This window comes from Myiozetetes cayanensis, unplaced genomic scaffold (genome assembly GCF_022539395.1).
Source record: "Myiozetetes cayanensis isolate MyiCay16 unplaced genomic scaffold, myiCay2020 scf6-25, whole genome shotgun sequence".
In the NCBI taxonomy this organism is placed as follows: domain Eukaryota; kingdom Metazoa; phylum Chordata; class Aves; order Passeriformes; family Tyrannidae; genus Myiozetetes; species Myiozetetes cayanensis.
In genome coordinates this window covers 25,656,718-25,945,075 of record NW_026087853.1, presented here as the reverse complement: position 1 = coordinate 25,945,075, position 288,358 = coordinate 25,656,718, and the positions used below count along the sequence as shown (strand labels likewise).

Below are 288,358 nucleotides of genomic sequence, written 5' to 3'. Positions count from 1 at the left end.
AACATTTGCCACATACCCCTCTAAGGTCCCTTCAAATCACCTGTCTCTCCTAAGGCATCAAACAGGCTTGCTACAGATGGCTGCCCAGGACCAGGCATGTGTGTATGCTCCACTAGCCTGGCATCAGTTTGCATGTCTCTTACCAGCATTCCTGACAGCTCCTTGATGCCTAGAAAATTCCAGCACAGCTCAGTACCTCTTAAATGTAAAATTGAAGGTGACACGCACAAGTCAATGCCAAACAGTTTGGAGGATGAATTAAGGAGCCTTTGGGAAGAAAGTGTAAATGAAAGCATTGTAGGTCTGGAATGAATGCAGGGACAAGCCAGAAACACACAAGATGAAGGGAATTAGAGGAAAGAAAAATGTCATGAGGAGGTAAAGGAGTACTGCAATGAGGATGGGTGAGTCTATTTTCCCAGCAAGTGAACTGCAAGTCACAGGGCCCTCTCCAAGTGGAATATAGGGCTGAAAGTTTAATTAGTGCTTTCTTCTGTCCTTTTTGATCTTTGCACAAAGCCTTTCTTCACACAAAGGACAGAGAGGTTACTGTGAGGCTGTGTGGCAGTGTCCCTCGGTTCAGGCATTTCCCGTATTTCCCAGGATAAATGGAATGCCTCTCCCTTTTCTGCGTGCCTGTCCCCCGGCCTCCGGAGGAAGGTATTCCCGGGCCATTTCGCTGCCGCAAACACCTCAGCCCGTGTGACAATAGTTCCTCTGCGGAGCAGTTTGCTCTTGCCACCAGAGAAGTTGAGACATTAGCCTAGGACCAGCCAACACCGCCTCGCCCCCAGCTGGGCTTGAGCTTCGGTTTTCTGCCGCGTCCGTACCCGCGGCAGGAGCGGGGCGGCGAGCGGAGCCGGCGGCGGGAGCTGCGGGGAGGGTGCAGGCATCGAGAAGGGAACGGGAACGTCACCCATTTGCCACCGTTGGCGTGCAGGGAGGCGAGAGGCCCCACGGATGGCATCCTCTCCTGCGCCCTGTCTGGCTCCCAAAATTTTTTCTTCAAAAAATAAAAGTTGAGCAAGTGTCCCTTCTCTTTTAACTACCTCAGCTCTAAGAAAACAAATCCCTAAGGAACGAAGGTTGCCACGGAAATTATTCAGGATAGCTTCTGCACCTGCGAGAGACACCTTAGCGGAGGCCAGCTCAGGGACAGAGCTTTTGGTGGCCATTGCCAACTCTTTAATTGATCGCCGAAGGCGAAAGGTGATCGACCCCTCGAGGGCACCTCTAGCTGAGGAAGAAGCCTGCTGACGAGCAGGAAAATTTCGGGATTCAGAGAAGCTGAGAGAAATGCCAGCAGAAGTTCCTGACATCTGCATCATTCGCCTTGAATAATTTTGAATTTGAGATGATGCCCCCGTAGGAGAAGACCATGTCATGAGGGAAGCATCGCCACCTTTATCCTGTGTGGGAGGCATAAAAATGTGTTTCTGGGAAGATCAAAGCTGTGAGGGAAAGGGGTGTCGTGTTCTCACAGCTTCTGTTCTTTGCTTGAATTAAACTCCGGAAAAGCAATAAATTACGAAAAAATTACGAATAACTTACCCAGTCATGCTTCCAATTTTTTTCTTACAGGCTGCATATCTCTGAAGGGATCGCAGATTTCTCAAATATATTTATTTTCAGTCATGCGAAGAGATACTCCACAAAGTGCATTTTTATGCGACCTGTTAAAACAAAAACAAAAACAAAAACAAAAACAAAACAAAAACAAAACCAAAACAAAAACCCTAAAGCGATTTGCCCTGACCAGCTACCTCCCTCCCAAAGATGACAGCTCCCAGAGCTGGTTTCAACACCCACCCTCACTTAATTTTCTGCCTCGGCAAATCATAATTCCTATGAGGTCTGAAAGCTTATTCATACTTAAAAGTTCTTTTCTGGGAACAGCCGTCCCAGTAGAAATCAAACAACGGATGCTGGCAGACGGCACAGAAAGCAATTTCAAGGCATTCGTTGAAATTCCAGCACCTCTGCCCACCATTCCCAAGTGACCTGCCCAGTGCACATCAGTGCCAGCCGATACTTCACGGCACCTATGCGTGTGTACCCTGAGCTGCGGAAACGGAGTAGGCTCTGAACTGGAGGGTTTGATTTGGTTTTCGTTTGGTTGGTTGGTTTTCGGGGGGTTGTGGTGTTTTTGGTTTTGCCTATTTTTTCCTTACTTTAAACAAAATTTTACTTACATGAAAGACAGGCGCTTGCAATATTTGCGCTAACATTTTAGACCAAACACAAACGATACCCGAAAAGCCGAATCGGGTATTTCTATCTCTTCGAATGATTCAGTCAGGCTCAAATCCCTCAGTACTCCCCTCCGCAGTGCCGAGAGGAAAGATGTAAGGCCCCAGCACGACTGCGGCCGGCGGGCCCGGGGCTGCGCGGCCAGGGAGGAGCGGCCGTCCCCCCTCGGCAACACCTCGCAGTTCTCGGGACAGCTTCGCCCCTTCGCTCACCCTCGAGAAAGGGACAGATGTTGTGGCGAAGCAGCTGACAGCTGGGTCGCATTTCCCAAGATACCTGGAGTAAAGATACCTGACATGAGGTGTTGGAGAGCTGTGGGTGGAGGGGATATGGATGGGTGCTCGGGCAGAGCCGGGAAAGCAAACCGCAAAGGCGCTTCGCGGGGCACGGGAACGTCCGCGCCTCCTCTGCCGGAGCGGGCGAATTACCGGACCCGGCTGCCTGGGGAAGCGCCGCGCCGCCGATCCCGGCGGGAGGAGTCGGCGGGGGCGGGACAGCAGCACCTGCCGGGCCCAGCGGCGAGGCTGCCCAGCCCCGGGTGCCCGCTCCCTCCTTCCCGCCCTCCCCGACCACCCTCGCCCGCCCCAGTGCTCATGCGCCCGCCGAGGTTTAAAGCGGGAGCCGCGGCTGTGGCGGCCGCACCACTCGGTGGAGTGCGGGACAGCGCACGGGGCAGGCAGCCCGCGGTGCGGTGACCCGGCTGGCACGCTGCTCTCCGCTGCTCTCCCCGCCGCCGCTCTCCGCTGCTCTCCGCCGCCGCTGCTCTCCCCGCCGCTGCTCCGCGCTGCCCCGCCGCCATGTGGCTGCCCCTGCTCCTCGGTGGGTACCGCGGGGAGCGGCTGGGGGCCGGCGGGGCGGGCGCGGAGCAGCGCCCCGACCCGTTCCCTGTCTGTTCGCAGGCGCCTTGCTGCTCTCCAGCCCTGTGCGCGGGAGCAACAGCTCAGGTGAGTTGGCCGCTCTCCTCCCTCCGCATCCCCTGGACGTTGTTTCCCCCCCGGGCCGTCTCTGCTCTGCCCGGCCCGCCCCGGCGGGAGGTGGCGGCGCCCAGGGGAGCGCTTGGCCGCGGGTACCGGGCCGGCCCTTCCCGGCGCTCCCGGTTGCTGCCGCCTCTCGCCGCGATGCGCGGGGAGCCCCCGATCCCCGCGGGGCGCAGGTGCTGCCGCGGAGGGGCCGCGGGTGCGGCCGCCGGGCAGGTTTGCGCGGAGCCGGCCGGGGGGAGGCTGCAGAGGGGCACGGAGGATGTCTGGGAACGCTTCCAGGCGAGGGTGAAAACATCTTCCTGGCACTGGCTGAAGCGGCGCCGTGGTGACAAATGTACCCATCGAGGGAAGTGCCGGTAGCAAGAGTGAGTGGGAGTGTGTTTTGTGTGTTATAAAGGCGGTCGTACAGTGCTTGGCAATTTGAGGATTTCTGGCGTATTCTAGACCGTGGAATTAATTAAAAACACTTTAAACCTGCCCTGCCATTCATTATTTTGACTCGAAAAGCAAAAGAACATACTTAGGATGCCTAGCAGGGTACTGCAGGGGCTGCCTGTTGTACCATGCTCTATTGGACTGCCTCCCTGCTGCTGGAGAGCAGGCTCTCCTGGAGCCAGAATCAATCCATGGGAATCAGGAGCCATAGGAAGCAGTTGAAGAAATAATGTGGCAGAAGGACGCAAGCAGTTTGTCTGCCCCTTCCCGTGGAGCCTTTCACCAAAGGGAGGACAGAAGCCTCCGGAAGAATGTGCTTCCAGATGCAGGCCTGGCCTGCAGAAGGTGAGTGACCTCAAGCTTTTCTGAATGGTTGTTCATGATTTCACAGCTCTTAGGAAGCAGGATTTGCTGCTCATTTTGTGTTCAGTCAAAGATTTGGAAAATTCTTTTGTGCCAAACTGATAAAAGCTGCATGAGACAGGAGTGCTATGGCTGAAAAAGGGAAAAAACACACAGCCATAGAAAACCTACTCCAACCCCAGTTCCTTTCCCTCTTTTATTTTACAGGTGCACTGTAGATGAAGTGCTGACAGTCTGGCAGGAGACAAATGAAAAGTTTTCTGTGATGCTTCCTCCAGGGTTGGAGAAGCCACTGTAACCCGAAGGTATCTGGAACCAGCTAAAATAGAATTAAGGTTAAATTTTCAAAATGGAATATTGATACAAGACTATACTATAAAATGTGAACAGTTTCTGTAAGATATTGTCTTTTACCATTGTTCTGAGCCTAAATTCAGCAGCATTTGCTTATTGAACTAGAAGCTTGCAGGAACTTTTATGAAAGTGCTTAAATTCTGTTGTTCAATAAGAACATGAATTTCCTCAAAAATCTACTGAATTTAGGCTCATAATGTTTGGGAAGATCTCGGAGGATCTTAAAACTTCCTTTGTACTCCCACTGAAATGTATACAAATACTGCCAAGTTCAACAGATCTGGTTGAGACTGTGCAGGTGGGTGAACATTGGCATGCGATGGTAAGCAACCTTAAGTTGATCAGAAAAGGGCAAGTCTCAGGTTGAAATGAATGATATAGCCCTGACCAGATTTCTTTCAATTCCATTGCCCTTGTCCAGATCAAGATATGTAATTAAGATTGCATAAATTTGTATGTAATCTGTGAATATATTTTCTGAAATATAAACAAGTATAGGTTTACTAGTATGACCATTTTTTTCAAGTATGGGTAAGGTATGTGGGAGTATTCCTTGCATAAGATAGAAAAAGCAGGCATGTTTGAAGCCTCAGGATAAAAAGGGACCTAAAATCTTCCTATGTTGAAAAGAATACCAAGTGTTAAAAGGAATAGCAAGCATTATAGGGATGTACTTCTCTATTTTACAGCTCACAAAGCGATCTTACTTGTAGGAATCTCTGTTTTATATTTTGTAATAACGTACATAGGAATTTTTTCCTTCGCATAAACAAACTATTTTCCCAAAGCAATGCATGGAAACTTCAAGGTTAGAGCAGCTCAGATTTTGGCTGTGGATTTTGTTTTTCTAGAATAATTTAATGCAGTGACTTGTGCCAAAAATTAGGTGAGAACTTTTATAGATTGACATAAGAAGCAGATATTCACAGCAAAATCAAAGGACATGTGAAGAGGCACCAAAAAGATGGAAACTGATGGAATGATTGAAAACTGGTTGTTTTAGGAGAGAAGTGAGTCTTTGCTTTTTTTTTTTTCTCCCTTTTTTAGGTCAACAGTGATGGAAGACATTCATCCCTACCTTTAAATATGACTTAAAACAGGAAGAATTACAGTTTCTTTTCTCTGTACTTTGTTTTTATAGGATGTAGACACTGATGTAATGTGTTTCTGTGAAGCTTGAAGGGTGTGTGTCTTGACAGGATTGGATGATGGTCAATTTATTATGGTTCTGAAGGCCTAATCTTCTGTCACAAAGCATAGTTCTCTAGTCCTCAACAGAGTCCAGAATGGGTAGGAATCTAGGACTGAATCGTTTAAGGGACATCAGTTACACAAGTTGCAAGCTTATATTTCCTTCTTCCAAAAATACTTGGATTTAGAGTATTGCACCACATAAGTATCCAGAGAAATGCCTCCACTGCTACTGCTCTTGCATTCTTAAATTACAGTGATTAAAAGAGACAGGTTTTATCTCGGTTACTTTATATATATTTATATAATCTCTTATATATATACACATATAATCTCTTTGGTAGTTTCTGCCATGTTGAAGTATATTGGATAGACTAAGAAACAACCACCTTCTTCAATTTTAATAGTAATATCACATCATATGAAATTTGTGAGAATGATTAGCATGTAAGCTGGCAAAGAAGTATTTTGTATTTTATAGTATTCAGACCTCATTAATACATTTTCCTGTTTGTGACAGAATGCTTGTGGTTTTATGGGTTGAGTGGTTGATGGTGCATTAACAAAAAGGAAAGAAATTCATTGCAGAGCTGATATCGTCTTAATTGTGGTAGTAAAAAAAAAAATGGCTTTCATTTTGATATTGCACCTAACATTTCTAATATTAGTCTCTGTTATAGAGTTACAGCTTATAGAAAACTGTACCGACCTACACAGAAAACCAAAATTGTTGCTTTTTGATTAATAATATCATGTGCTTCAAAGTGTGTGTTTTTACCTCTGTGCTGATCCAGCTGATGTATAGACTGCTAAAGCCCTTAGCTGCAGTGTGTCAGCTCTTCAGTTTGCACAGCAGCCTGCTCCGCATGCACAAACAAGGATCGTGACACCCTTTAGGCTGCCAGTACTTTAAAATCCCATGGCTGGGCTACAATGGATTTCTGTGTTTTCATTGCCAGGTAAAACACAGAAAGATTATTTTTTTTCTCCTCATCTCCTGTGCTATGCAAAATATTAGTCTTCCACATGACAGTAATTAGTAAGTACTTGGTGATGAGGGAAATACAGATCTCCAAGTGATAAAGCGTTTGTTAACTAGACATGTCTAATTACTGTCTTTGTATGCAAAGCCAGCCAAGGAATTCAGTCAAGTACAGTACATTAGAAATGACAGGAATTAAAACTTCCTGTGGAGTCTTGCACTTTTAGAGGCTGGAAAAATGTTGCAGGGTGCATGGCACAAGCAGAGCTGTGAAAGCAGAGAGTACTAGTGGTGCTCATTGCAGGGACTCCTCCAAGGATTTCCAGCCTTCCAGCTGCTGTTTAACTTTGATGCTCTTGCTAGTTGTCATTTTGTGGATATTACTTAATCAGTGCCCAGTAATTACCAAAAACAGTTGTAGAACTTCCATAGAAGGATTAGGGGACTCAAAACAGCAAAACAAATTGACCTTTTTTAGCATAACACCAATAATACAGCACTTTTAACAATGAAAATATGGACTTCTAGGTGTAAACAGTAGTGATTCTGCTTGTTTTTTCCATCCTTTGTTTTTAAGGCAGATGTAGAAGACTAAGCACAGAGAGGATGTAGGCAGGTAAGACTAAGTCCTAAAAGAAACTTCTTTATTTCTTAGAATACTTGAGAAGCAGATTAAATTACTTTACAGTGTCTGGTTAGGAAGACAGCTTTTATTATCTTGAGAAGGGAAAAATGAAGTGCTTACTGCTTTCTTTTTTTCTTATAATAGACTATTTAGACAGATTTAGCATATAAAGTCCCATCTTTGTGGTAACAAATAGCAGCAAAGATTTTTCAGGAAGATGTGATTAGGTAGTTTTAAATAGTTTCAGTATAGCATTAATGGGGATTATATATATCTAACAGTAGAACTACGTGCGTGATTGATGAACGTAGGTATGTTTGTTTATGCAGCCAGGATGAACAGACACACTCCCCTGTACATCTCTGGCTGCAACTGTTCTGCTTTTCAATTCCAAAGTCAGTGAGATTAGCAGGAGGTGTGATCTTTTCCATCCCCTTATGAAGAACAGCATATGTTCCAAATACTTTCAAATACAAGCAGCATATGTTGGTGTCAGTAAACCCCCTAGGATAAGAATGAAAACAGAGCAGTAAAGCAGGTGAGGGACAAATCACTGATCCCTTAAACGTACTCTCCTCGGAATATAATGCTATAGTGTATGCACTGATACATTTGCCAGCCTCTGTCAGCTTTCATCATAATATTGTGAAAAAGTAGTATCCCAAATGCATATACAAAAGGTTCTTGCACCTTCTAGTACTCAGCAAGGGCAAGATGTGTCCTTAGGAAGTTCAGAATAAACAGCCAGTCGTGGGTTGGGCTTAGATCAATATCAATTCAGCATAATAAGTCAAAGCCCTAATTTGCTGTGCTACCAGACCAACTGAATGTGCTGTCTTGTGTAGCAGCAGGTTGGTAGTAACTATTCAAGATAAAAGATCTCTGTGTTTTCAAAGTGAAAAGCATGTTTGCCAAGCAAAACTGTATACTGATATAAATCTGTGTTTGCACACCTACATTGCACATAGGCAAGAACAGTGAAAGCTTAATGATGATAACCTGAGGAGCAACTTTTAAGAAAAAAAGTCAGAGTTCTGTGTAAAAAAAAAAAAATTAATGTGCCTCAGCTGAATAAATAACTTTTGTCTCACTGTGTGATTCTGAGAGTCCTTTGCACAATGACAAAGATGTAAAGTTCATTGTAATGAATTGATATCAATGTTTTAGATGTTATTGTACTACTGGAACAAGAAGATGGGTATTCCTTTTTTTTTTTTTTTTCCCCTGCACTGGCCTCAGTTGGATTTATTGCAGAAGCTAAGGGAAATGCTGAATGCTGCTGTCAACCTGCTTCATGAATGCTGCTAAAGAGAAGATTCAGAATTTCCCAAGTGATCCATAGATGTCTTATGGCTGGAGATTACTGTGGGCATGTCAGTCACTTAATTTCTCCCATGGAGAGTACCACCCGTGTCAGTGATCCACCAGCCCTCCAAGGTCTTCTTGTCCTTCTGTCTCTGCAGTAAACTTACAAATGTGAATTGGTTTTCCTCATGTAATGTTCCTTGAATGTTACTTTAATGTTATTTGCTCACGACTGGTTTTTTTTACTCTTTCCACCTTTTTCTGCCACTTCTTTCCCATAAATAATAAAGTGTACTCTTCCTTGTCATAACTGCACATTTGTAAGGTCCAAAGACATCTTTACAGGCACTGTACCTAGTTTCAAATTCAGACATTGCTTTAAGCTTGGAAACTGTAGAGAGATTTAAGAAACCCCAACAAAAACCCCTTAGATTTTTCAGGTCAAAAGTTGTTCTTTTCTCTTTAGCTTCCACTGCTATCACGTGCTTTACAAGAGGACTTGACCTTAGAAAGGGGACAGAAGATGTCCTTTGCCCAGCAAACTGTCCTCTGTGGCAATTTTATGTCTTTGGGGATGGAATTTATGCTTCTCTCTCCAGTATCTGTGGAGCTGCCATTCACAGGTAAGTCAAATGATTGCTAATCAATGTGTTAAGTGAGTTTATGTAGTCTCTAGTCTTGCTGTGCTTCTAAATCCTAATCTTTTGATGCCATCATAAGAAAGATCTCTCTAGACTTTGTGAATCCTGTTAACTCAATAGGAATATCATTACAAGACAAGAGGACAAGATAAAAAAGAATGTCTGGGCAGTTTGCAAGTTATCTGAGTTGAGTTTAAGTGCTCTGGAAAGCCACTTCGTTAACTTTCTTTAAAATGGTACAGCAGCAAATGGACTTTCACTGTAAAATTATCTATGTGTCACTAGTAGATATGGAAGAATACAGTGTAAATGGTAACTAATTAGAGAATAAAAGCAGATTTCTGACTTTCTTAAAAGCTTAAGTCAACTCCTTTAAAGAAATGGAGGAATGGTTTCAATCTCTGGGGTTTGTATCGTCAAGAAACAGAAAGAAACTCTTCCAGAATATATTGATGTGCTGCTGAAGCTAGCAGTATTTTTTATTTAAAAAATCCTACAACTATGGACTTAACTTTTTACAGAGAAATTAATTACTAGAAGATGAAGGAGGAAAATAACATGGTTTTTGAGTTATTATTCATGGTTTGATACTTTAAATGCTATAAAAAACATGCTAAGCATTTTAAATAATATTTAGGGTGCTGTCATTACTATCCAGAATCTCATTTAAAGTATCAATTAAAATTCTATTACTTTTTAATAAGACTTCAAAAATTCACACTACTTGTATAGTATTTAAACTCCAAACTAAAATTAACTTCTTTTTTTAAAAACAATTGATATGAGGAACGGTTTTGAGTACAAACTGTCCGGAATTTCTCAAATGCTGTAAAGAAGACTTAAGAGCTAAGATACTATAGGAGGAGCTAGAGAGAGCTTAGAAGGTATTGTTGGGGTCTGTGTATTTGTTTTTTAAAGCTTTAGAGTTTGTCTCAAATATAATTACATGTCTCCATGTGTATTTTAGACTGTTTTAAAAAAATTAAACTTTGGTACTTCACTTTTCCTAATTTAGGTATATATAAAAAGTTTGTGGAAGAATGTCCGGATCAAATGCAGGTTGTGCTTTTTGTTTGGTTTTGTTTGGGGGCTTTGTTTGTTTTTAACTGAGGAAAATTGAGATCTCTTTCCATTGTCATAGTTTTTCTAAGGCAGTGTTTGTATTTAGTGATGTGATTTATTTTGATGTTCCATGTCTTTACTGATTGCCAAAGAAGTCTTGACAGCAAAAGCTTCTTTCTCTTTAAGTAAAGACCTTTTTCTACAGAGATTAAAGACTTGAACATTTTGAAAAGACAAGAAGTTTCTAACCAGCTAGGCAGCATTCTTGAACCTCCTATACCAGTGGTGTCTGTGACTGTTAGAGAAATCCCACCACAAAAGCTGCTGGGACTTGGTTCCATCACAGCTGGGGAATACTTTACAAAAGGAAGAGGTACAACATATGGAAGATGCAGACTTCTTTTCATGATTTATAGTCTTCCCCTACATAATAAAACCACGACAGGCATTTATATATCACTTAGCATTTCACTGAAGTCTGTATGTTATAAACTATGTGTGCTGTTGTTCTCTAGCCCAGAAGTGTAAGACTATAGAAAAATCCATATTTTTCCTTAGTAAGGATCAATATAGATTGTACTACTTGTGAAATATGTAGCCCTGTTTGTAAATCCCGAATCTAACAATCTGTCTCCACAGACATTGTGAGAATAATGAGGGCTCCAATAGCAACAAAGGGATTAAAATATACCTCACCTTTCTAATCTGTGTTTTCCAGAATAGATGTAAATTAACATTGTTCAAACCTTCTGAATATGACAGACTGCAGTAAAATGTTTTGAAAAAGCAGAATAAAGGAGGACTGCTGTTTTTGAAGACAGCCCCAAACTTAAAGGCAACTAGATCTGTTGGCCTTTCATACTCAGAGTAGAATTTGCTACACGAGAACAGTTTGTTGTCTTTGCTGCAGCTGTTAGCAGCCATATGTACTGGCCCTATTAAAAAAAAAAAAAGATTGATGAATGGAGGACAGGCAATAACTGTTTAGTTCTCAGCTAATTACAGTGCAGGCTGCAAAAGACTTGTTGCTCTGTCTTGCAATGTCTAAACTCCATATTGGTGTGAAAGTAACTTCAGGAAGGTATTCCTAATAGGTAATCACCTTAGTTTGCTGTTATTGTGAGGTAAGAAGAGATGTGCTTTGAGAATTTTGTAAATTTCTTCCAAAGAACTGAAATAACCACACCTAGTTTAAAACTCGGTATATCCTCCATTTCATTGCATGGTGAGTGCAACATAGCTCCACACCTTCCAGCACCATCAAGTATTAGCCCTGTGCCACCTACAGTGGCTGCTGTTGTCTAAGGGAAAGCAGTCAGACAACTACCCACCATTTCAAGAAGCATCAGTCTTGGGAGCAGACCCTTTTTTTTTTTTTTTTTTAACTGAAAATGATTGTATGAGCATGAGTCTGTTCCACATACACTGCAGTTGCATGCTGGCTCCAGATAGAGGCTGGATCGCTTAATTTTATATAAATCAAGTAATGCTTATTCCTATGAGTAGTTCCAGTACTGTGAGGCAGTTATTAACACAAGAAAATACTATACAATGCATGAAAAGAATTTAGCAGAATTCAGCTACAAATAATTCTGTGTACTACAGATGAATAAGCTTTCTGCCTGTTTTAGTTTGTTGTATTTGGCCTTTTCTCTCATCTTATGTGTAATTACTCTCAGGAAACAGAATATTTATATAATATTGTTCTTTTTCTGGGCAAGAGAATAAAACATTTCATCAAGGGAAGAATGGAGAACCTCCTACCAGGCTGATGCTACGTAGGCATGAAGAGCTGAGTTAAATCTACCACTGAGTGATTAATTGGATTAATAATCAGAAGGTCAAATGAAGGACTAGGTTCTCAGCTTGTGTAGTTCTGTTCTAGTGCCAGTTCCTCTAAATGGAAACCTAGCCCAATGTAGTATTATTTAGATGTTAAATAGGCATGTAAGTTTTTTTCCATAACCTTTCTAACTTGTCACAGGGTGAAACCACTTCTAATTAAGCACTGAGGTCCCAGAACTCAAGTCTAACAAAGGCATATCATGGTAATACCAAGCTGGTCACAAAGTGCCCTTAAACACGCAGGGCACCTGAGCTGCCCTAGTGCTTGCTAGAAGAATATTGACAAAAATGTTGTCTGGCCAGAGGGGTTTCTGTGCAGCTGTAGATTCCCTGGGAAACTTTGGTATAGTGCCTGCTTCTGCTGCTTAACTTCTTTTCTGCCAAAAGCAATAGGGGTGCAGAGAAGACAGAAGGAAAAAAATCTAGGGGGCTGGAGTAAATGCTGAGCAATTGCATATTGGTGATTGATGGCAATCAGGCAACAGCAGGAGACTGCAGTTTGGAGAAGAGAAGGATGCTTCTGGGAGTGATTAAGAAAGGCAGATTTTGTGGAAGAAGTTGGCAGATGATAACAGTAGGAAGGAAAAATGGGAATTCAGGTACTTTAGCAGTCTTGTCTAAAGTTCCTGAGGATAAACTGACTGTGGACACATCTGTAAGGCTCATCTCCCATGGCTGAAAAAGTTTCTTTGTGGTCTAGGCATCAATTTTGATGTGCAGACTACTTGAAGAATGCATTCAAAATTCAGAAAAAAACACATATCTCTTTCTCTGAGAGTGCAAATATACAGTTCTTGCACTTTACTTTGAGGAGGTGCATGGTGCTCATAAAAAGCTTCAATTTCATCTGGTGATTTACCTCAATTCAGTTCAGATTTTTAAGTATGTTTTGGCTGGAATTCCTGTATTTCATTAGACCTCTCCATATGTTCTGCTGCCCTTGGCCAGTATAGTTTCTTTCATGAGCTATTGTGCAGTGAGGTACTGGATTGCTGCTTTGTGTATCTGTTTTTCTGTTTAATTTGTGTCCATTTTTGAGTGAAAAATACTGCTTAGGTATAAACTGTTATTTGTTATTAACAATGAAGCTAGCCAAGAGAATGGGCTGCAGCTTTTATATAAAGTTGCTGTCAAGCAGCACTGGCAGTAACATGAAACATAGTGAGTAAGGAAGTGAAAGCTGTTCCTGGACAGAGTTCCAGTTTAATAAAAACAGCCATGGCATGCAAGTCAATCACACAGGGGCAAAGCACAGCAGCAAAACTCAAAGCAGATTATAAAGACATAAGTCATTACGAGGAAAGGCAAGGGCACTTCTTCACTCTTTAAAAACCACTGCAGATCTACACAGGATCGATCTCACTTTTAAAGTCAGTCATAAATGATTGCAGAAAGGAATTTGCTGATCTGATTCAGAATGCAAAGGTAGACTGACAATATATGGTCTATTCCACATCAGCATAGGTAAGTATGCATTTTGAGTAGACTTGCTTGAAGAAGCAGCCCAGGTAAAACTGCTGAGATTGTAAAAGGTGGATTAAACTGTTAACTCACCTGCAGAGCAGAATGGCAAGAAAGGAGGAATAACTTCCATAAAGCTACAGTTCATGTTATATTTACATCTAATATCAGCCCCCACTTGCATTAAAAATAGCAGAGCTGTTGTATGAAAATACTGTATCTTCAGAAGGTAGTATAGAACTTTGACTTCTGTTTAAATACAGAAGCAAATGTTTTCACTAAATAGATAAGAAGCAAATAAATCTACTCCAGTTTCAGCGTGAGGCTTCCAAATTCAGTGGAGACTAGGTAATTATTTTTCCCCATAATTACTAATTATATTTAATTATTTAATTGGTGCAATTAAAATGTAAAGACCAATAGACAAAATGGAACAATATAGACAACATGGAACAAGATAGACAACATTGCATAAAATGCAATAAAATAAGCTGAAAACACTGCTTCCAGAATAATTCTTAGGTTGAGCTTTCAGACTGAACATTTTCTTGAGTTCAGTTCAGCCAGCAGTGAAAGCTGTGAGTCCACAACAAAAGAAGTGGGAAGAGATACTAAACTCTTCTTGGAAGCTAACTTGGGCATAGATCAGCTTTGCATATGTAAGCCTAAAGTAGCCTCATTAAAGTTGCAAGTACAAATTTAAACAAGAAACTCTTCCAATTAAAGACATATTCTCTATTTTTGACACCTTTCCTTATCCGTTAAGACTGAGACACTAGTGAAGGCTTGAATGCCAAAGAGAACCGAGTACCAGAGAAGAAATTTATGTTCCAATTAGACTGAAATATTCTAAATACATTTAGATGTTATTTTTCTTAAAGATAATTTTGACTTACTGAATTTTTTTGTCGTTTAAAACTAACCAGTTAAAGGCTCTGATCTGATTTTTCTCACACTTTTTTTAAAGAACTATAAACTGCTGTTTGATTTGCCAACTTTATAATCTGATTTTAAACTCATTCGAGGTAACTTTACTAAAGCTCATTTGTCTCCATATTCTACACAGTATCCCTAGAGCAGAAAATATATGTGTAGTTTGTATTATAATCTATTATAATCTTCCAAGCTACAAGAATTAAATATATATATATATTTTATATATATATATAAATATATATAACCACAGCTGCATTTAGAAATGCAACTCATGTCCACGAAGGAGGAATATCTTTTAACAGCAGTTAGAGCTCCACATAGAGCTTTATGTGAAAGTTGCCTTTGCCACAGATACCCAAAGCTCATATTACCAGAAACATGCACAAAGTTTTCTAAACTGTAGTCTTGATTATTCTACTTTCAAAATGTTTTAAATCAGATTGGCCTTCTGCTTGAAAAGAGGTTCTGGCCTAAACAGAATTGAAAAGTAAACACAAAGGAACACATTGCTGTGCTACATAGTCTTGAAATCATTGCTTGTCTCCCACAGCACTGTACCTGCCCAAATACTGCAAAGCATTTCCTGACTTTTTTTTTTTTTAATAAGTCCGTGGGATGCTGTGTAGAATAGCTTTTTAAAGTTTTTTTCAGCAAATTGCAGCTTGTTTTAGCCTAAACACAACTGTCTGCATATATGGCATCTCTTTCAGGAGGCCAGTGTACAATATTCCAGTGACAGTATAACTGTATTGCATTTTCTTGTGATTAAAATGTCTGATTCATAAAAACTCTTTTTGTATCTCAGGGGGGTGATCACCAATGCAGGAGGAGCTGTTAGGGTACAAACTCTCCCAGGACAGGAAAACTACCCTGCTGTAAATGCCAATGGGATCCAGTCTCAGGTGCTCTCTAGATGGGCTTCATCTTTCGCAGTGACTCGTAAGTGGATCACACTTATTATTTTGCAAACTGTATTTGAAATGTTGATAGAACTGTAGGAACCTTCTTCGGTGCTCCTTGCATAAACAAATGTGATTACTATCTGTTGTGTAGTAATAGTCTAATTTGTTTTAACTTCATTTTTCCACAGTTTCCTAAATAAAAACCATTCCAGCTAGACTAACTAGTCTGTAGCAGAAGTTGATACATAAAAATGGATCTGTTATTCAGAATATAATGACTTGATGGCAGGCAGTTGACAGTTCCATGACAGTTTAAGCTGGTTAAAGTCACTGCTCTGATCCTGACGTTGCTGTCTGGTCCTCCTACCACTTCAAGCCATATAGTGTTATCCCTTCTCTCACCCTGCCTGCATTTGTGCAGGTGGTAGCACTCGTCAGGCCCTTCAAAGACCTTGTACAGCATTCCCTGCAAAAAGAACACTTACCCTCCAAAAAATATCAATTATGTTGACTTACATGTGATGTGCGGTCATTAAGCCACAGTGTGACATAGTGGCTTTTTTTCCAGAAGCTTTCGTCACATCATTGAAATAGTGTCCCCAGCTGCAAACCCATTATCATGCCTTGCCATTTAAGTGAGGCTAAACCACCCTTATAAAATCATATGCAAAAGCATATTGATTGTATATGTTGTGGTTTCAAAAATATTAAAGCATATGTGTTTTCTGGTATATTTCTTTCGAAAGTTTGTGAAACAGATCTCTCTAATGTGTTCTTATGTTTACACAGCTAAGATTCAGCCTACTATCTCTAAGATACTAGTAATCCTTGTTTGGTGCCCACAGCAAGTTAATAGCTAAGAACTTGGAATCACAGGTGCTTTTGGTGTGGGTGAAAGTGCAATCCAGTTCTCCAGATCAAGTCCTGACTTTATCTGCTAGAAATAAAGAAATAATGGCTACTAGAGCTCAAAATCTCTCATCAAATAAGTATGCTGTAATTATGCATCAGCTGTTGTTGCTTCAAATGCAGAAATTAATTACCTGTAAAACAAGGAGTGCAATACTGGATTACACTAAAGGTTTGTCTAGACTCATATTCTACTCCCAGAGTAGCTAATGGCAGATGATGAAGAAAGATTATAGGATATATAGTGTTCTTCAAACATCATCTAAATACACTAAAATACTGTAAATATATTCTTATTGTAGCTGCTACCAAGGACACAGCGCTTGAAGCAGTTGGACGATCGGTATCAACAGCACGTCCTTCTACAGGTATGAGATCTCCACAACAAGGGAAGCATCTTGTGATATGATGAGCTGCAGTGTGTGAATCCCTGGCTAAAATTACATGTTTCATACAATTAATTTATTTTTAAAGAAGAAAATGTACAATATCTGGTTTTGCAGTGTATCTTTTACCAGAAAAAAAGAAGAATCATATGTGATCTTGGAGATCGATTCTGATTTCATTAGTGTTCATGTAAGTTAAGAAAAAAAACTTGAACGAATTTGAGAAAGTAATACAAATAAAGAGTTCATGAGCTAATGGGATAATCATTCTTTTTAAGTAACAGAGAAGAAAGAAGTAAAGCATTTGTTCTTACAGAACTGCTCAACAGCTGAAAGCCATCAGGACTTGTTTAGCAAAACTTTAGTTATGTGAATTTCACCACAGAAAATGCTGCATTAAAAGGCTAGATCAGTTTATATGAAGGTTAGTGCTATATAAATATTGGACTTGGATGTTGTTTCTGAACACACCATTTGCTTTACAGTTTAAGTCACAGTTTGCTTCCAAACCATTAAAACTGTGCATTGTACAGCAAAATTGCTGAGAAATAGTAGCACTTAGGAAGGTGAGATACAGAAATCCACCCATCTTTGCATGATTCAGTAATCAGTCAGGCAGGTGTAGAAAGGAAGGTTAAACTGTTTCATTTGAAAAAGAATATTCTCCGAGGAGCAAAGCAGCAGTAGTGCAATTTTAATAATTAAACAGATTGACAGTTCCTACTGCAGACAGATTGTCTTGTAATTTTTGGAGTCTGAGCTTTTTCTGATTTACTTCAGTCTCTTCATCTTCTTGTTCTTAAATGATCCATGCTCTTTTCTTCACTGAAGGTAAAAAACCTAAGAAGACTCTTGATAAAAAAGCTGGAAACAAAGGTAAGAATATCTTTGTTTCTTTGCCAAATAATTTTCTTTTGCAAAGAAAAATCCTAATATTTATTTGGTGTTAATAAGTCCAATTATTTTGAATGTTCACAGACTGTAAAGCTGATATTGCATTTCTCATTGATGGAAGTTACAACATTGGCCAACGTAGGTTTAATTTGCAGAAAAACTTCCTTGGAAAAGTAGCTGTAATGTTGGGAATTGGAATAGAAGGGCCTCATGTTGGAGTCGTACAGGCCAGGTAAGGACAGATCGACACAAAATATAACCGAGTCATTGGGAAGAGAAATTAATTAATACATCACTTCCTATTTTGCAGAACAATATCACTCCATAATGGTTGATGAATAACAAGAGAAAGCAAGCTCTTTTGAGCTCTAGCTTTTAGGTTGGAAAAGACCCTTAAGATCATCTAGTATAAACCATACTGTGTATGTTCACAGAGTGTAATCTAAAAGCCACTGGAACATCCAGCATGTTAGCAGGAGGTTTTCCTGAGCCACAGCTTGGTTTGCTAATGACCAGCAATTGCAGTTTTCCAAGGTTTAACCACTTTGGCTATGGCATCTGGAAAAAAGGAAGCACAAAGAACCCACTTATTATCAAGATTAATTCACTTATTCCAAGAAGATGAAGCGTCTGCTAGATTAGCACAGGATTTCTCTATCCCATCTTTTTTCATCATTCAAGTCTGTTCCTCTCCCTGCCTTTAGGCAACTGTAGAGTAGATAGATACCCAAATCCGATTTAGTTACCTAGGCTTGCTGGTGCAGCCACTACAAATAAAGGCCACATTTGTGGCACAAACCATCTGAACTGCTTTGCATGCCTCTTGTAGGATGTGATGAATTGCATCCTGAAAAATCCAGTTTCTGTCCAGCAAAAGCTAGGGGAAATGAATTCCACTCTTGCTGTCCGGGTTTATATATTATAAGGTGAGGAGCAATTCATGGAGAAAGTAAACAGTTTAGCACCTTGAACATTCAACTCTTCATTAGAAATTAATCTTACAAACAATAATCTTTATAGCTCAAAATGTACTATTTTAACAGTTATTCTGCTGGGCACAAGGGTTCATTCTAGTGATTCTGATGCAGAATTGAGCCATTTATTCATAGTAGCTCTTTGGTTTGCAGGTGTTTATCATTCCATCCTTCACTTGGCAAAAATAACTTCATTTCTTTTTGTTTTCTACTGTAAATCAAAAGTGAAATCTGGAAACAGCATGGTTAAAATCTTTCATTTCTTACATGGAGTCAGTAGCTAGCATACCTTAAAACTTCTCAAATAATTCAAACTACATTGTGCAGGAATTTTTTGTAAAGAAGTTATTTCTCAGACAAATAGTAGAAAGCCTGACACTTTTTATTTACACAAATGCATTTACTTTAACGCCTAGCAGGTTCATTTTTGTTTCCTTTACATATTTTCAACCAAGTGTTTTCAGCTGTTTGATAAGCATAAGAATCAGGGTGTTCTGAATTTACCCATTCAGGTAGATAATTCATCTTGCTAATGATTGCAAGACTTACTGAGCAAGGAGGATACTTTTATTTTAAAATACAGAGAAGAATAGATATTACCAAGAATAAAATTATTCCAAGCGTGGTTTAGCTTGTTCATGTCATAGCAATGAACTGCAAACCCTATTATTCTATTTTATTTTTCCCACAGTGAACACCCAAAAATTGAATTCTATCTGAAAAACTTCACTGCTGCAAAGGAAGTTTTATTTGCCATAAAGGAACTAGGGTTCAGAGGAGGCAATTCCAATACAGGTAAGGTCATACTTCCAATGAAATAGAAATTTTTGCCTTACGTATTGTTATGTATGTACATTTGTGTGTGTATATCGAAGTTCATATAATTCAGATAGGTAAGAAAGTGTTTTTAGATGCCACACTTACCTTAATCAGGTTCAGTGTGTTTCCATTAGAATGTGGCCACATCTTACGTTTCATTTCCAGAAGTCAGGGCTGCTTATTACACACTTATTGCACATTTTATTAGAGTAGAAGTGTAAATATCGCTTCTTGTGTTTAAACAGTAATTGACACTTGATCAGGAACAGTAACAGAGACAAATTCATAAAAGGCTTAGTGTTTCTTTCTTATTGGGTGGCTAATTAAGGAGTTAGAATAAACACAGAGTAACTAGTAAGTGGTTGTGAAGAGCAGCCAGCAGCCAAGCACCACACAGCCAGTGGTGGTGGGGAGAGAACTGGAAAGACAAAAGTGAGAAAATTCACAGATTGAGATAAAGACAATTTAATAGGGAAAGCAAAAGCCACTCACACAAGCAAAGCGAAACAAGGAATCCATTCACCATGTCCCGTGGGCAGATAGGTGTTCAACCATCCCTAGAAAAGCAGGGCTTCACCACACATAACAGTCCTTGTCACCACTCTGAACATCCCCCCACCTTTATTCTTATTCCTCCAGCTTTATATGCTGAGCATGACACCACGTGATATGGAATACCCCTGTGGTCAGCTGGGGTCAACTGTCCTGAATGTGTCTCCCCTGTGCCCCTTTTCTATAGCAGGGTGGTACAAGAAGCAGAAAAATCCTTGGTACTGTGCAAGAGCTGCTCAGCAATAACAAAAACATCCCTGTATTATCAACACTGTTTTCCACAGAAATCCAGAACAGTCTCCTACTGGCTACTCTGAAGAAAATTAATTATCCCAGCCAAAACCACCCAGATGAGGAAACTGTGCTCCAAGTACATTGTAGTTCAGGAGCTACCTAAATTTAGCTGTGTGAAATGTCTTCCTTCCAACCCATTTGGCAGGCACCAATATATCTACTTCCTACTACAAAACTAGACCCCTGGGAAGAAAAAAAAAAAATCAGTGAATTCTTCCTTATCTTTATTTGTATTTTTTTGTTGGGTTTTGTTGTGGTGTTTTTTGGTTGGGTATTGGTTTTTTGTTTGTTTGGTTTTGTTTGTTTGGTTGGTTGGTTTTGGTTTTGGTTTTTTGGTTTTTTGTGGTTTTTTTGGCTTGGGGTGTTGGTTTGGAGAAGTTGGTTTTTAGCTTAGAGGTTGCTGAAGCTTCATTTTTTCAAATTTCCTGGGACAACATTTCAATACTACACTGGGTTAGACCTGTAATCATAGCATAAATGCAGCACAATTTCAGACAGGAAACTGGTACCAAAACATACCATCATTGTATGTATTATTTCTTCATATTCTTTTTCTGTTCAAAACAAGGAAAAGCTTTGAAGCACACGGCTCAGAAATTCTTCTCTTTGGAAAATGGAGCACGGAAAGGAATTCCCAAGATCATTGTAGTGTTTCTAGATGGCTGGCCCTCAGATGATCTAGAAGAAGCCGGCATAGTGGCCAGAGAATTTGGAGTGAACGTATTCATTGTATCCGTAGCAAAACCCACAACAGAGGAGCTGGGAATGGTACAAGACATTGGTTTTGTTGACAAAGTAAGAAAAAAAAAATCATTATTTGTTTTCAGTCCTGAATATCATTCTGGAGAATTTACTTTACACTAAAATTCTAATTAACTAATATATGTATATATAATAAGTTATATAGATATAAAAATATTCTCTCCAACCAGCCAATGAAATTATCCCTGCTTGTAAGTGATTTAAAAGAATGACACTAGGAAGGTTAAAGAAACACTGGAAGTTTTTTTTCTGCTAAAGGGGCAACACAAAGGTACCACTGTCTTCCCAGTTCAGAGGCTTGGCCAATTTGTAGTTCCTGGACTTTGTATTTGCATGAAGACTCTCAGTGCAGGAAATTCCCCTATCTCGGGTATGATTTAATGTGCCAAAGCAATGAAATGCTGATACAATATATTCCCTCTCCTGAAATGGCAGACAGGGAGGCCTATCTTCCTGTACCTGTTCTATGGAAAATATTTACTTACTTCCACTACAAAGAGGACAGAAAATATAGAAAAACATATTCTAGCAAGTTTATGTACAAGACTTTCATCTTGGATACAGTTTTGGATCTTGTTCTGTTTGAATTCAAACACAGATCAACCTACTCTTACATGAGCTTTCTGATCACTAGGTGTTTACTTACTCTGCAGTGAGAAAACCACTCATTTTCCACAAGGGGGTCTTAGATGTCTAATTTCAGCAGAAGTGGCACAAACAGAATGAAGCACTACAGCTCTGCTTGTTCTAGGTATAGGAGACCTAGCTGCTGATCCCAGAGGTATTGCAGGAAGGTCCAACCCTTTTGTACTTATAGAAGCATCATAGAATGGTTTGGGTTGGAAAGAACTTAAAGATCATCCAGTTCTCAGCCCCTTGCCATGGGCAGGGATGCCATCCACTAGACCAGTTAGCTAAGGCTTGGCCTTGAACATTTCCAGGGATAGGGTATCCACCACTATTCTGGGCAAACTGTTCCAGTGCCTCACCACCCTCACAGTAAAGAACTTCTTCTTAATAGCATGCCTAAATTTCTTTTTTTTAGCTTAAAACCATCCTCCTCCCTTGTACTATCACTGTGTGCCCCTGTAAAGACACAGAAAGTGGCTGAGGCCTGCCCTCCCCTTCTGCATTTTGATCTTAGCCAGATTATTTTTAAATTTAACTCCTTTCTTAATTACCTTGTACTTTACATGCATCTTATGGAAGCTAGGGGAAAAGAAATTTTACTTTGAATCACCTGGAGCTATATTTCCACCCATTCTATGTCTGTGCTTATGACACATTATAGATTAATAAAAAAAAGGTCTTACCAAGTTCCAAGGGAAAACACAGAGGCTAATTTTCAGTGGATAAGCAAAAATACAGAACTTTCAGTCCTTTGGCTATTCAGTATCATGACTTAGTTCACATTCACAAAACATAATTTTCAATTCACAGTTCATTCGAGTTGGAAAGGACCCCCAAGGACCATTAAATCCAACTGCCGAGTGAACGGTCCATAAAGGGTTCAAATCTGGGACCTTGGCATTCTTAGCACCATGCTCTAACCAGCTGATCTAATCTCAGGGTTGTTGTTACAGTTCTTGTGAATAAAGCTAAATTTGAAATGTACAGAGCTTTGGGGGCAGGATTGGCTTTATTCCTGGGTAAAATAAGCTATATTACAGCTTTCACTGATTTCAACTGCAGTTTCTTTAAAGGCAAACAGGCAAAAAAGCCACCCAAGTTCCCACCATGAGGCTCCACTAACCTGCCTTTGAAAGAAAAATCTTAAGTGTCCAATTATTATCCATTCGACTGGTCTGTCAGCATCCATCCATTGACTTTTTGTTTTCCAACAGGCTGTCTGTCGAACCAACGGTTTCTTCTCTTACCAAATGCCCACCTGGTTTGGGACTACCAAATACGTAAAACCTCTCGTCCAAAAACTGTGCTCACACGAGCAGATGTTGTGTAGCAAGACGTGCTACAACTCCATCAACATCGGTTTCCTGATCGATGGTTCCAGCAGCGTCGGAGAGAGCAACTTCCGCCTCATGCTGGACTTTGTCAGCAACGTCGCAAAGGCTTTTGAGATCTCTGACATCGGCTCCAAGGTCGCAGCTGTGCAGTTCACATATGACCAGCGCACTGAGTTCGGCTTCACAGACTATGTCACCAAGGAAAAAGTCCTCTCAGCTATCCGGAACATTCGCTACATGAGCGGGGGCACGGCTACTGGGGATGCAATTTCTTTCACAGTCAGAAACGTGTTTGGGCCAGTGAAAGACGGACCTAACAAAAATTTCCTCATTGTTTTGACTGATGGTCAGTCTTACGATGATGTGAGAGGACCTGCTGCAGCTGCACAAAAAGCAGGTAAATTATGTATTTTTAAAAGCAGTGCAAGTTTATCCATCTTGTTTCTGCTCTACTGTAAATGTTAAGATTTTAAACTTTGCAAAGTATCACACCTGCTTTGAATTAACCAAAATGTAAGCCCCAAGGAACTTGGGGGGAACTTGTTTTCCATTAGGATGAAAAAAACCCAACAATCAGTATTACAGAGCAGGGTAAGCATAGATTCACTTATGGCAGCTCAGTGAACAACGTATACCCAGCCTTACTTCCCTAAACAGTAGAGTAAGAATAAAAAGAAAGGAATAAGTAGTTTTGGCCAAAAAGCTCATTGGACTGATAATGCTTGAAAGCACTAAGCATACACAAAGGAACCAAACTCATTTTCAGAATCATTTTGACAGTGTAACCTGTGTTTCAAGATGATTGACATTATAACTGCTGCATTCGTGTGTGTCACTACAAAAACAACTAAGACACTAGCTCTTATACCTCATATTTCCTTCAGGATTTTTCCTGAGACAGATCTTCTAATTCCTGATATTTCGTGGCAAACTCTAATTACTTTTGACAGACTGCAGATATTGAAACACGCTTTTCCAATCCAGATTAATTAATGAATGTAGAAATGGCTGTTTTTCTTGTATCTACAGGCAAAACGGCCTTAACTAATTTTTTCCCCTTTTGTAGGAATAACAGTCTTCTCTGTTGGTGTTGCCTGGGCGCCTTTGGATGATCTGAAAGACATGGCTTCTGAACCAAGAGAGTCTCATACTTTCTTCACCAGGGAGTTCACAGGACTGGAGCAGATGGTTCCTGATATTATTAGAAGCATCTGTAAAGATTTTTTGGACTCTAAACAATAAAGGAAAAATCTGCTGTTCACTATTACTACTTCAAAACTAAAAATCATGACATTGAAATGGTCCCTCTAAAGTACAGATGTTATATATATACTATCATAATACAAAGGAAGAAGAAGGGCTACTTTTTGTTTCCATAATCAGTCAAGGATTTTTGTGAGCTTGTTAGAAGTTGTACTTGATACTGAAGTGCAGAATTTGGCCAACAGCTAATATTTTCAATACATACATAGTATCCCAAAGTTCAAAACTATGCATATCATGCACTTAAGGATAGCAGATATTCAGAGGAAATAATACAGCTCTGACTTTTTTCTGCCTCTTGCTAGATATCTTCTTACCAAAAATAATATAATTTTTAAATACAAGGTACTACCTTCTATGAGCCTTCTGTAGCTTATGATTTGGTATCTTTTCAAGGAGTTCTACTGGTAACATGAAGTACTCTCAGTGCTCCAGTTGCAAAACATCCATTATTGCCAGGCAGTTTAAGAAAAGATTGTAGCTAAAACAGTCTATTTTTACTACTTAGGGTTTTGCTATTGAGAATGATACTGCCATCTGGTTGGCAAAATTTACACCAAAAGTAATTTAACTTCTGTGCACAGATTTCTGTGGATCTATTGGTTCTTTTGGCACAGATTTTGAAAGGTATTTAAGGCACAGTAGTTCTTTGAGAATCTGGATCCTAAAATATTAGCTATTACTACTGCTTCCTGCACCACTGAAGTCAACAGTGATATTCCAAATATAACTGATAACTGGATATTTCCTGTCTACTGCCGTGTACTGTCTTAATAAAGTTGTTATTGGCTAGACAGTTAGAGACAGGAATCTTAGGCCAAGAGATTAAATTAGACCACACAATGGGGACTGAAAGCATTGAAATTCAAATCCAAAGGTATCCCAAACCTTGAAATCTAACTGATCTATATCAGATTACATGGTTAGAAAAGAGTAGGCAGACACATTAAGTGGGATTTAGTAGTTCACAGAATAACAACTTCATAAGGGTAGCAAAAACATCTTTATAGACATGTGAGGTTTTCTGAAGGTGAAAGAATAGCTTTCTTGAAAAAAAGGCTTTCATTCGATTACATACCTAGTAATGTTGATATATTTATACACACACGTGTTTAAAATGATGAGACATTCACAGAGCTATTCCAGATTCTTGGTGTGAATAACATATTTCAAGTATTCTTTAGAAAATAAAGGCGGTTTGCAAGTAAAATGTATAGTAAAAAACAAAACAGCACTTTCCCTATCAATCTGGGATTTCCCTTCTTTCCTCTCCCGCAATATTGATTGTAAAATTTCTAGTAGTTACAGAGTGGCACAGAAGGGATTGCATTCATCAGGCTTTTGCTATGCATTTTTTTAAGAATTTATAACTGACTATATGTTACTCTAAACATGAATGGCAAAGATGACTTGTATTTTTCTAGTAATTGTTATCCTTAATTTTGTTATGTGCTTATAGATAAGAGTATTCAGCTTTTGCTGTATAAATTCATATGTTGTATCAACTTTGTGCTAAAGTTTCTTTCATTTAGTTTATAAAATTTTATAGAAATACAATGCTGCAAGAAAACTGGGGCTGCTGCTGTTTTAGTATCCCATAACACAAAAGTCCTTTTATGAAGAACCTCATGTAGTATAGCTTGAGTAAGTTGTGAGTGATGCTTCCTGTCTGTATTATCTTAAATCCCAAATCATCCTCAAATAGCAGGGGTAGTATTTATACAAATATTTTGAATGATTCAATACCAGAGTTTTAGTCATTGTTCATACTAGGTATGATGCTAGTTAAATCTTCTGAATATAAATTGTGTGCTAGCTAATAGAATCATATTTTCCCTCCTGCTTTGTTTCTACTATTGCAAAGGAATAGGCAGTTTTAACTCATGCCATTCATTCATCAAACCAAAAGCAGGTTTGGATCCCTGGGACACTGAAACCTGCAGAGCTAACTGTCCACGTATTTCCATTTCACAGGAACAGTGATGCCACATTACTTGCACCCTTCACAGAGTCCTGTTACACTCGGGTAGGAAGTGAGCACAGAAAATATTTTTTTAAACAGAAAATATATTTTTAAATTTGTTTATGTGTAAACAAGCATTTGTGAGCACAATTTTGATCTGGGAAAAACTTTGGTGGGATATGGATAAAAGAATTGAGACCTGATGAGATACAGAGGCAGGGTGGAAAGGATGTGGACTGTTCTATAAGTAGAAGGTAAATTTGGAGGAAGAGCAGCAAGGTAGAGGGTAGCAGACATGATTTGAAACTCTGGTTTGGGTAAGAAGGTAAGTAAAGGATTCAGACAAGGATTCAGCTTTATGCTGCTGGACCAAGCAGTAAAAGAATGTGAACAGAGCTGCAGCTACCATCAGTCATGCAAACTCAGTTTGGGAAAACTGCAACAGATTTGGGGCTGTTGGGAGATATAGTCTGCAGGTGATCAGTTCTGTTCTCTAGTGAGACCGATGAAAACCATTGTAAAGGGGCTGAACTACATGATCTTTAAAAGGTCCTTTCCAACCCAAGCCATTCAGTGATTCTCTACACCGTATTTCCCTGAACAGTACCCACAAGGCTCAGGGCCCCTCAGATTTGCAACCCCACTGCTGATGACATACCACTGCACATAAAAAAATAAATATTCCTCCACTTGAATAGAAAATTCTGAGCTTAGAGGTTTAGGTATTTACTGGAACTCCCATTGAGCTGTTTTGAATTCTACATTAAATACTTAACACAGTTCAAAACTCATGCTTCCCAGTGGTGCTCCCAAACAACCTAAATTTACAAAGTTCTATTTCCTATCCTAAACAAATTAAAATTACTTTCTGTACTATGGTAACTTCCAAGAAGGGCTACAACCTACAGCTCTTGGTTAGGACATACACCTGAGCACTGGAAGTGTTCACTGCAAGAAGACCAAGGAAGACACCAAATCTGTTTCTTACATTTCCTGGGTAAATTGTCCACTCACAGGCTATTTTATAACTGAAAGGAGCACACAACTTCCTTTGTCATTGGCAGTATGTCTTTCTCAGTCCTGGAAGGAAACTCAGGCCAGTGTCTCTGATTCTGCTTAGAAATTTTCTGCACCTCAAATTTTGCACCTTGCACAAATCTTAGGCATTTAGGTCCTCTCTTTATCACGACTCACCTTGTATATACACCTCTTGATAGCATGACTCATTCTAGCTATAGACTTGTCTGACAAGTGCAGTACATAGGAAAGGCAGATATATAGTGTAGGTCTAGAGATCAGTAAACTGCAGAGAAGTCTTTGTACAGCCAGGTATACCCTGCAACCTGGTAGAAAAAGTCTTTTATATTACATCCTTAAGCAGAGCGCAAGAACAGGTCTCAGAAATTTACTGACTTTTATTACCATTTGTGAAACCTGATATTGAACCAGCAAGCAACAAGAAAGATCCACAAGATCCATCCTAACAATCTTAAGAGAAAATAGTAAATTTAAAAGTATTTACTTTGCCTTTTAAAATAAATGCCAATAAAGAGCTATGCAGAAGTGAGCCAAAAAAAATATTTGCATCAAAAGCCAACAACTATAATTGTCTACAACTTATAAAGCAATTTTGAAGTGGGAAGACAGAAGAAAGAACAGAGGTGTTGTTTTTGGCACAAAGTAGTATAGTTTCATCAGAACAGTAGATTCTCCCATAAAGGTTTTTAATTATTTCCATTTGCATTTCATATTAGTGTTGTCACATAAGCTTTCACTTCTATGAGGTATGGCCCCATACAATACAGATATTGTATTTTCACCTTCCCTGTTCTGAAGAAGTGGGGACAAGGCTTAAAAGCAAGACATAATGGGACAACTCTCAATAGCACTACCAACAATTTTTTCAGCACTTTCTTTCTTTCATTAGGCTGAAGGGTAAGTCAGCTCCTGGAGGCATCAAAGCCAAAAAATCACAGAAAAGTTCACTGTTTCAGGCAAGTGCCACAGAAGGCCTGAGCACACTGTCAAAGATGATGCACTTTTATTTTAAACAAACTGCATGGAAACTGGGGGCTTAGATCCCCAGCCTAATTAAATAAATGAAGAAAAATCTTAAATAACTTTGGTTTGATCCTGAGACAGTAACCCTAAATGGTGCTTCTTGAGAAATGACAGCTGAATGTGGCTGAATAGGCTGTGATCAACTGTCATTCCAATATGGACACCAAATACATCGAAACTTGCAGTGGACAGTTTATAATTAAAATATGAGCAACTTTCCTGTTACATATGTCTATCAACTGGAATACGCATTCTTTTGCCTTCATTGGTTTCAACAAGAATTTTGCCTCTAGCTTCAGCTGAAGGAAGAATAGGTCCTGAAAATTTGCTGTCTATGACTAAATCCAAGGTCTTAATCTCTGCTTTGAAGCAAATGCCCACTTTTAAATTTAATCTCATTAGGATCAAAATTTTCTTTCCTTTCAAACAATCAAGTCTGGTTAGTGAAGTGTCCTTGATTATAAGCTGCTTTCATTAACTGAAGGGTATTTATTGTTTTATTACTCTAAAATTTGTTTACATTCATCTGTATACAAACCATTACTGTCTCCTTACTATTTTTCTCTACGTTTCACAAGCAGAGCAGTGGCCTGTAAACACTAGCAGGGGCAGCTGAACTTCAGCTATCCCAGGATAGTGAAGTGAAAGAGCACTGCTTTGGCCAGTTTGTTTACTACAGCCAAAAGGAGCAGGTAGCATTTCCTTCCTGGCTGCCAGGAAGCCAAACCTCACACTGAGGGCACTCTCCTGGGAGCCAGGTGCTGTCAGCCTGAACATACCTTCAGCCTCAGGGTATAACTGAACCTACAGCTGAACTTCATACTGGACCAGTTCCTCAGACAGCAGCATGTGAATCCTCCACTGCTGTTTTGCTAGTAAATGCTAACTAAACTTGTCCAGCCTTTTCTGAGGTCAGATACTGCCTATACTACTTAGCAACTGGAGTATGGCAGAATGCAAGCAAAGGGATAAGAACTATTTTTCTGCCCTGGTGGATGTGATCAGATTACAGATATGATAAACAGTTATCTGCCAAAGAATTCAAGTTAGAGACAACAATAAGTCAAAAGACTGAGAAAAAGATTGGCAAGACTTAGGAAAATAATTTAAATTAGACGGGAAAAATCACAAAAATTACTTACTATCTTAGCACTACTTTTAAATTTTTGGTAAATTCTAAATCAAACAAACTATATAATTAAAATAGTATTTTTTAAAATCAAAAACAAATTCACAAGTATGTAGTTTCTGAAATTCTCTGACACTTACCCTTGGGTATTTTAATAACATACTACTTGTTCAGACTGGTCATTCTGATCGTATGATCCTCCCTATGCCTCCCACTACACAACAAGCAACATGTTGTTCTCTTTAGTATATATGCCCCAACCCTCCAAGCTGACCCTGCCGAAAAGATAAATTCTACACTGACCTACGCCGCCTTATCCAAAAGGTTCCTGCAGATGATAAGATCATTATCCTCGGTGATTTCTATGCCAGAGTAAGAAAGAACTCTGAAGCCTGGAAAGCAGTACTAGGCAAGCATGGGGTTGGGAACTGCAATGATAATGGTTGCCTTCTGCTAGAGTTTTGTGCTGAGCAGCAGCTTACCATCACCAACACTATCTTTCAGCAGAAAGATAGTTTGAAGACAACCTGGATGCATTCTAGGTCCAAGCACTGGCACCTCACTGATTATATCTCAGTCCGACAGAGAGATTTCCGCGATGTTCGTCACACCCGCGTGATGCCTGGTGCAGAATGCCAAACAGATTATCGCCTTGTGCGCTGTAAACTTAACCTCCACCTTAAGTTCAGACCTAAAAGGGCTGGCATTCCAAGGAGGAGACTTCAAGTTAACAACCTTCAAACAGCTACAATGAGGGACAGTTTCCAGGCAAATCTTCAATCCAGGCTCGAAGTTCATTCCATAGATCCCTCTCCCGAAGCGTTTTGGCAAGATGCCCCTAATCAAATGAGAAGCTTCATTCTCAGAAAAGCTTTTTCCTTAGAAAGAAAACAATCCCCACAAATTAATTAAAACACAGTTCAAAACCAAGAAACTCACCCATTTCAAGGTACTAAAGAGCAACTGGAAAGATACCTGAAACAATAGAGAAAAACCTGCTTAAAAACTCCAACCAGGCTAGTCACCTCAAAGTCACCAACACAGTACAAGCACTTTGGCCAGCACTCCTTTCACAAGGGAAAACCACGTCCCTTTGGCCAGCTGCTGTTCATGAGCAAAAACCCAGCAGCTATCAGGCTCAGTCTGAGAAGTGTCCAGATGCAACCAGTCTCTCCAAGCCCACCAGGATCAGAAGAGCAGTGACAGCTTTCCATGAGCCATATGGCAAGTCAAGCTGCAGGTAGAGGCCAAGCCTCAGGAAACACCTCAGGGATATGTGACCAACAGTGGAGAACATGAACAGTTATCACCCTCTGCCAACAACAAAATGTCTGAAGGCAGGGAGGGAAAACCTCTCCTGCCCTGCCTAATCACAGCTTGTTGTGGGACTCCTGCAGCTCTGCTCTGTCCCCAGGCCATTGTCACCTTCTCCACATGGCACTGCTTGTGAACCCCACCAGCTCCCTCCGCCCACCGTGGCTGGGCCACAAGACCTTGTGCACAGAGCTTATAAAGTCACCCTCTCAACTGAAGTTCAAACAGTCATGTATTTCTGTAGATCATGCACAGATTCACAACCTAACATTTATACAAGCTACTCTTTCCTCCTCTCAGAGCATCTGAAGCTTTCAAGAAAAGCTGAAAGCTGAAAGACAAAAGGAGATGGGAGAAGGAGGTTAGCAGGTCAGCTGGCACTAATGAACACTTAAGATTGAATACAGTTAAGAATTTTATATTATAACAAATGTTCAACTGCAAAAAGCTATCCCATTTATTTTTGTCAGAGAGGAACCTGATGATAGAGCTGCAAATGATTTGTCTTATGATAGTGTTCTCCCTTCAAGTTAAAGGGTCTCCAAAACATCCAAGTCAAAGATACACCAAAAGCAAGTAGTCCTTGATCACCAAGTGATATATTTATTCTGTGGTATCCAGCATTCTCTGAAGTAGAATGGAGCATTTAATCTAAAGGTTATAAACTCACACTGTGTATTCTGAGATAGCAATAAAGGATTCTACAAGCCTTGTAACAATTAAGCTAGCATTATCTTTATTTTTATTTGAAAGACCATCTCTTTTCAAAGAATTAATGCCAATTGTAAAGAATAGGTCAATATCAACACTTTGGAACTTTGCTAAAACAGATACAGCTCCCAGTAATAATCAGTTTAAAAGAGGCAGCCTTTAACACATACAGCTAATACAAGATCACTTATAAATTCCTACCTGTAGTCTTAGTTTTTCAAATATATATATAAATTCACAGCACTGATCCTTTAGTTTAGGAAGTTTTAAATTCTGTAATAAATCCATTAATTTGAATCGATTTAAAATGAGAGTATCAAAATGACAGTATCAAAAGTTTCACAGCACTGATAAGATTTAACTAACAGAACACTCCATGTAACTGAAGACAATTGTGTATGATGTTCACAGATGAAGATACTAAATGGGTAAGTTGCTATTTGTTAGTGGTCAACACCTAACAACCAGCAACAGCTTATGTTCCTAAAAGAATGTAAAGTGGAGCCATATGCTTGTAGGAATCAGTTCTCTCTCCCTCAGTTAAGACAATACACTAGAGATTTGGTATTACTCTCAGTGCTATGTCATAGCACTGCATACAATCATAGAAAAAATTCTTCTACTGCTAGATTAAATGCTCTAGCACTGCTCCCAGACACTGTTGATATACTAGGGTGGCTGAGGGTTGACCAATGTCTGGCTTCCCCAGTTACTCTGCTCCAGGAAAATTAGACCTAATCAGCTGGAACATGGCCTGACCTTCCCAGAGGAAATATTATCAATACCAAGTTCAAGACATATGCTCATAATAAGGTTTTAGATTACAAAAAAAACCCAACAAACCCAACAGGCCTCACTGATATTTGTTCCATTTTATACACATCTAAAGACATTAAAGCATAGCTACTGTTAAAGTGCATATCAACACATATCAGTGTACTGTTTTCAGCGGAGACTTTCATAGCACTGCAGTCAGGAGGTTCAGTGATTCATGAAAACGAGAGCCTTATGACATAGGTTACCTCACATTGTCTTATTTTCATTACTATGGATTTCACCAGAGTTAAATTAACTTCCCTAAACACTGCAAATACTTTTTTTTCACAATATATTGTTGCTATACATGCACTTTCAGAGAGTCTAGATGACTTCTCTTATGTAAGGGGCCATTAAGATACCATAAGGTAAGAAAGAAGACTAAAAAGAAGGTATGTTGTTTTAAATAATCAACACAAGAGTTTTATTCTGTGTTAAAATTAGAAAACGAAACAATACATATTTAGGACATTTTAAAGTTTTTGTAGCTTGAACTGCTTATTTTAAAATCTGTTAGTATATTTAATCTGCTTAGGACTCCAGGGTGTGCATTCTCCAGCTATCAACAGAGCAAGTATTAAATATGGAACTTAAATCTTCTTTCATGCTCACTTCAGAAGCAGCATTTCAAAACAATTCTGGACCTTGTTATTTCTTTTAAAAAACTTCTTAAAACCAGAACCATAAATACATGTGTATATGTTTACATACATGCACTGTAGGGGTAACCAAGCTGAGTGGTGCATTTGATATACCTGAAGGATGAGATGCCATGCAGAGGGACCTGGAAGAGCTCAAGAAGTGGGCACATGGGAATCACACGAGATTTAACAAAACCAAGTACAAGGTGCTCCACCTGGTTTGGGGCAACCTCCAGTACCAATACAGGCTGGGGAATGAAGGGATTGAGAGCACCCTGCTGAGAAGGTTTGGGGGTGTTGGTGGATGAGAGTCTGGACATGTTTGGAGCTGCATCCAAAGCAGTGTGGCCAGATGGGTGAGGGAGGGGATTCTGCCTGTCCACTCTGTTCTCCTGAGATCCCACCTTGAGTACTGATCCAGGTCCAAGTTCCTCAGCACAGGAAGGACACTGACCTACTAGAGCAAGTCCAGAGGAAGGCCACAAGGTGATCAGAGGCATGCAGCACCTCTCCTATGAGGAAAGACTGAGAGGTTAGGGTTGTTTAGCCTGGAAAAGAGAAGGCTTCAGGGTGACCTGATTGCATTCTTCCAGTACCTGAAGGGAGCCCACAAGAAAGATGGACTTTCTACAAGGGCATATAGTGGAAGGGGGAATGCTCAAGGCCAGGTTGGATGTGGCTTTTAACAACATGATTTAGTGGGAGGTGTCCCTGCCCATTGTGGCAGGGGCAGGGTGAGAAATAGATGATCTTTAATGCCCCCTTTAATGTTCCCTTTCTTTGGAAGCCTTTCTACGATTCCATGAAATGAAACCGAACTAAAACAAAGTCAATCATATTTTCATAGCATGTACCTCCTCTACAAAAGAAAAAAAGATACACATCTTCCCAGAAGGATTTATGTAGACCACCCTATCTGTGTGTTTAGTCTCCCTGCAAAAATACCAGTTGCTCAACTGTTGCTTGTTTGAGACAACATTTTTATGTAATATGGTAGAAGAAACAGCAGTCAGCACTGTGACCAAGAGGCTTTCCACTGATTTAAGATGGGAAGTGCTAGAGGAGAGTGCTATCAGTTTTAAAGTAAATCAAAGCACATAACAACAAGAGCATGCCTAGAGAGAGTGTGCTGCCATTGACAGCCCCTGATAATGTAAAAAAACTACCAACTTTCTCCAGGCAAATGAATTCTTCCTTAGTATTTCTAAATTAGGGAAGGTTCTTGACCAGGGCTTGTTAAACTCACTTTCATATGTTTTTGCTATTTATGTAAACAAGATGCTGGACTACAGTCACCACTCCTCTGCTTAGAACAGTTTCCACAATAAAAAAGCAAGATGGAGAGTAAGTCTGTTAACATCAATCATACGCTAAATACTAAATGTCTTATTAAACATAATTAGATATCTTTCAGGTTCTGAGCACAAGTCCTTTGGGTCTTACTTACAAAAGAGAAGTCAGGCCTTTCATAAGTTGAAGCATTTTTGCTAAATAAAAACATTTCTTTCAGCACTACGATTTTTCCCCCCATCACCAATACTACAGCTCTTCTGTTCTAAAAAATCCCAAGCCAACAAATAAAGGTTTTAACTTGTTATACCCCACAACAAATAAACCAAGACTGTATTAGAGATTATTATTAATATTCAATAAGTGAAGCCTCACTACAGTATTTGATCCATTATGCATTAGCTCACTAAGATGAGAGTTAAGATATCAATTAAGGAAAATAAGCAAATATTTTTGGTTTTATCATTTCGATTTTAATACAATTAAAAAAAAGGTAAATGTTATGCATGGTAATGTTTATTAAACAATCACATTTCATTTAAGCATTAAAATGCAGCAGTCTGGAAAAGCTGCCAGAAACAATGTTTGGCTTCAGAAAAGGCGATTATGAAATTACTTCCAATAAAATTCAAATACTCTCTTGTCTGTTGATTAGTTGAATGCTTTAGACTGGAAGGAACAAAAAGTGCAAATCAGCTGAATGTTACTTTCAAAAGTAAAGTCTTAGTGTCCTACAAGCAGTTACTAAAAGGCCTCACCTCAATCTTCATGATAAAGGACAAAGTTCTCCAATTCATATATAATTTACTGCAACATTTCAAGCAATGCAACATTATTACTAAAACAAAATTAATCTTAAAATATGATTGCAATATTCTGCCTACCACAAGCACCTCTTTTTCCTTTTTTTTTTTTTTTAAATTCTAATTTGCTTGACATGAGATGGCATGAAATACATTCTTACTGCAAAACTTGAAACTTACATGGAACAATGCAGTTAAACCACTTATAGGAACATGTTCTAACTTTAGGTAACATACCCAAATCACTGGTTTACATGAAAATCTAATATTCATATTCTGGTATTCCGCTTCTGCTGATAACACTTTGAGTAAAGTGACTCATCACAGAGTAGGTAAATGTTGACCTGCAGTTGAGCCTTTCGTGCATCATCTTTATTGGAGAACTTGTAAAGAAATGGACAAAGGTAATGTCGTGGTTTTTATCCGAACCCGTGACAAGTAAATAGATAACATTTGATATATGGGCAAATTTTAAGCATTTAAAAATAAATTTCTTTTTTTAAATCCAATACAATGATTCAGTAGCAGTTTGAAATAAAAACAGAGTACACCTTTCTGGCTCCTAGTGATTTCATATATGGAGATAATAAAAAACACTGTGATTATCATCTTATAAAGGCGGTAAGAATACACTAGCAATTTTTAATTTGTTCTTGTAAAAATCTTTTCAAACATTGCGGAAACATGTTCTTATATGTGGGTACTGCTGCTTGAAACTGAACAGTTAGTTGACATCCAGACAACTATTACAATTTTGCAAAAGCAAAGCAGCTTATAAGCGTAATAAACAAATGGTCATTTTGCTAAAATTGAGACCTAATTTAGTAATTTGTAGAATGACACTTTCAAACTGTGCAACACAAAATAATGTAGCCAACAGTAACATACAGGTACACCATTTAATATTTATTATATGCATTTTATATACATTATTTTTCAACAGCTGTACTTTTGCTATGTGGTACAATCTTAAAAATTTGCTGATTCATAGTTTGTAAAACAGAAACCTTACAAAACTCATCAAAACTCGCAAACTGATCAGAAAAGTTTTGTGGAAGACTAGAAAAAATACTTCTTTGTATTAATCATGCATTACACAAACAAAATTTTTAGTTACACCATAAACTGAAGCACATCTGGAAAATAAAATAAAAGCAGGGAATAACTAGTCAAAACACAGCAGATTTATGAATCTTGAATCAACTACTTTTGTATTCTATTTGAAAGGTAAATAAAAATAATTTTCACTCCAAAGGTTCTGAAACAAGATTGGTTTTTTGGAGTCAACTCCACTCCAGGTACTTAACCAGATGTAAAAGAATTTCTTGATTTGCAACTTTAGGATTATCAAATGTCCCGTTTTCTCATCTATTTTAGGCTGTTCAAAGAGTGCCATAACAGATATACAGGGCCCTTTAACACACTACATAAAAGGATATAAAGACCAACAAAAAGTGAAATAAATAACAATAGGCCATTAGCAAGATGGGTAATCCTTGATAAATAAACTCGTAAATACAGTAAGATGTACAAAATATCACATAGTGATAGGATGCCAAGATTAATTTTTTTTTTTTTTAAAGAGTTCATTCGGGGGTGTTAACCCCTCTGTGTTTCATTTGAACACATTTTACAGTCCTTTATTTATGAAGACAGTTATGCGATGATGAATTAGCATCCTTAAGCAAGGACTTAGCTGAGCTGTATTAGGCAAAAGAAGGGAAGAGTGTGGTTACACAGCAGCGGGTCAGTGAGATCTCTGTGTTTTAGGGTTCTATAATGCAGAAAAACATTATCAATACAATCTTGAGCACTGTTGTGACAGGCTAAATATATAAAAAGACTTATAAAAACTAGAATTTTATCCAAACATTTTGTGCAACTAATGCTAAAATATTTTAAGTTAAATTTCCTTTTCTTTAAAGCAAAATAAAAGTTTAAAAGGGGAATCTGTGGCATTCAACTGATAAACAGAAGATTACTAAGAGATGAAAAGAAAGCTACTCTTGGAGCTCACTTCCCCCCACAAGAGCACCACATTCCTAACCCTAAGGCAGCACACAGAGTCCAAAATAAAAATCTCTTGTAAGATCAGACTCCACGTTTGCTTTTGCTTAAAGACACCTAAAGAACAGACATACGCTCAGTTCATATCCAGTCAAGGCTACAAATACTGGTTTTCTTTTTTGTATTTGTCCCCACCCCCCCAAATACAGTAATTACAGTTAAATGAATGAGCCTGACATTGTTCAAGATGTGGTGACTTTTCACCAACTTATACCTGCCCCACTTAAGAGCCTTCACCCAGGCAGATCAGATGTAGTGTCTTATTGGTAACCTTATAATTGATGGCAGTGACGCATTCCCTCTTTTTTGTCCAAACAGACCTGCTGTTATGATGCAGGTTTGTTCTGCTATGTCACACGAATACTTTGGCAAGGGCATCAGCTCCTGCACTGGCAATATATGCTTTTGACGGATGAAATGCTACATCATAAATTGATTCATCCAGCTTTTTCCTATGAGCTGTTATTTCTTGCACACATGTCTTGCTGTCCAAATTCCATAACCTAATGGAACAATCATGGCCTGTTTAGGAAAAGAAAAGAAAAGACAAAAGGCAAAAGTTGTATTTGTCAGACACTTCAGTGCATCATAAATGCATAGAGTAAATAGAATATGAAAAAAACTCCTTACTTCCAGACATTAAATAGATTCCATTAGGATCTACAGCTAGACTTGTGACAGCATCCAAGTGAGCAACCATAGAATGGATCATTTTACCTAAAAGCAAAATGAACAGTGAATCAAAATGTGAAGTATTGTTTACTAAAAAAAAAAATCCCATTAAATGCAATATAAGATAACATGCTTATTTATATTCCAGTAATATCTGAATGATCCTATTCCATTAGAATTTAAGAAGTTTCAACTGCATACTCTTGTATGACCATAAGAGTAAATGACACACAACTCTCAAAAAGGCATTCCCATTGTAAGCAATCCTTTTATCCATCTGGCATCTTTACTGGTAGCAATGACAACTAAGACCAAGACTAAAACGACTAGGTGAGAACCTCAATTTTTAGTCTGTTAAATGTTCTAATAACTGCCCCAGTAGGACAGAGCGTTGATGAAGCTCTTCCAAAACGAGACTTACTGAGCCTTACCAAAGATCCATCTCTCTCTGTCATTGCTAGGAGACGCCATTGGTGATAAACCAAGAGGAAAATAAAAACAAGGCAACTCTAAGTGATACTTGTCCAAAATACTCCCCATCTTCTAGTAATTAACTGTTTAGCTATGTCACAAACCAAAGTGTTACCTCTGCATTCAACTACTCTTAATATATTTCTTTTCAGTGATTTTCAGTCCTGGACTCTTAATAACATCTTTTTTTAGCATCTCATGATGCTTTTTGGAAGGAGTTCTCAAATATTTAACTGCACAGGAGAACCATCACCTCTTTCTGTTTGGATCCTATCACCTGCTGGGGGTTCACAACTGAACCTCAGTCCATGTATTGAAAAAGAGCAAATAAATCCCCATAAGACCATAACCAACACGAAGAAACTCTATCATCTTTTTCCAGTTGTCTGTCTTTCTGACGAATCTCAGTCTATTTAATTCCTAAGAGTCTGTGAAGAAGCTAAAAGCTACTGAAGATCTTTTTAACCATCCTCTGAAGCATTTTAATTTGGCAATATCCCTTCTGAGATAAGGGAGACTTCATTCAAAGTATTCATACAAAGGTACTAAAAACAGTTTTCTTTCCTTTCTTTCCTCCAGATCCTTTTCTGTTTTATAAATTTAATCAACAACTTAAGTATAATACATGATTCCATTAGTACAATGAATTTAGTGTTATTTCTTGCCCTAATAGGTACTGAGCAATGTTCTTTACTCCTGAAAGTTGAAAAACATAACTGATACATGCTTAGAGTTAAAATCATAGAAATGATAAAGAAAGAAAGAAAACAGCAAACATATTGATATAAACTAGGAAAACTCTAAATTAAAGATAGCTTTCTTGTTCCTCACAACTATCTCTGCCTGCTTTGAGAGTGTTTTCTGACTGCCGAAGTCAAAACTGCAACAGATACTACTATTTTGTAGAAAAGGCACTGAAGAAGTTTATTCTTAGAAACACCAGAAGTTCTGTTTTGTGTAAGACTACATCACCGGTAAGTTTCCTACACATGGATTCTCCCTATGTCCATCCAGTTTTCTTTAAAAATATTCATATATACAAATCAGGCTCTCTTCATCCTTACCCGTTTTGTTGTCAAAAAATTTGATGTGTCTATCTTCATGTGCTGTAATAGTTACAGGAAGTGTGGGATGACTTACTACCTTGTTAATATGATTATTTGATTGTACACCTGAAAATAAAAGAAAAAACATTCACCCGTCTTAAATAAAGTGTTAAAATGAGAGTATTTCAGCATTACATTTTAGATTATATATTTGTTAATATCACATAAATAATATTTTAGGATCAAAGGATCCCCTAATAAATAAGATAAGTAATAGCTTCTTGCTTTACAGGATGGGGCTAAGTGATGTAGACTCTAGGCAATGTACTGTAAGGTTAAAGCTTTACACACATTGAAAGATTCTTGAGAGAAACAAACTGTAGCATCTGTAATACAAATTTAGCACACATCACAGCAAAAACTATTTAGCTGGGGGTGGAAGGGGGGTAGAGGGAAAGATAGAATCATAGAATGGTTCAGGTTGGAAGGGATGCCTTCCACTAGACCAGAGAATCCAAATAACCAAAGTCAATCTAACCTATCAGATTCTGCCAGAAATATTTATGTCTTTAATTTCGACCTAAACAATGAACGGTTTAAAATCACTTCAGAAGACTTTAGAATACTTTTTAGAAAACCCTTTCTTATCTTGATATCAGAGTGTTTTAAGGCTTGTTCCCTTAATTTCTGTTCTTAATTTTTATTGATTCCATTTAGGAGTTTTCAGACTAGGAAAGGTATTACTCCAAATTACAATGCTCCTTCTCACTTCAATGCTAAGATTTGCCACAGTTTTCTAAGCTGTGCTGAAGTCTGTAAGTGTAACTATCAAGTAAACTAGATTACTTGGGAGGGTAGATGCAGATTTTTCCCTTGCATTATTTTTTTAGATCACATTTCATAGAAAGGAGTGACCATAAACTCGAAATTTTCCTTATGAAACACTTTCAGAAGTTCACAAAATGAAGTTGCCTCTACCTAGAGTTTCATCAGATATATACAATGAACTCTTGAAGAGCTACATCTTTCTAGCACCTTACTTGCAGCAACAGGATTCCTATAAAGTTTCATAGGAAAACATGTTTAATTCCAAGCTGTACAGAATTCTACACTGAACTAATATTCTGTTTAATTCATCTATTTACTTATCTTAATATCCTCCATGTCAAGACTATGTAATCAAAAATGTGGTTTGATACACAAATCAGACAACTGAATCTTAAGAAATCTTAGCTTAGAGAACAATAACTGCCGCTTTCACTAACTACTTTCAAATCCAGCTAACCCACAGTCATAAAATGGCTTGGGTTGAAGGGACATTAAATATCATCTAGTTCCCAACCCATGTGACACAGACAGGATCACCTTCCTCTAGACCAGGTTGCTCAGAGCCCCCATCCAACCTGACCCTGAACATGCCCAAGGATGGGGAATCCACAACTTCTCTGGACAACCTGCTCCAGTGCCTCATCACCTAAACAGTAAAGAATTTCTTCCTAATATCAAATCTAAACATACTCTCAGTTTGAAGCCATTCCCCATTGTGCTGCCATCACATGCCCTTTTAATAAGTTCCTCTCCATGCTTCCTGTGGGCCCTTTAGGTACTAAAAGGTCACAATAAGGTCTCCCAAGAACCTTCTCTTCTCCAGACTGAACAACCCCAAACCTCTCAGCCCATCTTCGCAGGAGAGGTGCTCCAGCCATGGGACGTTGGTGGCCCTGCTCTGGATTCGCTACAACAGGCCCACATCTTTCTTATGCCTGGGGCCCAGAGATAGACACAGCACACCAGGCAGTGTCTCATGAGAGAGGAAGAGAAGAGCTGAATCACCTTTCCATCATGCTAGTCCCAAGCATCTTTAAGCATCTAACCATCTTTCAAACTGAATAATGCATAAGAGAAGCAAACTTTTTTCATTTGCTGCATCATATAATAGGTACCATATAATACTATAGGCACCTCAACCAAGATTGATATTTATCACAGAAGAGCTTTACTTACCAGATTCTATTTGTGATGAAAACATTACCACTGACTGGGATGTTTCTAAATCATAGATGACTGTGCTGCCAGTGTTAAAAGATGCCACCATGTGAGCAGGGTCACAACCTATAAAGTCAACTGATGTAGGTATTCCATGCTCTGGAAAGAGGGAAAAATATCTGAATGAAGCACTTTTAAAATTTCTGACAGTTTAAACATTTAGTTTATTTTATACTCATACTTTAAAGAAGAAATTTGCTCTTTTAAAGTAATGCTACAGCTACATTAAATAATGATTATTTCATGTTCTTCCTTTAGCTCTGTTACCTAATTTGGATAAATTGAGTTAACGAGCCTGGATGCATCATCAACTGCCTCACAGCTGATTTTCAAAACCACTGCAAAAAGTTACCTTTCTCTCCATTGTAAGTGCAAATACAGGGAATTTTTTCTGGTGGGTTCCACAACCTAATAGTGCCATCTGCTGAACAAGAGAGTAAGTGATTCTTTACACCACTGTAAGCAAGACCCCAGACTGCATCTGTGTGAGCAATTAATGTGCCAGCTAGAACGTTTGGCTCTGGAAAAAAAAAAGTTCAGAAACGAAACCTTTTTAGTGAAGAAACATTAAATAAGTATTTCTTGTACCTACACATAAATTAAATTCCACATAAAACAGTCGTATATCCCACCTGCCCTTTCTGTTTAAGCAACAGTTAGAATATTACACAGGAGGTCCGTTTGCACACCCACTGCCATCTTTCTCAAAAAAAACCCCAACCAACCAAACAAAAAAGCAAACAAAAAAACTCAAACCACAAAACCCTACCAAACCAGACAATGAAAAAAACCTCCACAAACAACTCACACAACTCTCTCTTTTTCCACAGAATTATACATTCTTGTTACCACTTCCTCTCTTATTTCTTCCTACCAAATTCAACATCTTAAAGATCCATGATAACAGCCCTTCCTCTGTAAAATGTGCAAAAACACCTAGCAAAACTCAGCTTTCCGCTTAAACACTGATGCTTAATGCTGTTTTTACTCAACATACTCTGCTGACACAAGAGTATGTTCTAAAACTCTCAAGTACCCTAATAATTAAAACAAGATAATTTGTGCTGGGGACTTGAGAATCTTATTTTCATCTCCTTGATAATTTGTAGTTGTCTTTTATAGAGGGTTTTTAAATCTATTCTGTACCAGGTTTTGAGTAGAGAAGTGGGAGAAAAAGACAAATGGAAAGGCATAAAGCGAGATAAATCACTAAAATTTAGTTTTGCAGAAAACCAGAAAAAACAAGCTGGTCTTGCAACCCAAGAGCCTGCAAACAAGTTTTAGGAAGGAAAGTAGCTTATTAGAGCTTTCCCTTTAAACAGTAACTTTGTCACTTGAGTACAGATAGTTTTGTCTGAGGCCCATAAAACTATATCATCAATCCTAGCAGCATCAATAAATTGGACTGTATTGAATATATTTTTAGCAGAAAGGCACAACTGGAGAATATACTGGTTTTAAGGGACAGGGTGTAGGGCTCTTCCTGAACTGGTGCAAGACAGTACCCACTCCTCCTCTCACTGCCATAGATAATGCAGCCTCAGTGTTGTAGTAGACCACTCATTACATTGACACGATCACCATCAGTGGATGGAGAGTGATGCACAGTTATCAGCTATTTAATTTTAGAGACATCTAAAATTAAAGACATCTAAAGACAGGGAACTGAGATGCAAATCAGAAACACAGGACACAGAATTTGAATATCCTTGTCTTAGTTTTCTGGTAAGTTTCTATCAGAATAAATAAATAACCATTCAAAAGTTGGAATTTGGCTTCAAAATTTTTTGCTTCTCAAAAATGAAAGTTATGATTAACTTTTTCTCTACTATATAAATCTCAGGAATTGCTATGTCTCCCTATTACAGTTCTACACAAGGTACACCACCAATTCAAGTGGGAACTTGTGGTAAACTAATGGGTAAACTAATGTTTACCACACATAAGAAGTTGAAAATATACAGTTTAGATAATAAAAGCACTAGAAAACAGATTAACATCAAGTAGAAAATTAATTTTGAAGAAGAATGGTTGTAAGTTGTTTATGTTTTAAAAGGTACTTACCATAGGTATCATATGGATCCACATTAGGGCTGGGCATGTTCCACCACTGGATGGTTGCATCAACACCACCGCTGAAACACTGTTCTCCACTGGAACTAATTGCCAATGACAATACAGGTCCACTATTGGGAGACAAAGAAAAAGAAGGTGATTGATACTGCCTACAGGATAGAAGTGAAAATTTGTCTATCAGCTTTCAAAAAACATTTGGATTGGATTGAGCAGTTAAAAACCCCTTAAACTCCAAAGAAATAACACTATTAAAACATTTTAAGTCTCAACAAGAGATATCAATCTCTATTAAAACAATCATACGAAATTAACTAAAACTATGCAAATTGAAGCAACTCAAAGACCACCACCTTATTTCTCAGAACTAAGTACACCTATAAATGGTGGATTTTTACAGTGCACCTACGCCAATCTCATACCTAGCTGTGCTGAAATCAGTGGCTGTAGTTGCCTCCCTGGTAACTATTTTCTCAGCCAACATTTAGAAATGGATAGTAACCTACACCCTTGTAAAGGAGTTCAGAGAAATGATCCTAGAAATTGTACCTTTTGACCAAGGTTAAACTTCTACTGGTTTAAGTTCTTGAATCTGTTTGCTGTGATACCAGATAAGCACAAGTTGTAGCCCAAAGGAAGAAAAAGGGTTACTCTTTTGTACACACTACTAACACAGGTTTAACTGTACTGTAAAACCATATCCCCAAAATTAGATGCCTGGGTCATTTGACAGGCCATGCTCATGATATAAATAAGAACAGATAAGCAAACTAGAATTATATATCTGAAGATGTTGAAAAGGAAGACTATTGGCTTCATCCGTTTATTTGGCAAAGTGAAGAATGAAGATAGGTTGAAAGGTAACGTTGCTTAATGCTTGCTTGAGAGGAAAAATAGTAAAATTACTTTGTTATGTCGCACTGAAGCCACAGGGTGGACATCAGCTCTGTATTGGAACTTCCCCAAACCTTACCTTTTGGTATTCACTAACAAATATTCAAATCATAGCCCAAATTTAAACAGAGAAAGATCTGAAGGAGAATTCAACTGGTCAGCAACCCTCTATCACACACATAAGAACATATGACAACATGAGGACAAATTAGTCATCCAATCCTGGGGCAGAGTGTTTTACACTTTAGTTAATAAACACAAAAGTAGCACATTATGTTCTATCACATGGCATAAGGGAAGGAGGAGGGTGAGACAACAGAATGCATAGATGTCCTAATAAAACTACAAATTTATTTTCTTTTGTTGTTGTTGTTAAGGCCAGGACAAGAAGTGTTACCCACTTTTGTGCTTATCAAAACTCTTGTGAAGCTTAACTGCTAACTGGGTTGGAGACTGGATCTTTATTTATATAAGCAAAATACACTCAAACTACTCTGGCTATCAACTAAGTATTTTTGTCTTGCCTTCTTATTGAAAGAAAGCAGAATTCATAATTAGCAAGTGAAACTCAGGCAGTAATAAAACAGTTAACACAAGCTGAAAAAAAGTCACTAAAACTCAGACTTGTATCTGGAGGTACTAAGCAAGACTAGTAACATCTACCTTATTCATTTTTTCCATATATGTAAGATCTGCAGTTCAAGACATGTCTCAGGTGATTTCATTATCGTCATCTACAATCTCTCCTTTCCATTGTAGCTAATCACATTTGCCACCTTTTTTGTCTTGTGTGATCATGGACAGTGCAATTAATGACAGAGACTCAGTATTAACCTGTTTTGCAAAGGATAATGCACCTTGTCTACACAATGTAAAAACAGATTTGTGGCTATTACACTGAAGTTTCTTACGAATACACGACAATGTATTTGTCAACCATGAATGATGTCAAAAACTTACATGTGGGCCCTAAATGTGTAGATGGGTTCTACATCTAAAGAGGCACTCCTGAAAGAGAAAGAAAAGTTATTACATTACATGAAGCATCTACTGAAAAACTCTGAAAATATGAGTGTTTAATTGATTTCAAAGCATTTAAAACACAACTGATGTTTTATAAAAACCCATATACTTGCTTTTTGGCAGGAACTGTTTTCTGCAAATTCCAAAGTTTTAGAGTATGGTCCTCAGAGGCTGTAACCAGCACAGGCTCTACAGGATGAAAAGCTAATGCTCGCACTCCATCAAAATGACTGCGTAGCGTATACTTAGGGTTCCATGTCTTTCGGAAGGCATCTTTATTAGCTGGCAACTTAAAAGAAGAAGAGGAAAAGAGTAATTTTATCTTGGATTTAAAAGTATGTAATATATATATCCCCCCATGTTTTAGGAAAACACGCTATGCTTGATTCAGCTAATACACATTTAATCTTAAGTTTACATTTATCTATTGATTTTTTGATATGCATACCTACAATCCCTGTCTGGCATGTAAGGTAGTCTGCAAATCTTTCTATTGTAATAGTTTCCATTGCCCCAGACTGGAATGAATATAATGTTAAATACACAGACAAGAAGCTTTGATTTTCAAAAATTGGTTTTAATGCACAACAATACTTTAATTCTTCTTCCTTGAAGAAAGAGAAATCGTCATTGCTTATCGTGTTGTCACCACCCCAGGAAGAGATGAGAGCTGTCAAAAGCTCATTTATTACTTAAACACAATAAAAACAAATTTCAGGTGCTCCTCCTCAGATGAGTGACTGAGACTGACCAGAAACATACGTAATTCTTGAATACCTCTACAGGTGAAGGTACAGAAACAGGTAATTGGAATTTCAAAACACATTTATCGTGATTTTAAATGTAACATTACATACAAATATTTTGAAGTCTTTAATGAATTTTAAATATATTTGTGAGACAATAACTTAGCTGCTTTGTGAAGCAATATATGCAAAGTCTACATTTATATATGCTGTGAACATCCAATTCATATTCTTAACCTGCAGACTGTTAGGCTAAAATACAATAACTACAGCTGCTTAATATTAATTATAGGTAACTCAGAAGAGTTACCAGAAAACCTCAGGCCTTTCTAGTGCTTTGAATACAATTTAAATTTATGCAGAGAGTGGACCCTTAAAAGACTACATCCCATCCTAAGCCTCCATCGTAAGGAGAAATACATGAACAGGTACTTCTCTCTTTCCTTAAAGGGACTTTAGAAAACTGACTTTAATTAGAAAACCAAAATTAATAAACTAAGAATGAATGGTAGCTAATCTTATCCTCTTACTATCTATTCACTATGGAACTGTTAAAGTATTAGAAACATAAAGTTATGAAAAATAAGGTACATTTCCCATTGTAAGTATAGCTTTAAAGCCTTCAGGTTTTTAAAACACACTGGAAATCTCAAATCCTTCCCCTACACTACTATGATCCTTGATGGAGACGTCACAAATTTCTTCTTTTAAATTAAAAAACATTCTCACTATCTCTTTAGCATAGATTTAGCATATATTTGCCATTATGGCATCAAAATATATTAATGATTGCATCTTTTTGATCTAAGATACTTCTAGTTCAGCGTCGGTGTCTGACAATAGCTAAAACCAACTAAAAATGTGGAAGAGAAAGTACAAAACCAGAGATGCTTCTCACTGTTCTTCCAGACTGCTATCACACTTCAACCAGGAACTTCTTGTTACCTTTAATTACTTGTTCCTAGTAACCCTCAACAGAGAGCTAATTGGAGAACAACGGAAAATAATGATCTATAATAGAGATATAAAGTATTCTGCTAAAATGGGAGTTGTACAGATACTGAAATTTATGCTATTAATTGCAATTGACAATCATTTTCATGATATTAAAAATAGCCAGCCAAGAATGGAGCCACGCAAAATACAGTACTACACACCAACATGAAGACTCACCCTACTAATTAGTCCATGCATAGAAGCTGACTTGGGATTTTGGTGGGCAGAAGGAGAAAGTAGGGTGCTTAACAAATATTTCAGATTTTTAAAAGAAAGAAAGTATCGTAAAAATCTGTGGTTATAAACATGTGCCTTAAGAGCAAAATGCTGTCATGCTACCTTTATGTATTTAATGAAGTTGGTAAGTGTGACCCAGCAGAACTTCACATTCCAAAGTTCTGAACTTGGGAATAGAATATACATACAATTCTGTGCAACTACAACTTTTGATCTAATCTCACAATTGTAGCTGCCTCATTACTGAAAGTACACTATTTAGATTTTAGATGCCTCATATTTACTGTCAGTAAAATAGGAACAACATTTAAGGAAAATATACCAATCAACTGCGAAGTTCATAAGCATGATTTGAGATTTTAACCTGTTTTAAAAGAAATGGTTTTACTTTTTCACGTTAGCATTAAAACACTTTTTGTAATTCCTTGATAAACCTAGAGACAGGAGCATCTTAGAAGTTAGAACCAAAGAAATAAAGCACTGTGCAAAACAAGTTCCCAAACTATTCAACTTTATAATTTCCAAGAGAATTTACTAATAGTTAGGAGTAGTAGTTAGGAACATCCAGTTCTGGATATTTCAGGTTTAAGCTGCCTTAAAGTATTTAGAATTGATGCTTTTGAACTATTTTTTTTTTGTCATTTATTTATAGATTTCACTGAAATTTCAAAAGAAAAGTGATAATTTTCTAAACAATTACACATGAGCCTCAAGTCAGACACATTTTTGAAGTGATTACATAACAGGTTTAGCTGAATAGAAGGCAAAATTCTGAGAAAGTTAAGATGCAAAGATCTGATATTATGTGATTTCCTAGAAGTGTTATGTCATGTGAAATGAAACAGAACCTGAAAACTATTCTCTACTATGAACAGGATGATATATTACACAAATTTACAAAGTATTCAAAATATTTTAAAAAGGTCTTTCATTTATTTTTATACAGTCCAGAAATAGGATGGATAATTAACATTTTCATTTGTTTTTCAGGAAATCAAACGATGTAAAGTAACAGCCTGCAATAATGGAGAAACCTAAATATTAGCTCTTACTTCATTAGCGCAATTAATAATGCTACCCATTTTAAGTAGCAAAGGACAACTATGATTAAAAAATAGGTGTGTAGTCACACGTAAGTATTTTCAGACCCTGTAAAGAGCTATAAACAATTTATTTCTTCACTTTGCAGATTCTCAGATATTAGTAAAATTCTTAGTAATGTTTTCCAGTTCGAACACCATGTATCTGACTTCAAAAGTTAGAGAAACAGAGACATATCTTATCAACCGTCATTTAAGAAACCCCAACCCTCCACTCTCAACCAAACAAAAGAAAATCCCAACAAAACACAACCAACAAGCCAATACCACAATACATTTTAAATACAATACCACATGCAAAACTTACCTGAACACTTCCCTAACCAGCCATTCAATGTTACTAACCAACGAAAAATTCATGTGACATTATTAGTAGAAGCTTAATGAACATGGTCAAAGGAATGTTAGAACACTCTGGATTATAATAAAAGTACCCCATAAAAGCTTACATCTGAAATTTATTACTATATATTGTCTATGCTGTTAACACTACATAATCACAAAAGGGACAGCAAAGAAGTAACTTAACATTATGTTTTACGCTGTGTCTTCTCAATACTCCATTTCAGTGTATAATTGCCATTTCTGTTCAAATTCACGTTAAGACACCGATGTGAATTTTATATCATAACATATTCTCCCAGTGACAAAATCTGAATTAAATTATTTACACAGAAAAAACTATGCCATCTCACTCAACTCTGGTTTACCCAAATTACTTAGCTCATTCACCAGATGCTCTGTCCTCCCTCTCAAGGAGTAGCTTTTGCTAATTAAACCTCTGTTCTCTGCATCTGTAATGTTCAGGGTGGGGGAAGGGGGACCCAACTATTATTGATTAAACTGTATAAAGAATTTTAAAATAAAATTGCACTTACATCATAACTATAGTCTGCATCATTTGTAACTGTCAAGTCTGCAAGGTCTCCAAGGCCCAGTACACTTAACAACACATCATCAGAACCCATAATAAATGACTTGCCTCCTCCAGGTGGAAACGTTATTGGTTCAGCTACAAAGAACAAAACAGTTTCTTTAAGTCTCAAAGTAATAATTCAAACTGATGAAGAGCTACATTATTCATCATTTTACAGCAACGCAGAGTTTAAAACCAAATTTGTATGTACTACATACGGCCCCAACAAAAAAAAAAAAAAAAGGCATGATGACACGCACACATGTGCAAACACACACACATTATATACACAATTCTTATGTCATGCTTTGTCATTTGACTTCAACTTACTATACACAAGTGTTCAATACTATTGACAAGTGACGTGACTGACGTTACTTTACATTGCAACATCAAGTGTCCATCCCAGGTCTCCAAATTCTCAGCTAAGTAAATATTTTATTCACTACGTGCTTCCTGCCTTCTATCCACTTGCAAATAAGTCTCTGTGCTTTATACTAGTCAAATATCTCTACTTCCATATTTAAGTCTTTTTTATCTCTCAGGTGAAAGACTCCTGCAAACATCTCTTCTACTGAGTTTTTTCAGATGACTGAAAAAATGAAAACATCTATTATTCATTCATTTCGTCTCTCAGAATCCAAAATTATACAGAGAAACTAATTTGAAGTACACTCAACTGTTACTTATCTTGGTGAGCTAAGCCTTCCCCAAATTAAAATTTAACAATTCTGTTAATTATCATTACGAATGAATAAAAGTTATATATAACCATTTATTAGAAATTCCCATCTGAATAATAACTTTTCAAATATTCACCCATATTCTTTACACTCCTCAACAATTCCGTAAATCTCTGTCTACCCACAAATATCAATTCAGCAGTAAGGAATAGGAATGAAGGCTTATACATTGTAATGTTTCAGCATAACTTAGAAGTTGTTTTTACTACTCAGGATTCCTTTCCATTCAGAAATTGCAACACTTGTGAAACAGAGAATGTAAAATTAAGCTATGTGTGAGCTAAGTACCAGCATCTGCAAAATATGTTAAATATTTGACATCTTGAAAAATTAAACTTGTTTGACTTTTGAATTTTACTGATCTGGCAGAGAGAGTTATGGTCTCACTTTAACACCACGCCTTGTTTCTACTCCTCTCAGAAATCCCCTGAAACCCAGAGAACACAAAGCTTCCAGATGTGAAAAATATCCATATCTTGTTTCTTTGTCTTATAAAAGTGGTTCCAAACGAGAGGACTAATAATCAACATATTGCTGTTTTGAAAGCGCATCTTCACTATTTCATATTGCCTCTATCTGAACAGTACCCTAGTTCTGTTCCACTCTCGCCCAAGAAAAGTAAATAAGATCAGGTGTAAAGTCAGAGATGCCTGGCATCCTTGTTATGGCTATACAAAGAGGAGTCAGTCCATCTAGATCAAAAAATTCACTTTTCATGAATACAACAAGTTCTGATGCTTGAGAGCTACTGTATTATTAAGAAGTAACCTCAATAGCACAGCCAACATAACTGGATGTGAGAATCTAAGAACATAATCTATGCAAGAATAAAGACTGCTGTTCCTATAATTACATAAAAAGAGCAGATAGTAGTCTAACTATGCACAATCACCTCTTTTTAATCCATACACAGATCTTGACTTGTGAGAACGCAACATTACATCAACAGCCCAAAGTGGCTTACTATGTCCTTTTATGAATAAGCTTTTCGTGTCCATTAATATTTTACTAAAACCCTCAATCTGACAGTCTACTGCAAACCATTCATATTTCATAAAAAGCCATATTCCTACAAAGTTTACTGTTACTCCTATTTGATCTTTAGGACAGGCCTACAAGGTTTAGGTAAGCCCCATACCTTGTCATACTAATTCTTTGTGAAATACATGTTATCTGACCTTAACAAATCAGCTTTTCTATGCTTGATACTAAAAATGAATCACTCCCACATTAAGAGTTCATACTATAAATTCAGCAAGTCTTATTCGCATGATGTGAATATCTATTTAAAGCTTCAAAATTAATGCTACCCGAAATATAGAAGAATATTTCCCAATACTAAAGTCTTCAATATGAATTTATAATGTTGGGTAATTTAATTTATTTGCACATTTTATTATTTTAAAATAAGGCATATTTGAGAGGTTTAAAAATTGTTGCAAGATGCTTTTGTAAAAAAGGCAGAATAGTAACACAATGAATGATGCACGCTATAGCTACTAAAAATAAAGACTCACATCTCTGCATATCAAAAACAATCCATCGATATATGCAAATGATAGTTAAGAAATTACTTTTTAGTGTTTCTCATATTTAAAAAAAAATCCAAGTATTTTTCTAACACAATATTATCCTCATAGCATAATATATTATGTTTAACTGAGTTTGCAATCAATAAATATGAAGTAAAAATAGGACACTACAAGTTTCTTTGTAGGTAAAACTAGGTGAAATAAATATTGAAATATTAAAATATAAAATGGTATTAATAAATATTTGCTTAGCCAATCCTAACCAGCACTTCTGACCTTTAAGTTCTTGACATCATACACAATTAAGTAAAAATGAAGCAGCAATATCTGTACAAATTGAAACTGCTTTAATCTCTAATCAGATATGTATGTTCATATAGGTTGCTGTTGTCTATTAGATGACAGCAACATTTAATCTTGTTTTCCACAAAGTTAATACATGGTACACCAAAAGCAGCTGTTAATACTCAAGCAATTAGCTGTTACTGCTTTATTCTGTCAATCTGTAGACTGACACCTCCAACCTACAGATATTAAAAGGAAAACAACCAGTGTAGAGAGCAATTCTCTGTAGAATACACTGGATGGTGAATCATGCTGCAGTTGAACCTGTTTCTGAAAGTCATGCAATATGTCAAAATGGAAACCCCACTTTCTCATGACCAAAACTATGAAGTCCAATTACAGCATAACAATTTTCTCATTGTATTCAACCAGGCACTTGAGAGTGGGAAAAAAAAGCAACAAAACCCATCAACCCCCCCACCTTTAGAGGCATAAAAGATCCATTCCCTGTCAGTTAGAATCAGTTCCTCCCTGACACCCCTTCAAGGAAAAAAAAAAAAAGTAAGCTCAATAACACTTTCTCCTCTTGATGAAAACAAAATTATCAACAACTATCTCAGAACTACAGTATTTCCAAGTGTAACATAAACCCTTCATACACTCACAAGAAAACTACGGCTTGGTAACATTCATCAGCATAGGCTGACGTGTCCCAGGAAGAAAGCCTAATGTTATCTGCAAAAACTTGGCTTTTAAAACACATCTGAATAAATGAGTAAGATCTGCATTTGTACCACACGGTGCAAAATCTGCATTTCATGATAATGAACTATTTGGCTTTGTGACACACCTAGAAGGAATTCAAATACAACATTGTTTGTTTGCAGCTTTGCACCACATGGTAAAAACAAACTCAAAAAGCCACACAGTATTCAGGATAGAAACGGCAAAAGTTACATTCTAATACTCAAGTTTAAAAACTATGCAGAAACCACAATTACCAGATAAGATGACAGAGATTTTAATATTACTCCTCTTAAAGAGTAAAATCCAAACTACACCGACAGTTGAAAACATATGGACACATTAAACAGCATGAAGATATCAACCTGAAAACAATAACACCAGTTTATTTGAAAACAGTGTGAACAATCTTTATTTTAAGGGCAGCACAGTGTTTGTGCTACAGGAACCAGGCAATGCAAAACAGTCCCTAGCAAATTCAAATTTAGCACCTATGTCTTCAGAAAGACCATTTTGTCCAGTATTATTTTAGATGCAAAGTTTTTAACAAAGATAACAGCCCTATTTGGCCTGTTCTTAACAATGAAGGTCTGTGTTCCTTTGCACAACATGTATGGTCAAAGAAAAATAGCCCAAGACAGACTGAAGAAATCGTAACTGTAGGGTCACGTGTCCTTCATACCTTAACAAGGCGAAAAGGCAACTTAAAGTAGGTAAACACTAAACCTAAACAGAACCTCAGCGTATGTCTACAAGTTTTAGCAAGTGGAACTTTTGACTGGTAGGTTTTCCAATTGCACTCCACAAGTAAATCTGATACTGGTTCATCTTTAAGTTGTAAATAAAAACAAAGATGAAAAGCAAGGCAGTTAAAGAGACTTTTGTAAAATAAAAGTTTGGGAGAGCAACAAAAAAACTTCCTTGCAACATTTCAATTTTTCTGCTTGCCTGGTGACAGGCATTTGTGGGGCCAAGGGTGAAGAAAGAGCCGAAGAACCAACAGATGACAAGGATCAGTAGTAACACAAATTCCACTTCTGGTATAGGTGCTACTATGCCAGGGTTTATGGGTCAAAGATCATCCTAAAGGAGCCAAATCTGAATACATCAGAGTATTTTGAATAAATGTGTTCTGAATAGAGGACAGAATTTACATGTTTTAATCTCAAAGTTAATAGAAAGAGAAGAATTCCTTTAAAACAACATACTTAAAAGCTAAATACAAGATTTTTGACTTTTTAGACAAAAGTGTGTCACTAACTTCCACTAACTTCCATTGTCTAAGATAATCCTGAAATGGAACAAATACTTCATAAAGAAATAAATAGTGTCTTTACAAACTTGTAAATGTAGACCAAAAGAATTTTTAAAAAGAGAACATTAAACTTGAGGAAAAAGAGACAAATTAGTATTGTAACTTAAGCCACCACATTTCACTTTAAAATCCAAATTGTGTATCCAACATTAATACTCACCTTTTTTCCCCTAAATAAATACAACCTATTTGTGAAAGGTGTTGCTAACGGGGGGGGAGGGAGGATGTCTGCAAACAGGGACTTAATAGTGAATAGTTTCAGAACACACTGCTGTATATAAAGTTATTTTTAAATACTTATGAAATAATGGTGAGTTACGATAAACTACAGAAACTCAAGCCACATTGTCATAAAATCATTTGGGAATAATTGCAAGTAAAATAACGTGGCAATCTGCAATTTCATTAAGCTTTACAGAGGGGACAATAAATTACAGCGTGTGCTTTCTAAAAAAAAAAAATCTCCTGAAATATAATAAGTAGCTGAATTTTTTGTACCTTCCTCTGCTCTTGCACCTTCATGATCAGGCATTCTAGAAGAGGGTGACCTAGATTGATTAATGATTCCTGAAGGGATGTGGGGTATCTCATCATCGCCCAGATCAGCTATCATGTCGTGAAGTTTTGTCCTGTTGACTCCTGTAAATTAATGTCAGCAGCAAAGATTCATTTGATTGCTACCGCTTGACTTGACTGAAGTCTAAAAATCCATTAAACAAGAATAATTACTGATGGGACCTCCTTAAAATAAATAGTGCTTTGCTTTTGTTTATTAATATTTTGGAAATCAAAAGAAGGAGTTCATACATCAAATCTGAAAACTACATGCAAACAACTTCAATTCACTAAATCAAACAATGACAATACTCCTTTGTGTTCTGTAGATCTATTCTACAATTTCCTGTAGGAAAGAGAAAAAAAATCATCTTACAGCCCTACTGAAGTCAGGTCAAATATTAAAAGAACATGAACTATTACACAAAAAACATATGAATTAAACATTTTCTAATAATATTACACAACTTTAACTATACTAAACAATTTAACACTGAAAAACAGAGTGCAAATTAAAAATATACTTAAAAATGAGGGCAAAAGTACAGACAACTCATAATGGGGGTGCAACGAACAATTAACTTTCCCTGCTTTTGAATGATACTTAAATTGCATTAAGTGTTTATTAAATATGAGAGCAAGAATACTTCCATCACTGTATGAAACTGCAGATGTATATTACCCTTATTATAAAAGCATGCCTCTAGAAACAAAGCATGTTGAATTATATGTGCATTTAATTATGTAGACACTAGTAAACAAGAACAGTATAATTTAAAATATTTCTAAATTACTAAATTAATTCCTGCTTCCACCTTTACAGCTTCCACATCAAAAAGTCAAGCTTCAATCATAAAGTGTATTTCAGTGAGAGAATCCAGAATGATGAAAGACATAACCAGCTTTTAACCAATAAAACAGCCTTTCCTAGGACTGCAAGAGAGATATTGTAAACCATTTAGTGAAAGGAAGCATTAGGGAACAAGTTCTTATACTCTGAGATGAAATGTACCACTTTTATTAAAAAGGAAATGGAAACTAAAACAAAGTCTTTATTCTCAAAACTGTAAAAGGTAAAGACTATAACAACAGATGACTTCTCAAAAGCAGAGCTGTTCATTCAACAGTTAAACACTAAAACACACTCTTTCAAAAAGTATCTGATCGTTTCAGACCTCACTGGGTAAAGGTCAATGTGTTCAAAAATAAGTATCTAAAAAACATTGAATTCTCTGAAGATAATGGAGAATTCCCTGCAGAGAGGGATGACAACAAAAAGTATTTCCTGAGGTAGAATCATGGCAAGTATACCACACATACCCCTATATGACAATTCTCATCAATACTTGCAAAGCATTTTCATTTTGCCACGTAATACAGAACTTTATATACACACTTTATATTTTTGTGCTTTTGATATTTTTTCTTTCCTTTATGGAACACTCAGTGTTCCAGTTAAATCTACAAAGGTTGCTACCCAGAAACTGTTTGAGAATAAAAATGGTTTCCAGAAGTTTCCCTTCTGCAACAGATCACTTGAGTGGTTAAGTTTCATTCCACTCTCGTGTAGAAGTATATCTAGAAACCTGTGATCTCAGCTATTGAAGTGAGTGTAAAATAATAAAAATGAGGAATGCCTTTTTTGAACAAACTTTTTTTCTAATAGCCTAGGTTGATAGGATTTGATTTCAAAAGTACAATACTTAATTGCAGTCAGGAGGCAAGATCTTATATACAGAAGTCATGCTTAAAATGGACAGGCCACAAAGCCTGCTTTTGTCTTTATTCCAGATGGCCATCAGAGAGGTACCTACCATGACCAACAGCAGATATATTCTTGTATAGAGAAATTGATAAATGACGTGATAAAAGTATTGACTGGTACCCTAAACTGTCTACTTTAATAAACCCTTTGCTGTTCAGAAAAAAACCACATCTGTCTTCTCCATGTTGATACACATGAACTGTTCAACACATTGATGCAAAATGCCAAAAATGGATATTACTCATATCCAAAATGAAAGCATCTTTTGGAGGTGCTTTCACACCAAACATATGAGCATGAGAAGTTTGTATCAAAGCATACTCAGAAGTAACCAGAAGTAGTCCCTGTGCTCTGCTACCTTAAAACAGCCATTCATTTAGTGTGTCACTGATTAGGGGATGGACAGCCTTGCCTTTTAATGTTTTCAGTAAGTTTGGACATTTCTTGTCCTTCAAGCATGATTTTAGAACAGTCCTCAATCCATCATACAATACAGAGAGAAGTTTACAAGAGAGTAGATGCTGTTCTCACAACTTCTGTGTATTTCATGCCAAAAAATGTCAATATTCAAGATTGAGCCACCACTACAGAAGACTGCACAGATTTCTGCTTTCAAATAAGTGCAAGTGTACCTTCATATAATTGGTGAAGTATTTTAAATGTCACAAAAAGATTTTTAAAGAAAAGAATGAGCTGTCTCTGCATAAACAGCTATGCTCAAGGCACAAACTGGATGACTGTGTTTTACCCTCAAAAAAAAAAAAGAGGAAAAAAATAAATTGGTAGACAAACCCATTATGAGTGAAAGCAAAACACTTACAATACTATCTCAGTGTATTCTCCTTCAGAGGTCGAAAGGGAAAATCAGTGATCAGTCAGTGATGAAAAGTTGTAGTATGAGAAACCCTAAGCAGATTTCTATTAGCTCTGAGATGTATTAGGCCAAGTCTGAATATAACATAGGGATCTTAAAAGGTGATGGTAATGAAGATGGTAAAATTCAGACCTATTTTCATGCCTATCAACTATTACACTGTATTTCCAGAAATCAAGGCTAGCAAAGTGAATGCGGTGGATACTGTTTCATAAATACGGAACAATTACACTAAGGGAAAAGAGCAGGAAAGTAAAAACCTGTGACAAGCTTCAAGAAAACTAAGGAAAAACAGTAGGAGTATTTTCACTTCAACAGTAATGTGCACATACATTTTAAGATGTGAAAACTATTTTTCAAATTGCTGAGAATGCACTATGCTGACCTGATAGTAAAAAATGAGATATACAACACCTGCACATTATGTCCTGCAAATGTGACAGGCTGTATCTGAAAAACAGTCATCCCAATTTACCTGCCAAAACTGATCTTATCAAACTCGGAACTCTTCAATAAACAGTTTTTGCATTATTTTACAGTTGATATTATGAAAGCAATTTCAGTGTGGAGGAGTGGATTTTTGTTGCTGTTTTGGTGGGGTTTATAAAGACTGTTATAAAGAGGTAGTATTCCCACATAACATGGTGACTGTCATGACAGACTCCCTTCTCCTCCCCACCAAAAAGAGAAACACGTGTGCTGACAAAACATGACATAAATTAAGGTGTTCTACCTAAAAGAAAATATATAAATACAGTCTACAGAAGTATCAAAATAGAATCAGATCTACTTCTGTTCACTTATTTATGTCTACATTTGGATGAAAGTTTCCCTGCCTGGGGTCAGGGCTATGATTACCCTCATTGCAGTCTAAATGTAGCTACAGTCTAAATGTAGATTATGGTAGTTCCAGATGCATATCCAACAAAAGAAACCATTAGAATGTTTGCTCTATTATGCTGTCTTCAAAGTATTGCAAGGAATGACAGTTAATGCACATTTGTTTGATGTTCATAACGACACATATACATTACCATTCAGGAAAAGTTCTGAAAATGCTCAAAATAAGTTCTGATAGAAGTCTGACAAAACACTGAAGAGCAAAGTAAGAGATGAGTATTCAGAATGAAGTTCCCAAATGATCAGACATGAGAAGCAAGAATAAAAAAGGCCTTCAACATTATTTTCAATCTCAGAATGTTAAAAAGCTGAGAAAACCAATCTACGAAGCAAACGGAATTGAAATAAATCTGCCCAACCTTGAATGTGTGTGGAGTTCTCTCAAAAACCTCCAAAATCACTGAGCTAATTAATTAGAAACTACTATCACGAATGTGACAAGCAAAGAATCTCTCAAACTACCCTATGAAACTATATGAGCTCAAGGTTTCCCAAAGGAGAATTTCAAACTCAAAACCTAAACAATGACTTTTATGACCTCACCACACTGTGACACAGAATTGATCTCCTAAATATTTTCTTATGTGAGCAAAAGAAGATTTCAAAATTACTTTAGATGAAGAAAACTTTGTTATTTTGCAGCCGCTGTGCTTCCAAAAGTCTAAAATGTGAAGTTTAGTATGAAAATTTCTAATAAAATAAGTCCATCCTGGTGTGAAGTTTCTAACCCTACCAAACACTTCACATGAGTTTGGTGTCAACGGCTGATTTACATATTAAATGGCAATACACATTAGCATGCAAATTACTACTGTAAGTTCTAATCAAACCATAGACTGGGTAAAAATCTTTGCTTCGTCAAAGATTTTCTGTTCATTTGTGTGTTCGTGCAAGTCATGCAGAACTGCTGAAAATATAACCAACGTGCACTAACTGAAGTGTAATTGTTAGGTGTCACAAAGTAAATTCAAATCTTAGTGATTACAGAAATATTCATGAAGTGTTATATTTTAATTATCACTTAATTTAGTTAGTACATTTTCACACATTTTTCAAATTGAGGAAAAGAATTTACTACATACTGCCAGAAACTGTTACAATATACTTTAAAAACACTGCAAGCATGGGAGCTTCTCTGAAGTGACACAGGATGTCATCCAGAGGGACCTGAACAAGTTCAAGAAGTGGATACATGGGAATCTCATGAGCTTTAACAAGATCAAGTGCAAGGTGCTGCACCTGGGGCAGCAGGGGGTTGAGGCAACCCCCAGTATCAATCCAGGCTGGGGGATGAAGAAATTGAGAGCAGCCCTGCTGAAGACTTGTGGGTGCTGGTGGATGAGAGGCTGGACGTGACCTGACAACGTGCACCTGCAGCCCAGAAAGACAATCATGTTCTGGGCTGCATCCAAAGCAGCGTGGGCAGCTGGGTGAGAGGATTCTGCCCCCTACTCCGCTCTGGTGAGACCCCACCCAGAGTATTGTGTACAGTTCTGGGGCTCCCAGCACACGGACCTGCTGGAGTGAGTCCACAGCAGGGCCACCAAGGTGATTAGAGGCATGGAGCCTCTCCTATGAGGAGAGGCTGACAGAATTGGGATTGTTCAGCCCGGAAAAGAAAAGGCTTTGGGGTGGCCTAATTGCATCCTCTCAGTACCTGAAGGGAGAAGATGGAGAGGGACTTTTTACAAGGGCAGGTAGTGCCAGGAGAAGGGGGAATGGCTTCAAACTAAAAGAGAATAGGTTTAGATTAGATACTAGGAAGAAACTCTTTACTCTGAGGGTGGTGAGACACTGGCACAGGTTGCTCAGAACCCCATCCACCCTGGCCTTGAACACTTCCAGGGATGGGGCATCCACAGCTTCTCTGGGCAACCTGTGCCAGTGCCTCACCACCCTCAGAGTAAAGAATTTCTTCCTAACATCTAATCTAAACTAGATTAGGTTGGAACCAGATGATCTTTTAAGTCCCTTCCAATCCAAGCCATTCTATGATGACATAGATTTAATAATGCTTTATCCACTAAGAACTTTGTGTAATTCATACACAATTTCCAAAAGCATTTTTACCAGGTTGTTCAACACTGAAATTTGGTTTAACTTACATAGTTAAAATAGGTCAGCTATAAGAGAAAAGCTGTCAACCAAAATGTAGTAAATGTACAGAAAATTGAAGGGCACCATAAAATAAAGATTATATCATTAAACAAGCCATCAAGAAGTTCATATTTACATTATAGACATTTTTTTATTCTCAATGCCTAGGACTGTAAGATAATTACAAGCCCATAAATAGCAATTATAGCTTGATTTAAGCTCATCTTTAAAAAAACCAACAAAAACCTGATCCCACCAACCCCAAAAAAGACCTCAACACCCATCCTTCCCAGAACAGTATCACAGTACTATACTTTAAGGAACAGATAAAGTTTAAATCTTTCAGGAAACTTCTTAGAGTAGGAACATCCTCAAAATGCAAGTTATTCATTATTTTTACACACACATTTCAAAGTATTTAGTTCTCTTCACCTATTTAATCTTGAATTTTTATGTGTTTTCAACATTTCTCATTTAGGAAATGGCTGTTAAAGGTTTTGGCATATTCACATTCAGCAGGTAGAAAGTTAAAGTTGGTTGCCCCCATTACAGAAAATGATGTTTCATGAAAAAAACAAACGAAACAAAACTAAAAACAGAACTTGTGAGAAAAAATGTCTTCTATATAGATAGGCAAAAAAGTGTTGCATTACAAGATTCAGAATCTGCACTTACTCTTTACCCCTTTCTTCCCCTTTCGTTCCTTCTTGTACTGTTCCTTCAGTTTACTTATTAGTCCCTGGTCTACATCCCAAACCTCAGCAGTTGGGGACAGGTCATCTTTGTCTACATGCAGCATATTATTAAAAGAAAAAAAATCAGCAATTGGCAATGCAAGCTGTTGGTGATTTACTGTCATAGCTGTATAAGAGCACTAATAAAGTTATTAATAAATCTTTAAAGGTGCAGTCTCAGTTTTAAGTTTATAAAAGACTGAGTCTCATTTCAGACAGTTTTCCAAGGCACTGTATATTATCAGTTACATATTTGAAAATTGTATGTTAATTTGTTACTAAGGAGCAAACAAATTAGGCTTCATAAGTAACTGTTTATGTTAAATACTTCAAAATACACAACAATTCATTGGTGTTCAGAAACAATTACTGCATCTTTAGAAAGACAGTGTTAAGAAATTATTCAGCCAGTGTTGAATAAGCAAATAAAAGTATTCATGCTGCATCTCTCATGAAAATGCAAGCTTGAGTAAATCAGTGCCAGTTTATTCATGAAGACAGACCACCATGCATCCTTTCACATTCATTCTACATGCACAGGAAAGAAACCTTGGTCCTATATTTAATCAGAGAAACAAGTCTATAAATACAGTTTTTTACATAAAGATGAAGAAAAGTATTTCACACAGGTGGACATCCTACTGCATCCAGAAATCAAATCATAATTAGCAGAAATACAACATTCCACAGTAGTTTCATAAGATAGATCTTTTTCTGTTTGACAAACATTGCAGAATTAATTATTCCCTGTGAAAAGTCAAGTCTCCACTTTTCTAAACTCTCCATCTCAAATATTTCTGGAAACTTAGAATTAGTAAAAAGAGAAACCTGTTTCTAAGACAAGGCAAACATAACATTTGCAGAAGCTCTTCTGCTAGTAGACAACTAGGCAGCAAACTTGATTTGTATGCCAGTTTAGCTTTATGCCCATAAATTCTTTAGGCATAAAGGAATAAAACTCAGATCCTCAGTTTTCAACTTCCAATCATACCTACAATATGATTGTATTCATTTTTGAAGTTATAACCATTATAATCATAAAAGTGCACATGAGGAGTCATACACAGCAGAAACAAGGAAACATGCATTTAGGGTGCAACATAACAGGAGTTATTCCAAGTACATGTTTCATGACAAAACATGACAACGAAGGAGCAGACAGATACCCTAGGATACTGATGCATCTACCATCATTCAAATAGGACAAAGATAGGTCAATCTTGATTAAGATCAATATAGAAATGGCAAGGGCAGTGAAAGCATGAAACCAGCAGCATAATGGCAGAGTCCCCTGAGCTGACTACAAAGAACTGTGGAGAGGAAAAAGGAACAATGACATCCTACACCAAACTGCAGCTACAGCTACCAAACTACAAACACAAAGACCTTTATGATCTTTATGATCACTGGGTCAAAACACTGACAGAGAGGAACAGTGATTAGTCAGGAAACACACGAGGCGCAGAAAGATAAGTCAGAGGATATGCTCAATCAAAAAAGGAAGAAAATTAAGAAAAAAAAAAACACAACACCAAAAAACCTAAAACTCAATTAAAAAAATTCAGTTAAAACCAAATTAAAATGAATTTTAAAAAATCCAAAGCACCATTAATAAAATGAAAATAATCAGCTAGGTTGAAGTATTGCAGAGAAGGATTAGGGAATTAAACTGAACGAGAAGATGACGACATGGAGCAGCAATGCAATGCTGTTGTAAAAAAATTCATTTAGGTACATTTTAAAAGGTGCAGTGTATTAAAGCAGGAGTAGTCATACATTTCAGTGCAGGTGATGACAAAATTGAAGTAACATACTCAGTCTTTGTTCTACACTAGAGATTTAGAAATGTCTGTAGAGTGACAAAACAAATAGGACATTAAATATCAAGACAAAGAATTTGAAGGAACTGTGGGCTCATTCAGTCAACAGAGAACAGGAAAAGCACAAGCCTACAAAAGAATATTCAAAACCAACACTGCTGGCTGCTGAAATGTAGGTTGAAAATAGAAAACTAGATAAAACACTAACTCTGGTTATCTGAGGAGGCTGCAATTTAAAACAAGGCTTTTATGAAAACCCAGCAGTGTTTTTCTGTAGTATGCCTAGAGAAACTATCTATTTCAGAACAGAGCCATGTAACTAGAAGATCTCTGTAATTCCCCCCAACAGTGAACTTCCTCTAAATTGCCTGCAGTGTTTATACCTGCACTAAACTGACACCAGAACAGCACAGAGGATCCAGGATGTCCACTAACCATTGTAATTTCGTGGAGGAAGACTGTTTTAAATTTGTTTATATTGGGCTTTGGGGTTTTTTAAAATATTTAGAAGACGACCCAAGAGACTCTGAATTTCAGTCACACTCTGCCTCCCAGAATTCTGGGCAGTCAGTCATTCTCTGACTCATGGTCCATCTGTAAACAGAACTTTGGTGTTTCATGGAGATGAGAAATCCAGAGATGAACACACAGTTAGTCTTTGAAACCATAAGGAGAACAAAAAGACTATATAATAGGTTAAATCTGTAACACGTAGCACGATATATAACAATATATATTTATTCCTTTTTGATTAAGCAAACTCAAGTTATATATGTATTTTTTCTTTATAATAAACCACTGCAAGGCATTTATAAATTTTTCAATCTAAAACTGTACATTTTTTTTTTAGTGTGTCACATACTTTGACTTTTCATTGAACATTGCTTGAACTTGCTCATCTTTCACTATTTTGAAGATAAGCTGCTCCTAAGTAAAATGTGTCACATGACAGGATACATTAAATTGCAATGTTGCAAATTAATTTAATACTCAAAGTATGTTAACTGAGGCACTTACAAAAAAGAATGTGTTCATAAAAAGCTGTACTATAGGAAGAAAAGAACCCAAACTTCCCAGTGCTCACTGGCTGGTTTGCAGAAGTCTCCAATAGCAAAAATATAACTACTGAATTTGGCGATGAAATACTTCAGCATATGTGAAGTTAGACCTACAGATAATAATTTGGCAGATAAATATTAAAAATATTAATAAAGAAAGACTAGGCAATATGTTTAGTCTAAACATCAGAAGTTTGGTTTCCAGATACTAAATAAAAGCATTATAAATAGAGATGTAAACGTTTACGTTTTTTTCAGAGTGCTTAAACCTTTGCAAGAGAAGGATGCTAATGACAGGAAAACTAAAATAGGAAGAAAGAAAACCGACGAAAACAGAATAGAGCAACTATTAAATTATGAAGAAAAATTTTAATTTTAACAAATACTGATGTGCATGGTTGATGCAATTGTTTAGAGAGTTATTGGTAAGTACTTATTTAAATCAAGTTCCCCCTCAAAACAAACAACTAAATGTACAGACCTAGAGATTTCCAGTAACAACAGCTTCATAAAGTTCCAAATAATGTGACAGGCTAAAATAAATTGGTTTAGGCAATTATTTTAGAAAGTATTTAAATGGGACAATATTTAAAATGTTATTTGTGGTAGTTAATAAAGAAGCCTTGTCATATTTACACTCTGATCTTTAAAAAAGTAATGCTTTAACCCCAAGATCTGATAGACGGTATCCTCATTCAGTTATGAAAAGAACAGCTGTACTAAAATCAGTGACATGATGTGAAAGAAACATTGTTACTACAGTTAGAAGTATGTATTTGACTCATTTAAATAGCAAGTTTGCAGAAAATAAACAATAAACTTATGGATATTGTCTTCATAGGGCAAAACTTAGAACACATACTTAGAAGGGTGAAAAGTAGGTTTATGTTTTATTTCTTCCTTCCCACTTCCTTGTCTGAGACACGATTTTTTTGGTAACAATGGAATGAACTACACTTAAATCAGTTGTCAGTTTTGCTATGGGTTCACTTAAACTGTAAGAAAAGACATTCAAACTGCTCCATGAAAATTGTGGTGGGTCAATTTCACTTTTAAAATAGACACTGAAAATAAGGTAACTACCTGAGAAGATGATAGAGATAGAACACACTGGAAAGTAATCTTGGGAAAAATGACTTGGAATTTCAATGGACAAGATAGTTCAATAAGTTTCATCAGTCTGCTGTGGCAAAAACGGATAAATCTTTTGACTGCATGAATTAGAGCATCGAACAATCTTTCCTTTTATATACAATAGCAGTAAGACTGATGCTAGAACCAGAACATTCTGCATCACTATATATTTGAAGGAATGTTGCAAACAAAGTAAAAAACTTGGATTCAGGTTCTTATACCGAGCTTGCGTGCCTAAATAAAAAGATGATCAAGAAACAGATCAAACAACAGCAACTTCAAAGGGGATCAACACCAAAGAACCAGAATTCTACTAAAAATAGACAGTTATTACCAAAACTAAAAGGTAACAGTTTGTTTGGCTTCATTTTCCATCTAGAAATAAGACGGAGTTTTAAAAATAAAGGTGACTAACCCTTAATACTACTTTTCAGGAAGGAATGTTTTCTACTCCTTGATACCTTCAAAATCAAGACTGGATTATTCTCCTGGAACATGTGCCATTATTTTAATTTCTGTAGATCTTTATATTCTCTTTGTTCACTGAGGTGTTTACTGAAGTATGACTTCATTGCCTCAACGACACAAAATGGTCAAACATGATCTAGTGGCACTTTGGGGCTTACAATTAAAGACTTACAGTATGCAACTACAAAACTGTTTGTATCACAGTTCAGAAATTAAGATTTCAATTTACCATGTAAAGGCAGATATTAATTATGTGGGTCACTTCTTTTTCCTACACAAATGTTCTCCTTTCAGTTTATTCTTTTGAAACATGTAGGTTGCAAGAGTTTCTGACTTAACATATTTTGTTTCACATCAAATTACTAGTAACAAGTTGAGCTATTAGAAAAGTTTGGGCGTTTTACTAATGAGAGCCATATAAGCAACAACATCTAAAAATCTCAGCAAGAAAAACTAAAAATACTAATGGTCCATATTTCAAGTACACCAAAGAAATTAATTTAAGTACAAAAGTTTAAAAGTCCTGATAAGAAACAAATAGGAAAAAAAATATATCTATATTTGAAAGCAAATCTAATACAGGTATAAAAACATTCAGAATCCTAGCCTTTCTTATCTAAGAAAGAAAATACTCTCGTCTTAGTTTTGGAATCGAAAACAAAACCTGAAACAAATACAACTAAACTTGTATTTGTGGCAACTACGACAGCATATATATATATGTATATATATATGAAAATTTCAGTATACAATACACCATTTTCTAAGCATTAACATTTGAACATCACAATCATCCACACATCCACACCATTTTAGTAGGTACTGCAACTCTTATGTACTACCATGAACAAGTATTCCCTTACTTCTGAACGCTTTTGTTAGCATCTTACCCCACTCTGTTCCATCTCCTGAACTTCGAGCTTCTCCAGCTCCCTCACCATCTTCAGCTGTCACTAAAAAGTCAAATTCTTTCAAAGCTTCTTCAGTATCAGGGTCATCTGTAAGGTCAGCAGCTAAACCTTCATTACCAATCTGCAAGCAGACAAACATTTTTTCTGCGTTCAAATCATGAACAGATTTTATAGTCATTTAGGTTAGAAGAGACACAGATTACTCTTGCTGAGTAATTTGTTGCAGAGGAAAACATTTTTCAATGTGAAATGCAGAAAAAGACACTTAGATCTCAGGTTATTAAAAAAAAAAGAGAGAACTGCAGTCTAGTGATCATTAGGAAATAAAAAGAACAGTGACACTAGCTTTAGCAACAAAAACAATCCCATACATCCCAGTCTCCATTTTTTTTTTATTTAACATGTAACAATTAGAAAATTTTGTTGATTTTCTTGCTTTATCAATAGCTCTACAGAGAAGCCTTACAAACAAACTCTGCTTTCTATTGGTCAAGGAGCCTTTTTCCCTTTTTGTTTTCCAGTTCTATTTCAGTTTTAAGCATAAATTTGGAAAAGGAAGCATTTTAAGACAAGTGTTCTTTTTACTATTTTTACCATATCTTCACCTTGAACAAAACAAGTAAAGCCCCTGCTGAGGCATCAGTAAAAAGTTTTATTTCATTCTTCAAGTGAAAAAAAGTTCCATGTGGGGTTAATCTTCTATTATTTGCACAATATTCTTACTTCTGCAGAAAGAGACTATTTTTATAAAGATAACTATAAATGGTCCTTTTGCTTTCTATAAAAAACCAGGCTTCATAAAAAAATCAAGAAGTAGCATAATATCTTCATATGTGCTTAGAGATTTACTTACTAGATAATCTTTTTATCAGACTATCTACTGCCTTAAAACAAAAGAGATTCAACTGATTGGTTGATTAATCTGTTTATCAGAAGTAAAAGTTAATACCAAAGGTATGGTGGAAACTCCTTCCTGACAAGTCAAGCTGGGACATGAACACTTGCATCAAGCCAAGCTACTGCTGCCAATTGTTTAAGAAAATCCAAGGCAGCCAGAGGGTCATCATGCTACTGAATAAAGTTCTTTTTACTGTAAAAATTAATAAAACTGTCAGTACAACATTCGTAAATCAATGTTTTTACAAAAAGAAACCCCAACGACAAGGAGGCTTTTGGTACAGGACAAAGAACTAAAATAGGACAGGTAACACAGTCTATCCTACCTAGAAAGCTGCTCACAGAATGGAAAACTAAAGAGAAAAATAAAGCTGAACAAAATTTAACTGAACCTTAAACAATAGGTGATTTGAGACAAGTCTCTGCTAGGTTTTTAATCTATTTAGTAAAAAACTGCCTAAAAGGAAGTTTTAAACATGTATTTCATGTGGAAGTAATTTTTTTCACATTAAATAACCTTATTTTCTCTAAGGAATTGTCCCTACCTTCTCCAAAATTCAGAAAGGAGACACATTGTATTGTGTTAAATTTGCCTCATAAAGGGACTCAGAGTATGAAGAGAAGCTGAGATGGCCAATTCATCAATTAATTCACATTTGCAAATTCACATTTGTGAACAGGTTGGTTTGTTGTTTTTAATTTTTCTATGTAATATATTAAAAAACCCACCAAATTTACTAATAACATATCTGCTTACAATCCATTCAGATAACAAAGGTGCAACAAATGCTTTAACATCACACATTTATATCATCTGGGGAGAAAAAATTACCTTTTCAAAGGAAATCAGATCTATTTAAAGAAAAAACAAAATAAAAGATGTTTTTACTTTGTGTTTCTTATTTATCCGATGCTTTTCTTTTCCTTCTGCAATATCTTCTATCATGTCATTCTCCTCTTCTTCATCACTATCATCTGCATTTTCTAAGAAGTTAAATGTTTCAAGAACATCACCAGAATTCCTACATAATTAAAAACATTGAGAGAATCTGTTTTATTTGCTGAAGAGATTTAGAAGATTAACCAGATTAAATGAAATTGCTACCTGACAGCTTAAGAGCTTTAAAGCTAGCAAAACAAGAAATGGTTGTATGAAGTAGTTTCTACAGCTGCCTATGTCCTTATTACAAAAGCACCACTAGCAGAATCTTTCCTTAAGATAACTCCAAAATGTTTACATGACATAATTCAACTTCAATACACAATTTTTCTGTATATATTAGTATAATATACATATATGTACATAATAGATGTACATGTTCCTATGTATAATCAGTTTAAGTTCATAATCATTTATGGTCAGCTACACTCACAGGTGTTCAGAGACTCTCCAGTTGAAAGTTCAATTTGCACTGACCAATGATTAGGATAAACAAACTTTATGCATTTATCATCTCTTCACTTACCTTTTGATTTCCTGTCCCTTTTGTTTTGACGAAGGAGATTCTCCACCGTTCAGGATCTGTTCTAAGTTCTTAGTCTCTACTGAACCATTTGGTTCTGAATTGGAGAGCCCAAGCAAAGACCTTACCCTCTGTGAGCGTACATCCAATATTGTATCTGTATATCCTACTTCCTGAAGATACCTAGTTGCATTCAGAGAAGAAAGAAAGAGGAAGGCATATTTGAGAAAAAAGGAAACTTAGTATTCACTGTTAGAAATGAATGCCACTATTGTATCACTTATTGAAAAGCAAGCTTCATTGTTATCCATCTCACACAGAAAACCTTACTCTATACTGCTAAAAGCTCAAGACTATGAAGTCCTGGGACTTCAAACAAACCACTCTTTGTCCACCTCAACTACTCTGTTACACAGAGTAAGTATATATACAGCTCCTCATCCGGCAAGAAAAGTTTGAATACACCAATATTCAACAATGTTACTTACTGTCGCAGTAACTGTCTGCCTTGCTTCCAGGTCAATTGGCTATTTTGAGGTACTGCAGGAACCTCTGTATCTTTGGTATCTTCTGGAAGATACAGTGTCATAGTTAACATCTAACTTACAATGCTTTCAAACACAAAAATTCCCATCAAACAAGAAATACAAAGCATGATCTCTAGCTTCAACTGGGTATAAAAGTAACCAAAAAGTGGCACTTATAAAAGAGAAAGGGGAAAAAAAAAAAAGAGAGGGGTGTGGTACATAAATCTGTAGACCACAACTTCAAGGCATACTATACAAATACAGGCCAAAAGTGTAACTTTTTAAAGCCCAACATTTCAAAAGAAGCCAAATGAAATTCTGCCTATTAAATAGCCCAGTATTGTTATGAGAAATGCTTTCCTCTATCTGTAATACTGTGAAGAGTAAAACTGTTACTATCAAATTGATATTTACAATGTAAAATCAAATGCACTCCAGAGGAGCAATAAAGACAACTTATTTTTTCCTCTTTGGAGTTTTTTCCTTAATTTAAGATAAAAATATTCAGAGTTCCTTGAAAAAAGGAAAAGTCAATTAATTGTGATTTTTAGATTAAACAATATTTAGCCAATGCCAAATCTTTCCTAGATATATTCTCTATAAGACACTTACGGGAGAGCTGGGGGAGAGACAGAAAGCTGCAATAAATTGAATAGACCAAATCTATTGTAAGAAAGTTACCTGATTCAAAAGTTGGCATTTTCAAGTCACCTTGGTTCAATTCTGTGCCATATTTTAATTTATGATATTTTGCCCTGAAAAAGTATGCAGATGTTTAACAAATTAGCGTACAAGAATCTGAATAACTCAAAACAGTCTACTATTCCCATTTAAAGCAACCATACCAACACAGAATAATTAATCCAAATAAAACTCTTGTGATAATTTTTGCATCAAACAATTATTTCTAGTCTTCCTAGAACATAGTTTCAAGACAATATTTTTACAATTATTCACAATTATCAAATAACCTACAGATCAGAGTTTAGTATGTTCTCCAGGAATGTGTGGTTTTCCAAGTAGATCAGCTAATAAAGAAGCCTTCAAAAACCAGCAGGTTCAGCTATCTAGTAGAAATGATTTTCCAGTGGTACCACTGTCACAGGTAGGCAATTACACTACAATGAATGAAGCCCTTATTTGGGATTCCTGCCTGCTACTTTCAATTTCCACTTCCATTTCCCTCCTGCTTTTTCTTTGCTTATGATACATATCTCTCTCTCTGAAAAACCATGTTGGAGTGCTAGTTTCTCTCATCACATGTCTTCTCTTACTGATTTTCTTCTCCTCATTGACTGGAGCCTTAGCTTCCAATTCCTGCTTAGTTCACCTATACAAATACGCCTCACTTCTTCGCATCTTCTGATCTCTGATACCATAACCCTAACCTCTCCTTTCCATCCCTTTCTAAAAAACTGGTCTTGGTGATACTATTTCCATGGAGGTATACATAAGCCTACAAAATCTTCTTCTCTACCCAAGTTGCATATTAAAATGTCTTCAGCTCCCTTTACTTCCAAGAACACAATTTTAACTATCTACACCTATATCCTAGAGTTCTCAAACTTTAACACTGATCTTTCAGTTTAACTTTTGCTTCATAGATCCTTTGCAAAAATGCTCAAAATCTCAGGGTAAAGAACTCTAGATGTTCTCCAGTAGAGCCAAAGGAAAAAATCCTCTGTAAAAACATTAGCAGCCACACTTGAAAGAAGTTTGAAATACAGTTGTCTTTATAATTCTAAATGAAACATTTGACCAAAATTTTAAAAATAACTGAACCATACTTATCTCCCAGCAATTTGAAAGACTACTCTTGAATATGAAAATTCTCAAAAAAAGATACATAATGGAACATGTGCTACACAAAATCAAGGACTTCCATAAAAACTTCTCAAATGGCTAAAGCCACTACTGCAAGTGTTTCCAAATTGAAAGTAGAGGTACATCTCAAATGTTGCCTGATATATTTGATGGTATTGATGCCTTTGAATTTTCAGGATTTTTAGGTTTTTTCTAGATTTTAATGTAGCTGTATAGTTTGACACACTTTAGAATTTTATTTAACACTCACCAAACCCTACTTCCCTATTTCATATCGAATTTTCTAAATTCTTTAGGCTTGTTTAGGCTCCTTTCAAGGTAGAACTGTAGTAAATACCTTCTGTTTAAGAACATTTGCACCCCAGGCCTGAACAAGATACCATCATAGTCAAAGCAACTTCAAGCCCAGAACCTTGGAGAAGCTCTAAAGACAGTACGTGCCATGACGAAGAGGAAGATGAGGAAGAAAGGGGTCTTAGGACCTCCGACTCAATTTCTGTGGAGGTGTGCCTGGGGGGCAGATCTGGGGGCAGGTGGATCTTGGATCAGATGATAAACTGTGGAACCCCTGGACATGGGTGTGTGCTTTTCATACTCCTTGAGTCAGAAGGCCTTCATTAAAGAGCTGCTCTCTATCTTATCTGCACTAAATTCACCTGGAGTTTTTTCTGTTCCCCATCTTTAAGGCAAGAGTTTTGAAGATTTTCTTTTAAGTTACATAAGTGTCATCTAAAATTGCAAATAGGAAGTCTCATTGACAAACTGTCAGTAGATGGCACTATTGACCCTTTCTAGTAAGAGAAAATCCCTCATTTCATGGTAATCACATTGTAACTGAAAAACTGTGAGGCTCCTGAAGACTTCTGAGTGACCTGAATCTGCCTGCCAATTACATAGAATCATATTTTTTAATTATTTATGAATAGGTTCATAACTCATCCATGTTCTAGTAAAGACTGTCTGCTCCAGGTGCTCTCTTTAAGTTCAGAGACAAAGCTTTGTGCCACATGGTAATAGGGCAGTGTTCCACCAAGCTTTGCAGATATGGAAAGTACATACTATGATTCATATGTCCTGTAAAGTATTGTATATTTAGGGATAAAAAAACCCCACAAAACAACCCTAAACAATGAAAGTGAAAATAATTCAAGTTAAATAAAGTTGACAAAATATTTTTTTCTCAATTCATAAGTGAAGCCAATAAAGCACTGTAACTGAAAAGCTAAACTAAATTTGTTCAATTTAGAGCTGTGGCAACATTATTTAGGAGCAGTGGTTCTATTCTGGAGTTACAGTTTCAAAACATTAATTAAAATTCTGCTTTAATTGTTGATTAGAGCAGATAACGATGTATCTGATCTAAAATTATACCACTAGCCACTACAAATAAACCAAAATATTGCTGTAGGCAATGAGATCAGTAGTCTTTCACAACACAACTTCAATCTCACAGCAAGAAATTAATCTTATTTAATTCCAATAAGCGCTATATTCACATATCTATTCCTTCCGTATGGTCACAAAAAACGGTCATTATTACATACCTTCAAACACACTAACAAGCTACAGTGTTCTTGACAAGTCACTGGCATTACTCTTCCACACCACACAGTAACTGAATTCTACACCAGACAACTTTTGAATCCTTAGACTATTGACTTATCTAAGACTAGGTTTCCATGAGTGAAAAAGTAAGAAGAGAAAAAACAATGCCTTAAGCCGATTTAACTGCTTTTTGCTACTTAACTGCTGAAGCCAATCACTCAGTTAAAAGGGTGTAAGTTAGCTCCAGTTCAAAGCCCATGAAGCCAAAACACAGCCCCAGTTTTATGATTTCAGCAAGTCTCATGAAGTTAAGCACAGCACTGTGGTAATGAAGCTGGGGTAGAGTGCTCAGAGCACACAGCAGACAGTATCTCGCTGGGTCTGCAAAGCACCATAAAGGAATATATACTAGCTCCAAACAAAAAAATCCCATACATATAACTACATAGGACCTAATTTTATAACTAAAAAAATTATACTGAACTACTGAAGCATTTCAGGACACTAAAATAATTACATTAATAACATTTTACTTCTCAAAAACATTACTACACATACTTAGAGATAAATACTAGAAATATCAAACTATTTTGCAACTATTGCATTTTATTTAATCCTACACACTGATGTTCAATTTCATATCCTTTTTCTGTAAAGTCATAACAGTTGATGTCCAAATTAGTTTGTTCCTGACTCCTATTGATATTTCACTGCATGGCACTTTTTGATGGTGTGGAGTTAGCAACAAGAAAAGGAGAAAGAGGGTGGGGAGGAATTGAGTGCAACACTGAAATTTGCTGTCAACAATTTTCAGGTCTGAAATTCTCAAAACTTTGTTTTGCTTTGGAATGTTTATTTTCATTAGTTGTGATTCTTCACTCAGACGAACAATGGCAAAAAAACCCCACGTGTTATCCTGAAAACTGAGTGTGACAAGCAAGAAATCAACACAGTATCATTCTCATATGATTTACTAACAAGTCAGTACCTGCTTGCTTTCCTTACTCAATCCATCATACTTTCACAGTTAGATCCCCTCAAATTACTAGGCATCTGTAGCTTCCTCATTGCCACCCACATATTTAACAATCAACATGAGTTTCAGTTCTTGTTTCTAGCAATCTCCGTAAGAATTCTAGCTAGAATTTATGCAAGGATCTTCATCTTAAAAACTATGCAGTACTTGCTTGTACCCACTAGCCACAAAAACTACAGCAAATGGTGTGATTCTGCTGTTCTGCTTCTAGTGTATGTTTACAAGTTTCTTGCCCATTGGATAAATTTTTGAATTTCATGGGAAAACACACTATAAAGGCAGCTGCACTTCAGGAAAAAGTAGGAATACTGTTTCACCAATGTCATTAATCTTCAAATTGTGCATCTTGTTACATGATGTCTTCACACTACAGCTCTAATAACCAGCCTCTGATTTATTTCAATAAGCAGGCAATCCTCACAGCCTCATGGTGTGCACTTGCATAAAGTCTCTGTGCAGCTCACAGTTTATTATTGCCAAAATAACCAAAATCTTTTTCTTCACCTTCATACAGTTAATTATCTCCAAGACACTTGGGTTTGCCATAACAGCATATTGTTTCATTGTTCAATGTTCTTTATAGGAGGAGTAGAAAAACCCCAACACTCTGCATACACCTCATCTGACTTGAATCCAGACTGTCTTGCACATTAGCTGTTTGATATAACAATGTAAAACCTTCAATTTTATACTGGTTGGAAACCTTGAGCTACTTTCCATTACAAGGACAGGGCTGAATGAAATAATGGATCCTTTCTGCCTACTACTTCACCAGAAAAGACATGATGTGTTGATATGGCTTTCTGTATGAATATACAGTTTTCTGAAGCACCTTTACACGGGACAGTTCACAAAGAAGAATGCAGCCATCATGCCAAAACATTAGTTTCTAATATAAAAACAACTGGAAGTTATTTCTGAACTAGTCACTTGTTCATAGTACTGATGCATAATGTAAAATATATTTAGATATACTTATGCTTGGATAACTAACTTAAAAATGTCCAGGTGAAGCCTCACTAAACTTTAATATAAAATTTTAAGTTTACTCTGGCAGGTATGTTCCCCTGAAATCAAAATAAATAAAGAATACCTATGTTGTTGCCTGATCCTCAAGCTGTTTCACTATTGGGTTCAGCTACTTTTTAAGAGCAAGATAAAATTAAGTATAAGAACCAAGTCCACTACTGAAAATATAGGCACCTGACAAGACTATTTTCCTAGTGTTTTTGCAAAATTAACTATCGATTTTGGTCAAATTAAATAACCTGGCAACAAAAGAGCATGTAGGTTTGAAGGACAGTTACCTGCACAGACTGAATGGAATTTTAACTTTTAAAGCATTAAGTTAATGCTACAGAAAATATATCTACTGAGACTAAACATGCTAGCGTCTACTTTATGACAAAACAATACTTCAGAATGCAAAATCAACTTTTAAAGGATTCTGTTCTGTCACAAAAATCTAATTTTCATCATGTAACACAAAAAAAATACTTATAAGGGATTAAGAGAACAGTATTTTTCTTCCTTTCAAATTCAATAGCTCTGAAGCACAAGTAAAGGTACAGTGGTAAGGTATAAATCTGTTGAGCATGTTCATTCTCTAACTCAGAAAAAGGAAACTGTCCAGTTTGTTTAAGACATGAGTCCAAACATTTTGAAAATTATGCAACTTTTTATTATAGCTGACACTAAAGTTTGTCAGAAAACACAGTGTAAAGATGACCAACCATAAAAACATATTACATAAAGGAACATAGAATCATCTAATAAAGACAGTTCACTTAATGTGACAGAATTCCTTTTAGTCAGTAAAGTTTTCCAGGTCAGAAAAAAGCTGAACAATTTGTATACCTACCTTTCTTGTTTTAATGCATATTCTAACATTTTTATTCTTCTTACTAAGTCTTTCTTCAAATTTTCTTGACCCTTTCTTTCCCCTTGTAGAAATGCTATCCGAGCCTGAAAACACACCAAAAAAAAGAAAAGAAAAGAAAAACAGATTTTATTCATTGTGTTCCCAAAACAAAACAACCAAGTCTGGCTCAGAACGAAAAAAAAAAAAAAGGAAGAAAAAAACTGTTCTGCATTAATTACTTCAGTGAGTCAATACCAACAAAAATATTCCTGCCCTAGACAATGAGTATTATTTTCATCATTTTAAGATCAACAGGTATGAGTTTGTACATTAACCCTACAAGAAGGCACAAACAGCAATCTTATTAAACATTTTAATATATGCACACATTTTTGTCCTTGCACCATTTCTAGCATAAATTCTATTATACATTTATCTTTCAAACCCAAAGCCATATTACATTAGGTACACAGCAACTAGCAATATAGCTTTTAATGCAAACATACTGAACAGATTAAGAAATCAGTACATGAATTCATATACAGAATTTACAAATCCATTGTACAGGAAACAACTATTTAATGGATTCACATTTTACTTACTACTGAAGACAGCTGAAGGTTAGATTATCAAGGGAGAAAGATTATCATGTGTGCTGTTGTATATGGGGAAAATAATGCTATGGTTTTTTAAAGCATCAATCATACTACCCACCTAATTTAAAAAGAAGCAAGGAAGATGTCTACTTGCCTGCTAACCTAGTAGATAATAATAAATTCAGTAGAACATACAAGCCATCTCATCAAACTTTAAAGTAGTTGAAAAATAAAGGTAGTAAGTTTGTTCAAGACAAAAGTAGTCTCTTCATTACAAAGTGAAAAGACTTGTGTCTTGACTTTTGCAAGCCAAAATTCTAGGTAAGATAAGGGAAACTGCAGATGTGAACACAAAATTTAAACAGTCAATGATACTACTGGATTGGTCATCATTACACAGACTCATTTGTGCTCATTATGACTCTAAACTGATTGAAGCCATTGGGTAGTTCACTACAAGATTAGATATAAAATTTCCTTGGAAGAGGTATTTAAAAAACTAGAATAAGGAAAATAAAGTAGAGACCACATTGCTCTACTAAGCTCAAGAGCAATACAACAATTTCATTATTAAAGGAAGCAGAGGGAAGTGCTATAATCCACACCTAAGATATCCTTGAAGTTTTTTTTTAAGGGAGTGGTTGTACATTTTCGTTACTCAGTGGTTACAGCCCGAAACAGCCTAACCAGGATGATAACATTCTTGCATCGCTCCTTTCTTGAGACTAAGTGATATCATCATACAAGACTTCACATATGAGCCCTGATTTTAGCCCCTCTGTCCTTGTGCTCAATGGTGAGCCAAATTAAAATAGGTTCCTTTAACTTGCATTAGTTAAGTAATGATTTAATCAATCAAAATCCTAGTGAGAACAAGGCAGTTTTGAGTATTTCAGTTAAAAGTCTGTCATGAAAGTATTCTCAACTAACCACTGTCACTCGATAAGAAACAGTAATGCACCAAACAGCGTTCTGTAATAGAGGAGAGGTTAAGGGACAGGGTTAAACAACATCAACCCCACACCAAGAAAAAAAACAAAAAAACCACCAAAACCAAACAAACACACTGAAACACACTTCATACTGATTCCACAGATATTTCAAGATAAAAGGTAGGGACCAAGATCCAGAATCAGAAAACCCAACTATACTCAACTGCAATTATGTTACTTAAATTCTAAAAAACACTACAAAACTGACTCTAATCAAATACAAAGTTAACAGCCTTTGGCAGAAAGTTACAATGACACATAACTTGTACTCCCTAAATACCTAAGGTAGCAAATGACCAAGACAATTTCACAAGCCCAACATGTTGTTATGTAAATAACAAGGTACACATAAAATAGTTACAAAAGTAGGGTTTTTGGAAGGTAACATGTTACATGCACGTATGCACAACACTGTACTTCAAATATTTGGAAGTTACTGGCTGCCCACAAACTCTTCCTACAAAAATAAACCCAGAACTAAATACTTTAAAATAATTATCTAATAAAGGTTATAAAAGCTCTTCTGCCCCTTGACTTGAATGCGATTCTCAACGTCTTCCAAACTTCAGGTCTTCTGTAAGTGATAGTTTTCTCCCCTTTCATTAGTCTTCTTTCAGTGGCCAACACCCTCTTATAACTTATCTGACAAATCTTAGTTGCCAGATGCAACTGTTTGGCCTTATTTCAACCTTAGAGAGGAAAACATTATAATTCTGATCATACACAGAGGGAGGCATCTGCTTCCTAAAGGCTTGCAGCCAATGGAAATACTTCTGGAGTACTTGGCCAAGCAGAATCAAGTTTCCATATTTAAAAGGTATTGCCTAGATCTCATACTTTTCAACCAGGCAGGTTAATGAGCTAAGTGATCTTGAGAATTAATATACTACAGAAATAATGGTACAGAAACAAAAATAACCCAAAATCCACCCTACAAAAAAACCTCAAAAGAACAATAGTATTTATAATAATCTTTACAGGGTCCAGTAGGTTGAACAGAAAGGTTACCACAAAACACACTTTGTAGTTGGGGGTTTGACATTTTTGTCAATATTAGCAGACTTCTTCTATCATTGCTTTCTATAATTGCTTGGATATACATTTGACTGATTTTAGGATTTATTACTTTTTTCTCATTGTAACCATCACATGGCTAAAATGTAATAGAAGTTATGAGCTCAATATTTAGAAATACTAAAATCAATTTCAACTTGAGGAATACTTAGCCATCAAGACCTTCAATACAAAACCAAGAATTAGGTCACCAAAAATTTGCTGCATAAATTAATCAACTTGCTCCCTTCAGTCTGAACTGAGAAATTAGAGGTATCAAAACAATACACTTGATGCCTGACTATGAGCCCTAAGAGTTAACACACAAATTTCCCAACATCATCTTTTCTGAAATGCAGTAAATCTCAGGGTCGATATAAGCAGATAAAGCAAACAGATCAGCCTCCCTCAGGAGTACTGTACTTAGGTTCCACACACAAAGACAAATGCTTAAGAAATTATCTATCTCTACATAATACAAATTTCACAATCCTTAGATAATTATTTCCTTTGAACCAATTCTCAGGAGAGCTAGATTCAATATGATTTGTAAATATACCGATGATTTAAGATTGTCTAGCACAAAAACTGGGAAACAAAATGGCAAAGAAGCATTTGGTCTCACCTTTTCACCCCACTCTCCCCAGTTACAACAGAATTCTTTCCATTGTCTCACAACAATTTGTAAGTTCCCAGGTTGATACTACGAAGAGCAATCCTCCTCCTCATACTGCTATTCCTTCTGCTGTGCTGACCGAGCTACTTGTGTTGACATATATCAAGTCTACCAAGGAAATCATCCTATTTATTTTTTATTCAGTTCTGAACTACATCAGTTTCCTGATACTACTCTGTATAGCCACGGGAGTACTCAGGTTGGCACAAGGGATGCAAACAGGATACTGAAGTAACAGCTCCTTTCAGGGACAACATGGTCTTAGATCAGCCTAAACTGATATGATACCATAACGTGCATGTCCAGGGCACAAGAGCTGCAAAAACAAGAGCAGCAAGACTATGAAAGTCAAATACAATACAAGTCTTAACTCTTTTGAATTGAAAATTCAATCAAAATGCATTTTAAAAAGTGTAGTAACAAGAACATTTCTGAAGGAAAAAAAACACATGCTCTTTTACAAAACACATAATGGTTCTGTAAGCAAAAATATGGCCTTTCGTGGGTTAAAATCCGGTTGTATTCAGTTGTGTGCAGATTCTGATAGAATATTTTTCACTGCAGATAAGGGCTGTACTTCACATTCTTCAAAGCCCAACCAAGAGTCTCATTTTCAGGGCAGGTTCCTTCTTTTCTACCAGCCTGTAAATTTCCATATTTATAGTGTTTTCACAGATCCCTGGGATCCACTATGTTTCCACAAAATTGACATTTAATAACTCTAGTCTCTCTCTACACCTTGTCCCTCAGCTATGAGTACCACCACACAAACTTGCTCAGCTTTATTATGAAAGTGAATTCGGGCAGCTTTGAGAAGTAGAGTGACAGATAGTTTGTATTTGTGCAAGGATGCATGAAATAATGCCTGAAACTAGGCAAGATAGAATTCAAGGATAAAAAGAATTACTGAATAGCAACTTGAACAGTATGGATCCCATGAAAAACAACTGTCTGAGGTTTAAAAACTACAGAATGAACATACAGAAAAGAATATGTAAAAATCCTAACATCTACTACATTAGACTTTGTAAACTTAGCATTGTTTTAATAGCATGTTGCATTTCAGACATACATGCATTTTGGAGTTGGAAAGATTTTTATCTTTTAAATAGCAAGTCTGATCATATGCAAACCAAGCAATAGTCTTTCACCCAAACTCTAAAATCTCACAAAAGAAACTGAAGTTTCCCTTAAACGACAGGAATAATTAAAATCACTGATTATACTGATAGTCCACATCCCTAGTATGCAATTACACTGCTTGATCAAAGTGTAACAGAAGATCTAAACTAGTTTACTAAATTACTTATACATAAATTTCAATTCTTAAAAATACTTAATTTCATATAGAAGCTCATAAATCAAACTTTAAAGAAATTTTAAAAAAGTGTCCTGGGAAGAAAATGAGGATTTCCTCCCCCCCTCCTTCTTCTGAAGGAAACTAGAAAGGTCTTAAAACTTCAGAATTATTGCTCTAAATTTCATACCCACAGCAGAATTCATATTAAAACTACGCTTCATTGCTTTAACTGCACAGAAAAGACCAACAATCTTCACACTGAAGTTATTACAGCATTTGGGGTAGGTAAAATTCCATATATAACCTAAAGTTTATATAATAACTATGATATCCACATAGGATTTCATAGTCTTATTTTACTAATAAATCCTGACATCTCAAACCTAGTGAAACACATTAAAGGAAAAAGGAGGCAGAAAAGAAACCTGGATGGTAAAGGACTGATTAAAAGCCTTATCTTATGCTGTTGAAACACCAACCCTTTCTGGTACATTTCAAACAATTGAATTCTAATGGGTTTACCAATACAGAAACACACTCAGTGAGCGAGTATACTTTCTTTCCATCTCAGTTCTAAACATTGTTAACTCTCAGTCTCTACAAATTTAATTTGAAAAAATTCAACTATATGTAAAGCAATGCCAGCTACAATGCAATGCTTATGTTTTGTTTTTCTGAAGTCCATTCAGAGGTCTAGAGGGATGGCAGGAAAGGACTGTATTAATTTTGAAAGAAGTGCCATATACTGAGACAATTTAACTATATATACTCAGTGCACACACTATGTCTATGCTTATCCTACTAGGGATAACTAAAACACAAAACTAAAAACAGTAAGTTTTTTTAACCTTTTGTTTTAATCTCAAGTTTATTATCACACAAAAATATTAATCTAATCTTAATTTTTAGATACTTATTATGTTGAAGACGAAGCAGAACACTCTCTTGTAAAATAAAAAATACTGGGGAGGTGGAAGAATTGACTCAGTCATTTAAGAGTGAACACACCTGTGCAGCTACTAATGTTCCAGTTCCCATTCACAAAAGGGAAACTGAACATAAGATAAGCCTTCACCTTCTGTTTTCAATAAACACAGTCTAAAACTTAACCTCCTTCAGAACATCTAGAAGCATGTAAAACCATTAGGTGCTTAGAAGAATCTTAGTATATTCTTACAGACCTGATTATGTTTATATATTTATTGTCCTTACCATTAATCCTTAAACTGTCAACTGAGGACTGAAAGAAGATACTTTACTATAAATATATATATATAAATAAAAGTCTATATTTATTTTGTATATTAAAGTCTCAAGATTCTCTCTCTAGTAAGTTACGCAGTAACGTGTCACTGGTCATATCAGCTTCATACATATATTACTTTTAAAGATCCTGTAGAACAGAAAATAATTGGAAGATGATAAAAAATAGAAATAGCACCTCTCTTATGTTAACAGAAAAGCTTTACTTCATAAAGTAAGCTCGGGTTAAAGATGTGCAGAAAAAAAGATTTCAACAACTAGGTAATACCAGTGTACATTTGAACAACATTTGCAAACAAAGATAATTTTTGGCAGAACCTTATGAAAGGTTCAGGTTCAGGTTAGTTAACTATTACACTTAGAGTTGCAAAGGTATTAAGATGTTTTCCCCTTTGTACAGATCTTCTCCATTTGAGCTGATGACCATTTCTTGCTCCCCAACTGATAGTTTTTTCCAAGACTCAAGTGATCACTTCCTAATACCTTTTTAAAAGCAAATCCTAACCACTAGAAAAGTGGCATGCTTGAGCACCTGCCTCACAAGAGTGGCAGACACAACAAACCCAGTTAGCTCTAAGGTTAATGACACAACTGAGGATTTTCTCATCCATGTCCCCTTCAGTCCTGCAATGGGTATGGCAAAGACCAGGCTTGCAAAATTCTCTCCCTCCCTAAATCTGTCTTTTCTCTTTCCCACTACCACCATATCATTCACATTCAAATGTTTGCCTCTTCACTACAGGGTCAAATACTGTCAGGTTTCACCAGCATCTTTGAACAACTTACAGAAAATCCAGCCTTTGATTTCATCCTCTTCTGTGCTAGGGCCAAATTTCTAAGTCACAACTTAAACTCAAGACTGCCTTCACTCTGTCACTCTTCTTTAGAATTTTTTCATGGAATCATTTTTTTCTAGGATTTTATAGGCACTCAACCAATATGGTATTTAGGAATAGTACAGTAACAAAACTCATACAACTCATAATTGTGTTTTTAAGGACTAACACCCTCTAAATTTCATGGTTTGGAAACAAAGTAAACCAACTGTCTGTCCACAGACTTACACCCAGTACAGAGAAGCCAATGGCAGTGGGGAAAAAAGTCAATTTAGACTACATGTCCAAAAAAAGCTGAAGGCACTAAAAACAATGGAGTCACACTCTATTACAAAAAGAGCATTGTCCTTGAAGACTAAAACATACATGTCTAAAAGCTGGACATTAAAAACATTTGTTTTTGAATAACAAATGCATGTGCCTTAGAAGTTTATCATTCGCTGACTGTTGTTGTACTCGAGTGTTCTTCATGCAACAACAGGCTTCTAAAATTTTGTTTCAGTTAAAAAGCTACAAACTACTGAGCACAGTTTAATTTATAAATAAGTTTTCCATTTCAATTTCAGTTTGAGACATTCCTTCAGAAAAGAAGTTCCTGCCGAGAAATTATAGAAGAACTGTCACCTTCCTGAAAAAACATTCTATTCTGTAAGACTGAATTATTATATTAACTTCACAAAAAGTGAAGTTAATCTGGTCATCATCTACACACTGTAAAAGAACTATTAAAATGCTCCATGCCACAGTGTCAGAATGTCAGCTACTGTCCCCGTACGCCAGCTCTCCTTCTCCCCACAATCAGACATGAGACCCAAGAGCCAGTAAATTTTATCTGAAAGCTGTTAAACAGACATAATTATTTCTTTATTCAACTTTCTTCATCCAGTTAACAGGAATGCTTGAAGCTACTGCATCACCTAACTAGACACAAATGCTCATTTTGATCTCAAAAACGCTCACTCATCTTTATCTCCAAGTTCTTCTTTCTTCACCAATATCAATACAATTCTACTGACAAAATTAAAATCTTTTCATTTTCAAATATCAAATTGAATACCACCACTTAAGATAACTAAATAGTTAACAGTTAACCAAGTAAAATATAAGCAACAAAAATAAATTCTTACTAGTTATAAACACTTACTATTCTATGAAGAGTCCGGATACCATATTTCAACTGCATTTCTTAAGCACATTGGATAATACATGAATCATGTTTGAAGCTCCGAAGGTTTGAAGGCAGTCACATTCCCAAAAATAATGTAAGAAAGTTTATTTTACATTTGTGTGCGGAGCTAAGTTCTCTTTACAATTCAGACTGTTTGACAATATAAGTATCCTTCTTCAAGAAAGTATGTCACGTAACGTAAAACTAAGAATCCCACATCTATTATCTGAAATGACTCTCTATGGTACTTCAATTTGTTTCACATCAGTTTTTCCAATACATAAAATAACAATATTAGCATTCATATGCCTTTTACAATAAAAAGTTACTACAGAAGGTTAGGTGCTCAACCATCACATGGTGTGTTTATCCACACGTGCTGGACAGTTTGTCCAGAAGGATATTGTGAGATACAGTATCGAAAGCTTTACTGAAATCCAAAAAGGTTACATCAACTGGTTTCCCTCGATCAGCTAGGTGGGTTACCTTGTCACAGAAGGAAATCAGGTTGGATAAGTAGGACTTTCCTCTCATGAAGCCGTGCTGGCTGTGACTGATGACTGCATTGTCCTTCAGGTGTTTTTCAATACCTCCCAAAACAATAATCTCTGTTATTTTACCAGTCACTGAAGTGAGACTGGCAGATCTGTAGTGACCAGGGTAATCCTTCTTGAGAATTGTGACAACATTAGCCAGCTTCCAGTCAACTGGGACCTCTCTGGATTCTCAAGATGTCAGCCAAAAATTAATATTCTTTTCATAGATGAAAAGAAATTGTTATTACACTACCATTTGGTAAGAAGTTATTGAAGTTTGGCTTTTTTAAAGTCTCTTAAGTCATGGTGTTCTCCAAATGTCTGTGTTGGAATAAACCCACAACACAATTGCAACACCAATGACAAAAATTGAGTCTTGTCAAAAATACCAGCTATCAACTCTAAGTGTTCCCTCTCTCAATTAAGACTGTCTACAGCATTTCCTATGTAAATGTTCTGTTTTGGAAAATTCTGTATATTATTCCAGTAAGAACTGCTTGAGAGAGTCAAAGGTTATGAGCAGTACCTTCTCTGAGGATAAACTAATGAAAATATACACACAGACAAACTTGTGAACAAGTCAAATCATCATGTTGGACAATCAACAGCAAAATACACTGTAACCACAGCTTAGATAGTGTTTATACCACTTGAGAAATGCTCTTGACCATCGCAGCTACACCACCACAGTGCAGTAAGTATTTTGAAAACACTTAGCATCATGGTAGATGCCAGTTTATTAATGAAATGTTCTACGTGAAGTAATGCTAAAATAATGTCTAAAAAAATTTCACCTGACTTTGACATCTCTGAAGTAGTTTTCTGCCCAGATCCAAACTCCCATAAATATTTAATCATACCACAATAATCAGAGATTCAAAAAAAACCTGTTGAATATGCTTTTATCCTTTCTATATATTACTGAAGCACAGATAATAAGGGTGTTCAAGACAGGTATACAATTTTCACATAACGCTACATAACAGTCCCAACTTACAGCACAAACTGATCGTAAAACACAGGCTTAAGTGCAGTGCAACCAGAGCAATTGTAAGAGAAACTCTTGAAGAAAGATCAGGATTATTTTGCAGTTGTGAGTCTTAGAATTTACAGTGCAAGGGTTCTTGTACATTTTCTTCTAACTTTAATTTTTCAAGAACAGTTTCTGGCCCTAGACAGGCATATTCAACAACTCACCAGCAAACTATTGAACTACTTGTACTTTGATACTGGCTATCAGCAATCTGCTTAGATCTCTGTTTTAATTAATAAACAAAAGGTCATTGCCTTTCTTAGTAGACACCAGCTACGTTGAGTACATTCCACCTATTATAGGACAGATACTGCTGAGTCCTTTTCACTTAAGACAGCCATTCTTAAAATCCCTTCCTAAGAACTAATAAATATCTTAGTTCCCTCAGTTCCAAGGGTCAAGTTCTTAATTAAGTCTGATGCCTTACGAAAAAGCATGGAAAGAACATATAAACTTAACAGCAGTAGATTAGAAAACAGAGTAAGAGATGGTTTATTGTAAATCTATTTCTATTTCTTCTATTGTCTCCACGTAGAAAGGATTCATAAATTTTCACTGTACAAAAATTATTTTGGTATGTTTTACACTTGTTGCCTGATTATTTCTTTGGCTGTTGCACCAAAAGGAAAAAAAAAAAACAACAAACCACTAAACAACAACAAAAATTTAATCAAAACAACAACAAACACACAAAGAAAACAAGAAACAACAAGAAAAAGCAGTTACCCAACTTCACACATATATCTGTCAAACTATTTACACACCCTCACTGCGATTTAACGTTTCCAAGGTGAAGTTCCCATCTGCTGTGTCATACTCCTTAAACTAAACAGTTTTCTACAGTAATTTTAAAAGCCTCTGAATAAGTCTAAAACCCAGTGAGACATCTAATAAGGCTACCTCTCAGACTGTTTTCTGATTTACCAACAAGACTGAATTCTAAACGGATACCTCTTCCAGATATTATTTCCAGACCTCAAACTAGTTTTATGTCAAATTCTCAGCATTCTTTTCAAAACTACTACTAAAGAATGGGACATTATATTTCAGTGTTGACTTTGCCAGTTCTGCACAGATCACAAGACAGAAATCACTTCCTGATTTGTGTATTTATAGCTCCTGCTTATAAAGTCAGGGATCATTCGGGGTTTTTATTAATTTCTTTTAGCAGGAAAGTCACAGCAGTCCTGGAGGAAAACAACTCAGCATGATTATTTATTTCAGCACAAGTTCATCCTTAGTTGCAGTTGCTCACTCTGTCATTATCATCTCTATTTTCTGCATTTCTCCTAAATGCATGAACCTTGCAAATAACATCTTAAAAACAAAAAATAGTTACACACCTTGGACCATTTCCATCTAAAAAGATTCACATACAGTCTTTTAAATTGCTTGGCATTTTTTGGAACACATTATGCTAGTAAAAAAGATTTCTTTTCAATAAAGTCACCACTACAACCAGTAAGACTAAGTAGGTACATACCAAGACAGTATTTGAATTTGATAAGATTAAAAATACCTTTACTGTCAGCATCACTATATTGGCACATTATTCCATTGACATGGAGCTACTTTGTTAAGTTATACAGCTAATGACAAAAGGCCACAGTTACAGTTTTGTTAGATACTTAATATTACAGAAAACTGAAAATATTAAGCTCATTCTTTTTATTACCAGTATGTGTAGTAAAAGAGCACATAAATAAGAATGATGTTGTATACTTTGCGGTGTGGCAGGTTCTCATAATCACTATAGAGTGGAAAGGGAAGGGAGGAATTGCAAGTGGGGTAAACATCCTCAAGAATGTCCATAATCTTTCCAAAACCAGGAACACCTACTTAATAATCAGGAATATAGAAGGAGAAAGTATAATCCACAGCAGACTATGAACACGGTGATCTGAATTGACCTAGACTGTTCTAGCGATGAACACTCATGTCAGTGTTCATCAGCTGCAGGTCAGGAGCACACATGCCCAAGGAACAGAGAGCAGAAAACAAGAACCAAGAGTGTTTGAATATAAGAAGCCATATATACATACACATACACACACAGAAGAATACAGGATTACAGAGCAGAGAGAGTTGGCATTGTTAAGGTAATTGTAACACTGGTAGCAACAAAACTGAAAATAATCAAGCTGATGGAATTAAAAGTTAAGAAAGAGTAAGATAATTAAAATAAAAGTGTTTAATTTCAAGTGAGGCATCACAGAAGGTTGATGAGGGGCAGGTATTTTGCACCTCCTAAATGTTAATCCAGCCTCCTGGCACAGAATAGTGCCAGCACTCTCTAATTTATACCACTTCACCAGAGAGTTAACACAGCCAGTAGTCCTGCCTTCTACCAGTACAACCATACATATCTAGCTAAAGCTATGAAACAGAATAGCTCTTACAAAACTTGTAAACATGTTTACATATTCTCCTTGAACTCTCTTCTGAGAGCTGTTTGTCAAAGCAGAATCTTTTCTTTTCCCAGACTCTCAAGCTGTATTACAGGATTCTGTTCCCGCACCCCAGGGTCCAGGAGTTAAGCACATCATCCTCAAAGAAAGCAAATCACAATTTCAAGTTAAATACTAGAGTCCGGCTTGTTATAGTGGTCACTGGTATAAAGCCAAGGGGCTTTCTTTGGTTTTTTTTTCCTTCTAGGAGGAGTATTATAGGATCACCATTTTCATATGTGGTAGTAGTTAAGGAGTGGCAATATTCTGGGTGAAGAAAAAATAAGGTGAGCAAATGGAAGAAATTTTACAGCAACCAACCTGTCATAAAATTTTATAATCATAAAGACCTTCAGGCATCTGCATTTTCTAATCCAGAAATTTTTAATTTCTAATTTTCATTATCTATTTCAGGATCATTTCAGCATTCAGAGAAGGACAGTTGTTTAAAACATTACATCCAACATATGTAGGATTTTTCAACAAATACATATGCAAACATGCACAATAGCTTCAAAAAAAGCTGGGAATGTGCTTCATCTCTCAGTAACATTGAATCGAATTTATTCTGAACTCAGAAAAATGTATTTTTACCTTTAATTGCTAACAGCAGGCTATCTCTAATCAGCCACTTTTAATAAAGATCCTATAATGGCACAGAAACCTACAGACTGCTTGAATTCTTGCTGTAGATTCAGGACTGGTCCTGAACAATAGCCAACTTCCTAATTAGCTCTTGATACCTGTTTGGAGTTGCAAAGATAAAGGCAGAAGGTATCACTAAACTCAATATCCTGCTGAGCCATTCCTTAGGATAATTCAAGAACAAATGAAAAAAACCGAGTGAAAAAAACTAACACTCAGATAGGCAAACAAAGCTCTTCCTGAAGATACCTTAAATCATGGAAGATCCAACTTCCCTGCCACACTCTTCATCAGTTAGGAAAAACAAATCATTATCACTTTCTCCCAACTGGTTAAATGACAAAAAGGATCGAGAATACCCACCAATACTGCTTTCAGCATGAAATAAATAATTACACCAACAGGTACTTCAACCCTCACAAAAAATTCTCCAAAGAGACATTTCTCACAGAGACATTAGATATGCACAGGCAGTGAAACTAAGAAATAAAATACATGTCCAGTGTTTAACCAAAAAAAAAAAAAAAAAGAGTACTTCTTCACCAGGAAGTGTTATATAACTTATGTGCCACATAGTTCTACACTGTGTCTAAAAGAAAGCCTCACCAGACTGTTATGAATTAACAGTTCTGTGCACTTCTTCTAAGAGAGACTTTATTACAAATACACATTTATGAAAAGGCAATTATTAAACTTTTACCCCAAGTGTTGCTAGAAGGGAGTTATTTAGGAACAATATTCCAGAAAAAATTACACAACTTCTACACTGACCAATATCTTCCCGTACATAAACTCCATAGCCAACCATGTATTTCCTGCTCACTGTCTACATGGATTTTTATGCAACTCAATGTCCTGCTTTCTTTTATTGTTTTGCCTCCATGAGGTGAATATTGCAAGAAAATTTTATAAAAGCGTTAAAGATCTAAATCAACTGTTTAAAAAATAAAATGGAAGAATGGGCCACAGAGAAGTAAAAACACTGAGTTTAGTGAAGAAGACTCTAATCCTTTAGTGCCAAAAAATCATACCTCAATTTTATAGTGAAACAAATGAAATGTTAACGATACTCTTTCCAGAAAAGAAAATTGCCTTATTTCTATTTATCTTGAACTGTCTCAAGAAATCTCCTTACTCCAAATTTGCACATGTATCTTTTAAGGTAAGCTCTGCTATACAGCAGCCATCTTTTAATTTACAATCATGTCCTCTCTTTATACGTTACCCATACACAAAAAGGAAACAGCTCTGCACATTTTTAATTTGGAAGTCTTGCCAAGAAGCCTATGAGGAAAGGTAAGATTTATCCACAGACATACAGAACAGACTTTCAACCTTCAGTAAACAGACACCTGAAGTTCTACCAGAGGCGATCTCCCTCTTGACATAGTTTAGACTAAACAGCGTATGGAAAGCCTTGAAGGAAATGGAAAACAGAAGGGAAACTCTCGATTATGTCTAATTGCCCTCTACCCAAAATACTCAGAACGCTCAGTTCAGTGCTTTAAACTGCAAAATGGATTTAACTCTAGCAAATATGTACCTGTTTTCACCATTAGTTTAGAAAAATGATTAACGAACAGAAGTTCCTGGGGTTTAACTTCTAATACATGTGTTATTTCATACAGAAAAAAAGTTTCATTATAAAACAAAGGTATTGAACATTCAAATATTCTATAATGTGAATAAGCATCATTTTGTACAAAGAAGTACTTCTGCACCCCTGCTACAGGAAGCACCTTAAGAGCTTGCACAGACAGAAGTTAATCAGTTCAGATGCATATATTACCAACATAACTCATGGCATTTACAAATAAGCTATCACAAATAAGAATGCTGATCAACTTTTTACAACCTACTTCACTTTATTTTCAGTCAGTGTTGATCAAGTAGCCTTTGGGTTTTTTAAGGATGCTTAAAAAGGATTGATCAGTTAAGCCTAATTTTATTATAAATACTGAAATTCACCTGCAAGACGCAATGAAATAAGTTTATCAATTAATCCTACTTCTAACTTTAACCATCTAAAATGCAACTGATAAACAATGCATGCAGTTAAAACACACTGTGCATTTCTCAACTGCAGCATCTGCATTTCTTGCCTTAATTTTGCATATTCAATCACAATTAATGCCCATGATATCCATCACGGTTTGTTACTTAAGCAAGACAGTATAAAAATAGCACTAAGTATACTCTCGAACAATCAAACCAAAGCATTTCCTGCCCATGGCAGGGAGGTTGGAACTGGATCATCTTTAAGGTCCCTTCAAACCCAAACCATTCTATGATTACATTTCAAAGATATCTCATTGGTCATGAGAATATCAGAACAGCTTGCCTGGTCAGACCATCAGACCACCAATCTCAGTATGCCACTTCTGAGATTGGGCAGGCAGTGCCACAGGAATAGCACAAAAACAAAAGAATAAATCTCAGAAAACATTCCAAATCTCCAAAAATTTGTAAATCAAAAAGACAGTATCTTTGAATTTAGATACGCCCAGGAAATTTTCTTCCAAGAACTTGTGCAAACACTTTTTGACCCAAGAACACTTCAGCATTTACAACAGCCCCCTGCATAAAATTCCACTAATTCTTGAAAAGATGGGGTTTTTTTAAATACTTATTTTTAATTAATGCTCCCTAGCTGCTGAGACGTACTTATTCTTTCCAACAAACTAATAAGCATTCTACAACCCTCATAACCACTTCTACTTGCAATCTATCATCAAAACAAATTATCTGCTTGCCAAAAGCAAGGCAAAGTCTACGCTATGAGAAGCAGTAATTGTTACTCCAAGTTTGAGAGAAACATTCCCAACATTATCTCCATCTCCCCTGCAACAAAGTAAAACAAGCCACATACAGCCAAAAATTTCAGCAATTGACTCCTGCTACACCTTATAAACACTGAAGCATTGAAAAATGCTGAAATACAGCATGACCATATATATACTCTAAACATGGTCTCAATTTATCATGATATCAACACTTTTACATATGTTATCTGAAGATACACTTTTTTTTTAGAAGAATATCCTGTATAAAATTCCTTTAATGAGCCTGTTCCGCACCCTCCAGCAAAAAGGGAAGGTATGCAAGTAAAATCTGAAATCTACGGGTTTTGGGGGTTTGGTTTTTTTTAAACACTTATATAAAAAAACACAAAATGTTAGATGACAAAACTTTCCCATAATGTCACTAAACAGTTGGGAAAAAGAGCATTTGTATAATTTGATAAAGTAGGAACTTTAGATGTGTGTCATCAAAGACGTCACGACAGAAAATGTATTAACAATCACATCAATCTTTATGCACACTGAAGTTACTTAAGAGGTTGTACAACATTTAAACTGAAATTGTATGTATTCTGTTCTGAGTGTTTATGTTTCTTAATTATTCATTCTATTCATTAGAACATTTGGAAGTAGCATCACTGATAATTCTCTCCCAGCATACTCGTGTGTGATTTTGAAGTACCAAAGAGTACTCCATCTCACTTCTATCTACTTCTCAAAACCTGAAGAAACTGCACAATTGAGAACTTTATTCCAGCCAAGCCTTATCAGACTATAAGCCTCACAGGCAAGTGGATCTCTCTCGATTTTCACCACAAAGTTGCAACCTTTCCTATGATACACCTTTTTGACACAACTTTATCTTCTTTCTTCAAATGTTTCTGTAACTCCACTCTGGTTTTGCACCCAGGTTTCTTTTTCTTTTAAGAGACTACTGAGCCACTTACCACCTAGAGCAAATAATTACTTCTAACAGATATGTAACATTCAACAATATGGACTTGCTGTAACTCCTCTAAAGTGCATAAATGTCTTAGAAAAGATGGACAGTGTAGTTCAGTTTAACCGCCATAAACATCAAGGTCAATAGATTGACAGCTCAAAGTTACAATTACACAACATTGCTACAGTAAAAATCTTTCTTTTAGTTCACCACAAAGGGAACAGATCAATGCAATGCCAGACTAGGTATTTTCTACACAGCTGAGTATATGCTTAAAAAGTTACTGCAGCAGGCAATATTACAATAGAAAGGAAAAAAATGTACTATGTTTCAAGTACTGCACGCCTGATATTTGACGTTTATATATTTGATATTGGTTTGCACACACAGATCTGTCCCATGCTGCTGCTGCTTCTCTTCTGCACACAAGCAGAACAGCCATGCACCTGAAGAGTTGGAAAGACAGTGTGAAATTATTAACATTTTAGATTGAAAGTCTGATGTAAATGTAGACTTAAGTCTAACCAGTATAGGACTTAGACCCAAAGGCTCGAGACCCTCTGTTAGTCATTACAGCTGTGGTATAAACACAGTAAGGTAATAAGCACTTTTAAATTATTTATAAAAATGTGTCCCACAGACAGGTAGAACAAAAGAAAAAAGTTCATTACAAGATCCATCTCTCCCTTCACCATCCCCCCTGTATGCGAAGAGCACTCTTTCAAGAAGTGGGCAATTCTTCCACTCACTTTAACCATACAGGAGAAGAAAGGGGGTAGGTGGGTAAATCACAGGAGTCCCATTAATTTCATACTGCAGACAAGAAAGTATTGCATTCTTTGGAATAATGAAGTCATAAATTCAGGACAGGTAAATAAAATCACACATATTGCTAAGACACTTGATTTTCCATATAGTTATTACAGAATCATAGAATCAACTGAGTTGGAAAAGACCTCTGAGATCAAGTCCAACCCTTGATCCAACACCGCCATGGTGACAAGACCATGGCCCAAAGTGCATTGTTTGCAAAGTTATAAATTGCCAACACTGAGAAACAATGTTTACAGAGTTTACCATCATGCTGAAAGAATGAAGAAATAAGAACAAGGAAATTACCTGCATCAGGAGAGTTGCAACTAAATCATCCAACACTCACTTCCATATAAACTATCTACTGTCATGCTATGGATGTACTGTTTTCCTTTCAACCCAGGAGCCCTCAATCATCAAAAACCTCACACTGGTACATAGCATCACACAAATGAACAACACTATCACCAGTTTCAGTGGACAAAATTGTTGCCTGGGGTCCAAACTATTTAAGTTTTATTAGTCACAAAATATACTGTGACTTTACATCTTGAGTTGTAGAACAACAAAAAACCCAACAAGCCTGGTAAACATCTATCTTCCAAAAATATTCTCAACACATGCCCGTATCAGTCTTCACCACTGTAAATTTGATATTTAAAATCCAAAGGTAATGGCTTCCTTTCCTTCTATCCTGGGTTTCTGAAGTTATAAAAACCCCTCCCTCATGCAGCCGCAGCGTGCAGCAACTATGCTGTCTCTGGCCTTATGCACACATGTGTGAATCAACATGTATGTAATCAGGGTCAGAACTAGTACCATACCTCCAGAAAAAAGCAACCGAAACAATGTGGTAATGGATGACAAACAGCAACCACAAACAAAACGCAGCAGATTTGGCAAGAGTGCATCAGGGAGTCTAGAGGCCACATGAGTTCACAGCAGCGCTTTTTCAGTCAGACATAATTTGCAAAGTCTCCAAACTTCGCTCCACGACAGGGTACAGAATGCAGTACTTTGTTTTGAAGTAAAAGCCCATACTTAAAAATTTTGAGATGGTTTGCTAACAAATAGCACTAAGCAACTTAGTAATACAGCACTGTGCTTAGAATTAAGACACTAGAGAAAACAGGTGAAATTGCCAATTACCCTCTGCTAAAACCTCCCACCAGCCAGTGTCCACCACACTGATTTTAAAACCAGCCATTCCACAAGGTTTAAAATGATAAAACTGGCAGTAAGTGAAGGAAACAGTGAAACCTCTTCATCTGTTTCCCTTGGTGGTTTTTAAAAATTCTTTCTTAATTATAGTTGCAACAAAAATAGCGCAAGTTACATGCTTATTATAGAGACAAGAAGCTCTGAAAGAACTGCCCAGGCTCAGGTATAGTTCTCCGTTCTGAAAGTAAATGCCTTGCAAACTTTGGTGCTGTTGCAGCAGGTTATTAAAAACTCTAATTAGACTGCAATTTGATGGAATGCCACTTCAAGATAGCATATATTCACTTAGTACAAAAATCATGAAAAATCCTTTGGAAGCAATAAAGTTTGTTAACATTTTTAAACATTGTTATCATGTACCTCTCTGTCCTATAAAAGGATAACCACTTCTATACCAATACTTCACATTCAATAGATTTTGTAATCTGTTCATAAATTTGTAATAGTCTGTGCATGATTTTATTTTTACTTGCAAAAGTAGTTAGTAGAATTATCCATTTTATTACTAAAAGCAAACATTGGTGGCAAGAGATGCATACTGCAACTCCAACAACTTGCTCTCTACCTTGAGGAGTTATACATTTTCTGCTCCTGAGATAAGTTTGTAGTCTTCTGTATACTGAAATGACCACATTGCAGACTTATTCACTCCTCACTCTTCTCTGATGTGAAATCTCCAAAGAAACGAGTCCGAAGGAAAGTAAGAACACACACTCGACCTGTCTCAAATTAGAATGCCTGTCCAAGTCCTTTACTTGAGATTTACCTGAACTCCCTTTCCTCGTCCTCCCCCTGTTCGGGAAGTAGACACTCCTTCCCCTTCCCAACTCCCTCTTTTCCCTCCACAGGAGCCGCTGGCTGAGCTCCAGGGAGGCGCCAGCCCTCGCTTGCAGGCCCGGTGGCTCTTGCTGTCCGTGACCCGCGCGGGGCTGGGGAGCCCCGGAGTCATTGTGCTGCGGGAGCCCATCGCAGCTGTCAAGGCTCAGCCCAGCTCGTCCCGCCGGCGAGGAGGGTGAGGAGGGTCACAGCCCCTCGCCGCGACAGCGCCCGCCCGCCCCTCCCGGGCCGCGCCGCGGGCCCCGCACGGCGGGTGCGGGCGAGCGGCCTGCGGGGCCGGGGCCGCTCCGGAGCGGGCGGGCGCCATGCTACAAACCAAAATGGCTGCCCCGGGGAGGAAGCCCGGCCCGGGCCTCCGCCGGCACCGCCCGCCGGACCTCGCCCGGGAACCGTCCCCGGGCCACGACCACCGGCTCGGCCCCGAGGGCCCCGCGGGCCCGGCCGGCCCGGGCAGCGCTGCCCCCGCACCCCGCGCGAGGCCCGGCCCCCGCAGCCCCGCGGGCCGGTCCCAGCCCGCCCGCGCTCCCCGTACCTGGAGCTCGGCCCGCTCCACCTCCCAGTGCGCCCTCTCCATCTCGAAGCGAGCCCACTCGTGCTGGATGTAGTGCAGGATCCCCGGGATGGTGTAGTGCTGGGGCCGGGACAGCTCGGCGGGGCCCGCCGCCTCCTGCCCTGCCGGGGCCGCGGGGCCCTGGGGCTGCGGCTGCTGCCCTCCTCCTCCTCCGCCGGCTCCGGCCCCCACGCAGCCCCCACCCGACTGCAGGTTCATGTTCCCACCCGCCTGCAGCGGCGGCTGCTGCGGTCTCGGGGCGGCCGCCATCCCACCGCCTCCTCCGGCTCCAGGGTGCTCGTCCATTGTCTGCGGGGAGCCCTCCTCCTCGTCCCGCGGCGGGGGCCGGGAGCAGGGGCCGGGAGGGCGAGCGGCGCTGGCTGGGGCGGGAGGAGGAGGCGGGCCGGGCGGGGGCAGCGCCGAGCGGGTGCGGGTGTCAGCGCAGCGCGGAGCCGCCGCCAGCCGCCATTACAGCCCCGCGGCCCTCCCTCCTCCCCCCGCCGGGCGGGCAGCGAGCGGCGCCTGCCGGGAAGCGCGGCCCGGCCCCGCCGCCGCCTCCCGCCGCCGGGGCGCCTGCGCGGAGCGAGGTGAGCGCCGGGCCGGGGGAGCGGGACGGGCCGAGGCCGAGCCCGGGAGCGGGAGCTCCCCCCGGCGGGGCCGCCTCGCCCGTCGGTCGGTGCCGGGGCTGGCGGCCCCGCGCGGGTCCGACCGCCCCGGGGGCCAGAGGGAAGCGGCGGCGGGGATCGGTTCTCTCCGCGTCTCGGAAGCGCCGAACGGCCTCGGAAGAGTCGGCGGGAATGCGGCTGGGCCGGGGCCTGGGTCCCAAAGCGGCGCGCAGCCAGCTTTAGGTCAAACACTGGAGTTTTTGAGACTCAGCGCTGTTTAGCGGTGCGTTGAGTTTGCCCTGCAAAGAGGTGGTTTTAGAATAGATTTATTGAATTAATGGTCTGTTTCAGGAAGCTGGCTACTGACCAGAGGGTCATCTTCATGATGCCTCAGTCGTGTGGTGTGTAATGTGTTCCGCCCTGTATGGGAAGGAAGAGTGCACCATATTTGCTATTCAAAAGTCTTTTCCACGTGACGAAGGTTTTGCAAGTAATTACTGGTCTGTTTTGTCTGGCTCAATTTTGTCAGTGATAGCAATGCAGTGTTTGATGCTGTATTTTGGATATGGTGAAATTACCTCAATTGCACAATCCTACTCTGAAATGCAGTATTTACAAATTATTGTCACATCCTATTTGAAATGATCCATAGGTCATCCATTGTAAGTTAAGGTAGCCCTTCGGTTTTGCCTCTCTTCAAAGTATTTGCATGCTCTGCTCATTAAGTAAAAAAATAGATGGTTTCCTAAACAAGGCCCATTCTTGATAGACCTGGAATTCTGTTAATTACTGAAAAAAAATACTCCTTGTCTCAATACTGGTGTTTCCTCTGTTTACTAATTTCTCCTCAGGTGTGTACTGATATTTCAGTTAGCTTATCCAATCCTTCCTTTCTTCTCCATTAAATCATTTCCTACTAAAATGTCATTGTACAGTCTTCCTGATTCCATATAGATTAGGCAATCTAAATCCAACTCCTTTCCACCTCAGCTCATTTCTTTTGTCTACTGACAGTACCTAATCATTCTTAAAAATTGCGACTTACCTCATAACTACTGTAACCTTTTGTTTAGCTCAAATTGTATGGGACATTCCTCATTCCTGAGTATGTGGGAGTTACTGCAGTTTAATTCTGTTACTATATTCGGCCAGCATTTTGACAACTCAACAGCAAAGGAAAACTTTTTTACTCTTTCCTTCCTCCCTTGACTTCCCTAGGTTAATAAGGTTGCTTTTGTAAAATCCCTGATCCTGAAGTTCAACACAGTGTTTTATTTTAAACTCGCATAGTCATGCTTGTTTCATCCTTGGAAGAATGTGCACAGTAACAAGCTCTAGAATACAAAGATTACTTCTACTGATAAATAATGTTGCATGTGACATTTGCTAAAGCCTTGTCCACAGAACAAAAGTAGGAAGACCAAAGATTCTGATTATGGGAGTGGTCTTCGTTTGCTGCATGTTTTTGTATAATAAATTTATAGCCAGGAAGCTCAATAAACATATATATCACAAATATTTGTTCCTGTGCTACACCTACTTTTGCCTCGTGATTCTCCTATTTAGCCATTTTTAAATTTTCATTAATGTTTTAATTCCATTTATGTTTTACTTGTTCTGCATTTGGTGAAGGGCCTGCAGAGGAAGCCATATGAGGTCATTTGGCTTGTTCAGCCTGGAAAAGAGGAGACTGAGGGGAGACCTCATCCCACTCTACAGCTTCCTCATAAGGGGAAAAGGAGGGGCAGGCACTGATCTCTTCTCTGTGGTGACCAGTGACAGGACCCAAGGGAATGGCCAGAAGTTGTGTCAGGGGAGGTTTAGGTTGGATATTAAAAAACGTTGTTCCCCTGGAGGGTGGTTGGGCACTGGAACAGGCTCCCCAGGGAAGTGGTCACAGCATCAAGACGGACAGAGTTCAAGAAGCATTTCAGTGATAGGCACATGGTGGGACTCTTGGGGATGATCCTGTGCAGGGCCAGGAGCTGGACTTGATGATCCCTGTGGGTGCCTTCCAACTCAGAATATTCTATGATTCTACATTTAGTATGCATGTAAAGTGTCATTAGATCTCTGCATCCAGAAAATCAACTTGTTTAGAGGTAGACAGTGCAGTAAATTGTTTGCATATAGTTCTATCTAACATTTATTTTTAATTCTTGGTAAAGCAGTTCTGTAAATATGTAGTCATGCATTTCTTCTTTTTGAGATTTGATCTCTCATTTACATTCTAGCTGAGAGCCCTAGAATGTTGCAAACAGTTCTTAGAGTGCAGTAACTAAAATGCTTCTAAATCTGTACATGTTGACTGGAGTGGTTTTAGCTTGAGAGACACACGACTAATTTGAATTACAGCTTGTACTGCAAGTACAACTCAAACTTAGATTGTGTTTCTTTTTTTATAATTTATGTGTTGGAGTATGCATAAATATTGGTGAAATCATTGACAAACTAAATTGAGTGCTTGTATCTATACTGGAGCAGTAATTAAAAATATGTTTAAAATATGTCTTATATTACTGCATGGGAATCAGCTGGGTTGGCCTCGCTGGAGACTTAAGATCTTTTTATCCACAGAACAGGTATTGCAGGCTTTGTCTCTCTGAGAGGTTTCAGCCAGTATCTGAAAAGACATCATTTAGGGGTGTGACTCAAACAGGGACAGCTTACTTTGAGGTGTCTTATGCGGTTAAGCAGTCTGCAGAGCTGACATGTTCTGGAAGCAGATCCTGAAGCAGTGTGAGTCACACAAACCAATCACCATATGAGTTTTCTCATAGATATTTATCTGCAAGAGATACTTTAATGAGGGTGAGATCTAACACACTGTAATAGTGCATATTTAAATCACAGTAGTTAAGCTGTATGTCGTCTGTGCACATGCCAAATTATCCTTACAGAAGAAATACTTTGTAAGGGTTCTGTTCAGTCACTCCAGAAGGTAATTTCTTTTGAAGGAAAGTTTGCAATTTCAAGACTTTTTACATCTTCCCCAAATGGTACCTTCTCAGGTTTTTGTTTCTAGGGAGTCTTCATTCAGAGACATTCAGAGTTTTGTAGTTGTTTTGTAGATTGGGTGTGCAGGATATGCAGGAAACGTATACCATAGGCTATTCTGAATAAAATTTCTAATGCATGGTTGACTGTGATGGGGAGAGTTGGACTTGACAGTCCATCAGGATCCCAATGAGTCTCTTCCAGTCTTCGGTTCCTAAGCGCATTTGTGATGCAGATAGTTGTCCAGTGACCTGGAATGAGACAGCCTATTCAGTTCTGACAAACAGCCTTCAGATACTAATGTCTTTTCATTACTAAAATGAGCAAAATAATGGCAGAGATATGAAAGGCTTGCATCTTGTCACCAATTCCCTTGAACCATTGGATTCTGCATTCATAAAAGCATTGTAATTCATGTGTATGTGCATTGATACACACAGGCATGTGCGTGAGAATGCACAGGAAAGCACGTAAGAGTTGTATCAGAAGAAATGGAGCTGCCTTTGTAAGTGGAATACTGGTTATTGATCATAAAAGTAGCTTCTCAAATATATAGAACTTGAAGGAATGGGGGTTTCTCCACCCATCAACATACACAGATAGGCTTTTGTTTGTTTATTATACTTCACAGGTTTCTTTACATCTTATATAACTGAGATTAGCTCAGTTGATATGGTACTAATAACACCAAGGTTGTGGGTTTGATCCCCGTATGGGCCATTCACTTAGGATTTGGACTCAATGATCCTTGTGGGTGCCTTCCAACTCAGAATATACTGTGATTCTGTGGATTCTGTATATGCAAACCTCACGTCAAAACGTATCTAAAAGCCGAGATGAAAAGAGAAAGAATAATCTTTGTTTGCTAGAAACAAGGCTCAGTAATTTTCTTCTTTTTTGCCTAAATGTGCAAGCAAATGTTTTTATTTCTACAAGTGATTTTTTTCATAATTAGTTCTAAAGGAAATTTAAAACACCCTTAAGATATTTTTAACACTGGCATTATTCTCAAAGTCAGATTCCACAGCTATGCTTGCATGCTTTTGTAATTTTTAAAAGAAATTATTATTTGAACATGTTAGTTTAATCCAGTGTTTCTACACAGAACTGTGTGCTTGTGCTGCCATTTATCTAAACAAAATTTCTGGTTAAAATTTTGAAAGCTGTCTTTGGGGCTGATGGGCAAATACAGAAATTACTTGTGATACTAGTGGACCTCTTTACTATGGATGTTAATCACCTGTTCCAATCTTATGAAAAATAATTGTCTCAGAAATTGCAGGTAACACATTTGAGTGCAACTGTGGTTCTACCTTTGTTACAACATTTTTTTTTTTAATCTATTCTGGGTAAGAGCATTTGTGTGGATTAAAAAAAAATAATCTGGTCTAAAGTATATTCATATGTAAAACAATCCAGGCCATTCATAGGAATACATGCAGATAAAATAGTCAGAACATCAGAAAGGGATTAACCATGTACAAAGATTAGGTTAATAAAGGAATAATTAGGATTAGGGTCCAATCCTGCAATAAGATCATATGTATCAATTTGTGCATGTTTTTCTGTCACATATTGCTTAACAGTAACTCAAAGTACCACAGCTCTGTCAGTGTCCTGGGATAGTTTATTCTCCTCCTGTTCTCAAGTCCCACTTGAATATCCCCATATATAAGACATATTAAGCCTTATGTTACTCTTCTAGGGTGGATTTTTGCAGCTTGCTGATTTGTGAAAACAGGACTTAGGGTCCTTGGTACAATTTATGACTAAACTATTAAAATACTTTGGAAACAACTTGTTTAAAACAGACAACTTGTTCATGCTTCAGCAGTGCCAAACACAAAGATGAAGTGTAAAACTAAGATGGAAAAAGAAAGGCTTTCTATGTCACTGTCATTATCTGTTTAGCGTGGACAGACATGCTTTGCAGTTGGGTAGGAACAAGGTGCTTTTGGTCTCCTGTGTCTGAGCTTGATTAAAACAATGGACAACATTTCTCCAATTGTTTCTCTTTCATGCCACAGCCCTTTCTTAAGTAGCTTTAAAGCTTCAGGTTCCTTCTGTCGTGAGGTTGGCCCTTGGTAGAGGGCCTCATTCAGAGCTGGGAGGAGTCACTCATTCTTATCCTTAGTTATTGAAAGGTTTGTATCAAAAAATTACTACATCAGTTCACTGTTTCACCTTTACGCTTCAAAATACAAAGACACTGCAACTCTAACTTCAACCAGCAATACGAAATAGAACATGGGGGGAAAAAAGAGCCACATATTAAACACAGTAAACATTGTATAGATGGTACTCTCCCATTTATCCATACGTGTCAGCCTACCTGCCATCCAGCAGTGAAGATCCCATTATACATTTCCATGTGGGCCTTTTTTGTCTTAATTATGTGGTTCATTGTTTCTCAGAGACCAACCTGTGCTGATTCAGAAGCCCTTGGTGCAGCGGACAAGCTGTGTGCACCATTGCAGCAGCACTGACCAGCCTCCATGACTCTTCTGTTGGAGTGGCTCAGCAAAAGTGCATTCCTGAAGAGACTTCACGTGCCTGGCAGAGGTGAGAATGCTCTGAGACTCTCACGATTTCAAACAGATTCTCTTGTCCTGAGGATTCATCCTGTACTAAGCATGTTTCACTTAACTAAGAAATGAATTCTTAGTATCAAGTCAAATTAGTAAAAATATGTTTGAAACTACATATAGAAATCTAAACTTCCTTGTATATGGAGTAAACCACAGTACACTGAGGAAAATTACATCTGCAGCTTATCCTTTTTTCCATGCTTTTCAAAACATGAAAGATGTCAATTGTTTACCAAGCAGATTCTGATATGTGCTGTGCTCTTTTTAATACCCTTTTCATTGTATCTTGCATGGGGTATATTTGTTTTCTACAACTATATTTTAGTGATGTTGTGTGGATGAATAATTATTTAGATTGAGATTAAGCTGTTTTAAATAATTAATGTGAACAGATTTCTCCTTAGCTATCAAAGACCCACACTTAGCTTTCATTAAGTGCAAAGTTTACCTTTTGCATCACTGTGGGAAATCAGACAGGAAAAAACTGATTTCAATGGCTCCTGGTCCAGCTTAAGATGTGTGCTGATACTGCAGATACCCAAATATTTAGGAGTCTCTCGTTCCTCAAGGATGGTCGTGTGCTGTGGCCCACACATTTCCCTTTGTTGTCTCTTCCTTCAATATGATATGACGATGGTATGAATGTAATTGTTAAATACAAGTCTGGGGAAAAATAGTGCTCAGAGGCCACTTTGCTCTTAAGAGCTTTGTTAACCTTCTGGTTTGGCATTGGGTAAACTCCTGATAATGTTTTCCAACCAGTTAGTATGCAGGAACAAAATGGTGAGTAGACTTATGGTTATGAAGAAGTAACTGTTTACTCCTCCAATTGCCCAAATCCTACAAAGAAATTAATTTGCCTGAAAATGTGAAAGCTGTTACTTATTAGGTAGTTTGTGATTAGTTGTATGGGGAAAAAAATGGAGTTTTACTCATGGGATGCATGCAAAAGATTAGAGATTTTTTTTTTCAATATTCTGTGTTTTGGCAATAAACTCAGTCATAAATATATGCAGATCTGGGCTGGCTAGCTTGTAGGAAGTCTTTACTCCTATGTATTACTAGTCTTTTTTCCTCCCCCAGCAGAAATACTTTTCTTGGTTCCTGCACTCAATATTCAAATCTGCCACTGAAATCAACAAAAAAGAAATGATAAAATTTTTTCTCATGGTTAACAAGCAAGGTCAAACAAGACTGTCTAGGTATTATGAGCATGTAGAAATTAATAAACGGACAATGCTGGAAGCTGAAGTGATCAAAAACTGTCTCTCCCGTTCAAAAGATCAGGTAAGTTTTGCCGTTTTTATTTTATCCACATCTCACATCTTTCATAATAATAATTCTGAAAATCTATCAGTTTCCATTGCAGGTCATTATTTCTTTTGTACCCATGAAGAAAAAGATTTAGTTTCTAGATTTTTGGTTTAGTGAGTTGAACTGTTATTCTGCATTGAATAAATATGTTTTTCTGAGGCTTACAAAGATTGTGGAATTTCGTGTATCACAATTGTGAAGATTCCTCTTGTTTGTTTGAAGAAACTCAGAAATCCAGACAAAAATCATTTTATTGTTTTATTGCTTGTCTAGTAGAGATGGATAAAGAGATATTACTGCTGCTTTGCCAGAATGTAGCAGGGAGATTACTGACAGCTCTGAGTTTAAACAAAGAATTTCAGACAGAGGATTCCAAATTATGAAAACATTACCTAAAGCACAGGAGCATTTGGAAACACACATTTTTAGGCCTCAGTATTAGACTTTTTTATTCAAAAAAAGTGTTCACACCTTCTGCAAGAAAGAAAACTCAGAAGTTGTAAAATTTCTTAGATGAAAATTGAGATTTTCATGGCTCACTTAAAAAGCACCAAACTTTTGCACATTGACTTGAATTAGAGGAGAAGTATGTGACTTGGACTGTGAATGGAGTATTTTGGTTTGTGTTCTGAAGTCAGCTTCTTTATTTTTAATTAATTATATGTGTTCTTGCGCAGTCGTCCTCACATACTTCACTCCAGCAAACCTCAGAAAAAATAGCACTTCTTGTAAATTACCTTAGTCCGCAGACTTGACAGTGGCTAAAGAAATTAACCTGCTCCTCCTACAGCTCTTGCAAGGGCATTTCCGAGCAGAAGCTCCAGCGCAGGAGCTGAGGGCGCTGCCGCTGCCATTTCGGGGACCGAGCGCAATGTCACTGAGGGGAACGGCGGCGCGTCCTGCAGCGGCGTGTAATGGCGCCATCTCCTGGCTCCCGTCCTACCGGGAAACATGTCAGTGACCCCGAACTAGAAAGTCTCATATTCTTAACTTTTACTTTAACATTTTGATAATTTTTAAAATAGGAAAATTACCTTCAGGGCTCTTTTTGGAAGGGCTTGCAAATGAAAAGTTAGGGGAATATTGGGTACCTTATAATAAGTCACTTCAGTTATGTGTGTTCCAGTTCTTCTATTTAAAAAGTGGTGGCATGTTTTCTGCCAGTAGCTGAAAAGTGTTGTGCAATAGTTATCCTGCTAAATTTCTTTCAAGTCAAAATTGTTTGATGGATCTTGGGAAATCCACACTTCTTTGTGGGTCTTACAAACCTGAAAGCTTAGTCCCTTTGACCACTGTGCTTTGTGCTGTTGTATGCTTAAAGGACAGCTGCTATAGTTGATTTGTTTTGCTTCTGCCTAGTGCTCTTTCATTGAGTATAAGGACTTCAAGCTGGTGTACCGACAGTATGCAGCCCTTTTCGTAGTTGTTGGCATCGACCAGACAGAGGTAAGGAATTGTATACCCTCTTGCAATGAAAGCTTATAGTGATTATCACAGGCAAGAGCTCGAGTCTTCTTCCAGTACAGAATTTTTCAATAGCAATTAGAAAATTTCAAGGAGTCATTGTGAAAACAAAAAACAACCACTCCACCCCAAACAAACAAACAAAAATGCCCCCACATTTTTATTTCTGTGAAATAAAAAGAGATATAAAAGCAAATGGAGTATATTACTTTAGCAGTAAGTCTTTAGCAGTAGACTTAAGTCTTATCATGAGGACTTAGTCTTCCTAAGCCTTGTACTGATTTTGTTTTCCAAATTTATGTTTGATTAGACACAAATTTATGTGGGGTGGAGTTTCTCAACAAATGTTAGCTTTACAGCCAAGTCAGCTGTCTCATCTGTGGTGACTCCCTACTGTTTTTACCCTCCTTGGCCAAAGAAAAAAATCCCATACTATTCAGCTAGAAAGATGCAATTTATTTTCTTTTTTTAAAAGGGAAAAAAAGAAAGGTATCTGAAAGTTGACAAGTACTGTTATTTCATTTGTTCAGGTTGTGCTGTTAGACTTTAGTGTTTACATTGATTCCCAGTTCTCAGAAATTAATTCAAAGCTTACTATTGGAGCCCTTAACAGGGTGGTGTGGAAGGTAGCTACTGATAACCACAGTGTCTTCAAGTAAGGGTTATAATGGCATGCAATTTGGGGCAAAATAATTTGGCTTTGCTACAGAAATCGCCCAGCATAGCCTGGCTCTGTGCTACAGCTGGCTGGTGTGACTTCAGCATAACCTAGGTAGGTATATCTGTCCATGTATCTGACCTGGGTGATGGTGGAACAAAGGATGCAGTGGGACAGCAGCGTTCTGGGAGAGACAGACCCACTGGGTACTGCAGTGCTTCCTTGTGTGGCCGGCCTGAAGCTTCTGCCCCAAGCACTGCCCAGCTCTTGGAACCTCTGCTGGGTAAGGACACTGCCTCCTGCTGTGGTGGCCTGAGCTTCTGCACTCGACTGTAGGTTGTCTTATGTAATCGAGTTGCTTCTCATTCACCACAAACTGAATTAACACAAAGAATGCTATTAGATTTTCTAGATATTCATTTAATATTCAGTTGTTTTTAATTTCAGAATGAGATGGCAGTATATGAACTGATTCATAATTTTGTGGAAGTTTTGGACAAATACTTCAGCAGAGTGGTGAGTGAGACACTAAATCTATTATGAAACGTTTTTTTCTCTTTCAAAGCTTTAGTGAATGTGTCATTTCAGGGGATAAATCAAAGGAGAAAATAATTATTTAATATTAATTTAGAATTTTGAATACATTAGTATAAATATTATCACAGGAGGGGGGTGAAAGCAGGATGAATTGATTTTTCAGAGAAGTAAAAGTATACATGGGTTATAAATCATCAGACAAGGAATTCCAGAAATGCCTCTGTTAGAAAAGCATGTTTTTATGTGCTGTGAAGTTTCTTTGGGTCATGTACCAATATTTTAGCCATGGGCATTTTATATGTTTTAAAGAAATAAAGAGGTTTTTCTTTGCAGTTCTTTTATGCAATTCTTAGCGTTACATTCCCCAAATGAACTTCATTCATGATTAAGATGGTGTAAACATTAAGCAGGGAACTGACATCATCTCACTGAACAAGATCAGAGGGATGGAGCAAAAGAAACCCAAAAACCAGTTTGTACTTGTAGTCCCCATATTGTTGTGATGCAACAGTGGATATCTGATAAAACAGCTATTATAGAGATAGTAGTTTTGTTAAGGATTCAACATCAGACATGGCTCCAGCTAAAATGACACTGTTCCTTTTGGTGGGAGATTTTTTTGCTTGATTGTTTTTACAAGGTTTCAAAATACAGCATTATAATCCTGGTTAGAACATGTGCTATTTAACATACGGTTTTTAATAACCTTGTTACCAAAAAAAAAGTCAATTAACCTCTACTGAAATGTCTTGGATATCCCTCTCAGAAAAGAGGATTGCGTAGTTTCCTCTGCAGTCCCATGTACTTGAGGGTATTACATTGGTGACTGTACAATCAAGAGATCAGTATGCAGGGTCTGTAACTGGTTTCCTAGTCCTGGTACCACAGTGGGCATGGCAGAGCTCCCTTTGTGATTTGCTTGAAAAAGTCATCTGCACCCTTCACGATTTAGACGCCTGGGAAATGTTTGAGGCTGTTATCTCCACTGACGCTGCACCAGCCCATTGGAACTGCTGGTACTAAGTGTATCGCCTTCTGACTGCACTGAGTTCAGAATTTCTCTCTTAAAATTGCGGATTGCAGTCCCAACCTAAGCAGTGATAACCAGGAATGGAATTTGATCCTCGCAGGACAGGAATGCACAGAAAATTTAGTCACGTTTATCTAATTGAGCTAATAGTTGCCAACCACTTCTCAAGTTTTATTTTCTTCAATTAAAGCAGAACAAAATAGATGTAGTTCTTATACATATAAATATGTATATATAATTCCTTGACCACACATATAACCCAACCACTGATAGTTGTTAGAAATTTGCTAGTTCATCATACCACAGGGTTTTTTTATATATTCTGTAGCATTTCATGTCTGAGACTAGAGGAACCTAACAGGGGAGTGGTTAAAGAAATTTCATGCCATTCAATGGTTCTATTTTTAGTAGCATATAACATGATAAATGGCAGAGCACTGAAAATGAGGGCTATAATTCTAGCTAGGGTTACTGGCAGTAACCACAGAGCAAGAAAGTATAAATCTGTACTATTACAGATTAATGTTTAAGATTTGCAGAATTTTAGCAGAATCCCAAATTATGGTGATGACAACAGGGAGAGAACTCTGGGAAAGGAAAGAACATCTGTCCTGCTCTAGAAGGACATTTTGTCATCTATTATTTTTAGGCTTGTGAGTTTTAAACATTCTCACATACTCTATTTTTATCTAATGGAGTTTAAAGAGCTTGAATTCAGATAGGAGAACAAACATTAATGGAATCAGGGGGAAAGCTTTCAAATTTGTTTGTGAGATGTAATTCTGAGTCCCCTTCACTTTTATATGGCTACCCACAGAAAGCTCTGCACATTGTTCAGAATTCCAATGTCTTCAACTGCTTTTTAATGCTTAGGAAACTTAAACTGGTCAGGCTCTTAAAATACAATTTTTGTGATGCATTGAAGAGTTCTAATTGAAGAATGGCACAGTCACGCAGCAGAGGCCTGTAGACTAGAACTAGTCCAGTTTAGAGCATCTCGAAACCACAGAAGTAATATCAATTTTACCAGTAAAACTTTACCAGTGTTACTGTGCTGTAAAACCAGGGTTAGACCATGAATGAAAACCATGTTAGCAAACAAAATGCCCTTGGTAGCAGATAAAGATTCCCTGTTTTAGCAGAAACTGGGGAACCTCCACCCTACTGTGCAAAATCTTAACTGCTAAGGTTGTGATTAATTGTTTCTAAGTTTAGACTGAGGCACCTAAGTTAGCAGTTTGGTCATCCTAAGCTCCCATTACTGGCTGTGGAGATCTATGAGTATCTCGAGAAAGTGAGTCATGTCTCAAGTGTGCCGACTGTTGAAGATCCACATCTCTTCTGCTGACTGCAGAGAGACCACAAGGGCTTCTAACTCAGATATTTTGGCTAAATGAATAACACTAATTGGGGTAAATCCAGGACAAAAACAGAAGGGAAATGATGACTCTATGAAGAATTGTGTTGCTGGGGCTGGAGAATACTTAGTGCTAAGGGTCCAAAGCTTGGAGTTGCCTTCCCTTTCCTAATATATGTAGCCACTACTACCACAGCCATAGGTATATACCGTGCCTAGATTTTGCTGTTGAAATGATCTGCAGCAACATTTTTAACTGTGTGAACTTGGCATTAACATCCTGGTTTGCAGAAAGAGGAAGAGAGAATATAAGGCTGGAGCTGCCACGATTAGAGCTGCTGGTTTTCCACCCATGCACTCAGATGGCACTGCCTATATTCAGATTGTTACTTGTGGGTGACCTCAATGGTTTTTCTATGTAAAACATTAGCTTTGATTACACAGGCAGGTAACATATGTAAGGCAAAGCAGTGTTGCAGCAAAGAGCATGTAATTGTCCAGTCCAGACCAGAAATCTGAATTGCCCTAAATTTTCTATAGTTATTTTGAAGACTTTCTTTATCCTTTAAGGGGATGTGTAATGTTTAATGATTACGAGATGAGAGATCATTTTATCTGAGACATCCAACTGTAACTAATGACTGTCTATCTCTTTCCCTTGCAGAGTGAATTAGATGTATCCTTTTCAGTATCAGAAATCTGTTTGTATATCACTTTTGGTGTATGATCCAGTTCATACTGCCTTCACAGCACTGACTGTCAGTCAAGACAATGCAGAGGTTTAACCAAGTTTGCACTTAGAGTAAGTAGCACCATTTTGGCACCCTTCTGAAAGCATGACTGATGTTCACAATGTCACCTATTTAAATCCTCTATCATTAAGATAAGCCTGGTTCCATTTAAAGTAAGACAGGGAGAGCTCGTTCCGAGAGAACTAAGTACATGAGAAATTATATTCATAGGGGAACTTTCAGGCTTAAATAATTATTACTTCAGGGTTTCACTTTTTTTCTTTTAAGTTTACAATAAAAGAGATATTGAAATGCCTACAATAATATCTGAATGTTACAGCTGTGTCTTGAGCCAAATAGCAGTAGCGTCATTGTAAGATTATGCTTGTACTTTGATTCTGCTTCATGAAAGCAAGAGTTGAGTTTTATTTTTTGTATCTATGGAGGAGGAAATTTAGGAAACCAAGCGTTGCCACAGTTACCATTTTTCTTTTTCCACCCCTCCCCTTACAAAGCTATATTTTCATGTGTATGATTAATTAAAATACAATTTAAAACTAAACCCAAATACAAACAAATACTGAAATACAGTCCTGAATAATTAAAGACAAAGTAAATAAAATGCAGTTCTGGATTGGAAGAAAATTAAACGAGGATAATGTAGCACAAACAGTCTTCATTCTCACTTCTTCCAATCCCAGTGCCTGCTCACTCTACTCCAGCAATTCTAATGTTTACGTTTGCTGTTGGTTAAATGCAGATCTGGTACAAAGAGTTTCAATTATACACCTGAAATACAGTTGCCATTCTGGAGTGAAGTACTGTCATGTAATTTCATTTATTTATTTTATTTAAGAACTACAACTTATGAAGAATATAGAAAAATTCTGTCATTTTTCTTGGAATTATTCTTCCTTTTTTACTGAAAAGGGGAAAAACAAACCAAGGGGAAATAATTAATTTCACTTTTGTAAATATATTAATGCTTGCTACTTGCTGGAACTCTGTCTCATTTACTGACCTTATATATATATACTGTCTGTATTTCCTTCCTGAAATTTGCAAAATGCTGTGGTATTAGTATAAAACTCTTAAATTCACTGATATTATAAAAGAGCAATAATGACATTTCAGCATGAAGAGACTCTTAAGATCTCTGAGAGATTGTAAAACTACGTTTTTTGTATTCAGATATTACAGTTTAGGATTAGAACTATGTGTACTTGTATATGAGCTTTGCTGAATTAGAGACTAACTTGACCTATTCAGTAATTGCACATAAAAAGAATCCCCTATGTTTCCATATGGTGTATTTAAGTCTGCAAGTGTCTAGTTATCTTAGATTGTTTGGTGTACTGATGATTCTAAATTCTGTTTGCCTCTGGTCATTGATTTCCTACCGAGAAGAATTTCCTGAAGTTCTATGCTTAGAGCTATCATCAGTAGCCCATTTAATTGCTGAGAAAGGCTGCTGCATATCATGGAATCATGAAATGGTTTGGATTGGAAGGAAGCTTCAAGATCATGTAGTTCCAACCCCTCTGCCATGGGAAGGAACACCTTTCACTAGACCAGGTTGCTCAGAGCCCCATCCAACCTTGCCTTGAACACTCCCAGGGATGGGGCATTCCACAGCTTCTCTGGGCAACCTGTGCCAGTGCCTCACCACCCTCACAGTAAAGAATTTCTTCATAATATCTAACCCAAACCTATTCTCTTTCAGTTTGAAGCCACTCCCCCTTGTCCTATCACCACATGCTCTTCTAAAAAGTTTCTTTCCATCTTTCTTGTATGTTCCCTTCAGGTACTGGAAGGCCTCAGTTAGCTCACTCCCTAAACTGTCTCTTTTCTAGGCTGAACAATCCCAATTCTTTCAGCCTTTCCTCATAGGAGAGGTGCTCCATCCCTCTGACCATCTTGGTGGCCCTGTTCTGGACTTGCTCCAACAGGTCTACGTCCTTTCTGTGCTGGGAACTCCTATAGGCAGTACTCCAGGTGGGGCCCTCTTCTTCAGCTTGTCCAGGCCCTTCTGGATGCATTCTGTCCTTAGTCTGCTCTTTTTGGAGAAGCTGTTGCTTTATATGCCAACACTAATGTTTCCAATGGATGCAATACAGGGTGTGAATGATTCCTGTAGAAATTTATCTAAGGGTCTCATCTGCATGATGGTGTAAATATAAATATTTGGAAAATGGGAGTGTGCATTACTAACTTACTTGATCATAATGGAAAAAACACTGGAAAAACTCATATCTGCTATTTGTCTCCTTCACATGGATGACATAAGAATGATGTATGTAATTTTACCATTTAGAGATGCACTGTTCTATGATACACATTTCAGGAACCATTTCAAAATGAAACATTTTACTTTTATATATGTACAAGGTCATTTTCCCATTTAGGAAGAAGAGCTTTTCATAAGTTGAAAGGATACCTAAAATAGTTGAAATGAAGTGAGATGCCCTCAGTATTAAATGTAAAGCTGAGGTGTAACTGTGAAGAAGTGGGTTGTTCAGGACTGTATTTATTTTTGACAACAGCTTGAATAGTGGACCCAGAAAAACAATACAGAGTCTGGACAAGTGTCTTAGCTGTTATTGCAGTGCAAGCAATAGTTCATCAATCTGCCTTTCATAACATATAAAGTAATATCCCCACCTGGGATTAAACCATTGCCTTTGCCAATGGTCTCACACAAACTCCTATATTCGGTACAGTTAGCTTGGATACAAAATAACTGATGGAGAAAGTACTGTGTCTGAACTTCTGCAACAGTGAACACCAAGTAGTATTTACAAAATCTTTGTTTACAGACTATCTGGCAGGGGACTATCACAATTTCCTGACTGTGCTGTTATTTTTGTGTACGGATCCACAGGAAGTTTATTTTAAAAGTGATAGTGGCTATTCTATAAAGCCAGTAGTGTTTATTAACATGAAAAAAATAGTAGGAAATTATATGAAATCAAACCCCTTGTAAAATAAACCATGCACAGAGCAAAGCCCAGTTAAATCTAAAGACTGAGACCATCACACAATTTTGAGATGTCCCTGGAGCCCACACTAAGCTTGCAGCACATGCACTGATTCTTTCAGCTTCCCAGACACAGGGCATTACCCCACTATTCCTGGTAACGCAGCTCCAGCTGCGTCAGGACTCCAGCTTTCATTTACATCCACACCCCTGAATTCACCCAGGGCACCCACAGCGTAGGTTGTATCACGGCCTGAGTCTGGAGCCAGCTGTCAGGAAGGGCGCCTGGAGCACAAGGCAGGGACTGGGTCCAGTCTGAATCCTGCCCAACAGGATTCATAGATCACACTGATAGGCATGTGTGATGCTAAGCAATGCATGAACAATAGTGAAGTTACCTCATGTATACTGCAAAAATGAACACTGATTAGCTACTGTCCAGCTAAGTACTTTAGAATAGCCAGCTTTTTACAGATGTTTCCATGTGTGAATTTGTAAACCATTTAGCCATTATATGATGTCCGCTTTCATTTGGAAAGTCAGTTGCACATTTAAGAGTATCAAATTGTTTTAAAAATATTGGTAAGTAGTGCTCTGTTGGGCCAGTTGAGTGAACAAGTACTGAAATTATCCTAAGGGTGTTGTGTCCTGATGTGTTAATAACACTGGATAAGCCTCACTTTGTGTATAAAATAAGTGGGTGGGGTTTTCTGTAGCTCCAAAACTGCAGCTTGGATGGTGTAGGAACTACGTTCTTGCTATGATGATGACAAAAGAGACTATAAAAATGCAAGTGTTACCACAGCAGCTTTAGAGAGAACAAAATACTGGTAAGTATGACAACTTTTAAAATTACAAAAGGAGAGTTTTCTATTGCTTGAACTGTTGAAGCAAAGCTTACTTGGAGTCACATTATTAACTTACAGAAGAAACAGATACTTCCCTGGTGGGAAGCGGGGGGAGGGTGCTCTAGGACAAAGCATTTGAGGAATGTTGTCTTGATCCAAAAAAGCCATTACATTCCACTGCAACTAGCTGCTGCTGCTCCTCCTAGGAGAGATAAGAAACTTTGGTACAGGGAATGCCTTCATGTGAATCAATTTTATTCTTCAGTCCCCTGTGGAATAACACTGAGAATACAGTGTATTTAAGGAGTGAGAAAATTGAATGAAGAATTTATTATGAGAATTTATAAGGATATGATTCAGTTTGTACAGATCAACAGGAAGTTTATTTTAAAAGTGAGAGTGGCTATTGTATGTAACATTTCAATGAAATGGAAACTTATAAGGACTAGTTTAAAATTACTTAGTTTGAGAATTTCACAGAACTTGAAGGCACCTTTGTCACCTGTTTAATATCAGCTTAGTTATTTGAGGAGGAAACAGTCCGTATTCCATGGGTTGCAGTTTGTTTAATGTGACTGCCATTAAATAGGCTAAAAGTCACTGAAAGTGAAGGCTAGCAAAGTTAAGTCAGAATGTATGACTCTAGATTAAATAAAAAAGCAACTCCAGCTAATGACCAGTTGAAGATGAATGTCCAGGATAGAAATCAAGGTTTTGTTTTTTGTTGTATATTCAGTAGCAAACCATCTGCCCCCTACATACCTGTGCTGTAATCTACAAAGCTTTGTTTGCGCTCCTGGGTGTGTTCCATGATCATAAGGTGTTGGCTGCACTTCATCATCTGTTAAGCTTGGACACACCCTTAATTACTTGCCTGAAAAATCCTGAGATCTCTTAAAATGCCTCTATACTAAGAAGTTATTTATCGCATTCAAGTCCTAACGTGTTTTTGTCCCTTCTTCCTTTCCTTCCTCTCTCTCCTGCTCAACTGTCTATATAATATTCTGGGGAAGGAGACAAAATACTTGAGTGACATTTAGTTCCTCTTAGTATGTATTTGTCATAAAACTGTCTGTGATAGTAAAAAGTACCATTAATGTCTTTAAGAAGGGCATTTCTTAAAGTTACCCGAAGCAAGCATAACATGTAAAATCCAGTTGTGTAGATACCATTTACTTCCATTGCTTCCCACGGCAGCATTGCCAGAAATCTGTAAGACAGAGCCAGGGAGGGCTCACCTTTGCCCACGCTGACATGCAGGGATTATTAACAAGTGTTTTCTTCTGCATACTTGTTTAAAAACTCCTATTAGCCTCTGCATGGATCTAGTGAAAGTCCCTTAATCTTCTCTTGTGGGCAGCCAGGATTCTTACTGGAAGCAGGACCTTAAATGACAGGTCTGGGTGGAGCACAGGACAGTGCACACACCAAATACAGCTCTTTCCTGTTGAGCAGCTGGCAAACTGGTTTGCTTTGCTGCTCTTTGGCTGGGTGTGGATCTATGACTTGAGGGCTTTAAACTCTGAAATTTGGGGTCACTTGCCAAATAAGTGACAGGTGGGGAGGGCAAGCCTTGCTGAGGATCAGAGATCCATATCTCTCCCTGGGCAGAGCACTCAGATGTGAATGGCTGAGCTGTGTGCATATGGCAAGATGTAACCACAGAGCATAGGTGACTTGCAAGAAGGGGAAAAGAGCCAAGGTTGCTCTCTGTACAATCCAACTGTTTGCCAAGAAGAGCGTGATGAAGGGAGGTGGGAAGAGAACTGAGAAAGGAAGCTGGGATGTTAGGTTGAGGATAGAGGGTGAAGAATGCTTTGGGACCTTCCAAAATCAAGTTGATAGATCTTTCCAGAATGGTATTAGTATCTCCATTGAAACTGCAGATGAAATTACTGGTTCTGAAATGATGACTGAGCTGACAGGAGAGAAATCATACCACTTTTCTGCAGTGCAATAGGCCCTGCCTGGAAATAACCTGGAATGGCCCTGCAGGGGCATTGACATCTCACTGAACCACACTGGGTTGGAGGGGAACAGCTCCAAGATTCTTATTGGTGTGTTTTCTTTTGACATAGTATTGGCTCTTCCAGAAATACAGCAGGGGAGAAAGCAGTGCTAAGTGTGATTTAAATGTTTTCTTAGACAAGATGATGCAGAAAAATAAGATGGGAGTGGCAGGTTGCTGCATCATCACTGATCCTGGTTGGTCCACTCGTCTGGATTTTAGATCCTTGGAACTGTCAAAGGACGAGGAAGGTCTGGACTCTGCCATGGGAACCGGGGCACTGTGAATCAGTGGTAGAGTGTAAAAACTGAGGAAGAGTTGGCATTATCACTTGTTGAAACATGAATGAAATGTTGTCTAACTTCCTTAACAGATCCTCTAGCCCAATGCAGAGCAGTGCCAGAGGTGAACACAATGCAGCAGAACAGCTGTCTTCCTAAAAATTCTCATGTTACTGGAATAAAGAAACCGTAACTTCTCAGATTAAAATACATCTGTAAAGGCTGATTTACTTGAAAAGTATATAATAGCAAGAAGTTTGTCTTCAATCTTTAGTCTGCCAAGCAGAGTACAGCTACCACTTTGCCTCTGGCATCACAGAAACGGTGACTGTTGAAGCTGTAGGGGCAGCACTGCTCCTCAATACTGAAAACATGAGTCCAATTTTTAGAAGGAATTTAGGCCTATGGTCAGGCTTGGGAGGAAGCCTGGTATTTAAAATACAACTTAAATTAGGTGGTTAGGGTTAAGTCAGCAACTTAGATGCTATCTGATGAACCATGGGCATACCCAAGATCCTGTTGACAACTCTAGTTTGTCAGGTAACGGTAACGAGTAGAAAAGTTACTTGAGGGCCTGAATGTTGCTCTTGCACATACCCACACTGTGCACTTGGTGAAGCAGAACACTTCTGCTGGAGCAGCAATACAATTGCTTCCCCTTCTGCACAAATACGTGGTAGCACCGAGTTCAGAGCATTCACAGCAATTTGAAGTGGCAGAGAAAGGTGACAGTCTGCTAGCTGTGATCTCATCAGTTTGACCATTCTGCCTGAAAAGGTTCAAATTCTCCTTTTCAGCTCTTAGAAGGGTGGTCACACACAAGGCTGAGGTACTCTGTGTCCCTTTTTTTCTTGCCTTAGGGTATGCAGCAGAAACAATCACCAAGACAGGGACAAAATCTTCATCTTCTCTCATTGCCAGGCCAGACAGTCACACTTCCAAACTTTTACAGACAGCAGGAGAATCTTAAGCATAGGGAATCTGGTGCACCTGCTACCAACTCAGCTAAGCTTGCACACAGAGAAAGGTGGGTTTGGAATTCCCCAGGCTGAGGACAGACTCAGCCTCTGCCCTCTGTAGGTTTCTGGCAGGCAGCATCTCTACTGTGACATTTAAAAAGAAATCAAGCCAGTCATCATCACCTGAAGTAACGACTTGGGCTTCTGCATCCGAGACAAAGAACCCCTCTCTACATTCCCAGGTACTGGCTTCAGCACTAGTTCTCTAGAACCTATAACTTGTTTGATGGGTCTGGCTGTCACCACTCGTTGTGAGGAAAATAAGGCACCTAATTCAGGTTAAGGGAATTCCCTTCTCAAAGCCAGGTGCTAAAAAAACAAGGCATGGAGATGTTCAGTGTTATCTAACAAATCCATTTCTTGACTTCAGCCCAACACTGTTCCCTTGCATGAGCTCATGCCATCACAGCTCTGGTGGTTTAAGATGTTGCCTTAAACCCCCACCACTTGCACTTAACACCTAGGAAGAACAAATATATACAAATATGTGGCTCCTCAGCTGTTGTCATACACAGTTCACAGTACTCCCACTGTTGCTGCTCTTTGGCAGGGCAGTACAGCTGACTACTGAAGTCAGATCCACTAGATCTTCTTCAATGCCTGAGTCATATTCAGAAAATGAGACTTAATTTTATCACACTGGGTAGAGGAAAATGTTGATGCCTTCAAAAACCTGGTTCTTGCAGCTCCACTGAGTAGCAGGGAAGTCCACTAATATAAATACAAGGACTAGAGCAAAACCAGGCTGTCTTCCTGTGTTCAATCCATAGTGTCAAAAATAGCATGATAGACAGAGAAAGCACTCAAGAGACTCATGTCAAAGTTGGGCAAGAAGTGTGAGAGATGTATTTAGAAGTTACTGTACAGTGTCTTGCTGGCTGCACTGCAGCAGTCACTCCAGACACATCCAAGCATTAGAAGGTGCAAAGTGAAGGCAAAGTGGATCTGTTGAGCACAGCAAAGAACACATTTAAAAAGCAGCAACAGGTGGCAAGCAAGGCAGACGAAGGGTTATTCACGCCTCTGTATATGTATGTGTGTGTCAGTGAGGCACAACAGATGCACCCAGCAGGCTGTTTTGCTGTGCCCGTTTCCATTTTGGGTTCTGGTGATAAATGGCAACATACGAGTCTTTCTTCGCTACGTAACCCTTTGCAGTTGTTCCATGGATGCCCCCAGCACTCGTGTCTGCATGAATGCACTCATGTATCACGAATACCCACCACTTAATACCCGAGTGCGGCCTGTCAGCAAGGGGGGTTTTGAGACAGATGCTGTTAGATAATGTTAAGGAAAGGCAGACATGGTTATGGACAAATTTCATCTTATCACAGCTGTGATTTACTGAAGCAAACTGAACAAATACATACTGCTTCAGATTATTTTCCAATAAGTGAATATTAGATATTATATTTTAGAAAGTATTTAAAAGATGAACCATTCATTTACTTTTGCTCTTCTTTATGAGATAAATTGCTAGATCAATGACTCAACTTTACATATCAGCATATTCCTCTTAAGCTATTTCCAAGCAGATCAAATAGTTTTAAGTAACTTAGGGTAAAGAAAATTTGAGAGTCCAATTTTTAAGAATTTGGCAATCGCTTTTCTAGGAAGAATGCAGAATATTTGCATCTTCACATTCAAGGTTGTTATCCATGAATAACATTTTATATCCAAACAATACATGGTACTCAGGCAGACAGTAAAATTTACCACCTATATCTAAGTTTAAGTTTAGTTTGCTTTTACTACTATGTACTAGTACTGCTACTGTATTCCAGGAGAGGATACTGCTGGGGCTTCAGCTTTTCTACTACAAGCTTCTGACTGCCCTGTGATCAGAAAAAAAGTGTCCATTGAACTGTTTCTCTAGCTCTATTAAAATAAACATAGAATAAACTAGAATAAATTAGGAAATACTTGTTTTTGTAAATTTTGGTTAAAGACTTAGGTGCCTAAGATTTTTCCTGAATTATCTTCACGTTGTTCAAAATATCCTTAACTTGAAATGTTCCTAGATCATGTTCAATTTGGACAGAGTGCACATAATTTTGGATGAAATGGTGCTAAATGGTTGCATTGTGGAAACAAACCGGAACAGAATTCTCGCCCCTCTGTTTGTGCTTGACAAAGTGGCAGAAAGCTAGGAAGATGCAAGATAGGAAGATGCAAGACTGACTGCAGCATTTTACAAAAAGAAGGCAAAAACTTCAACAATGTACGGATAACAGTTTTCTGGCGTTGCAAGACTGACTCATGTAATACTCAAATTAGTTGGAAAATATTTTGCATTTCTCCTATAATCTGTGTTCCTAATGGGAAAGATGCGACTAAACATGCAGATGCATTTGGATGTAGCTTTACTGACCCAGCAGAAATCTTTTTAGAATGGTTAACGATTTTAAAACAGGCTGAGGATGAAGAAATGGAAACTTACCAACCAGGTATAACGTGGAATTACACAGCATCATGGCAGACCTAGAAGACAGAAAATACAGAAATATAAATTCTGAGTTTCAGTCCTTCCCTTAAGCACCAACCTGATTTATTTTCAGTTCTAAGACTTCTATGACCACTTTTAAACTAGATTCATCCTTCATCAAAAAGCAGGCTTCCCTCCCTTTGCCATGCAAGTCATAGATACAAAAGGAAAGTACAGATGTATTTAGTATTTCTGCATACCATGTAAGGTGTACCTAGAAGTATTTAGCACTTAAATATTATAACATTAATAAATGATAATTAAAATCAGAAGTTTAATGATCTTTTATCATATTGGTTGCATAAATTACATAATTTTCTTTTTGGCACACCAGTGTATTTTTTTTCTCGTTTGTGCTATCCATGCATCAAGATTAAAACTTTTACAAAAGATGAGTAACAAGATATGCAAGTTTCTCAGTACCAGGTAGGCACTAAATCAAATCTCCCTTCTTGAGCAGGAGGCCATAGCTACACTGACTTGCATTCACAGGCATACAAGCATGCTGAGTCACACACATGCTACACTGTAAGTCATGGAAGAGTCAGCCATCCAAGCGTACTTCCACTTACCCTTCCACAATGAAGTTATCTGGCTCCTTCTTCATAACCCTCGGCACAACCTGATACCAAATGAGCATATTCTGTGTGAGCTGTATGTGTGAAAGCACATACTGGTCACCAGAAACCAGGGTCTGAGGAGCAAAGAGTGTTGTGAGAATAGTCCACATGGCTTTAACACAATAACACATTCAGCAAAACAAGATGACCTTGGGTCTGGAGCAGACAGCTCTATAAATCTGCATACAGGTGTTTTACTGAAGCACAATAGGCAAAGGAGTGGGCGGGATGGAGATTTCCCTCCAATTCTGCATTGGGGAAAATCCAAAAAACAATAAAGTCCTGCAAATAATGCTATGAAAAGAAATCTGGCATCAACCTGATCTATACGTGCAAGGCAGAATCTTCTGGCAAGGCCTCCTTCAGCAGTGGCCTGAGAAAAGGTGGTTACCAAAGAGAACTGGCACAGAACAAAACTTACCACACAGATTCAACTATAATAGCCTTTTTTTCTGTTATCAAGTACTTAAATATCTTTAAAGACATACTGTCATCTCATTTTACCTCACTGCAGTCCACTTTTTACCAATAAATACCACACAAAACCAAGCCACTCCATTTCAAGTACAGCTGATTCAGCTGTATTATCTGACCCAGATTTTATTCCAATGCAATGAAGACCTATAACCTCAGGTCACATGGGTTCACTACAGAGCACCAAAACCTGCCACATGCAGGGTTATAACTCCCAGGGTAGTTCTTAGAAAGGTGCATTGTCTAATTCTGAAAAGATCTGAACACAGCGATGAATTTGTGGGATCAATGGTTCTTTTAAACCTTTAAAAAAGTATGGCACATTGTTCAGAACATGTACAAAGATTTAATAAATACTAATGAAGCATTCAGAGGAGACAGGTTTTATATGTTGCAAACATTTTAATGATTACTTTTGAGCTTACACATTGGGTGGTGTTTTTTTTTTAAACTTCAAACTGCAACAAGTTAAATAAATGTTTATAATATACAAAGAAAATACAACCAAAAGTAAAACTTGCTTTAAGTGTGCCTTGCACTAGGAACCAGTGTTTTTTAATAGCTTTATTGTTGAGCTGCACAAACACACTTAAGGATTTGATCTTTATAGCAGGGCATTTGAGAAATCAAAATATATTCCCACTTGAAAGAAAAAGAAGAAAAAAAATGGTTGTGCATGATTATATGCAAAAACCCACTAAAATACTCCAATAGTGCAGGCACCATTAAAAAAGAAAAGGCTGGAGATGCCCATAAACTCTAAGTTTTAAAGGAAACAAATTTCTGACCAGTTAGCTTAAAGCCAGCAAAACAGGGATCAGTGATGGCAACTGTAGTGTACAAGGTATTAAATGACAAACTTTACACAATACACTGTTAGAAATTTGTATCAGTGAACACTGAAAATCTGATGATCTGTTCTTTGGAACAGTCAAACAGAAACACCTTAATTTCCAGTTGTGCAAGCCCTTGAAGCATCACACAGTGTTCTGTGCCAATTTCTTGCTGGCTGTGTAGTTACAGGGATTTATTTTGTCATTAGCAGCTAACAAACATTCCACATGTTCCTAAAGCCTCACAGGTGAAAAAAGGCAAGTCTCATCAGAGCACAGCGTGGAGATCATATTTTTTTGCACACAAACACAAGAGGCTTTGCTAGTATCAAAAAACACTTCCATGTTCCATGTTGTGGCCAGTGGCTCAGTTGAGATGGAAGCCTTTCTCCATGGTAGCAGCCAGCAGACGCTCTCTCATAATCTCCTCAGAAGAATACTCAGGCAACTTTAGGTAATGCACACACGTATTCACAGATGGGTAACTTGCATCTGTAGCATCAACCTGAGGAAAAAAAGGAGTTTACTGCAGTTGTTCACAGCACACAATATGGAAGGTAGAAGTTGTAAGGTCCTGTAATTTATGGCACTTACTGCATATGTAACACCAGTTGTCAAGAAATAGTAGCATCAGCAAAGCTACAGACCAACTTAGAAATATGTTTGCTTCATCTGTACAGTAACATTTTAAATCTAAATATATTAACTATATTTTATACGTGAAATATACATGAAAATATATTAAATATATTAAATACAAAATAGTCAGAGAACAAATCTGAAACAGAGGTTAGTACTGAAAGCTTAGTTAGCATAGGGCCATAAATTAAAAACTGAAAATAAAATAAAAATTATCACTGTTAACACAGAAATGATTCCATTCAAAAGGCCAACCAGCCGGTTTCAAGGGTGACCTGAATAAGCTGTACCTTGCGTACAACAGTGAGCCGGGGATGTAGGTTGGCCAGTCCTCCTGGTGGGAGTGTTGAACAACCAGTGGTGAACTGGAGAAAAGCCTTCCTCTCATCTGAAGACATACCACACAAGACTCTCACAAATCTAAGGAATCCAGGGCTGAAAATAAATTAAAATAATTAGTTCTGATAATATTACAAGAGAAAGTGAGGGTTTTTTTTAATTTCTCTTAAGACATTCGAATTACAGTCTTTAGTCATGTTTAAGCAGACACCATAAGATTCTAGGGTCTGTTGAGTATTAAATTAAGAATAAAAAAAGCTTAAAATCCATAAAAATACTTCTTTAATCTCCTTGCTGAGTATTAGTACGACACAGAAGAATGTAGGTACATACTTATCTTGGAGTGTTATTTGGGTAACCTGCATATGAATGGGTAGAGAAGTAGACAGAGCTCAAACATTCTATGAGAAGAATCCCACTGCCTATAATCTTAAAGACTTTTTCTGTACCACTACTGCAGTATAAAGTCAATTATATATCATTTCATTTCTATCCTGTTTTAGACCCTTATGTGAAAAAAATAGGAAAAAGATAATAGACTACAATACTATGTTCAAGAAATCCGCTGCTGCTTTCATCCACACAAATCCAGGGAACGAAGGGAAAGAGAAGGCATGAAGAAAGCACAGCCTGCTAAAACAATCCCTCAGGTATGAGGCACTGTAATCTCAGCTACATCTTTGCATGCAGGGCAGGGTCAATGGAAGAATTGCTCCACACAGTCTTAGACTGATTAGGATCCTTCAGCAGGCTTATACTAACACAGTTCCAGAAGTGATTTGTGTGTTATTGCTACCAAACATGACCAGCAGCAAAAAAACCCAAACCTAACAAACCCTAAAACACCAAGACTATCAGTATATATTTGTCCCCTGCAAAGTACACTTGAAGAGATATAAGAAGGCCAAATAGCAATTGTACCCAACTGAAAAAAAAAAAGCTATAACCACCTAACAGAGTAAAAACTCTACAATGCTGTTTTTAATAGTCTGTATTAGTTAGCTGCCATTACATTTTCACTAGTTTTTCTCATTTTAATAATTTTCTTATTCTCTCTCATCTCAAAACAAACAAGTACCTTCTAAACTATTTGTTGTAACATACATGGTTATTTCATGCTGGTTTAGACAATCACTTGCTCTTCAGGAACCACCAAACCCATCCAATTTGGCATCTTCATCTAAAGAATATTCTCCACATTTTGTCACTTAATGTTATATTTTAACTAGTATTTTAAAATCACTCAGAATATAAGTACCTATCTCTTGTATATCCCAGTTTGGGTTCAGTGTAATTGATGATATCCTCAGCTGCCCAAGAAGGCGATTGATTTCCACAAAGAATCATCTGAACCTCTTCATGGCTGAAGGAACTCAGCTTCTCCATTGGAAAGACTCTGTTGAAGCCATCTTTAATTTGTACAAGATACAGTTATAAACATGAGTCCAAATAATGTTTATAAAATAATGTCAGCACTTCAAACTGTATTTTAGTCAAATCAGAATCAATCAATAGTTTCTTAAGGTAAATGGAACCTCTTCAAGATTAAAAATGGCATAACTAATGCAAAGGTATTCTGAAATTAGTATCTTACCTGCTGCATTCTTAAATAAAAAGTTTATTTTTGAAAGCCATTCTGTGCCACCACTTTAAACCAGCACACCCTAAACACCAATTACTCCACCTAACTGCATATATGTTGTTATATTTAAAATTACCTCTGAATGCCTCCATTTGTTTCTGTATACCAGTATGCATGCAGAAGTCAAACATGAGATCTACATACTCCTCTGCATTATCCATTGTTACAGTCTGGAAAGACAATAGGTAAGTACTGTAAGAATTCTCTGTGCATTAGAATTACTGCTGAGACTATAAAAATTTAACTGCTCATTAAATTGTAAAGGTAGGTTTGTTCCTTACCTCATCTTCACCACCTGGTTTGAGATCCACAGCTGTAAACCCATACACTTTGGATGAAGGGCAAAACTGAAAATTTAAACTTCAAAATACAAAGATAGTTAATAACTGCAAACTAGTCTGCTACTACTATTGTAAATACACCAGATTTACAACCTGCACCCCTCACACCCAAAAGTATCTCACTAGATTTGAAACCACTGTTGGTGGTTCATTTTGTGCCACTGTTCATGTATACACAACAGTATAGAACAACAAGAAGTAATGGACTGCACAGATAATACAGGTTTCAAATGTATGTTATACACATGCATATACTCACCCACCATTTATTTGGATTGGATAACCACTGAAAATGTCAGAGTTTGATATCTTTAAGCTATCAGCTTCAGAACTACTCAAACCATTTCATTCAGTTCACAAACCCAGAAAAATCATTTCCATTAATTCCCAGCACTAACAGTTACAGAGTCACTTAACATATTGGGTATTGAGGCCCTTCAATGGTGCTACTTGCTTTCTCTCCATAACAAGCCCAGCTAAAGTCCACAAGACCTTTAAGAATATAAACCTATTAGAAAGGAGGGCAATAAAGATGGTGAAGGGCGTAAAGGGAAAGCCATACAAGGAGTGACTGAGGTCATCTGCCTGTTCAGCCTGGAGGAGACTGAGAGGAGACCTCATCCCAGTCTACAACTTCCTCATGAAGGAGGGGCAGGCACTGATCTCTTCTCTGCAGTGACCAGTGACAGGACCTGAGGGAATGGCCTGAAGTTGTGTCAGGGGAGGTTTAGGTTGGATATTAAAAAAAGTTGTTCCCCCAGAGGGTGGGTGGGCACTGCAAGAGGCTCCCCAGGGACGTGGTCACAGCACGAAGCCTGACAGAGCTCAAAAAGCATTGGATGATACTCTCAGGCACGTGGTGTGACACTTGGGGCTGTCCTGCGCATGACAGGGTCCCTTGTGGGTTCCTTCCAGCTCAGGACAGGCTATGATTCCAAGGCCATAAGCAATTACTCAACTCTGACAATATGCAATCCTTGCAGCACAACATTATTTTAACAAATAACCCAGAATATTAATGGTAGAAAAACTACTGTTGTTTCAAAGGAAATAGTTAAGACTACATCCTGACATCAGGTTTACACAGGTGTGAGAACTTAAACATTTGCTAAAAGTTAACACATGCTTTGTTTATCATGGAGATTCAAACACTGCATGATGAACACAATCTGAAATGTCCATCTATCCTCTTTAAAAGCTCTCCAAAAAACTTGATAAATGTCAACAGTTATCATAGCAAAGAAATTAGTGAATCAAACTTTTTTTAACGGTCTTTAAAAGTATTTGTGCTCCCAGAGTCATGCAACACTGCAGTGTAGCTGCATTTAAGTTTAGAGAGTAGGAAACTGAGGAAGTGAGAAAAGAAAATCCTGAAGCCAAGGAAGAGTATGGCTGCATCTCTAATGATTCCCCCTTGCAATGATGCTATTTAAAATTAAGAAATCTTCATTTTTCATTATATGTGTTGACTTTTGTCTCTAACACAACACGGTTTGTTTATCTATGAATAAATATGAAAACTCTTACCCCAAATCCTCTATGCTAAGAGGAGGACCCGAACCCGACGGATTCTTCAGCATTAATTCCTGTAGTTTTGTGTTCTTTTCATCTTCTGACAGATTTTTGTTGCTTAAAATTTGACGCCTTTTAATTGCAAGGTCCTTAATTTCTTTTAGAAACCTAGCTCTATGTGGATTTACTAATTCAAAGTCTTCCCATGTTAAAATTCCATTAAACCAGGCTGGAGGTTTAGGTTTTGGTGGATCAAGAATAAATTCTGATTTGGAGTCTTCTTCCAGACTTCCTACTGACAAGGAATCATGCCCTTCTTCTGTAGAAGCCTCCGACTGGCTTTCAGTACAGTGCAAGTCTCTGTCACCCCGTGATTCGTATATCAACTTACTCATGTTGCTTTTAATGTCCCCCATACACATGAGTTTAAAAAAAGGCTTAGAAATGGGTAAATCCACAAGTCTATTGTCCTGAATGCATTTAGCCAAGAAAATTCCAAGGAAATGAAAGAGTTTGGTTATTCTTTCAAGTTCATCACTATCTTGTGGGAATGGTGCTGTGAACAGTCCACATGATCTCTGTACATAGTAGCCAGGCGGTTTCAATCCACCACCAATATCAACCTGATTTAACAGACAAAAAAAGCTAATATTATTAAATTCACCTTTAACAATGTATCTGCACAGTCTAAATTCTTATACTCTACTTCTCTGTTAAAAAGAAAACAGGTAAAAAAACAAGATATGGAGCAGAGTGGTCATTCTTGACCATGATAACTAGCTTCTCTATGATCATATGTTCTTTCTTCCTGAATATCTAGCTCATTTGACTTCCCTTTTTTTCTTTTCTTTTTTTTAATACAAGTACCCAGTTAATATGCAAATGAAAATATACCTGACGAGACTCATCATCTGGAAAATCATCATCACAAAGCCAAGCTCCCAAGTCTGTCCTCTGAAATTCTGCTGCAACCAATGCATAAAATTCCAAGGTAGGACCCAGGCCTGTTCCTTCCTCCCCTAAAAACTCAACCTAGAAAAACATAAGGAATGTTAATTATACAAGAAAATCCTAGTGAAATGCTCAGTGTTGGTTATGGAACAGGATATTCAATATCCTGTCCAGTACATTAGAAATAGCTATCTAACCTCGCTCTGCTAGGCAGATATGCTTTACCTCTAGAACAGATTTTCTGTCTGCATGAATCTGCATGACATTTTCTGCCCATTCCATCAAGGATTCACCTCGCGGAACTTTCACTCTTTCATGTTTGAGGCGCCCAACTCTGAATTCTCCCGGATCATCACGTCGGACTGTGCTTGTGGTCCTTGTCCGTTCAACAGTGGCTTCACGTCTGTTCTGCAGCCATACAATTGCTCTGGGAGAAAAACAAGTTGTTTAAAACTCTGATGTCCAGCAGCATGAAAACTTGAAAGTATCCACTAATAAAATGTTACCTGTTAAGTACTAATTAGCTCCTAATTTTTTTTGAAGCATCTCAGAAATATGTGAAATGCCCCAATACAGGCTGCTTCATATTTTATAAAGACAGAAAACTAGATAATTTTTAATATAAGCACAAGTTTCTGATGATAGCACCCATGGAAACAATACAATTCTTGATCTTGAACTTTTAATCACAGATGCTCAAACCTGATTATAGACAAGTATTACACTTTTCATTATATACTGTAAGGCAGTTGCACATCACCCCATTGATACTGACCACGGTCTGCAGCAAGATTTATTTACTTACACACTCCTTAGAGCCACAAAGAACCAACGGCCCAGTGCAATCATGCACAAATAAACCCATATCAGCCAAGGAAGAACAGTTGTCTCTAACAGCAAGACTTATACCAAGTCTAATTTCCAAATTCTTGTATGTACTATTGTATGTACTGACATCTATGCAGCAATAAACTATCTACCAAGATGCTGTCTGTTGTTTTGCAAATATCGTCAAATGTCATGACAGACAGAGAGCGTACACACCCACAGTTCATACAGATTATGAGTTTTAAGAACTATTTCCAGTATTTTAAGAGCTCTTTACTTTCAAAGTAAATAATATACCATGTTTCCTGAGGGATCTCTTTAAAATACAAGTTTTCTAGAATATTACCTTTTTTCAAAACAAAACAACAAAAAAACCCGCAAAACAAACCAACACATGCAGTCCATTTTTCTAGACCATTTTTCTGTAAAAGTTCAACTTTTACACCATAAAAAGATTTAAACTGATGTCTTGCAAGATAATGCCTTTTCTTCTCCTTCTTTTCTCTTTTTAAATGCATCATTTCATACTCTTCATGAGGCATTATTACGGTGAATTAGACAACAATAATTTCTGCAATTCTCTCTCTACACTTGGGTTTGGAAAACACACAAGCAAAACCAGCCAAAGAAAACTCTCAAAAACTAATTCTTTTTTCTCATTAGATAAAAGTATACCAGAAAAAAGGTTTACACTGCCTATGTACTCTCAAAGTAATCACAGCTGAAATCAAAATATTAAGGATTCGTAGGTAATGAACTCTAGAGAATGCCCTTAAATGTTTTGAAGTCTGGTTTTGTTACAGTTTCATTGTGCAGCTCGTAACTTTCAAAATAGCATCTTTTTGTTAGATTTTTTTCTGTTTTTTTAAGCCATTAGTGAAGTAAAAATAAATTACCTAAAACAATCATAAAACAACTGCAGGAACTATAAAAAGATCTGTGATTTGGTCTACATTTTCAAAGACCATTGAATTCATATGATTTGCAGAATGTTTTCTATTTTGTTTTTCAGTCCTTCATGCAATGAACTGCAACCCAATCAAATTACTGCCTGATAGTATAACCTAGCTAGAAGTACACAAGCAAGTCTTCAGCTAAAGTTAAAAAGTGAAATCTCTTATCTTTTTAACTTTTCCATCTTCTTCCTTCTACTATCCAAAATGCTTCACATTTGGCAAGCAAAATCTGTCTCATTAGGACAAGGTCCTTCTGCAAATCAGCAATTTAGAAACTATTATACTTAAAAAATAAAAAGGCAGCAGTCTTTTTTTTTTTACCTTGATGCTCCAAATGCTGTGCATGTGAAGTACAACTGTCTTGTTTCAAATGGAATTAAGAAAGGACACTTGCTTGTTAGTTGCTCACACCAGTCTGGCAAAGCTCCACTTGCCAGTGCCAAGGGTTCCTGTAGTTTAATGCAAAGGGGGAAAAAAAATGTTTTTAATATTAGACTCAGGTGGTCCCAACAAGTTTGTAACTAACTACATAGACACCCAATACACCCAAAGTACCGAATTTTCATCTATGCTTAAGTTTCTTCCTTAGCAACTGGCACTTTCCCCACCCCTTTTAAATCCTATCAACACGGAAACCGTGTGAGGAATGGCTGAGGTCACTTGGTCTGCTCAGCCTGGAGAGACAGAGACTGAGGGAGACATCACTGCAATCTCCAACATCCCCACAAGGGGAAGCAGAGAGGCAGGTACTGACCAGCAACAGGCGTCGACAGGAAACAGCACGAAGCCGAGTTGGGGGAAATTTAGGTTGGATATCAGGAGAAAGTTTTTCACCCAGAGGGTGACTGGGCACTGGAACAGGCTCCCCAGGGAAGTGGTCACAGCACCAAGACTGACAGAGTTCAAGAAGAGTTTGGACAATGCTATCAGGCACATGGTGTGAATCTTGGGGCGTCCTGCACAGGGCCAGGAACAATGATCCTGCTGGGTCCCTTTCAACTCAGCATAGTCAGTGTTCTGTGATTCTATGATTCTAAGTTTATAAAGTTTCTAGGACTCAAGAGCGGACACAGGGTGCTTTGACACAGACACTGAAATCTGTAGTAGATCTGTGGGATATGCATAGCTCAAAACACTGAGGAAGTCTAAGGATCCAATTACCTGGAGATAATTACTCCTGAGTTTTGCCCAAAAGTGACAGATAATACCTTCTCAACACCAGAAGACACAAAAGAAACTTGGTGGTAGTAAAGATGATCCCCACTGAAATACTACTATAGTCCCTTCTAAAATACAGAAGGCTACAGAAATTATAACTACAAGGATGTTCAGGGTGCCTGAACAAACAATGTTTAAAAGAACACAAAAAACTGAACTTCTTTTAAACAAAAAAAATGAGGGCAACTTAACTGTAATTAAAAAACCCAAACCTCAAAAAGCACATAAGGGCTATGTCAGTCAAGAATCTTCTTCAAATCATTGTTAAAGAAAACATAGTTCTACTGAAGAGCTACACTTTAAAATTTCCTTTTTAATGCACCTAACTGATCTGGTACCAATAAGATGTTTTCTAAATGTTATTTTTGAAAGCTTTGCATAGAATATATAAGCAATAAAATGTTTGTGAACCCTAACATAATCAATTGCCTTTCTTACATTATCATCATCAGACATACATACACTTTGGTTGTAACATGAACAGCTGGTGCAGAAAAAAATTATTATTCATAACCAAAATATAATCAAGAAAAAAATTTTGTATGAAAAAACCTGTATGTTTTCATTCAGACTAGTCTCAGAATTTACTCATCCAAAATAGAAAGAAGAAAATCAAAATGGCAAAAAAATAATAATTTCAAACAGTCGAAGAGAATAATAAAGTTTAAAAAATATGACATATATACATTGTGTATAATACATTAATGTAATACCTCAATCTGTTGCAGAATCTTTGTAGTAATTTTTTTGCTTGTGAATTCATCTGGTGGAAAGTTAAACTGAGGATGCTCATCTCCTTCTAAAAATAATCAAGAGAAAATTTTTCCTTTATTTTGTTTTCATTAAAATATTTCAGAAACTCTGCAAAATAACTAACTTACCTTCCTGAGAAGTTCGTGCTGTGTAAGGGTCACTGGCAACTATATACAAAATTCTAAGTAATTGCAGAACATCTTCTACTCCACAGGAGTTCTGTCCACTGCCAGCTTTGGCCTGAGGTTGTTCTTTTGCCAAACTAAGGATATCAGAATTTTGAAGAGTAGAAATGGCCCCTTGACTTAATCCAGATTTTGATCCATGTTCACAAAAATCCTGTGAAAAAAAGAATTGTTAAGAATGAAAACTGTGTGTTTTGCTGTCTTTAAGACTGTGCACTCCAAGTTGATGACGTAAAAAAAAAAAAAAATCAAAATGGTTACTGTGTTCAAACTTAACACTTAGTCAAATTGTGCATGGTGCAAATCATGATTCAAAGGCATTTCAACACAACTACATTTAACAGAAGACATTAAAATAAAAAGGCCAAGAGCAGCAAAACCTAAACTTGATATTGGCTTTTGAACATTCAGCTTCCCTATCCATGTCACAGCTCTCCCTCCACAAGAATCTTTAAAGCTGCAAAACAAAGCACACAGCCATTCATAATAAAAAAAAGTTTGGATGCAGACATATACCTTGTACGCAGCTATGAGCTGGGAACAATTTCTGTTTTTCCTAATACTTTTATTAGTGCCGGTTAATTTCCAGTGGCGCAGGAAAGCTGAGTCTGCATTCTTCTGCAGGTAGGTTATCAAGTCATTCTTTGGTAATTCATCAGTGCCAAGGTACTGCTCCACATGCTCTACTGACCAGCAACCCTACAACAGGAACCACCAAGTGTTGGTTTTTCCTGATTGTAAAGTCTTGAAGATTTCACATGCATTATATAATTTTTTTTTTAAAGGAGCATGCATTTACAAATATACTCACGCATATCCTTTAAGTAATTGAAAACAGTTAGTTTTTTTTAATGTAGCATGTCAAAAACTGCAATAGGATTTCTTTTGCTTTTGTTAGAACCACAGAACATAAAGGCACAGAGAGAGGTCTTACCATTTTTCCACTTTCTTTCTCTTTATCGGAATCCTTCATTTCTCTGTACATGATTCTAGATATCAAAACAATGAGTTAATATTTCATACTCATAGCACATCCTCTAAATTATGAAGTCATACATTGACTTGTTAGACATCAGTGACATTTAGATAATATGATGTAAATCAGCAACAGTAGCTGCTTCTGCTGCATAGAACATCTGGGATACCTTAATAAGTTCTTAAGCTCTATTTTTATGATGTTGTTATTTAGCTTGCAAAGTATTTAATTTATGCTTCCTTAAGTGAGGTTTGAGTAATTGAACAACCTTCATTCACTGTGCACATTTCCCAAACCAATTTCAGATTTTTCACAACTTTTCCTCATGCTTTCTAACTAGAAACTTCTCTTTTCTCTAGGACTATAAATCCCATGGGAATTTTCCTAGAAGGTCCCTGAACAGACAAAATTCTTTTTTCCTTGGTCAATGTTTTACTCTTGAAATACTAACAAATCACAGTTGAACATTAGAGGTTATGAGGTTTTTTTGTTTTGCAGGCACAGCATTAGTTTTAAAATGAGTAAGAACACACTGACAAACACAAAAAACCCTCCTAATTCTAACATTGCTTCTTACAGAGGAGGAAGAAAAAAATTAACATTGTTTTGCATTCATTTCCTAATCAGCCACAGTGTTCTCTACACAGAATAACAAACTAGTGAGCTTACGTGTATGTTGGCTCCCAAATACGCCTAAGTTTGTCAGATTTCACATTGCCATTACAGGACAGCTGTAACAATTTCTGTACATAGTAAAAGATGGTAGATCGAAAGTTTGTTAGAGGCAGTTCTACTTCTCGAGTTGTTCCGAGACCTGAAACTTTCAAGGTAAGTGCTAAACGTGGTGAAGGCATGCACTCAACCTCTTCCAGGAGTTCTGAATGAGGTGTACCTGCGTGTGAAAAATCATTTGAGAAGCCATTAATACAAAATATATAATGCATTACAAGTTGGTTGCAACATCAATAAAGTGGCTCAATAAAGAAGTATAAAGACTTCCTGCACCCACAACCCAAGAGATGATACTGAGTTTTAACTACAGACTGTATCTAAGGGCTATAATCGGAGCACTTCTTCATGTGAATAAAGTTAATGGGAATTTTTGAAATCCCTCTTGACCCTTATGTCTTGTTACCATCTCGTTTCATATTATCACAGTACATGCATTAATCTTTTCACACACAGTATCTTCCTTTCAGTTCTTCAAAATCAACAGTGGTTCATTTCCACATACACTAAAGCCTACTTAGTCCTTCTTGTTAAGCACATTGAGTATCTCCACACTGCTGAACAGGAATGAACTAAGGAGCAAGATTGGCTGCTGTGCTCCTGATCGCACAGAGGGCTCCCTTACTGTATTACCTTCCCCCTTGCCTCTGCTTTGGACTTAGCAAGCTCTCTCCAGTCAAAGCTATTCTGGGTAGCACTAAGATAGTTTAATCCCTGCAGGTGGAACCAGACATACCAAAAGATTTATCACATCTTTATCCTATCAAGAGATTTTATTATTTATCATTTTAAGAGATGATCCAAGTTAAATTCATGAGTTTGCTTATTTTACACAGCATTTAATTTACTTTTCCCCAGTAACGCTTGGACCTGCAGAGGTAGATGAAGCTCACTCAAACAGAGAAAAGCCACAGAGCCACGAAAGCATGTTGTTCTGGTTAATAGTGACAGGATCCCCAGAACAGTGGGCCCCTTAACAGTGAGTTTCCATCCTAAAGCCAGATTAATCATCATAAATATCGTCAGCATACCTGGTGGAGGGATTTCTAGGTCAGTTGTCTGTTGGACATTAGTACGACCAGGTCTTGGGTCAAAAGCAGGAACCAAAGCAGAAAACTGCCGTTTCAATACATAATCATCATCCCATGTTCTCCTACGGCCTCCTTTGGTTTCATACTCCTCTTCTTCCTATAAAAAATGTAGTTATTTTTTAGATTCTGCTACAAAAATCATTTAATCAAAAAATTAAAACTTAAGAATACAGCAGTCACATACACTGAACTGCAACTCAGCCCTGGTGAAGCCACATCTGGAATACTGTGTCCAGTTCTGGGCTCCTCAGTACAAGAGAGACATGAAGCTCCTGGAGTGGGTCCAGCTTAATCAAAGATGATTAAGAGACTGGAGCATCTCTCTTATATTCAGCCCTGAGAAGAGGTGACCTCATCAATGTATACAAGTATCTGAAAGGGGGTTGCCAAGGAGCCAGGCTCTTCTTGGTGGTACTGAGAAATAAGACAAGAGCCAAAGGGCAGAAACTGATGCACAGGAAGTTCCATGTGGATATGAGGAAGAACTTATTTAGTGTGTGGGTGACTGAGCACTAGAACAGATTGCCCAGAGAGGTTGTGGAGTCTCCCACACTGGAGATATCCAAGAACCATCTGGATGCAATCCTGAGCCATGTGCTCCAGGATGACCCTGCCTGAGCAGGGAGATTGGACCAGATGACTCACTGTGGTTTTCATCAGCATTCTGTCAATTCATTATGTCTTGCCCAATTTTCAGAGAAAATTAATATAAAAGAAATCAAAGCAGGCACTTAACAGTTTTAGTTCCACTTAGCAGGAATCAATAAAATTATCAAAACCACAGACACAGAGAAACCAACAGGGCTAACCTTACAACAGGTATTATTTACAGTTTCTGGAAAGAATTAAACATTCCATGAAGCACCAGAACACAGGAAAATACTAAGTATTGTAGACAAGCAAACTTAGTGTAGATATTGAGTGTATTCCCCAAAACTTTGTAATATCAGAAGTTCAAATAAGCCAACAGTGTCAAAATAGACACAATAGTTTTTCTGAAAACAAGAAGCACTTTTTTCCAAAGTGTATACATACATTATTATATAACATATACACATTTTATCCAGAGATTAAATAAAAAATACTAGAACTATTGGGGGGGGGCAATCTAATTTTCAATGAGCTTTAGCAAGTACAAATTGCTTATGAATTTTCTACAAGCTTTTAATCTGTTTAACTCCTCACTAAGGAGAATTAGATGGTATATCAGAGGGAATAGTTCTGGAGCCCAAAAAGGGAAAATTTTCTTTTCCAGACCTGCTTCTTGCTGTGTAGTCTCAACAAAAGTCTGTTTCTGCTATTTCTGCTGCTTCCCATGAACAACAGTAACGCCATTTAATATTTTCTGAAAAGTGGTCAACAATCTATAAATTAATGTCACTGTTTGTATTGCAGATCTATTTAAGTAGCACTAGCGTTTTTCTTCCTAATTTTGTATATTTGTGCAGAAGGTGAAATAACAAAATAATTAGTAATGCACCGGGGTTTCTATTAATTTGGTTCAAATGAATAAAACTTTGCATATCAACTGCAACACGAAGTTTCTGTAATTCCATAAAACCATATTTACTTAAAACATTAAATTATTATTAGTGAAGTCTTATATTTTTCCTCTTAGATCTTGCAATATCCATTCTGATCACTTCAGTGGTGGTAGAAGACCAAGCATTATTCCCTTCCACTAAAGAACAGCCAGATGAAAGGCCAGACCTCCCAACAGTGTAGGCAAGACCCACTGCCCTCCACTCCACTGTTTTTTGGGGAGTTTTTTTTATAAGAGGTATTTCCTCTAACAAACGTTTTGCTTCATGCAGGCCTACAGTTAAACACATCCTAGAACTGTATCACTAGGAAATGCAGCAGCCTACCCACAAAGTTATACCATTTCATCTGCCATTGAACTAGTGATCCATCATTTCTATTGTCTATCAGTTTGTTCCCAGGCTGGTTTTAAGATGTTAATTCTGACCTATACGGTCTCAGGGTGTGCTGGTGTTCAAAACAACTTGTCTTGTATTTTTTATTATATACAAGAAACTAAAATCTAAATAAAATTGTTTTAATTAATGGAAATATTATAGCTAGGACTTCCTATTGCCAAAAAAATCTGTTGATTTTTAATGCATCTGTTAGTCAATTAAGATACCATCTTATGCTAACTGTACCATACCATAACTTCTTCATATTCTTGATCTTCTTGGTTATCATCTTCATTTTCATCATCTTCTTCATCTGGTTCAGGTAGATCCTCATCATCATCTAACTCTGCCAATAGAGTACTAGCTCGGCAGCTATCAAGAAAATCTATAATACATATATATACATATATTAACATACAGAACAAAAGCCAAGAATAACTTTTAAAACGAAATTTTTAAAATTAAAGAACAGAGGCATTGGGCAGAATGAAAAAACAAATCTCACTTAAACAATAAAGAAAACTAAAACATTGCTTGTTGCATAAGAAGATTAAAAGATGTTTTAAAAGCACATTTAAGAAGTCCATGGCTTTAGCACATAGCTAAAAAGTTCATGGGTCTACTCAAGAGCATAACTAACAAAAGCAGCACTTTCTATTGGTATAATTAAATGATCAAGAGTGATCAGTTTTTTGTTTGCTTATAGCAAACATAATTACACTTATTTTAAATTACTAAACATCTCAAAAAAGGGTTACACAAATACATACTGTCTGTTTCTATGTCTAATTAATTTTAAAAACAGGTCAGTGATGTAATTTCCACTAAAAGTGTGTCACTAAAAGAATGATATTTTTAAAGAGTCAACTGCTAATTAACTATTGTAACAAGAAGTTGAAGGCAGAGACAAAGTTGAATTTCACTGACCTGGTACTAAGACTTAAGCAACATCCCAAAACAAGAAAAGAATTTCACAGCAATACAAGTGGATGGGATGAAGCTTTCAACTCTTACATTTTTCTACACATATAGAAACTACCTATACCACTCAAACACCCTATGACTTGTTGCCACCATCCATACAGAAACTTTAACATACTCTATTTGCTCAGTTTGTGATATATTTTAAGATTTGTCACTCAAACAAAATATCAAATCAGACTTAGTTAAAAGAATAAAGGGAGATGGTATATGTAGATATATTAATCAGTATAACTGAGCTGCCTCCAAGCAGCTCAATTCCAATATCCATTGAAATGACAAGATATTCTTCAATTAATTTAAAAGGCAACAAAATAGAATACAATCTTAATCCAATAAAATTTTAAACAAATCAAGTACCTTTTTTTAAAAAACATCTCACAATCCAATAAATTTTACATTTGGAAGTATTTTCCCATATCCAACCAAGCTGGGGTTTTTTACGTCATTTTATCATCTTGATTCCTAGGTATTACTGACCTAGTTATCTAAATTTTCCTTCCCAATATTCAGATCCTGCTAGTAACTACTGTCCTAAAACCTGTTTCTAGGGTATAGTGTCCACGCAACTCTGGATGTTGTTCCTCAAATCATATAATTCCACTCTCCATATAATTTTATTTTTTGTGTCCTTTCCAATTTTTTGCAATTACTATTATGGTACTGAGACACCTGGAATCTATTTTATGTGTACAATGTGCCTAATGGTGGATGGTTTTTAATCAGAGTAATACAAGGTACATCAGGCTGTGCATGTAGCACGCCTACGCAACACAACAAGAAATAACAATTTAATTAGAAGTACATATGAAAGCTACATTAGATACTAAATTTGATGAGGGAAAATATTTAAGTGCTTAAACAGAGTGTATCATAAATAGTAATAATGTGGGATACAAACTGCTGAAAATAAAGGCTTGAAAACATAAGGAAATACTACTAGGTTAACATTATTTTACTTACTGCCTTACAGCATTAGCAACATATGAACAGCCCAGCTTTCAAATACTTTTCAGTAAATAAACTACTACACAAGAAAATCACAACAACAGAAGAAAAGGGAAAAAAAATCATTAATGGGAAGTCTAATGCTTATGTTCATTTAAAAATGAAACTTACCATATAAAGAATATTCTGCCTCCTGCCCTGTATCGCTCTCACTAGATGTTGATGTTAGGCTAGTAGTTAGAGTATTACTAAGCGACTGACCAACAGATAAAACTGTAGTTGCTGTAGCTACATTGCTGCTGCTAGTAACACTGGATGTAGACATGGTCACTGTTGATGTGGTACCAGTTGTAGTCAGATTAGGAAAACTTTGGGCACCCATAAGAGGAGAAGCTATAGATAAAGATATGGTAAGATAAAATAAATGATTTGATGACTTGAAGAGTACAACTTACATGCATGACTCCTGTGTTGAAAAATATACTTGGGATTGAAAAATTATCAGTGTGTTATTTTACAATAAAGAACAACAGAATATAAAAGGGAAGGGTTTCCCAATGCAAAAGTGCACATTACAATGCAGATTGTAATCCAATTCTGAGCTTATTCCCTTGTGTACATTTAAAATAAATAACTGTATCAAATAAATCCCCAAATCCCACTGTAAATCTGAAATTACTTAATTTCATTTTCAACGTATGAAAAGAATTTTTGCAATCTATTATGCCAATGTTGTGGTCTGTCTTTAAGCCTACAATGTAGTTTAACCTCTAAACAACAATACAGTTATATTATACAGGGAAAACAATTTAACTATATGTAAGTTAACTGAGAACAGGACAAACATGAAACTTGTGATTATTGTGCATTTTTCTGAAGTTCTTAAAGCAGTTCTGAGTTGTTATTTTTCACATAACTACCAGAATATAATTATTAAATATATTGTCATCACGGTCAACAAACCTGAACTGACACTACTGCAAAACACATGACTGACTTACGTTGTTTTATATAAATAATTTTCAGAATAAGCAAGGAACAACTAAGAAGTTACCTAACTGCACATTCAAATAAAACACAGTAAATGCATTTTAGTTAACAACTGAAGCAAGATGGAATTCACTGCAGACTCAACAGAAAGAATTTCAGGTAACTGAGTACAATTTATACCGATGTGCAACCACATTTAGATCCCAGTCTTCAAAACATTTTCTCACATGCTTATCTTCAAGCAAGGAGATTAATCACACATTTGCACGTGAAAACTTGAGGAGTCACAATACTTAAAATTTAAGCCTTAAATTTACCAGTCTAGTTCTTTCTAAACTTTATCAAATTCAAGTTTTGCAGTTTTAAAGTACACATTTTCGTTATTGCAGTTTATGTAAACTGAGACACTGTTTTCTTAAAAAAAAACAACAACAACAAAAAACAAACCCACCTCTGAATTTCAGACTATTATTAAAGTTTGCAAAGGTTACTACCCTTGAAGAAAGGTATAAAGCTTCTTCCCTTAAGTGCATTTGGTAGCTTTTTGTGAAAAATAAATGTTACTCTTTCTGTTTTAATTCTTTGTCACATGCCCCCATCCCAGTCCCTGCCCCTTAGGAAGGTAAGTAACATTTTGCAAATAAAAATATAACAATGCAGGAAGAGTGTAAAATAAAAATATAATAATGAGGGAGAGTGTCAAATTTAAATCTAGAGTTGCTAATAAGCTTATCTTCACCGTTATGAAATCATGGAAATGAAAAACCAAAGGGTCTTTCTTTTGTTGTTGAAGAACTTGAAAATAAGTTGTTCAGTATTCACATCTTCCACCCACTGCTAATTAATAGCAGCAAACTCTTTGCTGATACAGAAAACAGAAAAAGGCATTAAGCATCAGCATTTTGGTTGCTCTGAGTTTAAGAGCAAACTGAAACTGGCTGCCCCAGACACCACTTAACTTCTGGCAAATACTGATGTTTTTCAATGCAACCAGTACAGCAAGTCCAGAAACACTTACATCACTAACCATGATTTCAGTCTTTATTTTTTGGGTGTTGGTGTTTTTTGAGGGGTGGGGTGTTGTGAGTGGCTAGTTTGGGGTTTGGGATTTTTTTGAGGGGGGAGGCAGGTGGACAAGTTGTTTGGTTTTTTAACCTGAACAGGTCAAAACCCCCCAAAATTTTTAAAAATCCAAGTTTGTCATAACAGTCTATGGTGAAATTGCTTCTGAGTTCTTTTTGGGGCATTAGTAACCATTTACAGTTTCTATTAATATAAAATGTATTAAAAAAATAATTCCTACAAGAGGGATAATATAAAGTATGAATATTTTAATCAAATAATTAATTTTTAATTTGTCCTATTCTTATTTCTAACTTTTGCAGTGTATGGTATCAAACATTCATGAAATCTGTTAAATATGCTGTTGAACTACTTTACCATGTTTTTCAAAGGTGCTCTCTTCCCTCATCCCCCAACACAAAACTACTTCAGAACCAGAGGCACTATCTGCCTAAAAAGGGACCAATTACTGGAAAGTTTTCCTTGAGTATCTTATTTAGCTTTTTAATATAGGCTTCAAACAATTGCCCCCATCCCCGGTATCGCAGTAGGAATGTAACAATACTTTAAAAAAAATAAATCTCCCCAACGAAAAAAGAGAACATTCAGTATTTTAAAAAAATTAAAAATGCTAAAAGCAAACACCATATTTTTAAATAAGAAAGCCTAGAATCAAAGAATTGTTAAGTTTAGAAAAGACCTCTAACATCAAGTCTAACTGTTAACCCAGCACTGCCACGTTCACTGCTAAATCGTGTCCCCAGGGGCCACATCTACACAACTACTGAACACCTCTAGGGATGCTGATTCCACCACTTCCCCAGGCAGCCTGTTCCAATGCCTGACCAGCATTCCAGTGAAGAAATTTTTCCTAATATGTAATCTAAACCTCCTCTGTCACTTCTTACCTGGGAAAAGAGACTGCGCCCCCTCACGACAACCTCCTTTGAAGCAGTTATAGAGCACAAATGTCTCTCCTAAGCCTCCTTTTCCCCAGGCTAAACCAACCTCAGCTGCTCCTCTTAAGACGTGCTCCAGACTCTTCACCAGCTTCACTGACATTCTTTGCACACTCCCCAAAAAGCATGAAAGCTTAACAAGAAGCTGAGTGGTTTTCTCTAGCTTGAGTAATTTTACCTTTTCTGACCTGCCTTCCTCAGGAAATGCAGCTCTCCAGTTAAAACACAATCACCATCAGAGAAAAGAGTAACAACTTTGATGCCAGCATGCTCAAAATAGAGTGAACTCGCAGCAAGCAGGTTTACAGCTTCCCTTGCTAATACCTTAATCCTACATATAATCTCAGAACATGCAAATGTTAAAGCACATACACAGTCAATTAAAACATTGTTAACTGTGAACTTCCTTATATTTAATGTGCCTGAACAGTTCTCCAAATCTAAGCCTTAATGACCATACCCTCCTTAGAAAACATGCACAGTATTGAGCATATTATGTTATGCAGCCCAATAGAATGAAGGAATCTACTAATATTTCGTTGTACTGAAGTTCTCTTTTTTCTTTCTGCTGTGTTCTTAGTTCCTGTGCTCAGAGACTTCACAATATGCACAAACTGCCTCCTGAAGAAAATGGCAAAATAACAGAAATAGGCAGGTACAAGGTGAATATGCAAGATCTACAGAGATCAGAACGCATAAATACCTGACATTAGCTAGACTTCCAACTTCTTGGTCTAAACCATACTGCCTCTCTCCTCCTAAATATGTAACAGGTATCAATTTCAAATTACCTTCTATTTGATGGGTACCTTTCAGCTGACATGAACTCTGTGAGCTTGTTATGAGTTCTACAGGTACACACAACGTCAAGGCTGCTCTAAGTTCATTTCTTTACCAGGTCAACAGAATCCAAACTTGTTTATGTGTCATGAAAGCCAAAGAAACAACAAAATCTTCAACTAAAAATAAAAATTGCTTACTTACTTGCAGTACTCACAACATTTCTTCCCAAAGTATTAGTATTGTTATCACTGCTACTCCGGCTCAAATTCATGTTGTTTGTGGCATTGGTGCGTGCTATGTTTGCCACTCTCCGTACAAAGGATTCCAGGCTAGAAGTTTCCCGAGATGATAAGTTCGGAACACTTGCACTGGAGCTCATTGGTGCCCCAGCAGCCAACAAAGAACTGACTGAGAGTCTGTTACTTGCTGAAGAGCTTAGAGGTCGTTGGGAAGCTGCTTCTTTATTAGTCAGTTCAGAGACTGAACTCACATCAGGAGAGCTTACGCTAACAATTCCCATGGATATAGCACTGGACTCCCCAGGAGTACGTATTGAGTTATCAGGACCTAACTTCCTCTCTGCATTTTCGTTTCCCATGTCCGCTGTTAAGGTGCTGGTGCTCGCACTGGAAGATGACCCTATGTCAGCCTGAGGCACACTATCAGCGGAAGACAGAACAACAATTGGTTCGTGGACGTCAGTGCCTGAAACTATATTTTGCTCCAGGACACTTTCTGATCTCCGCTCCATTTTGGTCGAACCCAGGCTGATGTCGCTGCTACTTGCCACGCTACACACAGAACTGCTGCTTCCTTTTCTACTTGAAGAGCCTGCAGCAGCAGTCGTCTTGTCTGGACAGTTGTTTTTCACCAAGCTGCTCCATGACTGCGTTGTGCCTGAAACAGTGGATGAAACAGGTTTGGGTGATGCCGCTGAATCAGGGTCGTACCCTGGTGCAAGCTTGAGGTCAAACTTTCCTTCTGCGCCCATACGGTAAGAGTTAGAGCCACCAGCATCCCAGGTGACATCAATCCAGCCTGGAAAGGGACAGGAGTTTGTGAGATCCAGCAGAAAGCAGACAGGAGCGTGTCAGACAGTAGCTCCACAATGTGGGATCAGCTTCTGATAAGGGCTGCATGTCTAAATTAATGAAATCACTAAATAACCCTTAACGCCAATTAAAAAGGAAGTGTTTAAATCTAAACAATTTAGTATTTTGCAATGTTGTCAACACTGAGGTAGCAAAAATGATCATCCTCTATTTTCAGGGTCCCAGAATTCAGCCAAAAATAAAAGTTTCCTTCAGGAAGGAACCTGACCTACTGTATATATACAGAAATGTATATTAAAATGTATCCAAACCTTATTAATATCTGTCAAGAAGTTATAAGTATTGCAAGGACATTCTATAATATTTTTCTTAGTTGAATGTTTGTGGATAAGCTTATTTACCCAAGAGAAGCTATTTCACGAAACTGATTAGTCTGGGATTTCTTATTCTTGCCCTATTACAGTGAAAGAATTAGTTCACTGATACTGAACTAAAACGCTGTGTAAGTTACACAGACTCAAACATCCCTTTTTCATAGGGAAGGTCTTACAGCAGTCACGTAAGGACCACTTCAAGCAAAATATCAGGATTGCCAAGAGAATATATTTCACAGAAAGAAACTTTATCCTGGGACCAAACAACACTCAAAAGATATGCTACTCTTCAATTCTTTTACAGAATGATTATTTAGAGTAGCAAAATTTTTTAACAGTTAAATATAATAGATCTGCAATAATAAGGGTAATGTGCAAAATTTAGCAAACCAGGACAGAAATGGGGGCAAAATGATTTATTTGTCTAAATATGTATAACAATATAAGAGTCACCCTAAATTTCTCATTGTATCTTAACTGCAACAAATCTTGGTGCAACTATTTTAGTTGATACACATTTTCTTTAAAAATAAAATCTTTAAAGCTTAATCATCTTCTGCAATCTCAGACAGAAATTCAAAACAAATGTCAGGTCCAGATGTACACACATATTTCTCTTTATTGAAATAGAAAGGAGTTAATTTCAAGTAAAATATGCTTTTTAGTACTGTCAGGTGCACAAAAGTGCTTTTAACTATCCAACAGTCACCACTCCTAGACCAAAACAGAAAATCACAGACAATTTTCTATTTAGAAATATCACTCTGGAGGAAAGGTATTTAAAAACAGATAAAGTTTTCAGATCTGACAAGCAGACATCTGATCCCCAAATGAGTAAGTTTAGATCATGTTACTCTCGTATGATTTTATTCCTTCTTCATGACCTATAGCTCGGTAAGTGTCATGTCACTCAGTCTTTGAAGGGTAAACTTGTGAAGGAAGTCTGAATATTTTAATTTCTACAATTTATTTGCATTTCTTATAAAATACAAAAAAAAAAGTTCCATACTGTAGTCAGGAATATCTGATAGGATATTTTGTAAAAGCATATCTAAACTGTTCTTATTCTGTATAGTTCCTTTCCCTAAAATATTAATTACAAATCATTTTAAATGTGAACAAGTTTTAAGTACATATTATGTACTTGAAGTTATACTGCTCCATCATTATAGCTTAAATGGGAACGTTTTACTGGAACATAGGAACAGAAATACTGATTTGGTAGAATACTACTCACCAATAATACCTAAAGTCTTCCAAGTGAGAATGTAACTATGGATACTGTTGCATCTGATAAGAACAATATATAGATGATGGAAGAATTCCCTACAAGCTATACTGAACAGCTTAAATCAAAAATTTAAGTTTCAAAACATTTTAAGACATTGTACTTTGGACATTTCTCCATGTTTGAGAGCTGACAACAAACTAGAAGAAATTTTCAAGTCTGACTAAGAATGAACCTAAGAGTGGCTGAAGATGCTTCAGAATCAAGGCAAGTCTTATATGCCTCAAAATAGGGTGAAGAGAAGGAAGGAGCTGGAAATCACGTTCAGCTGACAAGATATCACCTTTCCTGGAGCCTCTTCAGTATTTTAGCTTCCTGAGTACTGACTTGCCTGGCTGTTGCAGGCTTTTATTCTGCTAAGTAAGTTAATTTTCTGTCATGTTTTAACTAAAAAAAATAACAACTTGATCCCAATGAAGCTTGCAAGGTAGGAAAGGTATAGGATACAACAAAAGTCAAGAAAAACGTTGCAAATGCTAAGCTAGAAGAAATGAAGAAGGTAATTATAGATTTTGCAGGCCCAAAGCTTAATCAGTTTGCATCAATCACTTTCAATCACTCTGCAACAGATGTCTAAATAACAATTTCGTCTTTTAATTAAGCAGAGCTCTACAAAAGTTTCATTTACAGAAAGAATTTTTTTTCATGCATCAAAATGGAATTCACAAATGGACCACAAGAGTTGTAGTATTTGAGTTCCTTCTCCCCAAACTATTTAAAGCTTCGCCAACTTCAAGACATTACGAAAGAAATGCTTTAATGCTACCCGCTCCACATGGTCTAGTCATGCTACAAGACAGTTACAAATTTGGGTAATTCATGCTTACCGTTATGTAATTCTCCTGTAACTGTGCCTTCACCCTGTGGGCTTCCATCCTGATCTCTCCACTTCCAATCAATTCCTCTGATTACACGAGCTCCTGGAACCATATATTTTAACACCTGTGAACGGACCAGACGTCGCTGTCTTCGCAGATTTGCTTCGGCCTCTTTAGCAGCTTTTCCTACAAGAAATGTAAATTGAAATGAAAAGACTTAAAAGTATTGAATGGGGAATAATTTTGAGCTTATTTCTAAGCAAATTCCACTGCAAAAATTAACCTCCTTTTTCACACTCGTTTTTTTACTGTATGCTCACTAGCACTTGAAAAGAACAAAGAGGATATATACACATCCTTTTTCTTACCCAGCTGATCTTCACATACTCCGTTCACAGTGCCATAAAGTTCAAATCCAGATAGGGAGAGGTAGTGTGTTTGCCCACTGGCATTCTTTCCCATCTGTTTTATTCTAACATGTCTCCAACCTTGTTTCTCATCTTTTGGAGGATCTAAAGGCCATGTTGCTGTAGACCTTTAAGTTTATCAGAAAGGGGGTGTTGGTGGGTGACCAAAAAACAAAAACAACCAAAGCACAACCAAAAGAACCTTAGTACCAAAACAAGCAAAGTCATATTGCTGATCATGATACAAAAAACCTATTAATACTAGGAACAAACTCTGGACGAGTGTTGGTGCTACTATTTTGTCAAAAAATCAAATGCAAAATTTACAGTGATGGAAAAGCACAAATGCCATTAAGTGAACTACAGAGAGAGCTTATGAATCACTTATTCTCCAGCCCATCCTTGATAAATTATATATCCTACCACATCTTTATATAGATATATCATTACAACTACAGCACAAATTAACCTAGTCAACAGACAGGTACATTTTTAACTGAACTCAGTTTTATGAAAAGTGATAAAATATACTGACATACCCTGGTTCGTTGAGACTACAGTCATCAACATGAGTATACAAAGTAGTCCAGTTCTGTCCATCCTTAGATACCTGGAAAACCCAATTTCTGAGAGCAGATCGTCCATACCCTCGAGCATGGCGTAACGTGTAAGCTGATGGTACAACCCAAAGGCCAAGATCGATGGCAAACCAAGCATTCTTATCATCATTAGTATGACAATTGAGAGCTGAACTGTCACGGCTCAGGATGTCTTCTAAGCGACCATAAGGCAGATTTCTTCCTTCTGAGGATGTAACCACTACTAACCCATAGGCTGCTGGATTTACCCACTCATATGCAGTTCTATATTAAAAAAGAGAAACGTACTCTCAATTATTACTTACATTAAAAAAAAGGTATCAGCAACATTTGACATTTATTGTAAATTGTATATTACAGCTGAGTTTATCACAAATCAAAATGATTAATATAATTTTAGATAAACAGATAACTTTAGATATGTTTTGAACATTATTTGCTTGAATATTTTAAACTACTGTAGCAAAGAAAAAAAACACAAGCCAAAACCAAACAGAACCACAGCAAGCAAAAGCAAAGATCCAAACTTCCCCAATCCTCCATTTCTTAGGGAAGCACACAAACAAATTCTCAACACAACTTCAGTGATTCATATTCTTCTGTTATTTAAGTAGATCAAAAAGAAATGTCATTCTATTGATCAAAGATACTTCCTGCTCCTAAAAACAGAACATATTTCATTTCATTATGAATTCTCTCTCCCCATCCTGCCCCAAGGTCTATAGTTAGTCTTACTTCAATATTTAGCTTTGAAGAAACTCACTTTGCATTTGTCCCAATCCAGTAAATAATTCCATTTTCATCAAAATCATGTTGATGCCTGAACACAAATGTTTGGCCTTCACGTAGTTTTCGTACAAAAACAAACGAAGCCCTATCAAAGTCGTACCATTGCTTTGCTACCTACATGTGAATGAAAAGAAATGAAATATTAAAGAAGCAGAATACCACCATTCCCTGTGAACTCTGTGTGTGGTATGTAGCTCACCATTTTTAGGAGATACTGTTCTAGAGATTCAACAGTTGCCAAGGGCTCCATCTTCAGCATTCTCCCAGTCCGATCTATCAGAGATGTCTCCCCAGAGGCACGTTCCAAACGAAACCTCAAGCGCCTTGTTAATATCTGAAAGAGCAGGCCAACATTAAAATAGGCTTTTCTGCTCAGGCTTTGAAATTTTAAGAAAAACCATTTCAGTGGCATATCAAGTATGTTTGTTGCATAACTTAAGCAAACTATATTCTAATGAAACTCTTTAGAATTTAATTGATAGTCTTATCTTTTTCAATTAAACAATGCTTTAAGATGATAGTCAATGTATAAGTCAATAACACACTCAGTTAACATTTTCTCACTTTCCCGGTGTTTTCATAGTTTTTATTTGTTGACTAGCAACTACAATAATACATAAACTGAAAATTATTTTCAAAAATAGTCAATAACAACAGTGTTTTTGCAAATTTCTGCAACTATTTTCTAATAATTTGACATGAAAACAGAAATATTTACACTTCCTTAGTATGTTACAAAATCCTGAAGTGTGCTTTCAAATGGAAAAAACTAAGGATCTACATAAACTGGAAAAAAACAAGTAATATTTTTAGCCAAACTGCCAAGCTTCTTGTATAAGAAGCGGATGATCCTGCAGCTGTCTTGTATTACCAAATGAACATACTGCACTAAATGGGACCCTTTAAACACTTCAAGTCCATCCCTTGTCATTACAAATAAATGTCTAATAATTGCCTTCAACTAAATGCTTGGTCAAGTAGTAAAGATACTTATAAGAGGGTACATTTCTATATAAAGACAACAATACTTGAAGACAAAAGAACAAACACATTATCTCTTCAATCAAAATTTACTTTCACTTCACAGTGTCAAAGTCACAGTAGAGGAACACCCATACATTTAGGTTGAAGTGTTGGAGGAAATAGATGCCAAAGAGTTCACTGTCCTTTACCTAATTCTACCCACTTCTACAGACAATGTGTGCAACATCCAGCATTCAGATGTGTACCACTCAGGGTGACATGCTGTTATCACTGTACATTTACCTGAAGATTATATGTAGATCCTGGTGTATCGTACAAGTGCAGAGGCAGACGTTCAATGGATTCTAACACTGCTATCAATTTCCGAATTAATGCAACTGCTGGACGACTGTGAAAATGAACAGTTACTATGTTACCACAAAACAAAGGAAAAAATTCTATAGTGTCTCGGAGAACAGTACCCAGCTGAGGCAGGTAACTCAGCATGCCATTTCTACTAATATCATCTGTTCTAGTCACATGGTTACAGCACAGTAAAAAAGATATTAATCTGCACAGTGATGAACAAGTCACCTTTATATTTGTCAACAGATGTTCACTCAGTATAGTTGACTCCTACAGATAAAAATTTTCCACTTTTACTTCAATGACAGATGGTGTCTTTTAAGATCAATTTTCTATTCCATTCAAATTCAAAGAACAGTCTTAGTCTTTAAATTATTTTAAACATACCATACTGCTTCACAGATGCAAAAGAGGTGGTTTTTTTGCTTGGTTTTATTTTTACCTTTCGTCGTCTTCATTTTCACTGAATGCTGTTTTGAAAACGTTTATCCTCTCTACCAGTTGACTACAGTCTTGTTTCACATCTAAATCGACATTCTAATAGGAAAAAAACGCATTACATTTAATACAAAGCAATTTATGTATTTGTTATACAGGTAAAAATATCTGTCCAATCTCACTGAACTCCCTATCTAAAGTCTGTATGTGAAAAGCTAAACATCAGCCATTAAACCTGACCAGTGTTGATTTAAAGATTTTTAAAGGCTCATTTTAACTACAGTTCTCTATTGTGACAGTTTATCTTCAATGGGTAGAACAAGAACTGGAGCAAGTCTGTCTGAGTTTCAGCAAGACAGGAAAGAGACACATTTATAATAGAACTTTTAAATTAAGGCACAGGATTTAATTTTTTTTTAGAAAGTTTTTCTTCAGCAACGATGTTCTATAAACTCACATTATTTAAAACTGTCAGCAATGATTGAACCAAGCCACTACTGCACATTTCGTATGGAGAAATAGTATTCTCATCCTTCAATAGTACGATTAAGTTTTCCAGAGCAGTCTTCATTAAATCTCTCCAAGTATTTTCTCCCTCAATACACTGAAAGACAAAAAGATAATTGTGGTGAAACAAGGTAACAGTTTTTCCACTTCAGTGGAAAAACCGCATCCTAGAAAAGTACCTATCTAGGCAATACATGCATTAAAACTCCCCACGTTTCAGACAGACATACTATGACTCTCTTTAGATCATGACAGACTAGGCTGAACATTATGTGATTTCCACTGACATCAGACATGAGAAATGAAGGATACACTTACCTGCCTGTTCGCATGAAGCTCCCATGCAGACTCCAACTGCGTTGCTATGTTCCTCAGTGTTACAACTACTCCTCGAGGCATACTTTCAACTGCTTTAAAATGATCATCATATAAATCTCTTGCCATAGTGCGAACCTAAAAATGGATTTTGATAATCAGAAGTCATACCTTACTCTAATGAGACCATCGTTATTCTTCCAAATACTGGAAACTTGGTCATCTTTTTTAAATAAGTCCATGAAAGACAAATAGGGAAGAATCAGACCCATCATACATCGTGAAATGGCAAAGTTTGTGAAAGGATAAAGGTACAGGAGAAATAAATGGGAATACACAGAATCTTATTGAATCTCACAAACTAAGGTTAGCTTCCTGTATTAAATTACAGCACAAAAGGTAGGAGGAAAAGGTAGGACTCTCAATCTGTAAATCTTTCTTTTAGAACTGTATCATGGATCAGATAATCTTTTAAAAGATAAAATTAAGGAGGTTTGATATGGTTTCTGAATACATACAAGAACACATAAGCTTTGGAGTTACATAGTGCAATCTCAGGTACGAGAGTGCACTGCCTTTCCTTATCCCACCTATTCTCATTCACACAGTATTTTAGCTTTCAACTTAGCGTCACACTTCCTAAGTTCTTACATGCTGCAGATACATGGTACAGAACACAATGACTGCCCTGTTAGAAACTGCAAGACAGTTCAAGACTGAAGATTAGCTTGAGCCCTTGGCATCAGCTGGTCACAGAACATACTGCTGACTCTGTGGGCTTTTTGTAAAAAGCTTAATTTAATTTCTTAGTTCCTCTGTTCTTCCCCTCAGTTTGAGGAGAAAGAAGAATTTTAAAAAGAGGTCTAAAACAAAAGTATTTACTCATTTTGCTTCACTACAACTCTTACAATGCAGACTGTTCACTTCCAGCACCCTATCGGTCACAATATCCAGTCTGAAATTACTATCTAAATGATAGTAACCAGAAGTAATATATGCCTCTGACAACTGTAGTCTCGATCGTAACATCTTTTCCTTATGCATAAAAGAAAAAAAATAAAACAACAAACCTGCAGAATTATACAAATCTAAGTCAGGAAGATTAGACATTCCTACATTTTTAAAAGAAAATTCATTTTCCTCTACAGGAGCACAGAGTTTACTAATACTGTTGGATAAAAACACCTGAAGAAGTGCTTTGTTCCAAGTGACATTTTCTCCTACAAGCTTAACATAAATTTGTGTTTAGTTTGAGTCAGATTTTAATCCTCTGAGAAGAAACTACAACTCTGTAAGTATGGTATAAAATAAAACAGAAAATTCTAAGTATAAAACAGACAGATGCTCACCAACCTTTTGTTTTGTCTTCTCCAATTTAGATTTCAGTTTTCTTCCTCTTTTGCCTGTCCAGCCAGTCACAAACTCTGATCCTGCAACGTAGTTTTTAGAAAAGTTGCATTTTCTCATAGGTATGAAAAGCAACAAATAAAACAACTACCTCATATACACTTGCTCCTACCTGCACATAACACATACCTACATACTTACCCAAAGAAGTTTCAGCTGTGAATGAATGCTTTGTTCCTCTGTTCGATTCAAACACAAAGCCTGGCAGATCTTCCTTCAGTATTGTAGCTTGCTGACCATCAGAATTGTGAATAGCAATTTCTCCTTCTTTTAAACAAGTCAGTGACCAGTTTCCTACAGTAAGTTTAGCTGGCCCTGGTGTTGATAAAATTGGCTGGCTTGTGGTAGATGGTTTCACTTGGCTTCGAGCTCTCTGCAACTTCTCAAGGAACTCACTCCTACTTTCTATTTAAAAAGAAACAAACATTTTTTTTACTTCCAACAACTGATTCCACCATTATGTATCTTAGTTTGGTTTTTTTGCTAGAGCAAAACAACTGAGCACATTCAATGCAAAATTAAGTTTGAAATTAAGGGTCTTAAGTGTTCTAAATGTCTTCCCAGTGTACTTCTGTATTTCAGCAGTGATTTATTCCACAATCACATGAAAGCTGCAATGTAACAATGAAAAAACTCTTTCTGAAAGGTGCTATCACAAATGTATTAATTCATCATTACAATTATAATAGGAAGATCAAAGAAATTCATTATAAACTTTAAGTTTTGGAAAAATTATTTATCTTGTTATGGCCAGCATGATCTACTCTCAAATGTGAGTTTTCAGAAATAAGAAATTAAAGTAATCTTCCAACAGGAAAACAGCAATCAGCTTCACAGCTTAGAGCAACTGGAGAAAATATGCTGAAACCCTATTAAAAAAAAAATCACAAAACTTTACCTAGCCCAACAGTCTACACATCATAAAAGCAAATTTGAGTTATTTGCTCAGATTGTCACAAAACTTCTTTATAAAATATACTAAAACTCTAATTTAATCTCATTTAGAGAACCTCAGAGAAAGTGAGAATGCCACAATTATGCTACTTAATACAGAGACATTACATTAATTCAACTTCTGATGTAGATTTCTTTTTTTTAGTACTTACAAAACTTTTAAGGATCTCTGTCTCTGAGAAAAACAACAACAACAAAAATATATCGAATGGCACCACTTGATACTTAATTAGAAACCAATGTTTATATAGAGAAATTTAATCGATGACAAACACGATCATGTTCTACTTTTAGAGTAGGTAGGCAATCTAGCCCAAAATTATTCCAAAAAACTCTCTCAGATTTTATTAAATTATACTTTTATATTTTAGTAGCTGAGTTCATAATTTAAAAGATAAAGATTATGTTTAAAATAAAAATGCAAACACCTCAGTAATGTAAAGATTATATCTCAACTCACAGTTAACAAGTACCCTTATCTTTCAGCATATTGATTTGATAAATACAACCTTTGTAGCCCATACAAACACTTGTAAAAATTGCTGTTTTCCTTTCGCTGCATTGACAAGATCCAGGTTTTTTTAAATCTGCTGGTTTTTTTTTTCCTTTTGTAACACAAAAGTAAATCATCTCTGTGCAAATATAAATATGCACTAAAGGCATAACTTTTATTGCTTAAATTTCATAACATACGGAGAGAAGGCTTATAAAAATAACTTGGAGATTTTATATGCAAAATGAAAATTCCGTTAATTAAACAGTTTCAAATTTCCATAATTACACTTTACTAATTTTATTGTACAGCATGCTGCACTGAAAGTACTATGTTTATACATGGTTGGGAATAAATTCAGGTTTCCTTGGACAGAATTTTGAGTCTCACTTAAAGCTTCAGAATTACCATTAAATTTCAACTTTTGCATTGAACTTTTATTTTTTCTAAAAATTCAAACAAAACAAGTAGAGTTAATGTGGAGAGGGGTGAGTACAGACCTTCCAAAAATGTTTACAGTATATATATATTTCCCCACCCACCTCAACTTTCATCATGCAATACACACTAACAGATTTCACTACTCAGTCCACTATATTCTTGCCAGTTGTGAAGTTACTAAAAAGTATACCATGAGATTAATCAGTAACGATTTAGGACAGCAGAACATATAGTACAGTTCAGGACTTAAAGATACTATTTGAGTCTATACTGTACTGTAGTCATTTTAGTTAACAAATATTAATTTCTTCAGTAAAAAAGGCTGCTGCACATGCTTAGAGCTCATGGTTAAAGTTCAGGCAAATGACACTGCAACATCAGCACTCTTAGTAATGTCTATTTGACAACATATTGCATGAAGCCTCATTTAATCCTAATTTTAGCTCCTTTCCCTCCATAATATCTATGCTACGTATCCTGTTAAAAAACTTGGAATTTATTCAATCTTTTTCAAAAGACTGATTTTAATGAGATATCTTCTTAAATTCTCAATCTGACTTCTTTTAAATTCTCTTCACTCTAAATTCACCTGAGGTGTCCCCATTCCACTCATCTTGTACAGATATAGTGAAGTCTCAGCCCCTTGCCCACACCATTTGGAAGGAAAAATAAAGTTGGCATCCAGGGGCTAAGAGAATCTAAAACATTATCCTCATGGATCTTGTTAAAATTTTATTGCGTGATAAACAAGTATCTCAACCCAGGAACTGTTTAGCTCCTAAGGTATTATCCTTAATCAAAAACAATGCAAAGATACATTTTCTGACCAAAAATAAATAAATCTGTAAGTGGTTTCCAGTTGCATTACGATCAGAAACACACTCTATTGCATTTTATCTCCTTGCGCCAAAATCGATGTATAACGTCATTAACACTTTATTTTCATCCTGAATCATAATATGTTCTGTTATTTCCTTCCATGGTTTGTTGAAAACATAATAATATTGCAAAGCATTTTATGTCTCCAGGTTCATAAATGCACGAACTGCTGCAAAAAACATGAAACAACAAAAGGAGGGTTGTTTCTGCATCCAGAACAAGTTGCGTATTCTGTACAGAAAATTAGAACCAGCTGTGCACTGCCACTGCATGAGGTCTGTTCCCTTATCCTCTCTCCAACAAACAATCAAGACATTGTAATTTGTTTCCCAATCTTGATGAGAAACGTTCCATTACTTTGTCTTCAAACACATGCAATTCCATTCTGCTAGCTAGAAGCAAACAACAAATCACCATTTCAACCTGCTTTTCCTGGGATGGCCACTACAAAGTGCTTTTAATGACTGGGGTGAAAAAAATTAGGTACGCATGGAGAAGAATCAAAACAAAAAGTTAATACACTTTTACTGGCAAGATGTTTACTTAACACAATTCACCAAGAAAGTCAAGTTATGGTCACATGCTATCTGATAAAAAGCATCACAATTAACTGACCACCTTCCACCTGTTTACATCCTCTACTATTTAGTAAGCCAATTCCTGCAAAACAAAATAGCTCAAATCAAATTATATAAACAAATATAACAAACAGTCTCAAAACTTAACCCAGACTTGAATTGTAAAAAAAAAAAACCTACCTGAACTATCGGATCCTCCTTCAGGGCTCCCACTGGAATACATTGTGGCCAGCTTGCCATCCAAGATAAATCTGAACCATCCATTACTACCATTAGATAGCTCCAGGGCTGCAGCATCACTCCAGATATACAGGCAGTCCCTCCCCCTGATGATTGACCAGTCTCTCCAGTGGTACGGTTTACCCTGTTGCAGTTCTTTAGCATCCTCCTGTGGTTCATCCTCCTGCAATAAATTTGTACTTATCAACAACAACAAAAGAACAAAAACCCCCAACACAAAACCATAGACATTTTTAAAAGACTTTAGGAGAAGAATTACTCAAACCAAAGTATAGGAACTATACTATTTCTGCTTGTAAAACATATCCTTAAAAGTATTCTTTAAAAGAAGTTTCCTGTCACATACAGCTTTATCTACTCAACAGTAACAATAGTCTATTGATTGTGACATCCTCTTCTGTTTAAAACTTGAACTGTGAGGAAAGAATCACAAAATGGTTGAGGTTGGCAGGGACCTCTTGAGGCCATCTAGTCCAAACCCCTGCTCATGCAGGGTCACATAGGACCAGTTGCTCAGAACCATGTCCAGATGACTTTTTAAAATCTAAACACTTAAGAAAACAGCAACTCAAAAAAACACCAAACAACCCAAAACCCACAGTAAAAGAGCTTAACTATACACTTAAGTTCAACTATAAATGTAATTGAATCAAGAACAAGAGGTCCATGCAGTTCATTTGAGTGGCAATAAGATTGTTGGAAAATGACAAATAACTTCTATGTACACTTATGACAACTATTAGCAACAATAAGCAAACAACTATTTTCTTTTATGTTTACTATATCCTATAACAACATTTAAAACATCTGCAATTATTTGGCACATAAACTTCTGACATGAATATGCTTTAGGAAAGATTAATTTCATTTAGTAGTCACTTTCAAAATATTAGAAAAAAAATCAAGTGCCAATCAACTTGACCATAAATAAATATGGATAGGAAAACTCAGTCGATAATAATGTACTAACAGAAAATGAAGGTAGAGACAAAAACAACAAAAGCAATTAAAACAAGGGGCATACCATAAGCATTAATTTAATATCCTAACTACCTTGCTCTGGACATTTTCATATCAGTGAAAATTTTAACAGAAGTGTTGATTTCACAGTAGCAAAAAAGGTATCAATTCTATATGCCTACCTTCTCAGGTTTAGACTCCTCTTCGTTTTCATCATCAGATGATGGCCCCGCCAAAGTTGACACTTTACTAATTACACCAAGTCTAGCCAGTTGGTCTAGAAAAAGATCACCACCTTTATCCACCAAATCCCTTATGATTTGCAAGGCTAACAAATGGCCATCATCATCATCCTGTAATACATCGGGATGAAAAGAAAATAACAATTACTTAAAGATATCTTTACATGCTGAACTTCACATATGGTTGTTATAAAAGTTTCAGGGTTAGTTGTTAACAAGTACATGGAATCAATTAGTATAACACCCTTTTTTGCACTGGTTTCATTAATGGATAACATTTTCTTTCTTCCTACCTCTTGATCAAGCACTGTAGCTGTTATCTCAACCAGTATCGTGGGCAGATTGTGGCCAGCATCAGAGTCACAAACCTCTTTCAGCAGTGCCTCAGAACAAAAATGTATCATTTTTCTAATGAGGGCAAGACTTGCTTTCCTTTAAGAGATCATAGAAAAAAAAAAGGTTCTAACAATGATAAAAAAGCAGTAACCAAATCAACAAAAAAGGTCAAGACAAAACTACTTTGTTACTGTGTTTATACATTCTTTAAAAACAAAAAAAATTTGTTTCAGCTCATTATTGGAAGTAAAATGAGTTATTTATTACTTAAACTATTAGATCCACCTTGGCTTTTTTAAGATTGCATTAAGAAACTGTCTATTACAACAGCATTACCTTATTGAAGGCAACATAGTTTGTTGAAATGTTTGTGCAAACACAGGCAAAAGCCTTTTCAAGTATATGGGTGCCATTTCTGGATCTCCTTTGGGTTCATTACATTCTTCCTCATCCTTGTTTGCATCTTTCTTTTTCTTCTCATCCCCTTTGTTAACAGGACACATCCAATCCCCTGGAAAATATTTTTTCCCCAAAACATTCAATGGCAAAAATCAACAAACCAAACAAAAAGCCCTTTAAATAAACATACAGGTTTTCTTTACAACACCTAAGTACCTGAACAGGAATATGCACTCCTAGAAATATAAAATTTACATGTGCACAACTTCTTGAATAAAACTATTTGATAGCATGTATCACCTGTGGCACCTAAAAAACAGATAGAGTGCTGTTCTCATGTACAAAGGAAGGATGCCAGAGAAGCTACCAAGGCTGACGCCTTTGAATCCACAGCAAAATCCCAGCTAGCCCCATTCCACAGCTGAAGAGCAAGACCATTGGCAGTGCTCATGGTTGGTCAGGCATTTCTTCTGTAATTCCCCTTCCCTTAAGAACACCTAAAACACTAAAGTTTTTATATGGACTTCACAGGTTAAGGAAGGTTGGTCACAAAATATTTTTTTTTAATAACTTAATAGAGTAAAATTCTAGTAACTGTGATACTTAACATGTTTTGGCATTTCTACTATAGCAAGGGCATAGAAATGAAAACTGCACTCACCTGGAGACTGAAGAATAGCTACGACTTCGCTGTGTCCCCTTTCACGAGCTTTGTCCAAAGGGGTTTTCCCATCTTCATCTCTCAAATCAGGGTTTGCACCATGTCGTAAGAGAGTCTGAAAACAAATATTTTTATGTATGAATAAAACATTAAGATTTCTTCTTCCAAAGTAGCAAATGTGGTTTTTTATACATCTTTCCTACACTCTTCTCATGCTTGTAAGCAAAGTTGGAACATTCCGTGCTTTTTATATTTGTAGAGCTAATATAAAACTCCTTTTATTCATTAGTGCCCTATCATGAGGAAAAATGTGTTTTGATAAACATCATAAAGAACATGTAAGTATTTGATTGTGCATGTGTCCAGTGTATTGAAGACACTGCGTGCAGAATAAGATGAAAAGTCAATATATAAGGTTTCCTAAGTGTCAGTTTAAATCATACCTTTGCTACCTGAGGTCTTCCGAAACATGCTGCATAATGTAATGAGGATGACCTCTGACCTCTGTTAACATCAGCACCCCTTTCACAGAGAAATTCTACCTGTTAAACGAGAAAAAGGAAAGTAGTTTTTCTTCTTTCTTCACATAAATAAAGTAACTTGTTAAGAGTCTATAAACCTAATTTACCATTTCCTGAGTTCCAAAAGCTGAGGCCCAGTTCAAAAGAGTTTGTCCTACATCATCCATAAAATTTACTTCAAAAGCTGAAAGATACAATTAAATAAATAGTTAAAGTTCCTAGAATTATAAACTAAACTTCAACACTCTTCTTTAAATAAAAAGCAGGTCTTAAAAAAAATTAACCATCCTCAATAATTCTAGAGAAGCATTTATGATCTTAATTCCTATAATAAAAAGGTGGCATAAGAATTATACTAACAGCACCTGTTAAGTATTTAACAAAATAAGTGAACTTGTATATAAAGATTTTCAATGTACTAACTAAACATTTGTTGTGACACCACAGATTATATAAAAATCAAAAGATAAAGCAAGCATCTCATGGTCTTTTTCAGAGTATTTTTTGCTTACCTCCTGTGTCAATAGCATCTATCAGTGCATCAGTATCCTTACTGCGGATGCAATCTATCAGCTGCCGATGAGAACGTTCCCCAGAACTATCCAGCCTTCGCAGTCCTGGGATTCTGCCTGTAGATCCAGCACTGGATTTTGGCAGGGCTTTTCTCCCTTCGAACAGTAGCACCAAAAGAAGATCTACTAACCGCATGGTATCCAGTACACATCTCTCATCACCCTGCAACGCACTTTCTATAGAATCTGGAAGTTCAGATCTTAGAAGATCCTGGAAATAATTAAAAGTCTGAACAATAAAAAATATACAGGGCTTTAGAAGATACTATCAGAATTGGGTTTCATTTCCATATGAAATGTTTCCTTTTTTCCCCCTCTTTATAAATAAATAAATGTGCATGTGTGTGTGGATGTATATCTATAAAAATACAATTTATAAATATATAAAATAACAACATAAATCTTGCATACATTAAAGTACACAGAGGGAAAAGCCCCATGAGAACAAAAAGCTGTAGCATAAAAGGATTTCTTACATGTGTTACTACTGGAGAGCCTCTACACAGGGTTGACAACAGGCTTACAATAGTTGACACCTGATTACTTAATTTAGAGTCTGCAGCTGTTGGTGGTGCACCAGCACTACTCCGTCCAGGTTTGCAAGCTGAAGATGGTCCTGACACTGTCCCACCCGCAGCTGCCATGCGAGATAACAACTCCTCAGTTAATCCATGCTTAGCTAATGGGGCTGGGTCAACTCCACGCCGTGTGAATCTGTCAGCTAATGAAGCAAAGCATCTCAGAGCTCCATCTGAAACCTAAGAAAGAAGTGCAAGAGGAATTATGAACTATCTCTTAAGATGAGAAGATGCTAAGGGGATATCTGCAAGAATACAGGACACATTGAAGAACTTGATTTCCCCAGCATCCCTTAAAAGTCAGTGAAAGGAGGAAACCGGCTTTTCAAGCCAGAAACTCAGAGCTGGAACCCAACAGTGCTCTGAACTGCTCTCTGAAGGACTGTACTGAAGGACTGTATTGCTGCATTTCTTCCCCTCCTTCTCTCTGTCGATCATACATAAAAGTCAAGAAAACTTTCTGAAGTTCAGCACTATGAGCATTTCTTCAACTGCGATTTGGGGTTTTGCTCAATCCAGAAAAACACATTTAATAATGGAATTGCCAAATGATACATATTGGAAGCACTTTTTAAAACATTTTTCATTATAGATCTTGTTGTTACAACCATTTATAATCTCCACTAGCAACTATACATTCTGACCATACAATTTGAAAAAGGACCAAAACCTACTCACAGCTGGGCATTGAAATAGAGCATACTTAACCTTCTGGTTGTTCTGATGTTACAGTAGCCTTCTAATAATAAAACTTAAATACACACCAAAAAACCCAAAACACCAAAAACTGCTCTATGAGGACTTACTTCCTAGTTTTCCTATATTTACTGAATCTGAAATTTGTTCCTCAAGGAATAATGAAGACAAAAATTTCCTTGCAGTTTTATCTTCTGTATTTGCAGAATACCAAATATTCCAATATGTTATATTTTTACATTTATAATTAACATTCTGCTAATATTACAAGGTTATATTCATTTGGTCCTTTCTATCAAAAGACGCTATCAAATAAGCCATTAAATGATGCACTGATTAAGAATTCCTAAAGCATTAAACTGACAGAGAAGTTTGACAGTTAAAGTTGTATTTAAAGGTCTACATATTTCTCTCAAGCACATGAAATTTTTTCAATTGAACCAAGCCTAAAAATAGGACAAACTGGAAAAAGCAAATTTTAGATAACTCAAGATTGCCCACTGAGGACCTGATCCAAGGATGCGCAAGTACTTTTGTGATAATAAAATGCAAACTCACAAATTTAGGTTTGTCACTAAATGGGAAAAAAAAACCCCAACAAAATAAAACAAAAAAGCAAACAGTGACACTGTCAAAATAAGGCTTTACTGATGATCCTTTTAACAATTCAGTAAAAAAATACTGTTGGTCAACTGCCCAGGAAAGCAGCCAACATCTTTTCATGTCAACACTGAAAAGAAAGGAAGGCTTTGCCTTTATCTCTCTCATCTATGCACTAAAAGGGTCTCCCCATCTTTCAGATCAGGTTTGCATAGGCATATCAAGATAAGCTGCTTCAGGCACATTTGCCTTCAAAGATCTGTAGTAAGCAAACCAGACTGATGTCAAGAAATACTACAAAAAAACCCCAAAACTAACCATAACACCTATTATCTACCAAACCCTAAATTACTACAGCTCTTATTCCCTAAAATGTCAACTCATAGCACAGTCCATTTTCAAAATGATTGCCAGCTATCACATACCAAGAGCTTAAAGACAGTTGCTCATCAACACACAGAACATGATTAGAGTATGAGCCAGACTTCATGAAGATAAAATTTCAAATCTCCATTAAGTTTGCAAATTTCTGGCACAGCCTGTGCATGCCAAGCATTCTGATTTATTAGTGCTCTTTTGCAAGGAAGTTTTTTCTTTAACTTGTGATGGTCACTGCTCATGTCCTCTGGCCTTTTGCTCCAGTTCTTTGATGGTACAGATAAACAATTCCATCAACCCTTATGTAATTTGTATATACTTTATGGATCTTTACCACAACAGCTCTCACAAATACACAAGAAAGCTTCACCTATTCAACAAACTGCATTAGTGGTATCAGGTTACAAAGCAATAGAGTAACTGTGGAAAGTATTTACATTTCTTTTCCCACACCATAAGTTTAGCAGAAAGGTTAAAAAAAAAGTTACAGATAAGCTGGTCTTGGGGCCACATTCATCTGGTCTGAACTCCTCCCTCAAGCTGTGTCACTAACTGGCAGCCCACACAAAAGTGACCAAACCCAAGAGTGTAAAAAGATGAGGTAGGGAGCAACAAAACTTTATAAGGGACATTACTGGACAAATCCATAATACACATCAACATCCACTGTAATCCTGAGGTTTGTTTCATGCATGAGACATTTCTCAAGGATACCAGTACAGATTTACTCATCATCTGGGTTATTCCAGTCTTAAACCCATTTATCTTTAAGGTTAATTGCTAAACAGTCAAGTTGATCTGAACTCTCATTCACATGTCCAACAGCCCCAGCAACTGCTTTTTCAAACACCTTATAAACTGGGAAACAGTCTATTGCTTCTCCTAGTCTGGCAAAAGAAGAATGAACCAAATTGATTTTTGTCTCTTACTTATGCCAAATTTAATAGTGATTGAGGTGTAGTCATAGAACAATAGTTACTTTAGAAAGTATCTTGAAATGCACTGAAAAAAGTTACAAGACATTTTTCAATAAAGTTCTCAGGGGCTAAATAAGGTTATATTCAAACAATAGTGCTTGGAGTCAAACATTAAGCAGTATTTTTATCCTCTTCTCATAATAACTATAAAGGAAACTATCGTAATATCCATATATGACTATGCAGACACACAACTGGCGAGGCTAAAAAAATTACCTAGTCATCAATTTATTAAACATAATGAATGTTAAATTCACAGCACATTGAACCAACATTACCTGATGGTCTTCATGTTTTAATAAACTAGACAGTGATTCCACACAGATCTCTAATGAAGAATCCTGAGGCTCCATTTTGCCACAGAGTCTGGATACTACAGCCATAGCTGAATGCAAAGTATCTTTATGAACAAGGTGTCCACTGTCACGAATGAATGTCAGAACACAATTCAACCCTCCAGCTTCAAACACAGCTCCTGATTCACGTGTACAGATTAATTCTAACACCTACGACAAAATGAAATGTAATATGAATGAAGTACACAGAATAAGTCAGTTATTTATATCCATAGTCAGATGTCTATATCCATCTACAGAATTGGTTAAGAAAATGAAACAACAGGTAAAAATAAAAACCCCTTTCTTCCTCAACATCCAGAAGCAGCCAAAGTCTCAAGTACTCTAGTAGTTAGTAGTTAAAGCTTTTTTCAAAAATACAGGAGTGAATACAAAACATCCCCCAACGGCTTGGTCGTAACAGGTGTTCATGAAGATAGTTAGATAATATCTTATCCTGGGAGAATTAAGTCTCGGGATAACACATAACTGAGAGCTCTGAAACTTCCAAGAGCACCGTTACTCCAGTGATGCACTTCCAAGTAGACTGAACTAGTAAATCAGAAATATATGCATAAATTCTGATGCCATGGTAATCAAGAACTCCAACCACATGGTCACGAGTTACACTTTAAATGAGAGATTTTAAGGGTATTGTAAATTTTTCTGAAAACTTCTTGAGGGTGCAGGGAAGCTGTGTCTAGTGCTATTGAAGAGGAAGCAGACAATTTTTTTGCAATAGGTAATTTATCAGAATCTGGAGCCATTCTTCATTCCCTTTTTAGCATAGAAGTAGCCCTTAGCATTCTCACAGCAGTCTAGTCATATAAGATAGACAGGAAAATTTTCTTCTAATATATTTTTGTTTCTTTTTCAATACATCCAGTTCCTCCTTAAAAACAAGAGGTTCTTAAGTATACGCACCTTCACACACTGCTCAGCCAAATCTCTGCTCGTTCTGTTGTTAAGTTCAACAACTACCAAACGATTACAAAGTGCCTTGATAGCTCCATCCACTCCCACAATCCTACGGGTGCACTCAGCCGACACATCCAGATAATACGTTATGGCACGAGCTGTTACTTCAAGTACATTGTCTGGAGCACTTTCATCAAGAAAAATTTTGCACAGTGCTGGCAAAAAAGTTCGAGGAGGGCATCTGCAGGAATAAAACCACAACTCAGTATTATGTTGTGCCAGTTTCTCTACATTATTTCATACAATTTCACATTAGCACATTAAAGCTTTCCATGCACACATGATTTGCTCAACTAGCTTATAGTTGGTTCAGAGCATTCCTTTAGAACACCACATCTCACAGAGACACACAAAAATTCAAATTGGTAATCTGAAAAGATGTATTAGGGGAAGAAGCCAGCAGAAAAAAATATTCATGAAATTTTACAATCTTAAAGGAAAAAAATTATCTTCTTGGGAATTTATTTTAGGAATTAACTTCATATCACCAAACAGAATGCATTTTTTTCTTTAACAGAGCTTCAAGGTTCAAGATGATTAATAGCTACTAGCAATTTTATGTTTATACAAAGACTAAAGATTTTGGTTTTGCTAAACAATTTAATTGAGTGGTCATTCTTCTCTATGTTATTTCCCTTGTCTTTTTATCCTATTTCAGTCTCCTTCCCCACCCGTGCCTCATTTTTTTCCCTTAATCATACTGAGAATATATTTAATTAATTTAGCTTGTTTCTATTGCATTTTCTCTCCATATCTGTTGCCTCAGTAGCATCTGGCTCTCCTTTTCATTGTGAGTCTGCACATTGAACAACATCCCCACAACCTCAGAACAAAATAAGCAAGTTGCAATGGTCCTTCTTCTATCCCTCTGACATAACAGAATACAAACCAAAATAATTACTTTTCATAGTTGTGGTTAAGACTGATTTGAATCAAAAGTTCTCAGACACAGACCTATCCTTTAACTCAGTTTATCTTCCAATAGTATATTTACTTAGCTATAAATAACAACATAATGATGGCTCACTGCAGTGGTAGAAGACTTCCAAGGTGATGGTGGGGGATTAAGTGAAGGCAATATACGCTGTGACAGTCAAAATAACCAACACCTCAACCCTATATACAGGAGACCAGACTAAATGGACAAAAATCAAATATTGCAACTTCTCCTTCAAGTAAGGTTTTGGTTTTCAAACGACAGCCTAAAACTTTTCTAAATCCAAAAAAGAAAGAATGACATGGTTTTTGGTCTGGAAGACAGGTGAAGTACTTGTTGATGAATCATTCTGAAGACTCACAGGTCATTCAGTATCCCATCTGGCATGCAATGACTCATAAAAGGCACCAACTCCTGGGACAGCAAAATGCTAACAGTTTCCTTGGAGATCTGACTATGCTTTATGAAGTAATTAATAATACTGACAAATAAGTACATTACCCAATGATCCTTAATGACAAATTAATAAATAAAGCTCCAATAAAGTCAAATCATGTAAGTAAAACTGCCTATACTGTCTGTTATTCTTAAAAAATCTGTTACTTAACAGATTGGTCATCTTTTAGAGAAGTTTATACAGTAAATTGACATTTTAAAGGCATTATCCACTGGGGGAAAAAGTCTGAAATTTGTACTCATTATTAGATGACCACCATACAATGATACAAGAAGTATTTCAGCACATAAAATTTAAAGTGGACAATGCTACCTGCTCAAGTGTTTTGGTGGGATCTTTTATATTGAATTTTATGCAACCCCTGACAAAACACTAAAACATTGGTATGAAGTGTTCTTCCAACCCTATATTGCAAGAAAAAAGAAATCCAATAAACACAAATCTTAAACAGCCCCAAACAAACCAAACCCACACATGTATAACCAGGTGAAAAGTAGGGAGCTCCACTGTCTCCATTTTAATTCTAGCAAGAGTAGTAAACCATTTCTCTTAGATGGCCAACGACAGCAGCAGAGTCCAAAGCTACACTTAGCAAATCTAAAATTTACCTTTTTTTTCTATGATTTAACAGTTTATAAAGAGACACAGCTCAAATGGAAGTTGGTTATATTTTTTGAAAATGCAAATTTAAAAATTTGGAAGAAATCTGTTCCTGTCCTTAAAACACCTATTCACCAGAGCCAATTACCCAGCAGACACAGCAAAAATACAAAGTTACTAAGACCAGTTCATTTATATTGGATTCTCTGTCAGCACACAAATGCCAGTGCAGTGCATTAGCAGTGCTGCTCTTATAACAGTACAGCTCTCTAGCAAAAACCTAAGGGTTTGGGGGTTTTTTAAAATTACTTTTTTTTTCCCCCAGAACCTTTAGCTACATCAATCAGAGACCACACTTTTTCAATCAGGAGGTAAATAACAACTTCCATTTTCTGTCAGGATATGTGTTTTATGACTTAGTGGAATGATTTCCAGTCCTCCAATAAGGAAACCAAGTTTTATCATATGGTTTCCAGAAGAAACTGTGGACTTGTCACACACCTGACCTGTGGGAATTGCTTGGTTCTCAAAATAAAAAGCCACCCAGACTTAGTTAATTTTGTAGACTACAGTAACGCACATTGAATTCCTATAAAAGCAGCAATAGTAAGAACTTCCCTTGTTCTGAAAAAACAATTTCTGAAAACAGCAACTGATTTAATTTCAACAAGACATTTCAGGGAAAATTCTGTCAAGTTCCTTCAACCTCTGCGTACTTGATGTTCATTTCTTTTAACAGTCTGTCTTTGGGGTTTTTTATATATTTTGGGGGTTCCAGTTGCACTAACTAGAATGGTGAGAGCTAGACTTATACCATCTAAAAGATTAGCAGAAACACTTTATAAAGGACCTGTTCCATAATGTTGTCATCCAGGTGTTTTAGAAATCTTCTATCCCGGGTTATACCAGCTGTGGGATACCCCCAGTTAATTTCTGGCAAGTTGAAGTACCCCATAAGGACAAAGGCAGTTGACTTTGAAGTGTCCCTTAGTTCCTCAAAGAATAATTTGTTGGTGTCATCATCCTGTCTGTGAGGTCTATAGCAAACTCCCACAATGACATCCACATTATATGTTTGCCACTTAATTCTCACCCAGAGCGTCTTAACTGTGCCAGTGCCCAATGTGAGATCCATACATTCTAACCCTTCCAATACATAGAGTGCCACTCCCCGCCCCACCTATTCTGCCCTGCCCATCCTTCCTGAAGAGCCTGTAACCATCCAACAGGGCACTCCAGTGATGACAAGTCTTATCCCAACAGGTTTCACTTATGTCAGTGATGTCCAATCTCTGGGACTGGGCCAAAGTTCCGAGCTCCTCTTGTTTGTTCCTCATGCTGCATGCATTGGTGAAGAAACATCTTATTTCAGGCCAACACATTACTATACTTTGATCTCAGCATCACAGTTCTTTAACATTTCAAACCTCCACTGGTATCAGCAGAAAAAAAAAGTCTGCTATGCCAGCCAAGTGTACAAGTTTTTTCACTACCGATAAATAATAACAGCTTTTCTGGACAGCTACAGATCTTTTATAATCCTATGAAAATACAACTATCGAGTTATATTCGTAAGCAATTCTGAAATACATCTTCAAGAAGCCAGGACCAAGCCCCTTCAGATAATCTTTCACTTTGCAAGTGTCAAGAGTTTGAGAAAAGAAAAAAAAAAAATCTTAGTACACGTAAATTATTTCCTAGAATTTAAACAGTATTCCAGTTGTGCAAGTTCTTATAAATAAGATGAACTAAGTGAAACAATCCAGTAGCAGGAGCTTCCTGGGCACAAATGTAATTGACTGGCCTTACCACATAAATAAGCAGGCAGGAATGCATTCACACACATGCCCTGCAAGTTTTAAATATTGTCATCTTTCCACCTGAACTTATTGCAACTTTGTGGTCATTAGACACAAAGGATCGTGACTGTGCCTGACACGTTGCCAGCTCTGAACTTCTTACTGCATTGTCTTCTCAAAGGATGGGTAAGGTTGGAAGGGACTATTGGAGGTCATTCACAGTCCAACCCTGCTTGAGCTGGGTCCCCATGGAGCACATTTACGCAGGATTTTGGCCAGGTGTGTTTTTAATATTTCCAGTGATAAAGACTCCACAATCTCTCTGGGCAATCTGTTCCAGCGCTCAGTCACCCACACAGTAAACAAGTTCTTCCTTACATTCACGCAGGACTTCCTATGGATCAGTTTTGGTCCACTGCCTCTTGTCCAAGCAATAGCTTGGCACCACCAAGAAGAGCCTGGCTCCACCCTCCTGGTGCCTTCCCTTCAGATACTCATAGACATTGATGAGGTCCCCTCTCAGTCTTCTCTTCTAAGCAGGCCCAACTCCCCCAGCCTTTCCTCATAAGTGACATGCTCCAGTCCTCTAAATCATCTTGGCAGCCCTTTGCTGAACTCACTCCAGGAGCTCCATATTGCAAGAAACTTTGACCTTGGTTCTGTAATAACTGAAGATACATTCTTTGCAAAAATATTTGGTCCATTTAGAGAGAAGGATGTTGGGAAGAACTATGTGAAAGGCATTACAGAAGTTCAAATAAATGATATCTGTAGTCTTTCCTTCTCCACTGATGTAGCCACTCCATCATAGAAGGCCACTGGGTTGGTCAGGCAGGACTTGCTGTTGGTGAAGCTGTGCAGGCTGTCTCGAATCACCTCCCTGTCTTCCATGTGCAGGGTTTCTAGGAGGATCTGTTCCATGGTCTTCCCATGCACAAAGGCAAGGCTGGGAGGTCAGTAGTTCCTAAGGTCCTCCTTTCTACCCTTTTTAAAGACGGGTACATTTCCCTTTTTCCAGTAACTTGGGACTTCATCTGGTTGCCATGACTTTTCAAATATCTTTGAGATTGGTTTGGCAACTACAGAGAGGTTGTGGAGCCTCCTTCTCTGGAGATATACAAACTACACACACCATACAGACAAATTCAGATTCTTTTTGCCTGCTGAAGTCCACTCAGGCCTTATCAGTCTCTAATGTTCCTGTTAACAAGAGACCAGAAAGGATCAATTCCATCATTCACGCTATCTAGATCAGTGGTTCATCCTGCAATAGCAGAGAAGGTGAGTGTACAAACACATGCCCACTGCTCCAGCCATGGTCTTCTCAAACAGGTGGCTAGAATAATTACAGCATAATTATTCATACAGTTGTCACTTTGAAGGACTTCAGTCATTATGCTGTAGGTAATCTTTCTATCAACAACTGTATACAAACAAAAGTACACAGGTCAGCTTTATAGAGATCACCCTTTAATCCCCAAATCCACACTAAGCTATGACATGGGTCTCTCATGGCTGAAACTAGCATCTGCTATTGTTTCAGGGACAAGAACGTGCATCTGTGAGCAGTGCCAGAAAAAGGTATTAGAAGGGGTAGGTGGGAACACCAGCCCACAATGAGAGATGGGATATCACAGCCATATAGTAAATGCCCAAAATACACCCCCCCTCCTGTTCACACAGCTCCACTGGGGGTTTCTGTGTGCTGGCAGTTGACCACCAAAAAAAAAAAAAAGGGGGAAAGTGTTGCCCTTACTCAGTGGATGATCTTTACATTTCAAAATTGTGCAAATGGGCTTTCACAGTAGTCCTTGAGTCTTCACTCGATCCAGTCCCCAGGAAAGGCACTATAGCATTAAGCAAAGGCAGCACAGGGAACAGAAATGCACTGCTCACATGGAAGTAATTCTAGCAAACAGGTCCCAAGCAGGGCACTGTCTGAGGAGCAGCCTCTCTTTTTAATGAAGCACCAAGCAAGCAAATACAGTCAACACCAGCAAGAAACAAAGAGTGAGTCAGACAAGTCATGTTATATATGCATTACTAATACACTATAATTCCAAGGTAAGTCCTTACTGGCTTCCTTAGGCAGGCCAAAATAGATCAAAGGGACCTAAAACTGCCTCAGATACTTGCTGTGGAAGATTAGGGCCCATTACTAATATAGACCTTAGTGTTGTTCCAACTAAGACTATGTTTAGAATTAAAATGTAATTCGACAGGTAGCAAAGCACTGAAGGAGTGTCTGTACCACGGACAGGGGCTGCACATGGGACTCTCTTTTAGAAAACGGTTTACATGGGAAAAACAAGGCTGCCAAAACTTCCTCCAGCAGGGAGGCTGAGGGCAGAACTGCAGCACTGAATGAACTGATGTGACATGACAGCAACTGATGTTCAGCTTTTAGTACACTTCCATCTACTGACAGATGATGCTTTTGATTACTCAGAGAAAAGCACACAAATAAACCTCTCATTACCGCAGGCATCAACAGCCACAGAGGGGAAAAAAGCTAAGTGCATAATTTCTAAACTTAAATCATCCCAATATCAAAACCGGTTTCACATTTTGCTCTTATCAACTTATGTTCTTATCAACCATATATCAACTAAAAGTAACGCATCTGAGAAAAAATTAATTATGACCAAAAAAAAATTGGTTTTATCCTTAAAGTTGCAGCAGAAGAATCACTGTTCACAGTAACTGTTTTCCAGTGGAACAAACAAAAAGACAGTGGAGAGTTTTCTTTAATACAGAAAAAACCCTATTTAGTTTTTATTCTTTCAAATCAGAAAATAACAGCAAACAGTAGCTCCAGAGTTCAGATTCCTATTTAGGTCGTTCTTCTAATGAAGATGAAAATGAAAGAAATATTTTTAGATTTTCATTTCTAGGGAGCTGTATTAACATCAAATCGGGCACTTCCTAAAGTACTTTAAATGTGTACTTTAGAAGAGTGATTAGCGACTACTTAGTGAATTAATGAGGTTACTCTGTGTTACTCCTTAATGAAAGAAGGACTTCAAGTTAATGAGGTTACTCTGCAACACACACTACATCTCTTGCTAATTACTTTAATTCTCTATGTCCACCCAACTTCACTCCTGTACTCTCAGGACAAGAGCTTCTGCTACTTACTGTCTTGCAAGTCTTCCACCCACCACAGTTCCAAGATCTTGCTGGAAGACAGGTTTGTCTGAAATAGGTACTATTCCATATCAGTATTTGCGATTTATATTCTAATCTATTAAGATTAGGGCAGTAGAGCATTCTCTGTTCCCAGTACTGACATCAAGAACTAAACCATCTTAAATGCTGATTCTGTATAATTCTGTATAAGATTCATACTTCCAGGGTCAAAACTAGTTATTACATTTTAAAGAGCATGATACTCAAATTCTTTTAATATACATTCTTCCTCTGAAAAAAATTTTACTTGGTCTAAAAACATTTTCTAAATATCATAATCATCTTGATGTCAAGAAAGGCTAAGAAAATTTGTCAGTACAATTATATTACTACAGAATTTACAGCACTATAATCAGTATAACTCCATATGCTGACACACTTCTGAACCTTTACACGCACACCCACCTCTTTAGGAACATGAATATCCATAGGGATACAACATTCTTTAATAGCTACAGCAGTAAGCTCCTGCCAGTGCTAATCCCTTAAACTCTAATGAAGTGACTCAGCTGATTTTACAGCTTGCCAGTGTAAAAAGATACCAAGGAAGTAAAAATAGGCACTGTAAACTCATTTCTGTAATTACATTTCGTATTTTAATGCAGTTAAAATCCTTAGCTAAAACAGAAATAATAATTGTGAAGACCACTGTTGTGCTTAAAGGAAACCTGAAAGAAGGAAAAAGAACAACTCCAGTTCATCCCCAGAACAGTTAATACAACTCCTGCTCACATAAGGGTGTGTTACTCAGTTCCAGAGTAACCGCTGGACGCAGCTGATGCTTGATGTGGAGCCCCTGGCATGTGACAAAGCCTTCGGCTTCAGGCGCCTGGTCCAAGACATGTGACTTGTGGCAGAAAACCAAGCTCAGCTGCCTGCCAGCACTAGTGCTGGATCTTTAATGCATACCATATGCTGAGACCAGTTAAAAGTGGGGAAAACAAGGAATTACATGTGTCTACCCTACTTAATATATAATAATTTCAAAGGAAAATTAAAATACTGAAGCTAACCCTCATCAGTAACTGTTTCTGAGGAAAAATATACAATTTTTTGTTTACTACAATGTGTCACACAACTTTGAAACTTTAAAGAACATCTGCCACAACTGATTTCTTCTTAAAGCAATAGTAATTTCAACTTATTTTTGCTTAATGATTGTTTTTCCTTTCTGTAGTTCTATGGGAGATCTCAGACTTTCCCTCATTGTTTCTTTCGCTCAAAGACCATTTTGTTTCTATGCATGAACTAAAACCAACACCAGAGAAATCAAGATCATCCACAAGAGAACGGCCCACACACCTGCACTGCCTGTGTGTATTCTTCTGGATCCATTTCCAAAACATACTGTGCATTGTTTTAGTGTAATACTGTTACAGAACAAATGAAGTCTAGAAAACATCTACTTACGTATAAGACTTTAGACATACCATACTACATTTAAAGGAACAACAAAGAAGCAATTAAAAATTACCTGCTAATTTAGGAACTTTTACCAGAATTACAAAGTATTAAAACTTTCACAACTCTGAATCTCTACTCTCTAATTCCATAGCTCAGGCCGATAAAATTAAGTCAGAGATTTTCAAATTCCATCCTGTATCTATTCCAGTAGAAAAATCCACAACATGAGAAATTAAAATAAATTAATTTGGAATTCAAATTTGACATTTAAAAATATTTTTAAACTTCTCTGAGCTAAATAAATGACAGAGCTGAACCCTCTTCTGAGCATTCACTATTAGTATGGAACACATAAGTATTCAACTACACATTCAATAAATATCAGTTGTGTAAAATGAAAAATAAATTAAAAAAAAGGAAACACAAAGAAAGCTTCTACAGCCTAGATAACTTCTATATTTCTAAATAAATTATCATTAGCTTTGCTCTTGAATTTACAAAGGATGTGTTGGGACGTATTTTGCATTTTTCAGCATCTTATAAAAGCTATGCCATACCTCAGAAAAAACATATATTTTTTCTCCTATCTTCAGCATTTTGTAAATATTTTGCAGAATGTTGGTCCACAAGAGCTGAATAAATAAAAGAACTTGAAACTACAGGTCTTTCTGCCTATGACTTCCACTAGTAGCAACCTCAATTGCGCAAACAGATAATGCTTCAAATACACATTACATGTCTTAACATTTCAAAAGGAAATAAGCAATTAAAACAAAAGGTATGATTTTGTATATGTACCTAAATATGCACATCAGCCCACTAGCTTCTGCTGGATTTCCAGGTGCTCAAAAAGAGAACTGACTTTAACAAGAAAACTTCCACTTCCCCATTAGCAATCTGCTTAACATCTATGCTATCTATACCTCTCCATAAGAGGCCACCATTAAAAGTCACTTGACTGGTACAGTCATGCAAGAAAGGAAGCCCACTATTTGAAATTCCTATAACACCTCTTTTATTGGTCTCATCCAATCCAATAGGAGCTGGACTCTTTCAAAAATTCATTAACTTTAAGCCTTAAAATTCTGTACCCATGTTTTGCATAGTATTTGCAAGGGTCACTTCAATTTTATCTCACACACAAAACTCTGAACAAAAAGGCTACTTGATGATGCTACTAGAAAAAAATCTTAAAAATAAAAGACTAGTAAACAGTCACAATGTGATGAGTTATACAGTTGTCTGGACTACCCAGAGGCATTTAAACAAAATGTGTTTTAACACATACAAATGCCAAGTTACAGATCTTAGTCTACGTAATATACCAAGCCACACCTAAGAAGCAAGCAATCATATCCTTGAAAGCAACTCTGAAAACAGGTAACTAAAACCACACTTACTGTACAACATTTTGGAAGCCTGTAACTAAACTTGGCATGTTTAACTGTTAACAGTAATTCAAATGTGCTACTATAAGCAGCATGAATTAAGGCATCACTGGAAAATATCTCTGAAAAACTTGTAAACTGAAGAACTTGAGAGGGGAAGGAAGATCAAGAGCCGATGAGATCTTTGTGTGCAAGTGGATTCACACTAAGAACAGTACTGGCTTTTAATCTAATAGCAAAAGGTGAAACGACTGCCCTCCACAGAATGAAGCAACCTGGCCAATTCATATGAAAAGGAACAAGTAAATTTCAACAACAAAGACAAATTAGACAGCAGATGAAATAGCAAAACAGGGGATAAAATTAGGTAGGATGCCCTCTCTGAGAGCATTAGATACACATTATGCCTGTATCAAACAAGATGCTCAATCCAGTAATAACCAGGTAAAATATAAGGGCCAATGACAGAAGAGAGGATGCCAATTTAGATGACCTAATCTTTCCTTCCGGCCTTTGCAACCATTAAGATTGTCAAAATAACTAGACAAGGTTAATTAATCTCCATAATACCAGTGCCAATGAGGCCATAATTCCCATTTTACAAAAAGCAACCAGAAAGACATTAGTTTTTAAAAACTCTTGTAATTGGAAAAAAAACCCCAACAACCAAACAGCCTTAAAAATCAGGAATAACTCTAAACAAAGAACAAATGCTTTGCACGGTTTAAAATAATGAAAACTAATCTACTGTTAACAACACTTACCTAATTTACTCATGGCTGCACTCTAGCACAGAACTGTAACAATGGTCTGACTTTTTTTTTTCCTTAAAATAATAAAACGAGCAAATCTGTAGGACACGCAGTGTGAAATCACCTTGATAAGAACAGAGCTGCCCTCTCAGCCTGTTAGTTCTTCCATGATTGTTAGATCTGCTAAAGGACACTTTACCACTGTCTGAATTACAAGATGCTTTCAAACCAGCCCAGATTGTAAATACATGCCTGATAACCAGCAATTTGAATTCCTATCCCTATCTCTACAAGAAAAATTGTTTTCCTCTGTGTACCTAATTTTGATTTACTGGAGTTATACAACCCTGACAAAGACAGAAGAATGCAGTTTTAAGCAACCAGGTGGAGGTAAAGCTAAACTGTCCCACATTAACAGTCTCACTAGCTCCTATCAACAGTCTTTGGTTCACTAGAATTTCTTCACACTAGTCATTACACACTAGCAAATACGAGATAAATATATATACCTTTTCCCCAGTGAATAGATACTTTGGAAAGAACAAGGTTTATTGTAAATTAAACATATTTGACCTAAAAAATAAACTACAACGATTTTTATTTTACACATTAGAATCCTAAGTTATGATTCCCTGTACAATTTGGTTTTATTTGTCAAATTAACTGATAACTCTGGCTCCAATAAATTTTTGCAGACCAAATGTGCTAATGTTAAATATACAGAAGTGACTTAGGGAAGAGCCAAAGCAGAAGACACGCTTTCTCTTTGACCATTAATAAGGCCTGTATTTCATCTGCTGTATAAAAAAGGTTTTACTTTACTTGTTATACTAGTGCCTTGTTCTACAAATTTTCTTTGTAATTGAGAAAACATATAAATAACATGTTGCTTACTAAGTATTTTCACTCTGGCAGACAGGAAAAGAAAATAGCAAAAGAAAGCCCAGAGCAAAGGTGTTCTAATTTAATTTCACCAAAAAACTGAAACAATGAAACAGGGAGAAAAAGAGAAATTGAACCAATTTAGAGGTTTATATTAATCATGTGAGATTGTAACTAACAGCCTCTAGCATTTAAATTGTTACAGGTAATTTAAAGTACTAAAAAACTGCCATGATTTCAATTGTGTTATATAAAATGCATACCTTAAATCCCTGTTAAAGTGGACTTAATAGCACACAGTTTAACTACAATTTGGGACTAACACTTGTAATCAAACTGGTTTAGCTATTTTACTCCAGTTCAGCTATTTAACAGAACCATTTCTCCTCATTCATTAAGTTTCTGTAGTTCAAGCTACTGGCTTTTGCTGCTGGTAAATTGTTAGCCACTCTTCATGCTAAGTGACTAGCAGTGTCTGTGACTCATTATCACCAGAAGATGAATATGCTGCTAATTTTTGTTATGTTAACATATGAGTAACTTCCAAAATAACTTAACTGGATGTAATATGTAAATCTGGGAAGAAGTAAAGAAATGTCAACTGTTTGGCAGCACTACCTGTTAATGGGCTGCATACCCCACTACCTGCTATGATGCTGCTAGAACTCTGCAAGAACATTACAAAATACCCTACCGTACACTCGTGCTTGCTTCCCTTTTTAAGTTCATCTGAAACACTAGTTTCAATACTCACTACTCTTGTACAGAAGCAAATTATTAGCTTTGAAATACAACATTTCCTTGAGAATATGACTGCAAAGTAACCCTCCCACTTTACTGCAATAATGATGTTCAAAATTTTTGAATCCAACATTTCAATAGTTTGTTTTCGTCCTCCAACTTCATGCTTTCTTCACTAAGTGAGATTGTGTACTGCCCTTAACTTCTTAAGATATCAGCCCAGAAACAGTGTTATGCTTTTAGAGAAAGTGCATACCTGTCAATATTTTTTGTGTCTTTGTAGAACAGCTTTGCCAGTCCTCACAATACACAGCTTTTAACCACCACATGTACTTCACTAAAATGATGAGCTTAGCTCCACATCACATAAGCAAATAATTTCTTACATAAAAGTGGACTGATACTTAATATTTAGTCACTAACCAATCCCTGAAAAACACTCCATTTTGTTCTCTAAGAAACTGTTTCCCAGTTGTCCCCACAGTTGTTGAACTCCACAGATGAAAAATTTTCAAGTTTTGTTAATATATAATTAATAGCAATAAACAATTCCAAGATCTTGAAAGAACATCTGCACAGCATCCAAGAATTGGGAATGCTGTTCTTGCTTAGCAAAACGAAAAAAAACCTTGTAAAGTCTAGAGCCATATTTAGGCAAACAAAAATTCCTTTAAAAACACAGCTGAAAAGTAACTATGAAATATTATCCACTTATCATTTTAGTTACACTCTCTCAGCACATGACAATTTTGGCTGTTTGAACTGTCATTTGGAAAAACTCTTAATTGCTTTTCAAGACATCATCTATTTCTAACAGACTTTCAAAATCCATAAATTCACCTTGAAATGCAGCTGGGATACCACAAGCACCTGGGACAATCCACTGAGAAGTTCTCCACTGAAGATGGTATACCTTTCTTTACTTCTCCCATATTTCCAGTTCTGCAGTTCTACCTCTGGTTCTAAAACTAACCATCTTCAGCAGAAAAGTAACAATCTGAAAACTAACAGCAGGAAACTAACCACCTTCTTCAGTAGGTTTGAAGAGCAGCTTGCTCCTTCAGTCAATTACAGGAGTCCAGTAAGTCCTAACAGCGGCATGAAGCAAGAGTATGGTTGTGAGGAATAAAAATGGTAGGTGATAGATGGGAAGAGGTGACTGTTCCTTTTTGAAGGTAGTGAGCTACTGTGTCAGCTCACCAAAGGCTGAGGTACCACATCACACACTTCAGTATATTCACTGAGCCAATCAAAAGCATCAATTTTAACTTCGTTGTAATATCATTTCAACCTTGTTAACTTTTCCCCAATTTACAGCTTATTCTCTTATTTTTGAGTGAAACTTGCAACAGTAAAAGAAACAAACACTAGAAGACCAGTTAAATTAAATTATACCAAGGCTCAAAACAAAAATTAAAATGCCAAATGGCATTTTAACTGTTCTTTCTTTTAGACATAAAAATAACTTTAGAACCACAACAGTGCAGTAATAGAGCATTCATTATCTAAGAAAAAAAGTGCTTGGGCTATTTAATTCATTTATATGGAAATGAAAGTCTGTTCTAAATAAGATTCATAAAACCCACAACCAGTTTGTATTTTAAAAGTTGACATTTCATTCCTGATTCTCAAATACCCAGAAGATAACTTTAAATACGTTTATGCCTAATTCTATTTCTGAATATCCTGAAGCAGGCAATTCACCTAGAATTGTAAGAAAAATTCACTCTGAAGTAACAAATTCTTTTCTACAACAGGAAATTCTGAGGCTGCAAACACAGTGCTCAGTATCAGTACTATGAGGGCAGATAGGGAAGCAGAATGGATCTCCTTGCAATAAGTCTCTTCCAAGTCAAAATTTTACCCGTCAGCTCACCAAGGCCTAGAGTAGGCAACTTCAAATTTTAACGCACTGTACAAAATTGTTCTCACTGTTACATAACTACTGCAAATCCAAATTTTATAGATGTAAGAATTTTACATTTTCTGAAATAAATCCAGTCATGAAAGAGAACAGTTTTTAAGAGATAAGCCTGAAAACTGTTTACTTCAGAGCTACAAAACTAAACAGTGTAACAAACAGCTACCTTCTTAAATGCTTCTAAACCTAAAAAGAGGATGTATCAGAAATACACCAGCCATACTCTACTATGCAAAAGAAAGTGAGAGCAATGAAAAAAACATGGTAGAGAGGCAAGAGAATCAAAGATCAGAACTAAAGAAGCAAACAAAGTGAGATATGAGATTTAAAAGTTGCGGTTGTTTACACTTCTGCTACCTCCTTCCAAACTAGTCTGGGCCCTCAAAGAAAGTCATGTAACACATGCACAACAACACTATTAAGTAACAGGAGTGATTACATCAGAGTTTTGTGCTGTGAGAAATATACCAAAGAGTGAGTGCAGGGACTGTGCTACATGTCATGCACAAATGCAGTTGAGAAGGAGCATGGCATGAACAGCAACATGCTTCAAAGAAGGGGCAAAATATGCTAACATATATCCAGGTGATCATTATAGTCCTAATGCAAATAAAAGTTTTCCACTGCCAAAAAAAACCTCACCACACAAAAATCCACACACAAGATTTCCACATTGTTTAAATTAAAGAAATGTATTAAGAGTTGCAATAGGCTCATATGTCAGAACAGGCACTGGTATCACTCAAAGGACACTATGTTTTAAATCAGACAAAGGTACTTCACATGGCATTAACAGGAACTCTCCATTTCAGTGATCTAAACTGAAGTTCAGTCTGTAAAAACACTTTTAAGGCTGAAAGTTTCTACGAGTGTTAAATATAACATTCAGCTACCGAAAGAGGAAAATAACATCCCATAAAGGAAAGCCAAGACTACTTACGTTTCAAAACAGCGATCCACGTTGTCTGACATCAGAAGTAGCATGCATAGCTGTTCCAGTGCTATTAGCTGCATATCCCTTTCATCTCCCTGCCCCATCTGCAGCCATTCCAGCAACGTGTCTGGGTCCACATCTGCCATGGTGTTCTTTTTTTGTAAAAAAAAAGCCGCTTCCACTTAAATTAAAAAGTACCACAAATATCCTTTAATTGTTCAAGCCAGACTAACTTCAGCACAATTAATTTCTCTCTTCAGTCAGCCTCACGCTTTTGCAGTTTTCACCTACAAAGAAAAAGTAAAAAAAGTAATCATCAAATCATCATTGCAATCTTGTTGTTAAACTTTCTGTATTTGCTTCTGCCTAAAATGTATACTATATTTTGGGGCTGACATTAAGAAAACTTCCACATATTTTATCAGCAAAGTTTGGTTTTTTTCAAGTTTATAAGTAAACAGTAATGAGTTTGTTCTGTTTCGAGGATAACTCAAAATTAAGACTAGAAAAATTGTGCTTAACCCTTCTGTGTATTCTCAAAGCTAAGAGAGTGATGTCTTGCCCATCCCCTTCCCTTTAATATCACTTTATTATAAAGTGTTCAACTTCATGAAAGATGTATTACCTCCTCACTAAAGTATTCAAACATAGAATGACAAAAAATTTCACATTTTAAATAGAAATCCACAAAAGAAAAAACTGAGGTGTGTAACTACAGACTTGTAGAATCCTTGAAAACATTTTATGAATCCTTTACCTTTTAAAACAGCATTCAAGCATAAGAAAAATAGTCTTTTTATGTCAAAGGATAAAAAAAACCAATATAAGAATCACTTCAATTTTCAGGAGTTAGGAGTTTGTCAGGCTGCTTGGACTTCCTTTAAAAAAATTTATCTAATTCTTAATTTTTTTTAAAAAATGCAGTGAGTAATTCAAATAATTCACGTACATATAAGGAAAACAAAATTATTTGCTGGCCAAATGCCACAGTTGTACATGCAAGTTCAAGACCAAAAAAGTCCCTTTAAAATGTTAAGAGATATTTTTGACCTACATGCTTGCTTTTTATTTTTTTACGAACAAATAGTCAAATTCACCTTCCATGCGTAATAACACAGCAAACATAACTATTTTCATACAAAAACTAAAAGGTTACAAAACAATTTATCCAAACAAAACACACAAGGAAAAAAATCTTTTAAAAAAATACAGCTTTTAGAAATAGAGTTAGTTTATCAAACTCATAGGTAAATATGAAATGCCAACAGTGTCCCCACAAACTGGGGGGAGGTGGTGTGTGAGGGAGAAGCTTGATCTGGACAAAGTCTGCCTACTTGTTTACTTGCTGCTAACGAGTTAATAGTTAAAAAATAACTCCATCAAGGGCACGTCTATGAAAGGGACTCAGAAATCAGTATTACATGGAGAAACACACATTGGATCAGCAGTGCTCTTTCACAATAGCTTTGAACTCAAAGATGTGACAAAAGTACGGCAAAGAGGATTTTTATGTAATTTAAGGCCATAATGTTACAAATCATTCAATTATTGCTTGCCAGTTACATATTTGATATTGTCTTGCTCTAAAAAGTAATTTAATGTTAGTAAATCAAATTTCTGTGCTTTAAATAATGCCTGTGATCCTCTGAGCTGTTTACAGACTGTATTTTCTGCACCAACACTATATAAAACTACTTTCAGCCAGTAAAAGTGGGATTGTATTTCAAATATAGTACCTCTCCTTAAGGCGACTAAATCTTTAGTTCCAGGGGAGCAGGGAAATGGGTAATGGCGAGAAAAACAAGAACATTAAGAGAGACAGTGAAAAGTGGGGTAAGTTCAACACGGGCACCTGCTGTCCTTAGACCCCAGACGGGCTCCAGCTAGACGGAAGCGTCTCCGGAAAACGGAGCTCCCGGGAGAGCCGCCCCGGAGCGGGGCCAGGCCCAGCCCCGCTCCCCCCGCGCCGCCCGGGCCTGTTCACACTCACCAGGCGGCCCCGGGCCCGCTCGGGGCTTCGGGCCCCGTCCCCACACGGCGCCGCCCGGGCAGAGCAGGGCAGGCACCGCCTCCCCCTCCCCGCCGCCCCCGTACGGGGCACCCGGCGGCGTGAGGGGCTCCCCGGCAGCACTGCCCGCTCTGCCCCCGGCCCCATGCACAGACCTCCCTGCTCCCGCCGCCTCCCGGCCCGCTCCGTCCGGGCCCGCCGGCACCGGCCCGCCAGGCCCGGGCAGCGCCGCTCGAGTTCCCGGCGAGCCGCAGGCCGCGCAGGGTGACCCGGCCTGGCGGCCCGGGAACGGCGCCGTTTGCCCGGCGCCGGCGGGACAGGCCCCGCGCCGTCCCCACCGCTCACCTCGGCCTCCTGGAGCCTCCTCGCCGCAGCCGACCCTACTCAGCGCCGCGCCGAGAGCGGGGCAGCGGCGCGGCGGCGGCCCGAGCCCCGCGGCAGGCGGCCAGCGGCATCCATGACGCTCCGCCCGGCGCGGGAGGGGCGGGGCGGGGCAGGAGCCGCCGTCGGGGGGCGGAGCGGAGCCGGCCCGGCCCGGCGGCCGCTGGGGGCGCTGCGGGAGCGGCCCCTCACGGCGGGGGCGGCCCCTCACGGCGGGAGCGGCCCCTCACGGCGGGAGCGGCCCCTCACGGCGGGAGCGGCCCCTCACGGCGGGGTTGGCCCCTCACGGCGGGAGCGGCCCCTCACGGCGGGGCGGTGGCGTCGGGCCGCTCCCAGCGGGGCAAGGCCGGGACCGCTCCACCCCGCCCCGCGCCGCCGCTGCGGAGCCGGCAGAGGGGACCGAGAGCGCCCCGGTCGCGGCCTGCCCAGCGGAGCCCCCCACCGCCTCGGGAGGCCCTTCCCTGGCTGCATCGGGATTTATTTTTTTATGGTTTGCAGGTCGTTTTATTTCTTGCCGTATTCTATTTATTTACTTCAGTTCTTTACATTTATGTGGGCGGGGGAGTTTTGTACTTTGCAGGGGCCACTCTTGAAAACACTTTGATCCACCTCCAGCGCCTCCGTTAAAGGGGTCTGGCGAGCAGGTTTAAACATCGCCGTTCTGGGTCTTCCAGAGCAGAGATCTTAAGTTGCCCTTACCCAGTAGTTGAGTTTGAAGTGCTTCGCCTGTGTTGTACAGCTTGAGACACCTTCTGCGGTAGAGTAGTCCGCGGCCATACATTCTGCAAAACGCTATGCAGTTACCTTGCGTATAATCAAAATTAAAAGGAAGCAAGCTGCTATAAATTGAAAATGGACTAAAAGCAGAGGATCTTCAAAATAATTTCCTTCTCTGTAAGATGACATGTTTTTCAAAGGAATTTAAGCCTATTAATGTAAGTACAGTAAATAAGATTATTGTACATCTGAATGTCACTCCTACCTACCTCATAGACATTTCCTGTAATTAGGAGACTAAAACTACACACGGAGCAAAAAAGCAATAGCATTCATGCTTGGTTAAAACTTGCCAAATGCAAAATTTTTATTGTTCAGTGTTGTAATAACAGCCTCTAGAAAGTGTTATCTTTATTGGTGCAGAGTTTTTTCAGAACACAAGAACAGCAGTTCTTTTGTCTCTATTTCTGATTTTTAAGGCAGCTTAGCCTTTCTGTTTTACCATATTATGTCTCTCATAACTGCCACTTGTTTCAGCCTGACAAGATTTATGTGGATATCCTTTGCCTGTGCTTGTCCTTCAGAGGTCCGGAAGACTTCTTATATGCCTAAAGTTAAGGACACCAGGCAGTAGGAAGACTGAGTCGACAGTATTTAAATTTAGAAGCTTGGTCTTCTTTCACTTTCACCAGTACAGAAACAGCAGAATTAGGCCAAACTTTTGAGAACTGCATCTGCTAAGTGACCTCACTCCTGTTACATGGTGCTAGAACAGTTTCCTTTGCCTCTTATCACGAAGGAAGGTTTCAGTTAAAAAAATATTATGAATTTCTTCTTCAGACCAAAAATAAATCCCAGTTTTCAATTGTAAAGACCAAAACCTTTGCAATCAAACAAGTGTTTCACTCTTTTCATGTAGGGTACATATTCTAGTTCAGGTGTCTGGACAGATACATGATTATCTATGGAGAAGATGAGGGTATAAAAATACAGATCAATTTAGGAGCAAAACCAAAATTTTAAATAGTGTATGTGCAAAGAATACAAATCATGGATTTAAAGTAGGAGTACAACATCATGGATTAAGTAGGAGTACAACACTTAAATACTGGAAATAGTTTTCAGTGCTGTACGTACTTATTTCTAAATCCATAAACACAAATACTTCCATGTCGTGCTGCATTAATTGCCAGATTTCCTATGTCCAATATTTTTATATTAAATGAAGTATATCGAGTAATGTATTACAGCTTCATGATTCAGGATCATTTTTCATTCATTTTTCATTCTGATACATTTGAAATATTCAGGAGTTTGCTAGTGATTTTTGTTCTTTGTGATGAGATTTCATAAACAAATCTGGAAAAGAATACTGACTAGATAATCTCATCTTCATTGATTATATACTCCTTACAAAATATGTTCATTGACTGGTTAATACTTTTTTCCACTTCACATGGTGATGGACATTCAAATTATTTTCATGGTTGTCGGAGAGTACTCCACTGAAATACGTCACAAGTGATACTGCTGAAGTTAGTTTCAGGCTCCCTCTGGATACAGCACCGATACAGACTAGGGTTGCCTCTTCAAATGGGGCTGCTCTCTAATATTTAATAGGAAGGAAGTCACTAGCAAGTAAGAGTACAGTTAGTGGATAAGAAAGACAGGAATTGCATTAGTCATTTTTATAAAATTACTCACTCTCAGTTGAAATTTCACATGAACAAAGTTTTGTTCCGACCCCCACATTTCCAGCCTATGTCTACCATTTTGCTAATGCTAGGCCTGAGCATACTGAGGAAGAAGGTCCTTACATGGGCTAGTGTAGCCAGGTGGGGAAGGTGAGTGATGGCATATTCTGAAGTGACAAGTAGTGGGACTTGACTGTCAGAGCTGCTTTGAAGAAAACAACACTGAGCATTGTGTGAAACTTCCAAAAACAGCTCCAGTTCCCTGTACTTGTGCAAAGTACATATTTTTCATTCAGTTAGAAAATTACCTACATGCTAACACCAGCTGACACGCGCTTCATGCATGACCTTGGCGTAATCCCGTAATCACTGTATGTCACTGTTTCCTCCTTTACCAAATAATGAGATAGTAATGCTGGAGTCAGAAATGTCTTAGCATTTATGGAACTGTGAGTTGCTGAGTCATGTTACTACATTAAGTCTTAAACAATACTATAAAACAGAACTCCTCTTTATGACTACGCTTGAGCAGACCACATGTGTGACTGGTTATGCCTTTGGAAATTAGGCCACATAGGGTCAACATAGATTGACCTTTGCAGAGTGTGACATTGAGCAATGACCAGCATTTTTACTGTGTATTTATCTGAAAATTAAAACCTGTCTTTAAAAGAGAAAACATCAGCATGTTTACTAGAACAATGTCAGGGACACATGAACAACAGTGAAATGTGCCATAGAAGGTAGCAAATGTCAGGGATTGGAGGATTGTGGATGCAGAGAACTTCTGAGACAAGGTATAAAGGACAGCCTACTTGAGACAGATACTCAAAAAGAAGACATTGCAGGTGTTCTCTAAAGGATTCGATTATCTTTGAAAAGAATTCACATTTGGCTAGAATCCTGCAAAATTTTCTCAGGATAGAAAAAAACCCTGAATGTTTTTTCACTTATAGCTCAAAAATATAACATTTATTACTGTTTTATATTATAATCAGGATGATGTTTTCTACATGGTTTTAGCTGGTAGCAGAAGGAAAAATCTGTCATGGGCACTGTTGATGTCACAGTGTGGTAGTGAGGATTGAAAGCTTCAGATTGAAATTGTTAGGCTTTTGTTAAGAAAATACAAAACTGGCCAATAATCAAACTGAAATACACCTACAATTCAAACAAACAAGAAGCGTCTGATTCCTCCATGCATTTTTAATTGAGGCAGCAACTAGAACCTAGGATAACTGATGTTTTTGTTAGCTGTCTGCCTACTTCTGTATGCATGCCAAGTTGATGTTTCTAAAAATATCACTCCTCTATAGTAAATAGACCTGAACACCTCCATAAATTTAATTGAGTAGTTTATGATGAAGACCAAGGCTCTGCCCAGCCAAATAAAACCTTTGGATATTTATGGATTATTTATTCTTTTGCTTTAACATTTTTTTCTCTCCCACTCAATAATGTAGTAGAAAACACTGAAAGTTCCTACTCCTACAAATCCAAAGGATGAATAATTCCCTACATGTTTAATTTTTTTGGATGAACTTTACACTTCTAAAGAGAAAGTTAATAAATGTTGACTACACATTTCAAAGCGAGGAGGTCAAATATTACAGAAGCTTCCTTGCTGTATCAGGAAAGATTTAGTTTTAAAGAATTTGGCTACTTAAACTTTCTTACTTCTTAAGTGTATTGTTTAAAACATTTTCTTGTGGAAAACATTTTTTTTCCATAAATAAAAACGGTGATGATGAAAGCATTTTTATTTAAATCCTCCTACGTTATCGCAGTCTCTGAGCCGCTTTACTGTTGCACAAGCTTGGGGAGCACAAACACAGTGTCAGCGTCTTGGCTTTGCAAAAGGACGTGCCGGTTTTTGCAGCCTTGGCGATCCCCAAACAGCGCCGTGCCTGCTGCTCAGCGGGTGTGTTTGCGATGTGCGGTCTTGCGCAAGCTGCTGCAGCCGGCGCTGTGTGCGAGGCTGCTCTCGGGGAGTCCGAGAATTGCAATTACACGTCAGTGCGGTGAGGGCACGACTGACGCTGACGTGATAAATATGCGAATGACTTGCTGGCGGCTGGTGTTTACTGAGGTACAGGGCTGAGTCATTGCTCATCTCGTTGGACTCCTCCTCAGGAGAGGCTCAGCTTCCTGGAAGGGTCTTATCCTCAGAGCTGAAGGAATTAACATGAAAATTTACAGAAGAGTATGTTTGCCAGAAAACTGCAAATACTCCAAAATTGTCTTTTATTCTTTCTGAAATTATTGCTCAAAATCATATACATTATAGTGCTTTTCCTAAGTAAACTCACCTATGTGAAGCCTTTGTAAATGGAATGCTTTTTGTCAAGTATAAGTTTACTTTTTTGCAGTTTCAGGCTAAAGAGTGAGAAGTGAGTAGACTTTATATCAGTTAATTATTTTTAACCTCGGTTTACCTCCAGGTATATCACTTATTTGGACATAAAATAGAAATTAACCTGCCCTCACTACCCTCGCTAATGTCCCTTCCACCTGTAACTGGCAAGGGGAAAGTGAGACAGAATTTAGGTGGCAGCTCTCTGTTTCAGGCTGTTAGCTCCGTCCTGCCCAGTAGTGACATGGGCAACAGCAATAAATCTCAATCCAAGACAAGTGTAAGGAAAGATCAGTGACTCAGATCACTGGATTTCTTACTGTTTTAATGCCACAGAGTAGGTGATACCTTTCTGAATCAGAAGGTTAATTAAGATTTGGTTTAGTTTTATTCTGTTGTTACAGGAAATTGTCTTAATCACAAAACAATTCTTCTGTATTCTGGGATTAAAAAAATCCAGCTACTTGGAGTTTTACTGAAAAGACTGTAATTTTTACATACTTAAAAGTATTACTAATGCCTTTTACTATTCTTTTCATGAAATTATACCCTATTCACTACTGTTGAATGTCTTGACATGCAAAAAAGAAGAGTCTCAAGCTCCTAAAACCTGTCTTCCAGTATTAACCTGTACCTGCTGTAGGATGTTTTGCTCTAATACAGCAGTTTTAGGCACCCCACATGGCTCCGTTAGTTGTACATCAGAATTCGAAATGTAAAGAGAGTTTGTGTCGTTACCAACTTTATTCTGTAAATCAAAGTTGACTATTTTTAGGGCCGTTACAAAACAAGAAGATTTGAAAACACCACCACAATTACCACACATCTGCATTCATCACTTTTCATCAAAAGGTAGCTCATTAGAATTGTACCATGAGGTACATTACACACTTACATTAAAAAAAAAAAAAGAAATGGACGCCCTTGGTTAGTGTGTCATTAATATGTCTGCATTCTGTATAAGGTGGTGCTGGCTCTGCTTAACTCCAGGTTTGTCCCCCTCCCCACTCTGTTTCTGTAGCTGATTTAATCAGCACAGTGCTGGTGCACACTGACACTTCCTGGCTTAGCTCAGTGATGCTTCATGCTGTTAGAGTAACCACAAATCACAGGTAAGGACTAAAAGCAAACCTAAGAATCAATATTAAAAGCTGTCCTGCCAGTACAAGTTGTGATTTATAAACACAGAGTAGCAGAATATAAAGTCATGGAAAACTAATCTATCTTGTACTACTGATCTGGAAATATGCAATTGCATTAGAAAAGGTATCTCTTGTCTGATGACCTCAGACAGTTATAAATAAGAAAGACAAATTAATTTAAGATTTAATTAATTTTATTAGTATAAATTGTAGAAAATGTATTTTCAGTATCACTTCACATTGACGCTGCTGGTTTTCCTTTCAGCCAACTCTATTGGTAGAGCTATTTGGCACAGTCACTCTTAAGACCAGTCCTGACTGATACAATGTTGGGTTTTTTTTATTCCCTCAGGGCCTTTCACTTCAGATGCAGAGCATTTCTGGGACTGTAGCAACGCCTACTCCAGCATTCCCTTGTAAGAGCCCTCCATTCTCTTTGCACATACTGGATACCACTAACACCAGCTCTTTCCTTGGTGCAGAGTTTTTACAGGAGTCTAAAAGATTTGTAAGGAAACACATTTTGATCTCTAGAGCGCTTTAAATAGTTCTCAAAAATTTTAACTTACATGGAGAAAATGTTTCATTGGGTTTTCCGTCCTTCAAGCAGGCCTCTCCCTCATCATCCTTCAGATGACAGACACATCCTACACACAAACTTCTTTTATTAAGATCAAGCAGAATTGATAGGAGGGAGCTTGGAGTACCACAGTACTCCCTTCATCTTGCAGGCACTCTAAAGTACAAGTTGGCTGCCACCAAACCCATAAGCTTCTGCTTTCCCTCCTCTTGCAGCAGGAACACCACTGGCTGGGTCCACAGGGTACCTTCACTCAGGCCTGGCGATGGGGGTAGCCAGGCTGTGTCTACCTGAGAGGCCAGTGCAAACATATCTCAAAAAAACCCAAACCCTAAACCACTTCAATACCAGTGATATAATATTTCTGAAAATTATCCCCTTCTCCAACTATTTTTTTGACCCAAGAAACAATGCCATGTCTAAATCCAATTTGCAGTAAGTTCAAGATTTTCCTTTGCAGTCTGTCCAATCTTTTTTCCTCCCTTTCTCCCATTTTCACTCCAGACTAAGCTTTACATGCACAGTAACTTGAAATTCTAGGGAATTCCAGTATTTAAAATCAAAGTTTGTCTACCAAAATTTTTTTTATTTTATTGAAATTGTGCTTAAGTGTTGCTTTCAGAGCCATTGAATCAGAATGCTTTTTGTAGGATAACCTTAAGCTCAGCCTTATGTCAAAGTTCAGATCACATCAGAAGATGTCTCAAGAAAGTAGTAAATGCTGAACCTACACACAAAAAATAATGGCTAACACATTTTTATATATTTCAATACTTAAGTCAGTTCCACAAACTTCAGCTTGAAAACCAAAGAATATCCGTGACTGATCAGGTATGAAAATGTAAAAGGATGAAGTGAATCTCATTATCACCCTTTCATTAAAGTATCCCATCTGGGTTTTTTGAGTCTAACCTACTTTGAAGAAGAAGCAGAGTAGTAGGATTTTAAACCAGAAACAATTTAAGGAATAAAGCTTCCCTAAATTTACCTTATAGAAACACCATCTGATGTAGTGATAAATAGTCAATTTTCTCAAGTTTACAAATAATATCAAAATATTAAATTTTTTGAGGTTTCCAGTGATGATTTTGTTTTCTAGAACTAGTAGAGTAGGAGTCAGCACTGACAGTTCAGCTAAGATATGGGACAATCTTGGATTTAAAAATGGGGAAAGTTTAAAATCTTGACTACTTCATAAACATTATTCTGCAGTGGAACAACTCTTACCAATGCCAGTTCATTGATATTGGTGTAGCTGTGAAGGAATTCAGAGGCTTTGACTTCCAGAAAGCATTTGCTGGGAGCAACTGTTAGGAATTCTTAACCAGGTAACCTGCACAGCAGGTATTTATTTGCATGGCAGCAGTTCATGTGGCCTCAGTGTATGTCTATCAAGGTCGATAAAGCTGCACTTTGCAAATAATTAAGACTCTCTCTTGTAGGGTTGGGATGGGGGGCACAAACAAGGGCACAGCAATATTCAGTCATCAGAGAATGTTTTCTCTGGCACCTCCATGATTGTTTCCAGTTCCCCTCTCTCCTCAGAAGGGCAACAAGCACATTTGTTTGTGCTTTTAAGAATCAGTTTGCATCTTAGGCCCTACTCTGTGCAGACTGTGTTATCAGCAGCTTCCATTTCTTCAGAACTGTCGAGTAAGAACAAACCATAATTAAAGGCTGACAGTATTTACCCTCTCTTCCCTGCCCTGAAGGGACTGAGCTGTTGCCAGCAATTACAGGCAGTTCCCTGAGACAGCCAGGAACCAGTAAGCCCACTCTGATCCCACCTACCCGCCCTAGAAAAACTCATCTGCCACTGAACAGTGGCAAACACTTCCCAACTCTCTGTGTTCCCTCTGGCCTCTGAAAACCCTCCAAAGAATGATCTTCATTTCCAAAGACTATCCACTCATTTAGGTCAAAATCCTAATCTAAGAACAGTGGTGAAAATTTTGCCATTCAATTGACTCCTTATAAGTAATTTTGAAATCTGTTGATGAAAACATACAAAGTGTGTATGCACAGATATCGTAACCAGTACTGAAAAGGCAATGGAAAGTAGGGCGTGTAGCTGCTCCTGCTGTTCATGAGTTACATCATTGCAAACTTGTCTTCCTACTTTGCATACTGCTTAATAATTTTGGGGTTTGTGTGTGTGTGGAACCAACACACAGTGTTTTCTGATGAAGTTTCTGTCTCTTCAGTGAGTGTTTGCATGGTTTACTTAGAGACTGTGTAGATTGTGATCCTGTTATGGCTGCTTTGAATATTTTATTAACAGGTAGAGACTCAGAGTATTTTATGCAAGTAACTTTGTGTTACTTTTTATAGTAATGTCATTAGTTTGCCTCATCCTGCGCTGCTACTACAAAGTGTTGTTCTTTGATTTATGCAGATGGTTGGCAGTTTCTTTTCCTAAATAACAGGCGGTACAAAACAGAATAAGCAAAACTCATGTAACAGAAAACGATGTGAACTTTACAAATCAGAACAGTTTAATTTGTAAAATATTTTATAATATTCCAGTCAACTATTAAGCTATGATATTTCACAGAGGCTGTTTTGAAGCAATGAATCAACCAGGTGAATGATGTAATTATTATTTTGTCTTCCTTCTTTTACTACCCAGGTGCACGCTTCTTGTTCTGCTTCCCCATTCTTCCTCTCTGAATTGAAAAATCTCTCAGGAGTGTTGTTGCTTCCTTGGCAGCCTTTGCATTTGCTCCTTTCCTGCTGCTTTTTCCTCTGGCTTGCCCCATCCTCACAGTCATCTCCCTCGATTCACTGTCTGGAGCATATTGCCCTCTAGCACTTGTAGCCAGCAGAAGGCACTCAGCAAGTCGGCTGGGTGTTGGCTGAACAGAAGGAAGACAATCAGAAAAGATCTCTAACAGCAACATAGTTACACATGGTTCCGGGATATTAGAAAAGGAGCTGGATTTTAAATACCTGCATCTCTGTCTAGTTCTTGTCCTTACAAAAGAGACCAAAAAAAGTAAAAAAGATTCAGTTGTTTTTGGGGCATTCTGTGTAGTCTTGATAAACCTAGAGGGTCAGGAGAGAATCCTGAATGAGTTAATGTATTCACTATCTCCTGAAGGAGAAAATTACAGCACTGAAAGCCACTGCTTTAGTAAAAGTCCAGAACAAGCCACTGAAATATGTGGATTCAAATCCTGACCACCAGGTGTAGAGTTGATCCAGCCAAGACGTACCACAGCCTGGAACAGCCTTTCCACAGGCAGTAGCAGGTATTTCATGAGCTGCTATGTCTCCTCTCTTACTGTGCCAAAGCCATTGGCAGTTTTTGGCTGAGAAAATTTCGTATAATGGAAAACATTTTCTCATGGCTACACAAAGGTTGTCTGTCATATGAAGAGGTGTTACAGCCATGGTGGTCACTTCAAGCCTGACAACCCAGGTAAGTCCCTGCTCCCTCTTCCCTCCTCTTGCTCATGGAAGCTGAAGCTTTGCAGTAGATGTCTCATCTTCCAAATCTGCTTCTGAAGTCTCTCTGCTCTACAGCCAGTACATCCAACAGCCTTTTCTCTCCTGTCTTGATCAGGAAAATCTCCAGAAGTCTTTAGGAATGGCTGCAGCTTACCCTAAATCATTGCAGTGCATGGTTCTGAATGTCCTTGCAAGCAGGTTCTCTGGGCACCTAAAGGAAATTGCCTACTTGGAAAATAAGTTATTCACTCATAGCTTCCCCAGGTGCAGCTGCCCTCAGACAGAGGGCAATACTTTGGTGGTTCATACCATGCCCACTGACTGTCCTTCGTCCCTGTACCTACAAGGGACAGGGATGGCCTTTTGCCACATCTCCAAGGTGATGTGGGAAAATGGGGACAGCAGCTGCAATTGCGCCTTTAAGCCCCAGGTGTCCACATGTATCAATAAGTATCACATGGCTTAGAGGGTGCCTAAAACTAGGGATGGGTCATGGCTCCAACTCAAGACCCCTCATTCTTGAGAACTTCTCTCCAACCAGCTTGAAAAGTCTTATTTTACGAAAGTAAATTATACCCAGATTTGTTGATCTCAAAAAGGGACTATGACTAAAAGAACCTCATCTACTCTCCCACCTTCCCCATGGCCACATTACTGTGTGGCTTGACTCCCTGACAGCTGAACACAAGATTGCACTGGGCCTCAGACTGGAGGTGAAAGCCATTCACTTCCAATGTCTCTTCTATTTCCCTTCTTCATCCCATCCTTGCTTATTTAATAAATACGTAAAAGAAAACTGGATTTTTTTCCTACAGGCAAATTCTTTTATTCTTCTAACTGAATTTCAGGTAAATTTGGTGGCAGCAGCTTGAACCAGTTATCCTTGCATCTGTGCTTCCCATAAAACATGCATACATCTGTGACAATTTTTTCTTGGTGTTTGCCATGAATTTTACATGAGGAAAGATGAGGTTAAGAGCATTTGCCTTCATAATGATAGGTTGTATTTTCAAATTGCATAATATTTCTATTTTTAGATATAAATCAAAATTGTTTCCAGAATCCCTGAGGCCTGTACTTCATACTTCCACTGAAAATGAGTCTCATACAAACCCTTCTCCTTTTCTTGCAGAAAAGCATACAGAGAACTGACACAGTAGGCAGAAAAAAAAATGCTTACAAAAATACCATAAATAAAACTGTCCCCGGAGAAGGTTATAATTAGAAAAAAATTCCCTGTAGTAGCAACAGGGACTCTCAGTAATTCCATTTTCCATTTCATTGTCAGTGAGATAATTCACATCCATTTTAACACATGAATATTAACATTGGTTAAAAAAAAATCCATTTTTAGGCTACACAATTGCAATTCGTAAGGCTGCAGCTTAGAATGGGACTTTACGAATCTGTGTCGTTACTAAATATAGCTTCTTACCAGCAACTTTTAGAAACAGACTTCCCTCATCTGCAAACTTCTCTACATGTATAAACAATACCTTTTTCTGTGCAATAACTGGGCAAATCGGCACATGCACTAATATGCACAGAGACAGCAGGCCCTGCTGTGGCTGCGACTCATCCTCCCAGCTTGTTTTCTCCTGCATGTGCCACCACTGAGCACCTGAAATCCAAGCACAGAGAAAGGGGATTTGATGCCACTTCTTCCTTCCAGAATTAGACTTTGCACTTCAGCTAAGTGGGACTATGGAAGTGGGGATATGACCACAGAGCAAAACTGGTATCTGGCTGCAGAGTGAATGCGGGTTACTGTACCACAGATTACTGCAGGATGTTTTAAAGGCCTGCTTTCGCACTGACCTGTTTCTCAGACAAGGTCTTCAGACCTATTTTTGCTATATTTAGATGTCACTTTCCCTGTCATTGTTATATGTAATAAACCACTGATTCTCCAGAGAATAGAGAGAACATTTTAGGAAAAAAAGTTTCAAAAATCTAAAACTCTACATAAAAACCAAAGTAAGAACCACACAACATTTTTGGGAGGTTGGTGGCACAGCACTGGCATATTTAGGGTTTTCTTGTGCAGACAGCATAATGCAGCTGGTTTACTTCAGTTTGCATAATCAACTTTCAGTATTCATGACATTAAATATGTTAAGAGGCAGGTAAAGCACGTCATGTCTGGCCAAATGTGCTTTTTAATTTTTATGTCTTTGAAGCTATAGCCTGCTGTCATTAAATAGCTTGACCAGTATGTGTAAAACTGAACTGCTTGATATTTCAGCTAATTGAATGGGAGTTCTCTGTGAAATGTCATCCACAGCAACAGCTCCAGTGTTGCTCAAATTAGAGTGACATGGACAAATCTGAGCACTTCATTTAACACTTGGCTGCATAGAAGTACAATATATTAGGTATTTTTAAGGATCAGAGGCTCTCATGTGCAAAAAGCAGTATCTAGCAACACTCAAAGGATCAGGACTGGCCAAGGAATGCTACTTTCAAAACAAATGGAGTGACTCTTCCTGTGGTTTTTGACACCACAGTGCAGAGAAGTAGACAAATAGCCTACCTTGCTCTGTGTTCTTTTATTTGACAACTCAACCAAGAGTGTTAATTGTTTAAGGATTTCCCCCCTTGCTTTCTTGCCTTGCTTGAAGTTTCATTTGCTGAGTTTGTCACTGGCAGAAAACACAAGCAGTTTATTAGCAGACCAGTATTTGTTAAGAAACAACAAATTCTTCTTGGAAACAACTTCTGATTTACTGTCTACTGACCTAACAGGTACATTTCAGGAATACAAAATATGTGTATCTAGCATATCTAGATGAGAGTAGGGATGAAACTTTAAAAGAGACTGTCACAGTGACCCCTCATACATTGTAACTGTCACAGATGCATCCAATTTCATTCAAATTAAAACTATATTGAAATTCTGTTCCATTTTCCACCTGATCCCTCCTAAGCAGTATTACTGCTACTTCTGATAAACTAACAAACTGTCCTACATCACTCCACTCCTCCTGCAAGTGGTCTCTGCAATTACGCTCCCTGGGTACTGCTGAGGAAGTCTTGTGGTGAAAAATCTCTTTGGAAATTTTAATTAGTAACTGACATGTATTAACAGAAAAATCTGCTCTGCTTCCTATGCATTCCTATTTTATGGTGATATCTGCATCATTTGACTGAACCCTCCCTCCACCTGAAGGTGACTCCTGCACCTTGGAAAACACCATGTCAGCCTCAGACTTATTCTAGCCTAAGCAATACTATCAGAAATGCTGCTTTTTCAGCTCCAGTGCTACAGATTTGTATCCAATTAAAACCCACCACATTCCAGCTGTGGGATGCTTTTGCACAGTTTTTACTAATTCTGGTTTGTTGCAGTCAACAGAAAGTTATCTGTGAATTATTTGCATAGCACTTTAATATTACATTCCATGATGTGCTCATATGTGCATATATACACTTGGGGTTAGGCAGAGAAAAGATCTTTTACCACACAAACCCATTAAACTTCCTATATAAACAGTGGAAAGATACAAAGTAAACATGCATGCAGGCCACATGCTTCATTGCAAAGACAATTTACTGGAAGAAAATTTACTGGTGCTTGTAGAGAAATGGCACAAAAACCATCAGCAAGGAGGCACAAGGACACAGGAAGCAAGAGTGGTAAAAGCGAGACTTTGGTTTATGGCTAAACACATGTTTAGCTCTTTTTGCTTGGCTAAATGTAAGAGCTTGCATACCAAGCAATGCCTAAAAAAGAAGAGTGAAATTAAAACCAAAACTGCTCTGTGGTCTTATTTCTTCAGGAAAAAAGAGATTTATGCAAGTTCCTGGTAAGACTGCATCAAAGACATCTGATATCTAAAAGCCAAAATCTTTTTATAACTGAAACAAGATTATATCTGTAAGATTCATTTATATAATCTTAAAGGAGTTGATTTATTCATATGATCCAACTTGTTCTTTTAGAAGCACAACTCAGGGCACAGATATTTTTACTATGTGGATAAATTAATTATTTAGATAAATAAAACTCACACATATGATCTAATTTACAGTCAACATTAAGAATTAGTAGCAGTTCTCTTTATTGGAATAATTTTTGCTTCTGCAATACACAGATACGTTGAAAATGGTGCTTTTCCACATGTGGCTACAAGACTTGATTAAGAAATGTGAAATCACATAATTATGGCACTACTCAGTGATTCAGCTCTGAGCTACTGCAATGAAACCCTCTAAGAAATCAAGGACTAAGCTGTCCTAAAATTTAATTTTTGTTTTTAACAGGTTTGCTTGATGCTCTTACAACTTGAATATGCTACTTCAAAATTTCTGAGCAAGGCAGGGTTTCAATAGGTTGTCTTATCAACATTAGAACATGTTGATACACTGCTATACATCACAGAAACTGAAAAAGGCAGCCACATACACATATTGTAGTAACTAACTTCCTAAGTGATGTATTTGGCCACTTTGATAGTAAACATGACATGAGTTTCATTTAAAACTTTCAAGTGTCATAAGAATCTATGATTTTCCAGAAGAAACCTTGGGAAACAAAACAAAAAAAAAAACCCCAGTAAACTTTGTAGGGAAAAATAATGAGATAAAAATTACTAATGAGATAAACACGAGTAACTGCAAAATCTAATGTAACTCCTTTCAACACAGCCAACAACTACAGATTTGACTTCAGTGAAGAGGTGAAACAAAGGGCTTCTGGTTCTCCAGGGAAAGATGGAAAGCATCTCAACCATCTTCCCCCAAGAGTTCACACATTTCAGCATTTGGCACAGAAGAGGTACTTACACATAGAAAGTCTTCCTGGTGCTAGTTATTTACCCAATGTGCTTCACAGAACAGAGGAAGACCTTGATGAATCCAGCCGAAGCTTTTATTATTAGTTTCCTTGAAGCACCATACAATGATTTCCTTTCTGATACAAAAGTCCTTAGAGTTCCTCTGCTACTGGATAAAATGACTAAGACATATTAAGTGAAGAAAATTACCTTTATTTATGTAAATTAGAAAAATTAACTGTTAGAACTTTGGTCAAATGGTTAATTCTGTACAATTTACAATTATATTTATGTACAAAACTTCTAATAAAATACAGTACATCACACTCTTCCTGAGTCACAGTGTGTTTCTCAGTTCTGTAAATAATTTTTTTCTCCTTTCTTTTAAAGCAATTAGATTCAAGAAGGAAATAGTATCCTCAGTTTGATAGTGTTTGGTTTAGTTAATACTGGTAGTAAGAAGGAAGTCAAAATACTCTATAGCCTTTGCAATTTTGATAGTTATTTTTCTATATTAAAATATGTTCCTCGATAAAAATGTTAATTATATACTCCTTACTATCAGTTTGTTGCACTTTATTTATAGACACAAGACAAGGTGACTTCAGATATGTCCATCTCTCATTGCAGAGATACGTAAATTTATGTGAGTTCCATGTTTATATAACCGATCATTTACCGATCAGGAGACATCCATCCAGATAGAGCGGAGGTCTGAATTGAGGCACAGAATGCTAAAACTGCTGTCCTGCCCTGCACAGGATACGTAAGCTCCAACTGCCTGGCTCGCCTGATACGAACTCAACACAAGGACACATCCTGGAAAGTGAGACCGTGTGGAGAAGCAAGGCACCGAGCCTGCCGGTCCTTCCATAGTCCCACTCTGGAAAGCACTCCGGAGTCCTTCGGGAAGAAGCATCACAGAGCTGTGTTTCACACCGTTTGTTACGTCTTGTCCAGCTCAAGACATTAGGATTAAAGCTATTCATATTACCTTTACTGAGTTGAATTTTCTGAGATCAACAATAAACTCTTGTAAGGCTTAAAAGGATACTTAATCTGTTTAATTATTGATGCAGTCTGTTAAATTAGTAATTAGCATAGATTACAACCTGTAAGTAAATTTATGCCCGAGTTAAATCCAAAAACCAATTAAGGTGACTTATTTTTGACAAATACTGCTTTCAAATAACATTAGTTTTACTTAATGGCTAAGTGTGGACTTCTCCTAAATTAACCTGTGGTAAAGTTTGCTATACTTTTTTAATATAGACATCTGCATTATTTTAGTCCAAAATAATAAAAAAATACAGATTTGATGACCTCTGATTTACTCATAACATTTAGAGATGTTTAAGAAGTCTTACACTAACAGAAAGTTACCTAGAGATGTCCTTTCTCTTAAAAACTTTCTGAAATACTTTAGCACAAACTCAAATACTTAAGATCAACTCACAGCGATTCTACTTTCATTGGAAATTAAAGGGGATGGTTTTGGCTGTTGATATCAAAATTCGTAAGAAGACAATATGAAGCTTTAAAGAAAATTGGTCTTTAGCTGAATGCTTGAACTTTTCCCAGGATTCTTTGCATGTTTAGCAGTCTTCACTTTGATGCTTTCTTGATTGCCTTTCACAGCTGACTCAAGCCTGGCTTTCATAGTTGGAGAGGAGGCCATTAGTTTTTTAAAAACTGACGAGTACTGTGGACCAATCTGCATCAGATTTTGCAAAGCGAACTCATGTAGATTTTTTGCTGAGTTCGTAGCAGAAACCAGGGCATTTTCATCCAAAAGAAAGGAAATAAGGATGGGAAGAAAGCAGGCCACCAAATGAGCACCTACAACATTGAAAACACAGCTTGAGCATACACTTTTTATAAACAGTTTCAAATTTGAACTAGAAGTATTTCTCTAGGTTAACATTTAACTCAAACTATAAAGCTACAAATGTTAGCTGAACTGTAGGGTAAAAAGAACCAACATTTCCTGTGAGCAATTTTGTCAGCAATCAGCATTCAGGATTGGATTCCTAGCGGTCGTTTTGGTTTAGTTTGTTACTTATGGCAGCTTTGAGCATATTTAATGCTTTGGGCACTAGTAATGGAAGTGACTTACGGTGCTCTTCCTCAGCAATGGCTGTCAGAGCTGTAACCACCTTTATTCCCTCCTGAATGACTTGGAGTTCAGCAGCATTTTCAGGTTTTGCTTTTTCCGTTTCCTGCAGTTTTCCCACAATGGATGGTGCTAAAGAATGAATGTAAGGATATGACACGGTTTTGTTTGGATGCTGAAAGATGGAGTGCAGCAGCTGGTAGCACTTACACTGTACCTAAAGGGAAAACAAAATTTGCAGTTATAAAGCGTTGTACTGAAAAATACATCTCTGAGTGTTTTAAATCTAACAGCTTGTCAGATAAAATTTTAGGGAGGGGGTAAAATGTGCCTCACAGCTTAAAAATTCCTGAGGTTTCAGGCTGCTAATGTATAATACTTTATAAGAGCATTATAACTTGCAATCAAAATAATAATTGACACTAGATCCTGCTTCCTTTTTCTTTACACTGAGTCTTACATATTCTGACATTTTTGAGCTAAGGAAAATATAATATTTTTGTATGAAGATGAGTACTGTTTTGAAAATACTCTCCTTTTTGCAAAAATACAGTTAACTGAAAAGAGGTGCTTAAAATGTAAGCAATATTCCTGTCAAACTGTAGACACAATTTTAAAATGCCTCAGATTGTCCAATAGCTTGCATTCATTGGAAGTCAACAGGATTGGAACTGCCAGGTTCCTGCACAATATCAGAAGGGCTCAGATGCTTAAATACTTGGATAAAATTTGAAAATGCATACTAACATTTCCTTGCACTCGTATTTGGCATCTCCAGTTTGCCAACATTGGAAACTGAAGTTTACAATATTAGAAATGTATTGATTTATAAAAAAGTACTGTCTTACAGCTATTTCTCAAGTAAAGATAACTTTATTTAATTTTTTTATTACTATACAAATATATACAGAGAAGATGCAAGAAAAACAGTTTACATTCTCACAAAGATAAAATCTAGAGCATGTTATTTTCAGAGCTGAACTTTGAGAGTGAAGAAGCCCCAACACCTAAAAAAGCCATTTGTATAAATACTTTCTTTCCCTGATACATTGGGTTTTTTAGGTGAAGAACAGTAATACATGAACTGTGTAACTACAGTGTAAAGCCACTACATGAAAATATTTATACTAGGTTGGAATAAAGCAGTAATCTAGTGCAGTATGCTGCATCCAGCAGCACAGTGCCAAGAGCTGATGCTTATGGGACACAAACAGTTATGTAGTGGTACTTGCTACAGCTCCCAAACACTCACAGCTGAGTGATTTCCTGTGCAAAAGATAGTATCTGTTGAAGATAAAATGAACAAATAAAATTAAACAGATGCCTGAAGCACCACACAACTGTATCTCGTACTTATCAATGTATAAAGTGCTGCATCTGATGCAATAGAAAACATACAAAAAAATCATAGGAATACAGAATAGCATACAGAATAAAAAATTATTAAATGCACGGCTGGACGTGTTCTTGCTCGTTGTTCAAACGAGCTCGTTGTATTTTAAAATAGAACAGATACAGTCAGGAGAGAATTAACTTCAATCAATACCTAGGACTAGTAACACAACTAAAATTCATTTAATACAATACTGGTATTCCATAACTTCACCAGGACTTACAAGAGGATCTTTTGAATCAAGTGTTATTTTAAACTTCTCAATACAACGCTTCTGAAGGCACTCTACAGTAGTAACTTCTGGGGTGGTAGACATAACAAATACTGTAATAGCAGTAAGCAGGCTAACTTCATCGAGTTCTTGGAGTCCTTTATCTACCAATAAAGTAAGAAGAGGGTTAGATTTGCATTAAAAAGTAATCTTATGAGTTTAAGTGTTACATAGAAGTGAAGCAGAAATATCAATGTCTACATTTCTTTAAGAACCTCTTTTTTTCAAATACACAATGTACTCTGACGCAGTGAATATGGACTTTTCCTGTAATAAAAGCCAAGGCCAAAATGGGAATTCAGGGGTGTTTATGTGCATATTTAGAAATAACAGAATACTCCTATTCAGTTGTGTCTTTGTATAAAGTCCAATAAATATCTTTGAAGAACTGGTAGGAGATATTAAGATTACAATCTTTTTTGAGAATACATAAAATTTTCACTAAGAAAATACATTCTTTTGCTATAACCTAAAAAACACCTCTATAAAGAAAAGTTCCAACAACAAACTACACTTTAGAGAGTAAACATAACGAATGATAAACATACTACAAACTCAGGAAGTTGAAGCAGCAGCACACAGTAAACTAACTTTAGGACAAAAAACTTTTTTCTTGCACTACTGCTTTAAATACCCTTTGTTTTCCTACGGGCACAAACTCTCTGTGAGGACCTGCCCGCAGGACAGCTGTCTTTTATGCTCAACTGTACACTGAGGCCACAACTTCTGTTTATGCCCTCGCACCATGTAACTGCATTGTGGCACTACGTAACACAGGGGTAGGCCTGCAAACCCACTGTCCGGGTTTCAGCTAGGGGAGAGTTAATTTCTTCTCAGTAGCTGTTACAGTGGTGTGTTTTGGATTCGGAATGAGAATGGTGTTGATAACACAACAATGTTTTGGGTTTTTGCTAAGTCGTGTTTATCCTAAGTCAAGGAGTTTTTTTCTTGTCTCAGTGCTCTGCCAGTAAGGAGGTACAGGAAAGAAACTGAGATGGAGCACAGCTGAGACAGGTGGTTTGAACTGACCAAAGGACTATTCCACACCACGGAATGTCAAGCCCAGTGTATAAACTAGGGGGAGTTACCCGGAAGAGGTGCCGATCTGAGTTCAGGAAGAGGGGTCTGGCATTAGTCAGCGGCTGGTGAGCAACTGCCTTGTGCATCCCTTGTTTTCCCACTTTAATTTACCATTATTATTGTATTTTACTTTATTTTCCATTATTAAACTGTTCTTATCTCAACAAGCAAGTTTTACTTTGATTTTCCTCCCCATTCCACCAGGGCAGGGGTGGCACGGGGAGAGGGAGGGTTGAGTGAGCAGCTGCTGGTGCTTAATTTCCAGCTGGGCTTAAACCACGATACCCTTACTTGTACTTTTATAGATGATGACTTCTGATATGAACTGTAGGAACAAGACTGCACTATAGTTTCAACAGTACTTGGTAGCTAGCTAATTCTTCTGTGACTAACATACTAATCTTTTTTTAATATGTGCATAAATTGAATCTAAATAAAATCAAAGAACCTTTCACACAGACAGTTTTTGTTTTTTAAAAACACAGACCCAATATTTGTGTTTACCTTGATCCCAACAGTCAAGCACTGAGACCAAAGCACTACGTAGAAGATCAGTCCAAGCAGTCCTACTCTTCTCTGCTCGAGACATTGGAGAAGACAAGAGTCCTTTAAGAGCTTGTAGAGATGCAGCAACCACCAGAGGTAACTGGCCATCTTGAGATTTCACAGCAGTTTCTTTAAGTACTCCAATAATTAGGTACAAAATAGTAGGTAGAACAGAAACACTTCCTGTAAAACAGTGCAAATTAATTTCACAGGAGTTATAAAAATGCAAGTACTTTTTACATTAAAAAAGTTTGAGGCAGTTTTCTTGAATTCTCTTTTTAATTTATTATTTATAATTTTTAAGCACCTATATTAATGGAGGCACTGGTAATCTGAAGAAAGTATTTGAAATAATTGTGTGACCTGCTATAGCAAACAGGGAGTCAGACTGCTTAAGTGAAGGCAAACCTTTACCCCTCTTAAATTAGCCCTGTAGATCTTTTTCTGGATGCTTTTACTATGTGAAGCATGGTAAGTTCTTTTGTTCTTCTGTTCAGAGAAAAGAAAGAACAGAAAGATCAGAACCACTGAGGAGGTTGTTCTCACAGAAGAGAAGCTATGGAAGCATATGAAGTATAGTAGTATATATGGTACATACTAGTATATGCAGTAATACCTATAGTAGTATATTCTTTGTATATAATAGTATATACAAAGAATAGCAGAAAACAAAATATAAGAATCAAAGTCTATTTTGCAGTGAAGACAATACAGTGAAGGAAATTAACACAGGGTAATTTCAAATCTGATAAAAGGAAATACTTCTCGCACATGATGTGTGGAAAGCTAAGAATTTCATTGCTGCAGAAAATCACTAAAGTCAAGAATTCAGTCAGAGTAATAAAAAGAGGACCTCAGAATAAATATGTGTAAAAAAATCCTAGAATTACAACAAAAAGCTCTGAAATATTTTGGAAAAGGGGAGACCTAGGGAGAGAAGCAGACTGTCCCATAGGCCACTGAAGAGATCTTCATCTCTGACAATCTGATAATTGACCTATCAGAATGACAGACCATTAAAAAATATCAAAAATAAAACACAGGAGAAACCTGCCATGGCAATTTAATCTATTTTTACATCTTGGAACCCAATAGTAATATAGAATTCTGCAGATATTGGAGACAACCTAGGAATCTGCATACTTATGTGTTGCTCCTATGTCAAGTTCTGACACAGCAAAGCAGAGTTAAGCCTATGGCATAACACGCTTATCTCCTTCCCCAATCAGCAAAATGCTTATGCTTTTAAGATTTTAATATACTGATGTTCACGAGAGACCTGTTGAATAATGAGAGTCTCTGACATATGCACAAGTATTTTTTGAAGCTGAAGACATCTACCTTCTATTTTTAAACAGCCAAGCCTTTGAAAATTGGCTGTTGGAATTCAGTAGGAAATGTTGTTCATGAGCATCATTTACTTGCAAATTTTATTATGCATACCTATCATGACAGCCTGAAGTAAGAGACATGGTAGTCACAGGACTATAACTTCAATTACCTATTAAAGGGGAAAAAAAAGGATGCAATTCCACATAGGAATTCTCTTCTCTTTGATTATATGAACGCACTTTTAGAGCTGCTTCCTTATTCAAGTGACTGTATAAGCAAATTTAAGCTCCTCTTCTCAGTCACCTGAATGAAATGCTTAAGTCCTCTAATGTAAACATCCCATATGGTTTGATAATGCAAGCTGTTAGTTTGTGGAATGACATGAACAGCTAAAGACAAAAAAGATCTACAGCAAGAAAAAAAAATCACAGATATTTTTCATACGAGATAGCTGTCCTCAGATTTAAGTGATGTTGTGTTTATTTCCATTTACTTTTAACCAATAAATAATGGGCTGCAGAAGGAAAAGAGAAAGCGTAACATCACCTTACAATGATAGCAAGACTGCCATTTGGAGTATGATATTCCCCAAAGAAGAATCTCTTAGCAGAGAACAAAATTAAGAAAAAAGAAGACATTTTCAGGGCTGGTAAATACCAAAAATCTGCATAAGGTGTACACAGATACCTAAGGTGGGAACAGAGGAGTAGGGCAGAAACGGTTTATATGTGTGGCTGTAACAGCACTGAGAGATAATATGTACGAATATGATACTGGAAGTTGGTGGTGGGGAACCATCTTAAAGTCTGGAGTGAATCCAAAATGAATCATGGGTAAAAGTCAACTAATCTGAGAATTCATCCGTAACTCCTTACAGTGATTTCTTAATGTTCAAATGATGGCTTTCAGTGAAAGTAACAACACATTTCCCTTTCAAATTTAATTTATGTCTGCATTATAAATTCCAGAATAGACAATTCAAGTAGAATATAAACATGTAGCTGTTGTACACTTCCCTGTGTAAAATGAATCTATTAATTGCACTGTTACATGTGGGAGGAAAAGAAAAACTACTCATTTAATTGCTTCAGTTTTGTAACTTGTTCTGTAATCTGAAAGTCAAAAAATAATTAGAAAAGGAAATTGTCACAAGCAAATCAACAAAACTTGCTGCCAGATTTATCTAGCTAAGAAAATTAGGTAATAACAAAGGAAGAGAAGGGCCCAATATTCTTTAATTAATCTTTTCTTGTGGTGAAACAGCATACCTTCAGGAGAACAGATTGCAGGAACATCAGAGAGAATAACTAATGCTGCTGCTACCAGTCTACTTCCATCTTCTGAGAGTAACAGATGTTTTCCAGGTTGAACTGCAGGGCTACAAGTTAATTTAGGGTTGAGCTGGGGAAGCTGTCTGACAAGAATACAAACACACAACTCCAGTGTTGCAAAGACTAATGATTTCCCGGGCACCAGTCCTCCTGTGTCTTTGCCTTCCCCAAATTCTGGCAACGTTTCCTTTTCTGCAGCACCATCATCAACTACAACAAAAAGAAGAAATATGGCAGAAGTCTGCAGGCTGTGCCTTGTTTCCAAAAAGTTTACTTCTTAAGACTGTTTCATCACCAAATCATAATCTTATATGTATGTACATGAGCATGTATTCAAAGTTCTACTGGCAAACGTATATCCTTCTGAATAAGCAAACTACACAGTGATTGTCAAAAGGCAAAAGGGTGTGCAATAGATATACAACCTGAGGCACCAAACCAATATGATGTCACCTGATACAAGTGTTTTTATTCTTCCCCCAGTCTTTTCCATTTAGAAAGTGAACATTAGGAAGTTACAATCAGAGTCACTACTGGAATCTGGCCTGTAACAGTTGTGTGGAGCCTCTCCATTGCTCTATTGCAGCTGATCATAGCTTTTCATTAAAACTCCTCCCTGCCTGACACCAAACAAGACTATCCCAACTGCACTTTCTCCAGTTTTCCACCTCACTTCCTCTGTTCAACACCCAAACCACCTGCTATCTATCATACCACCCCAATTTCTTAAGTCAGGCGCCTGGACTGACTTAAATAAACCAGAATTAGTAACCAACTGTGAAATACTTCATTTAAGATGCATCTTGGAACCCAGTTTTCCAAGAAAGGATTGCTTTAATCCTGATAATAGGTATTCAAACATCTCACACATTACTGTACCTTCCGCACTTCTCCGTTTTTCCTTCACGTGTTCCTGAGCTGCAAAAAGAATCAAGCGAACCACCTCAAGGGCAGCGAGCTGAATATCAGGTGATTCTCTGGTCAGTATCAGTCGATGCAAAACATTCAGCAGCTCCACACCCAACTCCTACCGTAAGAAAAACATTTAACATATCTTAATTTTAATGCAGGAGTTCTAGGAACTTGTTACTACTTGTTAAAACCAACAGTATTACTCTGATTAATCTCACTAGGGAACACAATGTAATTGATACAATCATAGGAGTTGTAATTTTCTTCAACATCCAGCTCGTAGCTCCCGGTAGCAGCAGTCCTGATCAATTCTCCCAACAAAATAGTAATCACAGTCATTTAAGAGACAGGGCATTTAAAATTACTAAACCTCCCCCCACCCCGCCATGTAATCTTTATCTTACGGCTTCTTCGCTCTTGAAGGTGGGAATACTACTTTGTATCCCTCCTACAGTATATGCACTTCCTTGGAGAGACCATCAACAATCAGTAGAATGTGGGCATGTCTTTGATTTTTACAACAGAATTAATTCAACTGTGTCTTGACAGAGAGAGTAAGAAAACTCTTTCCCAGAATTCTGTCTTTACCTGGTTCTCATCCTCCCCATCCAATTACTCCTTCCTGACGAAATGTCCTCAAGTTCCCTGCCTCTCACCTGTCTTTCCTATAGGTTCCATGATGTGCTCCCCTTCTCTCCTCCCTCTATGGCTTTGGATTTTGGTAAAGCATATAATTTACCTACTACTTATATGTTCAAGATTCCTGGAAATACAATAGAGTGTAGAGATACTGTTTAAACTAAAATTATGCCTTCATTCTGGGGGACATTTGATTATTAATTCATTACCTGATCACCACCTATTTTAGACCTTGGCCATGGAACATCAAAGAGTGCCTGCAGGGCATGCAAGCAGGCAATAATATTCTCCATTGCTGCATCTGATCGAGGAGAGCAGAGGAATTCCACACTAATTCCTGCAAACATCAGAAGAAAAAACCCATATGTGCTTGAAATTTTAAGGAGTAATTTTGTCCATTACTAAGTAACCTCACAGTAGGCTGAGCAGCTATAGAAACAGCATTTTATATTAAGTGAATTCATCTCCTACTGCTAATATCTTGGGGCAAGAACTCTTATTTCCATCAAAACAAAGAATTTCAGCTTCTAAACAGTATAAGACACAATTGAAAGTGGCTACTAACATAAAGCAGCTTCTGAGTAAAACACTAAAGTCTAGGTCCAATGAACAGACAAGACGATTCATAATGAGTATATAGCAGAATATTTGCCTCATTGCTCTGATTTATGTAATAGAAAGAAATAATGGCAAAAGTAATAATAGTGCATAAACTCAAAGGCTGAGGCTTTATCTTCCCATTTCACAAAAATGCAACTACCACAACTAGATCACTAGCAGTAGGTAAATTACATGAACCCTAAGCTTGCAAATCCTAAAGCAGATAAGACTATTTTCTTCCTCAGCTTTCAGGACTCCTCAAGACTTTGGAGACAAGCTTCATATTAACTGCAATCCACATTCTCATCCCAGTTGTACAGCTGTAATTCCAAAATGTGTGATGACCTGGGAAATGGATCGACGTACACTGAAGAACAGCTGTGCAACAGAAAATGTCCAAGTTTTAAGTTCTTTCAGTTTCTCTGTAGGAGTGAAAATGAACAACTGGAATATGTTCAAAAGCAGAATAAACAAGCCAGATGTCCATGGTAAATTTGAAGCACTAAGTAGTAGAGGAAGCAAGGAGAAATGGGTGGCTTTTGTATCAGAGGTCCCACTTTTAACTGAGGGAGCAACGGAGTTCAAAAGGAATCTGGCTCTCTGCAGAAAAACTGGGATGCAAAAGAAGACATAAGCAACTAGGTCATACAAACTCATTCCAAAAAGGGATTACAAAAGAAGGACACAAAAGAGAGATCAAAGGAAAAAATATAATCAAAAATGTCTAATTGTGTAAATTTGGAGAACTGCGACTGAATTAGCTGATTATCTTCTGCAATAGCGGAGGCTTAGGAGAGCTTTATGTGAATGTAAGGAAACACTTTTTCACTGTTTTAGTGACTAAGCACTGGCACAGGTTACAGAGAAAGGTTGAGTCTCTATCCACAGAGATATCCAAAAGCTGTCTGGACAAGGTCCTGAGCAACTGGCTTTAGGTGACCAGGCTTGAGCAGGAGGTGGGCAAGATAACCTCCACAAGTGCCTTCCAACCCACACACTATTCTGTGATGTAAAACTGTACTTCAGTAATGTTAATCCATACATTCTGTAATTGTAGTGGTACAACCACTGTAAAATTCACCCTTGAACTTGCATGTTTATGGGCAGAGCAATAAATATTTGTTTAGGGCTTGTGTAGCTCACAATGAATGTTTTTTGTACCACATTTGGAAAACCCTTTACAATTTTCTCACTAGGACTTAACATTCTTCTGATTGTATATTTTTCCAAGAGACACGATAGTCAATGATGCAGTAAAATGTGAATAATTAAATATTTGCTAGCAGTTTTATCTAGTAAGAATTACATTTTGAGATAGAGCATATAGACACTCACTAACCCAAGATAAGGTGAAATCTGTCAGTATTCACATCCTCAGGTGATTTCACCAAGGGTCTGGTAGAAGAATCTTGGCACATGGTAGTTGGGGTGACAGGTCTAGAGAGATTTGTAACTCCTTCATCTGGATCAACAACAACGAAACCTGTGCTAGTAAGCCATAATGCTGTAGCATAAAGTATCAATGCCCAGGAGTTGTAGTAATGAGGTCTGGCATTTTCAATTGTCTCTGCTGTATAAAATGTACCACCTACAAGAAAAGAAGTTAGTTTTAAGGATGTAACTTATTTTCAACTATCATATTTTCTCATTCTTAAAAGAGGATTCTTTTTATTGAAATTATGTTTATCATGTATTTTATGTATAACTTTTTCTTTTAATGTTCAATATTAAAATTCAGGGCACCTAATTTATATTTATTTGGAAAAAATCCAATAAATTACCTATTTCTTTTTTCCACCACAAAGTAACCCAACAAACAAGAATTCCAAAAACTACTTTTCACATGAGTGAAAAATATCTGTTCTCAAAAGCAGTCCTGATCTTTAGATAGCACATAAGCATGCCTATTCTCTGTACAATTTAATCTTACTTACAAGTCAGTATGCTGACAAGTGGCTTATGAAAATACAACTGATTTGCTTTCTTACCTTCAGCAGGTAGCTGTGATGCATATTCTGAAGGCAAAGTTAAGAGAGCAAAATCCTGAAGTGCAGCGAGCCAGAGCTTGCTTAGTGTTCCAAGATCTGCCTGTACCAAGTCCAGAAGTCCACTGGCTGAAAATGTTGCATCTCTGTAGCTTTCTTCTGCAGAGTTTGCAATTTTTAAACAGTGATTGTGTGCATCACTTTGATTTTTCTGCTTTTCAACTGCAACTATGTAAACCTGTCGATATATAGATCAGTTATAGATCAGTTATATACATCAGTTATATGCTGATACACAGATCAGTTATAAAGTTATATACGGTTATATATATACAGTTATACAACTATATATAGTTATATAGTTACAAGTACTAACATTTGGAAAAAACTACTGTGGCCACTAACATGACTGCCCATTGAACAGACATGAGATTTCCTAGAATCTATTCCTGCTTTAAGTCCAGTAGGCATAGGTGAACAAGCACTTATTTTCTAAAACTTCTGAACCCATTTCCCAGCTAATCACAATGCAAGAATCTCCAAAAAAGGAAAAACCACTAAAATTCCTAAACACATCTGCAGTTAACTTCCCTGCTCTTAAAAAATAGTATTTTACTTATCCAGCTTCTGCTTGCAACCACCAAACCCTGTTATAGCTATGGCTACAAAATGGATGAACTTACCAAATAATATACCTATAATCATGATCCTGAAACAACAGTCAAACTATTCCTAAACTTCTTTTAAACGGCGATGACATATTGCACTTGCAACTGACTTCTCAAAGTTATTACTCTGTGCTAGCAGTAAAGAATGAAGACTACAGTCCCGCCTACTTGAAGTGCCAGGGCCTGAGACAGACCAAAACTGACTTACAGATGAGTCTTGTACTGTCCCTACTTGATTGGGAAAATGGGCAAACCTTATACACAGATCAGTTAGATTGCTTGTGCTAAGTATGAACCTTATACATAGATTAGCTAAACTGCTTATGCTAAGCATTGTTATGTCAAACCATATATTTGAGACATCTTTTGCTAAATCTTGTCTGTTAAACCGGGTGCTTAAGAAATTGTGGTATACTCTTGTGACTGCAAGATATTTTAGAGACCTTTAGGAATCTTGCCCAAACTAGACCTGGGCTCTGGCCAAGCCCTGGTATCAGGTGGTCGAGAAGATTGTCACCAGATGTTTCCACAGGACAAAATATGCAAGTCATTCATATCCAGCCTACAAAAGCTGGACCTCCTCACAGCGAAGATGGAGAACTCAGGCACGAGTGATGCACTGCGTAGGGTTTCCCAGTCACCAGGAGTGGTTCTCCAACCCCTCGCTGTGACTTGGGGTTCCCCAGCAAATGAAGGGGTCTGAATGATGGTAATGTGTTAGGGGGGTAACCAATGATCTATCTTTCTTAATCAGTATTCTTTGCTTGTATAGTAATGATTAGATGCATTGCTTTGCTTACTTTGTTTGTTGCCAAAATGGTGCACATGCTAAGCTTATTGCCACATGCATTATTTTCATTTTGTGTTGCCTTAATTTTGCTAGTAAAGTAAGTCCATTCCCTCTGTTGGTGTCTGTGTCCTCTCTATTGCCCATCAACTGGCAAAACAATACTTTGCAGACTCTGGATGTTACCATCAATAGGTTAATTTCAAGGTTAATTTCCCTAGATGCCTTTCTAGTTATGAAAAACAGAGAACTGAGAATGTTTCAGACCAAGAGCCATCTTTAGTCTCTCCAAAATGCCCCTGGAGGGAAGTTCTTCTCAACTATAACGAGACATCTAGATTCAGTGAATCTCAAGTTAACTTTGGTGAGTATTAGTCTCCTGCAGTTATGATTTCTGTACCTTTTCCACGTTTGCTAGTGGGTTGTGGAATGGATGGGGGAATTTCTGTAAACAAGAAATAGGTAAGATTCCAAGCGAGAAGGAACTGCCTAGGCTTAAGTGAAATATTTGTAAATTACAGGTCACAAAAGCTTATAGAAAGCTATATGGAACTTACTTTCAGGAATTCTAGTGATCTTAATTATAGGCTGGAACAGTCTACAGATCCTCACTTCTGACAATTGAGCCTCACAGGCTTCTGACCAGTGATAGGTTGTTACATGCTATTGAAAACATTTTCTTCATTTAATAATTTTAAATTGGTCTCAGTACTTTATCTCTTCCTGAATAGATTAACTAGACTAATCTACTTAAATCTCTCAATATCAGCATATTTTCAAGATTTTTATTCCATTTGCTAGATTTTCTCCAATGGTTTTCCTGTTTTACCAATATCCTTTCTCAAGCATGGACATGAGAGGGTTTTTCTACAAATGTTCACATAAAAGCTATCTATTGCCTACTTTCTCCTCCAAAACAGTTCCCTGACTATACACTGAAATATCATGTACCTACAAAACATGTTCATATTTAGCTGGTTATCAAGCATCAGCATCCAAGGTCCTTATCACTACTTTCTAACACACATCTTCTAGAGATTTTGTACATTGTTCACCCTTTTGACTTTTAAATATTTAGCCTTCCATTTACATGTATTAAAATTCATGTGAGCTGACTTTTAAGTAAACCAATGCAGTACTGAACTGACAGTGTTAACTTACAAGAACTATTTCTAAGAAATTAAATGCCAACAGACAATGAGAAAAATGACACCTATTTAAAATGGTGCATTCAGTGGACCATCATCACAGCCATTTATAACACACAATTTTAAATGAATATTGAACTATCAGAATATCTTAATAAATTCTTATTTTTAAGTATGAGACATTGTTCTTAATGTATAGTACAATACCAATGGTTTAAAGAGCAGTGTTTTTGTCAAGTTTACAAAGTTCATGTACTGTTTAGAGGTAGCAAAGGGCCAGCACTTTCTACTTAATGAAGCCAAGAAATTCCTCAAAAATTGTGTCTGAAAGGTTCCAACTCACCTACCAGATATCAAGACTAATGTTATAGAGCTGCTATACTAACCTCTGCCCAAGCCTTAAGCACAGCCAGTATCTCCATAGTTGAGGTGCTTTCATTATATTGTTGATTTTGTGCTTCTTTTCCAGCCTGCACTTTGACCAAAGAGGACACAAGCAACTGGTGAACCCTTCGAAGGTCATTAAGATCACTGACTACACCACTTGCTATCCAGGCACTGCATACCTAGTGTTGTGAAAGAGAACCAATGAGGAACAAGAAAAAAACACCATTGGAGACTCTTTATTTTTGGCTGTAAAATTATGAAAACCAGATTTAATTTCTACCAAGATCCATTTGCTCTCAGAAAACAATAAATGTTAAATGACACTACAGTTTAGTATACTTAAGTAATGAAAGCTAAAAACATTAGTGGGGTGTCACAAATAATGACCAAGTATCAACTGCTACAAAGTTTCTCAAATGGCTTTTTTCTGCAAAAAATCTTTGAGTTGTCACAATATAGAGGTAACATTATTTTGTGTGCATTGAGGATTTGAGGCTAGATGATTTATTTTCTTTTTCTTGTGTTGCATATCAAGCAAAAAAAATATTTCAGAGTGTGGGAGGAACATGATGAATGTGTGAGCAATTTATATTGTGTGAGGTACTTTTATAGACTTTTATAAACTTTTATATAGTTTTATAAGCACTATAAGTTATAGGTGTCAAGATGGCCGCGGGTGTCTTTGCTAGAACAAAAGGAAATCTGTGCCAAGAAGAAGGTGGAGTTTGATAAAGTAAATAATTGCCTTGTTACCTGTTAATAACCAATTATAAAGGTATTTGTAATGCATGTTTACATCTGGACAGTGACCTGTAACCAATTATGTGCTTCTTGTCACGAGACCTTGTATACAGATGCTATAAAAACCCTGAGCTATCCTAATAAATCGGACATATTTTAGATCTCATAGATCGTGTATGTATGTCTGAGCCTCCCCGTCAACATCAGAGGGTCTATTACCTAAGACTTCTGACTTTCAACACTTGCCTGACATGCTTTTGCTGTGACATCAGGAGGAGTTTCAGGAGCAAAGGCAGGCCTAAGTGCTGCTCCAACCTAAAGAGAAGTTATGCAACATTCAATACATAATGAACAAACATCTAAATACTTTTCATAATCAGAATTTGTTATAATTTTCCTTTATAAAGCACAGTTCCTTTTCTCACAGACTGTTTCAGTGAAGTTAAAGAGCAGAGAAACAGCTGCAGTCATACTTTTATTGTTTTGCTTACACTGAAGACACGGTTGTCTTTGAGAGGGGTCTTCAAAGTTGATCCTTTATTTTGCACAGTCTAAAACTGTAACAGAAATCTCTTCCTTCCTGAATGCTTGGCTAGATGAGTAGCCCTCCCCCCAAAAAAAGATGTTCCAAACAATGAAAGACTTGCAAGATGCCTAATGAGTGATACTTCCTTACTTAAAAAGAATATAGATTTAAGGAAACAAACAGATGAAGTTGGTCAACTTTGGAAAGTGAAAAAAAGTGTGAGCACAAAACTCATTTCCTTAATAAAGAACACAGACATATAGTTACCAGGTTGCAAAGATTTTTTCTACTCTCACTGTTGAAAGCCATTTCACTAAAGGCCAATAAAAATTTTCCTTGCTGCTTTAGTCTGTATTTGAAAACTCAGACTTAAGTCTGATGCCCTTTGGAATGAAAGTGTAGTACAAATACTACAAATACAAGTTTGTGAAAATAAGTGAAAAGGATTTGTTTTTAATGGCAATTAATGACAGCTTTCTGAGACCCCCTAAAGCTCAGACTTCATTTAAGGAACTTCTGAACAAGATTTCAGGAAGTCATTACTCAAGTACAGAAAATCTATATCCATCTTTTTCTGGACTATGATGATATTGTTACAGGAAAAAAATCAGAAGTTAAAGACTTGATATTTAACTGTTTCACATCTCTTCAACTACCATGGAACAACTGATCAGATCTATACATGCATATATTTAAGGGTACTGAAGGTTAAAAGGGAAATTATTAGCTCTACTTATAACCTGCTTGATGGTTTCAGACAGCAAGGACAGATGGGGTATTTTTTCCCCTTGGTAGTTCCAGACTAGACCGAGGCAATTCTTTCCCACAAATAAGCGCCAGTAAAATAGAATTCTAATGGCAAAAGCGAGATTAAAGTAGGTTAGGATGACTATGAGGGAAAGTGATTTAACCTATTCAATCCCTGCTAGAAATTGAAGAATGGGAGCCAGATGAGGCTTAGCACAGCTGTCTGCCGTATTTACCAGAAGTGCAGTCTGGAATGCAAAATGATTAGGACATCTTTTCTCTAAGTCTCAGCCAAGACTTAACTGAAATGCTCCTTTTGAATATAATCCATGCTTTTACCTCCTCTAGCTTATTTATTGGCCAAGACCTTCAAGTGGGATCACTGGTATGCAAAGGCTACTTACTTCTGAGCAGAATTTAAAATTACAGTTGTTCTTATATTTTTTGCAATACTACTATTTAAAACCAATGCTTTCCAAAAACAACCTACCAAGTGATCTATTTTGGTTTTGCTGTATTCAAGAGGGGAAAAATGCCAAAACTTGAAAAACTTTGGAGCTAAGACATTATATGCCAACTGAAAAGATGATTTCTAAGGAAGTTAAGTCCAAAAAAATTAACAATACTTTCAGTAACAAATTAAGTGAAATCCAATGCTTATGCACTGCAAAAGCAAATTTCTTCTAGTGATTGACTGTAACTCTAAACTTTTCTAAGTTATTAACAATGGTGCTTACATTGGCTTGATACTGCTCCAGAATTACATGACCTGGAAACTCTGGTTCTGGAATAGCTGCAAACTTCCGAACAACCATTTGCAATGTTTGAAGCCCAGAAAGACGAAGTTGATCGCTATGATCTGTGGCAGCCATAAAAGCCATACGAACCAAGTCAGCTAAATGCAATACCAAAAAGTCATCTGAAAAGAGAAATTAAAAAATAAAATAGTTTTATTAAATTTAGATTTAGACATAATGTGTTTTATAAGACTGATCCAAACATTTTCAAAATTAGCATTTCACATTTTACCTTAACATATCACTTTAGGCAACTTACACAGTCTTGCTAGGATATCTTACATTAGCTGATCTAGGTTGCTTTCCATTTACATGTAAAAATAAAGTACTTAGAATAAAGTGTAACTATCTTTATGTAGAAGGCAGATTTTCTAAAAAAGAGTGTGGAGGAAAACACCTCCAGATAAACATAGAGAGGTACTGAAAAATGGCACTCTTTATACTGGTAATTATGCAAATTAAGGGGGGGGGAAGTGGTGCTTTTTTAGTCATACTCCCAGATACCAAACTGTGATGTTGTAGGCTGGTGCCAGCTATCACTTCTGACTGCCAGTGCTTATGCATAAACAATGGCTTCCTACAACTATGCCATGGTACTATAAACAGGAAACTGAGTGTAAATGGTGCAGTAAGATGCCAATATTTTAGCAAACAAAAATTGCTCTACACCTTAATAAATACAGACTTCTAATCAGAATAATTAAAGGCTTCATTGATTATAAACAACAAATTTATTATGAACTTTGCTAAGATGCAAAGAACTAACCTTGCATTCTATTGAATTCTTTCAGTGCATAACACATACCTCTTGAATCACGTTGTTTTCTTTCCTGAGCCAAAGTTATGTCAAAATGTGCACTGCATGCATGTTCACACTGGCTTATAATTTTACAAACACATTCTGCAGCAAAAACTCTGGTAGACCATCGTGGATTTCGGAAAGGATGGAACCTGTCATCACTGTCAGATGTTAAAACAGATGCATCATCCACTTTGGCAGTTTCCTCTTCTTGAGTGGTGTCTACTGAAGCCACTGTATTGAAATCTATATTTAGGACACAGGAGACAAAAACCAAAATATAATATTCTTTCTTACTATAACTGAAAACTACGAAAAGACTATGATAAGGAAATCTCTTCAAAGTCTATCTCTAGCCTCAAATTCCCTTCAACCTCAGTGTCTTCAAGTAAATGCTAGAATTAAAATATAACAAAACTGCCTACATTTGGTTGATATTAGTTGCTGGAAAACAAGATCAACACCATGAAAGTAAACTAAGAACTGCAGTGAAAGAATCTTTTAAAGTAAGTGTGACACATTAGAAGGTAGTAATGTTCCAAATCAAAAAATCTAAATCCTTGTTTTCCTCCTGCACTGTAGGTAAAAGAATTTCCCTTCTCCCTTCCCCCCCGCCCCAATATTCAGCACAGCAATTAGTTTTGCCTGCTCAAGAGTTTCATTATGATATAGTAGGTCTGCATCATTCCTACTAGTAATAGAAGAGCCCATCTGAATATTTTTCTTGTAGGTAATTGCAAAGATTTTTTTGCATGATCTCAAACGCACTCTGCATTTCCATTTCTAATACAGAAATAAGTTAACTTTAGGACTATAAATCAACAAGAATATGAACAGGCAACATGTGCCAAGATGCTGACAAAAACTTATTCAACAGGGAAAAGGCAATCAGAAGGGAGAAAGGCATATTAATTCCTCTGAAGGAACTAAGTTAAAGGGTCCAATCTTTCAATACAAAGGACGATGATACGCTTCATAAATGCCAGACGTTCAAGAAACATGAATACCTTTCCATAGTGACACAGTGTACTTCTGCAGACCTTATTTTGATGGTGTTCTAACTACCGTGTATTAGTGCTTACCAGCAGAGGCAGCAAGAACGTCTTTACAAAGCTTCAGCCAAAAAGAGAGCTTTTCAACTGCCATTGAAGTAAGCATATGAGTCAGAGTCTCTTTGATATCTTGGCATAATCTTTGATCCAGTTCTTTGTCCAGCAAGCCCAGCAATGCCCCCTCCAGGCCTATTTCTCTGATGTTCACATCTGCTAAGAACAAAGCGTGAGCTGAATGCTGCACATCATAAAACTGCAGTAATGACAACAGAAACTCTCACTGTAGGTTGCACATGGGGAATCTTTTGAACAAATACCTACTAGCCCTGAAATATTTTCTAAACGGTTGTATTAGCTGCTTTAATACTGTATCTGAATATAAAACAAACTTTGAGTTTTTACAGAAACGCAGTAAAAACAGGAAGAAAGTTACCCCAGAGGGGAAAAAAATCCTACTCTGAATTTCACAGCATTATCATCACCATAGCATCTGAGCTCCTGAAAAGGATTATCTTTGGCCATGTGATATTTCACACTGACTTCATTTTCATTTTGACTGCTATTTCACTTATCTTACTTCATAAGGTAATTCTTAAACAATGTTTTAACTTGAAAGGGAAGATAAAACTAATCTTCGAAGTTTTCATACCCATAGCAGAGTGAGTTCAGAATTCACTGTCAATGTGTCAAGCTCTTTGATCTCAAAACTTCAATACATTACCTGGAGTAAAATCTTCTCTGCTCTCTTTCACTGATGCAACAGCATATTCTGACACTTCAGCAGCTTCTCTTTGCACAAGCTGACGTAAGCAAGCTACCACTGCACGTCTCAGCAGTAAGTATGAGCTACAGAGATTCATCTGAAACATGCAAGAGGATACAGTAAGATGGCTAACAAACCTCTACAGCAGTACCTCAGAAAGGCTGATATTTCTGAATAACTGCAGTTAAGGCAAATCATGTCAGTAAACAAGTAATTGATGCTCTTTTTGCTCAGCTTTTTTTTTTTTTTTTTTGTCCTACCCCCAAATTAAAGGGTTTGCAACACCTGTAATCACTTTTAACATATCAGTGCTTTTAGCATTTTCTCTCCAAAGGCAACTTATAATACTGCTTTGGGGCTGAATCCAACTCCCAACCAATATTGGTAGAAAGACCCCCATTAACCTCAATGACAGGTGAATCGTGGTCTCAGTGAACAGCTGTATTCTTTGACTACAGGACATACATATATAATGGGCTTGAAAATTCAGTACAAGAGAAAATCACTAAAACATCCTCAGATGTAATGAGAGAAATGCCAACGTAACCAAGGGTGAGATAGTCAATCAGGCTTTAGTAAATCTGAACTCCATGCATGAAAGGAAATTCAAAAGAAAGGGCAAAGAGAACACTGTTGCAGTTTCATTGCAAAAAAATATTATATATTCAGTTTACAGCAAATTATGTTTTAGAAAAGGTGAGAGAAAGGGTGAGAGTTACTGATGAAGGTATCACACTGAGACAGGTCAGCTCTTCTGCGCAGTTTCTAGCAAAAAGTTCACAGCACCACCATCTTTTACAACTACTAGGCCAATGTGTTTTTTACACTAGAAAATACATGATCATAGATTCATTATTACTGGAACAAGGAAAATCACTTAAAAAACCCAAGACATAGCCTCAAGGTTTTTTTGTTAGTGTGGAGCTTTCTGATTTTTATTTTCTTGCTTTCAATTTTAAGAAAATCTGAAGGGAATCCCAAAGATATGATAAATTAGCTGTGTGGTCAAGCAAGATGGCTACACCAATACTTATGCAGCTTCTTTTAAATTAAGTGTAGGTTACAAAAAAGAAAATTATTCTCTGTAACTATAATTGTGTTCCCTTAGCTATTACCATGCTTAAAATAGAGCTGAGTGTCTGCTGCAGGAAAACCTTGATATAAGACTATGCTCCTCATTTGGCAGCAACAGGCCAATATATGTTAGTCAAAATGACTAATATATATCAGTTAACATATATTTAAAAAAAAACAACTTAAGGATAAAAAGAGTAAGCAATACAGAATTTCAGCTTTGTTAGATGAACAAAACTAAGCTTCCTCTTCGGAATTTCTCTGCATGCACATGAATCTACAATACTTGGATTTACAGATTTAATACGTAAAAAGATACACTCTCTGCAGAATTCTTTTACAAGAAATCTGACTCAACAAGTATGTCTGCAAGATACTTTAATTGAAACCTTAAAACAAGTGAGGCTTTTAATGCAACACTTACGCAAGCAGGCTACACATTTTACTTTAGGTTGGACATGCATAAATTCCGTGCTCATTTTTAATAGGGGAAAAAACAGAGGACCCAATTCAGGCTACCAAATAACACAAGATGCATATTTTTCATCTCTCTCATTCTTCCACATTCTAAGCAGGGGACAGGACTAAATGACAGACACAAAATGCAAGCATCACATTAAAACTTAAACAAACAGTCCCCTTTCTCTGCTTAACGCATTAAAACCAAAATTATTCCTCACTAAGCACATAAATGAAATGTATGCCTGCCATCTACAGAAAGTTAGGAAGGATCTGGTTAGGATGACAACAAAATGTCACTTGACATGCTAAAAGAAATTACATTAAAATGGTTAAAAGGAAAGATAAAAGATGAAATAAAAACACCACTGCAAACTGCAAAAGTTTAGCATTAACAAGGCACAGGGACCTACCAACACAGAATTATCCAACAAGATTTCCTGCACAAAAAACAAACGACAAACCAGTCATGACAAAACCAAAATATAGATATCACAGTGATATCAACCAGACATGGAGACTCTAACATGTAAATTCAGCATATATTAAAATTCAGAATCTTACCTCAAATATACCAGAACCCTAATTTGCTTAGTTCATTTATATTTAAAGCTGAACACACTTAAATTGCAATCCAGCTACCTGTAAAATTAGTACTTAAACAGTACCAAGCCAACAGTATAGCATAGTTATTGACAACTTATTGTGTTTCAAAATATCTTCAATATCTTAGAGCTGAAAACTGGCATTCACTATGTTGAGGAATACTACATCGTAAGCTTACATGGATAAGCTCTTTAGAAGTCTGTGCTTAACTAAGTTAGTTTCAGAGTTAATTTTAGACACGATTAAAAGCATACGATTTCTATTCTGCTGGAGCCAAGAATTCAAACAGCAGGATAAGCATTACTGTTAGACACCCCATGAAAGATCCAATTGACCAACATTGAACACCTTCAGAAACTGAAGAAGGGAAGCTAGATGATAACAGGTACATGTACACAATTATAAAAAAAAGTAACACAAAAAAAACGAGCCAGTGAAGCAATGCATCCATTGCCTAAGTCATGTTTTACTAGTGCTAGCAAAGTCACAACCTGAACCGTCCAAATACTATGGAGACCTGAACCATCTCATCCTCTAAGGGCTGGGAAGACAGGTGGAGGAGGCAGTTTGCAGCTGCTCACAGAAATTGTTAGCATGCCTAATGAGAGGCAGAGAGTGAGGGGAGGAGGACAGGGGGAAGAGACAGAGGGAGAGAGAGAGGGAGAGAAGAGGGGGGATATGAGAGAGGAGAGGAAGGTAAGAGAGGAAATAGGGTGAAGAGGGTTATGCTACTAAATGCTACTAAAAAAAGAAAAAAGAATTCTTTGCACATTTGTTTTCAAATTGAGAGAGAATTCATGGACAGAGGGGTAAAAGATCACTCGTCTGACCACAGATGTTTTTCTGTTTTTCTGCATAAGGAATGCAGTGGTGAGTATTCACACTATCTAGTGCCTAGTTTTTATGTGCTACTTCAAAATGCATTGCAAAGGAGGACAGTAGCACCTCGTTCTCTGACTTGCAGACATTTAAACTCATGAAGAATGACTGGTTGAGGGCCACCTTGCGAGCAAACAGCAGAGTCAAGAGCAGATTTCAGACCCAATAATTTATTCTGCTTCCCTAGTGAGATGGTGATTTAGTGGGTGGAAACTACATGGATGAATGGCGAGTTCTATAATGCAGAATTCTGATCATGCAATTATCTTCTCACAGGCCTGAAAAGCACACACTCAAACCCTGTTTATGATACTCTTCAGAGACGCACTGGCATTTACTGAATTGTCAGTGTCAGCAATATTGTCCCTAGTAGTATAACGAGTTCATGGGAGTGAGAAAAGTTCACCCATGTAAGGCCAGTGATTTCTTTGGATTCCTACCCCATGAAGCTCAGAATCGTTTCTGGGTTAGAGGGGAACACATGTGTACAGATTAATGAACACACACACTCGAGCTACAAACCACGCTTTTCCTTAATTGAGTAATTTAACATTAGGATGCTCATAAAGTACCGTATGAAGTACTTTGAGACCATTTGTAAAAACAATAAAAATCAGTAATATCATATAAACGACTTTATAATGACATCCTCTGTATTAGTAGGTACTTGATATTAGTTAGAGACAAAGAAGCAGACTGTACACAGGCTTACAAATGATCCCAAATGCTAACACGTCCTCTGAGCAAGAGAGTGACTTACATGGTTTGCCATGATTTTATCAATGTAAGAAAAACCGGTTTTTACCCAGAGAAGAGAAAATAACTCTTAGTGTATGTTAAAACAAAGAACACTTCAGATTAGTTCCAGTTCTTCTGCAATTAGCATATTCATGCCTATCACAAAGTGGGGCTGAAAGATCTGCAATTTTTCCTACACCCCACAATCACATTGCTAGTCAAATTGAATAAAGAAAACCAGAGGAATCTAAACTTTCTCAAAAACTAATATATGGTCACTATGGATACACAAGAGCTACCCAGTAGAAGATGTGAATAAGAACTGTGTTGATAGAGACAAGATTAAAACAAAACCCCACCATACTTTTCTGTCTCTGTGGTTTTTTGTTTCTAACTAGCCCACAAAAATCCACCAGGGCTAATAACTACCAGAAGATTATTTTTGCCTTTCTTTTCTTAAGTGCTTCAGAACAAAAACTATTCAGAGAGATATTGAGTGAAAACAGAAAGAAACAAAAAAAAGCCCCACAGCAAATAAACTCTCCTACCTCTTGTCAAATGGGATTGAAAAAGAGTTTTGTTTATTTTTCCAAAGACCTGGTTTGACTATTACTTACGTAACTGTCAGGAATTTTTATACTGACTGCCAAGATGTCAGTACACTGAAGTATTAGTGCTACAGAAATCACAAAACAGAGAAATCTATAATTTTTCAGCATCATGAAAGAACAAAAAGAAACCAAACAATTCTCAGTAATCAGTACACACAAATATTTTTAATCAATCTTCCACCCAAGGCATAAAAAGCAGCAGAAGGAAAAAAATGGTCAACATAAAGTAGCTGGTAAAAATCCAGCAAAAATTTGTAATGAATGGTATATCCTGCCAGACAACTGGCCTTAAGAGCAGCAGAATGTGCTTGTAAGCAGTTCAGAAGGCCAAGATTTCTACAGAAATCTTGTGCTCATCTTGTAAAGGGGAAGCAGAAGGTGAGGGAAAAAAAAAGAAAAAATATAGAATACTTGCCTGTAGGAGGACATGAAACACCCCTACACAATGATCAGTTTCTCTGGTTAAAGAAACATCTGCATTTTTTAAGTGTTTCTGAACAAAATGTTTTAAAATACAAAGATATAGACTAGTAAATATATACTCACACATAGGCAGCTTACAAGGTTAGACAAGTTGACGTGTCGAGGAGCAAACATGTGAAGCTGCTGAAGGCAAGAGATGGCTTGAGCCTGAACAAGGCAGTCAGGATTATCCTGCATCACTGCACAGCCCAAGAGGCAGGAAGTTCTTAAGGCTGAAACCGTTGTACTGCTGCCTATATTTGGAACAAAAAAAGTAGAATTTTGTTTTTGGTTTTAAAACATCTCTTTTTTTTTTTTCAATAAAAATGATAACCTCTTTTTTTCCCAAGCCAGCCAACATTCATCCTCTTGAAGGATGACTTCTGTGTCTGTGCTATACTTTGATATCAAAGAGTAATGATCACGCTGCTCTCTGGAAATTTCAGTGTCCAGCTATCTAAAAGGTGATTTAGATGCAAATTTTTAATGTGTGCATCATAACTAAGACACAGATTGGCTCCTAACTCTTGAAATACGAGTACCTTCTGTTCTCATGCTAGAATTATAAGACATAAAAACGTTAGAATTGTAAAATGTAAAGATTCATGTAAGAAATATCAGCCCAAGGCAAGGCTTGGAGAACCAGTTCAAACAAAGGAAATTATGTCAAGAAGACACACTATTTTTAGAAAACTAGCAGTCATGTCATCTTGATTGCATAAAGTCATGGCCTGTGAAATACTGTCTTGAAACGAGGAAAAAAATCTTAGCCATCTGCTTACTTGCTACAACTGCAAACACACATTCAGACAATGTTTAGCAGTTCTGTTGCTAATCCAAACCAAACTGATGGATGTTATATACCTTGCAACTCAGGGCCCAGGGTGGTAATGAGTGTATTTAAACAGCGACCAAGGCTTTGGTGAACTTCAGCATAAGCAGGAGGCACAGTCAACAACAACATGAGAACAAGAGACAAGGTAGGTTCCACATGCACATGATACAAGGGCCCAGCCAAATCTACTATCAGTGACAGAGAGTGTAGTGCCCACGCCTGTAAAATAAGAGATGTAATGTTTATGTGACAGAGTAAACATAAGAGCTTTTAAAAACTTGATAGTTCAAGTGGAATTCAGTAATAAAGTGCAACATAAGTTGCACTTTTAGGTTCCAAAGGAACAAATGGAGAGGTTATAGAAAGAAACCTTAAGAATCTGACGTTGAATAAGTCATTTTGAATATTTTACAAGGAACTGTATATTCTGCAAAGCAACAGCCATTTCAAATTTGTCATTGTTAATTAACAAAACTTTTAATTTAACAGTAAGTTAATTTAACAGTGATTATTATTCCTTAAATACATTTTACTTTTTTTAAAGTTTCTTACAGTTCCATGTGCAAGAACAAGAGAATTGTGAAAAATACTGAGTTGCTGAAGCAACCTATTGTTTTAGTTGCAGTTACTTTCCACCAATAGCCACATCTGTTTCATGTCAACATACAGTTCTTCTCTGTGTAAAGATACTGTGAAAAAATATTCATTAACCGAGATTTAGACAAACACATTAAATACACTCAATGTCTCTTAAAGCTATTCTGATAGATAACAGTTTTAGCCACAGAGAAATAATGTGAATTATTCTTCAAAACTTCTTGTATTATTCAAGGATGTATATTCACCAAGTTCTACAGCATATATGCTACAAATCCCTGTTATTTACTACATGACCCTTCAACAAAAAATGTGATGTAAACATTGTAGAAGAGACAAAAACTGACACAAACAAAAAAACTTAGGTACTATCTAGTCAAAGTCAAGATATAGGTGAATGTGAAATGAATTAATTCCTAAAACATGAGATACTGTTTCTGAAGCCAGTATATCTCAGCCTTATCAGCCTCACTGATCATTAAATAAGAAGCTCCCACATATCATCATAGTTGTTTCTAGTGAAGTTGTTGGATTTTGAGCAGGGGCTATCTTCTACACTGTCTTTGCTGCTCCAACCATTACCTGCGAGGTATAACTAAGAGGTTGTGAAGTGTTACTCTTACAAGAAAAGAAATCTTATACCCCAGAATATAATTCAATTAATTTGTAACATAACATTTTTATATAAGTGGCAAGTACCTGTACATCGGGAGAAGTACTGTCCTGAGATAAAGTATACAGGATTCCAACACATGCATTCAGGTGCTGAGTAGAACCTATTCCTCCTAGGTATCTATACAGACATCCCAGAGCCAAAGAATGACCTGTTCTTGATACCACATCCCTAGCAGATTTTAGCCTATTAATTGAAAGAAAGCTGTTAGTTTAATCACCAAGACTCTTACTATGCAATAAGCGCATCTACAAATGAAATTTCTGGTATATAATCAGTAAAACATTTAATTAGACACTGTTACGTTGCCAAAATCCTAAGTTCATATATCATTTATTATCTGAAGAAAGTAGCAAAGTTATTTTAGATAACTTAAATGATGTTGCTAGAACAGCAGACAAGATAATTTATTTGAAAGTTTACATGGTTACTTAGACAATCTTCTTCAAGACCACCAAAACTAAGAACTACATGCAGAACTCAGGCAGTGCTTTCTCCTGTTAAATTCTGAAGTGACATCAAATTCATGAAGGAAATCATCTTTTAAAAATTATCATAATAATCATTAGGTAGATTTCTCAAACATTTTTATAAACTCAACTAGTAACCACACTTTGTTTGAACTTACTTGTCAAAACTGACTTGTGCTAATCCGGCAGTGAAGGCACTGTCAGAAACCACCTGTGCCAACCTGGCCAAACACTCTGCAGCAGCACATCTCAGGAGTGGATTATTGCTTTCCAAGGCACCCATTACCAATGCCAGGGCAGACCTTCTAACTTCTTCTGAACCTAAACTTCCCTTGCAGTTAGCCAAATGCTAAAAAATAAATATTAAATATATTAAACAGAATACGAATCAGAATGTGCTTTTCTGTCATGCAAAAAACACAAGACCTGCTGAAGAAATTTTATTTTCTTCCCCTGTATCTGATGAATTCCTCTCTTTTTATTTGCTGTTTTGAGAGTTAGACATCTAACACCACATAAGTGTACATCACAGCACAGCATTATAGTATCAACATGACTATTTTAAGAAATACTGGACAGATTGCAGTAGAACACAATAAACCAACACATAAGCATAAAATTCGGGAAATAAGATCAAGAAGAAAACCAGTGAGAATGGAAAGACACAAAGAAAAATCTCAGTCCAAAATAAGAGTATGAACAAAAGCTCTAGCAGTTATCTGGATTCTATATTAAATATGCTTCAAATACAAATATTGTACAATGAAAGCTCTTGCCTATTCTGAAAACATTTTGCCTTATTAAGAAACATTAAGCAAGGAAGAATGAAAACTGCACATGAATGGAGGAAATCATAAATAAAGTATTAGGGAAAAGCAACAAATGGCAGATAGTTCTGAGATCACCTTTTTTTAACCACTTGTTAATTTTTATTTATACAATAAAAAATATGAAAGGGATGGTGATAAAGACAGAAATGACACAAACAGAATTTTTCCATCTCTCTCTTACTTGAATGACACTTGTAGGGATGCTGGTATACTACAGTGTTTCCCTAAAACTAACACTAAAAAAGGTGAAAATCAAACAGTGACTCCTTAGCACTCAAGAAAGCTATGACAACACAAAACAATATATTATCAGAGAAAACAGGATTGATCTTCACCTTGACTGTTAATCAAAACAAGAACTTCTGTGTACTGTGCTGGTTTGGGTTGGGGTAATGGTAATTTTCTTCACAGTAGTTGGTATGGGGCCATGTTTGGATCTGTGCTGCACACAGGGCTGATAATACTGAGTTGGTTTTGTTATTGTTGAGCAGTGCTTACACAGAACCAAGGCCTTTTCTAGTTCTTGTACCACCCTACAAGTGAGCAGGGTGGAAGTGCACAAGGAGCAGGGAGGGGATGCAGCTGAGATAGCTGACCTCAAGTGACAAGAGGGATATTCCATACCATTTATCTGTTAAAAGAGAGTTGTTTAGCATAAATAAGTTTTAGGTAAAAGGAGTACATAAGACTGTGTGATTTAATATGCAGTTTGTCTCACTTTACTGGCTTAGCATGAGTAGCTGATTAGCTGAAGCCTTGTACCAATAGCTCTGAATTTACATCTACAGATGTTTTCAGCTGGAATATGGTTAATTTTCTTAGTAATTTTCCTAGTAGCTGGTACAGTGCTGTTTTGTCTTTAGACAAGAATATTGAGAACACACTGATGTTTCGATTGTTGCTAGGTAATGTTTATGCTAAGTCTAGGGCTTTTTTAGTTTCCTGTGCTCTGCCAGACAGCAGGTGCACCAGAAGCACAAACCAGAATATCAGGAGACTACAGCAATCAGCAGAAGCTGCAACTCCTCAAGGTAAGAACAATGAACAGCCTCCCTGCGTGAAAACAGGGAAAGAACCCAATAATGTATTAGAAGACCCCAGACCAAAAATCACCATTGGACCAAGAGATGCGTCCAAGGTGTGTGGAGAGCACATGAAGGATGGGTCCATAAATCACAAAAGGGTATAATTCCCCAGGGATTTTTGTTCTGGGTGCCTCTCCAGAGGCATCCAGCTTGAGCTGACCCGCTGCTCTACCACTTCATTAAATAATTTGGTTTTATGAATCTGCTTCCTGAGACTCTGCTTTTCCCAGAAAGCCAGAGTCAAGCCAGAAGTAGGAAGCATGCCTGAGAGTGAGTGTGTGTGCAAACAAGGACATGAAAAGGACATCTGTTGGCTCACAGGAGCTGCCCACAGCGAAGGGGCTCCGCTTTAACTGAGCCTCAGGTGGTCTGTATGTTCAAACTCCTTGAACAGTGTGAGAACACTCAGGTAGCAGCTTCTCCTTTAACATGGCATCATGTGTAGCACATCACGTTGTGAGAAGGAGGCAAGGGGATGTTTGGAGTGATGGTGTTTGCCTTCCCAAGTAACTGTTAGGCATGACGGAGCCCAGATTTCCTGGAAAGAGCTGAACACCCACCTGCCGATGGGAAGTGGTGAATTAATTCCTTTTTTTGCTTTGTTTGCTTTCCCTAATTAACCGTCTATCTCAACCCATGAGTTTTCTCACTTGATTCTTTCCCCTGTCCTACTCTGGGGGAGTTAGCGAGTGGTTGAGTGACTGGATTTAAACCACAGCAGTTGACACATTTGAAGGAACAGGTACTATTTTAGTAACTGAGAGAGAGAGAGAGAGAGAAACAAAGGAAAGAAAGGACAGAGAGAAGAGATTTACCTTCAAGGAAGTAGAAAAGGCTGACACAACATGTAGTTGTACTATTTGTTGTCGTGATCCTTTTGTTTGCTTTATGGAATTCAACAACTGTTCTAATGCCTGGAGCCTTAAACAAAAACAGAAAAGAAAGCACAGAATTGAAAGCTAAGGAAATAAATCAAAATTTTAAATTTTATTTTAAAACCCATAAAAAAGCCTATATATTACAGAAACAGAGGTGGAGCAAATTAACTCTTGAGCATTTTCCTTCAACTGGCATCCCTGTCTCCTACAAAAACATTGTGTATTCTGTGTTAGAAAAAGCACCTTATCGATGAACATGAACTTTTCACCTTTGTTTCCTTATAACATATGTATTCATAGATAATCATTTATATCTAAGTAACATTAAATAGACATTATTAAACCAAACTGTATATGGGAATGATGCATTTTGACTTACAGTTGAGAAAGGAGGAGGTAAAAAAAAAGAAAATGAAAATGCAGTTATCTCAGCAATTAGTTCATGTCTTGAGAAACAGGTGAAGAAAACCAACTGGCAAGGTGGTGATGGTTGGGGCAAAAAACGCAAACAGAAAAAAATCCACAATAAAACAGTCAGTGAACACAGAATAAGAAAGTAAAAGTGAGTCAGAAGAACAAATAAATCACATGGTAATTTTATTGGCAGGTATTCTCATATTCAAACAGCTGCCTCAAACTTACACTAAATCCTGAGCACGTAGTGAACACATCTTCACTAGGTAGTGAAGACATCAAGACTCAGGACCCGTCAAGACTAAGTACTCATTTCACACAGGGTAAATAAAACCATTACTACTTATAATGATTGAGATCTGGGGTGTAACTACAGTTGGCTTTGAAAATATAAAGCTGTTTAATTTAAAAATAATTGATCTGTTCTAAAGCCACATTCAAAAATATTACCAGCAGCACACAGAAGAAGCAACAGCATGCAAAAATCTTAAGGAATTTTATGCCTGAGCAATCAGTGTGCTTATAAATGTGAAACAAACCAAAATGCCATGTGTGCAGTAGGAAGATCATGCACACAAACCCAAGAGAATTTTGTGATCCCTTTCAAGCATTCTTGTACCTCGACAGAACTGTGGTAAGACACACACTCATGTTTCTTCCCATCTACTTTTTATAAAGAATGAGGCAGGTTGAGGGTTCCTTATGCTGCAGCTTCCTACCCCTTTTGTCTTTCTTTGTTTCTAAGGTATTTAGTCATTATGCATTAAGCATGACAAAAATAGTTCAACAGCTCCTAAAATAACTTCCATTTTGATCTGGCTATCAAAACAAAACATTTTTTTTGGTCAACAGAATGTATTATGACAGTAACCTCTTGTTGGATGTGCTTTCTTGTTGTCAGTAACTTTAAAGAGAAAGTCAAATAAGTTGGTGTTCTAAATTATATTATTCATATGGTTTACAGAATGCACTTCCACAATTCACTATTTTTTCAGAGTTGTTTTCTTCTGTATTTAATGTCAACCACTGTGACCATCTCATAACATCTCCCAAATTCCCCAGCAGTTGTAGTTACTACTTTACCTGTGTGATTCTGCTATATGGGAAAACATAACTCCAAAAAGTCGAGTTGCTGCACTGATAACAGACAATGCAGGAGGTAGTGGTTTAGGTACTGAGTCCCCTTTTCCAGCTTTCTCATAAATTGCATAAGGGTCATATTCCAGGCTGCCACTAGCTATGCTGTTACCTAAAAGGAGCTGTTAAGAAAGAAAAAAGGGATAGCCACATTTTTGACCAAGTCTAAATGAGCACTGACCCCAATAACAAAACTGTATGAAACTATAATACTACCTTTGTAACAGAACAAAAAGTACCTGCTCTTCGATAAATCGGTGGTCAGTCTCCTGCAGTAAGGGACCGAGTAAAATGAGATCATTCTCATGACAAAGCGGTGGAAGTAAGAATGTAGAGGCATCAATCTGGCTATCTGGGACAGTCAAGTCAGTCACTAATTCTTTCAGAACAGCACAGAAACTTCCTTTAAGTTAAAGGAAAAATATGCAAAACTTCTGGTTAATTACTCGCAACTTCGGGAGCAGGATATTTATACCGAAATAGCAACATTCATCTAACATTTCTCTTAAGTCTTCAAATAGTTAATTGGAGAACCCTCTCTGTTACAGGGGAAACAACAGAGCAGTACCTGAGATAGGCAAGCCAAGCACATACAGCAATCTAGAAGCTGAAAAGCAAAGACTTTTACCTTTACAGAAGGCATAGTGCCATACAAGTGATAATCCAGTAAATTAGTTACATTTACAATTGAAGTAGAGGAAATAATGCAGTTACAAACACAGCTATATTTTCTTCTATTTCCTGAAAATTAATGCTGTGGAATGTATTACATGGGAATACTTGGACTCGGCAAGCAGAGGTAATTTAAAACATCCCTAAGTTTGATAAATAACAAAATCTGATGAGCGTATTCCCCTGTTTTATGAGTTAGCATGCAAAAAGCAAAGCAGAAGGAATTTACTGTAGGTTACATTATGGTAAATTACATTGGTAGTTGACTTTCATATATTTTTGTACTTAATATTTCTGACAAGGTTCTACGTTATACATAAACAACAACCCTGGGCATTTTGACTCAGACTATTTTAGGTCATTAAAATAGTCCTTGTAGTGAGAGAACATTTCCAGCACTGAACCACATGTGATGAGAAAGGTCTGGTTTATAACTAAGCTGTGTTCAAAAACTGCAGAACTGATCTTAAAGAAGCACATGGTCTTTACACAAATATTACATAAGAATTTACCTCCAGAGCATTAAGCTTGCAAAGTCAAGTCCTCAAGAAAGGGAAAATTTCAGCACTAAGAGGAGGAGCTTAGCTCCACATATCCAATTATTTGCATTCAGTTTAGATGATCACACAATTACTTGTTTGCATTAAAACTGCTTATCATTTCTCAACACGTGGAAGTTCCAAAAAATGGGACAACGCGGTTATCAGCACCCAATGAGCACAAGCAGAGTTAGTATACTTGGAGCTGGTAGCTACAACCAGCTTTGTTACCCTTTCTGAAAATTGAAACTGTTGTGAGAAAGCTGGCTTTCTCTCCCCTATTTACCAAACTCCCGGTCCCATCAGCCTGTCTTCCCTGCAGGCATCTGTTGCTTTGCCTGCCTCCCTGACTAATGAAGCAAGTATGTAATTTTTCCCAAATGCTTTACTCAAATCTAAATGCAAAAAAGTAAGCACTATCAAATATATTGCAAAGTGCACAGATAGTGTGTGCAAGGGACAGAAATTGAGCCTTTTTAAAAAAACACGGTAGTTAACAACTAGAAGCTGTTCTTTCATCATTGCTCATCACAACAACTTTTTTTTTTAAAATCTCCTTCCTACAAAAACAGTTTTTAAAACCAAATGTAATTGAGATACCTATTTTTTAACCAAATAAGAATTTATTTTAGTCCCAGACACTTGGCAATACTCAACATGTCAAACAATATTCTCCCAATGTAAAGTCGTTCAAAATTTTGAGCCAAGAATGCTGTTCCAGCATTCTAGCTATTCATCTCATCCTATTAAGAAAGAGAAGTGAATGCTTGTATTCAATTTTATGGTTTAGACAGTGGAACGTAACAAACACAAAAAGCTGAAGAATGAAAAGAAACTTAATGAGTTGTCTGACAAAACACATTAATTTCAGGCAACAGAAAACATCAACAAATCTAATAAAATTCAGACTATTGAAATTATTTGTGTGAAATTTTCAATTTGGACATTATAAAACTTCTTATATTAACAGGAAATAAATGTGTAGCCTCAAAAACATAAGCACATTATAATCCAAAACTAATGACACGTGAAAATGATCACAAATATGATTTGTCATCAACAGAAACAGCTTTCCCCAGCTTAAAAAGTTCATACTTTGGATCAGATAAATTGCAAAGCCTTAACTGTTCAGACACAACGGAAGACAGGAACTAAAACATGTTCAATGTATTTCACTGATGTTCAAGTTTACCAAATGAGTTCTTTTCACTTCTGTCATCGCTGAAATAATGCAAAAAATCAGTTACTGTTCATGCATACTCATGGTAGGTCTTTGTAAAATTCTGCTGTTTGAACTGATATTGATTTTTAGTGATGAAAACAGTAAAAGAAAACGCCTGTAAGAGGCAGTAAGTAAGCAGGAAAGGACCAAGAGGAGCCTAAACAAGTCCTACTGTCTCAGGCCTCAGAAATCTAAAGGCTGGAATTGACAAAGAAGTTGACTTAATAAAGTTCAGCTGACTGAATAAAGAATCTGTTTTCAACAGATATTTTGTTTTGGTATGGGTATTTTGTTTTGTTCCTCTTGTGCTAAAGAAAACAAGTTTTGCACATTATTTGCAAATACTAAAAGCTTGAGTTACAACTCGTGGTGTATGTTTCCATCACCAGTTTTCTCAAAAAGAAACAGCTTGCAGATTTCTAGCCTCTGCCTAACTACCTGAATCAAAGAAAACAAATACAAAAGAAATGAACTGGTGAAAGTTTCTCATTCAGTGTGTCATTCTGAGCCATGCAAAATGTGACATGTTGTGCAACACAGAAGTACTCCTAATATTGTTCTTATTGATAATGACTGAATTTAGACATTGAAAAAAGAATCCTGGGTTTCAAAATGGTGTCGTTTTCCTAAATAAACTATTTTTAAAAATCCAGGTATTTGTAAAGACAAACAGTTTCTCCATGAAGCTTTCATACTGGAAATAATATGGAAAGAATGTTTCAAGTTTTACCTTAGCAACTTTTCATCACATTTTTAAATGATGCACACTTACATGTTAAAATACACAGCAGACCTTGGAAATAAGTTCTGGCAATGTATGCATTTCCATTCCTTCCTCATTCTCATACACATGGATGGATATGTCTGAGACTACACCTGGCAAACTACTGCTTTGATTCTAAGGCTATTTTCAAAGCTTTCAGCAGGGTGACTACTTATTTATAACAAACCTTTCAAGTTTTTCTTTATTTATTGGATCTAGAATGCAGCACCCTCATCTAGGATGCTCTCTCACATGAAATTTGCAGGTCACACTGTAAAACACAGTGTATTTTCAATAAAGTTAGAACATACACAGAAATCTCAAACACACCAAGAAACTGCCAAACCCATACCAAATATTTGTATTCTATAAAATGTTACCCCTGTAATAAAGGAACAAAAGGAATAACATGCTTTAAGGGATGGAGGTGTAATTTTCAGTCTTTGAAAAACAAGGCACAAATGAGTATTATACTCCATGCTTTAAGTGTTATATACAGATTTTCAACGTGACACCAGCTTTAAGGTATAAGTCATAAGGGATTTGTCCCAATTAATTCAGCTGTTACCACTAGATGGAGCAGATAATTTGAGCATGGATTCCTTCCATGATACAGAGGACACAGCTAATTTAGACCCTGGCTGGCCCATATTGTCTCTGTCCTGAAAAAATACCCTATACTTCCCTTTACAGCTGTCAAAAACACTATGGTTCCTTACTGCAGTCCATACAGTACTGTATGGCAAACAATTCAAAGACAACAAAGGTATTTAATTTTTTAGCTGAACTGTTAGACCCACCTAACTACAGTGCTTAGTTAATGCATTAGAGAGCTAGATTTTAAATACTCTAGTTATGTTCTCCTACAGAAAAATAAGTCAATTCCCAAATTTTGTTGAAATTGTTCTTTAAATACAAACTTTTTGTTCACAATCTGCACAGGATCAGGTTAATATATCTGTAATATATCTTCACTTTAATTAATTAAATTATTTCAATAGACTATATGCAACTGGTTTAAACCAAGATTACACCTTTGGAATTCAGGATTCAATGGAAAATAGAACAGGCATAAAAAAAAAAGAATTTTTCAACTACTCTGAAACGGAAAGGTTGTCTGCCTTCTAGTTTCAACAAAAATAGACCAAAAGTCTGTATTTGTAACAGAAGCCTGTATTTATAATAGAAGAGGGGGAAAAAAGATCATGAACACTTTTCAAAACCACAGTGACTCTGCTACAGTTCATCCAATTTAAACAGACAGAATAACATTTGTTTTTTAGAAAGGGTGGAGCTAATTTTTGTTACCTGAATTTATGTTGAACAGAAACTTAAAAATAAAACCATGATATTTTTAATGTGTTCCTCTCTGTATGGAAATACATACCTTCATAGGTCTTTGGAGGCAATACTGCTAGTAATTCATAAAGTTTATGTCTGTAAATTGTTGATGGTGTTTTTAAAGCATTTCCATATGATTTATATATTGAAGGGAGCCTTAAAATATAAAAAGCACATCAGAGGTGTTAAAGATGCAAGCATTACGTAATGCCCCAGTTTCATTTGCACCACTTTGTCGAATGCTTTTTAAATTCATACATATTATATAACTACAGTTCTGATTGGCATTACCAACAGTAGAAGGAAACCAATTCATTTCACATGTTCTGACAGAGTATCTGTTGTCCATTCCCAGGTATTACTTTTATTTAATATCAGAAAAATAAACAAGGTTTTCTATTTTCTTTGATTTTACCTATACTTATGGTAATAAAATTTTTTTGATGTATTTCTCTAAGTTACAGCTTAGAGCTCAAATGCATTAAATCACTCTATATTCCAAAGGCAAAAGTTTAAAAATTATAAACCCCTTTCCAGCTTAGTTCTGAATATATATATATAAAAAGTGCCATGTCTAAAAGATTTCATCTAAGCATATTCTTGAACTTTGTTTTTATTTTATAAAAAATTATGGTATATAAACACAAATGTTCATGTTTGATTAAAATGGTAGAATATAAACACTAACTTAAAAAAACACCCACGAAATAGCTTCTTCCTTAGCTTTTTCACATGACACTGGAATCTGCAAACACATAGACTCTGATTTCTGTTCCTTTGAAAAGAAAGTGCTTTAGAAAGTGCACTAAGTCAAATATAGATTACTCTGTAGCTTCTCAAAACTAGAATCCATTTAACAGTTTTGTACACACACTTACTGTGTCAATAAATCAACAGCACTTGGGAGAGGAGGAAGAAGTCTCCGAACAACTTCATCCGTAAGAAGACCACCACAGTGGGAAACAAAGCTTTTGATAGCTAGAAAAGGAATTGGATTTTAATTTACTTGGTGTGAGTTATCTTGCAGGAAAACAATCACATCAGCAAATCACATAATTACATCACTAATAATGTAAAAGCAGAAGAAAACAAACAACCAAAATTAAAAAGTATTTTAGCCTATAAAACTGAAGAAACTATCTGATAAAAATCTCAAATGAAAAAGGTCATGTTTACAGATGCACTGTTTTGTTGTCTCAGCTTGGACATTCATAATCTGACTTTTAATTGCATATATAAATGGATCTATTTTTTGCTTTTCGTTATAAACTGAGTTACAGTACATAACTTCATGATAATTCCATAATAATAATAAAAAATAGGAGAAGGATGATTAAATGACCTACTGCTTACCATTTTCCATTAAAATTTAGTTTAATTACTGTACTTGAGCAACCAACTAACATGTATACAAGTATTTTTCATTATTTATGAAAAACTAAACTTAAGTTTAATTTTCAAAAGCACCTGGAGAATATGAAGTATTAAATACCTATTTTCTAAAGAGGAAATATTTATAGGTTAATTTTTTAGGTTACTTCCAAAACGAAATTACTATTGAATTCCACACTTCGTGATAAATCTTAACAGTGAGAGAAAGTGGTGATCACTATACCAGGGTTCATATTTCTGCAATGCAAAGAACATACATACATACGTAAATAGAGATAGACAAGTACCTACGTTGAGGAATGAATACATCCTTTACCATCTAGTGAAAAAAAATCAATATGAAGTGTCCTTGTTCTTTCAGAAGGAAAAATAAACTAACAGCCCAACTATAAATATGCAGAGAAAGACAGTAAATCCCACTTACCACAAAGAGCACCAGCACGGCCTTCCAGTGTTACTTGCCAGGTAAATGAATCTCCTCGTGTCTTCTCTGTTTCCAGGTCTTTAGGAGATGATGGAAAGATGCACTTCCACAGTAACAGCACTCGTGGCAGATGATGTTGGACAACTGCAGGACCTACAAACATTGACAGTTGTCATGCCAATGCAGCATTAATAAAATTAAATTTTCTCTTTCATTCCTTCTTCCTATGTTCACAAAATCTTTACAGCAGTGAACAAAACCTTATGCTACTTTTCCAGCCTTCTCATGTATAGTTTCTCAGACGTCTACTATCTTGGTACTCCATTTTCATATATAACTGCATGCCCACTGACACATTTATGCTACCAATCTGCAATCTCTGTTTTACTAAGACCTTGTGGATCACCAGCATAAAAGAGATGTAATGATCAACAGTGATGTTCAGGAAAGCAAGCATTTGTTTTAAGTTAATTAAATATAATAATACAAGAAAAAAATGGGTACAAGAAAAAAATGGGAGTTGTTGGGCAGAAGTAATAGCTGAAACATGAAAGGTGACTTAAAAATATGATCAAACCCAACAGAATACATTCTTTATCAGTAACTTACTTATCACAGTCAATAATATGACCATTAAGATATATCAGAAATTTTTGTAAGATTTCAAATGCCTGACAAGAGGGAAATTCAAATGATTAGCTCATTTTGTGCTGGGACAGATGTTTAACATTTCATGACCACGAAGACATTTGGTTAGACTGACTTTGAAAGTTATTTTCTACATTTAACTAATAGTGGTCCCACTCAGTCACTGGTTTTCAGACATTGCTCTCCGTGAACTAACAGCAAATTTGAGAGAAATGACATTTTTACCTCAGAAAGTTTTTTTAAACAATCCAAACATTTAGGAGGGGTTTTAATTATTCTACAGTAGTAAATTAAACAAAACCTCAAAAGAACTAAAATCAGAGATGCGACACTGAACAGCTTAATGGAGTTTTAGAAAAACTGTAGAAAGCTACTACCTAATGTCATGAGGGCAGCTATCAACAGCCATCCAGCCTGCGTTCGCTGCAGTGAAATGCGGCTGTTCTGAGAAGCAGAACACAGCAACTCCTCTGCTACGGTCATGATTACCTTCAACATAAAACAGAAAAACAGAGCATCAGCATCTTCATAACTACAATGTTTTTTCCAAATACTTTTATTTTGATACTTAATCCTACTCCAGTGTTCCCAGATAGGACAGCATCTTCCCCTCACACTATGGCAATAAACTCAAGCTCACGAAATTGCAATTTCTGACTTCACAACAAGTCTGGCATAGCTTCAACAATTCTGTGGAGTACTAGGTAAGTTACTTGGCTGCTGTGTATCCTTTCTTTTATCAGCAGTAAAATGACAACTGATAATTCTCACAGGAATATGCATTGGAAGGATAGAAGTGTTATGATATTCTATTTATGTCAGTATGTAGAAAAAGAATAGCATGACACCTACAAATTACAGCTCAGAAGAAGCGGTGGGACCAGTAATAATCTTTTATATCATTGTTTTAGAATAAGGTCTATCATCCTCTCTGACCATTTTTCAAATCGACAAATGGCATGGCTAAATGAGTTAGAATAGTATAGTTAGAATTAATCCCATCTTAGCTGCTCAACTCCAACTGCACACGCCCACTAAGAGCCAAGTGCAAGGTGATTACACTTGTTACCAAAGCACAAGCACAAGCAATCTAGAACTTCCACGGAGGGGCACACCTTCTGTCCACAGTATGGCTACTAATGCTGTAAGTATTCTGCAAGTAGTTTGCTTCAATTACATTTCACATAGGCTAAAAAGTATTTCTTTCTGCATTATGTCAGGTCTCCAAAACTGCCCATAAATCAGTATCACAAGTAAGAAGTGTCATTATCAAGAGTATCATTAGAAGCCTCACTATAGAAAATATCCTTCTATAATTTCTCTGTACACTTAGAAAATGACACAAAAGTTTGCACATGAAAGTTTGTTTCATGAATGTTTGACATTTTTACACTTCCAAAACTTCATCTGAAGTCTTTTTTCCTGTCTGAAAGTATTAGTTTCCCCAATTCCATAATGCTACCAGGTGGTTGGAAATGAAGAAATTTACTTGTATAGATTCCTGATAGATTTAATATATTTGATGCTAAAATAAATCAGTACCCTTGTTAAATTATACTACTAAAAAATCACTAAAAACTTAGCACACTTAAATTACCTGTAAAACAAACATCCTAGAAAGGATGTCATTTAATGATTTCTGGTAATTTTTCTCTCTATGTACAAGGAGGAATATCTTATTTTTGAAGGATTTTTTTTTTCTGAATGTTAAATGGATAAAACCTCACTAATTATTTTCTTTAGGTTCCACCTGCAACTGTTAACTGCTCTCTCAAAGGAAAATTAATTAATATAAAACAGCTTCTATCCAGATCACTGTTGTCTGTGTTTGATACTTCTTTTTCAAAACTGCTCTATTTAACACTGGTCTCTTTCAGCTCCTCAGAATAGGAGCTAGTCTGGAATCTGGCAGTGTTCCTAGGAGAGACTGGAAAAGGGCTTTTGTCAACTGCTCCGTTCTCACCCCTGCCAGCTTAGTACAGAATACAGTATTTCTCCCACACATTTTTTTGTGCCCTCTCATACCTCCTCCTGGCTCTATTTCATCCTACTGTACTCCTCTACAAGAAATCTTTGTTAAGAATTATGTTTCTCTGTTAAACAGAAACTTTAGCTCTGCTTAAGTATATAGTATTTGAATGGTACTTCTTATCTACATAAGTGGGCAAACTGTATTAATTTTGTTCTCTCTGCATGATCTTTTAGCAATCACCAGGAAGAGTTCTTAAAAGCTAAGAAACACAGGTGTGCTTTTTTTTATTATTTATAAGTTGTTTTCAATTTGCACTTAGGACTCTGAATGCTGAGAATAATTGCTTAATGTCCATTGACTCCAAAACAGATATTTTCACAAGAGAGAACGTAAAGTTTCTACATTATGCAAAGAATTAGCAGGTACTGCTGACATTTAGAACATATCAGTTTTGCAAGTATGAATGACTCCATAGATAAAGTTGCCAATAGGATGGAAACAGCTTCTTCTCCTGGTCTGTATTTCTACATCTACATATCCCTAAAACCTCAGAGTACTGTATATCCTATCTGCACTAGTGAGGAGATTGGTACAAGCATCTCAGACTATGATAATGCAATAAATTGGTTTCTATTAAATTCTGTAAAACAAAATAAAAGCGTGTATCTGTTGTACTTGACTAAACATTTTTTTGGACTTGACCAAAGATTTTCAAGATAATACATAATGTATGTTACTGCTTTAAGCACTGACTAAGCTGTACACTGGAGAGTTATTGATGGGCCTAGGAAATACTAATTTGGCTTATTCTGTGGCTGAACAACTTTCCTTCCAAAAAAATGACAGCATGCAACAGATCTGTAAGTGGTTTTGTTTTGTTTGTTTGTTTGTTTGTTTGTTTGTAATAAAAGGAAGATCTTTTCCTTTGGCAAAGTCTGACACATTTCATCTGGATTTACTCCAAAATAGCCTTTTCTCACCATTAACACAGCTGAAATGTCAGTTTTCTAATTTAAGCCAGTGTCAAACTGAGATAGAATTGCAGAAGATTTAATTTTGCTGTAAAGGATTTAGCTGGAAATTTGAAAAACGTAACTACTCGAGGAATAATTTCTCCAGATAAACCTTCTCTTAGACTGCTCTGTCCCAAAACAACAAATTTCTCCCCTAACAAAATTTTCCATTAGAAAAAAGTAGTAATATGAGTAGTTAGTAAAATCATTAGTGGCATTTCCCAAGAAATTCACAATCCTGACACATTTGAGAAAAAGCATTTGCTTATTTGAGTTATGGTATGTTTCAAAGTCCTCTTCTTGAGGAACCAAAGTATCTCATCAGTATACTGGGTTATGTGAGCACATCATAAAGAAAACTTGCAAGCACTGCTGGAAAAACATCCAAAAAATGCTTATATGTAAAGTATTCAAACCATACCTTCCCTTTCCCATGTGGAATTCCTAAAGGACAGTGTTTTACTGCACCCAGCAAAGCAGCAACAGCAAAACTGTAGCCAGTTACAGCTTCTGGGGAGGATTTCAATGTACTAAGACGTTCAGTGCAACGATCCAACAGCAGGGACACATAGGAGGGCAATGCTACTGCAATACAGCGTAAACACCAAGCTGCTGTTATTCTGACTGAAATGCTGGGATGAAGAATGATGGAAATTACTGCTTCCAGAACTGCTGAAAAATAAAATGCATAAATACACTTAAGAAATAGGCAAGCAGATTGTCAAACAAGCAAAAATCTATACAGAGGACTGGTGAACATAACACTATCCATTTTCCATACTTCTCTTGAAAAACTATTAATGTTTTTTACTGTGAGGTACATCTTAACAAATTTAAATAATTCAATACTTTTCAAAAAAATTTACCCTGAATGAAATGTAACATTATGGAGAAAACCTAACATATTACACAGTTATCCACCAACATGCATAGAAAATACCTGTAAGCATTCTCAAGGAAGCAGAAATACATGTGGTGGAAATAGATGTCCACTCAAACCCATCCAGAAAAAAATATAGCTAAACGAAAATTATAAAGGTTGATAAAGATACCCAGCTCAATCAAACTGATTTATTATAAACATTGTGAAGTGTTGGACTCTATATACAAGCCTTAATGCAATTAAATTCGATACAGTTTTTTTTGTTGTTGTTTTAATAAATATACTTGTACAAGTTGGGAGAAGACACAGAACTCTTTGGGCAATGTCTTAAATTTTCCTACAGTATGTAAGGTAGCCAACTTTCCCTCCTCCCTTTTTTGTTTTTGGTTGTTTTCTTCGGATTTTTTTAAGTTTATTGGAAGAATACAGAAAAGAGTAGAAGAATACAGAGATCCTGGTAAGGAGACTGAGCCAGAAAAATAGCCAGAAAAAGAGGAAACAAGAAAAAATAAGAAATCAAAGAAGATGACAATGATCAAAGCGATATAAATATATTTTGCACTCTGGATGACAAAATAATTCAAGGCTTGTACCTGTACTGGAGTCTTGCAGTAACGGTGCTGCTGTCGTTCCTAAGCCTTGGATAAGACTTCCAAGTTCCTGAAGTGCACACACAAGCACATGCTGACTTGCTGTTACATCTGTTGTATTAAGTCTTGTTTCCAAGTTACTGTCACTCATTGCAGCATCTGATAACACAGTACAAGAAAATCACCATGAAATCACTACCAAAATCAAACAAAACTGATCGGAAAAAGGTTTTTGCTAATAGTAGATGTTTATCTACCCTCCTGCATTTAGTAACAGAAAGTGGATACTACCAAATTGCTTATCTTTATGTGATCGGAAACACTGGCTAGTAAGAAGCATGCTATTCTCTGCCCCACTAAAAGTGACTTGAAGAGGACATGCTTTGATAATTTGCCAGATTTTAGTACACAGTAGGAAGAAAGAAAGGGAAGAAAAGAACAAAATCTTGTGAGAGCAAGCGAGTGAGAAGGTGGAGACAAGGAATAAAGAGCGAGGAGAAAAATATGATGTATTTTTGAAAGTTCATCTTTTGAGACACGAATGAGTATGACAGTTTAGACATAAAACATTTAGATATTTAACTCAAATACAATATGCTGCTGTACACCAGGGGACAACAGGTTATGCCCAGCATTTTCTTTCTTTTCACCTCAAAGGAGATATGTTTCCTCCAGGAGAAATGCTCATTTTTCAATTAGGAACAAATGTTTCTATTTTGAACCTTCATAATGTCAACTGCCCTAAACAGGAAGGCAGGATCTGGATAGACATATATTAACTGCCAATTTAACTTACTTTAAAATACTATCTGTATTTTATTATAGCATATATTTATTATTTTATTTTATTTGTAATTTGTTAAAATTGCTTTTACCAGCAAAGGAGTGTTAAAAAATACATTTGTACTTGTGTGGGTACACGCCTACAGAAACAGAGACACAGACACACACAAATAACCAGCCCAAGCTAAAAACAAAGCAGTCCATCAAAAGCCTCTTACATTATCATGGTAATAAATCAGCACTATATATTCTATTTCTGCAGTCTCTGGATTAGGTAGTTGGACAATCACTTAAAAAAGGAAAAACAGAGGCCCAAATGGATAATCTTGTTAGACCCATACCCACAACTTTCTTCAGTTTCCAGATGGCCTGACAAATCTCCTTGGCAGCTGCAATTTGAGCCTTTTCCCCAAGCAGGCCTCCTACTGTAGCTCGAAGGATGAATGAAACACAGCGACGACAGCCGATAGCATCCACCAGGCTCTGAACAGCCTTGGGGTGAGACTGAGACACAAGATCTAGAATATGGGAAAGGAAGGCAGAGAAGTTCCTTTCAAGCCACTGTGCTCCTAGTGTAGAGACAAACACCACATATGCCTGAAAGAGATTTGAAAAGAAACATATTTTAGAGCAAAATATCTGGGAAAATCCCACTTACACATCTTCTTAAATCTGCACATTGCCACAACTAGAACAGTAAACTGAGATGACTTATAAATTTACGCATCCATAAATCACATATGTTCTCACTTCTGGTATCTGCAATTTATTACATATACATTTAAATAATTTAAATTACTATCAAAACTGTACCAGTAATACTGCAGCCTGCTTTGACTGTAAGTTAGTTCAAGATGCTTGCCCATGTCATTTCATTCTAGAGTGTGAGAAATGGCAGTTTACCCTGCATGGGCACTTGTAATGTAAAACATTGTGTTTGGTCTCACTTAACAACAGCTTCCAGCTATTTAACATTCTGCACATAGAACCCAAATTTCATGTATGAATGCATTTTAAGAACTACTATATTACAAAACTATAACTCATAACCTGGAGAGAATTTTGTTATTAAAGGGTTTGAATCAGGGAATATTTGCAGCCCCCAAGCATTGTTCCTCAACTCAATGAATTTTAATTGTTTGCTTTGCAAACCATAAAAAAAGATAAAAACCATAAAAAGACTATGTTTATCACAACAAAGAGAAAGAATGCAGAATCACTTTACAAATCCAATCACCACAAGGACATTTATTTTGCCACATAATGAGCTCCCCTAAAATTGCCTTCCATGTGTGTGTGTTGGATTTTTTTAATTAATAGATCAAGAGAAGGGAATACAAAAAATGACAATATGCAAATGAACACACAAAATTTCTCATAAGAAACTTCACTATTACTACTCATATCAATCAATTTCTGTATTTGCCTTACACATACTTTGTCTTGTGTCTAATATTAACAACTAAATTTATTCATGTAAAAGAAAGTGAACTACTGTGGACAGAGAAATTATACTATTAGATCCTATTAGAGCTAATTGCTCTTGACAAATACTACTTATGCTTCAGTACTAATGCACCAGTACATTAACCTGGTTTTACAGATTTGAAAACTGAGGAATTTAACAGGATAAAGACTGGGTCTTGAACAAATATAGAATCTTCTATATCTAAGAAATCATCTTCAGTGACTTTCTTATTTTTAAATTCATAATAAGCTGAAACTCCCTAATTAATACATTTAATAACTGCAAATATTTTCTACTCATAAGGACTTATAAATACGCAATTTCTCAAGTTTTTCTTATAGAAATACTGCACTATTTAAACTGTTCTGGTAGTTAGAGTGTACCATCTAGCACAGGTACTGTTCTGCTTAACATAGAAACGCACAAAAAAGGAGACAACTTCCAAAAACCAGTAAAAATAGTCAAAACATTGAATTGAAATATCCATTCCTGGAAAACTAATAAAACCACCTCGAATATAGAACACCCTAGGAGTCTGGCATGCATTTTCTAGGCAAATAGCTGTCAAGGTATTATTGTTCCCCAGCTTTTCTGTCTCTCTGCCAGAAGTTAATGCTTCCACTCAGCATGACCTGAGTACAGACAACAATTTGTGAGCACCTTCTCGCTGTTTCAGTGCAAAGTGTGGCAGCTTGTATCAGTAATTGAAGCTAATTTAAAGATTTTTTTGCACTGCAGAAGTTGATGTGTACTAAAAAACTGCCTTGCTGGCGAAGTGGATTATCATATAGCTGTGGGACTGTAATACTAAAATAATCACAGCTGTTTGATATGTAAATGTTCATCATGACCTATAGTCTTGATTCACAGTTTTTACAGTTTGAGTATCTATGTCTTAGCATGTTTGCTTTTAAGATAATATTTACAGGATGAAGCCAACCTGATATGATGTGAAAAATTTACACAATTGTTACCACCGTGCATTATATGGTCTGACTTCACTCCTGTTCAGTTAACAAGATTGTATCCTTTGAGGATTCTGGAACACAGCAAAACAAATGTTGGGGGTTTTCCACTAAATTTTGTTTTCCTTATTTTTCATGCATTTCCTCAAAGCAGAACCATTTTTCCAAAACTGGACTTAGAATGTCCCTATACAGAAGGAAGCTACTCCAAGTTCAAAGATTTATTGTAACTTCTCCCTTTAATTTTCAGACATAAGGTATTAAGTTTTAAATTAAAATTCAAGGGTTTTATTTATATCACTCCTTTGAAATTCCTATCACATGAAGCTTTCACAAGTAATACATACTTAACTTATAAAATTTCAAACAATCAGTTAAACAATAAACAAGATCAGAAATCTTTTCTTTCTTTTCTTTCTCACATAACTCAAGATGTAAATCCTTAAAGTACATACATCTCATCAGAGATACAAAAAAAGGTTAAAGGAGAAATATATGCAGAGCAAAACACTTGTACAAATGTTTAGCAATCTGAGAAAACCATAACTAACGTAATCCAAACCTGGGTGATTCCAACTCTAACATCTCTGCTGACTGAGCTGGTCCCTTTCAACATATCGCCACTGGCTCGTAGAAATCCACAACTTCCACGCAGAAATCCAGTTCCCAATAGCTCCATCACTTCTTCCAAAGAGATTCTGCGGAAGTTATGCTTCGTGGACGCTAAGAAAAGATGTAAATCTTTAGAGGAATAGCTCTAAAATCTTGCTACATTTTAGAAGCAGAGAGGTTCAACTCTCATCTTTTTAGAAAAATAATTTACGTTAAATTCAGTAGCACAATCAAATCCAAATACAGTTTAACTTCATAACAGAAACTAAGATATTTTAGGACTCAGTGATCCAGCAAACCACAACATTTATCAAGTTTTCCTCCTTTAGCTACCTTTAAATAGTCTAAGTCATTACTTAGTATGCATACTTATATTTACGCACCCTCAGTATTCACCATCTCTGCTCCTTCTGCAGGAAGGGTCTACTCCTACCACTCAAAGTTTCATGGAAGTCCTGACTAACACATTCCACATTACCACCAAAGACAACCTCCATTCCAAAATTCAGAAGGGCAGATTACCTTTCTGCTATGCTTAGCCAGGCAAAGGTACAACTACAGGTTCTCTTACAAACAAAAAGCAACTCATCTTGGCATTAAGCTAGCTCTTTGAAAGAATGAGAATAACAAAAACAGTTAGAAAAATTATTTATTCCCCAATTCCTATTCCACTGCTTTATTTCTTGACAGAAAGTTCATTTAAAATACATGCTGGAATGTGTGTGCAAACAGCACAATGACAGCACACTACGCAAACTAAGTGACCTAAAATTTTCACTGCATTTTTCATTCTCTTGCAAGCATTGAAATGGGAAAAGAATGAGAGGATTCGAGATTATCATGTCCAGGAAAAAAGTAAACAACTCGATATCAGGACGTTATCAGATACAATATACAAACTTCAAGACTACTAACTTCTTCATACATTGCTCCCTCCACCTCTCCCCCAGCCCCTTCTAGTCCCCACCTAGCTTCTGTCTCACTTAGCTGTAACTTCTTTTTAACTAAAAATAACTCCAATATGGAAAAAACTCCTTGAAACAGCCAACGAAATAATTTATAAGCTTCTTACATAACTTTATCTTAGTGCTTTAGAAATAACAACTCCATTTCTTACAAAGATTAAAGAAAACCACTGAATCTACAAGGAGGTCAGAATATTATTTTTTTTTTACTTTGTTGAGAAAAGATAAGTGCAGTTTTCTGCAACACAATAATTCTCTCCAAAAGATTCTTAGGAAAATACTTTATAAATCAAGACTTCGGAGTCTATAACGCAAACACACAGCCTCAAGTATTCTGGAAGACAGTAAGTTGTGCTTAAAGGCATGTGATTTTGTCATTTGCTGCTTACTGCACTGAAGGTTTCCTCTGATGCCATTAAAGCAGAACAATCAGTCTGAATCACACTTATTCTGCATCCTGTTACATTTTGCTCAGATTATAGTTAGATACTTAGCTTTGGGCTTCTGAGGTTGGACTTAAACCACCCAGTCTGAATGACACCAAATACTAGAGATGTTAAACTTTGTGCCAGGATGCTTCAGTTAGCTCAAGTACTGTCTGTCAGCAAAAACTGCTACATGGTTGTTATGTGATCAAAACTAATTTCTGCTAATTTCTGCTTCTGATCATGTTAGTATTGCTGGACAATCCCGATGTGGTATCGATTAGTGCAGAAAAACAACTTGAAGGTATCCTTAACTTTGTCATTTGACACAGAGACACTGCCTCAAATCTTGGCTCTTTCTACACTGCTTAAATTAATCTTGCCTTTAAATTCCTCAGGTTACTAATTTCTCTCCACAGAATAACAATTTTATAATAGTGAAAACAAGTTTTACCAAATACTTTTCCTTGTTTATTATTTTATAAATATGTAAGCATATTATAAAATATATAAAAATATATTGTACATAAATATATTATAAATACAAAAGCACAGCACTTCAGGAGAAAAAAGTTACAAAAAAGACCAAACCAGAGATATGAACAGCCAGATGAAGCTTTAATTGTGATTTTTACTTCAGGCTTCAATAGAATATGAGAACTTCTTATCGTCTGACAGATTTTTACAAATGAGGACTCAGCAAATAAAGTAGATACTTTACCTGTTGTCTGCTTAGATGTTAGAGCTCTAGCCAACACTGTGCCTAAAAGTTTTGAAACCGCTAATCGAACATCATAATTGGAACCTTCAAAGGATTTAAAACATAAGGTCACAACACTATCCAGGTCTGTAGTCCACATAAATACTGCTTCATCCTGAAGTTCAAGAAGACACTAGACAAAAAAAAGGGAAATAAAAGTGTTTCGACATGGGAAAGTAGTCAGTAAAAATTTTAATTTGCTACAGAATACACAGAGTTCTCCTTAACAAAATAAGCATGTTGTCTCATACCAAAATTACTTGATTTTTTGTTGCCAAGGAAATATCAAAGAAATAAAGATAAGCCAACAATGTATTTACTGCTCTGTTCATCACCTGTTAAAACAGAGTTTTACTTAGGGAGTTACTTAATAAAAACAGTAATTAGAGTGGTTTACCTTTGCAGCAGCACAGCGGACTGCCATGGATCGATCCGTCAAACATGATCGGGCAGCTTTGTAAATGTCTCTATGACAGGGGATAGCAGCAGCTCCTAAACCATTTAATATATTTTGCAAACTAAGCATGATTTCATAACGACCTTGAGACTGAAAAATGAAAATGAGAAATGTTAAAATTTTGTAACCCTAAGATCCTTGGAAATACAAAATGCCAATTACTGAAATAGGCAAACAGTGGCTGGGTCTTTCAGACTTTTCGAGATCTACTTATGCTGAAGCAAGTTAAAGCAGATAACTTGCCCTAAAACTCTATAAGCAAATGAAAATAGTAATTCTATGTTCCATTGAAAAATACTAAATAGAAGTACAAAACTCAAAACAAAGTATGAGCTATAGCAAAAAGGTTCTTATTAATAATGCAATTAAATTTTCTAACTTTCATGAAATCAGACTTAGAAAAGCTATGATCCATCCTTTTTTAGTCTTTATCCATTAATTCTTTAGTACTTCTTTGGAATTTAGACAGTGATTTTTATCTGACTTTACATGATTTTTTTCATATTTTGGTATCATGCATTTTCTCATACTCATTGGTCCAGCTACCAACAGTAAACATCCTGTTATTTTTCCAATCATTTTTTAAACATGCTGTTCCAATACCTCTGCATTCTTCATTGCTTTAAGCACATTCCCAACGGTGTCAGTAAAACTGTTTCCCAAAATTCTTCCCAATTTTTTGTATAAATAGCCCAAGCATACCACCGCAGCACTAAAACAAAAGCAAATCCAAAGACGCGTGAAAATGGATGCAGTAAGAAATGAAAGGGATTAAGAGACTAACGTAATCAATGGGCAAACAGCAAAATAACTAAACAGAACGTCCCAAAAACACAAGTGGATTATGAAAAGGGAAAAAAAGATGATCTGTGTGTGGCACATACCCTCTACGAGAAATGCAGATACAAGGGTTGGGAAAATAACTTGGATAATACAAGAATTCAGGTAATAGAATCTTCCAGTAAATTTTACAATAGGAATAGAGTTTCCATATCCACCGTTAAAACTTAATTTCTTGCTAAGAGTGCTCTGTGTCATGCAGTGTATGGCACTGTGCTACAACAGATGCTGCCAGAAGTAGTCACACACAGGTTTACTTACAACTTGATGGTCAATAGCAGACTGCAAATGGTCTAGTAATTGCAATTCTGTCATTTATGTATAACAATACATAAGAAGTAAATAAAAAATCCATGTCCTTTTCATTATATCCTAGTGAAGTATATGACAGCTGGACTCTGTGTGCTCACTGGCCTCTCCATTAGCAAAAGCAAATATTGCTAATATTGAGTGGAAAAAAAAAGTTGCCTAATGAAAGAGTGTTTTCCTTTGAATAATTACTTAAGAAAAACACTTTGCTTTTGAATTCACAGATCTATAAACTAAACCGAGTCGTTTTATGACTACAAGGAAAAAAGAAGTTCTCTCTTTAATCAGCTTTCAGCTCTTTGGCTAGACCTACTTAAATATGCAGACATTGCTCAGTATCCCCTTCAACAAAACAACATTTTGCTTATTCCCCAATTGAATTCAAGTTTCACATAAATAATTTTAAAATCTCATACTGAATATATTCTTAATTAGAAAAATACATTTAATATTTATAGTAATTCCCTAAATTACACAGCACAATAAGAAAAACAAAGCCTTATTTATCCCTTATCATACAAAAATACTATTTTCATTTAAAAAGCATTTTTCATTATTGCTTTTATCCAGCTCCGTACACACCAAGTTTGGATTTTAATTTTGTTCATGGTGTGCCTGGGCATAAAATTGTAATTGTCCCATCTTACTACTAAACTGAGCATCTAATGGTCACAAATACTTTAATTAGCTTCAAGACTAAATAATATCTATTTTGCATCATAATCTGAAGACAGAATATTTAACAGACATATGAAAAAATCCAACCAAATAAACTACCTTATTACATCATGGTATAACCTGCAAACACTCTTAGAAGTTTGGTTGTACTGCCGTGTACTGCTTCAGTGTTGTATGAAAAAGTCAATCAGTATTGAACCGTGATTTCTAGCAACAAAGTGGCCGTATTTGTTGATAAGCAACATCTAGTCAACTAAAGATGGGAATCCAGTTACTTCTGCACACAAACATAAAAGGTTTTATGAAAGTTCAAAGCATAGGAATGAGGAAGCTCTTGTACTTGCCTTCTAGGATTGCATCATGGCTCTAGTCGTCAATTTTTTTGTTTTCACAAATGTTTCTTCACCAAGTCCAAACTGTACTAACTATGGAGTTACTTTAACTGTCCAATTGTAAGCAACAGCCAGAAGCTTCCAAGGAAGACTGTAAATTTTTACAGGTTTTGCAGGGAAAAGCCTCTCTGCCCCTGTCTACCTCCCTAGCAGCACACCTCCATCTTGATACACAACTCTCTATAAAAGATACATCTAAATTGTTTTCTCTTAAATTTTGCCTTAACAATTGTACTTGGACAGGCAAAAAAAAAAATCCAGAGCTAAGATACTTGAACATGTGGTAAAATAGCACGGAGACAAGTTATGAAAGTATGCAGACCAGGCAACTGCTTATAGTTTAAAAGCAGTCCTTGTGAATATTTTAAAACTTCATCATTTAAAGTTAATTAATAAGCTGCATTCCCACTGCATGACCTGTTTTCTGATTTAGTACAGCATTCACATCACACTGAATTTTAGTAGCAGATAAGAACTTAGCTAAGGTGAAGAAAAGAAGAAAAGTAATCATTTATGAGATAAGAGAATGATTCACTGGAACTGTATTTAAAGGAGTTCCCGGGTGTATTAACATATTGTGAACACTGATGGTTAAGTGTTGCTACGAGACAACATGGGCATGTATGCTAAATAAGGACAGATGGCAAACAAAGACAACACTTTAATCAAGATTGGGCAAAAAAAAGCAGTTTTTCTACACTGAACACCAACTATGAAATATATTTGCAACTGAAGATTAAAGATTTTACTCAGTAAACAGCTCTGTAGTTCCAATTATTTTTGTGTAGCCTCAACCTCAATGTCAGCTGTATCAGAAATACCTTTTCCAAAACTTTTTTGAATTAAGCCATATTTTAATGTTAAGTTTTTTTGCCATCTCTTATTTCCTCTCCTCACTACTGCTTACATGCTCAGGAGCACTCTGAGCAATACCACCTCTCTCCTTCTCCCCAGTTACTTCTCTGCGCTGAATCTGGATATCTGCCATTGGTGCTTTCCTGCCAATGGACTCCATCATCCCTCCTTGCTATGCCGACTTCCTCCTACTTCCTCCGATCTGGCATATTGCAGCTGAAGCAAGGAAGACCTGCAGAGCTCTGTCCCACACTACAACTCAACCCATGTTAATGGCATATCACAGTTGAGGATGTAGTATAGCAGTAATTTATTTTGCAACACTTAGACCCTCTATAGCAAACTTAACTCAAAAGACTGCACAAGATGTCACTGGAACAAGAGGGAAACAAATTATGGTACTGCAGAATACAACTGACTCCTTGCAAAATTTATTTTCAGGACTCTTTACGTGGGTTGTCAGAAACAAGTTTAGCATGCGAAGTAAAGGAGGAAGACATGTTCTGCTCTGCTTTCAACAACTTATCATTAACACACAATGATGTTTTACTATCTCTACCTTTAATTTTCTTCATTAAAGTCAAAGATGTGCATTGTTTCAGGAATGAAGGTTACTTACATTTCTGCACATGAAGATTTGGTTTCACATTCTGAAGTAACAGTTGCTGTTTCTCTGTTCCAGGTTCCAGGCGTTAAGTTACAAACATTTTTAACTATGTCCAGTTTCCCAGTTGGATTAAGAAATGTACTCAGTAACTGTATTTTGTACCTGGAGTTGTACTTGTCTGTTTCACTGACCTTCTCAGCAATATTATTACCATCTCCTTGCTTTTCAAAAGCTGAGCCCTCATAACTCTGTCATCCATCGCTGGTATCTCCCGAGCCTGACTTTCAATTGTCTGGTTGAACACCACCAATTCTCTTCTACTCTTTTGGTTCCTGATGCACACATACAACATCTAACACTAGCATAATCTTTGTTTTATTGTTTATCTTGTGGTAGTGAATTCAGATGCAGCTCACCATGTCAGTCTGCCCCTCTTGTTATTACTGAATTTGAAGTTTGGGATTAAAAAAATACTTACAGTTTTGTAGGCAGATAACTTGGTGAGTCATCTTTACTCCGAATGAGTTCATTGCATTTGTCAATTGTTTGGTAAACAGAAAAAGTGTCTCCAGTGCTATAAATTACAGCTAAATTCTTGGCAAGAAGCCGTCTGGTAGGAGGTCCTGGTGAATTGTTTAATAAAGAAGTCAATTGTTCAACCAGTTTCTTCTGGTTTTCCCTTATATCAGCCTGGAAATAAAATCAGTAACCAGTTAAAATTCAGTTAAATTTAAAACTTAGTTAAAGCTAATTAAGGTAAATTATCTTTACTTTTCATTATTACCATTCTGATAATGACATTCTTAATTACAAATGAACATTTATTCCACTTTTATGCTTAAAGAAAAGACATTTCAAGTATGTGACTATTTTATTCTTCTTAAAAAAAATCCAGCACATTTTTCAGAGCTACTATTTCTAGTAGCATTGCAAGTGTATTTTCCCTATGGTATTTATATACTTATATCTTTTTAAAACAAAGTTTCCTTTTCTTGCTTTGCCTACTTTAAAATAAAACAATTAATATAGTAATTTTACTAGCACAGAAGAACTTCAGCCATTAGAAAGGAAAGCATTAGAAAGGAAAGAACTTCCCTTAAAACAATCACCCTATCTTATATAAATTATTTTAATACTCAAAAAAAAAAAAAAAAGAGTCTGGCACCATATTTCATTTACATATTTTCATCACAAATAAAAACACTTAAATACCATTATTTTGGTTGGTTTACTCTTATATATCTACATAACCCACTTAATATACACCAAACAGTGAATCAAACAATTGGAGAGTTGGCTGGAAACAGATCTTTTATAATTTGATTAGGAAAATTAAAAAAAAAAAAAGAAGACAAAGATGCTACATTCTTGCTTGCTAGAGAACTATCAAATAATTGTGCAATGTCAGGTGGAAGAATGACTGACATTCTTCACAATGGGGCTGCAAAATCTTGCAGTAATAATATGAGTTAAAAATAATTAAAATGCCTTTCATTGGACAAGTGGCTCTGTCACTTGAAGGGCTGTGATGAAATACTTGTAACATTTAAAAAGCTGCTCCTAATACTGAATCTACTTTCATTGCTTGTAAATAAAAGACATGAGGCAAATAACATTGAACACTGCTCTTTGGTTTTAAACAAAATAACAAAAAGACAGAAAGAAATAACTATGTAATGTGATTTTCTTCTCAAATCTCATTATACTTACTCTGCTAGTCACTGGTAAAAGTTTTTCCAAATACTGTAACCACTCAAAAATGAACTCTGCTTTTTGAAATCCACCAAGCTGGTTATACACTTCTTCATTAAGCAATAAACTGTGAGCTAACTCCATTCCTTGAAATTTTCCTCAACTCTCTCAAACACTGCAGAATGAAAAGAAAACCCAACAAACTACCGAAGCTGTGTTAATCAGTCAGGTTTTCTTCCTCATCAATATCTGATGAACCAGAAGTTCGAACAGCTACACAGAAAAAGAAAAAACAAGTTAATAGAAAGTCAATGATCATATCATATTTATGCTTGGTTTATTAAAATGAAATTTTCAAAGGAAGACTTAATATAAAAAAATAATTATAGCAGTTTTATGTAGATATCTTCAGTAGTACTTAAGTTTTTCATATGAGATAATGGTATTGATATAATATGCCAGCTCAAGTTAAATACACTTCAGAATATATTAGAGGAGTTCTCACTGAACTTCTGATTTTCCTTCTCTTTGTTTTGCAAGAAGCGAAGTTTTCTAGTCCTCGATCATATATATATCTGAAAGTAATGACCAACCCAAGCATAATGACTTCGCTATCTAGAGCTAAGCGCAGCAATAGCTGCAACCTACACATAAACTCCTCTTAATTATATTCACAAGTATAAATGTTAACATATTGATTCAAAAACTTTGGGTATTCTCAGTGCCAAGTAAGGCATAAAAATTTCATCGCTCAACAAACCTCTAATACACTCTTTTCTTATGAAAGAAACCTAAAAAAACCTAAGAAAACATCCAAACCTGAAAAAAGACACTCAAAAGCTCAAAATCTGAAAAGAAGTTATGTTTTCTTACGTCTCTCAGACTAGTTTTGGAATTTCCACACTTAAATGCCATATAGCTTCAAAATACAAAATAGAATACTCTGCAGGCTACACAAACAAAAATAGTCAAGGAGATTCTGGTTAAAATATGGTCAACTGTATTTTAAACTTAAAAAAAGTTATCCTTTTCAAAGGTCACTAGGACTGCTGAACACATTTTTTTCTATGCAGTAACAATATTATAGTGTAAAATGATCCGTCAAACAGTAAACAGCAATACAAAGCACTGGTAAATAATTCAATGCTCAGGTTGTCCTCAAATGCACAGCAGAAGGCTACCTTTACTATTTTCTATGCATTTTTATGTAAAATTAACTCACAAAGAAAATTAGTCACATTTTATTTACTGCAGTGAACTGTCACTTCAAATCTACCTGAAATACCAAGCCATTTGACAAGGTACCACACTATAAAATGACATGCAGATATAAATACATGTAGCACATTATACTTAGATAATATACACATATTACATATTATATACATTATACATATATATATACATATTTTATCTAACTAGGTACACAGAAGTTCATAGTTTACCAGTTATGTCACTCCTAGAACACTCATGGAATTTAGCTCCATCCTCACATTTTTTGCAACATACCACAAAAAGTAGGATTATATATTTCACTGAATATATAACTGGAGTTTCATCACTGCTCAGCATGAGAATTATAGGTACAGGTCACAAATGCTCCCTTTTTTCCCCTCACCCAAGGCATGTCCCAATGTCTGCCATCTCTAAACCACCTACTACTACCACAGTAACTTATCCAATTAACATACGCAGCTCATGATTACGACTCATAACTGTTTTTCCCAACTGAAAAGATCATAGTTTGTTGTCAGACATGGGCACTTAACTTACCTAGAATATAATTTCTCCTCATTGTAGAAACTGTCTCTCTGCTGCTTCAGGTTTTTGGATAAAGGATGCTAAGAACTTGATTTTCTAGGAAAATAATTAATACAAAGATCGACTTTAGGAAAGAAAGCACATGAGATACAAGTGTAGCTTCTACAGAAAACAAGAATTACAAAGTCTTGCAATACAGAAAATTTTTATTAAGTGATAGCTCACCAAAAAAGACTGGAGCTCCATAAATATTATTAGCTTTTTATGTGTTACATTTAAATTGGGCAGACATACCATATATACCATGCAATTGGATTCATTTAACTATTGAAACTGCCTTTGTTATTTGTTTCATTAACTTAGTTTAATTCTAAACCAGAAAAAAAAAGTAAGTTCAAACAGCATAATACAACAGTATTTCAGTGCTTTCATAAGACCTACATTTCTTCAATATACCCAGAAAAGCAGAGGTGTAAAATATTCATTATATTAGTCTGGAATGCTATAATAAATAGCCATAAATGACAGGATAGCATTCAAGTCAAAACCAACAACCATCAGAGCTGGCATAGGTGATTCATCTGTTCTGAAAAATTAATGTACAATACATGTACAATATGGATACAAGACAAAAGGATTATCAATACATTCTCCTAGCTCCTAGATACAGTTTTAATGTTAGAATCCATGGGAAAAACATTTCCTTTTAAAACTCATTCAACTTGAACTTATTCTGGCAGGACATGAAATCCAGGTTGAATGCTATTTTTAAAGTATTCACTTTTTAATCAGTCTTCAAAAGACTGATGTTGAAAACAAATCAAAAGTACATATAGATTTCAGAATAATCCAAACTTCTTTCATCTTGGTGAACCATTGTTCAGCCTGCTGAAGAGAAGGTTCAAGGGACCTTAACAAATGCCTTCACAAGGGAAGATTACCAAGAGATGAAGACAGGATATTTACTGAGGTGTATGGGAGGGAATAAGACAAAAGTGGCATAATTAAACCAAGGAAGCTTCAATCTTGTTAGAAGAAAAAAGATTTTCACTGTAAGGATTATCAATCACTGGGATTCGTATTGAGAGGTCACAGAATCTGCACCCTCAGAGGTTTCTAGCACTTGGCTGGACAAAGCCATCTGAAGGTATTATTTTAACTTGTCTCTAAATGAGACAGTTCAATTGTATAAACAAGTTTGCAAAAATAATCTAAATTTATTTTTTAGTCTAAATTAAAGAAAGAAAAAATGCTGTAATTGCTGATCTGTACAACAAACCCCTGCTAACAAGGCCAGAAAGGCTAGTGTTTCTCATAGGAGAACTATCAGCACTGAATTACAAAGGCTCGCTGTTTTATTCTGCAAGATTTAGTTTTGTAGAAACAAAACTGAATATGCAACAAGAAGAAAAATTTAAAAAAACACCCCAGAGCTGATCTTTCCAGTGCTGGTCAACAAGCAAGCCTTGGTTCCATGAAGCTGCATACAAAGCAGTATAAACCCTACTCCACTCAAAAAACTTATCCTAAACACTTACTGAGACTCCCTCTAGTAAGAATAAGTCTGCACACCAGGGACACATATGAAGCTTCAAAAGGAACAGTAAAAAAAGGGCACACGCAAGAAAACTTGTGACAAGAAAGGCAAGAAAGCAGGAAATTAAGTTTTACTTGTTTTTATTGGTTTTGCAGCCAGAGTAGAGAACAATGCAGAAGGCAGACTGCTTATAAGCCTATCCCAAGCTGAACACAAGCACAGAACACGGGGAAGAGCTGCATTTGATTAATAATAAATATGTATCCATTATGTATGCAAGACGTTACCAGGCAATTTCTGAGAGCAGAAGAAAACATCAAACCAAAACATGCACTGTCCAGACACGGGTGGGACTGTGCCCAGCTCAGAGGTGAGGCACAGCCACGCAGGGGGCCGGGCAAGCACGGTGGAAGACTGAATGTCACATCAGCCACTGCGTCCCGTGCCAATGAATCGATGCGAGTGCAACCTAAGCATGTAAAGATGCATCTATATTTACATGAAACTCATGTTTAGAAATGATGAATTATTTGATAGTGCCTTTCCCCTGGTGTTAAAATTTTGATACTTTTCAATCTGAAAAAGAAATCTGGAAAAAAGTGTGAAATTTAATTGAATGAAATGTACACTATGCCATCAGCCAAAATGAAAAGGTATTTATGGTTGATAAAATCTTTGCCAACTAGCATGAAGCACCATCCTTTTGGTTTTGTCTTTAGGTAACTGAAGAAATTACGAGAATTACTTTACCACTGTTGCTATAAGAACAGATCAATCAAAAATCCCTCTTTTTCCCCTATGATGTAGGTTTATTTTGCATTTACACTATGCAACAAAACTGTCAGAAAGATTTATTGGACAAGGCAGAAGGTGTTCCTACTTATTACTGACGGAAATTTTTTCATTTACTGATGGAAAATTTGGCAAGCAGGATTGTTCAAGACTGGTCAGAAAAGAGTTCAGAAAAGCTCTTAGAACAAGCTCTAGATGGAATGTCACCCTGTAAATTGAAAGGAATATAGAGTGAGTCACATATTAAAAGGCAAAAGCACTTCAGTTTCTGAAGTCCCTGACAAACCACAATGAGAAAAGAGGGACCTGTAGTCTTCTTTAAATACAAGGTGACTCATCCAGGAAAAGACTGATCTGAGCAACTGCCTTTAGCAACCATCTTTCAAATATGAGAACCAACAGATCACCCATGACAAAGTTATAAGTAAAAAAACCAAATAGATCTATTACGTTTATCAAGTTCATTCTGAGCTACGTAATCTCCTCAGGTTTTAAAATCTGAGGGGAGCAGACCACAGACTGCTGTATTTCTTTCACATGGACATCTAAGACAAAAACTAAAACAAAACCAGTGAAAAGCTATGAGCAATAGTGGCATACTAATGATTTTTACTTTCCCCCTTTCTTCCACCTCATAGCATATCTTGCATATGTATAAAAAAAAAAAAGGAAAAAAAATCTGCAATAAAGCAGACTCCTAACTTATCTCTCACTAAAAGAAAGCTTTTAAATTATGACTCATTATTTCAAAGAAGAGCAACACAAGTAATGGAAACTAACACAGAGATCAAGTATGTGCTTACAAATTTAGTTGTTTTAAGACTTTTCACATTTGATCTCTCATTGTTCCAGCAGTTTGTCTCTTTGCCAGGAACAAGTGCTGCTCAAACAGAAATCAAATCAGCCCCAGCTCTCTAGGCATGACGCTCAGGTGAGGATCTAATGTACAATCTAAACAAGTGTCCAAGTCCTTTACATCTACTATGCAGCAAAGAAAATAAAGTGTCACTTAATAATAATTAATTATATTTTTCAAGTTTCACAAGCATTAACATAATTCTGCATTAAATCTGGCCAAAGCACAAAGATAATCACAGAATCACAGAATCAATTAGGTTGGAAAAGACCTCTGAGATATCAAGTCCAACCTTTGACCGAACACCAACGCATTAACTAGACTATGGCACTAAGTGCCACATCCAGTCTTTCCTTACACACCTCCAGGGACAGTGACTCCACCACCTCCCTAGGCAGTCCATTCCAACGTCCAATCACCCTTTCTGTGAAGAAATTCCTGCTAATGTCCAACCTAAACCTTACCCGGCACAGCTTCAGACCGTGTCCTCTTCTCCTGTCACTGGCTGCCCTGGAGAAGAGGCTGACCCCCACCTGGCTAAAACCTCCTTTCAGGTAGTTGTAGAGATCAATAAGGTCTCCCCTGAGCTTCCTTTTCTCCAGGTTAAACAGCCCCAGCTCCCTCAGCCACTCCCCACAGGTGACAATGGGCCTGGCACAACTCAGGTGCTCACTGATAAACCTGTGGATTCAATTTTGTACCAAAGACTAATTTAGCGGAGAAGTAAATGCATATTATGCTTCTAAAAAATTATCACTGTTACTCGTTGCCAGTAATGAGTAACATTAAAAAAAGAGTAATGAATAACTGTAATGAGTAAGATAAAAAATGACTGGTAATAATAACCAGTGTTTTCATAACAGCTGCCACTGGGCTCACTATACAATCAACACCACAACCATCCCACTGCTGAAAAACAGAGCTGAAGCACATTCATTAGCTTCAAGTTGTCCCTCACTGCAGCATCACAGCAGTATTTTAACTGTCTTCAAGTTCATGTTTTTTTCCTCAGAAAGCGAGATTTTTATCATCTATCTAACAAGTCGAACTAATACATTCCAGAGAAAGCCTTCCAGCCTGACACATTTAGTTGTAGCCATAAACAGCTCAGATCAATGTTACTCCTGCAGCACTGTTTTAAAAGTTTAATGGGATGATCATTACCAATGTATCTGAGCTGACTGCAGGGACAGACATCGATGCTCAAGCCTACATTAAGCCCTCGGACACACCTGTTTAGAACTTCTTCCAAACATAAACAAAACTCCTGCCCAGCCCCCTTGGACTTACTTCTCACAGGAGAAATTGAGTATGATGGGCTTTGCCAGCTGGGCAGAAAAACCTTAAAGAACCAGCCAAATTCAGCTACTAATGAATGAAACATAGACCAAAATCCAATAGCTACAGTGTGTTGTTTATACTAATACGCAAACAGAAAGAGGCAAAAAGTACAGGATCAAACTCCCAGCTACTTCAACTGGGAGACCTGATGGCCCAGGAAATTAAGAATTTAGTTATCCTTAGCTGTAATCTAGATAGAATCTATAGCCCACAGAAATAATCTGATTTAAATCAACAACGATAGAATCTCAGTAGTTTCCTAAGGAATAAAAAAGAACTAAAATTCCAGCTTAGATGAGCTTGGAGTTTAGATACTAGAAATGGATTGAAGTGAGAACATTCAACAGATAAAGGTATTTATTCTTACTGGAAAGACCAGGCAGCCTTTTTTTACTTTTTGACTTATACAAGCTATCATCAACTAACTCACAGAAGCAAAGTCTGCCTCACAATCTTCAGCTAGAGTAGGTAAAGCTAAACAGAAGTGTCAGTGCATGTCAGCAATTTCATATCCTCTGTGTGACAGGATCCTCAGCATTAGCTAACTTGTGCCTTAAATGTTGTGCTGCACAGATCTACATGAAGCAATAGCAGATAACTGCTGGTCCCAACATAACATTGAGCCCTCTATACATATTTTATGTTCAGCAATGCTAATCACTCTTGGCCTCTCATTTGATTGAAAAAAAGCTGGGAATTTCATGTGCCCTTTCACTGCTTTCTTGTATGCATTTTCAAAGAAACACACTAGCAAATGTAGGGCATTTCAGCACCAAGACATGAAGAGAAGAAGGGGGAAAAAAGAGAGTTAACCCCCTGAGGACTGTTTCTTTAGCAGAAGCATTGGTATGTTCAACTGATAAAACCCTTGATGAGGAGAACTGTGAAAAACTTATGGAACCAGAGCCCAGTCTTTCAATGCATACACACACACACACACACTTGATTTTGTCACTGATCGTTCTATCAGTGTGACCAAATTACTCCTTAGCATCAAATTGATGAGTGCTTTTCACCCAAAATTAATATAGTGCCATTAAGAATGCCTGGTATTTAGCAGTGTTATGTTACATTGGTCAGCAGTAAAGAAAATTTAAAGCCAAGCACAGAGAAGACGGGACCAACAGTCATGTTTGACAGCAGTTTGCAAGAACAGGCCACAAGAGAAAGTCATCACAAGACCACAACTCAGAGGACATGGAAAAAGAACACTAGACCACAGAGGAGATGGTCCAAAATATTAAGACCTTTAAATCAAGCAGAATTGTAACTCTTAATATCAGATTTTAAGTGCATTAGCATAAGAAAAACACACCAAATAAATCCTACAGTTGAGTACTCATATGTTTTGTTGTATATTCTGTGTTATAGAGGGATTCAGTTCCACTCACAAATTAAATTATCTTCCTTTTTAAAAAAAAACGAAACATGTACACACTTGCATCACATGCTTATCCCGAAGAGCAAAAAGCAATGAAGAATCTGTTTGACTACAAGCAGAAAAAGTAACAGTTTATTGCAAAACCATCCACTTCCTCTAACTATTGCTGAAGATTTAGACTAGGACAACTTCCATTTACATCATATTTTTGTATGCAGTTATTCAGATTAGAAACATGATTCTGAAATCATAAATGTTGAAACAAGACCCTATTCTTTCAGGCTTTCTGCTGTGCTCTGGATGAAGCAATTTGCCCCAGGACAGCTATATATCTATCCTCTCATTGAAAATCTGGTAGCATTTATGCAGGTAGTCGTTAAAGTTACAAGCCAAGTGTATCTTCATATATTGCACCTCCCACACATGTAGGTCTTGCTGTGTTCACACAGTGTTTCAAGCTGTCCTAAAGAACAAATATCATGCAGCCCAAACAGAATTATTGTTAGCTTCTCAGCTACTTCCATCTTTGTTGCAAAACAAAGGGGCTGTATTTTGATGTTTTGTGAACCATGATGCTCATACAAAGTACTTGTTTACTCCCACAGGAGCAGTTCCAAACGACTGATTTTCCTACCAAAATGCTATTATTGATTTCCAAGTTTCAGAGGAGCTGCCCTGTATTTGAAAAAGTAATAAAGTTCAAAGGCAACAAAGACCTAAGAGAAATCTATCAGAATCCTTGCTCTGGACTTGCTGGTTTTAAAAATATTCGCACAAAGAATGTGACCACCCACAACCTTCATACATAACAGTGACACTTATAAGAACTACAACACAATATACATTTGCTGAAGTGTGAAAGAAATGACAAGACAACGTCTTCTAGGAATGCTGAATGATTTCTGTGAAGTTTTGAGGACAAGACTTGAGGGAAAATTAGAGAAAAGTACCCTGAAAAAAAGTGCCTGGAAATGCAATAGCTGTTTCAGCAATGCAACCTATTCAAGACATTTTTTAAAAAAAATTGGAAGACATTTATTCATTGTTTTAAAAAGTATATACACTTTGCTTTCTCATTTCTTGTCATCACTTTAACTTTTATCTCCACACGTGAGAAGAATTATTCCAGGAAACCAAGAAGCAGCAACATTCAGTTACTGAGAAATATAAGCCAGCCATTTCCTGAGCTCCACAGCAGGCACTATGTCCGCTCCAGCCCTCACAACTCTTGAATATTATTTAGGTTAATTTCTGAAAGTTTCAGTCAAAAGATAAACTTGGCTCCATTAAGGGACCTCAGAACATTATTTTATTTAACCTGGCAAACCACATATAAATAATTAACCAATGCTTCTAATAGTCATAAAAATGGTATAATATCTGGAAGTTTGATAGTGAGAAACTGAGTTTAAAAGATTTCCCCCCCCCCCCCAAAACTGGAGTAACAAAACTTTGAAAAGCAGTAACTAGCTTCAGTTTGAATAAAAATGCATAGAATGCTCTGGGTTTATTTCTTTGCAGGTTTGAAAGCTGGTGTCATAGCAAAGCAAGTGCATGAAAACCACAGAAGTATAAACATTCACCTAAATCCTAACAATAACTTCAATATATGTCTGACTATAGTTTTATTCCTGAGAACATTGTAGACAATATTGTTTACCTAATATAGGCAAAAATACATCAACTGTGTATGCTGACAGGATGGGGTTTGTTGTTTGTGGGGGGTTTTTTATCACAATGACAGCAGTTTCAGGAAATGAAATTATTTGTTAAAATGTTAAATTGACTTCCACTGCGTGATATATATGCATATGGATTATCTAAAGTGTAGTTCGATTTTAGCTACCAGTTTCCCATTAAGGTAAATGCTGAATCCAGTCTAGCTTAGCATTAAATTAAGTCACAGGGATTTCTGGTTGAACATGTCCCAAAATCCCAGAAAAGTATACTTATTTTTCCTGAAAATTATTATAGCTATTACTATGACTGGACTTCAACTGCACTGAAACACACCAACACAGAAATTTAGCAGCAGAAGCCCTCACAGATGCAGACTTCGCAGGAGACTTGTTTGGCAGATCAGAGGCCACTATGCAGGCATAAATCACTAGCATACCTCAACGCACTTAATTGTTCTTTCTCAAGGTATTTCACATGGCTGTTCCCCAAAGAAAACTCCAAAACAGATCAAAAAAATATAACTGCATAGAGATTTCATGCCTTTTTGGTCTGCAATGTCGATCCAGACGTATTTTGTGTCTTTTTAAAGGTTCTGCTTCCTTAAAATCAGTAAATACCACAATGGTAAAAAACTGAATAGAACAAACATCCCACAATCTAAAAATGTTTTTGTGAGAACACGTTTCTAACCTCCTACCTCATTAGGATGTTCTGAATTTTAAAACAGACAATGATCCTGCATTGATTAATAAAGTTTTTGATGTGTTGGGAACTAGTCAGTCATGAAGTAGTCAGTAAGTCAGATATTTTACTGACTATAACACCAATCCCATGTTCAATAATCAAGCACAAGTTTTCAGTGTATCACTAGATTTAGCGTAACATCAAACTGGTTTCCTCCCCCCTACTCTGTTTCATTGTCTCAAACAATCAGGAAAAGAAACCCAAACTCCATTCAGCACACACGCAGAAGTAATCTATCTTCTGGGTCTCAGTTGTTATTTCATACACGAGAATATTACACACTATGTAGCAAAACACCAAAACTGAAGACAGGGAAAATATTTCTGGCATGTGAGACTAAAATAAAAGTACAGTTCGTGGCCAGAACTGCAAACACAGACTTAAAAGAATCACTACAAATAATGAATTAAAAATTCAAAATATATCAAATTTCATTTAGAGAAACACAAAGTTGAACTCAACTTTTATCTGCCCTCCTATCATCCTTCCACCCGTATCTCAAAAAACTTTCCTTTTCACTGAACTTACAACATCTGTTACTCTTTCCATCATTCAAAAATGTCAACACTAATGCAACTTTACAGGTTTTACATCCCTGTGCAAGGTTTTACCAGTTATACGGTGTAAAATTCCTCGTTGTCCTATCTGTACAACGAGGAATTTCAAGTGGAAAAGCATGCAAAAACCAGAATGTCCAACACTGCTACTCCTCCCCCAAATATTAAGATTTTTAAGAAAATACAAAAAAGACCCTAAGATCATGGAACCTCTCTGCAAGTAAATGCCGAATCCGTCCCCGCAGACTTCGGTTCTGTATCGCCCCGCACAGGGCAGACAGCCACACGCGGGGCCGGCCGGCAGCGCTGCTCTGCCGCCCGCCGTGACAGCCGGCCGGCACCAGCCCTGTGCCCGGCTTGCCGCCCCTCCCGCGGCGAGAAGAGCCCTGTCCGCTCCCCTGGTGGGGCTGAGACCTGCCCCGCAGCCCCGGGGACCGGGACGGGACGGGACGGGCTGTGCTGAGGGAGCGCGGGATCCGCCCGGCCGCCGGCTTTGGAGCCGGCTGTGTGTGTCACCCACCGAGCCACCCAGGCGGCTCGGGGGGTGATAGAGCACTTTTCAGGCGCAGGCCTCGGGCAGGCACAGCCCCGCAGAAAGCTCCCGGCTCCGCTCGGCCCCGCTGCCCCTTCACACAGCCCCTCACGCGGCGCCGAGCCCGGGCATCCCCTCCCGCGGGCGGCGGGCTGGCCCCGCGCTGCTCTGGGTCATCCCCGCCCTCCCCCGGCGGCTGCAAGCCCCGCTCTGGGCGGCCGCCGGGGCTCCCCTCGCCCCCTGCCCCGGAGGCACGACCGGCGACCTCTGCCCCCGCCCTCCCTGCCTGCCGCCCGCGGTACCTCCTGGCAGCCCGCGGGGCTCCCGCGCCGCTCTGCGGGGCTCGGCCCCGTCCGCCCGCCCGCCCTCCTCCGGCACGGGGGGGCGCGGGTCCTGTAACCGAGCTGCCACCGCCCGCCGGCGGGGAGGGGGGAGGAGGAGGAGGAGGAGATGGAGGGCGTCTCCGGTGCTCAGGGCTGTGCAATCGGGCCCGGAGCCATCGAGCGCCTGCGGCGGCCGGGAGGAAGGCGGGAGCGGCTCGGGGAGCGCGGGGCCCGGGCGAGGCGTCGCGGTGCCGGGGGGCACAGAGACACCGCCCCGGGGGCGCTCCGGGGCCCTGCAGCCGCCGGGCCGTGAGCAGGGCTCGCTAGCGGGGCACAGCCGGGAGCCAGCGCGCAGCGTTCTCCCACCGAAAACAGCAACAAAAGAAATCCTTCTCGGTGATGTTTTTTTTTAATTATTTGTTTGTTTGTTTGTTTTTAAATAGCCCAGCTGGCATTGCTGGAATTTGTACCTGGCTGGCATAAGAGTCTCCCATGGCTTCTTTGATTTCCACTCCACCCCACAGGCGTATTTCCAGGAGAGTGCATCTGGGTACTGCACAGGACAGTAACAGGATTGGCACCTTTATATTAAGTGCTTGTCAAACCCAACATTTGCAAAAGTTGTTACTCTTTGAGTTTCATCTCTGTGGGCTCTGACCCCAAATCAATATGGGATCGCAAGTCAAGGAGTCATTCTGTATGTAAAGGACCAGGTCAACTGGAGCTCCTGGTTTGTCCTACTGCATTAGGTACTTCTTCCATGTGCTCCAACTGGAAGAGGTTGCTACATCATTGGGAATGACTTGCACCCTTCCAAATTTTCATAAGCAAATTCACTAGTCATGGGAAAATTTCCATTGGAGGGATTTTCTTTAATGAAATCAACTCCAAGATTATCAAGTCCAACCTTTGATCACCACCATGTCAACTAGACCATAGCACTAAGTGCCACGTCCAGTCATTTCTTGAACAGCTCCGATGATAGTGACTACAGCACCTCCTTGAGCAGTCCATTCCAATGTTTAACAACCCTTTCCATGAAAAAATTCCTGAACCTCCCCTGGCACAGCTTGAGGCTATATCCTCTCATCCTGTCACTAGTTGCCTGGAAGAAGGTGCCAACCCCCACCTTGCTACAGCCTCCTTTCAGGTAGTTACAGAGAGGGAGCCATCATGGGGAGGCAATAATGCCCAGGACACATAACCACAGGAGTCAAAATTGTGTCTAACCCTTACATAAGCTTCTACATTGATCTTCAAATAGGTTTAACATGTAAAGTTTATATACATTGGGATCCTCTGGGAACATCTGTATTCAGTTATCCAGATGATACTGCTGAGAAATATTTCAAGGAGGGCACTCAGAACTGCCCAATTACATTGGGCTATAGATGCCACGAGCACCAGCCTGCGTTACCATATATGGACACTGACTGTTACTAAACTGACTGTGATAAAAAAATGTAGGCACTGATGCTTTTAAAAAAAATTCTGGCAATGGATGTGGTAATGAAGAATATACAAATGCCTCATACCTGAAGCAGGAAACTATTTACATATTTTATATCACAGCAACTCTACAAACACCTACTGGTGTAAAGGTGTTAACTCCTGGTATCGAAAATAATGTACACTCCCAGGAAAGAGCTACTTGCTGGGTTAACCTCATTTTGCTACTCATAAAGATCACAATTCACTTGTGAGAAAGGTCAGATGAACAATTTATATTCAAAGACTGTCGGTGTTATGACATTTTCCATAATGAACTCCAGAAAAACAAAGGTTGCTCTGGCTGGCAGTCTTGAGGTAACACAAAGACCTGGCAATATTTGTGAAGAATTGAACATGTTTAACCCAGAAACAAGCAAAACCAAATTTAGGATAATTTTTGGAATATTGTTGCTGTTATTATCATTACTCTGTCTATTATTCACTCTGTTATGGTAGCAGCCAGGGAACCACTCAAGATTAGTATCTCATAATGCTGAATATTACATGAAAACCAAAATATCACTCATTAAGAAGTCAAGTCTTGCTCAATCTTTCATAAGAATTATGTCTCCCAGCCACCCTGGACACATGATAGCAGATCTAAGTAATGCTTTGTTAATGCTAAGCTGATATGATTCAATTGGAATAACAAAGGATACTAAAGCAGGACACTCCTTCCATCTCTGGGTACATCGGGTTTAGGGTGGCTTTGTGCCAGCAGTGTTGACATGAGGGTAAGAGCCTGTGCTTATTGGATTTATAGCTAACCTTGATTTTTAATATGATTTTTTTCCTAAATGGGTCAACAGAATGTTAACCATGCACTGATTCAAATTAGTGTCTACTTCAGCAATTATGTATACCATTTTTATTTTTCCCCTTTTCCATCTGAAATAAAACAAATATTGTCATGCAAGTTTATAGTATTTTGTTCTAAACCAGAAAAAATTAGGATAGTTAAATGTATTCACCGTATATTAACTGAATTTTCCCTTTCCCCATTAGTCCTGACTGTGCTTCAATAGCAAATTACTTAATAAAATAAGCAACTGGCAAATAATTGAAATGCACAAACCTACTGATTAGTCTTCTCATTAGTCTATTTTGGTAAAGTGGGTTGACTGAGCATGAGTCAGTTCTGCCGTACAAATTCCAGACATAGTAGAATATCTATGTAGTCACATATGCCTCTGAGCTAAATATTTTCCTTCTTTCAGCTTTATAATCCTCAGTGACTCTAGAGGGAAAAAAAAGAATGTATTCCTTTGAATTTAGTGTGACTGTCCGTGCATGACTAAGAATCACAGGACTAGGGGCCTGATTTGAAGCGAATGTAATATCAACTAATTACATAGCAAAAAAAGCCAAATTCCATGATCTTTAAAAATAATTAAGAAGGAATGTCTTTAATGATAAGATTAACCATTTAGTTTTACTTTCTCTTTGCAATTTTTTTATACAGTCAACATACCATTTTTTAAGCACAGTGTGTGAACAGTTACACCATCAACTACAGACAATTTACACTTTGCTTTTAATCTAAGGTTATTATTCTCCATATAAACATTATAACATGCTCAGTTCTAGAACTGCTGCAGCCCTTAGCATCCAGGCCTGTCTACTCCTGCTCCCTCAGTTCAGACGCTAACTATGTGTTTCTAATCCCAAAAGTGAAACGTTCAGTTCCCTGCAGTAGCTGCTTTCTGGGGGCATGTAGAATCCAATACATTTTGGCCTGTCCTAGTTTTTGCAATGCCTTAGGTACGAATCTTTCTTTTTTTACACACTGAATATAAAAAATAATATATAGTTTTATTTTATGCTACAATACTGCTATACTGCTTTTTATTCCGAACACAGTTGCTTTTTGTACTATCACAAAATGCAATGCCTGAATCCCTGCCAAGCAATTACACAGTCCTGCTGTTATTTTTAATCCTAAAATGTAAATAAAAGTATTATGCAGGCCTAGATAATATTAGATACAGCTACCAAAATGGAACTGGGAAATAAAAAAATTAGATCTAGGGATAGATTGCCAGCTAAATACTAAGGCCTCCCAAAAACCTTTTGCTTCCACTGCTAATACAAAACCTTTATTGCCAATCTCTCCTAATGGAGCACACCTAAATAGCCTTAAGCTCCTTACTTGCACATTTTTAATACATACTGACGGAATAGGGCATCTATTGTGGCATTTACACTGGTAGATACAATTAAAGTGAATAGAAAGCAATCTTAAATTCAGAGCAGTGAGATACATAAATATATATGAACTAGAACAGTACAACAGGAATGCCATTTATTTCCTTTTCCACGCTGTCTGGATCATCCCTATTTTAGAAATACTATGGGGTGCTATTTATACTGATACCACACTGTTTATTGAGGCAGTCAAAGTGCTCTGTGGACGTTAGCTCAAGTCACGTTTGTGAGGCAGAGGCTTAAGTAGGAGGTAGTGAAAGGCAAATTCCTGTAGCTCCAACAAACGTGAAGAGAGGTGGAAGCATACTGCCTTCTGACGAAAAAAGAGGATCAGAGGTGATTTTTTGCTTTTAGTGAAGAGAAAAAACCTAGTGGTTTTAAACCTCTTTTTCCCCTGTTTTCACTCTGTCTCACAGATGGAAAAAGTGGAGCAGAAAATTGCTTTACCCAAAGCTGCACACTGGCAGTAATTGAACTAGCAGACAGCATTGGTTTAAATAGAAAATGTGCAATACACTCAAATTATTTGGGCTATTCTAACTGCTGTTTCTTTCTCTTGTCCACATATACCATTTACTTTTCAATTGTATTTGGATGGCACTTCTAGTAACAGAATCTTGTAGGGATTCCCAAATTCTGAGTTGCTTTCAAGGAGCTTCAAAGAAAATAAGAAGGAACAAATAGGAAATACTAAATTCACTAAATTCTTGAGGGAGAGTCTCAAAATTTAGATGCTGCTTTCCCAAGGAAAATATTAAGGAGGAAGCTCTGCTTTCTGTTCTTGTCCAGCAATTGTCACCCTGAGTTCTAGTATAAAGCAACTGGTGGATCTTACAGACAGCTCAGTACTGTCCCACTCTGCAGTGAATACACTAAACCGAGTGATGGTCCTTGTTTTGCTCAATGTGTAGTCTTAAGGATCAACACATTGAAAAAAAATAAAATACCCATTTATTAGATGAGAATTGAGATGCCAAGAAGTTAAGAAATGAGGACAGTCACAACAGAGGTTGGTGACAGACCTCAGGTAATGCCTGGAGATCACTCTAGTTCTCTATGGCGTACTGCTACTCCAGCTTCAGAAGAGAAACACTATGTGTTTGAAGGAGTCCATATAGCAGAGACTAATAGAAAATAAAAGCAAAAAATAATGGAGCTTAAAAGATTCATACCTAAGAAGCTGGTTTTGTATCAGAGGTGAGATTGAGGTTCATCAGATCATACTTAAAAATCCAAGTGGAACTGATTTTGTTCTCAAAGAAGGGCTAAAGAGCAGTGGTTGCATTGAGTCACAATGAAGAAAGAAACTTCTGTGCAGCTTTTGTGGTAAATGAGATCAGACATCACAGCTGCATTAAAGGACCTGATGAAAAGAACCACAAAGGCTGGCTAATATCCAGCAGGCCATCAAGTGGCTGCCATTTCAACATGGGGAAGCAACTGTCTGCAGAAACTGTGCAAAATCTTGCTATGGGCAAAAATAAATCCACCCCATGTATAAAGTCACACCAAATCTATTATAATTGCAACCTTAGCAATTTAATCAAAGAATTATTTTCAGTCCAAATCTAATTATTGTAGAAAAAGAAAGGAAATTAAAAAAATTGTAAAGAAAGTCTAAATAATAATTCTACACTTAAAATTGTTATGCATGCACATCTAGTACCTCTACCTGCCCCTTTTCCTGATATTGTGCTTACCCTTTCACCTCATGTGGCTTTCATCTAGTAGAGGGAGCACAGTGGATTATTGGCATCTGGAGTCCTATGCCTTCAGAAGTATGATGTTGGTGTTATGGTTTGTTCTTCTTTCTCTCCATTTACTTCTGGAAAAAAGAAGCTGGGGCTATTTTTGCATGTTTTCTAATAAAGTTTTACACCTTGCTTTTTCTTTACTGGGCTGCAACTACATATTTTGCTTTTTGTATATCTTATATACCCATTCTTTCTTCTCTTTTTTACTCCTAAGACTAGTCTTGTCCAGCTCCAGGTTTGTGTTTCTTTAACTGACCATTGGAAAGTTTTTTATAGCCTTGGAGTCTCCGGTGACAGCCTGTGCCCCGTCTCTTACCATCCCCTGCCTCTACTTTACACTGCTGTCAGTGTCTTCACTTCTCAAGGCCGGTGCTGTTCTGCACACTGGAACATTTATGTTACAGTCATAAAAATATAATTCTACACAGAATAACTACTTATTATTAATATCTATGTAACAACTGTTGTTACAACATACAACGCAAAGTAAAACAAATCAGCCACAGTCCCCTGCCCTTAGAAAAATTGTTGTTACAGCTAAATCAAGTAAAAGCAAAGCTCTGAGAAGACTAAGGAAAGTTCAGACAAAGCATGCGTGATAAGCCCCCATCCTGAGGTCTTGTAACACTTGTGATAAAGCCTATGGACTGTTACTAGCAATAGTAATACAGCTGCAGCAGTGTTATTAGTATTACTGGTCTACGTACTGTTCATTAACTTCCAATTCTGGATTAATATTTTTATGTTGTAAATTCGTATGTTGCATGCTGTATGTAGTAGCAGAGGTAAAAATTTCCAGAAAGGGCATGGGAAGGAAGCAGGAATAGTGCTGACTAAAAACAGGCTATTGCACCTGAAATCATTAGTAAGTTTTTATGAGCCCAGTTCATAGTCCACACACACTCAGTTTAGACACACTGGGTGTGTACGCTGCAAACAAGGTCGCAAAACCTTGATATTGGAATTATTGTATGACAGTTGAATTGAAGGCATAATAGCGTAAGGATGACTCCTGAATTTATAGGTTATTTCAAGGAAGTGGGGAATATTAAGCATCTTCCAATATATGGTGTATAAGTATAGAACAGGATAATATTTGAGTTTTTATCTAGTCTTAGAATAGAAACTATTTAAAGCAGTGTCAGATCATCTGTTTAAAGTATATATTCATGGCAGAAAGAAATGGGCATTTCGCTTTGAAAAAGTAATTTTAATCGATTTTTTCATCAGTACAGTCCAGCATGTTATTCAGAAGTGACTTCTTTCAGTAAATGGATTGTGAATCAATAATAGATATAAATAAAGCAGTACTAAAGGCACAACATTCAACAAGCTGCCAATCGGTGGAGCAGAAGATGGCAGAAATCAGTATTCCAAGATGGATACAAAAATAAATGAGAAATGGGCAGATAATACAAAAATATCGACCTTTTAACAGATATTCCAGAGTTCTGTCTGGTCCTAAGAACAACCAAAATATATATTCGATTTTATGTGCTTTATATGAGAGATCACTATAAGATGGAGTTTTATTTGAAGTCTGTTTTTCACTAAACATTTTCAAGCCTATCCCTCTTAGAATTCACAGAGTTCTTGAAATATAGAGAATGAATTACCAGGTTGCCAAAGATCTTTCTGTAGACAAGAAAAAAATTAAAACTAAATACTTTGTATTATACCTCAAAGAATCAGTTCTTGAGATATATTAAATACCCACAATTCCTGTAAAGTCTCTGAAAAGTGGTATTACTCAGCACTTTTTAGGATTTGACCTCCAAAAGAAAGAGGAATAAAAATGTTTTTTCATGCACACAGATAAAAATGAATTTGTATTAGTTATTGACAACAGGACAATCTTAGTTAAATGTTTCTAGTAGGAACTGAGAACATAACTCATATTGTGTCTATCATAACTGTTAATTATTAATGAATAATCATTTGGGACCTAATAGCTAATATTTCCAGGCCATTTGTGTAAATGGTTGCTTTCAACTCTGAGAGTGTCAGTTGCCAGGAATTCAACATCCTTATGTATTTTGTAATTATTAACCATACATTATGTAATCTGAAAAAAATCTCATTACTCTCTTATCAAAACTACAAGCTTTCTATCTGTTCAAAAAAATGTGATTCTCATGGCACAGTTTGTGTCTGCAGATTACACATTCAATAATGGTTTTTTTTACAAAAATAAAGATAAGGATAGAATATTTGCAACTAGTGACCTACAAGTTAGGATTGTATAAGCTGGCATCCTCACCAACCATGAGGTCATAGGTCTTTTCTGGAATAATTTGTTATTTAAATGGCAATTTTGGATAATTACTGCAAACCATATAAATGTCCAATTTCACTTTGAATCCTTCTAAGCCATAATGCTGCAGTAAAAGAGAAACTTGGCTCACAGGATGAGCATATTTGAATCAGTTTTGAATTTGCCACATTTTAATATAGCTGTTCTGTTCTTACTGCCTTACAAGAGAGAATTTCCCATTATATCTTCATAACACCATCTGGTAATAATGTTTATAACAGTACTACATGGGGGTTAGCTGGGAATGGGGCCCCAAATGTACCAACACTGTCTATAAAATTGAAAACTAGTCTCTGCCTGGCAGATTTAATAGACAAAAAGCCTGAAGGAAGCAATAGGGGCAGTGGGAACAATGAGATGGCTGCATACAATGTACCATCTTTACTTTTGTTTTCATCGAATGTTTCTGTTCTTTTCCTGAGGCATCTGTTATGAAGGAATTGAGTAGACAGCAAGACCGCAGTAACAAGGACACAGACCAAGCTATAGCAAGCAGCCTATCAAAACATATCAGAGATTTCAGAATGCAAACTTCAAGAAAGCAATTCAGTGGTACTGCTGGTTTCTAGATGTGCCTTGCTTATTTTTCCCTATACAGCCCCTGATCAGCCCAGTACTACCTTAAGTCTTGCACCCCTACACGCTCTCGATGAGGAGGATGGACTTTCTTATTTAGTATCTACTCTCTAAGAGGCTAAAAATTCAGTGATTTTGTGCTTTCAATGTATTGGTTATTTAGAAAGTATTGCTATTTTATAATTAGAAAACGGAAAGGCAAAAACTGACTCAGGAAATCTGGAAACATAAGCACATCTACAGTATTTTTTTTTGTAATCTATAAACCACTTACTCAAGCTATACATGTAATACTTCTTTCATTATTTTTTAGTAAGAAATGAATGCATTACCCCATCCTTGCTAATAAACGTTTCAAATTATTGGATCAATATTAACAATTATTTTGAACACACTTCAGAGGCATATGAGCATAAAACACATACTCATTATAGTAAAGCAGTCTCAGGCATCCTTGTATTCAATGGCTTTGACAACACCAGTATAGACAAGTGAAAGCCCTTTTCACACTGTATCTCCCAAAGCATTCAAGCACATTAATGCTTAGGAGGGGAAAAAAAAAAAAAAGACTCTAGAACTGTATCTGAGATGTAATTTATTTTTTCAAAATTCAATCAGATGAGTGTAAGGTCCATTTGTATCCAGCTTTAACACCTGCCTGTTCCCGTACGTGCCATGCTTGACATGAACACCTGCTTCCACGCATTTGGCATTGGCAGCCAGTTCTTTTTCGCACAAAGTCACGAACTGAGAATAAAGTTCCAATCCTTTTTCTTTTTCAATGTTTGCATGGTACTGCATCTTTCTTCCCTTTGGTTTACCGCCTAGGGTAGCTTGGGGTATGATAAGTACATCGCCCGGTAAATCAAGAACAGAAACAAACTCGCCGTTTTCATTTTCACTTAATTTAACATTCAACAGCATATTGACTGCAAATAAAAATAAAATAAGAGTTAGTATAACTGAACTAAAAGGACATCATAAACAAGATTCAAAAAATATTTTGACGTGTGACTACTCAAGTAAAAGAAACAGCTTATTAATTAAATGAAACATGGAACAGTCAATAAATACTATTAACCAACTTATATGCCTGAATATTATGAGGAATGTTAAGGATATGTATATTAATATCAGATGTCTAAAGTTTTATTTTTGGGGGAAGTGATTTGATATCTAAAATCCTCAAGTAGATTCTAGTTTGACACTCCCAAAAGAATCCAGAGAAGGGTGCACTTAATGGCCCTTACTAAATTGCCTGATACTCAAATAGGCAGCATTTGCACAACGCAACAAATTGTAGGAGACAACACCATCCTCAGTGCATTTTGGAGAGCTTTGTGCCCTGTCTTTTCACGCTGGTTGGAGTAGTTCACAGCAGGACCCAGCAATGATCTGTGCTGAAGGCACAGTTCCATAGTCTGGTCTCAAATGAAGTGAGTGTCCTTCAGCACTCCACTTGGAGATGTGCAGGGACCAGTTTGCCTTTTGAGAAAGGAAGTGGCAGGAAGGTCAGTTGCAATTTGGCTTATAAGCCAGAATACATAAACTTTCAAATAAAATCAATGCATTTGCTAACATTAGATTTTCCTTGTTTCTGTAACAAATCAAGTCATTACCCCAAAACTTTCTCGAACTCTGTAAAAGCTGTGAGGATATTAGTTATGCCTCCACATTTAATGCTGTTTGAAGCGAAAAGAGCTGAGTTGTGATTCAGGAATCAAAAACACGCAATTAAACAGATTCAAAATATATTTAGGAAACAATATGTTGTAAACCAGGCACTCAAGGAGGATGGTCATAGATGAATGTCTTCATAGGAAACAGAACTTTCTTTTCCTGGCCTGTTTCAGCTGCCCTACAGCTGGACATGTAATTATTCTCATGTAACATTCTTGTGAAACTCTCACAAGCACAAAATAAATTTTCATATCGTAGATTTAAATACACCCAAATATTTCAACTTTATTTAGTATCTCAGAATATATCAGACTGTGCCCTCCAAGATCTAGACAGAACCCCACAGCAGCTCCTCTGAGCATTTTCAATAGCACCCGTACTTGTGCACTGCTTGGCCCAGCCATTAGCCTGAAAGACTACTGTTACACAGTTTTTTGCCAAATCACTAATATCAGCCAGGCACAGAAAAGGGGTACTTTTATCTGGAATATGTGGCATCACACATTCTTCCAGGTGATCCAGTGCTACTGATGGAGGAAAAGAGGGAGAAGAAATGACATAAAAGTGGAAAAAAAACCCCCAAAAAAACCCCAACAAGAAACCAAAAACAAAAAAAATCAAGCCAAAACAGCACTGGTGAAGACAGAAATCACTACCATTTGACCTGATCCACAGCATCTTCTCTGCCTTTATGTAAATGTTAAAGTGTATGTGGAAAAGAGGGCAAGAACTGCAGATATTGCTGTTACCACTTTCAAACCAGAAAACTGCACCAGAAATGCTAACAGTGTATATAGTACTACTGAAATGAGATGGGAGGGACACTGTTTAGTCATCCACCCAACTCCCTCTACTGGTTATAATTTTAAATATCCTGCACATATAGTGAGATTAGTGTCAAAACACTTATCAAATCAAGCCATGAACTATTTGAAATTCAGTTCTGTCCTGGACTGAACCCATTGCCTGATACATGTAATATGTTAAATAGTAGGTGCAGCATTTTCTCTGTTTGCTAGAAGGTTACCATCATGGGAATTGATGTTCTAAGTTAGTCCTGAGCAGATGGACAGAGTGAGAGGCCTGGACAACTGTCAAAAGAAATAAGACAGATCAAACTGTTCTTTCAGGCAGGTGACTGATTTAGAATGATACCGTCTCATGGCTTCTTGACTCCTACTCGTCCCAACAGTTGCTGCCTTCTCTGCCTCTGCTGCTTTTCGTTTTTTGCAAATACAAGAATTTAGAAGGGTTATATCATACCGATTTTTGGAACGAGATCCTCATCAGCACCTTTGAAGAAGCATATGTAGATAACAAGCCCTCTCTGGATCTACAAAAGATTACAGAAACCTATGTCAATATTTCTCATTGTCCACAATGCATGCTTATAAAAATTGGTATCAAAAATCACAAAACCACACAAGTTCTGAGAATAATTTTAGTTATTTAGTATAGTGTGTTTTAGTATAGCTTCAGACATTAAATTTACATGCTGTGGGAGCTTATAATGTATATACTGATTATCTGCACAATGCTTCTACATACAAGTACGCCAATTTATTATGTCCATGTGAAGCCGAATTTTGTTGTAATGCACTGTGTAAAGTATTAACATAGACAAGGTGACAAGATAAATTAATGTACTTAAATCCAGCATAGGAAATAATTTCAGCTTTTTTTTTTTTTGCTGTCAAACATAGAGTTAAAATAATTTTCAAGTTTCTTTCCAATTATGAAGCATGACAAACACCACAGGACTTGTCAGTGAATTGAATTTTATTTTGGTGTTAAAAGTAATCTAGCACAACATAATTCTGAAAAAAATACAGTCTGTTAATTAAAGATTTAAATATGATGACCAACAGCTGTGAAGTTGTTCAGAATATTATTAAGTTGTCCAAAATATTATTTATCAGTTTGTGTATTATCTTACTGGTGAAACAGAACCCTTCCCCTCCTTGGCATATCCACAGAGTAAAGGATAAGCCACTTCCTTAGCATTCAGAGAGACTACTTGTAAGAACTATGTAGTTGAGGGAAGAATTAGGCCTGTACTGAGTAGAAAGCACAAGAAAATTCTCGTGTAGCTTTTCTGCTCTCTTGGCTAGTTCTCAAGGAATGCATGAACAACAACCTGTGCTTTATTAAGACAAACTGATAAGCTCTGCAGCCAATGCAGAGGTACACCTGAATGGCTGAACTGTCTCACGCACAGGTACACCTGAATGGTTTAACTTCTTCAGGAAGAAAACCCTAAAAGGCATACAATATCCGCAAACATACAGTATATAAAAAACCCTCCCCACTGCCTTGTCAAGAATAAGTACCTTAATATTTTTGTTAGAAGAAATATAGATGTCAGCTTATGAAATGCCACTGAAGAGATGTTAAATAGATTGGGACAGGAAGTCATTAATATCAACATTACCAAAGCAAAAAGATAGCAAATGTGAAGAGTTTCTAAAAAATACCGTTATTCATTTTTTTCCTCTCTTTTATTTGTTTTTCTTTCCCCTTTTCTCTAAAAGATAAAGGGTTTTGGTTAAGAAAACTTAGCTGTACATATAAGATTTTATCCCCTTGTTATTGCAGAGATTAAACAAAATGCTCACAGCAATGACTGAGAAAAGCTATGCCTTCTCAACTATTTTTTTTTAGTGACTAACTTCTGAAAAAAGAGAATGCTCTTTGTAGTCAAAATGTCACCTGCTGAGAACTTTCAAATGCTTTAAATGGCTCCTTTCAAAACTCATTTTGACCACTACGGAATATTTATAGAGGTTCTCAAATGACTGCCATATTTCATAAACACTGTAACAGATTTGATGGCCTGAACCTCGAATGACGTTTCAAACCATCTGTTCAAATTAGAGGAAGAAATGCAGGCTGCCAAATATTACACATCCTTACATGTTTAGCTAAATATTAACTCCAGAAACAGACCAGGGTGAGGATATTAATAGATAATAACAATGCACACATACCTACTAATAAAAATGTTTGTGATAAAATAGGCCAAATGCATTTACATTGCATATGTCTGACCATGGCATTAGAAATAAGTGATGCCATGATATAGCACACATCACAGAAAATAATTTTAATTCTGGGACTTGTGACAGTCTCTTTTTTGCACAGTCTCACAGAAGTAACAATATTCTGCAAACAGCTCATTTAAAGAGACAAAAGAGAAAATAAAGTGACCCCTGCAAGTCCTATAGCCTGACAGCTACAGATTAAATAACAACATTCATTATTTTTTCAGCCTCTATCATTATTTGATGCCTGGTTTTGAATATCCAATTTATCACAAGATGAAACATGCATACTGAGGAAAATTAGAGATTCAGGAGGTTAAATGAAAAGAGAATTAATTCAGAGACAAGTTAAAGGTTCTAGAGGATGTTTCTATTTGCATTGCATGGTTATGGTCTTCTAGACCGTTTCTCAACTATGATATAGTTAAAAACTATTCAACTATTTGTAAGCTGAAACTTATGGTTTCAACTATGACTGACAACTGTGGTTGAACACTATTTTCAATACATGCGCAGCCACGTTTCAGCCTCCTTAGGTCTTTCTCTGTTCTTTAGTTTTCTTAATTCAATGGAAGATGTAAAATTGAATGACATTACAAGAGTAAACCTAATAATAACAATGTATATCAGTCGGACCTTATATCAGTGTTTTGGGTGTCCTGAGACTTTTGCTCATTGCCAATGTAAGGAATGGTGTAGGGATAGGTGCGATTGTGCAAGAATTTGTAATGGAAGGCTAGAACTTGTTTTGCCTGCAAAATGCCTTCTCAAACAGGTCAGATTTTTTCCCCTTCCTTCAGCATTTCAGAGAAAGTTGCAGGGAGAAGCTGTGAGCAAGCTCCCTCTCTCAGTGGTATGCAGAGAGATAACATGTTTGAACACATGTAAAAGACCTCCTCAGGCCAGAGGTGGGGGGGGGGGAGGAGAGAGAGAAGATACACAAAGCCTTGGAGAAGGGAGGGCATTGCTTTTTTTCCCTGGGGGCCCAGTGTGTGCAGCATCATTAAGAAGTGGTCCTTGCATCTGAAATAAATGGGTTTTTTTAATCCTTCCACTGCCTCGGCATTCTTGGGAAGAATACCTGTGTATGTTTTACCTTAAAAATGGGAATGTGTAAACCTTTTGAACCAAAGCAAAACCATTGCCATTACTGAAGGTCCTCTGTATCAAAGTCTATTGACTGCTCTTCAGAGCACATAAAAATCAAGTAAAATAACACAAATAAGATGGTAATAAATTCAACATGCTGATGTGCAAACAAGCCACTGCAAGGAACTTTCACAGTGACAGGCAGGCAGCTGGACAGGGAAGTTGAGCTCTATGTGGATTTACCGTTATGAGTAAAATGCCTACATATATAAACCAGCAAAGAAAGTTACTTTGCAACACTGGCATTTATTATACAACTGTCCTAAGTAATCATCAGATCAGGTCACATGAATTATGAAGGGCTGAAGTACCCAGTCCTTAGACCATACAGCCAGCCTTTGCAATGCTGCCTCTAAATGCTGCTTTTTAGCTCTTGTGCAGGAAAAAACAAATAACTCCTTACTAAACACATTCATCTGAATTTTTCAGGATATTATTAGGAAGACCAAAATATATTCTGTAAAATATTAACTCAACTCTACCTTTTTTATTTTTTTTTTACTTCCCCCCCCTAGGAAATTGCAGTGGATAATGAAAACAGAGATACTTGTAATCCCTAGAAAGCCAGTTAGTGAAACTTGCATAAATTATTCTTTGATATTTCCACTTCAAGTTTAGATTTGCTACCCTGTGGAAAGATTTCTTCATATGTCTTTTATTCAAGTGGAGCAAAGAGAGATTACATCATCTGCCACAGGTCAGAGAACAAGTCTGTGCCTGGTACTTTGCACCTCTTTTTGCTATATTAACCAGAAGACAAATCAAAGGAAAGAAGATAAGGAAAAGGCAGGTTTCATTGCATAAAGTGTAGGCACTTTATGTGTACACTTTAAGTGTACACTTTTTAGCTGAATATTCATTTTACATTTCTTTTCCCCCAAAGTTGTGAAATACACCAAACCACACCTTATTTCCACTCTACCTTTATAAGGAGAATTCCTTGTTTTCCTCCTAAGTATTTTGCTGTATACATACACTTTTTATGGAGGCTATCCAACCCACATTTCTCCATAAACAAGACATCCATTCCCCAGTAATCCTCAACAGGCCCGAAAAACTCAATCATGAAAACACAACGAAGGCAGTGATTCATGTGTAAGTATAGAGTACACTCCTAACCTTTTTGCAGATAAAGAACATCTGCTCTGAATCTCCTTAAGTACCTACAAGGGTCTCCTACAGCTCAAAAGCTATACAAAACCACCCACATAATATGCTATTTATAGTGTGCTAGAAATGTCTCGAGGTGAGGACCTACTTTTAAGTTGTTATAAAACATCAGGAACACACTGGTTGACGCAAATAATAGTCGATGAGACCTTTATATTTTTGCACTGACATGCATATATAGTGCCTATACGTATGTGCATATATAACATGACCCTACCACAAAACATCAGCAGCAGTTTCCTTCTAATGACCTCTACAGTAGTCATACTAAAGAAAGTATTGCTTCCCATAGTTCTTTTTTCCTGCATGGTGACTTCTCTTAAAAAGCCCCAGGTAGCCAAGAAAGATTCCTAATTACCCACGACAAATATTAGGATGGTTCATGTCCGAAAAATATCTGCTGCTGAGACGACCCAAATCTCTTGCAGATTCCTTTATGCTTCCTATTACTTTCCCAAGGATTTTGCTTAGTCTGTTAAAAACTTCAAATACAAGATATAAACTGCAAACCTCCTTGTAACAGAGTTGCTCATGGTATCTCTCAACTATAACAACTTTAAACTCTTTTCAGACAGTTTAAAAGACAGCTAGACAAAATTGCAGTTCTGCTTTTAGTTACTAGATGTACAACTTCTTCTGAGATTAGCAAGATAGAAATAGCTTATTTTTCCTATACTAATTTATGCTGGGCTGAGCAACATTCACTGTAATTAACCTTACACTAGGAGGGTAATCATACAATACACAGATGCACTTCAGCCAAACATTCTGGTTTCTCAGACCATGCTGCAGAAACTAGGTCTTATGGATCCACCTGACCCTTCTGCACAAGGAGAGAGAAGCTTTAAAGACAAATAGTGAACTCTTTTCAGATTTGTTGAATGAACTCATTAACCCTTTAGGCATGCTACAATTTTTACTTTTTAGAAGTTATGAGAGTGACGGTATAAAGCCTCTACTGTCTTTAGGAAGGACAAAAGACAAAACCAAAAAAACCCCAAGGCTAAATAGTTGACGCCAGCACAGATGAATTATTCTAGTGTAGGTAACCCATGAACAGTGACAACTACAGCAGGACAGTGCATCCCACAGGGCAGCCTTCATGCTTTGGTATAGAGCCCCGGGCTGTATGCACAGCACTTAGCCCAAAGAGCAGAGCCTACCTCTCCCAGCAGAAGACCGTGGGAGGAAAATGAGAAAAATAAGTTTCCCTCAACCTGTGTGGTTGTCTACACCCTAAACTTCATTTTTAGTTGGTGGTCTGCTAAAAAAAACCCCAACATCAGAACTACTGCTACCATAGCCCCATTGCCCCACCTGGCCTTTCCTCTCCAAGTGCACACTATCGCACACTAAACAAAGCCGGCAGCTGAGCCCACCAGCCAAGGTTCTAGTGCCTCTGTGAAAGTGTATTTAAGAAAAGAAGGAACAACGCGGTTAGAGCGGAAGGAGGTGTGTGGTTGCGCAGTCGTGCTCCCGAAGGGACTACAGCATGCGGAGAGCCTCTGCTGGAGCCCAGGGAAGGGGAAGGAGCAGCAGGGACAACCCGCCGTGCACCGGCCTCAGCCTGCTGTGCTGCTCGTCCCTCCGCTGAAGGGACCGAGCGTAGCCTTGGGTGATAACGAGAGGGTGCGGGAAGGGCTCGAGAGTGGAAATCAAGGACAGGGTGGGAGAGGTGTCTGAACTGAAGCTTAGCCCGGAAAATGAAGCAGCGAGGGGGGTGGGTTGTTCCTCAAATCTCTAAACGCCCACCCTCGCTTCCCGCCGGCGCACGCGCTCAGGGGACGGAGCGTTCTCCCCGTGCCCGGCCCGGCCCGGAGCGGCCCCGAGCCGGGGGGAGAAGGGGCGATGCCGGGGGCGCGGCCCGCAGCCCACGTTACCTCCACCCACTGGGCCTCGGCGCCGCGCTCGGGCGGCCGCACCTGCAGGCGGGCGGACAGGCTCTGCTGCAGCAGCGCCCGCGCCCGAGCCGGCCCCGCCGCCGCCATAGCGGGCCCGCAGCGCTGGGGGCGGGCCTGGCCGCGCGTCCCGCCCTCCCGGCCCCGCGGGAACGGCGCTCCCAGCGGGAACGGCGCCCCCGCGGTGCCCCCGGGGCTGCAGGCTGCGGCCACGGGAGGGGCCGGGCGGGATTCTGCTGGAGGTACAACGGGGGCTTCTGATCTGCCAGTGACGTCTGTGGAGGGGGCTGGCAGCAGGGATACAACCTTTGGAACAGAATTGAACGAAGTATTGCTACAGCTGAACTTACCATGCCCTTCAGCTACCAGGAAGTGGTTTCTTATTTTGATGAGAAATGAAAGGTCTCCTTATCTTCTGGGGGAAACGTTACGTGATTATGAGAAGTGAAATACACTGTTTGGTTAAGTATGGAAAAAAAAAATCTGAATATTGTTTGTTGTTTCTTTAAAAACAATGTTTGTGTTTCAGGTGAATGAGAAGACTCTATCAAGTTGGATCATTTATCTTAAATGATACTGCACTGAGGCAGAGGAAACATAAATGCAGTTAAAAGGGATCCAGATAGCTAGTGATTAAAATCATGTGGGGGAAAAAAAAGTGCATAGTTTTGAAATGAGATTCCACTGCTAGTGGGAAAAGTTACAGTATTGCACATACTTCTTTTATTGTCTTCCAGGTCTTGGGCTATGTAGCGTGATACTCCTTGAACAGCTCAAAAACTGGAAGACTTGTGTCTTCCTCCCATCTGTGAATTTTGACAGAGACAAGTTTTGACTAATACTGGCTTCATCGATGTCAAGATAGAATGATGAAGAATTCATCATCTCTCTCTGAACTAATTTTAAGACAAGTTTTTATTTTTACAATTATGCTTAAAAAAAAGGAAGAAAAATATTTAATACATAGCAGTGTGAGTAAGAAGCCAAATCTTAGTACCTGGCCTCAATCATAGAGTAAGATTACCAAAGATTACTATTGCAGAGCATGGACCAATATGCACTTGTGAATAGTCAATATCACACAGAGGGATATATTTGGCTTCTGTCTGCCATTTAAAAAATAAGATTCTTTTATGAGTGTTCAGTGAGGTTGCTCTTCCCAAAGCAAACCTTCATGGAAGAGCAGGAAATTGCACTAGGTGGTTAGTATATAAAGTAGCTCATTTTTGCTAGCTGTGGGGTATTGTAAAGTATGAGCTGTTTTTATTTAAACTCAGCTAATTTTATTTAAAATACCTTCTGTTCATTTACTTGAAAGCTGTATCCCCAGTCTCATTAAGAAGAGTTTAATGAGGTAGAAATCCATTTAAAATGAGAGGAGTTTTCCATACATATTTGTGATATAAATGGATTGTTAAGTAAAATGGATTTTACGACAGTCTGAGCAAATTATGTAAGCAGATTATAAAGGAATATTAATATATAAGGATATTGATTGTTTTTTCAGTGCAGTGCCATTATTTACACCAGGATGTGATGGTGAACATTTATTCATGTACAAGTTTCAACGCACAAAAATGCCTGTGAAACAGTACATAGAAAAAATTGTATGACATGATCATTTATTTGATGGATTCTTGGTGGAATTATGTCATATTTTCCTTGGGAAGCCAAATTAATTCTGCCACATCTTGAATTTTTTTTATCTCACAGGTCAATCATTAGATTAAGGGTCTCTCTTTGTATGCCCAAGAATGATAGGAAATTTGTTGGTTAAATTTTAGCTGTGAATTTGATTGTGAGTTTTGTATAGAAAAACACCTCTTGACACCTAAAGAATATATCCATGCATAAAATATATTGGTATCTTTATCAGTTACAGTATAAGGACATTTTTCTACATGTTTTGGATTTGAGGTAGAATATTTCCTTGTTGTCACTGGAGGAGAAAGTAGGTATTTTGGAAATGGTACCAGAAGATACTTGTAGTTATTTTCACGTCAGTTCTCTTTCAGAGGGGCAGATTGCAGTCTTGCAAATTTCAGTGGCCATGTGTCTTTCCTTACCCTTTTTGTGAATGGTCATGTGTTCAAGAAGGGTTTGGTCGACACTCTTAGGCACATGGTGTGATTCTTGGGGTGTCCTGCACAGGACCAGGTATTGGATTTGATGATCCTGATGGATCCCTTCCAACTCAGCATATTCTATGATTCTATGCATATTTGGAATGAATACTTCCGTCAAGAGGTGGTTGGGTGCTGGGAGCTCTACCTATGCAGGTACTTGGCTTTCTCCTGTTTTATGAGAGGATGAAATGCTAGAGGTCTTTCAGTACCAAAATGATCACTAGTGGTTGAATTCTTCCCTAGTGATGTTTTTTTGTTGTTGTTAGGATTAAATTTGGTGCTGCATACCATTTGGCAGGGGCAGTAGTTGATTGGACCTTTGAAGGAACAAGATGTATCTGGGATGTTATTCCTTTTTCTATGGTGTCTGAAACATCAATGCTGAAGCAACAGGTTAATCCCTCAAAGAAATAATTAAAAAAAAATTGTGTATCTTTAGTCCAAAATGTTTGAGCTGCCACAAGAGAGCTCAGAATGTTAGTATGATTTATTTTTGAAGTCATGTTTATAATCTTACATCTTGAACTGAGGCAAGTCCTTCACTTTCTTTTGGATGATGATCCATTTTCCTTCTCTTTTTCTTGCAGTTAAGTTATTTTGCTTCTCTTTCTGAATTACTTGCCTCATCACAGATAGCACGAGTAGGTTCTTTGGCTCTTATATTTGGTGATTATTTTTTTGTAGGTTGTTTCTCAGTCTAGTTCAAGACCCAATTAAGCTTTCTAAATCCTCAGAATTGTTAGCTGAGATGCCAATTAGCTGCAAGAGACAAGATATTGCTCAACAGTGATGTGGCTGCAGAGAGGATTAGCTGGTGGTGTTAGAATCATTTTACAGTCTAAGACACGTGATGACTATTTAGTACTGACTACTACTATTCAAAGCATTGTCCAGACATTAAGGTCAGAAAAATGTCTGCCTCCCAACCACCATCCTCCTTCCTAGGAGATATTTAAATAAGGAAAGCAGAGAGGTCATAAAGAATTTTCCTAGTACAAGGTAGACAGCAGAAATAAGATGGAATAGCACTCCTGTCACTCAAAGACCACAAGTATTACACAATGCCTATGTACAGCTATCAGAAACAGCTCTTCCAGAGAAGACATGGGGTGAAGACTGTCACCCACTTTGCCTTCTGAAATGACCCCCATATCTGTTTAGCATTCAAAATAACCATTGCAGACTTCTGGGTAAGATGATTGAGAGGAAGAGATGATAATGTGATTTTTATTTTTCTGGTTTGCGACATAGCTCTGAGGAAGCTTCTTCAGCTCTGGTTCTGTGGCATCAGTGTTGGTATACCTCTTTAGCTCTCCCAGCAGAACTAACCTGATGTTCCCATGAAAGTCAGAATTGTCTGCAGGGAAAGCTGGTATTCCTGTTGTGGAAGCGCAATTCTGTGATTTGAGCGGTTGATTTTATCTGTGTTTAAAGAATGCAGCAAAAATTGAATACACCATTTAAAATAGATTAGTGTTTTGTTTAGTCCTGCATACAATTACTAAACAGATACTGAAATGTGTTAAAGTAATCAAAACTTAATTAAATTTATGAACAAAATAACTGATTTGGTGTGAACACTGCATCAGGTACAATTACTGTTTTTCTATATGAGGAGCAGAATCTGGATCTATTAAGGGGAAAAAAGTATCCAGATAAGACACGCAGTGTACTTGCTTACTTCAGGTCCAGCTTTGATCTGTCAGCTTCAGCTTCTTGTGTGCTGTGTGGAGCTGCTGGCCACACGTCAGCGCAGAGCCTGGCACCGTTCTGGCAGCACGACAGGCAGTGGTTCTGCTTTGCTTCAAGCCCCTGAGCTAACCCATACCTGACTAATCTAAAGGGGTGTTGCAAACTGGGTTCCTCCTGATGGAGCGGGTATTTAGATCAGGCACAGTGGAGTACAGGTGCTACATTCTTTATTGTCCCACATGCAGGGTTGGTCTGGTGTGGGCCCAGGGTGACTCTCCACCAAGAGTTTGTGCTGTGTTCCACAGCCCCTGTATTATTGGCCTGTGTTATGCCCCTGCCATGTAAAGGAAATAAAATCTGTTCTCTTTCCAGGGCACTGCTACATCATTGCTCTCTTCTTGTTAGTTAATCCCTTTATTTTTCAACTTTAGTGAGAAATTTTGATGATAATGTGAGGATGTTGCTGTAGACAGAAATGTGTCAATATCTTCCAGGAGCTGAAACTTGAGGTTTCATGTGTTCAATAGATGACATATGTAACATTATCAGAGTGTTGGCATTGAGCCTCATGTTATTAAAAATGTACATGGAATGAGATGAGGCTTTTTCTGCTCCTTTCACAAACACTATGAGAGGTCATTTATTATTCTCTCTGTACCTGGAGGCCTGCTTCCCTCCAGTTACTGTTGAGTGTGCAGGCATAATAAGGCTGCATGTCACTTTTTTTTTTTAATTTATATGGATGACTTTCAATGTAAAACTTATCACAGCTTCAGGCCAAAAGCTTCCTCCTTGAGTCACAGCTCCTGTCATTTTTTCCCCTCAGGCATACTGATCCTTAGTTAGTCAGGAGAGAATGCACACACAAATGATAGGTCATTAGGAAATTCTCTGAATGGCAAACCTCTGAAGTCATCTCAAGAACTATTTTGCCATGCATCAGGAAAAAACTCGGTGAGTTTGGGGCCATGCTAATTATATGTTTGGTCTGACATTTATCAGTTGTTGGAGCTATTGTTCCCAGAACATAGCAACCTCTTTTGCAGCATAGCTCAACAAGATTGCCAGAGCTGAGTAAGCCAAGCAGGGTTGACAGTTCTCGGCATTTTATTCCCTTCAGTGTATGAACATTGCAATGCAATGCTATGCCACAGCACACCATCATATACTGACACAGTGTTGTTGATCTATGGGCTTTCCTTAAAATTATATTTTGGGAACTTACTCCCCTTAGAACAAATAGCAACTGTAGGACATTGATTTACCATATATATATATATATATACATATATATATAGTCCTTTTATTATTTTAACCAACACACATAGAAGGTGATCTTGGGGGGAAAAAGCAGATGTTTAATGCAGTGAGCTAAATAATAAAAGATTGTAAATTAATTTTTAATTTTCACACTTTCTCAAAGTACAGTTTTTTTAATGCATGTTTCTGAACTCATTTGTGATGCTACAATTAGTTTATTATTAGAGTCCTCAGAAGCACTGCAATGACGAGAAGATTTTTCACATAATCTTTGGTTTTTTGCTTTTTTTAAGATATCAGGGAGTCAGTTTCTTTCTTTTACAATAGGTGCTAAATAGCTGCCACAAAGTGGAAGTAAAAGACTTTATCTTCAATATTTGATGTTATAAAGGAATAGAAAAATTATATTTGGTATAACTTTTTCTTAAAGAGCTTTTATTTCACAGATAATTCTTAGAACTGCTGGAGGCGTATATTTTTATGATTAACAGGATAAAACAATTACTCTGTAACTTGGGATATTTGAATATCAATTACAGATATTTAATCTTTCCTTGGATACTCTGTTGCCCATAGGACAAAAAATAATCATGTCTTCATAGTAACAGTCTGAATGAGGGACACATCCAGATTAAAAAAATCCTTCATTTTTGTGCCCACAAATAAATTCCAGCACAAATATGACATTTTAGGTCCTGTTACGGAGAACACAGATCTAACTAATGCACTCTGGAGCTTGGAGAATGATTGAGCTCAATTTCAGGTAAACTTCTAGGCTATATCTGTACCAGAAAGAATCAATAGCAGGAAATATTCTTGGCCACTGCAACGGTTCCTGGTCTCACTCACTAACAAAAAAAATTTGGTCCGGGTTCAGCAGTTAAGAACCAGTTAAGAACTTCTGGCTCAATGTAAAACCCTGAAGAAGAGTTACTCACTTTCACAGTTCAGGATTAACTAGAGGATTATGTTCCAGGAATTGGTGCTCTGGCTTCTCAGTGGTGGAGTACCAAACAGTTCTATGTGATAGTGCTTCAAACAGAACACAGTAAGTGTTTTTAGATCACATTTATTTTCAGCAGAGATTGGTCCTTTGAAGCAAGCTGCTAGTGTAAGTGGTCCATATTGGGTAAGTGGTCCAAGTGCATCAATGCCCTTCTGAAATACCTTGCACTGGTTTAGAACATTAACCAGATTTTAAAAATAAGTACTAAACACCAAAACCAGTAAATAACTGATGTAATGTTTCAATCAGCCTCACTGGTCAAATGAGATTAATTTGCTACACAGAACTCATTTAGGCTCAAGGTTCTGAGGTTAACAAAAACTCTTCCTGTAAAACACAACTCATTACTGAGAAAAGTGAATGAAGAGCAGAATTAAAATGATTTCAGAAACTGTGGCTGAATGTCATTGTGACTCAGATCAGTGGTGTCAAATGGTTTACTGAAGCTTTTAGGACAGTGACCATTTTTATTCTTTATTTCTACAATGTTTAATACAACAGGACTCTTTCTGCCCCTGGGACTCTTATCATTGCAGTTTATCTCCATTACTGAAAAAAAATATAGGAAAGAAGAAAGAAAATGCCAATTTTCCTTCAATGTTTGTGAAATATATGGCAAAGATTAGGAATACTTTCAAAAACTTTGATTTTATGTTTTCTTTAAGTATGGAAATACTGTTAATTTGAGTTAATTCCATCCATGCAAGGAATATCTATCAGGTACCTAAGAAAAATTATGTAGCTTTGTTACAGAAGAGCATAGTCAACAAAATAAATCTCTTAATTTTATGCACCACTTCCTTAAGGCAGGAAAAATTGCTGTGATATCAGCTGCATCTTCACTGTTACTGTAGTAAGCAATATTAGCTTGAAGAACTTGATGACTGACTTCAGAAGAGTCTAGTGTCAATTTAAATAAGGTTTTCATCTCTTCTTGACTGTGAAGGACTGCACTGATTAAAATGTCCACAGGAAAGCAATATACAAACTAAATTGGTCTCAATTCTGCCAGACCTTCTTCCTCATTTATCAAGACTGAACAAAAGCAGACAACTTCATTTCTTTCTCAGTTTAAGGTTTGGCAATGCAATTGCATTGGATGAAGCTACTTATGTGGTCTTATATTTATTGGAGATAGTAATACACATGATAAAGAAAAAATACATTGTTACTGTTTCTTCTGTGTTTTCATTGTGCTTGTTAAGATGTTACAGTTTCAAGCACTGCCATATATAATGAACGTTTTTCTTCTTAAACAAGGTAATATTTTTTAAGAAAACACAGGTAAACCTCCCTTGTTTTATGTGGATATTTGAAATCAGAATCTGTTAAAATCCCTTGGTCCAAGTTTACTTTGCAACAACTGCCTCTGTATCAGGGATTTCGGCCTTGTTGCCTAAGCCTTGCAAAAAAAGGACATTAGAAGAGAAATTCTAACGAATGAGAGGCAATAGTGTGAGATATAAGGACTCTCCTCATATATGCCTGCCGTTGTTTTCTCCTCTAAGGCCCGAAATTCCCTACTTACACGTTTGTGAGGCGTGCCTTATTGATACATCAGGAGCCTGTTACCCAGCAGTACGGCACCGAGCCTACATGCACAAGCTTTGCCGAGCTGATGCTGATCTGTGTAGGACCAAATCAGTGTCTCAGCATGAAGTAAAGCAGCCTGGAAGTTGCTTTAAGTTCCATAAGGAGCATAGCGAAGATAAAGCAAAGACTTCACACCAGTGGGCATTTTGAAAAAGCTTGGGAACAACTGCTCCAATTTAAAATAGCATGGAAAAAAAGGGAATGTGATAACCCCAGGTGTCCTCCTTGCTCTCTAGCAGTCTGAGGCTCAGATGGAAACAGCCTCTAACTTTTAAAAGGTGATCACAGTGAGAGTTTTTCTCGCTTCTCCAGAAGTACCACACTTTAGGGCATTGTATTTTATGTTACTATATTACAATATGTGGAAAATTATCTAATAATTTAATGTATTCATCTATATTTCTTGGTCATGCAACATCAGCCTCATTGTCTATCATATGAGCTTTGAAAACTGGCCTAAAATTTAACTTCGTAAGAATTATTCCTTTCTTCATGAACCAAGTAATTATCACCATGTGGACAAATAAAATAAAATTACAAAGCAGCATTTTAAATGTATTTATCTTTAGGTGCCAGGGCTGGTCAACCAGCTGGGGAAGAAAGCCCCAGAATCTGAGCCCCTCCATGCCACACACTCACCCCAGCATGCAGTGGCATCCCTTTGTGGCCAAAGATTACAGGCCTGGTCATGAAGATAAAATGACCCTTTAGTTTTGAAGAACTTTTTTTAGCCATTCTTTAATATAATTTTTAGTTCAAATTGTGACCAAAATAGATGGCTCATACGAGAAAGAGTTTGCAGAGTGCCTTTAACTTCCTATATTGTTAATATGGTACCATGCAAACATCTAGAAGTGAGAATGGAAACACAGGGTTCCATCAGCCTTGAAAGCTTACAGTTCTGATAATATGCTCTTTTTTTGGCTGAATTTTTAGCTGAATTACTTCCTACTACACACAAACCAACCTAATTATCAACCAAGTAATTTTTCAAATGCTAATTAATTTTTAAAATTTGAAGTCATTTTGGCAACAGTTTTTTCTTAGCTATACCTGGATACCTTTAATTGATTTTGGGTGGAGAAAGAATATATTTAAACACAAGACAATCTAATTTCAGACAAAAATCAGTTTTATTTTTTTCATGTTAGTGTACAGGCTGAATAGCAATTTAAAGTCTATGAAATATTTTGTTACATTTACTTAAAGAAAACGTTATCAATTTGCATTAAAACTAAATATTGTGTGTCTTTCATTTTGTTGAACTATTGAAAAGTCTGAAGTGGAATTTTCTGAAAGATGCAGAGATTACCTGTAGTTTCTATCAAGACTCAAGTCTGGCAGTAAAAACTTTGTTAATTTTTAGTTGCATTTTCCTAGACTCATATTTCAGCACTGCATATGGACTGCAATAACTTGTCAGGCAAACAGCACAGAACAATATTTTCAAATGTTAAAATTTAAACAGGACACCAAGAGCAATTATGAGAAGAGTATAATCCATAAAACTGTCTCACAATTATTAGAGATGGTGAAACACTACTCAGTCAAACCACAATCAGTGTATTCCACTAAAGTCAAGATATTTGGAAAATGTCTGCTTTGTTGCTGAGAAAATTGATTTCCTTTCTAATGGTCAAATCCTACCTTTCATATTTACATTCAATGCAACTTAATGCCATATTAGGTACCCTACTATTAACAAACAAGTACTAAAAGAAATGATTAAAATTAAAAATATCAAGAATTGATAGCTCAGTTTCAATTTATGCCAGGTCAGCTTTGCCAAAAAAGGCAAGCCCACACAAATATTTGGGGATTATTCCAGTCAGTGTTGGAGCTATTCTCAAAATGAAGCAGTATATCACAGAATGTTTTGCCATATTCTTTTCTTTGTATAGACTTTGAAGTGATGCATATCTAAAGCATATTCATACCAGTGATCCTGCAGTACCAATTCCACTTATGTGAGATGCACAATATTTTGCACTTTAACACTGCCTCCAACTTACCAAATTACAAAACAAAATTATGCAAATTTCCTGCAATGCAAAGGGTAACATGGTTTTGCAGTGAAAAAAAGACCCTCAAGGCAGATCTATATTGCATTTTCAAAATGAAATGGCTTGTTGATTTTCAGTATTCATTTGTGTTTTGGTTTGACAGTAGGGTAAATTATTGGGAAACTACTTGACCTCTTCATGTGTCTGTGCTAGCTATGCAAAATATGAGAATTGCTTAAAGGATAGGAAAAAAATATTTTTATCATTATAATTTATGTGTTGTAGCTGAGCACTGGAAAACTGTGGGTTTCAGCAAAATGCTCAATTAATGCTTTTAATAACAAAAGACAAAAAATAACATTATTTTTAAAATAAGTGTTGAAAATTCCACTCACTGTGAGAGGAAATTTTTATAATAATGCTTTAAACTGATGTAAAATCCTCTGATCCATTACATATTACAACAGATACCAACAGAAGACACTATCTACACTGTATTTTATATTTGAAAACTAATGGCCTGAAACTGCCAAGACCTGAATTGCTTCTGTAATACCACGCAGACGAATAAGGATTGTTCATGGAATTGTCAGGAGCAAATAATGTCAACCCGATCTAATTTCCTTCCACGACATGGTTGCAAGCCTTGTAAACAGGAGAGAAGCAATAGATAATGTGTCTTAAAGCTTTAAACAAATCTCACCAAATATAAGGAACAGAAATGTGGTTTTGATTAAACTTTTACTTATAGAGGGTAAACTGGATGGAAAACTGAAACTATGACTAGAACAATAATCGGTGCCAAGCAGTAGGACAAGAGGCAATAGGCAGAAAGTGATGCAGAGGAAATTCCACCTGAATATGAGGAAGAACTTCTTTACTGTGTCGGGTGAGATACTCAGGAACTCTCTGGATGCAATCCTGTGTCACATGCTCTAGGATGGTCCTGCTTCAGCAGAGAGGTTGGACCAGATGTCCAAATGTGCTCCCTTCAAACCTTACTCATTCTGTGATTCTATGCTTCAATATTAGTATTATTAAAAAAAACCCACAAAAACAAACAAACAAAAAACCCCAACACAAACAAAAAACCAAAACAAACACCTGTTTGGCTACAGGTCTCTTTGTTCTTTTACTTAATGGCCCAAAGGAGAAAATGAGATATATTTATTTGTATAGGATACAAACCAAGACAGGACCAAGCTCTCGGCCAACCATTTTTCGGGCCAAGATGAGAGTTTAGAAGGCATCGACAGGCCGGGGGAGCGTTGCAGAGAGCGCCAGAACGACCCTCTGCGGGGACAAGTTCAGCTTTACAAGGAGCAAGTCCGAACCAATTTGTAATGCGTGTGGTCACTCGGTGTCGATCCCTTAGCCCCATTTTCCTTATAGGTAGCGGCAGCGAGTTGCTTTCCTTGCTGCTGCTTCA

General features: G+C 37.2%; 6 protein-coding genes across 25 annotated transcripts; 2 read left to right on the top strand and 4 right to left on the bottom strand.

Annotated features, from left to right (window-relative positions):
• The first annotated feature begins 3,009 nt into the window (after positions 1-3,009).
• Positions 3,010-25,724, top strand: COCH (cochlin). 2 transcript variants are annotated; one of them, XM_050336780.1, is made up of 12 exons: positions 3,298-4,010; positions 4,236-4,333; positions 5,430-8,617; positions 8,952-9,108; positions 15,236-15,369; positions 16,544-16,609; positions 17,459-17,503; positions 17,606-17,753; positions 19,187-19,290; positions 20,729-20,955; positions 22,767-23,283; positions 23,953-25,724. In XM_050336780.1, exons 3-12 carry the CDS (start codon positions 8,479-8,481, stop codon positions 24,126-24,128), a joined length of 1,713 nt encoding a protein of 570 aa, XP_050192737.1. In that variant the 5' UTR covers positions 3,298-4,010; positions 4,236-4,333; positions 5,430-8,478; the 3' UTR covers positions 24,129-25,724. The 2 variants fall into 2 exon arrangements, with proteins under 2 accessions (XP_050192738.1, XP_050192737.1); XM_050336781.1 differs by lacking the exons at positions 3,298-4,010; positions 4,236-4,333; positions 5,430-8,617 and adding exons at positions 3,010-3,069; positions 3,150-3,194.
• An 8,800-nt stretch (positions 25,725-34,524) lies between these two features.
• Positions 34,525-95,444, bottom strand: STRN3 (striatin 3). Of its 5 annotated transcripts, none has more exons than XM_050336772.1 (18): positions 94,945-95,444; positions 75,253-75,356; positions 69,668-69,741; positions 68,948-69,029; positions 68,463-68,642; positions 67,886-68,018; positions 66,079-66,220; positions 60,650-60,760; positions 54,282-54,422; positions 49,127-49,260; positions 45,283-45,458; positions 45,107-45,154; positions 43,244-43,365; positions 41,532-41,699; positions 41,138-41,278; positions 39,152-39,259; positions 37,575-37,661; positions 34,525-37,466 (listed from the first exon to the last, which is right to left on the bottom strand). In XM_050336772.1, the coding sequence occupies exons 1-18, from the start codon at positions 95,266-95,268 to the stop codon at positions 37,297-37,299; spliced, it is 2,445 nt and encodes an 814-aa protein (XP_050192729.1). In that variant the 5' UTR covers positions 95,269-95,444; the 3' UTR covers positions 34,525-37,296. The 5 variants fall into 5 exon arrangements, with proteins under 5 accessions (XP_050192729.1, XP_050192730.1, XP_050192732.1 ...); XM_050336773.1 differs by having other exon boundaries at positions 68,948-69,026; XM_050336775.1 differs by lacking the exon at positions 54,282-54,422.
• A 124-nt stretch (positions 95,445-95,568) lies between these two features.
• On the top strand, positions 95,569-118,133 carry AP4S1 (adaptor related protein complex 4 subunit sigma 1). Of its 2 annotated transcripts, none has more exons than XM_050337158.1 (7): positions 95,569-95,850; positions 100,979-101,126; positions 102,236-102,439; positions 103,826-103,912; positions 105,036-105,104; positions 108,177-108,200; positions 117,398-118,133. In XM_050337158.1, exons 3-7 carry the CDS (start codon positions 102,302-102,304, stop codon positions 117,524-117,526), a joined length of 447 nt encoding a protein of 148 aa, XP_050193115.1. In that variant the 5' UTR covers positions 95,569-95,850; positions 100,979-101,126; positions 102,236-102,301; the 3' UTR covers positions 117,527-118,133. The 2 variants fall into 2 exon arrangements, with proteins under 2 accessions (XP_050193115.1, XP_050193116.1); XM_050337159.1 differs by having other exon boundaries at positions 95,570-95,850; positions 108,177-108,188.
• Positions 118,134-119,337: 1,204 nt separating this feature from the next.
• HECTD1 (HECT domain E3 ubiquitin protein ligase 1) lies at positions 119,338-178,229 on the bottom strand. Of its 7 annotated transcripts, none has more exons than XM_050337157.1 (42): positions 178,089-178,229; positions 175,742-176,022; positions 160,678-160,912; positions 159,697-159,924; positions 156,666-156,947; positions 156,130-156,418; positions 155,725-155,801; positions 155,540-155,638; positions 155,097-155,211; positions 154,373-154,547; positions 153,994-154,132; positions 153,641-153,811; positions 152,439-152,661; positions 149,055-149,318; positions 148,860-148,936; positions 147,510-147,644; positions 147,142-147,288; positions 146,689-146,783; positions 146,184-146,289; positions 145,117-145,251; positions 144,892-145,031; positions 144,069-144,392; positions 143,491-143,657; positions 143,132-143,308; positions 139,792-140,628; positions 135,968-136,189; positions 134,119-134,252; positions 131,889-132,045; positions 130,798-131,020; positions 130,087-130,141; positions 129,669-129,851; positions 129,096-129,306; positions 128,928-129,013; positions 127,318-127,445; positions 125,438-125,639; positions 125,156-125,293; positions 124,277-124,884; positions 122,690-122,768; positions 122,485-122,578; positions 122,025-122,175; positions 120,718-120,862; positions 119,338-120,293 (listed from the first exon to the last, which is right to left on the bottom strand). In XM_050337157.1, the coding sequence occupies exons 2-42, from the start codon at positions 175,879-175,881 to the stop codon at positions 120,156-120,158; spliced, it is 7,731 nt and encodes a 2,576-aa protein (XP_050193114.1). In that variant the 5' UTR covers positions 175,882-176,022; positions 178,089-178,229; the 3' UTR covers positions 119,338-120,155. The 7 variants fall into 7 exon arrangements, with proteins under 7 accessions (XP_050193114.1, XP_050193108.1, XP_050193111.1 ...); XM_050337151.1 differs by lacking the exon at positions 178,089-178,229 and adding an exon at positions 176,493-176,811 and having other exon boundaries at positions 149,043-149,318; XM_050337154.1 differs by lacking the exon at positions 178,089-178,229 and adding an exon at positions 176,493-176,810 and having other exon boundaries at positions 139,792-140,487; positions 149,043-149,318.
• Positions 178,230-193,027: 14,798 nt separating this feature from the next.
• On the bottom strand, positions 193,028-266,173 carry HEATR5A (HEAT repeat containing 5A). 8 transcript variants are annotated; one of them, XM_050335745.1, is made up of 38 exons: positions 265,368-266,173; positions 250,241-250,324; positions 248,486-248,740; positions 247,254-247,465; positions 243,698-243,806; positions 243,035-243,184; positions 242,599-242,770; positions 240,438-240,598; positions 237,784-238,039; positions 236,663-236,818; positions 235,608-235,858; positions 232,579-232,690; positions 231,554-231,706; positions 230,616-230,715; positions 229,784-229,893; positions 225,440-225,603; positions 225,147-225,322; positions 223,587-223,692; positions 221,015-221,205; positions 220,413-220,572; positions 219,146-219,335; positions 218,366-218,535; positions 215,399-215,425; positions 213,411-213,549; positions 212,720-212,899; positions 211,644-211,883; positions 210,779-210,960; positions 209,015-209,083; positions 208,027-208,206; positions 205,041-205,275; positions 204,392-204,640; positions 202,662-202,789; positions 201,781-201,928; positions 200,839-201,111; positions 198,197-198,421; positions 196,565-196,716; positions 194,952-195,165; positions 193,028-194,674 (listed from the first exon to the last, which is right to left on the bottom strand). In XM_050335745.1, exons 3-38 carry the CDS (start codon positions 248,609-248,611, stop codon positions 194,373-194,375), a joined length of 6,168 nt encoding a protein of 2,055 aa, XP_050191702.1. In that variant the 5' UTR covers positions 248,612-248,740; positions 250,241-250,324; positions 265,368-266,173; the 3' UTR covers positions 193,028-194,372. The 8 variants fall into 8 exon arrangements, with proteins under 8 accessions (XP_050191702.1, XP_050191701.1, XP_050191704.1 ...); XM_050335744.1 differs by lacking the exon at positions 265,368-266,173 and adding an exon at positions 259,951-260,067; XM_050335747.1 differs by lacking the exon at positions 265,368-266,173 and adding an exon at positions 259,951-260,067 and having other exon boundaries at positions 235,608-235,855.
• Positions 266,174-268,890: 2,717 nt separating this feature from the next.
• On the bottom strand, positions 268,891-277,362 carry DTD2 (D-aminoacyl-tRNA deacylase 2). The gene is made up of 3 exons (XM_050335792.1): positions 277,232-277,362; positions 271,255-271,324; positions 268,891-269,240 (listed from the first exon to the last, which is right to left on the bottom strand). The coding sequence occupies exons 1-3, from the start codon at positions 277,337-277,339 to the stop codon at positions 268,915-268,917; spliced, it is 504 nt and encodes a 167-aa protein (XP_050191749.1). The 5' UTR covers positions 277,340-277,362; the 3' UTR covers positions 268,891-268,914.
• Between the last annotated feature and the right edge of the window lie 10,996 nt (positions 277,363-288,358).

What these genes read in the sequence shown, in the direction of transcription:
- HEATR5A (XM_050335745.1), bottom strand. Translation starts at nt 248,611, where the DNA reads ATGGAGTTAGCTCACAGTTTATTGCTTAATGAAGAAGTGTATAACCAG. An exon ending in GCTGTTGATTTATTGACACA is followed by an intron (nt 229,894 to 230,615) that starts GTAAGTGTGTGT and finishes TTATATTTTAAG; the next exon opens with GCTCCCTTCAATATATAAAT. An exon ending in GTACTTCTCCCGATGTACAG is followed by an intron (nt 219,336 to 220,412) that starts GTACTTGCCACT and finishes CTTATTTTACAG; the next exon opens with GCGTGGGCACTACACTCTCT.
- DTD2 (XM_050335792.1), bottom strand. Translation starts at nt 277,339, where the DNA reads ATGGCGGCGGCGGGGCCGGCTCGGGCGCGGGCGCTGCTGCAGCAGAGC. An exon ending in CCGAGGCCCAGTGGGTGGAG is followed by an intron (nt 271,325 to 277,231) that starts GTAACGTGGGCT and finishes AATCTTTTGTAG; the next exon opens with ATCCAGAGAGGGCTTGTTAT. An exon ending in GGATCTCGTTCCAAAAATCG is followed by an intron (nt 269,241 to 271,254) that starts GTATGATATAAC and finishes TTTTATTTGCAG; the next exon opens with TCAATATGCTGTTGAATGTT.
- AP4S1 (XM_050337158.1), top strand. Translation starts at nt 102,302, where the DNA reads ATGATAAAATTTTTTCTCATGGTTAACAAGCAAGGTCAAACAAGACTG. An exon ending in TCTCCCGTTCAAAAGATCAG is followed by an intron (nt 102,440 to 103,825) that starts GTAAGTTTTGCC and finishes GCTTCTGCCTAG; the next exon opens with TGCTCTTTCATTGAGTATAA. An exon ending in ACAAATACTTCAGCAGAGTG is followed by an intron (nt 105,105 to 108,176) that starts GTGAGTGAGACA and finishes TTTCCCTTGCAG; the next exon opens with AGTGAATTAGATGTATCCTT.
- STRN3 (XM_050336772.1), bottom strand. Translation starts at nt 95,268, where the DNA reads ATGGACGAGCACCCTGGAGCCGGAGGAGGCGGTGGGATGGCGGCCGCC. An exon ending in TATGCATTAAAACAAGAAAG is followed by an intron (nt 69,742 to 75,252) that starts GTAGGTATACAA and finishes ATACTTTTTCAG; the next exon opens with GGCAAAATATCATAAATTAA. An exon ending in AAGGGACAGGAAATCAAAAG is followed by an intron (nt 68,019 to 68,462) that starts GTAAGTGAAGAG and finishes TTAATTATGTAG; the next exon opens with GAATTCTGGTGATGTTCTTG.
- COCH (XM_050336780.1), top strand. Translation starts at nt 8,479, where the DNA reads ATGCTGCTAAAGAGAAGATTCAGAATTTCCCAAGTGATCCATAGATGT. An exon ending in TGATCCACCAGCCCTCCAAG is followed by an intron (nt 8,618 to 8,951) that starts GTCTTCTTGTCC and finishes TTTTCTCTTTAG; the next exon opens with CTTCCACTGCTATCACGTGC. An exon ending in ACATTGGTTTTGTTGACAAA is followed by an intron (nt 20,956 to 22,766) that starts GTAAGAAAAAAA and finishes GTTTTCCAACAG; the next exon opens with GCTGTCTGTCGAACCAACGG.
- HECTD1 (XM_050337151.1), bottom strand. Translation starts at nt 175,881, where the DNA reads ATGGCAGATGTGGACCCAGACACGTTGCTGGAATGGCTGCAGATGGGG. An exon ending in GCTCTCCAGTAGTAACACAT is followed by an intron (nt 156,419 to 156,665) that starts GTAAGAAATCCT and finishes TTTATTGTTCAG; the next exon opens with ACTTTTAATTATTTCCAGGA. An exon ending in AGTATGTGAAGATCAGCTGG is followed by an intron (nt 143,309 to 143,490) that starts GTAAGAAAAAGG and finishes CATTTCTTGTAG; the next exon opens with GAAAAGCTGCTAAAGAGGCC.